This window comes from Adelges cooleyi, unplaced genomic scaffold (genome assembly GCF_023614345.1).
Source record: "Adelges cooleyi isolate 19-005CV unplaced genomic scaffold, UGA_ACOO_1.1 ACOO_flye_CR_arks_rails_tigmint_CR_PRNA_651, whole genome shotgun sequence".
Lineage (NCBI taxonomy): Eukaryota > Metazoa > Arthropoda > Insecta > Hemiptera > Adelgidae > Adelges > Adelges cooleyi.
This window is the reverse complement of record NW_026096352.1, coordinates 6,151,233-6,439,590: the sequence shown is the minus strand read 5'-3', so window position 1 is coordinate 6,439,590 and position 288,358 is coordinate 6,151,233. Positions and strand designations below refer to the sequence as shown.

The following is a 288,358-nucleotide window of genomic DNA, read 5'->3' as shown; positions in this document are numbered from 1 at the left end:
TCGATTGAAATCGGTAATGGAAGAATTGAAAATATGAAAAAAAACACATCGTTATAAAACTAATACCTTTTTAGCTATTGCATCGAAGCTAACATTTTTTCAAGAAGAAACACTACAAATTGAAATATACTTTGAATCTACGAATATACGGTTTTTAATCGTTTAAATAAAAATATCCTTGTGTGATATTAAATGTTTTAATTTTATCATACGAATTGGTCATAAAAACAAAAGATGTTTTATTTATTATGTAAGTATAGGTTGTAAGTGTATGTATTTTAATTCACTAACACACAATAGTGTTCAAATCGATGTGTCATGCGTGTAACTTTGTTATTATCAGAAAAATATAACATGTGGCAGATATTAATAATAATATTATTAACTTCGTTTTAGAAAAGTTTTGTTATTGCCAAAGTACCAAACGACAACCGTTATGGTAGTTTAAACATGAATAAATCATTTTTTAAGCTTCTGTATTTTGGAAAAAGTAATGCGTTTGGTCAGTGAATCAAAACGAAACGATCATATCTACCGCAATATGTTATAATACATCATAACCGTCTCAATGGTATGGTCTGTATGTATTGGACCTCAAAGAATGGGTGGTTTAAACTCTAGACGTTTAAGGACGATGTACTTGTAGTATAAACGTTTGTGTTTTCAGTCAATTGTTGTCTAACAAAATGGTCATTTTATACTTGTTGGTATATTTTATCTGTATACAGAAAGTTGCCTTTTTTTAATATATTTTTTTATTTAGACAAATGTTCATGTTGTGTGGATAACTTGTAATATAAAACGGTCATGAGTTATTTTTTATTTTATAAAAAAATTTGATTTTAACTAATACTACAAATTTTAAATTATAATAAATACATATTTAGAATAACTTAAAAAATAGTAGGATCAACTAAATGTATAGTTGCTTTAACGAAGCATTTACTTCGTCTGACAATTTATTTTGTTATTCCAACTATAAATTTATTGTGTAATATTTTTAGTTTATCTATCTATATATTTTGCCACGTGATTTTGTGCTAAGTAGGATTTTCTTAACTTCTGATAAGTATACCAAATAGGTAAATAGGTTAAGTAATTTACTTTTAATATATTTTTCATGTAATAAAATAATAATAATAATATTTTCCTTTAATAGGTTTCTGTTATTTTTTTAGAGAGTAACTACGTTTAAACTCGAGAGTGTAAAAACGGTTAGGCATCCAGGTATTTATAAGATTTATATACTCTGTATCTAAGAAAGTTAGTTTACACACGTAAGAAACCAAAGTTGTCCAATGAAATAAAAAATATCAAATACCATACGTGGGTACATTTAGTACATAATAGAAGTATAAATTATTATAAGTACTTTTTGATAGGTTTTTTTTGTTGTCGATATTACCAGTGGCGGAGTTGACTAATCGGTCGGTTCTCTCGCACGCGCATTAATCTTAATAATAATATATTATTATTGTATTCTCGAACGACGGCGGACGCGGGACGACTTATTTAAAATTCAATTTTTCCTTTTCTCCTCTTCCGAGGGGATGCAGATATCGTGCAAGGAAAACACAAAGAAAACGTCGATGTCGCCCTTTCTATATTATACTGCACAGACACCCGAATTCACGTCCGTCGTGTCTCCGGAACTTGGCCCATAAATAACGTGCTCTACGTACTGTGAGTCGTTTAATAGATTTCCTCTTAAACCGCTGGCAAAGAAATATACGAGTTACGCCGCTGTTATATGGTACGCGTTTACAATAAAATTACAGCAGATAATATTATTATTTATGTTCAATAAATCGACCGTATGTACTTACATTGTCGACACAATGAAAATTGAACATACAATTTTGTGACCGTTTGTATTTTAGCTTCGGCTCAAAACTGTCGACTTATACTGGTTTCGTTGTATTTTTAGTTTTAACTACCTATTACATATTAGAAATTTTAAAATTATTCTTGGGTACTTGTTGTGCAATTGTTATGTATTTTTTAAAATTATAAACCCCCACCTCTTATGTGTTAAAACTATGTGAACCTTGTTATATTATATTATATTAGTATATTATATTTAATTAACTTTTTTAATAAAATTAAATATAATTTTTTGATGATTTCGACTGGTCAATAACCAGTAGTGAATAACTATACTTTTAAAGTTATAAGAGTTTAAAATTTAAGACGGGAGGAATGGGGGGTGTGTTATTATTTTTATCAGCGTTTGTTACTCAACCCCACTACACATTAAAAAATGAATATCGACTAATCGAAATTGTCAGCAAGTCGTTCTTAACTTGAAAAGTTAATATAATACAGACAGTACCATTTCAACTGATAGGGTTTTAACATACGATGAACAGTTAAATACAATTTGAGCCAACTAATAACTTTAAAAGTATGAAAAAAAAAATGTTTTAAAGTCTAATATCTCTTAGGATAATGACTAGGTCAAAGTTATTCAATCATCCTGTATTTACGTAGAGACATAGTGGAAAGTGTTATAAGCAATGCGATATTACAAGTAGTTGACTTTCTATACCGGCAATTTAAAATATTGAATTCGGGAAAATGGCCGATTATATTAAAGAGGTCTACTTGTATCAAAGCTGTGTGTCTTGCAGTAGCAGAGAAGGAACATCAAACCCTAGTATTTTCAGCGAAAACTAAATAAAATAAACTAAGTAAAAAAGTGTAGTATTTAGTAGAATAAAATATCAAAATACACAAAAATTACACACTCCTCGATAGTTGGCGTATTTTAGTGTAATGCTATTGCATCATTAGCGATCTCAGAGTGATCCGGAAATTCCGGTATCTTTGGTTTTGCTGGATCAAATCCATCAGATAGATTATCAGCCTATCGATTGGAACCCATATGCGTCTAGTACACAAAGCGAAAAGTAAAAAAGCCTATCTGTAATAGAAATAAATAATAGAGTGGTGGAAATTTGATGGATATATAGGTGTAGATTGTAGTTAGATACATGTACTTTTGTGAATAAAATTAATTAGTCGGGGAGTGTAATTATTATATATCAAATTTTGGGAGTACCTCTAAATAAAACTTCCTATTACATGAATATTCTCATGTGTTCCACTTACCTTGGTGTAGTTTGTCTAAAAGTTTTCTGGATTCTGCAGAACTTGCGTTTCTTTACCATTGTACAAAAACGTCGCGTATCTTAAATACGTATGCTGAAATACTTTTAATTATTGACCTTGATGTTATTTTTTGTATGTAAGGATTTAAAAATTTCCTTTTTTTATTAATATATGAATTAGATACTTGTACAATTGCACTTCGGAACAGATTAACAAGTATATATCTTAATGATTCATACAGAAAACGCAGAACAATCCGGTACTGCTAGCCAAAAATAGCTGCAACCGTGGAAAACCACTAGCTTTGTTTTACACTTGCCAATTTTAGCTGTGGAGACTCCACTTTCCTAAATAAATTACCAAGATATAGATCTAAAAATACCGTTGCTTGAAATTTGATAATTAAGAAAGTGATACCTTTTTTTATTATTTAATTTATTGATTTAACAGTGATTTTAGAGATTCTTTTAACAAATAAAGAATGTAAGACTTTTAATGTACATAAATAAAACACTCGTGATATTGAATCTCGGAGGTGTGATGTGATTAAACGTGTGTATAATATTGTAGGAATGAAATATAATATAATTATAAAGGTTTACCTGTTAACAAGAAGCATGTGTTGTTAAGAAAGAAGAAAAGCGTTCCATAAGGAAAGGAGAAATCGTGCTCCAATACTGCGCGCATGTCTTATATTTACACTAATTATTGAGATTATCCACTTAAGTGTAAGAAATACGCTTCTTATTATTTTTAATTATGCGCACTCTTTTGGGAAGTCTTGTAAGCTAGTTAGGAATGTGTTATATACTTGTCTCCGGAGATCCAATCTACAAGATGTGGTTAACATTTATTAATGAAAATAGTTATGATAATGCATAGTAATTATGGTTAATCAGATATATATGATGGATGTAAGTTATAATATTATAATTGTTAAGACTTATATGATACTACAATCCCTTCATCATAAAAATGATAAAAACAAAAAAAAAAAATTTATTTGAAAATCAATGAATAAAATGTACAGTTGAATAGATAAATGCTTCTGTTTCTAGTTATTACTTCAAAGCATCGATATATGTTGAAACGACCTCAGTCACATTGCCAAGGCAGGTGAAAAAATATATACATATGTGGAAGATGTATTATTTGTATACCAGGTGATTCTTTTAACTCCCTACACTAGTTTACACTCTTAAAATATTTACAATTTTTTAGTTTTTCTTTTTGAAAACATTTTTGTTTATGCAATATTACAATACTAAACAATATTTAAATTTTTAACTTTTTTAGTATTTTCTAGAGCTTTATCAACTTTTTAAACTTAAAAGGTAACGTACACATTTTATTAAGTTTTTATATTAAGAATGATTTTCTGAAAATTTTGAATGGTCGATAACCAGTTTTGAATAAATAGTTTTAAAGTTATTAAAATTTCAAATTTAGGACAGAAGGAAGAATGGAGAGTAAAGTTATTTTTACCTGCGAGTGTTTCTCAACCGCACTCCACCTTCCGTCTTAGATTTTAAACCTAAATAACTTGAAAAATAATTATTCAAAACTGGTTATGGACCAGTCAATTTTTTCAGTAAATTATTCTTAATTTAAAAATTCAATTAAATATAAATGTTACCATTTAAGTTTCAAAAGTTGATGAAGCTCTAGTATATAATAAACAAGGTACAAATTTGAATATTGCCTAATAATGTACTATAATATAAATAAAAAAAATTTCAAAAAAAAAACACTACAAAATTGTAATTATTTTAAGAGTAAACCAGTGTGGGGCGCAGAATATAAACAAATATGTTTTGTGTTTTGGAAAATTCAAAGTTATGGACAAGGCCCTTTTATCATTAATTGATATAATTTCAACTTTGACAGAACAATTATTTTGAGAAAACATGGTAAAATTAAATCAATTTTTCGATTAAGATGTTCGTAAAATATGATTCTGTCAAATGATAAAAGAGGAAAAATCTTGATTCTATTAAAAATCATTTCATTCACAAGAAAATACGCAAGTTTTTGTTTTGTTTTTTTGAGGGCAAAATGTTTAAATTAAATTAAGGCTGGATGTACAATGTAAAGTATATCATTTTATTTATAACACATAAAATCAAAGAGACCACTGTATTAATAATAAGAAAATCATTGATAATAATAACAGAACTCTGTTTAATTGAAACACTATAATTATATTTTGTAAACTATAAGAGTCAAAAGCTATATGCGATATTAAAACCACCATAATATAACAATTCATAATAGAAATGTTGGTAAGAAAAAATAATACACCATCATTACACCATTACACAAATTACACACATGTTTATGTATAATCTTCATCTACAAGTCCAAAAGGTTTGTTTATTTAATACGCTGTTGTATACTTATGACTCTTATATTGTTTGATTTTAATTTATATATGTATTTATTTAGGATGCTATGGAAAATATAGAATGTTAAATTCCTAAAACATAAAATATACAACATAGTTCTTTGGTTGTTTTCATTAGAATTTTAGAAGTGCCATACGTTATTATTTGATCAAAATGGTGTACACGTAAAAACTTTAAAAACAAATCAAGTTTAATAATAAGTATTTATAGTAGGTATGGTTTGAATAGCTTAATTATTTTTAATAAAAAAACAGAACAAGTTTACTGCTCAACAAGTAGCTGTAACTAATATTGTAGAAGAATTAATTGATTATAATCGATTATACATAATCCATAAATTACTCTAAGATAATAAGGTTTGTATTTTTAGTGTTGTTGATAACAATTGTCCTTAAATCTTGAACATTGAAGTATAATATCATAATATATTCTAGTGTTTGTGCATAAGCTACATCATCTATTTTATCGTTTGACTTTTTCCTACTGTATTGTAGCCAATTATTAAACGTTCACAGAGTGTGACCTGATAATTACACTATGTTTACATTATATATCTTTAAAATAAATGTAGTATTTTTTTAGGAAACAATATATATTCTAAAGTATAGAACAATAAAAAAAGAAAACAATTCTAGGTCGTGTAAAAAAAATATCTTGAAAATATTATGTAGAAACATCGTGTATACATATCTGTTTTATTATCCGGAAGATATGACCAATTGTAAAATGACTTCGGAGTGCAGCGTTTAGTATATTTTGAAGGGTCGACCAATCGCTTAGTTTAGTTGATGGTAAAATATTATATTGTTACGTTATTGTGCTTTTTCTTATCTATAGTACTCGGCTTGTTCAGTTCTCCGAGATCATTCGGTAAGATCACTTTATAGTGTACAGCAAACGATAATATTATGTTCTTGGGTATAATAATTATAAACGAATGATAATAAACGATGCGGTATTTCAACAAAACAATATCAAGATTGTAACTGAGCTTTTTGGGTGTAAAAAAAAAATAATTTAAAACTAAACATAAAATTATAGTTTAGACCAGTAGTTATAAACTTTTGTCTATCCCTTTATAGAAATAACTAACTGCCAACGCCTCCTTACCTCTTAACAAAAACTTGGAAAAATGTCTATAAGTATATGAATTAGTATTCTACATCTCGATGGGTTTAATTTATATTTTTTTATTTATAATATATTTTATGCTTTATAGAAGCATAAAATAGGTACTGCTTTTTTTTTTAATTTCATGACAGGCATTGACGGAGGATACTAACGTGTTGTACGTTGATAGGGTATAAAAGATGAGGAGGAAAAATTGTTGCTTATGTACTAGGATCTAGGGAATAAACTTTTTAAAAGTTTGTACAAAACAAAAGCAACCCTTATCCTAATGCATAATTGGGATAAAATTTCGTATAATTATGCATAATTGGATAATTACAAATAAACATCCCTTATGTGAGAATATTGTTGAAAATGTAGTAAACGTAAGTTCGAGTTATTTCTTAGAATACAGTTTGTATTAACTATATTGTTGTTCCTATACATTCATATTTTACCGTGTAATTCGTATCTACGCTTAAGTTTGTAGGCGTACATTAGAAACTTGGCTACTTCCACTTTACGCACATTTACCTAGAAGACAACTCGTTTGCGCACAAAACTAATGAACAATAGAAACTTTATTTTCGGGTAAATATAGTTGTTTGCGCACATTTCCAGGTAGACATAACACTAACATATGAATTTAAATAATGGACTGTGTTAAAACTTTCAAACGTATTTAGTTCATACAGCATTTTCCTTCATCCTTTAAAACGCTTAAGGCTTTCTGCTGACATAATATTATAATGTCAATGACAGGCAGGTTTAAAAAAGGGTATGCTTTTTAAAATAATTATACAGAGAACTAACAATTAATAAATTCAAAGAAGGGGTTTTTATAATATATTTTAACGTCAAAGTGTAGTGTCCATCAGCTTTGGATTTTTTTTAGCATGCTTTAGCCTTGGCCTCCCAGCTCAAAAACGACACAAAAAAACGCCGCAAAATAGCGTGAGCCTACATACTAGCGGGCCTACTTCTGTTAAGATTGATTTGAATACACCGGATCATTTTGATGTGGTCGTTTCCTGGGCCTCCTGACTCAGCACCTCTACTCATATTATGCTGCACGACTGAAATGGGCGTAGCGGTCCCTATTATGTCACTGATGCGACGCTTATATACACTGTGTACCATATAACGTATAAGATGCCATCGAAATAATAACGAGTCGTCGTCATTAATCGCAAGGAGATTATAGATCAGAAATAATTACTATTCAAGTGCCGGCAGGCTAAAGCATGTTCCATGTTTTATAATTGTAGCCGTTCGGACTGTAAGTTTTTAGTTCAGCGGAGGTGCCATAAAAAAAGTGTATGGCTAAAGTTTTACAAAATATAATATTAGGAACTCGTTAAATATATAGCGTCTATATCTAGCTCGCTAATAGTGTAAGATTTATATTTAGGTTCAGGGTCTTTTTTTTAAATTTTATATATCAAATTTGAACTGTACCGTCAAATTATTTTTGAACCAATTTATCTTCCAAGCATATTATACGAGATAGATGCCACGTATGACTTGCACCATTCACCACGCATTACATAATATGCCGAACGGTTAGTATATCATCCTATTTTTGTTATGACCCTTGCGTGGTGGTGTTTAATGTAGATTACACTATTTATATTTTTCGAATTTTTTTTGACGATGGTTATAGTCGTAAATACCGCATAAAATGTTCATCTAGACAAACCACTAGAGCGTGCTGCTGCTTATTATTTTGATTTCTCGCTCGTATCCTGTGACACTTTGATCCTTTTATAATCATTTTTAGCTTGGTCCTTAAGTGTTAAATAAATTATAATATCATATCGACATTTGTTTTGTTTCAGGCGCAGGACGCTCTCCGAATTTCCAATAATAAGACGAAACCGTTGTCGAAACGGTAAACCACGGCTCTAATTTATATCATTACAATTATCACGGACAGCAAACTTAAAAAGTCCAATTAGCATAATAAAATATAACAGCATGCTTAAAACCGCACTGTTCGAACGATGCGTTTTGAAAGGAGGCTCGAGGGACTCGAGAGAGATCTTAAATAATGCGCTTCGCCGTATGTCTGTAATTGAAGAATGAAGTAATTTGCTTGTACAGTGTATATTATTCAAATTTCGGAAATAAGCGGTATAGTATACTGCGACAGAGTACACGTACGACGAGTAATATATCGTTCGCAGACGATATAGTATATGCGACTTATATTGTGCGGAACGTTAGAGTCTATTGAATAAGTTATCAACGTACTGGAAAGTAGAAACGTGTGGGAAATAACGCCAAAAGTAAGCACATTAGGCATTATAGCCGCTCAATGTAAGAACAATACTTTGATATTCGAGTAATGGAACGTAGTAATGGAACGCGCGAAAATAATCGCATTAACCGATGCGAAAGCACTTTAATAAAGGGATTATCATAAATGATATGCGTACATATTGTGTAATAAGCATGAACACAAATTACCGTATGAAGGTGTTAGATATGTACACCCTCTGAGGGTGTATAATATTTAAACAATAAAGAACTAATAATTTGTATTTGGCACAAAAAACCTACAGTTGCTATCGGTTCACACTAGATCTCTATATCTATGCTTTTTAAATGGAAGCTGGTAGAAAGTCCTGAAAGTTAATGTGATGCTGCAGACAAGAACATAGTACACATAGTTCAAGAATATCTTTTATTGAAAAGTTCATGAAATTATCATCGCTGTTACTGCAGAAGTAATCGAATGGATTTCCTCATTAAAGAGGGTTGCATGTGATCGGTTTTAAAGAGTTTTGTATTGGCTATATTTAAGAAAAAAAGAGGTTTTAATAAATTTCGATAATGTCAGTTAATTTGTATAAACTTCAAGGTATTAATTTTAATTTAAATAATTTTTTTATGAGTAAAAGCCATTTTGGTTTATTTTAGTTCAAAAAGCCAGACAAAATGTTGACTACATAGGATGGTCCAATTTCAATTATGTAAAGAGATTCGAGTTCTTTGACTACTTTGCTATGTTAGACAAAATTTGTTTAGTTATAATAATTTATTTTAAATAATTAAAGTTGGATATTTATTATAAAACGTATTTATTTATCTTAAACATTAATATAAAATGTATAATAATAATAACTACATTCTAGCGCGTAAGTTATATTCATAACATATTAAGTATGGCACACAATTAAAAGCTTCGATCAACAATGCGATAATTATATGGTCGTAAAAATTTGCAAGGATTGTTAAATTCTCTTTAGATTTTTCATAAACTGTTAACAAGAATCAGGTTCAGTTTCCGAAACAAGATTTTGCTAGCTTACTCTTTTTCTTGCGTAAAACTACGTCAACAAATGGTAATAATAAAAAGCTTTAAAAATGTTTGCGTTTTTATAAGAAAATTTAAATTTCTTACTTATATATTTTATTGCTATTATTGCAATGTCATATCACTAGTTAGTTATTATTTATTTTGACAGTATCGCAAATACCTAATCCATTTATAATGTTGTGTTATTTATTTGTTTTGTTTCTGTTTAGAATAATATCGATATAGATTCGTCATGAGTTTTCCTGTTTTTCATTCAGTAAAAACATAGATGTCCATTTGTACATAGAATGTGCTCAATGGTAAAAGTTAACTTACTACGGTTTACTTACAATATAACACGTTTATTCTAAGTTTTTTAAAACAAACATTATCTAGCCACGAATAATCATTAAAAACTCCTGTCACCATAGAAATATAAACCGTAGTGGTCGGCATTGACGAGAGACGGATGATAAGTCCAGGAAATTTGTCTATTCCACATATTAACATGGTCTGACGTTAGTACGTCCCTCACATAAATAAAGTAGTCGAAAGGCCGTGACGGAGTTAAAGAATTGAGTAGGTGGAGGGTCTGCATTCATGTCGAGTCGAAAACACATCGTTATTATGCTAGACACGTGTCTTGTAAAAATATTATCATCAATACGATAGCTGTGGACGAACTATGCGTTCACAAACAAAGGGTCGATGGCGGGGTTTAAGCACGAGTCAGCAACACTATACACAAATATTACCACAAGTGTGCTTATGACTTTGAATTTGTTTGAACCGTAATGTCGATTAATTACAGTTCAAAACCGACGAAAAACTGTTAAATATGTGGCTTTTCAAATAAACACCACATCAAATCGAGTGAAAAATGGAGCTCAAAACCGTAGATTTGAATGATAAACTATTTGACAAATAGCTACTAACTCACAATAACTCGCGATACTAGAAAACTTCTAATCTCAGAGAATTCACCACATTTTAATCGGGTAGTAGCCAAAAATTAATTGGCTTAGAAAATTTGTGGGTCAAATCCCAATAACCTACAATATTTATTTTATGTTACTTAAAAAGCTTTATATTTGCATTATTGAGAACAATAACTGAATAATGACTCATCAGCCATGACCATTATAATTACAGTTCTTACTTGGCATTGTAATGAATCACCTACAAGTTAATTGTAACATGCCGTTAACAAAAAAAAAAAAATTCAAAGAAAACCGTTTATGAACAATATCTACAAAGCTATTCGAATTAAATTGAGTCGAGTAAATTGGTTGTGTCAGAAAACGATTAAAATTAAACTTGACTGTTGACATGTGAACTCTGTATATTCTCAGCTGTTACTATCTACTATCTAGAGCATTTATTATTTTATTGTAGTTTAATTGACCGTATACTAGTGGTGATTAGCTAAATAAAAATGATCGTGTATCTTTTCATAGACGGCGTTATGATGTACATAAAAAATTTATTAGTTATTATAGTGTAGCCGTATTACCTTTGGCCGTTGTGTTTTATAAATAATTATTTTAAGTTCCAACACAATTATTTATTTTCATAAGAAGTCAAAAACAAAACAAAACTTTGTCATAGATATTTATATAGATTTTAGACATAAAAAATGATTAGAATCATGTTCAACTCTGTGACGAATATACACAAGGGTTAAAATACTCAAAACTGCAAGACTCCTGATAATAGTGATGCTGCTATTTTTTTTATGATAGGTGATAATTGTGATTAACTCATTGGTCGTACTGTGCACTTCATTATCTGATTATATTTTGACAACGTAAAAATGGCTATAATGTTAATTTTATGTAAGTGAATTGTACTACACATAAATGAAGATTAGCTGTGGATTTTTATTTTAGAGGATAATTACGAGTACCTAACATCAGTGCAACGATCATTGCATTGAAATACCTATTTTAGTTGAGCTAATCTCGTGACAATTGCTTGAAATCGACAAAATTTAATAATTTATTCTACTAGAAATAATTACCAAAGTGTAATATGCGCACAACTAACATAACATTTTATATTGCGGGAAATATCATAACAAGTAATTATTAATCTGGATTTATCACGCATTTGAGTAGCTGCTGTTCAGGTAATTTAAAACGGTTTGCTCGCCGCACTTAAACTACCTGCTGCTATATAATAAACAGTAAACTTTGGGTCTTAGCTGCGACTAATTGAAATTCCGGGTGGATATAAGTGTAAGTACGTGACGTTGTATACTGTGTAATTACATATATATATATATATATATATATACCTATAAAACAAAACAACTTGGATTGTAGTCGGTGGCTAGGTGACAAGTTGTTGATAAAAACCACGCAGAGGGTTTGAGTGACTTTTCTCATCAGTCACCAAAACAATTTTACTTGTCGCTCCACAGTTAAATAATATTTACTTAAACCCTTATAATGAATATAATATTTGCTAGCAACCGTTTTGATAAAAAAAACGAAAAAGGTGTTAATTTTCGTACAATACAATTTTGTATAATTGTTACGGGCGAATTTATAATAACAATTAAACATGCGCAATAATATAAAATGTATGGTAATTATCATAATAATTAATAATTAATTATTTAAGTTAGGTAAGGTTAATTATTAATAATTAATTACCTTAATAAAGTTTAATTAGTTTAATTAAACTTAGTTTGAGTATTCGCTACCTAATTTAGATCAAAGTTGAGAAACGAGGTACAGACTACCTGATCTCTCGTTCAACGTTTTTATCAATTATTTTACTTTCAATCTCTTACAGTTTAAAAGAGTTGGTATAAACTCGAAGAAATTCAAAGCAGACATCAGTAACCGAATATCGTCGCTAACTACTTAAATTGTGTTATTTGATGATGATCAGATGATGCTGACCAAATCTTAATTATTATTTATATTACCATTTCATTTAAAATGTATATTTTAACTAGTTATTTAATGCACAAATATCACCTCAGAGGATAATTTTTCGATTTTCCCCCTTTTTTTCACTCGATTTGTTCACTAATATAGTTTCGTATTATAGGAAAACTTTTTTAGCAGAGAGCGACGAGTGAGTACTATTTCCGTAGGCCATAATAGGATTTGTTAGGACAGTTCCGAGTCTAATTTCGATAGCGACAAAGAAAATTATATATCAAAAAGAAATTACGTCCGCAGGGTACAAGAGCCTTGGGTACTTGGATGTTACAAAAAAAAAAAATACAATTTAGAACGATGGATTTTATTGTAGAAAACTGCGATAAAGAAACTCTAAAGAAAATTCCACTTTTATTAAAAAATAGTAGTATAAATGTTATCCGGTTCTACAGAAATATCGGACGAATGGAAAATGTATTCTAATTTAGATCTAGAATGTTTAATAGTTATCTAGATCACTAGTAGATCACCAGTCCCACATGTTCGATCATTACCTGATGTTAATAATATAGACATCAGTCTCGTAATTTGTGTTATTGCTGACCTCTCCGCTATTTGAATTCAGTGCAAAGAAAGCATTTATAGTGAATTCCATTTTTATAAAACCCAAGCAAATAATAAAATGTCATTTGACTTTGGTATCATCGTCTATAATGGATTGAACATTTACAGCATTTCCATCATGCTGTAAGAATTTTTTCATTTAGATGGCTATTGAATGAAATTGAATTCCTAAATGGGAGACTCGAGGAATATCTTAAGAACGTAATAAAAACGGTTTAACTAAAAAGACGCAATGTAAGATATACATTTTGAATTCCTGTAAATATAATTTTCATAACTGTAATAAGTATTATTAAAAACTATTTTTATGATTGTATGTGGCTGTATTATGTATATAAAAATGATATCGCGAGACAAGTTTTTATATTAAAACATGTAGTCACTTAACTTGTAAAATTCGAGTATTTAGTCGAATAAAAAAAAATTTAACTTTACTTTCATTTATAAAACAAAATGTTCAACAATTTTTAGTAACTAATGTAATATCTCAATATGGATATTTAATACAATAAGGATATAATATTGCCTTAATTCCTAGAAAATGAGAAATTCATGATTTTTGGCTGTGATGATATCCTTTTAATTATTGATAACGGTATAAAGTGGAACACTATTTTCTCAGCCTCGGTTCTTAATTAACTTTTAGGTATTTGCCTCACAAACAAAGGCCATTTCTGTTTTATCACCGTATAATGTTATTTCACGACTATTTAACTCAATTAGTCATGTATTTAGACTTTACAAAAGACCCAAATTAAATTCGTTGCGTTGGTAATCTTTGTTAAGTATGTTACGTGTATGTACGTATCATACTTGCCAAACTTTAAACTTTCACCATAATATTTGTATAATTATATTAACCAAAACTGTACTGATTATTTCCTACCTATTGCGTTATATTGTATAACTTAAGTACAGTTAACTATTATTATTAAAATAGCGAGCCGTTCCTAAATAAAGGTTCGTCTATAATGCTGCGGTTCACAATCGGTGCAGTTGTGCAGGATTTAACATTGTTGCAATACATTTAAACGTCATTAGAGTAGCTTTTGACGATGGTATATAGTTAAATAGTACACACATACACCTAACTGTCTTGTACACATAGAGAGGTATGGGTCCATAAAAATGAACGAAAAAATTAAAGTTTATAATATATATCACACAAATTTGATAGGGGAAAATGAGTACACAGTACACAATACACAAGAGGCTATTTAGACTAAGTTCGACGTAGCGTGGTGATGCTTAAGCACATCCGATTTTTATTGTCTGTAACGACACCGTGGAGTGACTACGAATACTAAAACGGTAATTAAAAAAAATTGAACCGTACTGTTTTAGCCAGGCGAAATGAGAAGACGTATATATCTTGTTGGTAAAGCTACGACGAGTGACCGTAAAAATGACCGAGACTTGCCGTAAAAACTGCCCTCTAAGTAGCTCAAACCATTTCCAAGTGCAATTAACAATTCCATAAATGTTTCATTAAAGTGAAAATAAAACATTAAAACACATTTACGCCTTCTTGCGGAGCAATATTTTCAGTGTTTTCCAAGTGAGAATTACTTTTTTGACTTCCTTAATATTATACGGGCCAAATATGTTCTAAAATATATATATATATATATTGGTATATTTCGTGAACCAGACAAACCGTTTCACGTACAAAGAAAAATAGGTTGCAATTAACTAAATGAGTCTTTCTATGGGTCGATACAGCAGCAGTACGGGCTAAGCTAACCTTGCCGTTGTAAAAGTAGATATCGTTGACCGCGAGCGAATTTTCTTTAAAAAAAAATCTCTCTAACGGGGATTGAATAGGTAGAATTAAAATAAACCTCTAGAAAAATAAATTGTTTTGTCAAGGTTTTCCATATTATGAAAAAACTCGGAAGTAGGTATGGACGTGAGACACTTTAGAGTTCGTGCCAATAAACATATTAAGTGGTTTCCATTGTCTCAATCGTTTTGATAGTACATCTTGATGTTTTTACAAAGAGTTGGTCACTAGTCTACCTCAGGCATTTTATCTGCTCGAGTGTTATACCGTTCTGAAATCAAATTATTCAAAAAAATCTTTTAAATCGTGTATACCTCGTTGCTTGTATGAGGTTTTTTAAATTATCAATTACCACACAACTCGTAAATGCAGTCACTGTAACATATCCAATGTTATGCAAATGGATAAATATTACAATATTGTTAATATTCTAAGGATTATTAAATAGAAATTTTCTTTTTATTTATATGTTTTTGGTGCAAATGCAGAGTTAGTAGAATACAACGAGTACACAAAACTATATATTATATGACAATAAAACAAAAAAAGGTTTAAAATAAAAAGATTATTTCTGATAGTCTAAATGAAAAGACTTATCTTAAGCTCTGAAATGTATTGTTATTTATTTGTACCTTTAGGCTTATTAATACAGAGTGATCATTTTATCGTGAACCACTGAATTTCTCACTAGGATTAATTAATAATTGATTTTTTTCCATGTAATTTATACAATGTGATCTCAATTTTTCACAATTTTTACCTCCCCTTCAACTTAGTTTTTTTGAAAGCCATATTTGAAATTTAAATGGTAATACATACATTTCATTAACTTTTTAAATTAAAAATATGATTATAAATACTAAAAATGTTGACTGATCGATAACCAGTTTTGAACAACTAGTTTTAAAGTTACAATAGTTTAAATGTTATAATGGGAGAGGAAGTGCGCGCAGATAAAATAATACTACACTCCTGCCCAAAATTTGAAACTTTGATAACTTAAAAAATAGTTATTCAAAACTGTTTGTCGACCGGTCAACATTTCTAGTACATTATTTTTTAATTTAAAAAGTTAATGAAATGTAAATTCAAGTTTGAAAAATTGCTATAAAAAAACTAAGCTGGGAGAGGGGTAAAAACAAAACAAATTGTGAAAAATTGAGATCACGTTGGCTATGACATATTATAGTGGTTCACTAGTGGTTCACGATAGAATGATCACCCTGTATACATAATGTTATGTTATTATATAAAATCTATTGCTGTTATTTTGTCTTTTATCATTAAGATATTTCCCGAAAAGTTAGCTTTTGTTTTACTCGGTTAACATTCATTGCTGGCTATGAGTTGAATACAACCGATCAACAAAGCATTTTCTTTGGTACTTTATAGCTCGCAACCAATTAGCAAGTAGGTTTCATCATTGCATATTAGTTATTACACGAATTATCACTCTAATGGAGTTTTAAAAATGCACATAACATTAATAATAATTATGGTTAGAAAGCACATAGTATTAGCACCGCTGTTACGTGATATAAACGGTGTAATACATAATAGCAGAGTTAAACATGACCTCCATTACATCACAAGTTAGGTACAACGTTTAAGAGTCAACGAGGATAACAATAAATACACGTCAATTCGATTTCGACTAGATTTCAACGAATGAAGTAATGGTCCATAATAATATTAAATACGACTTTAACTTGTATCGCTTATTGTGACCTATCCCGACCGATAATAGCACACACCGGCGGCTATGGTTAAGATTCGTTACATCGGAATTACTTAAGAAATACACAGATAAATATCTTTAAACCATAACACATAGGACGATAATACTACAATGTATGTTTTTAAATAAGTACATATATGAGCTCAAGAGATCATATTAGTTGAGCGAAATAATTTATAGAATAATTGTGATAAACGTAATAGGAGGATATTAAGAGGATCAATTTAATTACTAAACACTGAATTGGAGTTTAAAATGTATATAGTAAGGTATGTTGTATATTTCAAAATGCATGTATTTAGATATTAAAATCCTTGAAAATTTCGATCAAGTTTTAATCTTAGAGTCTTTTTTGTTATACGATAATTGGATTTTCGAAAACACCAACGTTGTTGTAATTGTGACAGTTTGTTATCATTTTAGCTTCGACACGTCAGTTGTATCAAATTTAAATTAAACCTAAGTTTATTAACTTAGGTTACATAAGTGTATTAAACTACCAAATACAATTTTACAGTACAACTTGTGTACAAAATACATGTGTATTGAAAATTAATAAAGTATTCCGCGATTTGTACTTGAACTTTGTTATTGTAGTGTATTACCGTCGTATTTCACCGTCTAGACTCTAGAGTCTAACCCTTAAATACCCAGAACTGAAGAACTCAAGTCTAGCTTGTATCAGAACAGATAATGTGATGTTTACCCAATGAAAATGGTTGTGCTACACTTCACTTTTTTCTATTTTATAGTACACAACCAAGATGTTGACATTTGCTTAACCAAACAAAATCATTTATTTATTTAGACGGAAAATACCCAAATAACAGTAATGCACACTTAACAAAAATACCTATAATAAACCGCATTACAAATATATAATGAATAAAACCTTAATAATACCATATAAAAAAATCATAATGGCACGGTTTTTTAAATATTTAGTTTTTTATAATACAATAGTGTATCACATCAAAAACCCTTTATTTTGACCCAAGTAAAAAAAAACATATATGTTTAACACTATAAAGTTGTAATATCATTATATTGTGTTGCGTTAAGAATAAACCGAAAATATTATGATTGTGTACTTGGCGAAACACATTTTTTCAAGGATATAGAATTATTGTTAGGTTAACAGTTAGTATTTTTTTCAATTATTTTGTTTTCATTAAATCTATGACAAACATTAACTTGTAAATATTTAAACTTTAGTATAAAAAATAAAAATGTCTTCACTAAGTAAATAATTACAATATTGAGTAATATTTTCGGTTTACTTTAGCTCAATACATATTGTACTTGATATTAATGATATTACACTAAAAAATTATTGTTCTATAATATTTTTATTTTTTAGTATTTCAAATATATATAATAATTAAGTTTTTTTTTTTAAATTTTGAATTAATTAAAATCCCACTAAAAAACGAAAGGCATAAAACACAATTTTCTTTTTGTAATAGATGTACTGTGCACGTGATTGTAGATGCTTCTTATTATTACAGACACCACATTGACTACATTATAGTGATTAAAATGAAGCCGAGGAAATAATGTGGGTTACCAATAAAATGTTATGTTTATTTAAAGTGCATCCAAATATTAATAATAATTAAAATTATACCGAGAGACGATTTTACTTATTACACAGTTAGGCGCGCTAACTAACGATTATTAATAATAATTGGCCGTAGGACGTTGATGTACTTAATGGCAGTTAAAGCTGTTTCCTATTTAAAAATAACGCTCACCAACATGGGTCGTAGTCTTATGATTTCTCCTACATTAAAGCGTGAAATCTAGAGGAATAACATTGTATTATAATTCTATAAACGTCCGTTACGTGGGAACAGTTAACAAACGTTTAAGCAAGGCTTACAAAATAAAATAAAATAAATTCACATTATGTTTTTTTTGCATTCACACCAGTTTTTTTTAGGTATTCTCTGAAATACTAACAAAATATTAATATACAAAATAATACAATGCAAAAACACAGTACAGTTTAATGACTCTCTCGACAGCATCAGTTAATTTTCAAAAAAAACCTCTTTAATTAAAAACTGTAATAATAGTAGGTAAACCTTTTTTTAAATATTAGACTAGGATATGTACTAGATATTCTATCGATCATGTGAGTTTATTAAGTATTTGCGCAATAAAATTACTTTTAGTTTAGTTTTCCGACTTCAAACCCAAAAACTACGATTAAGAAACGAGAAATAAATAACCAATGTTCACCTCTCCTGGGAGAAATGATTAAAGCTGTTTATTTGGATTCGAGTGAAAATCTTTAGTATACCGACTCTAAATATTATCTAAACCCATTTACAATTTAGCTATTGTGACTATTTTTCAAAAAAAGGAGTACCGGTACCGTATACTATAATGATGGGCTATATTTAAATGTTAAAAATAAGTCAACTGTGTGATTTTTTATGTTAAAAGATGCTTTTTAACCATCTGTTCACTAATTTAGTACTTTTTTTTTTTACTAAATAACAATAAAGTCTTCCATCGGTCAATTTTGAAACTAAAATTTTTCGAAGGGATTTTTCATAACACTCAAAAATTTGTTTTAATATTTCAAGCAACGTCACTCAACACCTTTTTACACAATTATTATACATTAAAGATTTTAAATTATGTAAAATAAAACTCGGGAGTCCTATTAACTGATCATCACCGTTGACGGATAGAAATTAATATTATTGTCGAATTCCAATAAATTATGAACCGTCTTGAGTGTCGTACAATTATTCATTATGGTCCAGTCCAACGCACAGTAGTAATGTAGGAAATGGACGACGAACAAATGAGATGTAAAGATCATATATTATATAAACGTTTAAAAAACGTGCAACAGACAAAGTTAATGCATCAACCAGTGTTCGAGAAAAACAGCGTTTATTTTATACGACCGTTTTAAATGGTTTAATGGGAAGAAAATTATACTTTATTACACCCACTAGCAAACTTCACGTATATCATTGCAGCGTTAAAACTTAAAACGCTATACCTGCCTTAATAAACACATTTTTGTGTTTATTTACAGTTAATGTTACATTCCTGTAGATTTCATCTGATTACAACTTAGAACTTCACTCTACACTTCTACATCCATTAGTTTTTATGTATTCGTTTATAGTTTAAATTGGTTCTATGAGCAATATATAAATAGCTAAATAAATAAATAATAAATATAAGACATAAAGATGGTTTAAGGAAGTATGAAAAACGACAAAATGAAATAACAAAGCAGGTAGAAGGGTTTAAAGCAAATTAAATGACCTGGTAGACGAGTGAAGCAAAAATGGATGAATATTGAAAAAGATACGTCATTCCTCATTAAATATTTTTAGTTTTTGAGTAGATGAATTGTGTGACACATTTATAGAAAAAAGCCGGGATTAAAAATGATTAACCCTGAACTTAGCAGAAATAAAAAACTCACACGAAAATTTTAAACCATGGTTTTACTAGTTAAGACACTACCTCGTGGAGCTAATTTGATATTTGTATCTTTAAATATACACTACCTCATAGATCTATTAAGATAAAACAATTTTAAATGGTATTTTTGGATTTGCGTAGAGTAGGTATTATTCTTTAAGTATAAGTATGTTTATTTGTATTAACTAAAAACAATTGTCTTTAGGACATTTAAAAAAAAAGTTTTAAGTTAAAAATGCACCTGCATTTAAAAAATAGATATTTTATTTATCGTAATAAAATAATAAATAACTATTAGAACAAAAAAATTAGAATTTATCTAATTATTTATTATTTTTATAAAGTTTAAAGTATTTTACTATTAGGGTATTGTATCTTTTTGGAAACAAACAATAATTCTGGTGTACAAAGCATAGTATCTTTTAGGACATATGACATTTTATATACTTAAATACTTAAATAAGTGATTGGCTTTATATTGTTAATAAAATATTTAGACTTACATAATTTGATTCCAACATCTGAAATAAATATATTTAGGTTTTAAACTGTAAATAATATGTGTTGAAAACAAACATAACATGGTTTTTGAAACGATATAACAAATATAATACCGCGCACAAATCTGTAAAATGTCATCAATAACTACAACGATTTCTCCAAAGAACATAACAAATCAAAAAAGCCCATATATCTTTTATATTTCCACTGGAATATATATTTCAATTTTGTGTATATTCAAAGATACATCGCTAAGTTAAAGGTTAAATATTATTTAAGGTAAAAGTTCTTGTTATAACTTTTTTAGGAATAATATTTTAGCGCATAAGGTAGTGTTTACTAATATATTGTTTTAACTATTAAGTATATTATTTGGCTTATATAACAGTATACTATAAATTCTAAAATACCGACATGAGTTTGATCACGAATCAGATTTAATAATTGAACTGAAATTAAGGATTTTATCGGTTGTATTGGGCACACAGTTCGTGAGGTTTTGCTTTGAGCCGGTCACGTTGTGGTTGTTGTTGCGATGGCGGTGAGTTATGAGCAGAAGTCATCTGAATGATTAAAAGAAAGAGAAAAAAAAACGATTGTCTGTCATGACGTGTTTTCTTTTTCTATATTGCTAGCACCCCCGCTAAGACCTATGGTGCACACCCAGACGCCACACTACAGCAGGAACACTCCGTCGATATTGATAATGAATAGTCGTCTGACATAGATATTGTAACAAATAACGTTGCCGGCGAGATATAAATTAAACACGCATTGATAAATCACGGTGGGCAGAATGATCAATGACATGACGTTTGACAACTACTGCAAAGTAGGTGCACAGGTGTCTCGAGCTATTTAAAAAAAAAATGTACACTTAACTGTGAATTCGTCCAACACCGCGAAACACCCTGTATGTCATTTGGTTTTACGGTTCAGTGCATTATAACCGTTTAGCGGATGCAATAACAATATTATGTGACATATAAAACCGAGTTAACTGCTTGTGCGCTGTTAACGAGCTCGGGTGGTGGCCTATGTAGAAAACATTTTTTTTTATCGAAACAAAATACTTTATAGTTTGGGGGAGCGTTTTTTTTTGTTTTAACTGTCAACCGTTTTAATTCAATATAAACGCAAAGGGATAAGATTTAAATTTTCCGTTGAACCAGAAAGAACCTACGAAAATATTTTTCAATGTTCGAGACAAAGAAAAGGTTTTCTACCTACAAAAGTAAAAACTTTTAATTTTACTTTCGCGAACAACTAATTTTATTTTGTGCCTCGAAAAGAATGCGAGAGAATGTAAACAATAAATACTCGGAAGAACGGGTTGGACACAACTGAATCGCTTTGCATATATCAATTTGCTTCTCTTCAATAATAAATTAACATTACCTTTTGTTAGTATTTTTTTCCAAACAACTCCTTTTTAAAAGTCGTTTCTAATTAAGTACACGTACAATACGGTAACGCTGACTAAATTTATTTATAGTAGGCCGTTCATTAATGTCATTTTATTTAATACAATAAACAGTGTTTCATATTGAAATATCAAATTGATAAAATATGACACTTGAAAATCTTTGTTTTAATATTTCGTGATAAAATATTTTCTTAGCAAGTTGTCAAGTTATCAGAGTTAAGTAAAAATAGTGTTTTTAGACACAGTTTAATATATATATATATATATATATATATATATAATATACACACATTAATTTTTTTTTTTTTAATATTATTTGGTACATGAAAATGTATTTTAATAAAAATGAATTGGCCTTATCGTGTCTTTATTCCACACCTCTTTTGTGGTATAGAAGAATTTTAACAATTTATTTTACTAATTATTTATAGCCACAAGACGTAACCACGGGTAATAGTTTTTTTTTATCCAAAAATATATTTTATACGTCCATTTCAAAAAAAATATCATGCCGCAATTTATTATTTATGTGCGGTATAACTGAAATTTGCATGATAAACAAATGATGTAGTTGTATATTTTTTGTTTTTACCGACAGTAAATGCTACCTCTAATGGCGAGTGTGAAGTGAACCAAACACAAATAATGTTATGATACGTGGTTAGATTGCAGCGTTAATTATTTCGCGAGATGCAAATTTACAAAAACTAAATTAACTAACGAAAAAAAAACTGTTCCTCGTTAATTCAAGAGTTATGTCCGTTTTGTTGCAGCCACAACTTAAATGCAAACCACCAAGCGACAATATAATAATTGTTTTCCCGGTTTGTAATTAGCACTGATTTTGTTCGTTGAAAATTCATGAATTCCATCGTTTCTGCCTCTGAGCCGTTTGCATATTTAAACTTACCACAAATTAACGCTTTGTGTTTCATTGCGAATTAAAACATTTACAGTTTTTACAAATAGTGTACACTCGGCAGTATTATAATATGGTCGTTTTGAATATTATTATTGTCGTCTCTTTTTGCATACATTTACTGTTCAGAATTCAGTTTCGGCATGTTAATGTCAGTGTCTGTCAGTTCTAAATATTGTACAAAATTATTTCAATGGTAGAAATTTTGAACATCTATTTGAATTAGCACTTAAAAGCATAAAAGTAATAAAAGCAATTTTTATAAATTATAAAGTAGCGAAGATCAAACACCAAAATTTGCAACGAACCAAAGTGCGTATTATAGTACTTTTCAATTTTAATACATTATACTCGCGTTATGCATTCAGGGTGTTTTTTTTTGGCTTCGATGTGTAGCTGAGGAGGTGTTGTTTTTATAGGGATGTGTTTTTATGTTCCTGAAGACACGATAATCAAATTTTCAGACCTATAATGTCCCGAAACTCCACTCGTAAATGTACAATAAAGAAAAAGTTTAGCCCACTCCTAGGGAAAAAGGTTTTTGATAATCTTTTGTTTTGTCAAATGTATATCAATAGTAATGTACCTAAAGAATGTTTTATACAAATGTTGTCGGCTAATTCAATTACTTTTATATAAATTATAACGCGCCGTAGCTTTAAGTTGAAAAAATGTAAATATTTTGGGGATTTTTCTTCCTCATTTGATTTTGAAGGGGTGAACTTTTTAAATTTTTGGCTTAATAAAGTGCCTTTTTGGTATGACTGATCAGTAGACTTGCTTCATTAAGAAACTGGTAAGTCGATACAAAAAAACATCAGTGGTAAAAAAATACCTCAAAACAGCTCAATTTTTTTACTGTGAAAAAATAAAAATTCAATAATATGTGGAATTTTATAAAAGTTTTGGATGTAAAAATTAAAAATTTAACTTACGGTTCGTTACATACATATTATATAAGTATTTATGGCAAATATAAAAAAAATATGCAATGTTTATACTCAAGACAGTAAATTTTTTACTATAGTATTCCAAATTTTCATAGAAGCGTTTAACAGTGATGGTACCACTTTGAAATTTATTAATTGCCTTGACACAACTTTGCTAATGTCTCAATGAATTATTTCTGTATGTATATATTTCATCTAAGTTAAGTTCACATTGATTGTATAGACTATGTCTAGTAAATGTTCACGTTTCTCTCTACACTAAACTTTCTTTTTGTCATTTTACTATTTCATTTTCTTCTCTTCTTTGAACATATCTAAAACATCTTAATCCACTTTGTATCGTCTTTCCTGCCTCTAGCTCAACTCACGCGACTTTTGAAAAAATATTGTTTAACACAAAAAAAATGTTTTCATTCATTTGATACACTTGTGCAATGATTGACTGAGTTGGGTTGAGTTAAGATATGTAGACATAAGTCGCTTCCCTTGTGTATATGTATGTCCTCTTTCCTAGGATATTATAATATGTTCTAAAAGTTATCATGATAAACGATGGTCAATAAATTATTTTTCGTGCGGTACTTAGTGCTATAGACAGCAGTGCCTATAGTTATATATATAAAATACGGGCGGATTTCGGGGTCACTCCCACCTCTTAATGTTATTGTAATGAGTAAGCTAGGTATTTATATACCTAGTAAATAAATGATAGTATGTACAGGTTCGTTATGTACGTTGTTCATTTAAAAATACTGTAATGAATTTACGTTGTGGTGGAAGGTCATTGTATTTAAACAGAAATTATTATGTTGCGTTAAATTACTATATAACTTATACTTTTTAAACCTTTCCAGCTTTTAAAAACACACCCACCTGACTGGCAACCTTATCCGGATACAAAAAAAATCAGTTAGGTATGTATTAAATGGTGCTTTTTTTTCTTTACGGAAAAATAACTCAACTATTGTTAACATTTAGCGATCGCATATATCATATTAATATATTTAAAACCGCGGTAACTGACTTAAAGAATTATACAACAATATTATGGAGTTGTTTAGAGTTTGGCTATTTCACATGAGTGGAAATTAAATTTATCTACGACATTTTTAAGTCGTTTATTTAAAACGCCACGTAATTAAAATGGCGTGGCGTTTACAACCCAACAAATTATAATACCAAAAAACTCTGTTTCGGAAATATATGTAATATAATATATATTATATTAGTGGTCAAAAATAGACTAAAAGTTAATAAATATCATTTTTTTGTTACGTTGTTACAGTTAATATAGAATTTATTAAAATTAATTTTAAAATAAAAAAAGAGCCGAACATATTTAGTGACTAATTCACGATTTTTTTGTACAACATATCATATTTAAAAGTTAAACTTTTGTTATACATTTTAATTACCGACTTTTACGGATATAAACATACAATAAATTAAATAAGCACACGTTTTCCAAAAAAAAAAAAATTATTATTTTTTTATTTTTAAATAGCAAGGTTTGCAGTAAGTATTATTAGTTATTATTAATCAGTAGATACATATTGTTGGGAAATTGCTGAATTATATGACATTTTATAAATCTGGTATCATATGCCACCAAACGTGCACAAGGTGTTGATGCATAGTCCTGAGTCCATAGATCTTTTTGTTTCAACCGGTATTAGGTTGGCTTACAACGTTTAAATTCGTCCTCCATTTTCATAGATCTATCATAATAATATAATTTTTATTACTAATAGGATTACAAAGTGAATAAGCTCAAGAAACGCGCAATAAGGATATTATACGTTTCAGAGAATATTACAGCAGAAAATCGTCTCGTTTAAATATTTGTACCTACTGATATAATATATCAAAGACATTTCATTTGGCATCTTCCTAAAGAAAATGTTTTTAAGATTTAGCAAAAAGTCGACTTTTGGTGTCATTTGATTGAAAGCACATAATATAATATATTATATTTTATAAGCGGAATTGTGTTTACAAGTTTAACGAACCGCTCCGTCTATGTGTTGTCTTGTTGTGACTGTATGATGGTGATAGACAAACGGTTAGCCGGGTGTGCGTGAGTATACTTGCAACTCGCAATCACTTCGTTAGTGCAAAAATAGGGGTTGGAGGGCAACTTTATATGTATGTACTAACATATATAGTACAGGCAGTTCTTTATCAAAACAGACGGATTGCTTATTGCATTGGAATTATCCTATTATCATTGTACGGTGATTCCGATTGGGTTTGCTAGGCTGTGGGCGTATATACTGACCAGTTTTCAACAACTAGTTTTAAAGTTATGATAGGAGGGGAAGGGTGGTTGGAAAAGTGCGCGCAGATTAAAATAATACTACACTCCAACTTTCCTTCTGCCCTAAACTTGAAACTCTGATAACTTCAAAAATAGTTATCCAAAACTGTTTATCGACCAGTCAACATTTTTAGTACATTTTTTTTAATTAAAAAGTTTAATGAAATGTATGCGTTACAATTTAAGTTTTAAAATTTGCTTTTAAAAAAATTAATTTGGGAGGGGGTAAAACAAAAAAAAGTGTGAAAAATTGAGGTCACATTGTAAAAATCATATTATGGAAAAAAATTATTCATCCTTATGAGATATTTAGTGGTTCACGTTAAAATCACCCGTATACCATACTGGAAGTCAATTACTATAGCTGTTAAGAAATAAAATATCGTTGATTTTTTTTCCATTGACTAGAGAACATAATTTTTTGTTTTGTATACTAACACGTTTGATAGATAATATTAAAATTGTAAAACAAAGCTGTCAGGCAAATATTTAATTATGTAAAGGGTTTCAAACTTTTCTGAAAGCTTGTATTCCATATTGTTGATGCTTTGAATGTACAATAATTAACTATCTGATATTTTTTTGATGGTTTCTGATTTATAGTTTCAACTGAATCAAATTATAATTAAAACGCATAGTCATAGTGTTTATAATAAATTTCAGTCGAAACTATAATTTAAAACCCGTTAAAAAATATAATTTATGGTAAATCGAGTGCAGTGATTTATGCCAACAATTTTGAATAAAAAAAAAAATGTGTTTTGTTTTCGACAAAAGGATTGTTTCAAAAACCACTTGTGTGAATGTTGTTGTTGGTTATTAAGTATAAATATTATTTTAATGGAGGATTTCACAATATTATGTGTAGATATAACGCTGAATAGATATTTCTTTATCTACCTTCGATTTTCAGAAAATATTAATCCAAAATAATTTTATATTTAACACATGAATTATTATTTATTTATCTAACTATGCATATACATACCGACAATATCTTCTACGTTTTTTATAAAACAATCAAGTTATAATAGCGCTAAAGATTTTAATATTGTTACACATATAAGTTAATACTTAGCCATATTGAAACTACATACAACTTTTATTAAACTGTAGCTTTCGTTTTAATAAATGTAATATTAAGACGGACAAATTGAGCAATCAGTATCATCAAAGTTAGTTTAATCTATAATATATAAATATAAGTGTTGAAATGTTGAATTGTAATTGTCGATACTCATGCCGAAAGAAAAAGAAGAAGTTTTTAATCTGTATGATATCGCTTGTAATAATGATACAATCACCAGATATATGTAATACTGTTTTTCAACACATAAAATTATTGCGGTTCATAAGTGCTGGCTACTACGTTTAATGTATTACAATCACAATTTCATGGTATGATACAAACCATTGTCTAGTCGAACGTCGTATAACTTATTTCAAATTGACTATGTGGACGTTGCGAAATTGTTTTTTAAAACGTGCTTACAATTTCACACAGAACGTTCGGTCGCTGACCGGTTTAGTGCTGGGCGTGTATCGAGGATGTAACCCGGGCGATATACATCTTTCTAATGCAGCCCAAATGTTCGATGAGTCTGTCGAAGGCAGGGCCAGCGATTTCTTGCGCAATTCCAACATAAGCCTACGAAATGTCGTCGTCGCACATATGCTGCACAGAGATTACTTCGCTGTGGCGTTTACCGATGTCGGCCCTGCGGAGACCGAGTCCAGTCCGCGGGAAAACATAAACCAGTGTCTGGAACGGTCACGAGTGGGCGCCGGGCTAGGGGCTCGGGCATTGCAAACGTATTCAATGGACGAGATCTACGTGGAGTCCATGTCCAGTCCAGAGGCAGCGGCCGAGGGATCGGTGTTGGGAACCTGGGATTTCGAAGGATATAAGAAACTCGGCAGTGCGGTAAAGGTGCCTAAGGTTTTGCCGTTCGTCGCCGAAGACGGTGACAGGTGGAAGAGCGGCCAGATGGTCGCTGAAGGCCAGAACTTGGCCAGACATATCTCCCATATGGCGCCCAACGTAGGAACTCCCGAAGGGATAGCAGATCTGGCTATAAAAATGCTCTGTCCGTGCAACGTTATGGTCGAAAAAAGAGACATACATTGGTGTGCGAGCAAGAAACTGCACTCGCTGATAGAAGTGGCCAAGAGCTCGCGGAGACCGCCAGTTATGTTGGAACTAACGTACTGTGGTGGTCGAGAAGACGGGAGACCGATGGTGCTAATCGGTGATGGTTGCACGTTCGACTCTTGGGGTTTGTGCTTGAGGAATCATAAAAACTTGCAGCACGGTATGTTCACCAAGACTGGAGCTGCGGCCGTCATAGGTATCATGAAAGCGGCTGCCCAGTTATCGCTACCGCTCAACATAAACGGACTGGTTCCTCTGTACGGAAACCAGCTGGGCGGTATGGCGCTAAGACCCGGCTCGGTCATCGCGACGTACAACAAAACCACGACGGAAGTGCACCGGACAAATACCGCGGCCAGGCTCGTGCTCAGTGACCTAATCGGGTACAGTGAGACGCTCAAACCTCAGGTGATTATTAACTTAGCCACTCTTTCGGTGGACACTTGCGAGTACTTTAGCGAGACAATCTTGGCGTTTACCTCCGAAGACAAATTGTACGACACTTTCGAGAGGTCGTCGGCCATTAGTGGCGATAGGGTGGTTAGAGGTCCTCTATGTGACTATTACAAGGCCAAAACTACTTATCGCACACTGGCCGACACCCGAGTCGTACCTCACATGTACAACGGAGACGCGATGGCAGCGGCCATGTTCTTGCAAAATTACAAGCCCAAGTCAACCCAAATGTTAACGTTAGACATTGGTGGATCGGCTTTTTTCAGAAGCCCAAAACCAGAGCATTATCTCAAACCAGGGCTAATGACTGGAAGTCCAGTTCGGACTGTTGTGGAACTTTTAAAGCAAATCGCTTGTCCCAATGACAAACCACCAAAATGTAGATAATTATTAATTTTTTTTTTTTTATTGATTTTTATATTATTATCGTAACTATCGTTTTGCGACAATAAAACTATTATTGTTCAATGTGTATAACGTGGTTGTTGTAATTGTCCAAGCGAATATTTAAAATAAAAGCTAGCACATTGGGGTCGAGGAGGTCATAGGTTTTCAAGAATTTTTATACCTGATAAAATCTAATAAACGCTTCGATGCAAATATATAGATGGTAGGAATATTAATGTACTTAAAATTGCATTTTCAGTATTAAGGTGGATAATATTAATGTAGATTGTCTGCGTTTTCTTATTTTGTTGCCGTTATTATCAATATAAAGAAAATTGTTTTCAGATACCCGTTTCTACCACACTATATTACACCTTATTTTTACTTTTAATATCGAGGACTGGGGGCGGCACTGACGCTAGTCATTTCACTCCTTATCACACTATATTACACTTAACGAAGATAGATCTACAATAGCTGCGTTCACTGTGAACAACTTCCGGAAGAATTGTTTCAATTTTCAGCAAAAATATAGTTTAAAGACAGTTTAGTATACTACTATTGTTATGGATTCAGTTTAATTGAAGAATTTAAATATTAAAACTCATGTTTTCAACCTGACATCACATAAATATTACTTAGTAAAAAATAAAACTGGGATTTAAGTTAAAGCACTTAGCTATTCTGAAAACTTACTTTTACAAGTACGGCATAAAACATTATTATAGAAATTTATCGCATTTTGTCAATTCGGTTTTTAGTATTTTTTTTAAATCATAACCGATCTTTTGCATTACTATTGTAATTACACATTGTTGCTTTAAGGCATTACATAACACACATCTTGCTCATTGTATTGCTTGTTACATAAATATCTTGAAAACCATTGGTCATATACATTACATTATACACATGTTATTACAAAAAAGATTTTTATTTTGTGTCTTAGAATATTGAACAACCATTGTCATTAAATGATGTTAGTGGATAACACATTTAAGCCCATTCACTAAGATTTTTTTTCAGTATAACAAGTATAATAATGTGTGCTATATAACATATTATAATTAGATAACCTACTGTTTAATGAGTTTTCTACTGTCGATAAACTCGAATGCGTTTGAGTTTGACACTCGACGATTTGTGAATGATCTGAACTATGGCCAGTGGAGAGGGCTCAAATGTTTCATTTTACTTTTTAATGTACTAGCCATGGATAAAGCTTCGGATAAAAGACGACCGTGACGTAACTAAGTCTGCGTGTAATTAGAAAAAAAAATTTAAGTAATTATTTTTGTAAAACTAATATACTACTATATACATAAAAAAATAGAAAATAAATAAAATAAAACTTTCACCTAACACGATAATAATTGAAGTCAATAAAAAGTACTCAAAAACAATAAGCTTGCATAAGGGGGTAATAACCCAGGGTTCATCTTTTTAGTCAAGACTTTGTTCTAAAACAGATTGCAGACCCTAGCGTGAGTGGTATTCATGGGTTTCAACTTCGTCCAGACATGGAAAATATATCTATCTGCGGGTTTGCGGACGATACAGTAATAGTAAGCAAGAGTATGGAAAGCGCAGCAACTTTAGTTGAAATGGCAATTGACTTGTTTTCATCCGTGGGCATGAAAATAAATCACTCAAAATCGCATGTTATAAATATCGAAGAGGGCATACTTGCTCCAAAAGATTTAACATTGTTTGAAGCTGCCGTCATTCCGCCAGTCACCGATAACGACTGTATACGTTACCTTGGAGTTAACTTTAGGGACGAAATAGTATTTGATCAGAAACAATTTTTACTCAACCTAGAAAAGGATTTCAGAAACCTTATAATGTCTCCATTGCTAAGAGGCGATCAAAAAATCAATATTTTAAATCAGTATGTATATCCAAAGTTAATCTACCCTCTACAAACAACGCCAATCGACCTTCTCCCACCCGCATTCCTGGAACGAGTAGACGTACTCATGAGGCAAGGTGTAAGAGAGATTTGTTCTCTACCATCAGATACACCCCTCCCCGTATTTTACAGTGGCCGAAAGGTTCGTGGTTTGGGTATGTTGAGAACATCGTGGGAAGTTTCTCTACAACACTTGGCAATTATATACAAAATATCTAAAACACAGGACCGGCATCTGCAGGCTGTGCGCGACTTTCAAGCCGAAGAAAGGCATTGCCGCTTACATCTTGGAGAAGTTGTTGGTAACAGTGTGCGAGCTATCAGGTCAGAGCTGCGAGACAAGGAGTTCCAAAAGTGGAAAAGTATGCCCCAAAGAGGAATGGGGGTACTATGGTATGACAAGTGTACGTTAACCAACTCATGGGTGTCAAACAAAGGTGGTCTCTCGAGCAGCGAATGGTCCAATGCCATCAAGGCATCAATGAACTCAGTGGCTAATCGTGGAGCGGGTGGGCGCAGCGTGGGTGGTAGCCGCCACTGTAGATTTCAAATCTGCAGTGAGAATAATATTATAGAAACTCTACCGCACATCCGAGGCGCCTGTCCAAAAACGGAGCTATTGCGTAATGCGTCCACCACCGTACGTCGATAGCCAATCTTTTTCGAAAAAAGAAGCTATTTGAAGTATTTGAGGAAGTCCATTGCTTATCGATTGTGGATAATAACGCACAGAATCGACGTGCAGACATCATTGTAATAGATAGGAGTAAAGACCGTGCTCTCATTCTGGACCCGAAAATTCGTTGGAAAACAAATGACCCACAGCAAGATAGTAAAGTAGATGAAGAAAAGAAGAGTATCTATGAACCGTGTATTTCATGGCTTCGATAACATTATGGAATCTCAAGTTGGGAAGTATTTGGACTTTGGTTTGGAGCTCGGGGTACAGCCTCAGGATTCCTAAGATCATTTTTCCAATCATACAATCTAGCTACAGATGACCTCATCCAAATGTGCTTATCCATCTTAAAAGACACGCTATACATGATAAATTACCATTTATATTCATAGCAGGAAGTTTGTTTTACTGTGTGTGAATTTTCTATTAATATTTTATTAATTGTTAAATTTGGCATTTATGTATTTGTACTATGAATTTGATAGTGTTTATTTGTAGTGTGAAATTGAAATTGTCTTATGTATATGTTTATTAAATAGTATGCTGTGTCATTTGGCAACCCGCATAGTGGGCAGCTCACTTTATGTTTTAATTAAATAAAAGTTGTTTCTCTCTATATATAATTATATTATTATCGGTAATATTGCTAGTTGCTATATTTTTTTTTTCCTAGTGACAGATTTTATCTTGATGACTTAACCCTTATGAATTGTTCTCTTCGTGTACAACTATCCATCACAATACAATTATTATAGGTTAATATTAGGCGAAGAAACATTATTAGAGAACTCAGCTCGTTCAATGTTGCGGTACCACGTACATATCCGCTCTGTAACATCATTGTTTCATTCATTGGGTTTCATTGAAGTTAAACTGTTTGTAGTTATAGTATGGTCAGCGGATAAAAAAGGTTCGTAAAAACTCATTAAACGTGTTGCAATAATATTTTTATGTAATATAAAGCATGTATGTTATTTTTTTTTTTAATACGCAATTAATTACAGCGCTATATTGTAAAACGACGGGCATAAAAAGCATTAAAAAAAAACTAAAATATGCTAAGGGCATTTATACCCTTCATACGACAATAAATTATGTGTTAATATTTTTGGTTGTTTTTTTATATAAGTAATATACGTATCATGTTTGTGTAACAGTGTACCTATTGTAAAAGCTAAAGAAAAAAAGGTTTATTAGGTTTCAGTGATATTTGTAATTTTTACAGTTATTTTTTTATGCAGTATCAGTTAATGGATCGTACGTTTTGTGTTGTAAGATAAACTTTGTTGCTTTTTTTTGTTATGATAAATAATAATGTTTAATGTATGATATGTTCGATCACGCGTGGTCAGCGAGACTAAATTTTTTTTTTAAAAAAACATTAAAACTAGTTATGTCTATGCAAATCCACAAGAATAGTTTATCAATAAGTACATATAAGCAATAATATACTGTCTTAAAATACTGTTTTTGCTTTTTAGTAATCTATACTGTAATGATACACATTAGACGTATTCGATGTACTTATCAATTATTATTATTTATTTAGTTTAACATTCCCGTTAAACTTTAACCTTTAATCTGTAATTTAAAAAAAAAAATTATAAAAAAATCTTTTCTTTCATACTTAACGAAGTGGAACAATAACTCTCATTATTATTTCAAACAATTTTTGTTAACTGGCATAAGTTTGTTTTTCATACTGTAAATAAATGATTTGAATAATTCAAATCATTTAATAAATGATTGAATTTTTATACAAAACGACGACGACTCGTTAATTCTACCATTATTAACAAACATATTTAAACGTTCAATAGTTCACAACTGACGTTGAACTTCTTGACTGTCCAAACTATTCTTGTATGTACATAACTAACAAAACTGTGCATCAATCACACGACAAGCTGGCTGTACACACGATTTATATTGATTATCTGTAGTTGGCATATAGTTACATAGTATATTGTGAGGTGTAAAAACTCCTGTGCTAAGTGTTAAAAAATGGCATTTCGATTAAAACCTGCCAATGAACTAGCACTGTTCGGCAAGCTGCTGAGCTTTTGCTTCGATTTGGAATTAAGAACGATGCTAGATAATTAATGCTTAATTCATACTTAACTATTTACCGTATAGTTTTTATTTTTCTTATACTTAGTCATTAGGAGCTAAATTTCATAATAATAGATACTAATACCTATTTGGATACGGGTTCTTGTATCCCTCTTTGCTTAAAAACACAAATACATTCTACAAACAAAAATATTAATCGGTAACCAAAAAATGATTACTGAAGAAAATGTTTGAGCTGAAAATAATTAACCACATACAGTATCGATATAGATCCGAGACTACAAAAAACATAATTTAAGAAAAATAATAAACGTTCTCTTCAGTTGAGCTTTACAAATTGTTTATAGTGATACTGTATTGAACCTGTAGCCCCACTCTACTTATGTGCCAAGCTAAACTGGTGTAAACGGCCATTATCAATATAGTTAATAAAAAAACGGCAGTGTGATTTAAGTTAAACAATAAACAAAAAACCTTACTGGATAAAAAGTTGTATAGAATGATGTGTCAGAATAAAACAAATTTTGTTTGAAACTGACCTTGAGTCAGTATAAAAATTGAATGCAATTACAACGTTCAAATTTGTTTTTCAATTTTTAGCAACTTAAAATTTCAAACAAATTGTTGAAGGAAAAAATTACACTTAAATTACAATTTTTCGGTGAAAGTTTTATTTTCATATTATAATAAATTAGTCATTAAGTAACAAGTTAATAAGAATATAATATCGTCTGAATCAAACAAAAGTTTTTAATTTTTTTTGCTACACTTTTTCGATTTTATGAAGCTAACTGAAATATGAGTTTGAAGTATTTAGAAACCCCACTTGCACACACATTAGGTTGTTCCGCATGGAATGACCTTATTATAATATTATAATAGCCCAGACTCACGGATTTGCTAAAAATCGAAATTCACTACTTTGGTGTAGTATGGTTATTTTGTATTTTTTTGTTACTTACAAGACAATAATAGATAGGCGTATTGCTTATGCGTTTTGTATATGCATACGTTAGTGCTTTTTTTTTCTTCGAAACAATTTGAATTAATATTAATAGTGGAAAGTTTCCGAACATGCACCACGACAAATGCCACTTTACTCCAGCGGCGAATGTGTCTTGTTATAATATATTATGTATATTTTTTTTCGAAAGTGTGTTTATTTTATATCTACAAAAAAGGGTCGGTCGGGATAGGTTAATATCACAGTAGTGGTGTACGTTTGACAGACAACGACTAAAAACAACCCGGCTCGTGTTATCGCTGTTGAAACGCTCAGAATCACGACCCCAAAAGCGTGCATATAAAATGCATAGGATCTATTATTAAAACGCATTTGTGCGTGTCCTACACCATACATATTATGTGTGTCTTGTCCTTTTCAACGGTGTCACGTCTAATATCCTCTACTTGCAAGTGCGTCAAACACTATACTTGTCAAAAAAAAAAAAAAAACCATTATAAATTTTAAATAGTCCCAGGGACTTTTCCCCCCAAGAGGGGTCGTTATCAATTTTGAGGATCGTTAAAACTTTCTTTATATTTTTGTTGTTTTTTTTTTCAATCCGATGGTGTGTCCCCTACGTTAGGACGCACACCTAGCCTCGAGGCTACCGCGCTAACCCGCCTACCGAGTGCATGCAATATTATGCAGTCCGTACATATTGTGTACCGAATACGGCCGTATATGTTACTATTATTATACATTGATCACCGGGGGTTTTTTTCACTAGTATTATTTTTGCCGCTGTACATTGAAAATATTATCAACGGGTGTAAAAACAAACAAAGGGTAATGCTTTATACTACGTATACAGCATGTACGGCATAATGACCGGAGGGTGGTTTTAACATAATATAAATTACACACATATTTATTATATAAAAGGAAAAAACCAATTTTACTGCCGAACCGTGCGCTACTATGTTAAAAAAAACAAATAATAATTTGCGAACGGCGTTTTTTTATTTATTTTTTTTTTTGGGAGAGGAGAGATTTAACCAGATTTCTTTCGCCTCGTTCGGTCTCATTTCAATTTGCCATTAATTTGTTTGCACCCTCCGAGTCCATTAACCCGGTCCCATTTAATAATGTGTTTTTATTATTATTAAGTCGAGTACGTTTTGGTAAACTAACTCAGTTACCGGTTGGTAAATTCTTCTTCTGACAATCGAGTTTTGAAAAAAAAAGTAAAGTATTGGCCGCATATCATCGTCTATCACAATGTCAAACTCTTGTTCAATCAGCCATACTTGATAACCTTTTTTTTTTTTTTATTAATGGTAAAGGCTTCAATTACATGATTATTAGCCTAGAAGTTAATGTACAATAAATTTAGGAATTAGAATGACATGATATTTATAGTTTATGGCTCATATTTACATTGTGAAAAAATTTGATGATTTCAGTGGTGTTTTCTTCTTTGTATGCTTGGTGAAGTGTAAAAGGATTGTTAAGTTTCCTTCGTGCTTCTCTATATTTGGGGCAGTTGATGATTATGTGTTCTATCGATAATATTTGCTTGCAAGTGTCGCATACTGGTGCTGGTTCCTTGTTGATAAGGTATGCATGGGTTAGGTGAGAGTGGCCTATTTTAGCTCGGTTGATGTTTGTTTCATCTCTTCTTTTAATGTTAGGGGGGTACTTCAATTTTTTAACGTTTAGTTTTACATTTCTAAGTTTATTGGAAAGAGGTAGGTTTAACCAAAAAATTTGTCATTTTTCCATTGTTTTGTGGTAAATTATGTTAAAGGTTTCGGGTGAGGTTAATGTCTGGATTTTTGTGGAGAGGGGAGATGTGGTGGCTTCATATGCTGCCGTGTCTGCTTTCTCATTTCCGGGTATTCCTATATGAGATGGGACCCACATGAAACATATCGATAAATTTGTTTCAAATATAAATTTCTGAATGTGTTGAACAAGCTCATTCTTGGCATAGGGGTTTGAGATTGATGAGAGGGCGCTCAGAGAGTCACTGATAATGATGCTGTTGCTTTTGGTATTTGAAGATGTGATGATTTTTAGGGCTGAGTAGATAGCATAAGTTTCCGCTGTATATATGCTAGAAGAGGATGGTAGTTGAAAAAGGCGATTTTCCTGTTTTGTGATTACTGAGAAACCCACGCCATTTATATTTTTAGAGGCATCTGTGTATAATTGCGTATATTCCGGGAATTGTTGAGCTATTATTTCATTGAAATAACTGCGTATAATTGAGCTGTCAAGACTGTGTTTGCAGTATTCTGTCAGTTGAGTGTTGATGGAAGGCGACCAGAGCCAAGGAGGTAGAGAAGGCTTGATTTTGTGTAATGTTTGTGCTTGGAAATTTAAGTTTTCACTGATTATTTTAAAATTTTCGAAGATTGTGCATCGGTTAGGTATGAGGTTGGAGGGGAGTGGGTTATGGATGACATTTCTGGTGATGTGATCGGCTAGGTTTTTAATTTTGGTTATGTACTTTAACATGTGACTTTGGCGTCTGAGGTGAAGGGGAGGTTCTCCAGAATAAAACAGTATGCTATCTACTGGGCTCGTCCTGAAGGCTCCTGTGGCCAGGCGTATACCTTGATTGTGTATAAGATCCAGAGTCTTTAAGTCTTTTATTTTTGCTGAGTTATATATAACATCGCCATAGTCAATTAATGAAAGTATAAGTGCTTTGTATATTGTAGTGAGGGTCATTGTGTCGGCTCCCCAGTTGTTGTTTCCAAGTATTTTAATCGTCTTCATTCTTGATTGGCATTCAGTTTTGAGTTTTATCAGATGAGGTCGCCAGGAAAGTTTGCCGTCAAAGGTGAGACCTAGAATGCGTATACTATTTGAAAAGGAAAGTTGTGTTTTTTGGAATTTTATTGTTGGTTGAGTATCGTTCTTTTTTTTGTTAAAGATGATATACTGAGTTTTTGAGGGGAAGAAGTTGAAGCCGGTTTCTGAGGACCAATTAGAAAGGGAGTCGAGGGCACGTTGTAGGAAAAGTGTGGTTATTCTCATTTGTAACAATAAATATTGCTGTCATCGGCGAAGAGTATAAATTTGACAGGGTAGGTAGGTTTTTGCATATGCCATTTATGGCTACCAGGAACAGAGTGACACTGGGTACGGATCCTTGCGGAAGTCCATTTTCAATGATATGTGGCGGTGAGATCTTATCGTATATTTTGACATTAAATGTTCTGTTTTTAGGAAGTTTTTTGTAAAGTTGAGGAGATTACCATTTATTTTCCATGAGTAGAGTGTTACTAATACTCTTTTTTTCCAGACAGTGTTGATTACCTTTATAACTACAGCTTTTCTATAGACAATATATTTTATACTGGAGTCCATCAATTAGGAAACATCAAACCTGCTAATTTATTCTATGGTTTACTAAGGAATAATAACATTATTTAAAATCAAGTGTTAAAAGGTATTAAGTCCTCGTAAGATACTCTGTAAAACACGTTGGATTCAATCATAATTTTTGGCTTGTGCTGCGAATCGTTTTCAATCTCATTTCATATTCATTAGAATCTGTCTACACTTTATAAATATGTAGGATAACCAAATTATTACTATAGAATAACTTAATTTTGTTAATTCAAAATAACTTCGCTTCCTAATTACTCGAGTCGGCGGATATGCAAAACAGCATGACGGAAAATTAAAAAAAATAATATAATTTACTCATTAATCAGATGCCAGTTAATGACTTCCGTAATTAAAAAAAAAACTAGATGTCTTTAATATATTTTTAGATTTAACTTCAATAGCTTCATTAGTCAGTAAAACTAATTATACACAACTACTAACTTTGATAATGTTTTAAATAACGTATATGGACAAAATAAAAACTTGGATGATGTTTTATTTTAACTTAACCAATAGCCAAAAAAACGAACGAAAAATATTAAAACCGCTAAACTGAAAACAGATAATCTATCTAACATAATATAATATAAAAGTTACAGTAATAAGAATTGGTAGAACGTTTGTAGTAAATAAATAATAATAGTTTTACTGTCTGTGTACATTAATTGATAATCCTCGGATTTGACACGATTTAATGTCAATAATTCAACTCGTGTGTTAGGTAATATATTATCATTAAAATTAATTATATTTAATACATTTACGTTAAATCTCTCATTAATAAGCAGTGTATAAAAATGAAAAAAAAAATGTTACGTTTAAGTTCAATATAATATTGCATATTCATTATTCATTTCAAAGCCATCCTTCCATTTCTAAAACAAGCAGATCTTGTGTTGGATGGACTAGAAAAGCTACTATATGGCTGTGGTCCAGAAACATCATGAAATCTCTCAAACAAAAATGTACATTTTTGTTATTGCGCCCAGCGACATAACCACACCGGTTGAATACATGGTTTTAGATATTATCAAACTACCAGGTTTAGGTAAGCAACTGTTGTGAGTGGATTTCTTTGAAGAATACTTATGTAGGTACAATATAACAATAATGACATCAAGCATTTTATCAATATGTAATATAATACAGCCACGAGAGAAAAAGATAAATGATTCAAGTTAAACGATGAAAGTATTTCTTTTGTTAACGACAGAAATAAACCATAGACAAAGTAATAACCAATTGGGGTTTTCTATGAAAAGTAGGGTTTTATGTTGGTATTGTTCAAATAAAAAATGCGAAAAAAGACTTAATATCCAGAAAACCCGAATAGAAAAATTAATAAATAATGAAAACGAATGTCGTACAAGAAAAAATAATATAATAACTTAACTTTTACAATAAAGGTTTATAAAGAAAAGACACAAAACTAACTTTGTTAACATGAACGAATTGAATGGCTGGAATTTGTTGTATTATAATATTGTTTTGATAAATAAAATACGAAATTTGTATCCTAATCGTTTTCCAAGCATAAAATAGGAAGTCAGTTGGATGCCAAATGACCATAAATGGGAAGTACTTAATTATTTATAAGTTGTCCATGATAAAAAAAGTCATCCTGTATAAAGATTGGGCTTTCATAATCCAAATTTACAATATACCGATAGATGCTACTGGTTATTAACTGGAAGTATTGAAAAAAACAAAGAAAAAGACGCTACACTTATCCAATACAGGAAAAGTATAAATTATTTAATCATTTTCAAAATGTTTTAAACATGTTTTAACAGCGTTTTATATATATATATATATATACAGATATATAAATATCTATTTTGGTCCCAAAATACAACGTTTTAAATATACTATTCACACTTTTGTACCGTTTATAAAATACAGTTTAGATAATATGATATATTGTAAATATTTTTAATACTATTCAACGTTTTTTAATAACATTTTTAAAACATTAAACATCAATAACCTTATAGCATATTATTCAAAACTTTTTAAATATTTTTTTGTTGTATAACGTTGGCATTAATGTTTAATTCAGAAAAATATTATCTAAAAGTTGTACCGAATATGAGTATTTTTAAGACTTAAGATTTTATACAACTATAACGAGGAAAAACCTTCTTTTGGTGAAAATTCTAATTATTTTCCTACTCTTGTAAGCAATATACCTAATGTAAAGAATTTAATAAAAGTAATAATGATTTGCATGTACGTATATGTTTTTGTGCGGCAATGAATCATATTTTTAATATTTTATTATCACTATAACATAAGCCCTACTGGGTTGTCCCTAACCCTCTAAAACGAGGGGGAAAATACACCCGGTATTGTTTCGTCTCGCGTTGAGTAGACAAGACGGGACGGTTTTCAATTGGGGAGGTGGTATCAGTGTTTCATTGAGACGCGCCGTAGGGTTTGTGCACATATCAAATGCAGATGAGGATATTTGGCAATAGAAAATGTTATTAACGATCGATAACTATGCCGGAGGATGAGGAACTTCACCGGTTGAATTAAAACATTTTTGTTGGACCCACGTATATGTGTCAGATTCCTTATGCGTGTGTAAAATTGATAATTGACACTAAAATTAAAACGCTGTTCTGAAAAACTTTGAGCATACAGCTTTCACCTTCACTTTTCTCAATAACTTCACCCAAAAATTGCTACTTCATTTAAAATACAACACAAATGACAACAATACTGTTTCATTTCATAGTAATGTAAGTATGTAACATTTTTTTTTTATATTTGTATAGTAACAAAATAACCAAATATTTATCTTTATCAGTATTTTCCAGTCGACGTTTGAAACTTTAATGAAAACCTATATATTCAACTATCTTTTTAAAATAAGAATAGTTTACAAACTGTTGACTAGTCGTTAACCAGCTTTCACGTTCCCATTTCAGTTCCCAAAGTCGATAGCGCTCTGAAAAATACTAAAAAAATGTAAATATTCAGTCATTTTATAATACTCTACAATAACAAGAAGAAAAATGTTTTTTAAATGAAAAACTGTACAATTGTTATTATTTCCCAAGAAAATGAATCTCTAGTACACTAAATACGTTACCGGTAGATAGTTGACATTTTTATGAAAGGCGTCTTCATTAAATCAACTTGTATTATTATTTTTTCTTTTCGAATAATTTGTGCGAAAACGTCTGAAATAATTTCTTTTAGTACCTACAAATTAGAATAAATTAAATACGTTAACAAAATCACATAATTTTAACTAAAATATATGTCTAACGCCATTCAATATAATTGAAAATTAATATTTATATTATTGTTTAAATGATTTATGTATTAACATAAAAATGTTTATTAAACTTAAAATGTTTTGGGTACTTGATCATACTTTTTTCTCACTTTTTGTATACTAATAATTTTACCTGGCAATTTTTTCTGGACATTTAAATTGTTTACCGTTATAGGAGGTGCTAAAATCCAATAATTTTTTTCGTGCAAGAAATAAAATAAAAATATTTAAAAAGGTTGTTTAAATGTATATATATATATTAATTGTGTATTAAATATTCTAAAAAGAAAAATAGCAATAATTATTTTTTGCCGCCTAAAATACTTGATAATAGTTATTCAGATTTATACAAATTCCATGTAAAAACATAATTTGAAAGTAAAGGTCGTTATCGGTGGGGTGAGGGAGGACTAGTGAAATGTAAGTTTGAAAAAGTTACTTTATTTTGTTCTAATTAATGAAATTAATGTGTAACAATTGTTAACTTCGACGCGGTCAAAAACAGCACAGTTATAATATTTTAACTACCTGAAGTGACATTGTGTAAAGGAGCATACAATATTTTTGCATTGTCACAGTCTACACAAGCACACTCCGTTATTATCAAGTAATTATTTTTTATACCTTCCGAGGACAGTTCTGATAATATGCGCATGCCTGATCCACCTCACTCCACTTGCCATGAAACCACTATGTAAGTATGCTATGAACCATCTCATGCAGCGTTGGGCATTCATTGCCTATTAAGTCACATGATGATGATGTAAATATGCTATTTCTGATAACGCTCACTGACTTAAAAGTCGGAATTTGATAAAAAGAGTCTTGACTATATTATAATCTCTTAGGGTATAGTGAAATATTTTATGTTATATAAATTACTAATAACCAAAACTCAGTGTGCAGATTAACGACAATATAATTATGATCAAAGTCAAAAACCTTTTTATGCTATGTTAAAATAAATAAATTATGCTTTAACAGTTTTCGATAATTTAATCTATTAGATCACCCTCTTAAAGAGTTGCGAAACACAAATTATTTAATTATTATGGTTAAAAGTTTAATATTTTCATTTTTCAACATGATCCGTGAGTACAAGTGTTGATTTTCACCGTCCCTTAAGTATTTCTTGAAATTTATTCAATTACATGAAATACTTTAAGTATAACAGCGTATACTAAGTAACGAAAATTAAAAAATGTAATAACCGCTCAGGAATTTTATTTCAACTCACATTATTATGATTTTAGAAGCTTTTTTAATTATTAAATATATACGTCATACTAAATATATACATTCCACATTAGTACATACCTAATTACTGCCTAGATTTCATTTAATACTAAATTTGAAAAATAATTACAACTACCGTATCTTTAGGAAAGTTTTGATTGGTCCGAATATTAGTTTACATAATCTTTTGATGATTCTTGAACCGTTTTAATTATGTTTTTTTAAACGTTGGTGTGCAGTGCGTCATTGGTTATTATAAATATATGATATATACACTTAATGTATTCACTTAATATTGAATAACCTCAGTGAAATAATTTCTATAAGCTAAATTCAGAATTTAAATTATATTAAACGAATATAGCGTATGATGCCAAAACAAAAATTAAAACTTTAAATAATTGAAAAACTTATTAGTTGCCAATAATGGTGTGTAATCTACTGAACAATGGTTTTCAATATCGTATCTTCTTCTTTTTGTAATATTTATATGATGTATATATATATATATATATTTAAGAAACTACTTTATAGCTTTGTCCTGGGCCGCTCATCAGTGTGATTCGGTCGATTCGATATTAATCTTTTTCTTTTTTATCTTCTTTTTTCTTCTATGAAAATTTAACATTTAACCGTTCTCCGGCCGAACCATCGTAAACTTAGTTGTGCGTGAAATCAAAAGCGATCAAAAGAAATTCAATCCTTCGACGGAAACGCGGTTTATGCGTTGCTCGGTTTTTTTAATTTTATTTTGTATCGAAAGCTTCACAAACGGCCGCTGAACCCAAATTCAAGTACAAAATTTTCATGTCTTTACAGGTTTTACGCTTCAACAATCCTGTGAATTATAAGGACAAAACAATTTTTATATAATTAATTATTAAATAAAATACAATTATATAAAACGTATTAAGATTGCTCGTTTGTGTTTTGTCTATTGTTTCGTATAGATTAATTTTCATTGCGGAATTCGAAATTAGGAAAAAATATTGGTTTTCCGGTTCGTCGAACTTCTTGCTAGTTTTTTTTTACAAATAAAATCTAATACAAAGTAGCAACGACTACGGTCTACTGCGGGCTATTCTTTAAAATGATAAAAACCCTTTTTTAAACTGTTTTCCATGCAGTCGGCGTACTTAAAAAACAATTAAATTTCCAATTGAACGTCAAACAAATGGCGGCTTTTCGTGTATATAGGCAAAACCTTCTGCTATTATAAAGCTTGACGAACCGACCTGAAGAATGTAGTTCTACAAACCATTTGCATCGTAGATTTTGTGCAAAACAGGAATACAAAAAGTAAAAACTTAAGTATAGTACTATAGGTAAGCACCCAAGTATTATACCACAAAATTGTTGTTTATTTTTATTTTTATCACGTTTGACTTGGGCTCAAACGCGACCATCGCACGAATATCATAATCCTAGTAAATAATTAACATTATACTTTTACAGAAAGAAAAAAAATGTATTTACTTGTATTATATTTTTATACACATTTGACACGCATCGCGTTGGTAGTGCAAGTTGTACGAATAGGATATTAATGCCGTGTATATATAAAATTATACTTACACATTGTTTTAAGTATTATTTTTAGGTAACCGTAATTAATAATTTTCTATATTTCAACCGCAAACAAATCTTAAACGATCAAATTTAAACTACTAGTCACGAATGTAGTGTACACTCGGTAATAAAACAAAAAAATTACAAGATAACCAATAATATTATTACAACATTAATATTATGGAAGTAAATGTGTGTTCATATTGTATATGTATTATGTACCAGCAATGACTTCTCATTTTGCTTTATATAGGTGTTTTCCGTAATAGACAAAACGGACACGGTTATTATTACACTCTGTTTTGTGTAAACATAAAAGGGACGGCATGGAGAACTATGGTAGCTATCGATTTCGATCAAGAATGGACATAGGACTATTTGACAAATATATTACAAAAGTTTGTGTCACTTTGTACTGTTTTTTTTTTTAATAGATTTCTTCATTCGTAACAAGAACGTGATATTCAGTTGGTAACTATTTAATACATTTTTCAGTGACGTTCACTGATGTTGTATATTGTGAATTTGAATTATTTTTTAAACTAGATGCTCCTGATATTCCGAAACATATTTTAAAGCAAGCCCGAAATAAATTGTCTACAATATAGTGCTTCGTCTTGAACGTTAAGTCCCACGAGACCTCTTATGAAGCTGTATCAACCCCCTTTTTTGTTTACCGTTTGCTTTTGGTGCAAAGGATTTAGGCGAGATTTAGTACAGAATTATATGGCACGGGCGCTGTATATAACGCTATAAAGACACATTATATTCTATTTGGTTTATTAAAATATATTGTGTACACAATAACGGTGTCTCTATGACCTTTTAATGGGATGAATCTGTTATGCGAAATGGCGCAAACTGCTCCGATTTCGTTTTTAGTAATAATTGTTCATGCGAAATTATGCTTTAGCGCGTTTCTCAAAATTAACGTTGAATATTATTTTATTATAATTTATCGAGGCAGAAATTATAGTAATTGCATTTGTTTTAATTTCGTTTAGCATGTTCAGCATCTTCACCAAACGTGCACAGTCAACTAAAAACTATCACCATAAGTAAAACGTTAAAAATATCGACTGATTATCAACAATATTCTACGTTTGAGTATTTCAATCATAGGAACTGTTTAAAAAATGTTTCAAAAGGAATACTATTACTGGAAAATCATTCCCCTGTTATGTTTGTTTGATATTTTGTTCGTCATTAAGTACCTAACTTAATCATTTGGTCTGACCTCTATTCTTAGACTCAAAGAAATATATTGAATACTTTCTTGTTAAACCCTAGTTTATCTTACATTTTATTTTAATTTTTGCTCCATAAAATAAAAAATGTATACACACTATACCGACCAAACCAATTGTTCAATAAACTCAACTTGTCTAGACAACAATTTCTTCTTATTCTCATTCTCAATCCCGACATACATTACTTCTATTGCTTCCTTTAAACCTATCATAAACGATTTTCTTCCTTTCACAATATACATTCGGTACAGTCATTTCTGCTTTCTACAACGTAACCTTTGCCGGCTTCCCGTTATCTACTTTCCGCAACTCTTTTTCCAGTTTTCTGAAAGTCTAAAGTTTCATGGTGCAAAATGATAGGTCACATAGGGAGACTAATAGGATAAAACACAATATTCGAACCGAAATAACATGTATTTGTTAGGTACACAAGTACAATATATTTCACCAGTATCAGTTAATCGAAATTATCAAGTATTTAGAAAATTTTTCGATAACTATATATTATTGTAAATAATAAAGTACAATAAGTAAAACCCCGAAAAAAAAACACAAATATTAAGTATAACTGGTTTAAAAATTTAGGTGTATGGCCGTCCTTAGATATGAAACATGATTTGCTAACTATAGTCACAAAAAATACAATTAAGATAAAATCACTCGATTAATTTTTACACGGGGGCAACGATTTAAAATATGATATACATAGAAATGTAATATAAGTATAATTATTAAAATATTATAATAATATTTGACGTGCTAGGGGTTGTAAATTATTAATTTAATACCGAATAAATAACAACAGCAAAAAAAAAATGCCTGTAGAAAGCAACCGTGTTCCGCATAGTTAATGAGAATTGCGAGAAAAATACCAAAGTTATAAGGGGTAAAAACAAAATGGAGGGGGTTAATTTTTAATTTGCTCGAACGTTTCGCCCTTCGGTCGTCGCTCCTGCGTTCCCATTAGGCCGTCAAGATTTATCCGCCTTGATTTACATAGTAAAGGTTAGTGGTTACACTCATAAATAGCCAAAAACGGGAAATTACCGTTTCTCCGGCACGCCAAAACGAGGTTGAATTACTATAAATTAACACGACAGCGCAACACGCCAACTCTAACCGCCTTGCATATTTAAAGGCCAAGAATAATAATGTAACACTAAATAAATTTGTAGAGTTTTACAAAATACAACAGTCATCATAGGTTCAAATTGAATTCCAGCACAGACTAAGCAGATGTATTTCGTATAAATAATATTTTTTAAAGGTCAATATTGCCAACTAATACAATGCACGGACTGCGGTACGTTTTTAGTTAGGTAATATAAATAACTATAGTAAGTATAATCATTGATTAAACAATTTATCTTTCTAATTTTGGGATAACGTGTTTGTAAGTTGTACATTTGTCGGAGGGTATTCCGGAAAAATTAAAAAATACACAGAAAAAGAAAGGAACATAGCTTAAAGTTTACCGCATATCAACATAATAAAATATTGTTGAGAAATTAACATAAATAACCTATAAATATACGTTCCAACTATAACGTTGATTGTACATGAAGGTTTTTTTCCAGCGTTTTTCTAGACAAAAATAAAATACAGCACCACTGACCAATCACAGTATTTTCCAATCTCTCAAGGAACAGACATTCATATTTTCTTATAATAATTGTATTTGTTAAAATATATTATAAGCAATAATGTCTAAAAAAAAAAAAAAACAAAATACAAAATTGCAATTGAATTAAGACAAATTAGTGTTTAATCCTTAATGAACCATCCTGTAAATACTCAAAATTGTGTAGATTTTATTTTTTGTTTCAGGAAAAGTTTACGCTTTTCTTCTGTATTAATTTATCACTCCTGCTTGTTTTTTTGTTGGACAATACACAGACATACAGCTAATAGTGGATAAAAATAAAATACATTTTGTAATATTATGTATTCCGGTTAGGGTATTATTATTGAATTTACTGCCGTTACGCCGTATTTGTACGGAACGTTATCTGACACGGGTTCCGATAGGAATGCAAGGGAGTTTCAGAGCACGTTTGAATGTTTGATATATCGTCAGCTAAGCTCATAAATCGTTTTTATACAAAAGCCATAAAAATCTAACGGTTTCCTCAACTGCCGACTACCGTCCACGAACAGGGTTAAGACATTAACTAAATTAATATTTATTTGGTTTCCTGCCGGTTGGTCCACGCCGACCCCACAAATCCAAAAAAGTACCCGGCAAAGAAATGCCTATTTTACGCACGTCTTAAAACTCTCGGTTTCTACATTGTGTTCGAGAAATTAATAATATGTTGAAAATATCAACGATTTTTACCAACAAGTCAACATTAGGCCAAACTAGAACAATGCAAACAAAGTAAGAAGTTGCAACATATGTAAACTTTGAGTTTTTGTCTCAATCTTAAGAGTTCGGTTTAAACTAATTGTAGATGTAAACAGCGCGCCTCAATTAAACTTTAAATATTCATTCTGCTTTTGTACGTAGCTAAAGTCAATTGAAGCCCACACTAATTATCAAAAAAAAAAATATTAAATGCTAATTATTTCCGACATTTATTCACATAATAATTTTCATTATAATTTATATTATTCCCTTAGCGTGCATGTATAATTTTAACCGTTATAAATATCAAATACCTTAAGACGTTATAATAACGTATGGACGTTCAACGACTTGAAATAAGCTTACCTATGGAAACAATAATGCTTTAAAGCATTTTTGATAATACCAGCCCAAAATACACGGCATTGGTAAAATTATTTTGTACTTATGTTTTCAGTTGAGTGTATAAATAGTATGGGAAAGTCTGCTCAAGTTGTTCAACGAGTCAAGACGATTTCATTTGATAGCTACAACCTTATCGAATCTTTAATTTAAAAAAATACAGAAACGGAAAATTAATCCGCCTTTTGTAAATTATTATTGTTATTGTTTACTTAAGACATAAATGCAAAGGGCGGATTTCGAAAAGTCGACATTACATTATTGTACAGAAACACAAGAAACAATACTTTTTGTTTTAATAATATTATTTCCGATTTGCATTTATTGTAAGTTGTTATTCAACATTCATCAAATCAATAATAATTTTTTTATAAATGAGTGATTTATCGAGCTTGACTAGAGACAATATAGGAGATATCAGTCTTGTCATTATTTTGGATTAATGTTGGACGTATTACTTAACTTCTGGATGTTGTTAGAAATAAAACACTTCGTTAGTCAGCTCGAGTTTATGGGATCAAGTGCTTAGTAATATATATACTTTATCATTTTACGGAATTAATGGTTTGTATTTTTATTCTTAATCAGTCAACAACAAAATTAATGACTTGGTTTTTATCAAAAAGCGCAAATTTGTCTATTATTTACTTAAACGCAAATGACCCCTTCTATTGGGAGCTTTTACGAGCTGACTATATAATTACCAACAGTAAAGTAATTATACAGCAATGCGTGGGATTAATTTAATATCGTTAAATAAATATTTAAGATTTTTATTTTAATCCTCAATACACATTATAAACTGTAATGTATAATCTTCAACGGTTCAATGTCTAGTGCCTGACTATTACTAAAAGAAAAGTACTGGATATGTTCTTACTTTATCATTCTCTTTAAAAACAATTTTAGAATAAAACTTTAAATAAGTCAACTTATTTTTAGATTAATTCATATAAGCTTTTATGTATAAATTGTAAAATATACAACTATGTAGATGAGCTATAGCCATTTTGGCGATTATATTAAAACTTATTTTACAGGAGTAGAGACGACCCTTCGTAGAGTTGGTAGGATTTTAATGATTGATTATTTGCATAGTAAGGGGCATTCTGTTACAGTTTTTTGTATCAGCATTTTGCACTTCACTGGTCGTTTGTAATTAAAAATGAGAATAACTTTAAGTATTTATTCAAACAGCCAACAGGTTATCGTCCAGTCATTATATGTGTTATGTTAATTTACATTTAATAGATGAATAAAATAATATACATGTTATTATTTGACTTTGAAAACTTACACTTGAAAATTATATTTTTAACCTAAACACTGGATACTTTATAATTTTATACAGGGTGATCAACTTATCGTGAACCACTAAATATCTCACTAGGGTTGATTAATAATTGAATTTTTTTTTTCAATAATGTTTTTATACAATGTGATCTCAATTTCACACATTTTTTTTTACCCCCCTCCTAACACAGTATTTTTTATAGCAACTTTTGAAACTTGAATGGTAACGCATACGTTTTATTACCTTTTTTAATTAAAAACAATGTACTAAAAATGTTGACTGGTCAATAAACAATTTTGGAAAAAAAATGTTTAAGTTATACGAGTTAAAATGTATTAAATGTAATGGAGGGGAAGTGCAGTTAGGAAATGCGCGCAGATAAAAATAACTTGAAACTTCAATAACTTCAAAAATAGTTATTTAGAACTGTTTATCGACCAGTCAACATTTTTAGTACATTATTTTTAATTTAAAAAGCTAATGAAATGTATGAGTTAGGTACCATTTAAGTTTCAAAAGTTGCTATCAAAAAAACTAAGTTGTGTAAAGAAAAAATGTAATTTCTATTTAAACTCGGTGAGATATTGAGTGGTTCACGATAAGTTATATGTATAATAAGAATATAATTTGAAATATGTTTTAATAAAATACTTACGTATTCAGCAGTATTGTAAGCAGTAACAAATTTAAATTAAATCTTATCTTGTTAATTAAATTATGATTCTGGAAGTTTTGAAAAATTCAAGAATCAAGTTAGAATCATTTTATATTGTACCATGAACTACGATTGAGTGGTTGAGTAATACCTTTGATACCTAGTAGTAATACTTAAACTCATGGTAATATTACCGTCAATCAAATGTAATACCAATACTTAATAACATTATACTTGCTTGTGACAGAGATTTTCGATTTTTGTTTATTGTTCTTGAACCTGTCGAGCAGCTGAGTAGGTACAGCGTAAGGTAAAAGTGTCACTTAATGTATATGAGTATGTGACTGGTGACACAATAAATGAGATAGGCGCATGCAGATTCAGTTTACACTTACAAAATACAACTTTAATACAGGAATTATTTGGCTAATTACGCCTGAGACAAGTAGATAGGCTCGAAACGAGTGAATGAAAAGTTTGAACAATGCAAACAACTGTAAACAGCTTATGTCGTTTTCTCCGAATTTGAATTATTTGTGTAATGGAAAATCTGTGTTTAGAACACGAGGAGAACACGTTTTTGCGAGATTTCAATATTATAAAAAATATGCGTACATTCAACGTGAAGTCTGCTAATTAGCAACAGACTCAGAAAAACACAGCTTTTGTTCAAGTTTTTATTTTATTTTATAATAAAGTAAGGCTACTATTTCAATCACTTATTTTTCTTCCTAATAATAATTGTGACCGCGGTTTGTATTCATTTAAAATAAACTAATTGTAAGCATTGATTAAATACAAATTTGTATTTAATCAATGTTGTAAGTATCTAGGTAAATTTACTATAGAAAACAAAATAAAGAACGAGGTTCATAACGTCTTACATAATGAATGCACCACAAGATGTTTCTCGAAGGTATAATATAAATACACTATCTCTTAGTAAAAATTGAGATTTTTAAAATAATTATGTTTCACTACATTTCTCTTCTCGCCAAAACTATTAAAATCTTCCAAGCAGCAAAGTTTAAAATGAATAATTTAAAAATATCGTGAAAATACTTTTGAAATATTTATATGTCTGTACACTTGGTATACGTTTTAATAAATTTGCTATTTGATAAAAAAAAGTTATTTGTTAGAAAATGTATCATACCCACTCTTGTTCGCTTCTACAGTATAACATTTTATGTATACATATTTATGAAATTAAACACATATGTTTCCATTTAAAAAAACAGTCAACACTTCTTTTACGTATAATGGATGAAGGTACACATTTTCTAAATATTGAAAAATATAGTCAAATTTGTACCTACAAGTGAAGAAAAAAAATGTTTTCAATATATCAGATTGATCATCCTTTATTGTGGAGGTAGAACGTGGTAAGTACTAAAAAATAATTATTGTTAAATAAATAACGTTACTATAGGAGCAAATAAAAATCTGACTTTAGCATAATATTGAACTTGTTTTTGCAAACATACATTTTTTTTGTATAATATTTTTATTATATTTATGATTTTAATAATTTTATGTAAAATGATTTAGACATTAGCTTAGGTCGTATGTCGTTATGTCTGTTCAGTATTATTTTTTTAAATGTGATTTCAAGGAAACTAATTTATTTCTATTTAAACATTTTGATACTACCAAATGTATGTAAGTAACCAAATAAAGTAATGTCAAATGTGTAAAACATTTTTCAATGGCAGATTATTATTATTATTGACGTTCGATTTTAATTAACAAGAAAAGAAAAAATCTTTCATAAGAAAGGGCGTTATAAAATATATGATTTATACAATATGACCTTTAAAATGTATAACTTATAAGCATCGTTAGCCATATATGATATTTTACATGAAATTTTCTATGACAGAAAGTTTACACTTTTGACGTCAGCAACAGTAAAGTAAAAATACTATGCATTCTAATGAATGTTTTAATATACTCGTATATTAAACGCAAAGTTACTCGTATAGACCTCCAAATATTACAGCTGAGTGTCGTTGAACATAATATACTGCTTGAAAAAGGCAAAGCAATATTTCAGCTACCTACTTGGCTTAGTCAAGAAATGAACATTTTTTTATTCAGAAAATAAACAATCTGGATACCTTTACAATGAGTCAGTATTCTGAATATTGCAGATAGTAGGGGCGATAATGTGATGGTCCTTATTTTCTTCTATAACGCTGGGTTGTAGTAGAAGGGATAGTTACCATCTTCGCTGACAAATTATTGTCATGTATCTTTGTACAGTAATCTTCTTCTGTTATAAATAACTGAAGTACGTTCTAAAAATACCAAGTAATTAACAATTAGGTAGATGTTAAAAAATTACTAGTACAGCGAAATTATGGAAATTATTTCAATTTAAACCGAATGAAGTTGTGTGCATAATTACTAACATTTGATTAGGTAAATACCAAATATTCATCAACCCTTATTCATTGATTACAAAAGAAGCAACTTTGCAATTTTAAATAATAATAATTTGAAAACACTTCTTTATCAAAACATAATCGTATTACTTTCATTTGATAGTGAATCTTAAAAATTCATGAAACGCTATTTGTGTATATTAGGGTGGTCCTTGGGTGACATGGTATTTAATTATTATGGTTATATATTTTTATGCTAACTTGAGGAACTACTACACCATTGCAGTTGCTTATAAAATTTGATGATTTATGAAACCGTAAATAAAAGGTCAAACAGTAAACATTTGTATCCACGTAATATACACAAGAAACAAATAATATAGTACATATAACTTAAAAGTAATACAAGTTTAATAACGTCCATTTGGATAATAAAAAAAATGTGTGCGCTTTTAAGTAGACTATTAAATACCACCGAAGGTCTATTAGACTGCAGTCTGCAGCTTACTGTTTTAAAATGTACAACTTAATACTCAGTATACATTTAATTTTATGTAGCTCAGTTTTTATTTGTACTTGAAGTCGTAAAAGGTTCAACGGATACATAGTAATATTATTAGTGGTACGCTGCGTTTAACAAATGCATAAGCAAATTAAAAAGGTATGTAAAAAGTTAATGCAGGACGCAGGTATATGATAAAATCAACAACTATTAGGGTGTTTTATTCTTCTCGTTTTTATTTGCAGAACTCATGCGATACAAATAAAATTATTACTTTAATTATTATAACATAGCTTTTATATTAGTAATTATAATAACTAACTTTATTTATCATTTAAGTACTTTTTTTTTGCCAAGTAATCGCTAACCTAAAAGGGAACTGTTTGCACACTACTTCCTCTAATCATTAAAGTACTATATACATTGGGTTATTATAACAGCAAGGAAATAGGTTACATATAGATAGATGTGGCTATCCTATAATCTACCTAATTGAACTGCGATGATCTCACGTATCATTTGAGGCATCGTGGGTCGATTATCTGGTTTCGACAATATCTATTTGCAGTTTAATTATTATTTTCATAAACAAAAAAATCATCAATACCAGTCGACAAGTGGAAATCATATACACTGAACGTTTGCCATGTGATTAAATCCCAGACATGACGTGTTTTGGATGCTTAAAATATTGTCAATATAAGTGCTATCGAAAAACAAAACTGACAAATCACATATTTATTTGTTATTATTGAAATATTAAACATTATAATAATAACAAATTCATCCGTTGGATGATAAAATGCATTTGTTCTATTTACATGCTTAAGGACTACACTCAATAATATTTGACGTTAAAATCAACTTTTATTGTAATTGATTATTAACTATAATAATTATTTGAAGTTTAATACTTTTAAGTATTACACGCATAAAGCTATAATGTATATACATGGGTCGAGATATACGTGGTACGGGTGAAGTAGTGCTAGTAAAAAATTAAATTATATATAATTTTCTCATTGAATGATGTTGCGTCAATCGTAGAAAAAAATGATAAAAAATCGATTGGGGTGGTTAATGCGGAAATTGATCTTGATATTCCAGTACCAATAGGTTGACGCATCGTACCAATGTAACAAATGCCATTGCCAATTGCCTTAAAATAGAAAACACTAACTACTAAGACACATCTTGAGAACAGGTTTTATTTCTAAGTAAACATAATGTGTATTTTAAGACTTTTTGAAAAGTATTAATGGCCCAAGTGGGGGTTCATTCTTGTAAAGGTCACGATTTGACGGTCTGGGACGTGTTGTTATTTTCAAAATAATATTACGGTTATGCAATGTCAACGTCAGCTATAGTGAACCCAACATTAGATGTGTTTCCAGCTAATAGAAATTATACCGTTGTAGATGATAATAACAAAAATAATTATATTACACTATAGGGATAGGGTTAAATGGAAACTCATGTCGAGCTCATGTTTGGGTTTTCTCCCTGATCGTAGTATAATGTACAACAGTTGGGAATACCTCTGACTGTCTGGTCCGTAGAAGTGTACATTATCGTCTATGGATTCTTTTGAATCCAGAAATGCCAGTGAAAAAAATCAAGCGAAAATACATACTTATTTTTTAAAAACATTTAGCCGACTTTAATATAAGCGTTTTGTCTATTTTACTGTTTTTAAATAGTACATTGAAAAATATTCAAATGTTGAGGCTTGTATTGTGTCTAGAAAAAACTATTGTTAAATAACAATACAACTTTTAAAAACACCCATCACTACAAAAAATAATGTACTTTTTATTATAAGTTATCATCATCAGCGCTTATAACAGAGTAAGATTACAGGCTAATATAGCAGTGCTTGTATAGTAAGTCATGACATTTGTCAGTGTTGGTAGGGGAAGGGGGAGACTAGCCCTTAAAAAATCTGTTTATGCCGATATAGCCAGGAGGTCCACAGACGTTTGGCTAGCTGTCAGTTGATGTTGGTTGGTTTCGTCCATTTATTTTGAAACTAAAAGTATGATAACACTGTTTCTGTTACCATTTATTCTTTTATTATTTGTCATGTTCATATGTTTAGTTTGTTATTTTTTTTTCCTTCTCTAAATTGTCATATTGTTTATAATTTATTATCGTTATTATTATTACCTCTAAGCCTAATGTCATATTATGCAAAAAAATTAAAAAAAGTCATAGCGGAAGTATCTCATTGTCCCTATATGGATTAACAAATTTTAGTAAGGTAAATGTTTTGTGATGCACTTATTCCCAGTTTAACAAATCCAAGTTGAAATATGATGAGTATGAAAGAAATATGAAAAAGTTAAGTATTTATTAATTTTATAGTATTCTAAAATAAAATAAGCAACCATATTTTTCAAAATGAAAACTACAAGATTGCAAATATTTTAAGAGATATTGTTTGTCTTGCTTTAAATCAATCAACCTATATAGCTATTTTACTGCCACCAACGTCAAAATGTAAACTTTCGGACATAGTAATAATTATTACCTACCTTATAATATCACCCGACGCTTGAATGAAAGTTTTAACTTAAATGCTATAGGTTTCAAACAATTGTTATTATTTTTTTGGCATTATCTCTTAAATTATATTTTTCATACATATGATTTTTTCTTTTTAGTTGATATAATTATATTGATAACTCAATTTTGAATTTTTTTTTTTTTTTTGGACGTAGTTATACAGGATAGTTAAATAAATACGTAAGTGTAGTCTAAATGATATGTTGATTTTGTAAAAAGAACACCCGTAGAAGAATATAAAATATTATATTTTAAACAATAAAATCCTCGCAGTACAGTTGGCCGTCTCATTATTAAAACAACGTACTATTTTTCACGGTAAGCATTGTTTTATTCAGCGATCCTCTATACTTGAATATTTAGATTTTTTTTATTGTTGTACTATTCATTTTTTGTTTAGGGTGGAAATTATGAGTAGGTAGTTAATTTTTCTTGCCACACAATGAACCTCGAAAGTTGAGCTCACATAAAAAATATGAAGTGTGTACGCATAAGAAACACGTGTACGCGACGTGTCAGAGTGAAATAATTGTGGATTTTTCTACCGGATTGTTATTTTTTTTTGTATATTAATTGAAAACACAAAACCAGCATTTTTCAAGTTAAAAAGCCCGGAGCTCGAGTAAAGGGGCTGCTCGCTACACCTGTATAGTGTGTATGGCTATTGTAAACGAGCTAAGATGAAGATAATTATTATTTTTACATTAAAGCTGCCAAAACGGAATCATCAAAACGATTATGTTGTCCTTAACAGGCTACATGTTTACACAAATTATTACTACTGAAAGTGATAAAATCACTTGCGAATAAACGCTTCAATCCGAATCAGTTGTTAGTATTTTCAAATCAGTAAAATTTAGGATTGGCTTATGTTTGGTTTAAGTTTGTTTATGTTTAATTTAGGTTTCGTTCGGCTTGACATAGGTTTAGGATTGACCTAGATTTGGTTTAGTTTTGGCTTAGAATTGGTTTGAGTTCTGTTTAGGATGGGCTTATGTTTGGTTTCAGTTTAGTTTTGGCTTGGTTTAGGTTTGTTTATCTATAATTTAGGTTTGTTTATGCTAAATTTAGGTTTCGTTTGGCTTAAAATAGGTCTGGTTTAAAATTGGCTTATGTTTGGTACAAGTTTAGACTTGGCTTGGTTTAAGTTTAGTTTTGGCTTGGTTTAGGTTTGTTTATGTTAAATTTAGGGTTTGTTCGGCTTGACATAGGTTTGGTATAAGATTAGCTTATGTTCGGTTAAAGATTAATTTTGGATTGGTTAAGGTTTGTTTATGTTTAATTTAAGGTTTTGTTCGGCTTGACAAAGGTTTGATTTAGGATTGGATTATGTTTGGTTTAAGTTTAGTTTTGACTTAGCTTAGAATAGGTTTGTGTTTGGCTTAGGCTTGGTTCGGCTTGACATAGTTTTGGTATAGGATTGGCTTATCATTAGTATAGGTTTAGTTTTGGCTTGGTTTTAGTTTGCTTTAGGACTGGCTTATGTTTTGTATAAGTTTAGTTTTGGCTTGGTTTAGGTTTGTTTATGTTTAATTTAGGTTTCGTTCAGCTTGACATAGGTCTGGTTTAGGATTGGATAATGTAGGGGGCCAACTTCATGTACATCCCAACTTAACTTAAATTTAGCATGATTCATAGAGGCACTGATAAAATCTTTGATCTCTGGACTGCTTAAATAAAATAAATAAAAAAATAGTGTTTCAAGAGCAGTAATAATGGCAAGGCATAATGGTCTGCAATTCTTCAAATATGTAAATTCTATCTATTAACTTAAGCAATACGGATAAAATGGTTGGAGCTACATACCCCAAAAAAATGTTTTTCCACCTTGTAATTTATCTAGAGACATAGCTAATGGCTCCATCACTTACAGTATTCGTCCAAAAACACCCATTCATTTAGTTTTAATTTTTTTCTTAAATGCAAATCACCAAATGCTTTAATCAATTGCTGTTTACGTTTTAAAAATTTTAAGCTTGTGTCATACAAAGAATTCCATCGAGCTACAACAGGTACAGGGAATTTACAACTGTACATCTCAACAATTTTATAAGAAGCTACAGTAGATCTACTAACAACAGTCTAAAACCTAAACAGTTTGTTAAAGGTGGATTTAGGGAAATTTGTAAAGAGTGAATAAGTAATTTTAGAAATACCAGTTGTTGCAATTAAATTTAATTTGTGAGCACAACATTTCATATGTGGGGGTAAAAAAATGTATTATCTTTATTCTGATGTTCTGAACTATGAAATAACTGACCAATATCAACTGTTGTAATATTGTCTTCAAAATCAGAATCCTCAGAGTCAAAAATGTCTTCATTTAAGTCACTTATACTTTAGTACTTATTAGTAGTTGACCAAGATGATAGTAAGCTTGTTGAGAAAGTTCTGAAAGTTTTTCCAAAATTGCTGGCATTATCTGTCACTGTATGTGTGATTTTTGAATAATGAATATTATACTCTTGTATGATAATTGTCATTGTTTCTGCAATGTTCAATTAATGGTGACTTCCTTTTATTCTTCTACAGCCCAAAACAAATAAGCTACGTTCATATATTTCAGCATCGATAAAGAGGCAAGTTACACCTGAAAAACGATAAAATAATACAAATATAAAATAATATTCCGACTTATAATTGCCATACTGTTTACTATTTTTAAGTTGAATACAAGTATATATAACAAATATATATATATATTAACTTTCTTTATCGTATTCTATACAACGATAGGTAAATTGATATAATATTAATTATAAATAATAAACTATTATAATACTATACAAAAATCAGTGTTGTATAGAATAATTTTTAAAAAATGTTATAAATATATTTAATATAATTGAACTGAGAATCCTTGGGGAAAAATGAGCATTTAAGATTCATGTTTTCTAATAATATATTATAATAATTAATTAAGTCTATCAGTTATTTACAATTTTCATTTTAATACTTACATTAGCCTCTTTTAGTAATAATAAGTTGTAATATCATGTACCAAAAATATTACCTAAATTTCTAATTACTATTTTGAAAAAAACAATTGTATTGGAGTATAAAAGTGTTATTTTAGAAAACTACATACAGTTTTTATTCTAGCATACTTTTTGAGCATTTTACTATAGATTATATTTTTTAACTATTTCAATACATAACATTTTTAATTTTTTGTTTATTATATATTTTTTAAACAAATTGTTAAACTTAATCGAAATAATGCATAATAAACTGACGATACAGTTTGAAAATAACGGTTTAAGGTTTTTTTTTTATTGAAGCGAATTAAGTGATATTATTATACGAGTACTTTATTATCGATTACGGGTGTACATGACATATAATGGCATGTGTACTGATGTCCACTGTTATCGTACTATTAGTAATTTCAGTTTAAACATTTCTTTACTTGACCACCTATGCCACTTGTATAGTTTATTAATCATTTTTTCCTCTCCTTTTGTTTTTTGTACCGCTATAACTATAACTATTTGTTTTTTTTTTGCTTTCATAAAGCCGAAAATATATACTATGGGTATAATATACTATGTTATATCATGTACGGTATACTTCTACCTTCGCCTGTTTGATAAGCAATTGCCGGAAAATCGCTCGAAGTAACGCCGTTAAATTATATTGGCCAAATAGCCGATTGTCTCTCAAGCAGCGCGCTAGATAAATGAAAAAGGCGCAGAGCATTTGTATTCTGTCGTCGCTTTGTCTGCTCATTCGTGTCCACGCCAACCCTCCACATTACCTGGGGCGTTGGCTAGTAAATGATTCCAATAAAATACTCGACGGCCCCGCGTTTCTATTCACAATAATATAGCTGCCGTTTTTTTAATTTTACGCCCTGTGCACGGGTAAATATTTCGTAAAATACAATTAAATAATGATTTTGCTCGCCGTTATGAACACCAAAGAACAACGGCTATTTAGCTCCGACAAGGTCCATTGCGCCATTCGAGTATTGTTGATTGAAAAAAAAAATTCATTTTGCAACCTCACGTTATGTATGTAAAGTTGACCCAACCAAGTAGTCGAATCAAACTCGCGACTATGCCTATATTTTACAAGTTATTTTCAAGTATTTGCAAGTTCGTATTTTGGTTGTAACCATAAAAAACCACCGAGTAGTTCAACTTCACGTAGCCCATCCAAGTTGTCTTAGAGATCCCAAAATAGTGTCTCAAATTAATCGTTATAATTTGCAAGAATTTGTAAGTAAGCTCCCTTTTCCCCAAAATCATTTTTCTGTCATGAAGTTAGCCCCCTCAAGTTGTCCTAGCGTCGTCAAACTAGTGTCAAATTAATTGTTATAATTTGTAAGTTACTCTCTTTATTCGGGAGCTTTTTTTTACGTGAAATACACCCTCACCAACTACCCTATAGCCTTTATACTAGCGTCAAATTAATTGTTATATTATTCAATAAACTTGCAATATAGCACTAGAATATGTAGTAAGAGCTGTCCTAGAATTCAACACTGGGGTTAAAATCCAGAAAAATACAGAAGTAACTATAGTAGCATATGCAGATGATATTATGATCGTAGCTGAATCAGAAGCAAATCTAAAAACGACAACATCAAACCTGATAGAAAAAAGTAAGGGTATGGGATTAATAATCAATGAAAGTAAAACAAAATACATGATATTATCACGTAGAATTCATAACCAAACAGAATTAGTAGTAGGACAAATGAGATTTGAAAGAGTAGAAACTTTTAAATACCTTGGAGTAGGTCTGGACACAATGAAGTACAAAGAAGAATAACTGCAGCTAATAAATGTTTTGGAATGCTAAGACCACTCTTTAAATCTAGAATCCTCTCAAAAAAGTCGAAAAAACAATATTTGAAGCCTGAGAAAAATTAATTCGCGCAAAGCCGTTTTGAAGGGAAAAAATTATAATTTATCCTATAGAAATGACTGTGATAGTCTGACAAAACAAAATGGCAACCAACAAAATATCCTCATTGCTATACTTTCATTTACCATGGTCACTGTGGAAAACCTTGAATAGATTAGTGGCAAGGACTAAATCTAACATAGTAAAATGGGGCTTTAGTGAAGAAGATGAAGTTTGTGAATGTGGAGAACGACAAACCAATGAACACCTTTTGTCATTCACCATAAGTCCAGAACAATGCACCAAAGAAAATCTGATGTTGACTAACACAAATGCTTTAGAGGTGGCTACTGGTTGCAGTACAACATTTAGAACGTTATCATAAATATAATTTGTATTAAATGTACCAAATTTATTTGTTTTATTTTATTATTTAAGTTTTATTTTATTATATATTATTTGAACTATTGTTATTGGCATTTTAAAGTCGGACTTGACAAGAAGAACAAGAACTTGCAAAATATTGGCGTAGTCACGAGTTTGATTTGACTTCTTGGGTGGGCTAACTTCACATACGTCTTCACGTTCACAACTTTTTAAAACATCAAGCTGCTGGCCCATTACGCGGTAACAAGATCTTGAACAAATTACGAGTTGATTAGAGACAGCTTGTTGCAAACTCCGGAAGGTATCAGCTCATCATTCCAATACATAACATACCTATCACAAAAGCATCAACTTGCAATTCAATTTGATCTTTATAGAATTTGCTCATCCGGGTTATGGAAAAAATTATACCTAACAAACATATTTCATGATCCTCTAAGGCTCCAACTGCAAACGGTTTGTGATTAATTGATGAGCTACTTGAGTTATTAGGTCTAGTCATCCCAGAGAAAAAGTGCGTACAAAGTGGAAAAACTTGTTATCATTGTATTATTCATAATATACTCTTTGCTTTGCACCGAATCTTAAAATGTTGCATACAATATATTTAAATTGTATTTTGTTTTTTATTTAATCTAAGGAAAGTACGTTACGCGATTAACTTTGGTAAGTTTTATTTCATATTTAGTAAGTTTCCATTTCCCTTATATTTTACTTATTGCTACTAACTCGAGTGTTTTAAGTGACCTCTTACGAATTGTTTCGATTTTTCTTTATGGCTGCGTTTAAGCTAACAATAATATGTAACCCATAAGTGAGCATATAAGGGTTTTCATTCCTAAGTCAATTTGTTACTATGTTTTCTACATGATATCAAGTCAACTTAAGATAAATTGGACATTTTTCTGACTGATGAATTCTGTCCCAAAGCAGTAGTTGAATTTTGTCACACTTCAAATACGTGGAAACGGTAAATACATGTTTTGTTCTTTAAGAAAACAATTTTAGCAACAACAGATTTGTGTACATTTTTCTTCATTCTACGAGACGTATGCATGTAAACGTATAAAATATAATCATAAAACGCACATTCGCACACAGTCATCCACATAGTTGCAAATTGAATTTCTTATTCCATCGATCTCGCTTTTTTTTCTGTTTTTACATATAAGTCTGTATGCAATTGTATACAAACCACTCGGTCTCGGCCGATTGATTCAAACGTATTTCATAAAAATCCATTTCCTTTACCGGGCCGCGTCACTGGTATATTCGCAGGTACACAAACATATATATGTACCTTTTGAGTTGAACAACAATGCATTTATTATACTCACTACTAGGAATCATTATCGAGAACTCACTTTTAGACTACACACTTCGCCATCATCCTATGGACCCCTGTTAAGTTTTTCTAATAAATTGAATCGGCTACGGGGACTAAAAAGTAAATACCAATTGAAATGTTTGTAATAGAAAACAAGAAACTATTATCAAAAAGCATGACAAAAGAATTAAGGTTTTAGTACCTTTATGAAAAAAGCTCTACAATACTTTTCTATTTTTTTTTGTATATATATATATATATATATTTAGAGAGAGAGAGAGTATAGTAAAATAAATATAAATTGGTATGGAAAACCTTCCAAATAATACAATTACAAACTATAAAATATTTGTTCAGAATTATAAATAAAGTGCTAATAGCTGACGTATTTAGCACTAACTGAATGTATAAAGCTTTAGAAGGCCGTAATTTTAAGAAGAACAAAATTGTTTAGTATTTTTCTCTAAAATTTAAAGGCGAATGGGTAAATTTTTAAACTCTTTATCTACCAAGTACCAATGGCATATTCGAGTAAATCGGATACTAGAAAATTAAGTTATTCTTAGCTTTGCATCGAAGCTAAAAAATAAACATTATATTAATTTAATTTAATTACATTTATCCCAATAGGCTATTAATGTAAAGTGGAATATTGAAAAAAAATATAATAAATAAAAATATATTTTCAGGTACAGCTGTTATCTAATTCCAATAAAATTTAACCTGTTATTAAACATTCATGAAGGATGACTCGTTATTTTATGGGGGTATATTTTATTTTTATAAATAATGTTTTTTTTTTGGTGAGTTTTTTTTTAAACTATCTTTTTATTCTAGTACACTATACATTATTATTGAAATTGAACTTGGAAGTATTAGCAACCAATGTATTTTGTTTATTTTAATTTTACAATAGGAATGCTAATGTTAATAATCTTTAAACAAAATTATACTCTTTATCTACCCTTCTTGCGCGATGTTGTGTGCATGATGCAATAATAGACTTCACGCATATAATACAGAATTGATAATGATATTTTAATGAGATAAATATCGAGGCGGTGTGGCGCAGTGGACACCTCAGCTGCCGCATGGCACTCGAGGTTAAGCTGTGGCCGTTGCTGCTTGAACTCGGATGGGTGACCACCCGGATTTTTAGCGGCGACCCACACCATCAACCCCCGATATGCATGGCAGAAATGCCATGCATCCTCCAGCGACCGAACTGGCATAAAGTTAGCTATAGCCCTATCGGTCAAATACGCCATTCGAATATTTTTTTTTTTTTAATGAGATAAATAACGATAATAACTTTTATTTTTTTCATGACCTGTGTATATGTTACCTATAAAATTTTGGTTAATATCTTGTCGGTCGTTATGTGACGTGAATAATGGTATATTAAATGGACGGCACAATAATAACGATTCAACCATGTGTTAACCACAAACGTACAGTACAGGAAATCATGGGGTTGTTTTATTTTCCAAAATGTCCTCTAAAACGTGATATTCTATTAAAATGGTTTGTGCTGCAACAGTAAAACCAACCTACTTTCCTGATACGATGATAAATTTACAACAGTATGCTAGTCTGAATGTTATAACTTATAACAGCTGTTGTAACCTTTTTTTATTCTTAAAACTCGTAAAATTGTATTTGTACATTACATAATATACAATAATAAAGTATTATAAAATAAAAACTAATAATTGTGAATTTACTCAAAAAGTGAAATCTAATTTATTCATTAAGTCAAATCCAGTTTTAATTTATTGGATGGCCAGTAAAGCCATTTTCTGTTTGGTTGACATAAATGCATGATAAAAATAGCAGAAGTGTGGGCACGGACTGCGTTTTGCGAATGACTGATATAGCTTAAATTAATTTTTTATAATTAAACTTGCCGTCATCACTAAAGGCTCTACAGGATTATGCTGTGGATATCCAAATTATTTATTGTGTAGGTACACACAATTAAACTATACAGGTATATTTATAAAAATCAATTACATAAATTAAAATTGGTAATTTTCACGGAATTTTTAATGGGATATTTTATGTTTCAAACTTCAAAGGAAACAGCTACTTAAACATTTATGTAATTTCATTATTCAAAGTCAGTTAAAATTGATGGGTAAAAGGAATTTGTTTTTACTAAATAACAGAAAGGTTTTGTTGAGTGTTTGGACAGTTAATTTAGTTAGTTCTAGTGAACGTCCGATTCCGAAAACTCTTAAAAATGCTCCAAAAATGTGCTGATGTTGTCGCTTAAAAATAAAAAATTCTGGCCAAATCCGTCAAGACTTTTTTTAACTAATCAATTTGGGATAGTGAGTTTCAAATTCATCAATAAAACCTTGGCTGTCACAATTTTTTCAGTGCACTGTTTCCGTGATTAAATATGTACATATAGTATATTAACTACAAATTTTTCATTAATTATAGGTATTCACGAGTTAACGCACCGAATCGTAATGTACGTCTGAAGTCTGAACCGTAAAACTAGCGACATTCGATGCGTGTGAAGTTCCAGAACGAAAGTACTTAGAATTTTTATTATTAATGTTTCTTACAAAGAAAGTCAACGGATCAGTGTGATGGCGGCAAGGCATCCATCTACATTCCTTAACCGAAAACAGGATCCGAAAGTTTTGGACAAATAAAAGAGGAGGCGAATCATTACCGTGCAGTTTTCGTGCGGAACACCAGCTCTATGGATGATTTTAAGCCAAACCCTTGGCAGAGGCTTGACATAATTAAAATGTACAATTTGATTATTGCTAGTTCCCGAAAAAAAGAAGCTCAAAAAATGTAATGAAAATCAGAAATACATTTTTTTTTTGTTTACCGCAAATGCAAAACGGCATAAAACGCGAGTCTCTGCTATTTCGAATTCTGAAATCCAATAAAGTCAAAACTGCTACACGGAACGGCGGTATTCGAAATTAGTTTATAGAAAAAAATATATTAACCTAGGTAAAAACTGTCCGAAACCCATCGGTTTGAGCAATTACAAATATAAATTCCCGCAATGGTTTTATTAAAACGTTATTATAATATATTTTATTGAGGAGGTCACGTATCGCAACTGTGCCGGATTAAAACATTATAATATCCGTGTACGTGGCCAATCTAGATTGTAATTATATATTCTACTACGCTCAATGGCAGACGAGAATGTACGTCGAACGTTTCAATCTTTTTTAAATACAATTATTATCCAATAACCATTTCGTGTCACGAATAGGCCAGTAAAATGTTAATTTAAGCGGTCGTTTTTCTTGATCGAAACTCTATTACGGATGACATGATAAATTTGTTTACTCTATTATCTTTTTATTTCTAATAATTTGTTTTACTATTTTTGCCATGTCCGTTTATCGGAAGTCAGAACGTCGAAGATTATTATACTCTACATATTATACACACACGCAGACATTCCGTCACACCCGTTCGCTAATTTTCAGAAAGTGTTCATCGGTGCAAGTATAATCATGTTATATTACCTTCAACTGGACGTGTGTTAATCGTATGCAGCGGGTCCACGATTTTACACCAGTAAACGTGTTATTTGCAGGGCTGATTTTTATTATATCAACAAGATTAAGCCTCTATTTTTAAGTGTTTGTATTTACAACGCCGATGTTTATGTGCTCGGAATCCGCGTTTCATTAAAATTACCAGCGAAACTTAATTCATACTACGAGCGAATGCTTCGTCGATGATCATAATTTCCACCACGGATAGTTTGAACACAGTCGATGATATCTTGCGAGGTGTGATCCTCGAAAATTGAGAATAAGCAGACGTGTGACTTCATATAGCGAAGAAAACATTTATACGTCGCGTTGATTGCTCTTCAACACCAATAATTAGCGTCATCTACCTTTAGCAAAAGTCTTGATTTGGCAAAAGAAGTTTTCAGCGAATTAGACTTACTAAAATAACAACGACCGCTGCGTTGTCAAGACCGGTTTGGGTTTTTTGGGACTACGAGTAATAAACAATAAAATACATTTGGCTGATTACTTGTAAACTAAGATTGTTTTAGAAATCTGGATGAATGTACAAGAGTTTATTTGTTTAACGCAAATAACAGTAAGCTGTAAGTATGTATTATAAAATTAAATATGTATATTTAACTTAGTTAAATTCGGTTTTCTAATGTTGTTTAGTTTAAAAGCAAAGTTTATTGACTAATGATTAGAAAGAAACAACTTTTTTTTAAATTTAAAGTAAGCTGCCCACCATGCGTATTGCCAAAAGATACAGCATACTATTCAATAAACAAATACATAAGACAATTTTAATTTTACAATACAAATAAACACTATTAAATTTACAATACAAATAAATAACAAATTCAATAATATATTAGATATCTCATAATATAATTGTTTAAAATATATGATATAAATGTTATTTTAAAATATTGTAAGATTACTAAATATTTCACTTTTTAGTATTGTCTAGAGGCCAGAGCTCTATCAACTTTTGAAACTTAAGTAGTAATGTATATTATTAATTGACTTTTAAAATTAAGAATAATTTGCTGAAAGTTATGACAAATATGACACATAATATATTATTATGGGTTACCATTTAAAGTTTAAAAATTGATAGAGCTCTGGAAGAAAATATAAAAATTTGAATATTGTTTTCTCAATACTCAAGACATAAACTAAAATTCTTCAAAAATAAAAACTACAAAATTGCAATTATTTTAAGAGAAAATGAGTGTTATATGAGTCTTGTTGAACCACCCAGCATATATATGTAGATATATCATTTTTTTAATAATTGTATTTTAATCAGAAAACAATAATGAATACTGTAATAATGAAAACAAAGGAATTAAGAATAATTAAATCATAGAAAAAAAAGTATATTTTTCTTTATTATTTTGATAATGCCCAACTTTGTGTCTCGAATTATGTTCAAATTGATAGTTTGGCCAATGTCCTCAAACAATAGTAGTATCCACATATTTTGTAATATTCATATTTTATATTAACTGAAGACATGTTCACAGAGTTTACACTTTGTAAAATCTGAATGTATTTTGTTATAATGTGACTCCAACAAAAACCTAACATAGAAAAAGGGTCAAGTTCCAGACTCTCTCCCAAAAAAGTCAGCCTATTAATTAGTGATATCTACATTGTGGCCAAGTCTACTATTTCTTTAGTTCATAACCTCATTTCACTCCTTTTTTCATGAGTAACACTGTTCTTTTATTTGTATTGCTTAACACTTGGCCAGTTTCTGAATAAAACATGACCTCTCTGAATGAGGCATAAAATAGACTTGAACACAATGTAGACACCACTACTTTGATTGGCTGACTTTTTTAGGAGGGGATCTGAACCTTTTCTTTTCTTCTGAGTTATTTCCTTCCTATCACCAACGTATATCCTAAGTGAGTACATTTGATAATGATATATTATGCTTCATTCAGAATTTTTTTTTTGGGAGGGGATGTGGACTTGGCCCTTTTTACTGATAGGTTTTTGTTGGGGATATCATTCCTTTTTGATGGATTCAGCATCGTGGGTGACGTGTTAATTTCTTATGAGGCATTGGTGGGAGCATTTCGAACATGTTATTTTATATACAAATTATTTTATTGGTTATTTTAATAAATTAAAAAAACTTAGTCAATATACGCTCTAAACTTAGGTTAAAAATATATGTAAGCTAATACCTATTCGCTTTTACAACTTATATCTACCATATCTGCATAAATTAAACGCGGTCTCTAGGATATTTACAAAACACAAATTAAGGTAATATTGTTTTTATTTTTGTTTTTAACATTATACTAAAAGGGGAGTAGGGTTAAAGTACGACCCTATATTTGGCTTGTGTAAATAATATGTTTACATTTCAAATGACACAATGTCAAAACTTATTGTAACATATATAACGCACGGCATATTTTCCTTAAAAAAAAAGTTCTATGTTTTTAGATAATATTATAGGTACTGGTTGTTTAACCAAACAATATATCGAATAGCGAATGAGAAATGCAAATTGTTGTCAAAACTTTTTAACAGAATACAGAGATATATTATATGAGATAATAATATGTTTGTACATTACGTTATTATCTACTTGTAACTATCTATCCAAACATAAGTGTTTGTTTTACCATTACTATTACACTGACTACTTGCAATCTTGTGTGACACGGTGGATAAGGTACTGAATAATGTGCTGGATACGTCACTTTCTAATATTTAAATAATGGCATTAAGTATGAACGACAGCAACAAAATTAAGTTTAGCGAAAACTAATTGAACGGTTGTTCGTTAAAATAGTACTCAGCCTTCTTTTAATTTTTATTATAACCTACATTGACACAGGGACCTACATCATACTTTATACCTAACGGTTTTTAATAATTTAAAACGGTGTTTTTCCATTAAGCACTTATATTTTTAATATTAAATTAAAATACATTTTCGTTTCATCTTTTTGAGTAAATATTACTTATAAGAATTATAATATATTATAATTTTATTATTCATCATATTTTTCTCTTTATGAAACTTTTTTTTGTATTCTTTTGAATACAATACATAGTTATTAATTACATTTAAAAATATATAACATATTATATATACAATTATAAAACGAGTCGGTGGGTTAAATACGCATAATTTTAATAAGCTTTACCTTGGTAATTCTGATGAATATTTAAACAAAAATATTTATACTGCAATAATTTATTGAGTAAATTTCAAATTAGATAAATTAAATTCAGTCGATATTCAATGATTTTAAATGTTATCGTGTTTAAAATAAATTCAATGATGGTTTAATTTTATAAGTAGACAACTACTTAATTGATTTTATTAGTACCTTTAGGCTTATACTTAAGAATATGAAATTTGGTTGAATAATTAACATAAAGTTCAAATATATTCATTGACCGTTATACTTAGGGGCGCATAGGCATGATCTGACCAGTCCGGGAAAAATAGAATCTAAAAGCCCGCAAGATCATATCCAAGATCCAACAAAACCTCTTTTTTTTGTTAGGAAAAAATATAAATTATGATTACTATATATCACTATTAACTATTTTTATTTGTATGTATGTACATTGTACAATATCGTCAATAACAATATTTTTCATCGGTCCATCTTCGTCAATATAAGTAGCGGCCCTGGTTATACTATATATTATAATACGCTTAGGAGTACCTAATACAATTTAATTATTTGTAATCTCATATTTTTAAAGTGTTGACATAATGCATTTAGTACTTACTTTGCTTAGTATGTTTAAGGTAACCGCAGAATATGGTAATGTTTAAATATTTGTTTCTCTCCTTCATAGAGATTTTTATTTATATGCGGTGTATTGACAATCTCTTAGGGGTTTTAGTTAATTTTATGTCACATTTTCTTCGTTGGGAAGTCATAAACGTTTTATGTTTTTAATGATATGTTGTTTACGTAATGACCATATTATTATAACGCTCTGTCGTTGACAACACGACCACTACAGTCGATTTGTCATCACCTAGACGGTTCTATACGTACACCCCTGGTGAATGGTCACCGTTTATCCACCGTCAAGGCGGTTCAACATTAATCTTAATCCCTCGGTCCCTCAGACATTCCACTTATATACTTTAAGTATTCTAAATTCTTAACATACCACGCGTCTACCCTATTTCCTGAGCCCTGCCATTATAAACCGAAAAATACCGCATTTTTTGTACCTATGCAAACTATTTTTTTTTATAAAATAACATCCAACATATTTTTTGACGCCAAATTTAAAAAGTCTTAAGTTTTATTATGTATTTATATCCTTCTTAGTAAATAAGAAAAAAATTCAATGATTGTAAATTTATTTGAACATATTGGTTTTGGCGTGAAATTAATAGTTTCTACTTTTTTTTATACTATATTCTATGTTTTATTTAAGCTACCATAATGTTAGCCTACATGAAACAATTCATGATTATAATTTATATTAGCATTTCTAAACTAAAATAATTATGGACTGTGTTATAGCCTGTGTTATGTGTACAGTGTATTTGAGTAATCTCAACAGTCATTATTGTACAAGTCTGCCATAAAATATCAAATACTTGACTTGATAGGTAGTGAACAATTACTCGAATGTGCAATGTTAATATTGCACATGCGATTTTGATTTAATTCCTACCGTTTTGAAAAATTGTATGCTTAAAGTACCATAACTGCTAAAGTAGTGTACCTTTAGGCTAAAGCTAACTAGCGTTTCTAGCCACGCGACCGACTTTTAATCGCCCTGGCGCGCCAAATAAATTAGCAACGGGCAGACATGTTTGCTGAAGGTTTAGGTAGCTGTTAGTGAAAAAAAACGCCAGAATAAAATTACAAAATCAAGTGAATGTTATGACAGATATTTTTACTCCAACAAATCACGGTAGCTTGGAAATTCGACATTTTAGTTAATAGTGGTTCACTTGTACACAATGTTGAAATAAATCAGTTTTCCGCGTTCGTCTGTTCAACTGTTGTTGTAGAAGCACAGTACTGCGATCCGAAAGGAAACGACGAGACTTGTAAAGTTTTTATTTTTAAATATAAAGTGACAACTTGAATCGTAAATTCATAAACGGCGTGCGCGGCGCGGAGAAACCAAAAAGATAACATGATATATGCGACAGCCAAATGCGATGCCAACTAGGGTCCCGGATATATTATTTTGCAAACAACGGTAAACAGTCATTGTAGCAAATAAAAAAATAAATATTTATAATTATACGTCGTATGTCTGTTAAATATGATTGATAATCGGTATTCTCCTACCAACCGGCTCGTTAATTGCTGTTAGGACAATAAAGTAAAAATGAAAAAAACACCACCCTGGTCGGTCTTATTATTGAATGTGTCTTTTGCCCCGGGTGATAACCCTTACTTGTCACTGTGCTCGATCAATCTTGTAATGATCATGACTATAATTAAATTCTTCGCAGCCTACGGTTCAGTTGCAAGCCAGTTATTACCGCGCGCTTGCAATACCATGTGATGGCGGTAAGGGCGTTAACCTGAAGGGGAATATAGTATATACGATAACCGTTAAACCGTTCTGGACATGGATATTCACAATAATTGAATCGGCCATTTCAAAAACGACACTAGTCACAAAATTGAAATTTTACACTGACAACAAAAAACTTCATAACTTCATAACTAGTTTTTGCTGTGATTCTAATTTCGTGTACTCAACATTTGTATTAAATATGAGTCTGACAAATTAAGTTTTCACGCAGAATACGTAACAAGTATACAATTATCAAATTTTACAAAAAGTAATTTTTGAAAAATCTGTGACTTATGTCGTTTTTGAAATGACCGTATCAATTATTATACAAGGATTTCTGGACATAAAGCATTTTGTGAAACGTGCAATGGTTGGGTTATTCACGACTTTGTACTAAAGTCTAACAAATTAATATTATTGCGGATTTCATAAAATCATACGATATAATCATGATCCAATCTGTTTCCTTCATGCGAAAGATGGTTTTTTTTTTGTTCTTAATAGTTGTTTGATTTTTTTTAGTGTCATACTAATTTATATACAAGGTGATTTTTTTATCATGGGCCACTCAATATCTCATAGGGCTTAATAAGAAATTTAATTTCTTTTTTTCATTTTTTTTTATACAATGTGATCTCAATTTTTCACAATTTTTTTGTTTTTACCCCCCTCTCAACTTAGTTTTTTTCTAATAGCAACTTTTGAAACTTAAACGGTAACGTATATACTTCATTAACTTTTTTAATTTATTATAATGTACTAAACATTTTGACTTTGTGGAGGGAAATTTCACATAATTATAATAACTAAAATATTTCTTTATTCATGTCTTCATATCCAAATTATGGATTACAGGTAAGGGGAAGAGTGGGTGGTCAAATATTTTTTAGCTGGGGTGGGGCGCAAAAAACTTTATTGCGCCACTGGTTATACAATATAATATGTAGATACATTATGTGCATTATAACGCACTGTATTTTGCTATTAATTTAAGCTTAACACTGTTTATTAAAACATAAATACATAATCTATTGTTAACACATGTCAAAATTATAATACAATGGTATTAACATCTATTTTTATTATTGTTATATTAATTTTTCGACGTACCTATATGTTGTATGTGCGTTGTAAAATATTACATAGTCGGTGACAGAGACGACTATGTGTATTTTAACGTACTCAAATGTGTAACTTTATTAAATTGGGTAACTATTTCATTACTGACAAATGCAGTTGGTGCTCAGTCTGAGTATAATATTTTCTTTTGTATCCTTTGTTATTCCATAACTTTGGAACAAATTAATTGAGTTTTTTTTAAACCATCTAGCAAATTTTTTTAGTATAATACGACCTATTTTTTTTGTAATTCATACTGTAAGTTTGCCGTTGAAATTACTTATATCTAATAACTTAGATATAATCAGTACATTTCTACCAAATCCGAAAGAAAAATATGGCATTAAATTACGGTTCTGTTTATATTTGCCAGTGCTGGTGATTTCCTTTTCAATTTATCTACATAGAATTTTACGAGATTTGTTATAGTTATTTGGACGATATGTTTACATAATATACTTGTTGTTACGATGGGCACGCGGTGTCGTTTATTGGTGACGGTGTCGGTAATGTGTTTCTTAACAATAAAAATGTTTGTTTCAGCGCTAAAAAAATGTAAATCTTGTAATAGTATTCTTGGACAAAAATAATAACTGTGTAATAACTTGTGTTTTAGTATGAACAGAATTGAAGGTTTGGACACGACCTTGGATTTAGACTACGTGATAACGTTGCCGGTGGATCAGGCCAAGTCAGTGCGCAATGTGCTTTTATACAAAGGCGTACCGGCGAGTTCTATAAAACTAGTGGACTTAGGTAACAAGAGCAGTGGGCAAGCCGGCGGATACTCGAACCGGTGCCCTCGACGTCCTCGCATACGGTTCATGCCCAGTTGTATTAGACTAGGGACTTACGGTAGCGGTCAATACAACGTAGTGATGCGCAGAAGGACATCGCCTGAAGCCCGGGAATCTGTCTGGATAACAAAGGCTACCGACAACTACGAGGCAATGGCAGCGTCTGAAACCGTAGATCCAAAAGCGAAGCAACAGACATCCGGTACCGACCTAGTCGGTAAACCAGAAGAAGAAGAGCACTGCATCGAAGTGATGGCTCTCACCAACACGGTGTATGACGACTGCCGAGTGACGATGAAGAGTTGTCAATGTGCCGGAGTGGATTGCGACTCGTACCGGACCGCCATAACCGAGTATCTGACCTCGAACGAAATCGGCCAAGGCGAATGCATCTACAAGAAAATAGCGGACAAACTGTTTGACGTCGACAAAATCAAAAACACCGATCAAATTTCGATAGCTTCCGACGGTGGCAATGATAATATTGTCGGATCGACGAACGACACTTCAGTAGCCCCAGAGGACAGCAGCAGTCTTGTAGATCTGAAAGAAGTGACAACCGTGGATTCGAATAAAACCGCGTCGCATATTGATGTCAAGTCAAACGAAGCTGTAGACGACAACAATACTTATACCGTGGAACAAGTTAGCCTAGAATCTACGCCCGTCTCGGTTACCGACGAACCCCAAAACAAGACGCCAGACGACGCAGCCAACATCCAAAACTATTCCAAACAAATTCTAACGATTTTGGATCGTCAACAAAGCAAAGCGGACGAATCGACCTTGCCGCCGCCTTCTCAGGAGGCTCCAAAAAAAACTACCGGTGGTTTTCATTTTAAAATGTTTTTTAACACTAAAAAGAACAAAGTTAAGAAAAACAAGGGAAAAGTTTTAAATATGTACAACACACCTGAAGGGGGTAACCGGAACAGACGTCAAATCGTGTTAGGGTAAATAAAGAATGTCACGAGATTACTGGTCTACTAAAATAAAGTAAATAGAGTTTTGAGTAAAAATTTCATAATATTTAAAATTTTAATACAGATCTTGTTATTTGTATACTTTCCAGTAATTTTTTATTATTGGTTTTATTTTTACTCCAAATAGTAAAAAGGATTGAAAACCTTACCAAGCCAAAATTTACCTTATTTGTTAAAACTACAATAAATGTTGATCCAAATAAATGATGATAGCCTTACTGAGTTTGAACTTAAGGAAAAGTCAATTTAAAAAAAAGTAGGTACAGTTAAGTGATGCCACATATAACACAATCCCCATTCGCTGTACAATAAATGAATTCAATAACCCATCGTTTAAATAAAAAACAGTAAATAAAATAATAATTAACAAATAAAATAATTTATAAAATACAAAATAATTTAAAGTCCTTGGAAAAGATATCCGATTTTTCCAAAAAATTAAAACATCTATTTTCTTATTATTATTTTTGTGAAATTCGTTAACTATCAGCTATGTTGAACACTTCTGATAAAAAAAGTATTATTATTAAATAGTTAATTCAATATTTATGGCATAGTGCACAAACAGCATAAGTGCACTAGGCTATCGATATTCATAACGTGCTTTTTTAGGCTATATTTTCATGTTTTTTTGGGATGAGAATTGGGTAAAGTGCGCTCTTTCGGGTAACGCCCGCAAATTCAGATTTCCTTGGGAGGCAACTTGGATGAAAAATATTATGACTACCTGTCATGGGAAGAAATTATTTACTAGTAGTAATTTATGACTATGTTGAGGTTACAATTTATTATTAGTTTTGCAATTATATTAATTGCAGTAAAGTATTATAAATGATTATCATTATTACTATATAATTTGTATTTATTTATTATTTCACAATGATCCACATCAGACCTCAATCAAAATACCCTAATAGTTACGATAAGAAATGAAGGCAATTCGTATGCACACGTATAATTAATTTAATTAATTATCGACGTTTGTTAGAGTTGCAACAATTAATAAAAATATTGGGTTTTTAACGTTTTCAATTCCTGCTATTATTTTATCAATTGACGTCTGCCTGTTTTTAATCCAAAATAAATTATATACCAATGAGAATTTAGTTATTCGTTTAGTTAGTATACTCGAGGTAAACACCGCTAATCCCTTAATATATTACTCAAAACTCAAAATAGATCAATACAATAATGTCATCATGATAACGCTCATTTTGAAAAATAATATGTTACTCGTGTTTCACGCAAAATACAATGATAAACTCAATGGTGTTTGGTAAAAACATTTTTATTAAAATTATGTGTTTAATGTTTATGTTCAACGTTTTAGTTTTAATGAGATATTAAAAAAACTACAAATAGCTATTATATTTTTATAAACGCTGTGTTTATTTACTGCTTTTGAGATTAGGTTGTACAATTCAATAATAATAATTAATTAAAATGTTCTCTAAGTCATAATATTATTATAATACATTATATTGTGTGTATGATTTTTGCCTTGTCAGTTTGCTATTTGTTCTTTTGTCGATGTACGTTTATTTTCAAATTTAATTAAAAAACATAACAATGCGCAAAACGAAATAAGTAATAACGATTGGAAACGTTAATCTTAGAATCAGTATGGGAGCAGAAAGATTAGACTGGCTTGACGTGACGCACTGACGGGGAAAAATATCCATTCTCGTTCTGTAATTTATATTCATGGCTTAAACTTCCCTTATGTTATCGACCAAGTGTTAGTCTTTAATAATATACCAGCTAAGACAATGACGGTGGCGGATATGCTTTAGATATACCTGCCATCGTCTTCAGCGCAGTGCTAGAGACTAAATGCGGGCATCAATGTGCGCAATGTTCTACTAGTGAGTTTTGTGATTAATTGCACATGAGAACGGATTTAATTGCACGACATCATACCATACTGCGAATAAGTGATACCTAAATAATTATTCGGTTTACGGGTATAGGTACAGCTGAAAACTTTAATAGCTGTACTATACATCAGACAAAAGTTCAGAATTAAAGCGAATCCAAGTGTAAATACTGTATTTTGCATACGCCCTGTTTGTTTGCAGTATCAATCATCACACATGTTTGAAAATTTTAAATGATTTTTTTGGTCATGTAGCCGGTTTGTGGAAAAAATATGAAACAAATCCTAAGTAGTGTTTGGGAAATCTATTAAAATACTCAAACAATAACTGCACTTTTAATAAAATGGTACGTTTAAAAAATAAATGGTTAGAAACTAATATTGTCGAAGTTCATTCAGTATCATTGTGGTATCTGGAGATTCTATCAAAGGAAACAGCAGTTGGAGTGTAAACATAATAAACCGTGCTTACAAAAAATCAAAATGACTTAAGTTACCCTACTTAAGGAACGGCGCCCACTAAAGTAACGTGGTTAGTAACATGACAAGTGATTTGATTATAACAAGTCACTCAGGAATTTGTACTTAAATTGAAAAATAATATAAACGCGCCCATCGACCTGACATGTTAGATCATGTGTTATTTGTACTGAATACTTAACAACACTGTTAAATTGTTAATACTTTATACATCACGTGGAAATTACAAAAGAATATATTATGTGGTATTCGCATTGTTTAAAAAATGAGTTAATTAATTACTTTATTAGCACTAGATTTTGCTAAATTCGCTTTTTAAGATTCATATTAGGTCCCAATGTATTTCGATTTCAGAGAATGTCTAATTCGAGAGTAGGTGTAATAATAAATTCTTTAATCAGATGAATTCATTATAAGTTAGTGACATTGTAATGTATTTACTGTCAGACACATAAGGCTGATGTGTAGACCATTTCGAGAAATGTCTTGTAATAATTTCTGTACGCAGAAAAGTGAAAATACAATACATAATTAAATACTTCGAACGCTATGTGTGAAAAACTTATTACAAGCTTTAAGTACCTATAAGTTTATTGATATTGTTTGTTTTTAAAAAATACACCGATCATAATAAAACTATGAATAACTATTATTTTTTTTAATAAGAATAATTAAATAATGTTTTATAATATAAGAAAAATTTACACAGATGCTCCGTCGATTACCAAGAAACGGCTCTAAGGTTGGCGACCCTTTTTTGGTACTTACCAGTAAGATCGGTGAGTTACTATCCCACCTTACAAGTTTTACTCTATAACTAAGTAAACATATTTTTTCCTAAAATTTTAATGTGACTTTTTCAATTTGGAAATTATTTTACACAATTAAATATATTTTATTACATTTTATAATTCGCAAATTCTAAAACTTCACTTCTTCACCATTTAAGTTGGAGAAAAAACTATTCTTATAAATTGACAGTATCCCTAGGACACCCCGTATATTTTCCTAGAAATATTTTAATAATTATTGAGACTAAATGCATATACATAATAAAGACCGAAAAAAATATAATAAGGTCCATTTTATAAATTATCTGTATCCCTAAGGCATATGGTATATTTTTCTATTAACGGTTTTATATTGATATATAATATTTCAGCCGGATAGCTAATCGGGAAGTGCTCGAAATTTGAGTTTCTACCCGGAACGACAAACAAGAAAGTGAGTAAAACGTGGTAATAATAGAATGCAGGATAAACGTAGATTTCTAGTTGCTGCATAATGAATAGTATGTACACAGTTACTGTTTGAGCTCAGTTTTAAAAATAAAGCCTCTATTTTAATTAATAAATTTACTTGTAAAAAAAAATGTTTACATTATTGATGTTAGTTGATTTTATCTTTTGTATAAAAAGCTATTAGTTACAATAATGGTATTATAAAAAATTATCTTTTTTGGGTTTTTATCACTGAAATACATTTTTTTTATACCTATAGGTGTTTGTCCAGCTTTCTCAGATTCGCATAGTGACTACTTTAATTCAACTTTAACACTAATTATTATAATCATTAAAAATTACTCATTTTCGATCATATCTAGCAATTGGCGATTTAGCTGTAACCACTTGTAGATGTATTTTCTAATTGTTGATTGAAGTCCGCACTTGGATCAGAAAGAATAAACAAAAATTATTCTCAAACGTGTATGGAAATTTCATAAGGACCTAACGTTAGACGTTAATAAATAAACATATTGTGTCTATAGTTTTCTATACTGCAGTAAAAAGAAATGATAAAAAGTTGAAAATAATTGAAGTTCTTAGATTTATGGGAATCATAAGCGACCCTCGCGGCTTGCTCCCTTGTTCCCCTTAAGGAAAGCAAACTGCTTTTCACTCATGAATTATAATTTCATTTTTAAATTTGATATGTACTTGTTATTTAACATTTATATATTTATATTTGCTTATAAATAAATTAAATATAATATATTTAATTATTATTATAATTAATTATTTAATTTATTGTCAATGGGAATAGGGAATCCGATGATTAAATGGGTTTCATCACACCTTAAGGATAGCAAACAAATAAATAGTCAACCCTGTCTCGAATAGTATATTTACCGTACGTATTCAATGACCCGTTGAATGCTTTATAAATGCTGGGCTATTGAACCTTTGGTTTATTTTTGGTTAACCCGTAAGCCTTTTGTATGCTGATCGTTCATAAACAATTCATAACGACCGGGGTGTGACGAAAGCACAGAAAACACCGTATTGTGGATTTTACAAAAAAATGAATAAAAAGTAAACGTCTCGACCCGCCCACCTTTGCTACTAGTAGGCGATACCATCGCTAAACACTAAACACACAATCATTATTGTCTAAAACATACAAGCGACTCAATAGAATGAGTTCACCTCGATTTTATGTGTGAAACATTTTGGTCGGTATACAGTTTAGATATTAGATAAATACTATACAGTTATAATTATTATTGGTAGAAAATAAGCGAGTGTCTATCACGTTACGATGCCTACAACGGACGCCCAAGATCAACAGCTGAACGCTACAGGTGCAGTTATAGAGACCCTGAGAAATCTGACCATATTACATAGATGGTGAATTTTTCACACAAGTCCATCCGCTTTGTACCGTTTACTCGGACAACGCTGGCCTAATAGTTGTCACCCTTAAAAACACCTGTCGACGCATTTAAATGAGATAAGTGCTATAGTATTCGGGTCCAAAACACGTACATTTCCGTCTTATCTAGTGTATAATCGCAACGTTAGGTCCTTGTGAAATTTCCAAGACACGTTTGAAAATAATTTTTGTTTATTCTTTCTGATCCAAGTGTGGACTTCAATCAACAATTATGATGAATAAATATATAAATACAATTCGTAATCACCGACCCCAAAAACATAATATAATTTTACCACTTTTGAAGTTTTTTACACAAAAATCCAGAAAAATATTTTAACTTCGATGCGGAACGGCGATGCTTATTGGTTTTACAATGATATGGGTTTTTTTGTGTCTGTATACACTCTAACTTTTTAAATACTGGATACTTGATTAATACATTATTTCAGTGCCGCAATTACCGGGAGAGGGGGGCGGTTAGGGCGACGCTCTGCTAAAAGGGCACTATACGTTGAATTTCAAGGCACAATTTCTAGTTAGTATACCTTCTGTCTAGATCCTGATTAAAGAACAAAAATAGTTATAAAAATAAAAAAATACAAAAGATTTATCTATTTGTCAAAAAGTTTTAACCGATTTTATAGTAGTAGCGATATTTTATTATCTTATCAGTTTCATAGTCAATTTTTGATTTCTCTGAAAATCAACATGCAGCCCAACACTGATATTGGTGATTTTTCTGTAGTTTTATAACCATGTTTAAAGTATTAAAAATTGTTAAGATCAACTGTTGAAGTGATAATAGCGGAAGTATAAAGTTATTCTACCTCAAAATTTGATTGTTATTCCGTTTACGAATTTTGAATAACTAAATTCTGACTATTCTTATTAATAATTATTATAAAAATTAAAAACATGTATAGGGTGTCAAAACTTTTACAATAACGTAATATGGATCTTTATAATGCACTCAGCAGATTAACTAAATCATTTTCATCAATACAAAATCTTAGAAATTACTACATTAATTATGTGAAATATGCAAAAGACTTATGTGCAAAATGGGGCATACCATTAAATAGTTTACAAACTACACAACGACTTGCGAAAAAGTTGTTTGATGAGGTAGATGGTGACCGTAGCTTAAATTTCACAGAACAAATTTTAATAGAAAAATATTTTTTCCCCTCATTAATACTGGTTTGGTGTAGCCTTAATCACGATTTAAAAGTTTCCGGGATGTCTGTGATACATTCAAATTTTTAAGGTCGGAATCAATTAAATCTAAAGGAACAATCAAAAGCAGTTATGGTTTTGTTCAAAATTACAAGTCAAAGGTTGGTTTCGAGTTGGAGTTTTTGGAGCTTGTATTATTTTTTGATTTTGCCAGCCGCAGTTCCTACTGCCCGGAGATCTTTCTGTAAACTGAAAATAACTAAAAATTATTTAAGGAACTCAATTGGTCAGGACCGATTATCAAAAATTACAGTTTTAAACATTGAACAATAATGTACAAAATAGTTATCTTTAGATAAAATTATAACAGACTTTTCAAATTTAAAGGCATAAGGGATGAAGTTTTATTGTAAATATTCATACTCTGATTATTTTAAATAATACTGTAAATAATTAAGCTTTATTTTTAATTCATTTACTTTTTTTTATTATTATCAAACTAGATAAGTAGTTGGAAATAAAATGTATTTTTAATGATAAATTATGTGATTTTTTATATTTATTTGTATTGTTTAAATTTAAGAAATCATCCTAAGGTATATCACGATTAAAGTAAAATTGTAGTAGGTTTGAAAGCCACTTATTACAGGAGCGAGGTTGTATGATCTACGAACAATTGAGGCACTAAAACTCCTGCTGCCCTGTGGCTCAAAAAACTTAGTTGTGGCACTGCTTTATTTATATTAATAATTATACTCGTATAATTATTACAAAGCTATTGTTTTAAAAATAGTTTTACATAAAGCAGCAGTAAATGTATTTCTATTATTAATAAGAAGTAGGTAATCATATATTTTTTTTTCACGCGTAATAACTGTTTTGATATCATAGCATACATTATAATATATATTCCAAAATTTTCCACAAACTATGCTACAAATGAATCCACTGCAAAAATGATGCGGATTGCCAATTTAGAACCGTCTTTCTCTTATCTTCGTAATATTATATATACTGATTTGTAGATTTTTTTTTTTTTTATCAATATGCCAAAATAATGTTTATATGTGTATAATACTATGGCAATGTACTACTTTGCTATCAGTCCGTAACAATCAATAAATACATACATTTTTAATTTTTGTTGGACTGTTAGCTTTTTAGTACGATGGGTATTTTGGAGTGTGGTCATAGACCAATCGTTGAAGACCATAAGGAAGAACGATGACGACTGGAATTACATCATTAGGAATGCTTTGACCGGTGGTATAATGACCGACTTTTGGCAGCCTTACGGTAGTGGTCTACAAAGGAGTCTGCTCGTTTCTCAATTAAATGTCTGTCGAATAGTTTCGACCTCAACCGCCGATATTTGAAAAAAATTATATTTAAATTGCAAATTAATTGCGACAAGTTTTGCGCAACTTGTGCGGTAACAGGTTAAGAAATTCCTTTATTGCAAATGTACATAAATCACAGGGTTTAATAAATATAATACCAATTATCATGTTATTATAACATTACTTTTATAATTAAAATTATCTATAAAATAATATTCACATTAACCTTCAACAAGAACAACCCATCATTTGATATAGCTTATAACATTTACAAAGAGACTTAGAGACTTTATTTTTAAAACTGAGCTCAAACAGTAACTGTGTACATACTATTCATTATGTAGCAACTAGAAATTTACCCGGCATTCTATTTTATGCTTACGGACGTAAATATTGTGGTTACTTCTAGCCCCTAGATCCACTAATAGACGTAAAAGCACATTTTTATTACTAATAACTATACAGGAAACTTTTGTTGAGTTTATGCCGAATATAGAATGTCATATTATAATGTCAAGTATCGACTACGCAAACGGTATTGTCTAAACCGTAATTACGTCAACTTCGTGATTGCTTAGTTGTAACATCAAGTTTGCACTTTGCATACTAATTTCCGTTGCGTTCTTGTGTTAATTATATTATTATAATATGGATGGTACTCGATACGATCAACTGATATACATAACTGATTTGCCATGTGTTTTACATTTTGTATTATAAGTATCCGAGCCCACTTTGACCGCAGTAGTGAGGTGGCGGCGTTATTCAAATATTTTTTTAATCGCAAGAAGAAACACATTAAGCATGCGTGGACTGTAGATGAGCTGGTAACAACAAATACTAACCGGATACCGGTAATAGCTATCAATATGTTACTATAGAGCTGATGTGTTGTTGTTTCTCTTAAACGGCCCGCTCTTTGATCGTTAAAACGCATGTTATACTATTATGACATGCAGCGTATCCGGTAATACTTAATACCTAATAATCATTATAACTCCATCGTACGGAATGCGAGCGAGTATTATGAACCATTTAGGATCAGACATATTTTTCACAGACGTTGTGAACATGAACTGTATGTGGCTATAACCCTTGTATTAGCCTGTCCCGGTTGGTAAACAGACAATGTTTTCCCTACAACTATGTCCTGGATGACATATGGATTGCATGCTAGTATTTAAGAGACTCTTATAATACTGAAAAAGTTGTCTTGCGAATTGCTCGTACGAAGAACATAAAATATAGCTGGATGCCGTAGTTTGCCTCCTTAGTGCCCGCATTTATTATTAAATAGAATACAATTAAAATCGCATTACTGCGACGGTGGCCATATATTTAACGTCAGACATACTACATTGTTATGATATAGGAGTATAGCCGAGACACAAAATGCTGTATAACTTAAAAATATAATGTCACTTTGTAGCAGGTGCATAACGGGTAAGATTTAGATTTTTGGACCAGACCGGACCAAGGAATAATACTATGGCGCTTTTCGAGTTAGCCGTTCAACTCAAGTTCACACTTAAGACACCATTATGTATTAAAATTAAGGACCAGTAAAATTATTTTCTCAGCCTTGTTAACAACTTATATTTTTTACTAAAGTTATACTTTTATTATCTTAACAATTAAAAAATTAGAGTCTAAAGTTAAAATACAAATGCTATCACATGAACAAATAAATTTGATCGTTTTACAGTTTAGAAATTATTCGAGACCAAATATTGTGTGTGCACTATTAGCTATAGTTAGAGAAATTTGAATTATTTTGAACCAATTTGAAAAGCAACGTTAAGATTGACCTATTATAAAATACATAGCTGTTACATCGTCCAAATTCATTGAGTTAAGTATTATGAAATGTATGTGTCACACACTAATATTGAACCAAATTTAAATTACAAAAAAACCTTACAATATAAAACATTATCTGAAATTTTGTCTGATAAATGTATGAGGGACTTTGTTGAATAGGGCCCACGCTTTTCTTTTTAGTCAAAATAAAAGATGTTTAACATTATTTTAAATTGTAGTTAATTTTCGGTTGTTTTCAAAGTAATTGACATTTTAAAAAAAAACGTGCTACAATTGATTAGTAAAGTGTTCATGTATTAATATAATTTTTTACTTTTTGGTTCACTTTTTCACTATTTTTTTTTAGAAAAGCATGTTTTTAAAAAAAATTTTTTTAACGTATTTATTTGTTCTTTGAATTTGTTGTATACAGACATGTACCATGTTTTCTTTGTCGAAGTTTTAAAATATAATTGAAAGTAAGATAACCTACGGCCGCGGCACCTCTTTGGTGGTATAACTGTTGTGTTATAAATGTATATTGTATATTGTATAAGGAACTATCAAACACCGTCGCCAAGGAATCTATATAGAGCTTCGATCAGACATAATACTGCGAAGTTACTATGACACAGACAGCGATGGTATCTCTTTACACAAACCGCAACGGCAAAGCCGTTTTGTTGAAACGAAAAGGGCGAATCGGGATTGGTCAACTATACAAGAGCGATTTCAATGCGGTTACGTGACTCATGTACTAAGATAAGCCGGGTAGCGGAAATGAATCACTATCTTTTGCATCCTCTGACGGTCACTCTACGGTTAGGTCAGTGCTTAGACCTTCGTATCCCAAACCTTTTTAACCATCCCCTTTTGCGGTCTCGGCTAGTTTACCAGAATTCTCCAGAATAGATTTCTCCGGCATTCATTTTGGCGCACGTGATGGACTGCGATATTATACATAAGAAAACTCAGCTCGCCGGGCAATGGCCGATTAAGTATTGTTTAATGCTAACACAGCTAAAAACTTGATCCTATATACACCGGAAGGTTCAATAGATGGTGGTCACAGTGATCCGGGGGTCTATTTCAGACGTTTCTAGAAACATTCTTTGGTATGTCCACCAAATGGTTACTCCGAAGACAAAGATCGCACATAGCGGTCGCTTTTCGAACAAAACGTCAGATTTGGCACTTTGACTTTGGCTGATTAACCGTTTATGACCGTAATGATCACTAGAGGTAAAATGTCATTTAAACCGATAAATTTTATCCGGGGTTAATTGATTTGGGTCATTTTATCCGATTAAATAATATACGTTGTTGTTTTGTTTATTTAAATAAATATCTCTATTGTAGAATGATTGATTCCTAACGACATATTAAAAAGCCGTTTTAATAAAACAAATTGTTCGTAGCTAATCGTTGACCACATAGCCCGTAAGTACGCACATACAGTCGTTCCACATTTTCAAGGCAAAAGTTGGGTTCATTTTTTTCTGCAGACTGTTTATCCGATACCCGTGTAATGTGTATACATTAAATAATATTCGCACTGTTGTTATAACCTCCTGAGTTTACTACGCAGTACGTTTTCCGAGATAGCCGACAATACACTTATGGACTTTTGACCTTTTACACGTGGAAAAGAACCGTTTTAGAGTTGCGGTGGGAGTTGCGACCACGTTTATTTTTTATTAACATCTTTAAAATTTGCACCGGAACTTCAACATTTCCAAATACTGGTTAAATGCGATTTGTATACTCCGCGCTCGTCCGTAATGTCACTTGTAAATAAATTATATATGTCGACGCCGCAATCGATTTAAAAAAAAGAATGTTTGCCGTTTGGTCGCAAAAAAAAAAAGCTGTCTCGAACTGCACCGCCGTTTAATAATAGAAGACGGGTCTTCTATCGGCGAATTAACCACCGCGATCGGAGAGAATCAATAGTACCTATAAACGGTAGCCAGTGAGATAGCTTAATCCAACAAGATCGTTTAACAACGGTAATAATATTAAAGCATTTTTTATACCGCACACAAAGGTTAGGTTAGCTATTAACAAACGGAAAACGCATTACACCTGACTTGCAGTTAGGCACATTGGCAGCTACAAAAATATGCACAAGTGTCCTTGAGCAATCCACCAATTGAAATATTTTCCCGAAGTAATTATTTTACTATTCCGTCTGTACTCGCGGTAGTCGGCGCATCACTCATAAAATACCATAAAAACGATGAGTAGATGTCGTTATTATAACATCACTGTACTATGATGGACATTATCGAGAAATAATGTGGTGTGTTTAACCGGAAAATTGGTTGGAACCGTTTTCCAAACTTCTAAATATCACCGGATGTTAATTGTGTTAGTTGTTTATTTTTTAGAGGCGAGCGGAAGACGCGGCATACAACTTTCGTTGTAGTACTACAATAATAGTCGTTATCGTTATCCCAAAGGTAATCAACATCTAAAAATAACATGTATTAGAAAAACATGTAAACAATTATTAAACATGTACAGCGGTAATAACTGTGTATGCTACAAAATTATAAGAGATTCTGTTCTACTACATTGAAGGTGAGTACATTTAATGGGGTTTACATTACCACACGACTACGTTAGAATGTACGGTACGAGAAACTCGTCTTGAAACGTTTTACTATATGAATAATAAAATGTATTGAATAATTTGTACGATAATGTAAAATGCAAAGGTACGTGAATAACTTTGTTGTTATAATAGGACGTATCTTGATTAAAAAAGAGAGTTTAAATGAAAAGATATTCAGTAAAAGAATTTTACGAGACGTAAAGGTGTGTATATAAGTATAAATTCTAAAAAAAAACGTTTTTTACAACTGTCGAGGCACAAAAAAAGGCGATGGCAAGTACATAGGAAAGTAATATAGTTTATACTCAAATCTAATTTTTTTGTGATACTTTTGAAAATGGACTACAAAACGTATACAAAATGATTTGTAAAGTATACTTAGTGTTTATGTGTGTGTTTGTTGCACATTAAAATATCGTTGGTTATCATGAGAAGTAATATTATTATTCTGTATTTTGTTCAATAAGTCCAATAAGACATCGAGACAACAGTGACGCTGCCAGGTCTAACTAGCAAATATAGCATAATAATTTATACATTATATTACCTAGTCGATTATTCCATTGACTCCTGACTTTTCACCAAGTTTGGTATTGTTATTTATTTTTAAAGAAAAACCCAAATGCATTTTTGAGCTACTTTTTTGACATTACAGGTTGACAGTAAAGCTTTTTTCAGTTGTGCTTAGAGTGAAAAATAATTTGACGCTTTTTGCGGGTGATTTGTAGGGGTACATAATATTATGATAATAAACATAGATGAATAGCAAGTGTTTATATTGAATTAATTTTAGTATCGCTCTACACGAGGATGGCCCACACACCTAGATAGATGGGTACTTAGCTATAACGACCTGGGAAAAGACGTTGCGGTCACTCCATCCTAACCCAAGTTCTTTTATTGCGTGATTTTATTTAACGACTTTTGGCACGCGGGTATTGTTAAATACTAATGCAATATTCAAAGGTTAAAAGTACTGACCCGCTAAAGAGAGGAATCAAACTAAATAAAATAAGCAAACTGATCGAATACGATCTTGGAGAAAACCATTTAAGACCTTGTCGATTACTACGTGCAACTAGTTATTATTTATACAGTCCCTAAGGTAAACCGAACGATAAAATAAACCCTCTGAATGGCAAAGCTGCTCTTGGTGTACTGAGATATAAGCTTGGATGCTGAAGTTTTTGTTTCTTAAAAAAATGGTTTTGCCAAGTATAGCATGTCGCACGTTTTTAGTAAATAATTATATTAATTAAAAAGTAATTGTTTTAACTGTCATCCCAACACCTATATCTATAAAACACTATATTAAGCATACTTTTGCTAATTAAACGATAACCTTTCTAAACCTATGCAATATAAGTATAACCGTTCATCAGTTTTTTTATTTACTACGAAATCCAAATATTGAATCACAAGGTATATGGGATACCACGGCAGGCATTTTTTAAACACTAAGTTATGCACCGCTACTTCAATTATTGTCATTGCCGAGTTTTAATTAATGAAATATTTAGACCGTCCCGACCAGCATTCAATAAAAACTTCAAATTCTTTCTACGTTGTAATAACAATACTGCTTATGCCAACATCACAAAACCTTAACCGTATCTATACCGCCTGAAAATAAGGTGCCACTCCAAAAACCGCGGCCGTTACTCGATAAGAATATTTATTAGCTTCACCAATGCCTAAAGTTATGTAAACAATGTAATATAGCGGATACGCGTGTTTAGTATATTGCCGACGCTGAAGCTTTTTTGTATTATATTGATTATTTAAAAGAATACATTTTGAAGACGAACAGAAGACAATATCTTGATATTATTATTAAGATAATATATTTCCAAGCATCGCGCTAGGTAAAAAAACATCAGGTGTCTAACCAATATTAAAGTAAGTACTATTATAATTATTATATTTTTTTAAAGCCATTATATATACTTTTTTTTATAAATTTGCGACAACTTTACTGCCCATAAATTCTATGGTTTATTACCGTTTTAGGCAAGGCGGTGTACATACAAAATAGCGGATATTTTCATAAAAATAGTTTAAATTTACTTTGTATTTACATACCACAAAATTATAACACAATTTCCATCGGTCTAGGTACATCATGAAAAATAAATATTGCATTGGTTTTTAATTAATAAATTCCGCATAGTAAATAACCATTCATAATCACAACGATTATTATGTGTTATAAACGAATATACCTATGTGTACCTACTACAAAAACATAGCAATTGGCATTTGCATTATATTATTATATGTTTACCGGCAATATACTTAATTCATCATCATATTGATGTTTTGCTTTAAACAATAATGAAATATAAAAAATTATTTTTAATTATTTTGACATACCTAGCTATAACATACTACGACCACAGAACATATTAATCTATGTCTACTAACAGATAGTTGTATGTAAATTAGTATACATTGTGGTTATACTGGAATCACTTATTGTATAAATATTAAATATGCCACTAAAAATTAAAAAAGATGTACTAAAAGCTATAATCCCACTATGGGCCAATAGCCTCTAAACTCTATCACAAAGTAATAAAAAAATGTCCTCATAGACCATAATGTAGTTTGATCATTTTTTTTTTATACTATGAGTCTTACAGATATCATTGTGTGTTTTCTTTCCAAACTAAGGCTCCATTCTCAGTGGCTATATCGGCTTCAGTCCAGTTCCGGTTCTGGTGTAGTTTCCGATTCTGATTTAACAATAATTGTTTATTTTGGGGGTTTTACCGCGTTTTATACTATTTACTGGGCGGCGATCAATAGGTAATGATGTCACATTAATGAAAATTTGATTAAATGCAGACTTCAACCGTTTTATTTTATTTTTACCACAGCATTGAAACCATACAAACCATATTGTATACTACAATCACGTCAATAATAATGGAAATTGTAAACTGTTTAGTTGTACACGACATTGTGACCTGCAGGTCACCGCACTGGTTTTCCGAATAGATTATCGATGTCCTATCTAATTCACGTCTATCAAACAAATTACTACGTCGGCTTTTATTTAATTTCAATTTGGAGTAGACATTGTCGTCAAACATTTTACATGTCTTCTCTTGTGTTTCTGTTGTTTCGCGTAAAGTTTTTGACGCAAGATCTCCTTTCCCCTTTTTACATGTTCATTGATATTATACCTCTTCCAACGCTATGCTCTTGCACTTGATACTATACACTTGACACCTCTTAGATTTATACCAACGATATGAAGTCTTTATAGATTAAATATCTACTTAGCGTGACTATTTTCATATAATAGGACAAAGAGCAATATTTTCTTTTGACCACAGTACAATGCGTATGTAGAGGGCAGATACGATAACGACGTCAATATTTTTAAAGAATTTAAAACCAACCGCAAAACTGAATTCTAGATGGGCACAACCGGGACGATTATTTTTTTAAATTAATTACAAAGTTTAATATGTTTCAATAAATAGCATGTTCTTACAAGTTAGATAAAACAATTTTTCTTACGTATATGTCTTACGCAATTTATAACAATTATTCAATTATGTGATTAAATCTATTTAAGTAGTGTTACTGGACACACCCTTTTATCATGTTGACCTGTCATTGTATAATTGTCTTCAATTTACTCATTGTACCTAATATTACAGATTGTAAATATATTTAGAAAAAAAAACATCTATGTATATAATTTTAACAATTTATGGTAAAATATAAGTTTTGGTATGTTCTTATAAGTGTCAATAAAAGAAGAAAAATAGCATTAGTTTAGATGAGATTTAAGAAGGTTTGTGTGGTATATTACTCTTCATCGAGGAAGTTTGTATCTTTTGATATGAGTATGTAGAGTAGAGTACGTTGTAGAGTAGCCGAAGTCGTAGACGTCAGTTTTTGTTTAGGTTGTAGTACCAGGCTCATTCGGATATTTTAACTTCAGAGGAAAGCTGGGAATTTTTAATTCAAGAAACTCAAAATGATTTTACTTGCTAAAAATCGAAAAATGAAAAACAACTAGTTTAGTTATTTGATATCACTATTCACTTCCACCCTTTAAAATTATAAGCCGGTAATGTTAACAATGATTTCGTCAGAAAGGAGGTACGTTTTTTATTTAGTTTTTCGTCTCTTGAAACATAGGAAAAAGTGATCTTTTTCAGTCTCGGCAGTTAGCGATTCAACTATTACGAAGGCAGCTAACAATATATGCGTGTAAAAATCAATACCATTAACAGGCCAAATACATTAAAATATTATCAGCTATTAATCAACCACTAGTCAAAAACCTAATACTTTTTGATTTGATCGCGTTTCCCGACAAAGAGAAAAAAACAATAATATGACATAATATTTTAAAACCGACACACGTCCATTTCCGTGTTGAAACGCCATAATATTATCTAAGGCTATCTAAAAACATATTGTTACCTACTATGCTTTCTGGTCTATAGCTATGTGTTGGCATTGGCTTACAGCTCGCTTTTGTGTTTTTTTTTCTTTTGGAATTAAAAATGCGAGTGGGGGGTCGTCCCCACTGGCTTCTTTTCTTTTATAATCGATGCTAAAAAACACTTTGATGGTTTGCGTTCTGAGCCGAAGGCGCATTTGTTCGGTCGCGTGGCGACTGAAAAATTAACGTTTTAATTTACCACTGTCGCGATATCATGAATATGATAACGTGTATACTTAATTTTTACAGCCGCAATAACTTACTAAAACCTTATCAGACGCTCCTGAATATTTAACAAACTACCGGACTGTAATAATATTACTGTGGTCATATTTGAAAATCCCTTTGGTCATCACGTCCACCCTGATTCATTAAGGAAACGCGTTCCATACTAAGATTTAATGGATATTAATTATTCCATATTCGAATTAAAGACCTAACGTGACGTCACTTCACCCGGCTGTGTTGAATACGATAGGGTTGGGGACAGGAGATAGGGGTGGGAAATAGGGGTGAGTGATAGGGGTGGGATATAGGGGTAGGGGATAGGGGTGAGTGATAGGGGTAAGATATAGGAGATAAGAGATATGATGTACGTTCAACGTTCAAATTAGAACTAAATAATAAATTCAAAACAGTTTAATTCTCTATATATTAAACTATGTTAAGCTATTTTTGGCCAGATAATAAACACTACAATTTTAGCCAGAAACATGATTGTACATAATTTTTTAATCTTCTTGGCTTATGCTGTAACTGGAAGCTCCATGTAATTTTTTTTTTTTTAATTATAATTCCACAACTAATCTATATTTATTCGGTACTTAAACGAGACATGAAAATGCTCTTTCGTGGTTGCAGACTCGGCTGAAAAACTTTTTTATCAACATCATTAACATTTTATTAATTTTGTTAGTTCATTTTATTTAAGTAGTAGAATATAAAATATCTATTTTTTATTTTAAATATTTATCTTATTAATTATTTTATACAATTGCTATATTTTTTCTACACTTCTCTTATTACAAATATTATATCGTTAAAATTGTATTTTAAAAATATGATATTTAATTTTAAGTTTCTTATACATATATAAAATTATTGGGAGAGTTAAGTAAATCATAATCATAATAATATAAAATGGCATAATATTTTGTATTCTTACTCAAAGGTCGAAATTAGAGAACAAATTTTGTTTAGTGATAATAATAATCTTCATTGTAATATTAAAAGCTAACGTTCATTATAATACCTTGTCATTCAATTTTTTTAGTTTACATTTTTTTTCGTCCATAAAAACTGGTTTAAATTATATTTTTACTAAACATTATTATTCCTTTAGTTAAAAAATAATGCTTTTCTGAATAATTTAAATTATTTTGAATGTCTTCGTTTTTTAATGTATTAAATTTGATATGCAAAATAACTGTTAGATTCTCCTTTAATGATCAACGGAATGGAATTCAGTAGTTTTCTCGGTACACATATTTTTAGGAGCATCGAATAAAAATCTTACCAAATGGAAGTCTTGAAATACTCAGTATAATATAAACGCTGTGTAATAACGTATTGAATATAATTGTAAAAAAAAAATCATTACATGATTCGCACATAATTAATGAACACAGATAATGCGTTATTTTATAATATTATATTTGCACGGTGTTAGCTTCAATTATGTAAACAAATAAATTCATTGTCGTTGTATATAATATTAGTAGTAAGCTCAGAGGTGTCGCAGGATATAAAAGTAAATCACAATGAAGAAAATTCGTTTCGTCCTTTTTTATAAATGAACAAGGTGAAAAAATGATTTTCTCATTTCATAACAAAATAGTATTATGCAGGTTCAATATTCCGAGAAAACCTTATTCCGATGTTGTCGTTCATTGTATACTTTGTATATTGTATTTATAATAATGTGATTTTGTAATACATTGGTAAGTAGATTCTGTTATACCCCGCTGGTTTTTTATTAGAAATCTTACCTATGATTTGAGAACTAGAAGGGGAAAATGGGTATGCCTTTTACAAATTGGATTGATTTTTTTGCAAAATAAACGAAACAGAATTTGACTACACGAGACATAATACATCGAACACTAGTATTAAATAATCTTTTATAAATATAAATTTATGTACATTCATATTGTTTTAAGTTAACCATGAAAGGTACAAATCCACATGTTAATACTTTTTGGTAACCAAATATTCATCCTAATAAATGAAAATAATTTCATAACGAGGACAATTAAATGAATGGTTAAATTTATCCAAAATAAATGACCAGGTGAATATTGCCAATAAATCAATTAAAGCTAAATATAAAAAAACTACAAAAAACCATTTGGTCACAACATAAAATTAAAACTATTCTATTATCATATATCGCAAGGAAATTATAGATCGGAAATAATCATTATTCAAGAACCAGCAGACTAAAGCATGCTCCATGTTTTATAATTTTAGCCGTTAGGCTTAAGTAGACTGCAAGTTTTTTCATAATAATTATTATCTTTATTTTTGAAAATAGCGTGAGTACAAAACACAGGCCCTTAACTATAACAAATAAAGTTGGGTTTACTGATGAAAAGTTTTAAGTACAAGGTTTTCACTAATTGATGATACTGTAATACTTCAACTTTCTGATAAATTTCAGGGGTTAAGAGAGAAAATAGACAACTTTGTTTTTTTGCAAGTTGCAAACATTTACTCTAATTTACTTACCTGGAAATGATTCAGTAACAGTATAACTTCTACCTTAAAAAGACATTACTATCACTTGGATCACATTTTATCCTATTCTGACTTAACTAGCTCAAGCAAAATGCTAATAGATGACTCGAGACAAAAGTAAAAATAAACAAAGTAATACCAAAAATTAGCAATCAGTAACAATCAAACATGACTGCCTTAAAATGTCTATGCTATATTATTATATTTAAATAGGGTTTTACTTGGCTAAATCTCCTAGCTCGTATAAATAATGAATAAAATATGATACTTTTGTGAAAACATTCAGAGAAAAATAACTTTTATTTTTTTTTTGTTATAAAACAATTTAGCAAATGCGTTGTTCTTAAAACATTACAGCTAATAACAAATAACATATCAAATATACGTTGCTTAAACAGATTTGTTAAAAATCTCTCAATGCACCAATATTTTTTTATTGACTATATGCATTATGAACCATGACTTTTTAAATAAAACATGTTTTTAGGAACATTACCCGTTATTGATATAGCCGGCACACATTCGATATAAATATTTTACAGTATGCTTATCGATAATACAATTTTTTGTATAAATAATGTAAATTTCTAAATTTTTACAAATTATATTAATGGAAAAATGATAAATTTATCTCAGGGAATTATAGATTAATTGCTTCTTCTTCTCCTGAATTATTTTATGGTCACCTGTGTGCTCTTGTCACTTGATTCTGTTCTTATAAAAAATTATATTCGAAAATAAAAAATAAATATTTGTTGGTTTTCACAAAAAGAGTTACAACTCCTTTTTGTTAAAGAATAAAGTCACAGTTATAGCGCGATTACAACTACATGAAAAAACGACAATATCGTTTTGTCCGGTCGGCTGTCGTTTCATTAAATAATGACAGCGCCCGTACCTTTGTTATCAATAATGAAATGTCACTCACATAGGTTAACCCGATACAAAGCTTGTGTGTATTCAGAAAGAAAACGATATAAGATTAGGGTAGCAGAATATTGACTGAAAGAAACACTGTACAAATACCACTGGATTCTGGGCAGTTTTTATTAGCAGAACATATTATACGTCAATGTAGAGCATTTCCTTAGATTTTTTTTCTTTCGTTTTTCTTTATAAAAATAAAACATTTCCGGATTAGATTTTTGTTCATTAATAATAACAATACGAAAAAATTGCTTTCGATGTGACTATAAAAAAACGTATAATACAGGTTAGTTAAAATCGTTCACGTAAACGACATCTTAACATTTTCACATTATATTTTTGCACGTAAAAAACAGACTTTCAGCGCTTTCACAATAGGTAATTGGTTTGTAAAAATCAAAGTAAAAACATTTGTTCTCATAGAAAAGTGTATTATTAGTTCATGGATTGTGTGCAAAGACTTTATAGAATAAAATATTATAACTCAATACGAATAATTAAAACCAAGTAGATTTATTGTAACAACTACAACCTGATTTTTGTGTAATAAGTAAAACATTTATTCAAAAGAGTTTGAATGTATTTTACCTAGAGACAAGTAGTTTTACCTAGTAGTACAACGCGTTGTAAATTTGTATGTATACGTTCACAAAATATTCTTATATTAATATTAATAAGTTGTTTTATAATTGAAAATGTATGTTATATATTTTGTAAATAAAAATTAAAACTATTAACCTTTTTAACTAAATGTCCTTGGTAAAAATTGAAATAAGTATTATCTTTTAACTCGCACACATTCCTCCCTAATTCTTGTTGCCAGACAAGTAGCTTAGTTATAAACTTTCCATTAAAAATAAACGAATTCAATTTCTTTCGGTTAATCGGGTTAATCGGGCATCTCGATGTGGCTAATCACCTGGCGTACACTACTAAATATATTATTCATTATTTTCCTCTACTACTTACTCCTTACTCCGATCTCCTTCATAAATTTAATAGCAGTCCAAAGGGTCTTTTCTTCTTCTTAGTTTTAGCCATTTGATATATAAGGCATTTAAAAAGTCAATACAGACGACCCCAGAGGAGCATAGAGGGAAAGGATTATATTGGGGTGCAGAGGTCACAGGTCTATAGGAACTGTATTAACATTGGTCGTCGGTATATAATAATTTATTGCTGTTGTGACCAATATAACGTAATTAAAAATTGCATATAATTATAACTTTCAGCTTTTAAATTCTAAAATTGCACCTAAAAAAAACTTCAAAACCCCCCGACGAGGGGTTTGGATTTGAAGACATTTTTGGATAGAAACTGGCATCTATACATATTCTGTAAGAACTTTGAGTCCATCCAACCGTTTTTCACCAAGTTAACACAAGTCAAAGTTAAAGGTTGAAAAACCCGGTCTAATTTTTCCGGGTTTTTCCACGGTTTTAGAGGCGAGGGAAATTGTTAGTAACTACTTTTGACCCACCTAAATACCAGTCACATATGATTACGTACTCACTCCATTTGATAATGATGTTTTATGCTTCATTCAGAAACTGGCCAAGTGTTAAGGAATACAAATAAAAGAACAGTGTTGCTCATGAAAGTAGGAGTGAAGTGAGGTTATGAACTAAGAAAATAGCAGACTTGGCCACAATGTAAATTTAACTACTTTGATAGGCTAACTTTTTTGGGAGGGGGTCTGGAACTTGACCCTTTTTCACTGTTAGGTTTTTATTGAAGACATCATTCCTTATTGCCGGCTATGATTTGATTCATGCGGCCGCCTCGAAGATTTTGTTCTAATACAATTTTTCTTAGAAAAGCGGCACTTGCTATTTTTTTATACTTAAAACGATCAAACGAATTTTCCGACGAAGAATAATACGGGTATACGGTATACCTAAAGACTGAATTAAATAATGATATTATTACGATTATTAAAATATTCTGTATTTGGTGCCCGATAAATTAAACACGGGAAGTGTTTTATAATTTTGATGATGAGTGAGTCAGTGTGTCAATAACAAAAATGAAGACTTTAAAATACCTCCCTTTTGAAAAGGCTTACTATTAAGGGCTCATTTTTTTACAGTGTCCTAAGATACTCGAGATTAATCTATGTTTTAAATTCCGAAAGCTTATCTTAATAAGAAACAGAGCTATGTGGGTTGGAAAAACTGGGTGAATTGGTTCGTGTAAAGATACACTGACATTGCTGGAACTTGGCCTGGCCCACTGCCGTGCGCTCAGATTGTGTGATCACTAATATAAAATTGAAAAATAAACGTGAACCATTCTCACGTTGATTTCTTAACTAAAACTATTGTTTTATATACTCTAATAATTGTGAATTTTTCTAATTGTCCGTCCACAAAACACACACAAAAACACATTTTGTTTCAATATTGACAAGTGACTGACCAGTTTATCCCAGTGACTGACAAACCAGTAACGAGAACGTTTTTTTTGTTTTACTGCAAGCTACCAGATGCGTTATAACGAATTTTTATCATTTTTGATGACCTTCACAATCTGTATTCTATAATATTAAATTTAAGAGGTGAACATACAAATTTATAGAAATCATCATTTTTTACTACCCCTTCGAAAATAGTATGGTCAAACTTGTCTCGATGGTGTCATCCATCCAAGAACACTGACTGTAATAATATGTTTACTTCGTATCAACTCCTACCAGAAAATATCAGGGAGCAACAAACCCAACGTTTAATGATATTTCGTAGAACCGATTTAAAACGATTCATTAGTATAACGTGACACGTTTAAATAGTTAATGTACTTCTATTATTATAGAACACTAACTTTAGAGGCGTATAATGTATTATGAAATAATTTATGTATATTGTACTAGTTTATTAGTCGTATTGATTATAAAATCAAATAATAAATGTAGGTATTTATAATCCATGGTAGTAGGCAAAGATGTCCAAATGTTTATTGCTGATAAATATAATGTATAAAGTAAATAGAAGTAAAACAACTCGTGGTGTTACAGTCGAAATGTATTGTTACAATCTAATGTAGACACGTCTTCGCTTAACCGTTGTAGTTGTTATGCGTTGATTCGTATACCTTCTCACGGGTTTTCACTATATCAACTACTAAACGGTATTATCCAAGTCCCAGTCCGCTAATCGCTCTTTAGAAAAAAAGTTCTCAGATCAATTTCAATCGTGAGAGAAACAATACAATTAATCTTAGACCTTACTAAATCATTTGGTTATGAATGAAACACTGTAGTTTACGACTTCCCAATAATGGCACAACGCTTACATGTAAATTTAGCTCTCTGTTTTCTTCTAAAACAATTTTTTTTTAATGTGAATCGAAATTTACATCGTAAGAAATGAAAATAAATTAAATACTGCAATGCAATGAATGATAAATACTGGAATTCGCGTCGTGATGCGCAGTGGTGTTTACTTAATATATAATTGCGGGGTCAGACTTGGGTAACCTTGTAAAAAAATATAGCATCAGTTCAACCCAACTGCGGCTGGAACAATAAAACACAACGCGTTACATGATTTCTGTATAAAACAAAAAAAATATATATATATATATAAAATGCGTACAAGTAAAAAAATAAAATATGACATGTGAGACGTTAGTCCTCCTTTTCTATAACCACAGTACCCGGTCGTTTACACGCCTATATAATTATCACCGCCCAATACAATAGACATTAAAATTAATTTCCCAGTAATAGTTTCGGCTAACCAACAGCCCGGAGGGTATGACGTAATGGGCACGTGATCCGTACAAATGGATAAGCTTAAATAAAGTACCTATAAACAATATTATTAAACAAAAAAGATTTGCATAAAATGTAAAATTATTCAGTTAGCTGAAGAATATTTTCAAACATTATTATTCAATTAACTTATTTTTATTACTATATTGCTTGATATTAAAAAATGTTTTTTTCCTATTATGAGTTATTATCGATTATCTTTGAATAGTAGATAACTAAGAGTACAAAGCGAGAGTGCAATTTCTAAAAAAGTTGAAATTGTATATTTAAGTGTAGTTGTAAAATAAAACATAAACAATAATTTATAGCCTGGGACAGGTTAAATGGGTAGGGGATGTGATGGGGATGCGCTGGTGATTATAGGTGTAAATAGATGGTGTGTGGGAATGGGATGGGAATATGGTTTGAAGGGGTGGGGTACCATGGTGATTAGAGGAAATCGATAATATCCAAAAAAAGGGCCCAGTATGCTAAAACTGAAGGGATTTTTCATTTAACATTTAATCATACTCAGTACTCAGTACCTAATAGATGTTTAGTATGATATAAAATTACATTATTATACATATTTATACATATTTTTCCCATTTATTAGTCTAAACAAACTGTTTATATATACTATACAATGCACTAAACTATTGAATATTATTAAGAACGGTTCGAATTGGTCCGAAAAATTTGGGAAACATAATGACAAAAAATATTATTGAAAGTCCGCAGAGACATCTTTCCACGTTATTGAAAGAAAGAAAATACGACTGGATTTGACGATTAGGTTAGGCTATACTAAAACATATAATGAAAGCACTTGGTCAAATTTGTTTTTTCTCAAAAGGTTGCCTGTCTATGTTTCATGGACAAAACAAAGTATGACCAACGTGATAAACATTTTTCCGAAACTAACGTCGGTTTCGTCAAAATGTGTTCATGGCTCGACGGCGATACCTAATAATTATAATATGATCAGTATTATTATTCTTTACCTATTTTGGTCGTCTACACAATGTATCATACTATTTTAACCATCCCGGAGACATATTCTGACAACCACCACAGCGCAGTCCTGTTATTATTATTATCATGTTATTTTCGATGACTAATCTGATGAATAAATATATAATAATTTATAGCGCGTGGTATTTCATAAGCAAGGCGTACCTATACTTTGAACCGCAGCTCTTAGAGTCCAACCTGTAAACGAGTGTTTGTATTTTTGGTGTTTTTTGTAACCCACCTAGTTATTAGAGTTGTTCGGGCGGGGTGGGTTTGCTGTGTGCTGAGAGTAAAAGGCGTTACCCGGCTCAAACCTAAGCGGGGTTGTATGTAGTATGACCTAAGGGAAACGCATCCTCCTGGCTCTTAGGTGGTACAACAAAGGTAAAATATAAGTCTGGTTTAAAAAAAAGATATACGGTTTAGATTAAAATTGAAATCTATGGTTCTTAAATGGAAATTAATTATACGTTTAGGTACACATTACAAAGTACCTAAATAAATGTAAAGTTGCATTTTCAAGAATAATTCAAGAGTATATCAAGACTTCAGATCACTCAAAGAACTATTTTTAAGCCATAGAAACTAATCTTGTTCCTTAATGTACTTCTAAATTATAATAGAAACCATATAGTATTTGTTTTAATAAAAGAAATCTATTATGTAAGTGGAATTCCAACATAAGTCAAAAAAATTACAATCGCAAAATACAAATTTAACGCATTTTTTTATATTGAAAGGCGTTAAATCGCAAAATAAGTAGAGTTTTTAACCAGACCATTTTTCGCTAGTATTTCTTTTCTGGTTTTATAATTGCTATTTCATGATAACACATTAAAAATAAAAATCATTTTTTTAAACATAATTTTCAAGCTTTAAAACACTTGTAAATACACGATCCTACAGTAGGATTCCTACTGGGAACCGGTATGGTGTTTATCGAGCAACAGCACCGTTTGAAAGTGCATAGTACCTTTTTGATATAAAAAGACCTTGTAAGTTGTTATCTCTCCACGCTTCACTGATGTTGCCTTTCAGATGTGCTGTGGTAACAGATACATATTTTAATGTAGACAACAAAGTGATATGTATGCAGTAGTGACATACTTACTTTTGAAATTAAGAAATCGAAATAATTATTCTCCTAGTGAAACTGTTGCATTGCGATAATATTATACATTTAACCGTATCGTTATTGTTAGTAAAATTTTAAATATTTGCAAAACTATGAACTAAAATCTTACATTTTATGAGTACCGTTAACGAATGCTAACAAAGGGGACAAAAAGTGATGCGTTCATTAATATTCATTCAGTAAGCTGTCCATGGCTAATATTTTATTTTCTCCTATTCTTAATACAGCGCCACAATTTACGAGCGATCGTCGTGGTTGTCCTTTGTTCGGGTACATAATAATATTAGCCCTTTACCGCCGACTTAAACGAATTCGCCGAGATTGAGTACGTATCCAGCTTGCACTGAAGGCAAAACGACAACTCTATGATGTTTAATAGTATTATAAACCGTCGGCATGTACCTATCGAGTGGATTGATGCGATACCATAGAAATCACCGCAACGCGAAATCCGTAGGTGTGTATAGGCATACCTAAGACGTGGCCGGAAATATAAAAGCGGATAACCGACCTGAAAGGGGTACATGTATATGTATAATATGTATATTATTAATATTATATTTATGCGTTTCAATAAGAGTAAGACGGTCCGCTGTGTGATCGTTGAGCCGAGCGAATCCACTTCGACGAGTTCGTCTAAACGGATTTATTATCAACCGGTAGCAGTCGTCGCTCCGGTAAGGTTATATACCAAGTCTTGGTGTCAAAAATAATATAATTTAATTTAATTTACTTATGCGTCTATCGAACCCGGTCGGCGACGACTCCTCCGTTTTTATCATTATTACTTCATATACGCAATCACATGGGATCCGTCTAATATATATATATCAGCATATACCTTATTTTAAATAACTCTATTCAACTGCTAGTAACACACGAGAAACTAGGAGTACCGGTAACTATTGTTCACGAATAAACAAAAGAAACTTGGCTTTATCAACTCCCAAAAGTTATATTAATAACGTGTGTTCTGTGAATTCGCATTATACCTACGCTTCTTGTTTTTGAGAAAATTACACGCCAACCCAATTAATAGTTTCTAAATAATTCAAATGACAGTGTCTACATTTCAACGATAACGGTCTAATGTTTTTTTTAATAATATTATCACGCTTATGAATTAAAATAATAGTACTTAAACAAATGTTATTTTTATGTAAAGAAGAAATGTTAAAATGGTTTAAGTCTATTTAATAGAAAATGTTTTGTTTTATTGTGGAAAAAGGTGACTTTCGGTTTAAGAGCGTAGTTCAAAATTGTTATAATGAAAGTGGGAGCAGAAATAGTGTGCAGGGATTAAGAAAAAAAAAGTATTTTATTGTGATATATAATGGTTATATTTATACACTTACATATTTTTCTAGTTAAAAGCTATTTTTTAAAATTGGTCTATTTTGTTCAATTTTTACGATGAATGTTTAATGAATGTGACGGTTGATAATTAAAACTAAAAACTATAGGTACTTAAGGACCTTAACTACTTAACGTACCAAATTAAATAAATCATCAAATGTAACATTATTTTATAAGTATAAAAAGGGTATCAAGTATAAACTTTGGATATTGTCTACAAAGTTTGTGGTACTACGAAACTAATCATTTCCAAAATAGCAAAAGCCATTGTCACGAAATAATTTTCCACGGGAATAAATAACTTTTAGTTATGACGTGTGCTCCGAACAATAATTTTGTAGAACTATTATCTGATTATTACTTTGAACATTCGTCCATAAAATGACTATCTTTCAAAATAACGACTACCTCTCAGACAGCCGTTGCCACCATGGTAACGAACCTTGTATCACCGTATTTACACGGATGATTTATACACACTATATAAGTTTTTGATCCCGTGGTGATTCAACGGCAAGCCTATAATTATGTTCAGGCCCTATTTCTGTTATGTCTGGGATACGAGTAGTACTGGTGAACAATCGAAAACTCGAAAATAGTACCTACTTAGTTCGCAATGGACTGTATAATATAATAGTGCTATTATTATGTGTGGTAATCATAAGTTTTGGCGACTTCTGACCGTTGAGTTGTCTGCGGTGCGACCGCGATTCCCGGATAACCTGCACCAGCACACGGCAACCGGCTGTGTAAGGTGATAATTAGAAATTACTTTATTCAGCAGGATAAATTAATGCGTCCATTGTCATGTGATCTTCCTGGGAGGGCGTAACCGGGATGATATATTTGTGTTGGGCGGGCGGATCAATGTTACCTCCACAAGGTTTAAATTTCTCCACAAAACAATTGCGTTCGGCGAATGGAATGAATTACAACGCACCAATCCCAGAAATTATGCAACGTCCGACAACATCATTTTGTAAATCGTACATTTGTGTGTCTTCGAATAACGTTATACAACGGATACAACGTTGAATAAATACAGCTGTCATTTTGTTGAATCCTAAACGATGTGTTCGATTACTGTAACCGTAGTATCATAAATATTAAATGCTTATAATTGCTTTATAATTTAAAAAAACATTGTTTTAAGTACAATTCAATTGTAGTTTAGGTGTTCCGCATGAACACTAATGAAATAACCTCAGTGTCTGTTTGTCATTGGTTCCTTTTTAGAATTTTTTTTTGTGGTAGACAATGGAAATTTGGAACAGTTGAAGTAAGTAGAGTCCAACACAGTTGTGTACTTCAAAAGTTGAATTTTGATTATGGTTAGTTTGTCACAGGGGTTTTGGGACGTCCAGTGTCCAGACAAAGATCGTGCGGCCGAGTTATCCGAAGATGGCCATAGTCTACTCCAAAGGTTAGGTTAGGAAATGTATGCTCCGTTAATTTAAATTTCTTACTTACAAACATCTGTTGGTAGATCCCTATGACAGAAACCAGAACTTAATAGTATAAACACTTTAGATAGGTATCAAAACATAAAGTTTTTGTTTACTTATAGGAACTTTGGAAATTTTTATGGCAGCCACGATAGTTGGCAGAGTAGTTTCCCTTGCACAAGGCGCAGGTGGCTGGTATATTATTTGGTTTAAAGCAGAGGGCTGATGAGTGGTTTTCTCCATAGCGTACACATCGCGGTGAGGACCCACAGTATGTCCGAGTGTGACCGTAGAATTGACACTGGATAATTTCGCGTCTTTTATGAGGTTGATCTATTTTGATTTTGATGTGCAAAATTGCAGTAATGTCAAAGATCGATTGGCAGTTGTCGTCTTTTTCTAGGTCAACAAAAAACAATGGGAGAGAAGTTTTGGTTTGCCTTTGCAGCACGTTGGTTATTTGAATAATGGAAAAATTGAAGTTTTCAAGACTTGTTTTAATTTCCTCGCAGGGAATTGAGGGTGCAGATTTCTAATGACTACGCTATTAAGTTTGTCGTTTTGTAATTGGTAAGGGTGGAATTGAGCATTGGGTTCATTATTAAGAAAATGTATTATTGTTCTATAGTTGTCTGTTGAATTTGCTTGTTTAATGTTTTTTTTACGATGTTCTTACGAAAAATTCTTGGTCTTCTACGGGGTCGATAAGTTTTGATATAAGAAGTTTAAAATAAAGACCTTCTTCTTTGATGTAGATCGGCGGTGGTGGTTTTATTCCGTTCAACGGCACTTGATTTGCGAGATTACATTCGGCGATGTCGTTGTCTTCGAGAGTGGATCTTGCGTGAGTAACGATTCGGCGAACTTAATATTTTTGAGAAGAACCTGTTGGGATTTTAGGGATTTTTGGGGTTTCGATAGTATGCTACCGGGAACTGGTGGAGGTTTTATTAGTGATTTTGTAACGGAGAGAGAAGATAAGATAAGATAAGGCTAGTTGGCGGCCGGCCGTGAACGTTTGCTGTTTATTTTTATAAGTAAAGACTTTTACTTACTGAGTATAATAACTTGAGAAGTCTGAAACGAATCGTGATTGTTTTGGCTTTGTTTAACGCGAAATTTTTTTTCGTTATTTGAGTATAAAGTAAGAAAATGTACATGCACTTGAGGGTAGCCGAAAAACTTAAGAGCATTTTTCACGTTTGAATGATCGGCATCAAATGTGTAATATATTTAAAATTAAAACAATAATATGTTTTATAGTAAAATATGTAATAATTTATTTAAAATAAATTACGCTTAAAGGGAAATAGAGTACAGGATAAATAATCTTACAATAATTGAATTTAAATAATTACAATATTACTAAAAGAAAATTATTGTACAAATCATTAAACAACATTATTAAGAACACTTTTTAACTTGGCTAAAGAAATCATTAAAAATCAAAATTATAATTTATTATTGCCTTACTTAAAACCATTAGCATTCGGTTTACCGGAAAGTAATAACATTATTTATGTAATATATAAAATAGGTTGATAGAACGCAAGGAAATGGAAGGAACAACATTTAATATTTCAGGACAGTCAACATTAATATTAATTAGACCATGAATGCAACAGATAGACGATGAGCTAAGTTAACCAATCTAATATTAAATACCATAACATTTAGATATAACCCGACTTTGTTAGGAACTGAAAACCACTGAGGTCCTCTTAAGTTGTGGTAGGTAGGAAATTAATGTGCATGTAGTTCAGTAGTTAAAATTAACAAAAAGAATATGTTTCTATAATTAAACGCATATAAAAGTAAAGTTAAGCCTATATAAAATAATGTTGTTCCTGGAACAAACTGTTTATATCGTCCCAACAGGCCTAGTTTAACTTAAACATTTTATTTATACATTTTTTTTTTATCAAGCTCGAACTCAGTTAAACTATTATACAATTATTCGTTTTAATCAACCTTTTTTTTTTTGTTATAATAAATAATGTAAATTTTAGCTTTGTAACGTTGTCAATCATTGGCTAAAAAAAATGTAATGTATCATCAACTAAAATACAAAACTACAGCATACTAACCTTATGCAATTATGGAATAGTTCAAATCCTTCTTCAGATCTAGTTCAGATCTTGTCTTATGCAATATCAAATATTGTTTACATTCGCTATGAACATTACGTGGCCTAGAATCAGTTATAACAGGAATGCATACCAGTTTTCTAAACTATTGTCGTTTTACGCGTTTTAGAATTGGGTTAAATTTAGAAAGAGTGGTTTTCGATAGAAAATATACATGTGTACAGATGTTAATGATTCCAAGGTGAATTTTGTTCGGTTCCTTTAAACACAGTCTATAATATATTTATTTTGATACCTTAAGAACTCGAAGTAAATTTAAAATAAACTTTAAAAGTAAAAAAAAAGAACCATCTTCCCTTGAAGAAAACACATTTTATCATTAATATATCTTGTGGCCTTTTCCTTCCCGAAACTAAACAAAAATATATTATTATGTTATATTTTCTAAAATCAGATGCACGTCCGGTATACTTTATGAACTGATAAACGGTGGTTATGTAAACAGTGGTGAAGTAACTATAGAATATATTTGGAATAGAAATTACAGATAATTTTTTTTATGGGAACCACTTCATTATGCTGTGAAATATTCAAATGAATTATAATAAATTATTATTATAATAACGTCGCCAAATATTTTTGTTAGATCTGCTTACGAGATTTGATCACACATAATTAACAACAGCCTTTTCTGAGTTTTCAACCAAACCACCATTATTATTATTATTATTATTTTAATAAAATACTGTTTTTAGAAACAGTTAATATATTTACATTTTAATGCGATTTTACATATAAACATGTGAAATTCGTATGATCGACTAACCGCTGTTTCCCACAAGCCATAAACTATGGAACGGTGTAAGCTGTTATGCGGTCATAAATAGTAACAGCAGCTGAAGAATTATCGGTGAACACAATCGGTAGCTATAAAAATCACTTTGGTATCGACTTATTACATCTTCACGAACTTAAACAACACCAATATTTTATTACAAATGTGGTATTTATTATTCATAACTAGAAAAACGTTCAAAAATCTTTAGAACACCTTATAATATAAATAAATTCTTCAAAAAAATTTCAAGTTAGGCATACTAAGTTGTTAGCCTTGTTTATATTTACACTAATTTAACTATTCAATAATTTCACTGTGTTTTCATAGGTAATCTGAAAAAATACAAATCACTGTACATACCTAATAAGTGAAACAAGTAAAAAAGTAAATCAATTTCTAAATATGATTTTTGTTAGAGAATTTCTTATCCGACTATTACCATGGCGGTAGCTCATAATCACAATTTATTTTACTTGTGCCATTTTTGAAACACATGTGCGGTATGTTATATTATTAGTAAATTTTACCTTTATTTCAATTATTTTTACAACAATGATAAAGCTAAATTAGTGATCTAAGTACATAAAATAAATTAACAAGCTCGGTTTATTTGAATATAAAATGGATTGGTTTTGAAACTTTACAAATTGTTGTTTAAATTTTAATATAAATATTTAGTACACATTTTAATACTAGTGCTATCATGAAATTTAATTAAAAAAAGGTAAACTATCTAATGAGCAAAGTAATGTTTAGACTTGATAATTTTTTTTAGATAAGTACTATTGTAAGCGTAGAACATAAACAGCATATTAAAGCTAATGTGAAATGATTTCTAGAATATATAATACACTTTTGAGTATCAGCATATATATGTATATGTATTTATATTTTAAACATTGTTAAATTCGAACATTTTAGTTATTTGAATTCGACATTGTTGAAAATATATTTCATACGGTTGTTACTGTACTTGATATTATATTTTATACAGAGAATCTGTCCACCTAATATGCTGTGAAAACAAATGATATAGGTACTAAAGTATTTTGCACGAATAACAACTATACATACAAATAAAAAACAAACTCGGGAAGGAAGTAATAACTTTTGACAAATAAACGAAGAATATAAGGGTAGGGTAAGTAATACGTCGGCAAAGTGTATTGAAATTTGTTTTGGAAAAATGGCAAGCCATTCGGTCTCTTAAATGAAGTGTGACGCACGTGCAGCAAGGCGGCCAGGGCGATACGCTAGATGGCATTTAAGGCGTTTTGAAAAAATGTCAAACGGTACCGGTATCATAATGATGTGGACGATACTCGGGTGAAAAATTGAGATGAAAAAATAAAAACATTATAGTATAGACCGTATAAGATGAATAGCGCTGTGGCAATATTTCCTAGATCTCTCTTCAACCGTACTCCTTCATTCTTCAATAGGAATTATAGACAAGGATTTGTCGTGAGTTTGCTGAAAAAAACTTAATAATAGTTATAAAAAGACCAGACTAGGTGTGTCTCAAATCCCCTCAACTCCTTAGTGTGTAAGTATAATCCGTGAAAAATACAGAGTAATATTGTATGCAAGAACCGGTGTTAGCTATGAGAAACCACGGATATAAGCAAAATTAGGAAAAACAAGTATGTAACGTACTTGATTAGAAAAAAAACAACTTCAGAAATGAATATGAATCCTAAACTTGGATTTGAACGGCTCCTCATAAATGTAAAAACCATTTTTACGATTATTTTTCTTTTTACTTTTAATAACAATGTACACTACGAAAATTTAGTCGCAAACGAGTACTGAAACTTTTTCTTTAATATAATAACGTTTGTCTTAGTACTAATTCACCAACGGTGATATTAAAAAAGATCTCAAAGTGGTTTGGATCTCAAAGTGATTTATATTTTATAAACTATCAAAATCATCACAATATTATAATTGTAACTAAATGAACTACACTGTCTCTATATTCTATAGCAATACTGTCCTGGGTTAAACTATGCCTGGGTGAGTGGGTTTTTTTTTTAGTAATTAAGTTTTTACATTCGAAACAATTCACTTTTCATTACATTTTAATATGAATTTTAAACGTGTAATAAGTGGTTATAAACTACAGTATTACTATTACCCAAATACAACTGTCGCAAAATGTAATTTCTGGTTTCATTATAATGAATCTAAGTTAATAAAATTAGATAGTAATAGGTAGAATGAAGAATAGAAATAAATTCACAGTGTCCTATGAGAAATTCATTACACTGGTTTGACATTTTTATCGGCGTTGGAGATGGGAGAATATTATTATTTAGTCTCTGAACTGTGAAGTGAGAAAATACGGAAAAAAGATTCTTTTTGCTCTTGCACGTTTAATAATATGGAAATGAGATTGGGAAAACTTTTAAGACTATATTACTCCCTCTGACTTAATGATTTTATCAACAATTTTGTGCATGCTAGATATTTTTTAAAGTTTATGGTGATCAGAAAGATAGGTGTTCGAAATTGTTCTTTTTCGCACAATAGCCGAGTATGCAAATTGACTTAAAATTCTTCGTCTAAAGCAACTTCAAATACACCTTTTTATGCAAACATTTAATTTCGTCGTTCTCTCCTTTAAGAGTCAATTTTATAAGGGGCATTGTTATTTAAAATAAAATAAGCGATAGAGTTGAATCAAACTGTATATGAAAAATGTATTGCCAGGTGATTACAATTAAAACGCATAGGATAATGAGTAAGGGAGAACAATTAAAAACCGTCTGGAACATAATATTAACTAACAAGATAAATAAAAACTTATAAAGATAATTAAAAATAAAACCACAAGAAAACATAAGTTTAAGGATAAACCTAACCTTCTTTTCTATGTTAAAGACGAGGGCACGCTTTGTTATTGCTAAGTTTCGGTAAACATTATAACGATATTTAGTATTGAATTGCTAACTTAACGTCAAACAGTAGGTACTGTGTCGTAACAAATATTTACAAAAAATAATTTTATTACATACACAAATGTAAATGGGTCATTATAAAATTAAATATGTTAGTATTAAATTTATTTAATTTTTCTATTGAACAGTATAGATGCTTAAATTAAATTTTGTTTTACCGGATCATAAGAAAAATAAGAAATGTATTGAAAAAACGTTTGTTATTTAAATTCACCTGAATTTTAATTCCTAAAAATTTTAGTGGTTTAGTATTTTCAGGCTAAAATAATTTTTAACGTTTTTAATTAATTATAAGTAATGTATAGGTATAGGTATGTTGGACGCCTAGGCGATATATCTCGTTATCACCGGTGGGCGTGAATCTCGTTTCTTAGCGTGGTAATTTAAAAACCGGTCGAACCGTCTCCTGCTAAAACGACCCAACAGTGCAACCTTACCATGTTCAGAGTTGTTATGAGAAAATACACAGTTTAAGAATTCTCACTCTCCGTTTGTATAACAGCATTGAGAAGTCATTTTTGAACAAACATATTAGTTTTAGGCCCATTGTATAGGAAATTGTCTCTAGAATCTTAATATGATTCTAATCCCAACAAAAATCACTTCGTTAACTCAGTGTAAATGGTCGCTAAGTAAAAAAAGTGTTTCGACATAAGCCTTAAAATACGTGAGCTATTTGGTATGATATTAGCAATATTATTTAGTCATGCATGAAACTAAAAACTTATTAATATTTTATTCGGAGTGTCGGAAGTCGAGTCTTACGAGTAAATGAATCTAATGTCCATTTGAGTTTCCATAATAATATATTTGATCCAGTATCCGATTCGAAATGCCGGTCATAGTTGGGCGATACGTCACACATGATTAAGTATAGAAATATTCAATTACCATTAACCAATGTTCTGTTAGCGTAACGACTAAAGAGTTAGGACCATTTGAATTAATACGATAATATATGGACACTGACGTTGATAAGGCCGACCTATAACCCTTTGCCGGTAGCCACCTTTAAACGGTTAACGACGTGAGGTTAACACAAGTGCATAATTTGTGTTGGACTCGACAAAATATATTATTGTTTTTTTACGATCTTTTCAATTTTATTTTTTATTTTTCACTGAACCCTTGACGTCGGGAAAAACGATATATGTTTTTTTATGCGTTTTATTATTATTGTACATGTATTTTTTTTCTAATAATAATGTTTATGAAAAATTTCTTGTTTTGTCTACGGAGTCAACGCGATAAAACTTCACTTATATTTTATATTCTATACAAATAACTCCTATATTACAATCATGTGATGTGATATATTTCAGACCACCGTGTCGTTTACGGCTGTTGTAAAAAAAAAAATGTTGGTATAGACATTCTGTATTGGTATAGACACTTACGCAGTACGTACGTTTGAAAACGTCACTTTAAGCTTTTATGTACAAGTCGTCGGCTGACGCATAACCGTGCTCGACAGGTATTATTCGATATGACATCAAGTATATTTGTATATTATTGGTGAATGGTGTGCTACTATACCGATTTTTGTTTCGTGATTAACACTAGTCTGGGATTCTCAACCATTTTTGGTTAAGTAACGACCAACTTTATTTGTGTAGGTAAGCATTTACTGTCAAATGTCAATATAATACTACAAGTAATCATTACAAAAATTATGTAATGCCATAAACGGTTGAAGTTTGTATTATGATACAATCCATCCGAACGTGTCACAAGTTGTGTGAATTGACACTCAGAAGTTTTTATGATACTTTATTACAAAAAGGTTTTTTTTTATTTTAAAACTTTTAGTGTGAATTCTCTTTAAAATTGAATAATATTGAGAATTAAACATTCATACATTTTGCATTTATTTTTAATGAAAACAAATACCAATTTAATACAAATAAATAAGAATAAGAATTAAAATTAAAATGAGAATTTTATAAATATTGAGATATTGTATAGACATTTTATAATTGTTAAAATTCAAAATTGAGAATTAAAAAAAATTAAATAGGTCTTAAGACAGACGAATCTGTTAGACAGCAGTATCAGACGCATACTACATAACATAAAAAAAAATGAAGAGAAATATAAAAAAACTTAATAAGAGATAAGACTTCATTAATTAATTTAAGAACATAATAAACATACAGCCGGTTTTACCAACAATTGTTAAATACACTCTTAACACAATGTTAGTTACAATTCATTTTAATTTAATATCTGGTTAAATTAAATATTAAATAAGCTTAGCCATATCATTATTATTGTTAAATTCTACTTGTTAAGTTAACAAAACGTTAGTTTGGTTACCAAAGCGGTTACCTTGATTCCAACGTTCTCATTGGTTGTCAAGATATGTGATAACTGATAAGTGGTGTATTATTTAATTTGTCAGTTTGTTATTATTTGACATTTTATTTTACTTTCTTTTAACGTTTCAGTTTATATAAATTCAGCTATTCCAAAAAATTAGGATTTACGCTTAACGCGCAGTTTTGTCCAGGCTATTTAATAAATTTACTTCTTAATCTCGCTATTGCAGTAGAAACTTTTTTAATAAACCGACATACTGTTGATCTTGAAAAGCCGTGCAAGCTGCAATAGCCAACTGGTATGGACCCGTTGCATAAAATCTTAATGTATTTAAAAGTTGTTGGATAGGAGTTAATGTATAATTGCGGTCATCAATGTATTCTAGTTCAAAATCAATTAATTCCAAATATTTTTTAACATATTGTTTAAGATAGTCAATACCTTTCTAAAAATAGTTTGTCATCAAGGTCATTAAAATAATTTTTCTATTTTGAAGGCCTAAAATAAAGTCTAACCTTGTCAATGCGTGCGTTCAGTACTTTGTTAGTTCAGAGATAAAACGTAACAAAAGGTAGGTAGTGATAAGAATTATTTTCATTTTTATACACAGGACAGGCAAGACATAATATTACCTAAATTACAAAATACAATAAATTATGATATTTGAATTAATAATGCAAGTCTGTGCCATTCCTTTTCGCCTAATCTACCTACAAAAAAAAACTTCTGCTCACCTAATAAAGGATTATCGAAGTTGTAATTTCTAGTGTTCTCTAAATACTCAATATAAAGGAGTTCCTCATCAAATGAGTAATTAACTTTTATATATAATATAATTTCTGAACTATAATAATATAAATATTATGTATAAGTACTACAATACATTTTAATATGCCGATTAACTTTTTAACAACCCAATTTCGGATGATTAATTTAACAGTCGTTTTAACAATGTGTTACGGCTAACAAATCTCGATGAAACCCAATTTTCACTAACTAGTTGTTATATATAATTAATTAACAATAAGTTATATTCTTAACAAATGTTTGTGAAACTAGCTGATGGTGTATTGAATTTTAACATTTTTAGTTTTATTTAAATATATTAAAGAATGTTCAACATTCGTAAAATCTCTAACCATAACAGTGAAGTTTTTAATATCGGAATTATAAACATGGTAACTTTTTAAATCTTTATACATTCCTGTTGTATATTTGATATTACACTTTTTATTCTGGTATTTTCAGTTAATATAAAAAAAAAATTATTCAAATATTCTCAATATTTATAAATTTCTTTAGTTTTATTAAATTCATCACTTTTCATGTCTTAGTTTTCTCAACTGACAGTAGCCAGTGGGTATTTCTAAGGATTATCAATACTTATTCTATCTTTTATACGGAATAGCTCCTTATGCTATAACCACAATTTGAAACAATTACCATTTTTCGCCTAGACATAAAAGCTTTGATCTTGTGGCCGTCCATTCACTTACTGTTTTCAGACGATTTCTAAACTTACAAACATGAAATATTGTTTCCAAACACTGCATCATTGTAAGGCATACTACCCAAAATATTTTTGCTATTTCTGTTGTTGTAAACTGTGAAGTATCCATAACTAAATTATTGTGAGATTCGACTAAGAATCATTAATATTAGTCACAAAACCAGGATAGTTATTCTTCTTTCATAATAACATTTTACCAAATTGAGCTAATGATAAACTGTATAAGTTACACAAAATGCTAAGTATTTTATGTTATAAAATGTGAGTTTTTTTTGCAAGACACTATAAATCTTTAAGTATAGTTTGTTTATTTTGTTGAACGTCAATTTAAACTCGATTGAGTTTTTACTAAAATTATATAGCATTTTAAGTAGTTAACCGGAAGCCAGAATAATTTTCAGATTTGGGTATCGAAGGATCCTACATAAATAACATTATTTTTACATTAAAAATAAATATCTTTTTAAGTTTTATAAATTGAGGTCTAACGAGGTTCCCTCGCTAAACTGTTTTACAGTGCCTTAGATAGGTTTAACTACATACAAGACAGTTTTCTTTTAAAAAAAATGTCTTATCAAATGAATCTTCAAACGACGGACTGTTTGTAAAAACACTGCACCTGGATACAATAAAGTATAGTCCTCTTCATAATTTACTAAACAAATAAACCATTATAAATTATTATTAAATAATTAATTAAAAAACCCGTCCCCGTCCCTTTACAACAGTTTGCGTACAAGTCCGCAACCACGGGAAACATTTTATATCTACGGCAGGATATAAGGATATACGGATATATATGCCGTTAGGTTTTTTGGTAACTGTCGATTTTTCAGGTTGTGTGTCAAAGTAAAGTCATAAAATGTCAATAACAGTTGTTATTGATAGATTAGTTGGGTTACCAAGTAAAAAGTGAATTTATAAAATATTTAATACTCAAAGTTAAAAACTGATAAAAAATAACAGACAACATTTAAAATTAAACTTGTAATTGCATATTTTACTAAAAATGTATATACAGGGTGATCCACTTATCGCGAATCACTCAATATCTCATAGGGTTTAAAAAGAAATTAAAATTTTTTTTTATATTTTTTTTTTATATAATGTGATCTCAGTTTTTCACAATTTTTTTGTTTTTACCCCCCTCCCAACTTAGTTTTTTTGATAGCAACTTTTGAAACTTAAATGGTAACGATTATATTTTGTTAACTTTTTAAATCGAATATAATGTACTAAAAATGTTGACTAGTCGATAACCAGTTTCGGATAACTATCTTGGAAGTTATTGAAGTTTCAAGTTTAGAACGGGAGGAAAGGTGCAATGTAGTATTTTTTTTATCTGCGCGCATTTCGCAACCGCACTTCCCCACCCATCCTAACTTTAAAACTCTTATAACTTTAAAAAAAGTTAACCGAAACTAGTTATCGACCACTCAAAATTTTTAGTACATTATTTTAAATTTAAAAAGTTAATAAAATATATACGTTATTATTTAAGTTTTAAAAGGTGCTATCAAAAAAACCAAGTTAAAAGGGGGGTAAAAACAAAAAAAATATATAAAAAATTAAAATCACATTGTATAAAATCAATATGAAAAAAAAATGTATTTCTTATTAAACTCAATGAGAAATTGAGTGGTTCGCGATAAGTGGATCACCCTGTACTTAAATATATATATATATATATATTAGTTCCGTGGTAGGATAGCAAAAATATGATAAAATTATGATATGTTTTTAATTAAATATTAAACAGCAAAATACAAACAAACAAACTAGCAAAATGTGGTATTTTGGATACTTCAATCATTATGCTATGGTTGCTAATACATAATAGGGAAAGTAATACAAAAGAAAATACATTTTTCTGTTATGTCAAAATAAATAGTTTGATTTAATGTGTCAAAATAAAATGCACTTCTCAACATAAAATTGGTTCATAAAGTTTATTGATATGAATTACTGGTGTAAAAAAGAAATATGTGTATAATTTGTATGTGTTCTATGATGTTCTAGTCTGGCAAACTGCGCTCACATTCGCTGATAGCTATTTTTTTTTTATTTTTTACTTTTCAACTATTTTAAGTATTCACACCTAGAAAGTAGTGGACCGCTACTTGTTGCCGTCAAAGTTTTTTTTGGCTGCGTTCTTATGGTGATAATGTTGTTCGTGTGTCTTTTTTTAAAGCCAAAATTCGTGTAAGAGCATGTAGCACGTATACGCAAAATTGGTTGTTGTTTTTTGAATAATGTCGAAACTTTGTGAAATTATTAAACCAAGAGCACGGCAAGACGAGACCGTTGGCTCTGCAGACCGTCGCCGCAACGGTTAAATAAATTTTAGCGTTTCGCCTCCGGCGTTGCGTTCGGCTCTCGGTATTGCTTTTTAAGAGTCCCAAAAGTCCTATTAATGTTCATCCCTCGCACCTCTACGTAAACGCCACAAAAAGTTTATCGCCAAATGGTCATGAACAAAGAAAGTGTAAAGAAAACAAATACAAATAATATATACATAATATTGTACGGAAAACTGTTAGTAATTATAACGAGTTCCGTTTTTTTTAATTAAGTCTAACGTGTACACACCACACAAAGCTAAACAGAAAAGGCGTGAAGCGAAATAATCCTTATAAAAATAATAGCAATATAATACCGGCACAAGTGTTGTGTTATTCGCGTTCCGCCGCGGTTATGGTTTTGACGTTAAATACATTTGCAAAGGTGAAAAGTAAAAAAATAACCGCGAAACACAATATCATGATGATATTATTACGGAATTACATTATTATTATTATCATTATTGTAAAGGTATTACACACATTTCGCTTGTATACGAGAATTGTTTGTACTGTTAGCTGAATGCATAGTATTGGGTTTCAACCCGGGGGCTACTCTTGTCATAATCAGCTTAGCGTGTACCTCAGGTTTTTGTATAATTTCCATTATCATAGATATCTAATGTTTCAAGAGTTGTACAACAAAATAATCCTTGGTAAATGATAAAATATAACGCGTATAAATAAAACCATTGTACGCCGAGTGTGTTTGCTCCTTCTTTGAACCAATTGACGGGTATTTGCGAAACGCTATAGTTTTACAAATACAATATTATTCCTTTCATCTCAAAAACAACAAGTGCCGTATTTATGTTTTTTGTCTGAAATGCGAATGTGTTAATAGGATCTCTTGTGTTGGATTTTCAAAATCAATAAAAACAAATGAAAGGTATTAACTGTATTAAGTTCAAGATGCGTATAGTAGTTCATTAATATTCAAAGGTTGTATAACAATATTATGTTTATTATTACACTTGTTTTACTTCATTAAATCGCTATTCCATTACACAATACATCGTGTTGCATCATTGCATCTCTGTTTTCAGTGTATTCATCACCAGGTGTATTCATAACAGTAAGTCGCTAGGACATTAATGGTCGGTTAATTGACCGAGACACAACGCCAATTAAGTATAGATAATCTATTTCTTTAAACAAAAAAATATATAGGTCATTAAGCTACTTTTTAAATATTTTGTTTTGATTATTTCAACCCCAATCACAAGCATCACAAGCATTGCTTGTGGTGGAGCCAATAATTAGCTGGTCACAATAATTTTACCCGTCCACAATATCCGTCAAAATTCACATTTTAATGGTTTTAAATTGTTTATAAGAATATCCATTATGTCGTGCCGTTTTGGTCAAGTTACAGAATTTCAAAGTTGAAAATTAAAAAACAGGCCAATATTTTTTCGGTTTATCCAGGTTTTGGCTTGACATAGTTGATTGTTCAACCTTGGGTCCACCAAATCACCAATCGCATACGATTTCTGCATAATCGTTTTATATTCTTCGTGGAAATCCTATAACAACAAACCATTTTTAACAGTATATATTTGGAGTTTTTAAAAATTTTTGTATTTTGTTTTAACCCTTTGTACATTTTAACCCATTGTATTTAGAAGCGGCGTAAAATAATATGCAGTGACTAAGTTTCCATCAAAACAGAAAAAACAGATGGGCTTACGGCTTTTGTAGATTTTACAGCTTAAAGGGTGCGCAGATCCCTGCAGTATGCTAAATTAGTTATTTTTCGTGTATTGTAATGCTCAGTAAAGTAATTTATTTGGCCGTTTGGTCCGATTAAATAATATCACGTCATCCTAATTCTGAAATGTTGACCTTTTTTTATCTAAATTACTTTAAACCCTTATTTCAGCACGAGCGCCCAATTTTAAGACTTCAATGCAGGACAAACATGATGTAATATACAGGGTAATTATTTTAACGCCCTACACTATTTTACTCAAAAACTACTTCGAATTTTACAAAAAAAAAAATGTTTAACTAATTGTTTGTGTGCGAAATACTAACTTATTATACAATACTTTTTTTGCATCTACCCCCTCCCTCGAAAACTTAACACCAATTTTCGGTTTTCTAATGGTAACCCCTATAAATAATTTTGTTTTTGGATACATAATGTTAGTTTTAAAAAAAATACATATTGCAAGCTTAGTTCCAACAATTAGTGTTAGAGTTATTAGTTTAAGCAGACTGAAAATAACTCGCTTAATTTTGGTTTTACAGTAAAAGTAGCCATTATAAAATTATAAGAAAACAATATTACGGAGGACACCATGGTGCGTTTTTTCATTATTCTAAGTATAACGCTGAATACATCGTTTAGAAATAACGACTATTTTAACATTTTTAAATGACTGTAACTTTTAAAAAATACATTTTTTTTTTTAAACTCCCCCCGATTACTTCCGGAAAATTGTTTTCTTTTAATTTTATAATTGGTGCTTTTACTCTAAAACCAAAATTAAGCGAGTTATTTTCAGTTTGCGTAAACATGTTTTTACCACTGAAAATCACCGGTGCGACGCCCTCTTAACATTCTCTTCTCCGCTACACTCATTTTCTGTTCAGTTTTCTTATTTACTGGTCAACAGTCCGACCCATATAATATTGCTGGCCTCACTACCGACCTATAAAATTTACCTTTCAATATTTTAGGCATCCTCCTGTTAAACAAAACAACCGATGCTCCCTTCCACTTCGTCCATCCACAATTTATTCTATTTTTCACATCCTTCTTGTACCCACCATTTTTTTGTACCACCGATCCTAAGTAGTAAATACTTAAACCTATCAACCTCACATAGAAGTATCAAGTAAAGAAACATTTTTATTTAGTCGGTTTTTGCCAAAAGTAATTTACACCTATTTTAGCAATTGATAGTTTTATTTATGTCATCACTCCATTAATAAAACAGAAATAATACATTTATAATACTGTAAATAAAATATATTCATGGAAAAATATATATGAAACTCCGTGGAACAATAGTAATGGCTTCTGGAAAATACCGTTGAAATGGTATCCTGTCGACCTATGTATTACTACACTGTATTGATAATACATAATCAAAATTGTAAAAAAAAAAAGGATATCAAAATTGACACATTAAACGAAGTTTTATTATGCTATTGTATTGTTACACTTATGTGCAAAAAACTAATGGTTCGGTTATGTTTTTGGGGGGACAAGTTGAGTAACCATTTAAAAAGTGTTCCAACGTACCAAAGGTGGCTATTATAATTCCATAAGTAATGTTCTTCAAATATGTCCACTGTAATATTATAATAATGATTGTGAATTTCAGTAAAATGTTTTAAACACGCCGTTTAACAGTTTGACACGCAAGACATCCAACCGGGGCATTGTTCCAGTTTTAATGGTGTTTGAAATAGAATAGAATGGAAAATATTTTTTGGTAAATTTTAGTTTTCATTTGACAGTTGCTCTAAATCCTTTGTAACGATTAATTTTTCATAGCTTTGATGCGGAACAGAGAAGATATTGTTTTTACACATGATGTGTTTTTAATTTTTTTGTGTTTGAACCCACGATATCTCCTGAATGGCTGAACCGATTCCTTATACAGCATGTCTGTAGTACAAAAATCGCACTATTCAAAGGTATTTTTATAATTTCACCTCTTTTCCTTTAAAATCTAAAAAAAAACACCAGAATAATTTAAACACCGTTGTTTTATTAATAGGATTACACTCTAAACGAAACATGTTCGCAGTGTGCTAGCAAAATTATAAGTTATAACAACTTGACTGCGGGAAATCAAACGGGAAATAAGCAAAATTGAAAAGTTTGTCGCCAAACGTCGAGTCGCGTACCTGAGACACAAGTTGTTTAGTATGCTAAGTGTGCAAAAGTTTCTGTTGAAGTTACAAAGTAGTTTGCTAATCGAAAGTTTCTAGCAAAGCGAGCGTATGCGTAACAATTAATCGTACATGAAAAATCATGTTATTTTTTGAGTAAACAAATCCGCCAAACTAGCTGGTTTTAATTAAATAATTTACGTTCAAACAGTCATGTGACAGCTCCTTTGATACCGTGTGTCTCCGTGCATAAGTGCATACGTGGTATCGACAAATAAATTGTGAACTAAGGTTGTGCGGCTCAACCTTTCGGAGAAGAGTAGTTTTAGTTCTTCTGCTCCCCCTCCCCAAACCTTACCTAACCTAATCAAACCCCTTTAAAGTTATTATAGTTTTTCAGTTTTTGCACAACTCGGCATTTTGAAAAGTTGGAATTTATTGTAAAATATTAGGCTTTGTACATGAAAGTAGTATATGGTCCGTTGGCCGTGGTTTTTTCCTGTTTTTAATTGAACAAAACATATTATTATGTGTGCGCAGTATTTAATATCATGAGAATGTGAGAAAGATGTTCAAAGATTTTAATGAACAAACGGGTGCCGTTGTTTTGCATAGCGTGTGGACTGTGTGGGCCGTGTATTATTATCGAATTTCGAAGACGATAATATGTAAATAAGATCCCTCAGATCGTGTTTGGTTGTTTGTGCATAAGTAACAGTTATAACCGTCAATTGATCGACCAACGATAACCATCGGTGTAACACTAAAGACAAAGATTAATAAATTAAAAACCCCTATATTGGCAAACCAGCAGCAGCTGCGACCGATACCCAACAGCGCAACGGTTTGAATTATTTTACTGATCTTTTATTTTTTTAATGCTATCATCGTTGTTGAGATTACGCGTCGACGCATATGAAGAATAAGACGAATGTTATAGTGTGGTAAACGGACATTACGTCCCCAATTTTACTACACGAGATAAAATATATGTTGTACTATTTTTGTTCTTAATAATTTAATCTGTATTTACTATTGATATGAGTGTTCAACAAAATTATGTTTAAAAAATGTTTTTTCAAGCCTTCCGTAAATTTAAAATAAACTACTGCGTCTACTATATAGTTAAAAAAAAACAGAATAGTTCTAGCGTTTAAGCTAAACATATTATTTTAAAGGGTAACACCTTTAAGGTCAAATAATAACCTATATATTTGGTTTATCTATTGAATCTAGGATATTTTAATAATCAGTTAGGTTAGGTTTTGAATGAATATTTAATCAATTATTCGTATTTAGTTTTTAGACGAGCACAACTTTTAAGTGCGTGCGAGTAGTGCTCGTGAATAAAAAATAACATTATTATCCACCCCTGAACTCACCACTGTCCTAGTTTTAAGCTTAAAACTTTTTATGCTGCCAAGTTGATTTAATGTTTGATAGTATAAGGGAAATTGAGCTTTTGTCACTCAATATACTGGCAAGTATTTACAACACAGCCACCGACCTTACCCAATGGATAATTCATTGTGCGTGGCCGACTTCTTCAGGTTATAATAATATGATATCGCAGTGGGCTAAACCACAGACCCATATAAAAAATAAATTGCTAGTGAACCTCTGCTGGCTCACTAGGATTTCACATTATCCCTTTAAGCTCTATTTCTTATAAAATAGATTGCAATTTCCGAAGGGCATCCGAAGCGAGTGGAATTTTAGTCTTAAACGTGTTTTCAACGAAAAACGCTTGTCTTATAATATAGTCTATAGATTTATTTTGACAATTTTTCTTTTATATAATACAATATATCACGGGATAAACTTTTTCCGGCTTTATTGAGTTTCAATTGTTATCCTTATAACATTTTAATACATTAATGTCACGTCTAGTCAATTTTAATTACTAAAACCGTTGACATTGCCTTTAACAACACATTTTTGCTAAGTTGTATAAAATTCTTATGCATATTACTACAGTTGTACCTAACCTAGTGGGGTATTATATTGACTGTATTAAAAAATATTGTGTATTTCGCAATATTAAAATACACAATGAAAAACCGAATGGCTTATTCAATTTTCACACAAAAACATCCTAAATAGTAAAACATTTTTTTTTTAATTGGCACATTTTATAAGTTCTCAATGAAATTAATTTTTTTTTGTTCACGTAATTATTTTATAAAAACATTTAAATAAACCAACATTTTTGTGTCCAAAAAAAAAAATCCATTTTTAACTTTAACAAACTTTTTTTAATCCATACCGTTAGGTTAGGTTGCTGCCCGGTCTACCACTTAAGTGCATTGTATATTTCAAAAAAAAAATAGTGTATTATAATATTTAAACGCAACAATAAACCTTAAATAATCAGAAACTTATGACGTGTGCACGTTAATTCACCGGTCACTGACTTGGAGACAATTATTATAGAACTCTTGTAGCATTAAAACTAATTTGGTTAGAATCACTTTCAATGAAAACTCTTCGATGCGAGACTACGTGACTATTATATCACAAAACAATAATTCCAAATATATACTACCGACAATATTATACTAGACAATACCGATAGAACAGTCACAAACAATTTGTAAAAGCATTAGGTACTGGAAAATATCTTAACGTTTTTATTTTTAATTTTACACATGTTGAATACATATTAATAACACCAATGCGTTTTAGAGTAGGAAACGTTCTGACTTTTCAATTTTGGTTTTTGGTAGAACGTTATAACTAAAAAAAAAAATCAAATTGAGTGCAGCTGTTCTATCAAGCAACAATTAATCAAGAAAAAACAAAAAGTCCCCCCCCTCCATAAAGGATGTTTTTCGTCTTGTATTATTTTTTTTTTTGCAAATTTAGAACGTACAAGTTAGCAAACCAACAAAGTATAGACTAAATACAAAAGTGGATATTAAGACCAGTGTACAACACTTAGTGTGAATCTGACTGTAGCACTACGTCTTACTGTAGAAGCTGTTTATGTGTTTTGGGTCTACAGTGCATTGGTAGCACTAGTTTTATATACCTACTTTGGTGATTTATCTGCGTTGGTGTTGTATTATCCACAAAAACGTATTAAAGCGTTTGACAGTGATTTCAAATTTAATAATCTCCACGACTATTGCCTGCACTTTTCTAATTTCTTACTGTGCTAGCCTTTTTTTTTTTATTACTTCAAAGCAAAATGAGTTTACAATAATTGTTGGTGCGTACCGCTCCCGTTTTTTATACGTATGTTTATACCTATTAATATGCTTCGGATTTAACATAATAATATAATATTATGGTTAGGCGGTTCATACTTTATATAGGAATATTGTACGCGAGTATCGTGTTACATTACAATATTTACAGCCGAACGCGTTTAGAGTGTGACGAATATTTTTTATGGTATCGTTTACGAAAACCGACAAAATATACTAATAAAAAACCCACTCTGTTCACTGGCGACGGGCGCCAACTGGTCACCTCGCCCGTATTGAGCCGGGCAGTCTTTATATTTTATTTTTGTACCAAGCGGATCCAATCCAATGGTCTAATTGGCGGAGACGACGAAACCTATTGAGATATCACGATAAAATCTTGTATATTTTTATCGTTAAATAAACTACTGGACTCTTGCGGCTGTACAGCGTATAATATTATTATGGACAACGAGCACCTTAGCCTTGCTACCGCCGCCGTCAGATATTATTTTAACATTAAAAAATATAATTTATTATTCATACCTCCTTTTATGCATATGCCACTAGTTTATGTGGCCAGCAGCAGCTTATTGCGAACGAATAAACGAAATAAGTAGAGTATAGAATGCCGGTTCTGTCTACAATGGAATGTGCCTACGTCATCAAAATTTGATGCATTTGATGACGTCATCACATTCCATTCTAGACAGAATCGGCCTGCACTTTTGACCCAGGTCAGTGACCCCCCTCCCCTCTACCCCCCCCCCACCATGTAATTTTAAAATTTGATGCATTTAATGACGTCATCACATTCCATTCGGCACAGACCGTCCTGCATTGGTAACCTAGGTCAGTGACACCCCCCTCCACTCCGTCCCCAGCAACAAAGTGTAAAGTTCTCGCAAGTTCGTGGCCTTTGAGTACTTGTACACAAAAGGTTGAAGATGGTATTGAAGGTTTAAAAATGAAAAGAAACTCTCAAAGACAAAAAATAAAGTAAGTATTTTGTAATTTCAACGTGTATAAGTTTAGTGTACAAAACAGTAATCGTGAATGTTATTGTTGCAGGTATCAAAATACGCAGCCAAAACACTTCTGAGGATCGCATGGCGAGGCGGCTCGTATTTACGTCGAATGGCCGTCCGATCGTCGTGGAAGGAGTCGTCCTTTGGCGGCTCGTTGACCTCTCCCAAGTGGTGCAATGGCCAATCCTCGAGTCCGGGTTGCGGGTGAATGGCTGAGCTGTTCCTTGTTAATTGTCGAACATTGTCGGATAGTTGATTTATTAAAATGGCTTATTCGTGTGTTTTTACAATCTCTTTTTGTACAAAGTATATGATTTCTTATAGTGTATAAATAAATCGGTTTTTACAATTTATAATTGGAGTTTACAATTTATGCCATGGTTTTTACCCTTTGGCTAGGTACAGAGTACACGATTTCTTATAGTTGTATGAATACATTGGTTATTACAATTTATAATAGGATTTTACAATTTATTACGTTGTTTTACCCTTTGGGCTACAAAGTAGAGAAAAAAACCCATTTAGGTCGTGCATTTTAACGTTCGAGGAGAAATCGGTTATTTAGTTAGTTGTAGCAACCCATTACACCTCCCTTCCAAAAAGGAGGTATATTGTACATCCGTAAACAATATACCTTCTTCATCATTGATTACGTGTTTGTGTATCATTACATAACATTGAAAATTACATTCGTTATAAAAGTTATACATTTGAGTACATAATGAATATAGTAGGTTAATGGTTAGTATTACATAAATTTTTTTTTTTTTTAAACATTTAAAATTATTGATTAGTATAGATTAGTATTTAACATCAATTACAATTTATATATCTATTATTATTTTTTTTTTTTCATAATTTTACAATTACAATATATATCTTTTCATCAAGACACAATACAATATATATATAAGTTTTTTTTCAAAGTACAATTACAATATTTTTTTAAGTAATGAATTACAATATTTTTTTTTTTTTTTAAAGTACAATTACAATTTATTACCATAGATAATATCTTCAGTTAATTTAGAATCTATAACAAAAGGAACTTTACCATTTTTAATGATTGACCGTGTCACAATCTTATTAATTATTATTAATCATAATCTATTTGACGCTGGTGTGTGTCCTTGAGCTCGGTGTGAGAAAAGACAAGTCCTGCCTTCTCTTGAACTATTGCGGAACAAAACACTTTTGTCTTCATTAAACGAGGTACGAGCAATTTATTTTATCCGAGGAAAGCCTGACTCGACCAAGACAGGGCCATACCAGTTCGGTGTGAAGAGAGACAAATCCTGTCTCCCTTAGAACTTTTTAGGCACAGCCTAGTCTATGGTCTCGTCTACGGTGTAATCCATGTTGGGTAGCACCCCCGTGATTTGTGATACTAGAAAATCTTTGTCTTGGATGGCTATGACAATTGCCATGCTGGTATTGTATGGTCTTAGCTTATTAAAACGATCCCTAAATGCAGCCTTAAATTGGGTTTCAGTACGTTTGAGGAAACTATCGGAAAAATCAATGGTATTTGCCTCTACCAATATGTCCCAAAGTGTGCGCCTCATTTTATGTATAGTACAGTTTTCAAATGCTATTCTTAACACATTAGTGAAGTAATTTACTTTATCTGATGTATTTTTATATTCAAAAACCGAATCTAATAAGTTGTCCCCATCTATTGCGGAGATAACAAGTGCCATTGAAATGTTATATGGCCGTAAGGGTCCATAAAGTTCCCTCATTAATTTTGTAATATCTTTTTCTACGCTTTTTAAATAATAGTCATCAAATTTTATAATTAGATTTGAGTTTACTTCAGCTATTATTGTATGTAATGTATGTTTGGGCGCTAAAGGGTTGGTACAATTGTTTAAAGCAAGTTTTATTACTCGTTTCAAAAAGATTATCCGGGGATTGCTCGTACTCATTGTAATGTCTAATGTATTAATTCTAATGTAAGTAGGAAAGATTTCCATTACCTAAAACATTAAAACATATATTTTTAGAATCAAATGTTAGTGATACTTATATAATTACTTAATTCTATGTTAGTCACTATACTACAGTCTTTTTTTTGTTTTTTCTCTTATTGTTTTTCTTTTTTCTTAACCTAGGCATATCTTTAATTAAACGGTAAAATTTTATGGGTCTTAATCTATTAATTATATAATTTAAAACACAGCGGGAAGCAATTGTGTCAAAAATAGGATTATGATAGTTCATGTGGGGGGGGTGTGTTTCTATACACGTTAACTCGTGGGCTTCCCGTAAGTTCAAATCTCTTCCCCCCTTCCTTACTTCCCCCAAGAACTCATCGTAATATATCTTCCCGGTATCCATGTTTATAAGTTTTAAATGGAACCGCCCGTCATTGTTATTATCCCAGGCGGTCATATTTAGATATTTTTAGATATTAGTCACTCCAAACTGTTTCAATATTTTATAATCATGGCTACCGTTCCAAAATACCACGATAGGCTTTCGTGATCCTTTATGCAAATATTTTGTAATGGAGGGTAACGTCATTGTTGAGGGTTCTGTTTGACACAACCCCTTCTTCAACTCATTTAATAATGAGTCGAACGCTGGTTTGGTAGCTTTAAATCTATTACACTGCCTTATTAATGACTTGAGTTCCTTTTGACTAGCTGCTCTAGGCGCACAATGGGTGGTTACTACTACGGGAAATCCCGATAGTTTCACAGGAATGTTGTTTTTGTGCGTCGACAGTAAACACCCCGACACAGCGATGTACTCACTGTGTGCTTTTGGTAAGAACTCAAAGTCAGCAACAATGATTTTTACGTTGGCACTAAAACAGGTTTTATTACATTATTACAGATATTATACGTGCATTGATCGTCCTTCACCGTGGTTATTTTAATATTTAAATTACTATGCTAGACTTATAAAACTACTTTCTATCTGATTTATTACTAATATTTTACATGGGTATTTCCTCGTCGGCGTGCACAGCTGGCCCGATCCTATTGGCTCGTGCTCGCCTTAAGCGATTATACTGTAATATATCGTTTATATATAGTACTACTAAAATTATCATTAAGTTAGCTACGCTGAGACCTAATAAAACGTATTCATAAATACTTTGTATAAATGGTACATGAAAAATATCGGCTTCTGCTTCGAGCTGCCTTGTTGACTTTCCGTTAGTTAAAAGATCACTAATTGAACGAGCTTGTGTGTGAAAGGCATTTAAAAAGTGGTTATTAAACCTTGAACTCATATATGTTGGTTCAGGCATAGAGAAGTTGGCAATAAAATCATTGTATCCTTCAGAAATAATTTCTTTTCCGGTATTAATACATCTTGATCGCTATAGGCTCTACAGGAAGCATTTAAACTTAGTATCCCATTATTTTCTAATTGTATTCGATCTGCGGGACGTTCTCCGCAAGCGATGAAAATGGTCTCACCAGATGAAATATACAACCATTTATTTTTGTTTATAAATTTATAAAATATTGTACCAGTTATCCTGTTGTAAAGGATTTTACAACTACTAGGTACTGTTCTTTGTTGTTTCAATAGTAAAAGCTCACAAACTTGCAAATTGCTGTAAGCATGGAGTGGATATAATTCATTACATAATAAGAAATTTGAGCTTCTTTTACAGTTTAGCTGATCAATTTTTTCGAATGTCGAATATCGTTCATGATTGTTTGTTACAGCTATATAGTGAAATTTTGGCTTGATATACATACAAGTCTGATTATTACAAAATGGCAAAGGAACGATGTGGTACAAAAGTAGCCGTTCCTTAAAACTACAGGTAAGTTTATCTTAAATACAATTTTTCCATCGGCATAATAAATGATAATTTGTGATAATTTAATTGTTTCAGCTATGTGGTCAATACTAGTATCAAATGGAAGTTGAGTGTTTGGTCCTAATTGGTTTGCGATAACGACTAGTTGTGTTTGGAGTTCCTCAATACTTATTAGGCTAGAATGAAGCTGACCTAATCGTGCTAATTGTAGTATTTCAAATATGAGATTAGATTCGTATATATATTGGGATAATAACAATTCAATTTCGTCTACATTTCCTAGACGAAATAGCTCCATCATACCGGTGGTAAAGACATCGACTGGAGGTTTTATTTGTGGTGGCAAAGTTTGACCAGGTTTGACACTCTGTGATATTTTAAATACTCTAGTATTTTGCGGTAAAGCAGTTTCGCCCCCATCTAGGTAACTTTTAATGAGTGATTCTGATTTTTCCAAGCAAATGTCGCTACAGAGCCCAAAGATAGTTTTTGCCGTTTTGACTAGGGCACCCCATGGAATAGAACGTCTAGACTTAGAATAGCCTACAGATTTCAAACTTAAGCCTATTTTTCGCCCGACTTCCTCGCGAATAAAATCTATTTTATCTGCTATAAAAGTACATCGTTGTGATAAGGTTTTATCATTGGTAGTAACATTGTTTACAGAATTCCATTCAAATGTTCGATTATCATAGTTTTTACAATATTCCCTTAACTCAGCGATACGTATTTTTAATTGATCTGCATTAGAATTATAATAACTTAAATCTAGATATGCTGTAAGGTCGAAAGCTGTTTGTTGAACTCTCATCTCACCCAAACTTTCGTAAAGTAACCCCGCAGTGGTTAACAATCTGTCATCTTGATAAGGCGTGGTTGACTTAACAAGCCGTATGGTAATTAGTAGCGGTAGTGTTCTGAAATTTAACCGTATTCTTTTATTATTAAAGTGGTTAAAACAAAATTATGAACCAATTAGTAAAAATAATTGATCTACTCTTTCCCGTTTGTCAAAGTAATTGAAACGAAGTGGTATAACAATGGGTTGGGAGACACTTTTAATATACGCTTGTTTTAAATTATATAAAAATATCATAATTGTTTTCGAACCGTAACCTCGACAATAAGGTTTTTTTTTGTAAGGTACCCATTATACAGAAAATATCAAACGGTTATTATATTTGAATGTTACCGTTCATGGTCAGCCCATGTTATTCGTTTTATACGGTTAAAACTAGTTATTGTGATGTAACGTATGTATCTTAAAACGATCTTTAGGTAACATCACAACGTGGCAACGCTGTACAACCCCACAGGAATGTGGTTTCAGTGTCGACCTTGCGTTGTTCCATCGGATTTACCTGTGTCGAGCAGGTGATTAAAATAATGCCGAAACAAACTGAACAGACCTACACAGGTTTTTTGGTTGTTGGCCACTGCTTAGTATATAGTTGGCCATATTCGTGTATCGTTGTCGGAATTTTATAAAACGTTTTGTGTCGATTAAACAAAAATGTTCATTATTTTTTTTCCTTTTTTAACTTAATATTGTTAGCGTTAATTTAAGTTTAATTTCTGAAATATATTAATACATATTTTCTTTTTAACGTTAATGTAATTGCATAATATAAAATAACTCATATTTAAAATATGCGTCTGGCGTCATTACGTTATTATTATTCTTTTTCTTTATTACTTTTTTTTTGAATAAAATTAAATCATAGACCTACTCGGGGAGAAAAATCGCACACCTAATTCCGGCTTTACCAAGAAAATTGTTTTAAGAGTTTATAATTACATTCATCATAGAGATTCTCCTATAATACAGGTTAGTAAAAGCTATTTTATTTATGTGCAGTGTTTTAGTGAACTAAAAGTGTTTTTTTTTTTTTTTTTTTGTTTATTAAAATTAACTTGATTAAAAGGTGTAACAGTATAAAAATGTGACAGTCTTAGTATTACTCTTCCTCATCGGAACTAGGACTGAAATATTTTTTTACATTATTTATATGAACAGTCACGTGTTTGTTGCCCCTTAATATCTGTACGTTGTGAGATCCAATCACTTCTGTGACCTTGTATGGTCCCTTCCAAAGTGGAGCTAATTTATTTCTTTGAGTATGGTCTAATAACAAAACGTCGTCTCCCACCTCTAATTCGATTGGATTAATTTTCTTATCATAGCGTTCCTTTGACTCTACTTTTTTCTTTATTAAATTTTCCCTAGCTATTTCGTGAGCTACTTGCATACGCTGCTTTAAATCAAAATAGTAATCATCATAATTATAACGAGGTTCTGGTTCGCGTTGTAATTTAAAAGGTATTTCTATGGCTCTGCCATATACCAATTGATAAGGGCTATAGTTAGTCGACGTATGCACAGTATTATTGTAAACAAAGATAGCGTACATTATATTTTTATCCCAATCATTTAAGTTCTTATTTGAATAAGCACGCAGATATTCAGCTAAGTTCCTATGGAGTCTCTCCACTGAGCCAAGGCTCATGGCGTGATTAGCCGAAGATTGAGCTTTATCTATATTTAGTAATTTACATACATCTTTAAAAGTTTTTGATAAGAAATCCGTTCCTTGATCGGTTAAAATTCGTTCTGGGAGTCCATGTAAACACACAAAATGTATTACAAGTGCTTCTGCGACCGTATTAGCTTTGTGGTCGGGTAGGGGAATTGCCAAGGCAAATTTAGTAAGATCGTCTTTGATCGATAAAAGATAACTGTTTCCTAAGTCAGTGGTTCGCAGTGGGCCAACTATATCTAATTGAATGGTCTGGAAAGCTCGTGAACTTGTACTAGTAATAGCGAGAGGTTGTTTAACGTGGTGGTTCGATATTTTGTTGCGCTGGCAAGAATCGCATTTTTTTATATATTCTTTTACCTCTTTCTTAAGCCCCTTCCAGCTAAAGTATTGCTGTATTCTTTTAAGTGTCTGATTCACGCCTGAATGACCGCCGGCAAGCTTTGAGTCGTGATATTGCGCAAAATAGTACGTTTTTCTTCCGGTGTAAACTCTACGCGTGAACAAATAATAATTACTATGTCGGTATCACGGAAAACATACCGTATCATTGACCTTACGTGTGACCAGTCTAAATCGTCGCCATGACCTAATTTATTCATGGCTAGTTTGTTCAAGTTGTTTTCTTCACAGAATTGCCGCAATGCTACTAACGTTAGAAACAGGTTTTCACACGTCGTTACCTGCTGATCGCGTGTCTTCGTTATTAAGAATATAATGTATCGGTCGTTATTTTTTATGAAAGTCGTCCCACCAATATCGCCTGCTTGTACGTTTTGGTCGGCTCCGAATTTTTGTTTTAACTGATAGTTAATACCGGTTCTAAAATTAAATTGCTTCGCGATCTCGGACACTATGTGATATTCGTCGGGTACATCTATTAGTTCTCCCGTTACTTCAGATACATTTTTATTAGTAATCAGCTGTGTTTCGAATTTCTCAAGGAAAACTGGGTACGTTAATTCTTTGACTTCTGTAATACTATATACTCGGCTTAGCGCGTCTACGTTCGAGTTTTGTACCCCGGTTTATAACGTATTTCATAATCGTATTCTTCTAATAATATTCGCCAACGGGCTAATTTTGATAAAGGGTCTTTTAAGTTAAAGAGCCACTGCAAAGCTCTGTGGTCTGAATATATTGTGAACTTTCGTCCATAGAGATAAGGCCTGAACGTTTTTACCCCAAATACTATTGCTAAACATTCGAGTTCGGTTGTTGAGTAATTACTCTCACTTTTATTTAAAGTCCTAGAGGCATATGCTATAGGTTTTTCTTCTTTAGGTTCCCCCTGTGACAATATAGCTGCCAACCCCTTTAAACTAGCATCCGTAGTCAATATAAAAGGCCTAGTAAAATCTGGGTATTGCAAAACGGGTTCTGAACATAGTGCATTTTTTAGTGTATTAAATGCTTCCTGACAACTATCTGTCCATACGAATTTTACCCCCTTTCTTAATAGATTAGTTAATGGTTTCGCAATACTACTATAATTATCAATAAATTTTCTATAAAAACCTGAGAGACCAAGAAAGCTTTTAATGTCTTTTGGTGTTCTAGGGACAGGAAAATTTAAAACCGCCTGGACTTTCGATTTGTCCGGACGAATACCGTCAGCTGAAACAACGTGCCCTAGGAAAACACATTCCCTTTGAATAAAATGACATTTATCCGGTTGAATTTTTAAATTATGCTGTCTTAACCGATCGAAAACGTCACGTAACTTAGATTAGAGTTATGCTCACTAAGCGTGCTTGAATACACGATGACGTCATCCATATACAGTAGTGCTTTAAGTCCTATTAGTCCTGATAGTACTGTAGCCATAAGACGTGAAAAGGTCAAAGGGCTTCCTTTAAGCCCCATAACTGCACGATTGAAAATCATATGACGAGCTCCGTGTCTGGAGTTCATTACGGTGAATCCAGTGAGTTCCCGTGACGCTTCTGATAAGGGAATTTGATAAAACCCCGATGCTAAATCTATGACGCTAAAAATCTGACTTCGACCTAATTGGTCAAGTATCTCGGTAATATTAGGTATCGGATAAAATTCATCTAATGTAACAGCGTTTAACCCCGAAAATCAACTACTATACGGTACTTTTGAATCCCACTAGCGTCTAACTTTTTCTTTACTAACAAAAGTGGTGAATTCCAAGGAGAGAAGCTTTCCTGTATTATCCCGTCCTTTTCCATTTGCGATACCTGTCTACTTATTTCTTCTTGCTGCGCGAAAGGCAACCTATATGGCCTTAAGTACACGGGCTTTTGATCCGGTTTTATTCTAATTTCGTGTTCTATTGTATTAGTACAAGATAATTTATCTCCCTCTAAATAAAATATATCTGAAAAATCCCCACATATTTCTAGAATAGATTCCTTTTCTTCAGCGTTCATATGATCGCTCCTAATTAATGTTTTAATCTTATTGACCCTGTCTTCTTCGTTATTTTCTACATTAATATTATAAATACTATAATTGTTTTGTCCTTCGTAAGTTATTTTACTTAAATCGTGACTACTTAAACGTGACTCGGTTTCTGCGATATTTAATAGTCCTACTATAAACCCACCGTCCTTGACAAGAGAAATCGCGCTGCTACAATATACGTCTTTAATTAATTCCTGTTTATGCACTAATATCTCCTGCCCGTCCAGATCAGTGATTGGTACCGTTATGACCGTCTCTGACCTCGGTTGTAGTATTACAATTTCATCATTATTCTTGGCTACCTGCTTATTTCCCGTATCGTTTAGTTTCATGTTACCTATGTTTTTTATTACCCTGTCATCTAAATGTAATTTATTACATATATTTTTTACCAATTCATTTACATTTATAACATTATGAGCCCCGTCTATATCGACTAAGTCCTTGTTCGGTGACCCAATACATTCCAATGTCGTGTTTTCTACATTTATTTCCCCTGCGTCATTCGCATTTAAACCTATTTTACTACATTTGTCATTTATTTCATCGTAACTAATATTTATCATTTTCGTTTCTACCTATGGCAGGGCGTTCAATAATATTCGCCGCTTGATGCGAACATGATACACCCTGACGTAACCCATTATCATTATAATTATTTTTTCCAATTTTTTCTGCTAAGGGGAATTCAACTATATCCTCACTTAATCTATTTCTACTGGCTATATTCCCATCAACTACATTTTCATTAATTATACTCCCATTGACTAGAGTGACTATACACTCATCAATTATTTGCTCCCCACTAACCATTAAAATACTCTTAGTATCTGTTTCACCTAACATATTTTCCCCAATTACATTGCTATCCATTTTCAGGCTTTCTTCAATTAATACTTTATTATTCCCAACTATACCTAATTCTTTTTCATTTTTTAAAATATCATTTTTCCCATTTTGCTTACCATTTCTACTTAAAACATCATCATCATCATCATTATCATTTATCAAAAGAACATTATTACCCATATCTATCACCGTGTGATTTTCAGTAAGGAATTTTTCCCCCAAAATACCATCTTCCTGCATTATACAATTGTTACCTACTAAATTAAATTCTGTGTATATTTCCTTATTATTAATTATTATCGGAATAACTATAGTACCATAAGTTGGTATAATTTTTTCATGAATTCCCTTAAGATAGACTTTATTTAATTCGTTAACCATAATATCATCTTTTACCGTGCTAATTTTTAAAATATTAATCTGAGAGCCAGTATCGACTAGCAATTGAAAATTATCGTTTTTGCTAGCGTTACTATTACAAAAAATATGTTTATTAATCATTGTCGTTCGAGTGATTCTGAAACAGTCTGCGATTCCACGGCTATTTGTCTGACGACGCGCGCCCCGTGGTTCGCGGTCGGTTCTAGAAAATTTTCTGTTTTAATCGCGGCGCCTCCCATATTTGCACGTTTCGCGTCATTTTCCCTTTTATAGCAAACAGACTCCCCGTGCCCGATTTTGCCACAATAATTACAAACCATGGGACCCGCATTATTCGAATTAAAATTTCCCGATTGATAATTAGTATTTTGTCTATTTTGCTGAGGCGGAGGTCTATTATTATCATTGCCATTGTTAGTGTTTAATCTACAATTATAGGATAAATGACCTACTTGATTGCAAATCCTGCAACGTCTATTATCTACATTAGGACGATTACCATTAAAATTGTTACCCCGATTATTATTATTATTGCCGTTATTCCTTGGTGACTGAAAACTCCTATTCCCGTTGTTGTTTTGACCCGTATTAAAATTATTCCCTGAGTTTTGCGATTTAAACATATCCTGTACCCCTCTGTAAGTGATTAAGTCCTTTTCAGCTAGGACTGCGGTTTGCATAGCACCATCAAGTGTAAGAGGATTTTAGTTTTAACTTCAAATTTAAGTTGATCATTTAACCCATTAATATAACTAACCAGAGCCTGTGTTTTTACATTTTCGTTTATAATTTTCGCGTCTTCCTTCGATTTTCCTGCAGCTAAAGCGTTACATAATTTTTGATAAACTTCATCTACCCGTTCATTATAACTATTAACTGTTTCATTTTTGTTCATTCTTATTATATTTAATTGAATTTGTAAGTTAGCCGCTGCAAAAGGTGTTTCAAACGCGTCAAGCAATGATTTTTTCAACTCCTCCCAAGATGCCAAAGTTTTATATTTAGTACAGTTAAACGCACGGCCCGTAAGCTTGGTGCTTATAACCATTTTTAACAAAAGCGGTATTTGATCGGCACTAACTGAATTAATTATTGCCTCACATGCATTTAAAAATTGATAAATATCCGTTTCACCGGAATATTTAGGAGTTAAATGTAACGCGTCAGTTAAACTTAACGTGGGAGTTGAAGACATCATTGATTGATTAGTTTCTATTTCTGGTGTATTAGCCGTAGCTGTTGTGTTAATTTCTTTTACCTTAGATTTTGTTTTCCTAACTGGTTGTAGTTCAACGTGCACTACACCTCGTGTACTCCTAGTGAGTCGCCTATCTGCTTCCCTAAACGTTCTGTTTAAAAGGTCTATCGGGTCAGTTTCAGTATTCAGATTAATAATATAATAGAACTACCGTTACTTTCGTCTAAATTAATCAAATTAATTTCATCAGATTCTAACGTAACTTCAGATAAATCTAATTCTACCTTAACGTGAGAAGTGCCTAACTGCTTATTATTACTCATACAATCAACTTAATTAACTTATCTTATATTCTTATATTACAGATTACTCACAATAGAGCGTTCATGATGAGTCGTCTGGTCGTGTCAAAAAGCGTTGAAGATCAAGAAGGCAGGAACTCTTCAATTGGTCTTCGGTGTGATGTTGAAATCAGTCCCGCTTTTGACAATCCTACCGACTGCGCCAGTGTAAAGTTCTCGCAAGTTCGTGGCCTTTGAGTACTTGTACACAAAAGGTTGAAGATGGTATTGAAGGTTTAAAAATGAAAAGAAACTCTCAAAGACAAAAAATAAAGTAAGTATTTTGTAATTTCAACGTGTATAAGTTTAGTGTACAAAACAGTAATCGTGAATGTTATTGTTGCAGGTATCAAAATACGCAGCCAAAACACTTCTGAGGATCGCATGGCGAGGCGGCTCGTATTTACGTCGAATGGCCGTCCGATCGTCGTGGAAGGAGTCGTCCTTTGGCGGCTCGTTGACCTCTCCCAAGTGGTGCAATGGCCAATCCTCGAGTCCGGGTTGCGGGTGAATGGCTGAGCTGTTCCTTGTTAATTGTCGAACATTGTCGGATAGTTGATTTATTAAAATGGCTTATTCGTGTGTTTTTACAATCTCTTTTTGTACAAAGTATATGATTTCTTATAGTGTATAAATAAATCGGTTTTTACAATTTATAATTGGAGTTTACAATTTATGCCATGGTTTTTACCCTTTGGCTAGGTACAGAGTACACGATTTCTTATAGTTGTATGAATACATTGGTTATTACAATTTATAATAGGATTTTACAATTTATTACGTTGTTTTACCCTTTGGGCTACAAAGTAGAGAAAAAAAACCCATTTAGGTCGTGCATTATTAACGTTCGAGGAGAAATCGGTTATTTAGTTAGTTGTAGCAACCCATTACAAAAGTTATTGCATGCACTTTTGACCTAGGTCAGTAGAATACCCCTCCTCTCCGATCATTATGACCATGTTATCGTATACAGTTTGAACCTAGGGCAGTGTCTTACTCCCTCCCTTCGGCACCCCGTCCATGTGTGCATATTTGACCTAGGTCAGTGCCGTACCACACCATAACAACATGTTTGCACAGTTCACCTATACCGTACCCCCACCTCGACGGGTACGGTGTGACGGCGCCCTGTCCTCGCCCGGTGTCTGGAACATCCACGGGCTTATCAATTTAATGTATGGTTAATTGTAAGTATGGGGTATGTGTGACGTCACCACGGTTAAAAAAATTATTATACGTGTCGGTCATCTTTGATATAGTTGATATTTGTTGTCGACATAAACATCAGTTTAGTGTGAGTTCTGAATCAAGATGGACCTGGTTCGGAAAATCGATAAACAACTGGAGAGATTATTTTTAATACGTACAGATCGTGTTATGTTCAAAAGAGTGTCTAAAATGTCTAAAAAATACGCTATTTTGAAAAACTTGGCTCAGCAATATGGATCAATATCAAATAAAGATGAACAATACCCAAAATGTATTTGTAATTCCTCAGGATGGGATCAAATCGATGGTCCGTGCGCATGCTCAATCGTTAAAAGTATTTACAGTGAACTTCAAGAGGAATTAAGTAAAATTACAAGTGGGGACATTTATGATGATGATAAACGTGTACAAAATGTAGACCATTAGTCTACGACACTTGTGCAAGATGGCAAGTCACCAGAAGCAGCAACATCATCCGTCTGATTATTTAATCGATACTTCTGTGTTTTATATCGATTCTCTGACACACGTTCACATTGGATTGGATTCAAGAGATTTGTTTTGGCCTAAAATTGTGTTTGTCAACGGAATCGATCGGATACCAATAAATATTCAGTTTTTACAACGTCTATACTCAATATATCCTTACTTTTCCTCACTTTACCATGATTTGGACGGGTGTCTGGAACATCCACGGGCTTATCAATTTAATGTATGGTTAATTGTAAGTATGGGGTATGTGTGACGTCACCACGGTTAAATAAATTACCACGCGCGGGCGGCGGCCGCGATTGACATTCATTTTTAAATGTAAACAAACGTCTAGTTTAATATACTACAACCCTCGGTGGCTCTTTGATGGATATCAAAATATTATACAATATACAATGTAATATTATGTATATTATGTCGACGTCGGTTGTTATTCAGCTTATCATATATATATATATAAATTATGCCACAGTAACTGTATAAAAAATCAAGCGTGGGGGTAAAAAAAAAAATGCACACGAGTTGGTATCGAGCGACAATAATTTTAAAATGTAAACAGTCATATGTTATTATAATATAATATTCGTGTAAGATTTGAGTGGAATGTTTGTTATCACAGTGGTAGGGTACAAATATTATCACAAATCAGTTTGCTGTAAAAATAATTTTAACACAATGATAATATGGAACTCTCGGATTTATTTTTGCGTTAGCAACCAAAATATTATAACACTGTACTGCATATATATATTTAGTATATGCTTACCAGAGTTAATCAGTGTTGAGGACCATTGTATGTTTTATCACAACCCCAAGTACAATAATATTGATAAAAAAAATCTATACATACATGACTTAAACTGCGTAGTAACTTTGCACGTGTATATCCAAATATTATAATATTGTATTGTATGTATATAATGTAAGCTTACCAGTATTATTGTAATGTGATGAAGTCCTTTGTATGTGAGTTTTATGAAATCATTAAACTATAAGATTATTGATAGAAAAAAATTGTAATATACGTGACTTAATTTATATTTTCCTCGCACGTGTAATTTTTTTGTTCATTTGCAAGTGCGTGGGATAATTTTATTTATATTATTTAACACATATCTATGTATTAGTCAATTAAAAAATAATATACAGGGTAAACTATTTTAAATTTAATTAATTTGTAATGTATTAATCATGTATAATATATGATAGAATTTTTGTGTCACATTGTATAGTGTAAAATAATCTGATTAAAAATTGTTTAGGTATACAATTTTAAGCAAATCTTTATACATAAACATTTATTAATTAAACAAGAAGGGTTAGATTTTCACCTATTCGTAGGCTATAAATACAACCCGATTAGTTTGCAGAACATCATTTGTCCTGATGCCTTTGTAAACAAAATTTTTAAATTTAGTTCAATACAATTTTGTTTTATTAATCGCAACAGTTCAAATTATTTTCAGTAAGTAAAAATATTTATAACAACAATATTTTTTATTTTCATCTCAAAAATTTACACAACAATATATTATTTCAGTTCGCTACCGTTGGCGTACCAAGGCGTTGATTTACAACACATACTCAGAAGATTCAAGAGTTATAATATCGTATGTTATATATTTTAAAATATAATAATAATTTTTAACTATACTTTATAAATAAAATGTGTTGCCCTAACGATAGCCATGATACCGAACAAACCATAATATTTTTAAGATCTTTTAATGTATATTTATTCCACCATGTAGCCGATATACTAGAGACTTATAAGGAGAATTCGATATTCGATCAGGGAATAGATAGGTCTCAATTGTACTCAGAAGATGAGGTTGTCTTGAATACTATAAGGCAGGATTATAGTTCTTATGATATAGATTTAGAAAATAGAAGTATGGTTAATTTATTTGGGGTTAGTAATAAATTAATTTTCACGTTCATCGGTTTAAGTTTTCCGGATTTTTGTGATATAACTGTATGTTCCCAACAGTGTATGAATCGATTAAGTATGACAAACACCGAACAAATGGAAATTTGTGAAATTAAATTAGAAACGATTAAAATTAATCAATATTTAATGTTTTTTTTATTATCTAATGTTAATTCACATTCCCATTGTTCGGTATGCTCAAAACAATTGTTTAAATGGTTTGTTGGGTGAAAAAAAAACTATATATTAATGACAGTAATAAGGTTTAAGATTAGTACTAGTAATAACAGTTAAGTTTTTTTTTGTAAAATATATATATATATTGAATTAAAAAAAAAAAATGTATGATATGTAAATTAATATGAGTTAAATGTGTACTATTATTTATTTTTCCTAGTGTATTTCAAAATTTAGGATACTGAATTATGTTAAATATCAATTAAATTGAGCGGTACAGGAGAAAAAAACCATGCAAAACATATTTTTAATTAATTTAAATTGGTATGAAAAAAAAATTTACTTAATATTTATTAATAATGCTTAAAAATTATTGATAAATGCATTTCGAATCGTTAATTTTATAAAAAAAAAAATATACCATTTTTAAAATGTGAATTGCATGGTTTTTACTTTCAATGTGCAATGTTGTTATATAAGAGTAATTACAAATTTTTTAAGGTAAGTTAGTTTTCAAAAATCAGAATCTGTTAAAAATTGATAGTATATAATTGTTTCTAAATTTAGAATATCATAATACATATTTAAATGATATAGATATATAAAAAAGTATTTTAAAATTATTAAAAGGATGATAAGTTATTATTTTATTCATAACTAAAAATGTATGAGATATTCGTTTCGAATCAAAACGAAAATTGTAAAAAAAGTGATTGACATGTTTGTTTTTTTTATATTCTATTTTTAAAGTATTATATTTGAATATTCAAGTTCATCTATCTAAAAACGTGTAGACTTCTAAACTACAGTATGACTTCTATCAAAGCAGTTTTATCAAGAAAATCAGGACCGATACGTGAAATAAACATGTGAATCATGTTTTTAAACAATATTATTCTTGAACTCTACAGGAAAGAAAAAGAAAGAATAAAAACATGTAAGTCACTTTAAAAGAAATATACATTTTTGATTTAGCTGTAATTAAAAATTAATAACACATTCATTTCGAATCAAAACGAGAATTTTATAAAATAAAACGTATAATTTTTTAAAAAGTGATTTACAGGTTTTTATTTTTTATTTTTAATACTCAAAATAAACTATTGAAAAACCGTTAGACTTATATACTATAGTTTGACTTTTATCAAATCATCTTTACCAATAAAATTTGAAACCAGAAATGTACTATTATATTAGCTAAAGATAATCTCTGATTAATAATTTTTTCAATATAATAGAACAGTTTCTGTATCAACAATTATTTAACATAACGTAAATAAATTGTTAAGGTAAGTTATTCTATAATAAAAAGACTTGATGGTATATAAAAATATGGTTTTTACATGTGTGTATGTGGGTTTTCACTTGAGAATTCAATATTCATGTTTTGTTCATTATAAAACCAATGTAATATAATTATTGAATATTTATGATTATCTACGATATAAATAAATAACACACGTAAATTAGTTTTAAAAAATTAATATTTTATACTTAAACTAATCATTAGTTTTTTTAAAAAATATTTTTATAAAAAGAGCAATACAAATTTTAAAAAATGTTAATGAAAAAATTTTTATGTATATTATTGTATGTACTTTATTCTTCGGAGGATTGGGCGGGTGACGGCGGACGACTCGGAAGTTACTGTTCTACATTCTCTGTACTGTTAACAGCTCTATTTAAAGCAATTACTTATTAATTTATTATTAAAAAAAAAAAAAAAAAAGGTTATTATAAATAATACTAACCGAAAAACAACCACAACCGGAACACGATGAAGAATAATTTCATGTCCCTCTGGGAAGTATTCGTATCCTAATTTTATTGAAAAAATCATAATTAAAAAAATATTTATAAAAAATTATATAATTTAAACTTACTTCTTTCAAGATACCTCACTAAATCTTGTTCAGGCATGATGGTGTTGTCGCAAACAGATTAAGATATCTAATGATTACTGAATCAGGCTAATATATTACCCCACCATATCGTTTGCACAAGAATCAATAGGAGATCAATTTTGCTTAATCTTAAAAAAATGGAAACAAACGATTCATTGTTTTAATATGTTAGCCCCGCCGGCCAAGCGCGGCGGACGACGGCGCGAACCCTCGACGGACCGGTGTAGACTATTTTAAATAAAATATATAATATTTTTGTTATTATCCCTTTTGTTAAATAAGTATGCTACACAATAATATAAATGTAGTATGAATAGTATTTAATTACTTTTTAAGGGAATATTAAAATAAATTAAAATGTAATTATTTCTTATAAATATTATATAATAAATCGATAAGTGTAATATTTAAACATTTGTTAATCGAATGTTGAGAGATAATCTTTGTATAATAATAATAATAATAAACTATCAATAACATGATATATATTAATTTAAATTAAGTTTTTAAATATTTACACATTAATATACTTTCAGAGAAAATCTTTACGAAATAACTATCAGAATGGAATCTTTAAAGTCAAAACTGAAAATACAATCCAAAGCCACAGAGTATATTAAGATGATGGAACTACAAATTGATCATCCCTATAGAGTTTTATATGTTAAAAATGTTGAAACAAAGTACAGAATTTGTGTTGTCGCAACACTCGAAATTGCCGACAATTCAAAACTGAACTTATTTTTACCCAAGTCCATTGAAATGACAGCTGAAGAAATTATTTTATATAATAATTCTGAACCTAAATTACATTTTACTTTTCATGGCATGAACGGAAATGCTTATAAGTTTGATTTTGAATAAATCAATATATCTAATATCAAAATGTGTATTCCATTTTTTTTTTTTTTTTATAATAATAATATTTTTCAATGGAAATGCTATTAAGTTTAATTTTGAATTGATGTATTGTTAAACATACTATATGTCTTTAATTTTGTCCAATAATAATTATTTTACGTAACATAATATATGAATTGTAATCATATATAAAAATATTTTATATCATGTGTATTTATATACATATATACTATAAACTTACATGAAAATAAAAACCAATAACTAACTATATAATTGAAATTTATTTATACTATAATTTTATTTAGTAATAATGATTTATATACAAGTAACTAAATAAAACAAAACATTGAAATATAATAGTATACTAAAGTGGTGTAGTAATAATAATATTATATTGGTCATAATAAATTGATGTGTACGGGTTAAATTTTCATACAACAAAATAATATTTTGGAATGTTGAATTAGCAACTGATTTTTTTTTGGTATTTTTTTTGTGTTTATAATTTAGAATACAAAATGGATATTGAACAACATGTATGTGGATGTGGTGATATTTTCACAAATAAAAGTGACCTGGTTAATCATTGTTTAATACATAATCATAGACAATCGGTAATCGTTAAAAACAAAAATTTCATTGCTATGTCAGAAGCAAAACGTCTAAAAATTGATACTGGAAATGGAAAGAAACTAAAAAAACATCATTGTATGAATTCAGTTGGTTCCGGTTTTGTTACACTACAATCAGCTTTGAACAATAATGTTCATACGTTTTTCTCAAAAAACAACACAGACATAACTCAAGTTGTAGAGTATATGATTGATGTTTGTGATGATTTAATTACGTTACTTGAAAATTCAACATCTGCAGGACTGGTAAAATTCAACGTTGTTTTACATGCTACGTATTTCCATCCAGTAACGGGGGAAGTTAAAGACGTAGCTTTCAAAACACGGAATAAACGTATTGATTCTGGAACTAATTACGTTGAGTTGATGAGCAAACTTATTATGATACTCGAGTTGGAGAGAGAAAATTTAGATGTGAAATCGTCGGGTTGGACATTACTTTTTATTGATGGTTTGTTAGTTCGAACTCACAAGTACAAACCATTGACAGGATCTTCATTTATTGAACTTCCGAATTGTATAAAAAACAGAAATGCAGTAATAAATATTAAAAACGAAGATAACATGTGTTTCAAATGGTCAGTATTGTGTAAATATAATACTAGTCATAATAAAGTTTTGATAAATGAACGCTATAAACTCTTAGAACAACAGATGAAAATAAACTTTAACGGTATTGATTTCCCCACTCCAATTCAACAAATCAACAAATTCGAACGAATTAACCCGTCAATATCAGTAAACGTCTTCGCGTTGGATGACAGAAAAAATGTATATCCGTTGAGAATTACGAAAAAACGCAGTGATGTGATTGATCACATTGATTTGTTGATGTTGACATCGAGCGATGGTAACAATCATTATTGTTACAATATGCATACATACTGTCCAAGCAATACGAACAACAACAGCAGCAACAATTATCAAACATCGTCTGCCCAATCAAGAGACTTAAAGAAATTAAAAAACTCAAAGGAGTGACATCGGGTGTGGTCGCAACTAAAATAAACATGAGCGATTATCTTCATTGTCTAAAGACCAAATTGACTCAATCACATAAAGTTTCAGTCATACGATCAAAACTTCATGAAGTCATAACCATGGATACACAGAAACTGTCGTTGAGCAACTCGTACGATAAGAGGGCCCTGGTCGGTGGTTCCGATGAATACCCCGATATTTACACCAAGGCATGGGGTCATTATTCACTCAAAGAAAATAATTAATAATCTATTTTGTAATAATTGTATAATATTTCTCTTGATTAAATAAAATCAAATATTTTGAAGAAGAAATCAAATAAAATATATTGCAAAAAAATTGTATAATATTATTAAGTAATTTTTACGTGATTATATATTTTACGAATAGTATGTTCTGTACAATATTTTGTTTATACAACACTAATATTAAGCTTACAGTTGTATTATAAATAATTAAATATGATAATAATGATTTATATAATAAAAAAAATCAATCAAGAAAAATCTGTTAACCATTTTTTCAAACAAAACACTTTGTATAGACTACATGCTCTATAGTTATTCATGTGTCGAATACAACAAGGTTCAGAGGCAAGGTGTAGATTTTTCAGCGGTGGACATCCCAAATCTTCCATTTCAACGACACGTTGTCCGGGTAAGTATCGTTCAATGACTTCCTTTTTCTGCACACCCTTCACGTAGACGACTTCACTGCGCATCAAATTGATTATTCTCGGTAGTTCTGTATACTCTACGTCTCCACACAATGTATCCATTCCATGGTGATACATTTTTAACCAATAGTTGGTCTTTGAGTCACCGACTGTGTTGACAGGATGTTTGAACATCCAGTGATATACAGAAGTAGAATCCATGGCCACTACAGACATTTCCTTGATCAAAAAAATGATCATTGGACGCAGCGGATACAACTCCTTGTATGTCGACAATCAGTGCGGATAAATATCTGTTTTCAGTATCCACGAGTTGTGTTCGGCACCGAATCCCAGCCATTTTACATAACACTGGTCACCTCGTGTGAGCAACACTCGCTCAACTAAGTAACTGTCAGGATACTGTGTTCGCTGTAGCTCTTCAGTGTAGAATTTTCCCGAAATCGGATTACCTTGGTAGTCCTCAAGATGATATGTTGGTGGTACTGTACGAGATACCTTAACCACAGTAAACAGCTCACTACTCCAGCTCGGCAAGTAACCCTTGTCAAACACGGATTTAACCTTGGATATTCGTACGTTGTCACCAACTTTAAATCGTACAGCAATGTTGTCGGATATTTTGCGCAACTTTAACTGAACACTACCGGGATTTTCCACAGCCTGCACCGGAGTCATACCAATGGTACGGTGCCGGTGATTGTTGTTATATTCGTAAACTAGGGCGGGCAGACTTGCAACCCATTTGTACGACCCTCGAGCGGTGAAACTACGCCACATTAACCCTTTCAAAGTGCGATTGAAGCGTTCGACCAGACAAGCCTTCATAGTTGAGTATGTCGAGTAGTGTTTTATGTCATACTGGCGCATAAGTTCTTGAAAAGTTCCATTATAGAATTCTTTTCCAGCATCCGTCTGTAAAAAGCTCGGCTTTCGGCCCTGTGTCAGTATGCTACGCATTGCCGCGGTAACTTTTACCGCAGTCTTGTCCAGTAGTGGTATAGCCCACGCATACTTTGAAAAACCATCGATACAAGTGAGAATGTACCGATACCGGCGGTCCGGGTGTGTACCCATTTCCACGAGGTCAGCATGCCACAAGTCGTCGAGTCCTTTGATGTTGATTCGCTGACGTGTGTACACCTTGCGGGCTTGTCGATGCAACTCGTATGCAATCTTTGTCTTCATCTCGGCTACCATCTTTATGCTATGGTCATCAGTGACTGCGGTATTCCATCAATGTACCCGGCTTCGTTGAGTTCTTCAAGTATAGATACAATCTCGGGTGACACTCCAGTGTTGCCAGCCGATCGGGCAGCCATGAGTAGTCTTAACCGATCTACAAGTTCATTAGGATTATCCCAAAACAAGTACTCTTTGTGTGCAGCAGCGTTTGGATTAAGTCTCAACTCCAGACCGGTACCAACATGAAACATTGGATCAATAATTTGTTTAAACTTGTATCCACCCTTTTTTAATGTTTTGTTCCTTTTCAAATGAGCACCGGTTTCTGTTAAAATTTGTTTGTACACGTTCAAATCACTTTGGTTGTACACACCGGGGTTTTTGGAAAACAACAATTGCACCAGACCCATGGTCAATGGATATTCCGTTTCGTTTAAAATGATGGATGTATCGGTGATTTTCACATCTTTGACACTGCCCATCACAATAGTGTTATTTGTCAGTGTCGGTCCGTATTGTCTGTCTCTGTTTGAATGCGTCAGCCATTGTGCAATGTAATCACTCCATTGTTCACCTCCACTGGATTGAACTACATGATTACCATCGGTCAATTGCGGTTGCTGCTGCTGATGCTGCTGTATAGATGAGAGTTTATCAAGTGGTTCGATAATCGGAGCGAATTTCCTCTGGACTCGTGCTTGCGATTCAGCTTCACCGCGGCGCAGTGCAAGATATTTAAGTTTAACGTTTTCCCGGGCCTCGGCCAACCGAACGAGAATCGATTGCTTTTGTTGTTTGCTCTCTTCGCCACCACCACCACCACCACCACTACCATTGTCTTTATTTTCCATAGTTTGAGTGTCAACATATGTGTTTTTGTGTGTGCGTGTGTGTAAACTGACTGAAACTCAACTAAATAGTAACGTATGTGTCGAATTTGTATCTGTACCGACCGTTGTCACGCTTAGAGTCTAAACATATCACTGCGAATCCATAGCGATCGCGGTGCCAACACTGTTGACAAAACTCTTTAAACTGATTGTATTTCATGTCACAGCTGACGTACTCGTCGTATGCGTGACGTAAATTTACATCGTCTTGACGAAACAAAACGATAAGGTTTGCATTGTCCCGGAGAACTTGTTTTTGGATTTTTGACAGAGTTTGAGCGAGGAAAAACACATCGACACGCTTGTGTCGACCTCGTGCAAAGTAATCACAAATCACGTTTTGTTTCTGAGTCAGCACATCATCAAATATGAACACACTATTTGGGAGAACCTTGTCCACCGGAGGCACTGCTTCGGCGTCTTGATATGTAAACACTCGCACGCCCTTGACTCCGTTCAACACGTCCACAAGCAGTTTGTATTTGGACTGATGTAGTGATTTCGAATAAATGTAAACGTTTTCAAATTTCACGCCATTCAAATCGGTCAACAGTACAAACATTAAATTGGTTTTACCACAGTTTGATGGTCCACAAATCAAAGCCCTGATTGTGCTTGGCAAAAGTTTTCCGTGTTTTAACACTGTCGCAGCAGATGTAGTACTTGCATCGTCATCGTCATAGTTGACCACAGGTAGTGTAACTGATTGTTTTTTGAATCGCATCGCTGCAATCGCAACAGCAACACACGTCAGTAGAGTATAAATACTGTTGTCGTCAGTGACGACATTGGTATTGGAGGACTTTAAAGATGGTTGCTATTAAAGTGAAGAGACGCCATCGCCACCGCCGCAGTGGCTCGGGCATATTAAATTCAGTAATTGACAACCTTCCGTTTGAAGTGCACGTGCCTGGATATCAGTTTGCAGGGCCCGGTACGAAATTAACTAAGCGATTGGCTCGAGGTGATCGTGGAATCAATCCTTTGGATTCGGCTTGCCGTGATCACGACATTGCATACTCTCAGAGCAAAACACTCGCCGACCGACATCGTGCCGATCAAGTTTTGGAACATCAAGCGTGGGATAGAGTTAAAGCGAAAGATTCAAACATGAAGGAACGTGCCGTAGCTTGGGCCGTGACAAACGCTATGAAAGTTAAACGAAAACTTGGTATGGGATTCCGTACAGTTGTGGGCGCAGCAAAGCGTGTCGACATCCATCCGGATGAATTGATCACGGCGAAGCGATCGATTTTGGCAGCCAAACGTGTGATTTTGAAAAAGGTAAACAACAAGAAGACGGGTTCAATGAAGAAAAAGATGTCTGTACGTTTGCCCCGGACAATTGCAATTCCAAAAATCGGTGGTGTAATACCATTAATTCCGATTTTCGCCGGTCTCTCGGCATTGGGTGCTTTGGCCGGAGGAGCTGCAAATGTGGTAAAAGTTGCCAGTGAAATTAATAACCGTCGCGGTGGTGCTGGTGGTCAACCATTCAAATTGGCAGAGGATTCTATTTGCGACCGTACAAATCGGGTTCGAGTTACAAATTGGTGAACAACAAAGCATCTACTGCTGCTGCTGCTGGCAAAGGTATTGGTAAAAAAAAAAAAAAACAAGAAAAACCACAATAAACGTCAAGTCAAACGACGTTCAAACAAAAGTGCAAAAAACTAATTGCGAAGCTACCCAATCGTGCACTGTTTGATTATGAATTATCAGATTTTGCAACAAAGTGCAATATACCGGGATTTCGAGGAGTGTATTGTAGGGATACGCTTCCGATTGCACCGTACACCACAGAAGCGGGCATTATTAATTTAGATTTGGAACGCAATCTCGGTTCACACTGGGTAGCTTACAGAAAGCAAGGACATCATGTTAGTTATTTCGATAGTTTTGGAAACTTGACACCACCGCTTGAGGTACAAAACTATTTTAAAGACTGCATGATTGACTACAACTACAGTCGTTATCAAAAGTTCAACACGTTCAATTGTGGACATTGGTGTTTGAAATTCCTACTGAACACACTCGACAATGGTCACAACAGTGACGTTAAGCGGTGAGGGATCCGAATTACAATGTATATTTAACCCACCACTGGAAGTGGGTGAACACTGTGAAATTGGATTGTTGAGTTTGCACACGTGGAACACTATCCCGAATGTTGATGAGCGAAACAACAAGTTTATCGTGGGCGGTACACTGGACACCGATAGTGCATCTCAACCGATCGCTATTCATGAGGTTACAATACCCACGGGATCGTATGAATTTGAAGACATCAAAAAAATTATCACATCCGATTGGCCAAAGGAAATGAACTCGATTAAAATTATTGGCAATCACAACACTATGCGTTGTGAAATAACCAGTGATTATCCAGTGGATTTCACTCCTCGGGACTCGATTGGTGAACTACTTGGATTCCGACGGAGGGTGCTCGAAGCCAACAAGACACATATATCCGATTCACCGATGAAGATAATCAGGGTGACGTGTATAAGAGTTGATTGCAATGTAATTGAAGGATCATTTCATAGCGGTCGTCAGTCACACACGTTGCACGAATTCTTTCCCAGCGTTGCTCCGGGTTACCGTATCATAGAGTGTCCCAAACACGTTGTATACTATCCTCTAAACACATCACAGTTGAGCACATTGAACATACTGTTGCGTGATCAAGACGGACACAAGATCAATCTACAGAACGAACAATTAACCATACGTTTGCATATCAAACATCGTTGAAATGTATGATGAAACATCAGCATCGTCTACATCAACACTATCCCTCTTGTGGGATCGTATAAGACAATTGACTACCACGCGATCTGGTCTATGGTTGTGTATTTCATTTACAATTTTACAAATTTTGCTACAGCTGTCTATAACCATATTCGAACCTGTATCACTCAGCAGCAATCAAATTGTGAATTGTTGCTCTGCCGTTAATTGTACACCCAACAGTACAATAACACAATCATCCGTTGTGGAACGTACCGAAGCTCTTGCTAGAGAACTTTACGGCCTTGACGATCAAGTGTTTATATTGGAAAAGCGAATCAACATTTTGGAACAAACTGTGAAAACAAAAAAAATCAAACATGCCATTGATATTCAATCGGAAGCATCATCAAAATCGAATGATGAAACCGGTGAACAAAAAGACAGTCAATCGATCGTTGACATCCAAACGGAACAATCGTCGTTTACCTAAACAGAATAATCGTCACCGACGACACCGCTTACCGCTCTCTCAAAAAAGTATTATATTTTTGAAACGTTTGGGTTGTCGTGTCATCAACACATTGTCAAAACATGTCTGAATATTTGAACGTATTGGAAAAACATCAACACGACGATAGTATTAAACGTGAATACTATCTTGAACATCAGAGTTTTAACAACTCGTACGAAAACAACGATGAGATTCGCATTGAAGTGCGCAACAAGGAGAAGTTTACAGTGCCCTGTGAGAGTTATCTGCAAATTGAAGGATCTCTGGAAAAACCGGAAGGAGCCTCGGGTGAAATGATTCTTACACAGAACGGACTCATGCATTTGTTTGACGAGATCCGCTATGAGATTAACGGCAAGGAAATTGACAAGGTTAAAAACGTCGGAGTAGTGACTACAATCAAAGGGTACTGTTCGTTTACACCCAGTGATATAGCTCGTTTGCAACCTGCCGGATGGAAACATGTGAAAGACAACCAAACTAGTCGGGACCTGATGGATAAAACCGAGTTTGTAGCTCAATATCCATTGTCTGCATGCATGGGTTTTTTCGAACGGTTTCGGCGTGTACTAATCAACTGTACACAATCACTTGTGCTCATCCGATCGAGCCGGGACATTGGAGCCATCGAGTGTGTAACACCGGAAGAAAGCAAGAAGGCTGAAGGGTTAGCTGAAGCAAACGTTGCACTGCTCAAACAGACCGCCGTAAAAATAACTAAAATCAAATGGATTGTCAAATATTTTGATCCTAATATTAAAACCGAATTGAGTCTAATGCGCATACTGGATGGAAAGCGATGGTTGCCTTTGGACTATCAACAATGGGACATTGCTGTATACCCTTTGGTGCCTCAAACAACTCATCACACATGGTCGGTACGGACATTTTCAAACGTTGAGAAACCCCGTTATCTACTCATTGCAATGGGCAAAGAACGTTCCATAATGTCAAAATCAGACTTTCATCACTGTACACTGCGCAACGTCAAGGCATACTTGAACTCAGACGAGTACCCGTACGAGAACTACAATGCCGATTTCGAAGCTGGCAAATACACCTCAATGTACAATTCATATGCACGTTTTCAAACAATGTACTATGGACGTACCAATCCTCAACCTTTACTCGACCGTGTCCACTACAAGAAACTCGGACCAATCATAGTTATTGACTGTTCGAAACAGAATGACACTGTTAAGTCATCTACGGTTGACTTGCGTTTGGACTTTGAATGTGCCAAAGCTTTTCCACAAAACACTTCATTATACTGCGTGATTATTCACGACTGTCAGATGGAATACAATGCATTTAGCGGAGAAGTTCGTAAATTGTAATTTTACATTACATATTTTTTTTATGTTTAAATAATAAAGATTTTTTTTAAATAAATAAATTTATTGTTTAAGAAAATAAGTACAATCTTTGTTATTATTTAATTTCCCATCTGCCTCCTTTGACTCCATTTTCACACCACTGTAACTTCATAGCATCTACTGATTCTGTACCGTCCGGTTGTTGTTGTTGTTGTTGTTGCGGTAAGTCAAATTCAATGCCAGGAAACACTCTGAGCAAATCCAAATCGTTAAATATGTTGAAATATTTACCCTGTAGATAATATATACATATTTTTACAAAAAGTAATAATTTTTTAACGATTGTGAGATGAAATTTACCTTTATTTTAGCATTGTTTTTCACAAAAATGACTCTTGATGCAAAGTTCAAACATTTTGACATATAATCTGTGTTGACAATCTCATGAAAATATATCATATATTGTGTATCACATACTTTGTTCTTGGGCAATGTCAGCTTGTCTTTTTGTACACTTTTAACAGTGACATCATCATCATCGTCATTGTTGTTGACAATATGTTTTAACAACATTTTGATTTCACGTACAATACGTGGTCGAGTAAGTATAAGTTTTCTATACACATTATCGAATATTGCATTCTTTAATTTATACAGTTGCTTTGCCGCTTCAAATGATACCCAAATTTCTTTTTTTCTTGTTGTACAAATTGTTGTTGATGAGTCTTCCAAGTGTGTTTGTAGTGACTCAATCACTAGGTATATTTTCTTAGTGTACGCTTGCAGTACACGAATCGTTGTGTATTCATCTTGCAGTATAACAACACCGTCCAAATCATGGTAAAGTGAGGAAAAGTAAGGATATATTGAGTATAGACGTTGTAAAAACTGAATATTTATTGGTATCCGATCGATTCCGTTGACAAACACAATTTTAGGCCAAAACAAATCTCTTGAATCCAATCCAATGTGAACGTGTGTCAGAGAATCGATATAAAACACAGAAGTATCGATTAAATAATCAGACGGATGATGTTGCTGCTTCTGGTGACTTGCCATCTTGCACAAGTGTCGTAGACTAATGGTCTACATTTTGTACACGTTTATCATCATCATAAATGTCCCCACTTGTAATTTTACTTAATTCCTCTTGAAGTTCACTGTAAATACTTTTAACGATTGAGCATGCGCACGGACCATCGATTTGATCCCATCCTGAGGAATTACAAATACATTTTGGGTATTGTTCATCTTTATTTGATATTGATCCATATTGCTGAGCCAAGTTTTTCAAAATAGCGTATTTTTTAGACATTTTAGACACTCTTTTGAACATAACACGATCTGTACGTATTAAAAATAATCTCTCCAGTTGTTTATCGATTTTCCGAACCAGGTCCATCTTGATTCAGAACTCACACTAAACTGATGTTTATGTCGACAACAAATATCAACTATATCAAAGATGACCGACACGTATAATAATTTTTTTAACCGTGGTGACGTCACACATACCCCATACTTACAATTAACCATACATTAAATTGATAAGCCGTGGATGTTCCAGACACCGGGCGAGGACAGGGCGCCGTCACACCGTACCCGTCGAGGTGGGGGTACGGTATAGGTGAACTGTGCAAACATGTTGTTATGGTGTGGTACGGCACTGACCTAGGTCAAATATGCACACATGGACGGGGTGCCGAAGGGAGGGAGTAAGACACTGCCCTAGGTTCAAACTGTATACGATAACATGGCCATAATGATCGGAGAGGAGGGGTATTCTACTGACCTAGGTCAAAAGTGCATGCAATAACTTTGTTGCTGGGGACGGAGTGGAGGGGGGTGTCACTGACCTAGGTTACCAATGCAGGACGGTCTGTGCCGAATGGAATGTGATGACGTCATTAAATGCATCAAATTTTAAAATTACATGGTGGGGGGGGGGGGTAGAGGGGAGGGGGGTCACTGACCTGGGTCAAAAGTGCAGGCCGATTCTGTCTAGAATGGAATGTGATGACGTCATCAAATGCATCAAATTTTGATGACGTAGGCACATTCCATTGTAGACAGAACCGGCATTCTATACTCTACTGAAATAACATCTCCGTTTTGTCAGCACATACAGAAAGTTTTATTGTAGCACGTTTTATTAATAAACGTTTAATGGACGTATTAGAAGTCTACATTTAGTTCGAAATATCGTTCACAAAACAATCCCCCATAGAACGTTATACATGAAAAAGTTTAATCACCAAAATCATTTAAACATTTTTAAACACAAAACTTTTATGAAGATAATTTTGAACTGAACGAATAAATAACGGTTAACGGAACCCTGATTACATCACTTTCAGTAAAAATAATTTCTAAAAAACTGAGACCTTTTCAACCCCACTATGATCCGTCTCAACGATGTCAATGTTTATTATAATTTTTTGCACCTGATGTAATTTAAAACAACGTTTCCTGTAAAATATGAAACTCGAGTACCTTGCATATTTCCACCAGTATATTTTCAAGAACCCATATTGAAATATTGGATAGCTATGTCCTATGATCCAATAAGCAATAGACCCAAAATAGTCGCCCCATTAAGAGGTTAGAGGTTGAAGAAATATTAATACTAAATTCCCATTTCCGATATTAGGTCCACAAAAAACGCTTTTAAAATACAGATAGAAATCAATTAATGGTTAACATTATTCTTCTAGGAAAGGAGATAGTGTTTTATATTTAAGAGTCATTCTTAATATTTAAGAGATTACACTTATTTGTACATTTTTAATTGTAATTTTGTGTCTTTATTATATCTTAAACTCATGTTTGGTTTTGGTAAAATCTATCGTTTCCAAAATGTTGAGTAATGATCAGCCAATCAACGAGAAAACTTCAACACGTATGTAAGTGTCTTAGACGAACCGATTATTATTGTATATTAGTGTTAAGTAAATGATTTACTGACGCCAAATAACGGTCTAACGTCAAAAAGTACCCGATGACTACATGACCTGAACTTCTATTGTGGTTATCGTATTTACATTGTGAGAATGAGTGTAGAATTAAGGGGAACTGAACGGGCTATTTATGAAGGGGCAAAAGGTAGGCAATATTTGACAAAAACTTATCTAGTAGCCATTTAAAATATGCCAAATAATATTAAGGAGAAAACATTTCTATTAAATAAAAAGTTTTTCTAGTAATGAAACGTTTAAAGATTTTTTCTCCGAGTTATGACGAAAGTGTGATAAAAACAAATTTTTGTGAACCTTTCTGGTGTATGGAATAATTTTTTTGTAAGTAATAGTTCACTATTTTCCTAGTTAGATTTATTAAAAGAAAACTATACAAATTTCAAAACATAAACCCTTATAGTAAAATTTAAAAAATAAAAATATAAAATTGGCCTTTTGCTCCTCTCCCCCTAGAAAACAGAGTTGTGCTTTATTCGAATAAAACGTTATCAAAATAATCATCTAGATAACATATTATTCAATTAAAAGCTATTGGAATAATTTCAAATTCAATTATTCGAATAATTTGTAAACATATTATTTAAACAGTTTGTAAGTGTTTTATTTAAGTACCTAATTATAGAGTAATGCACGCAGATAAAAAATACTGAGCTCCACTCTTCTTCCTGTCCTAAATTTTAAACTCTAATAACTTAAAAAGTAATTATCCAAAATTGATTATTGATCAGTCAAAATGTTCAGAAAATTATTCTTAATTTAAAAAGTTAATAAAATATATACGTTACCGTTTAAAAAAACTTAAGTTTATACCGTTTTAACATATAAGAGATGGGGTTATATTTTAAAAAGAATAATATATTAAATTTGTCCTAACTAATAACTATAAAAGTATAAAAAAAATAATTAAATAAAGTATCTAATATCCTCTAAGTTATTGACTGGGTCATTGTTAACCAATCACCCGGTAAATAGGAAGACATTTTTTTCGAATAACGTTTGGAAAAACTTTTATTTGAGTAAGAATTTGCACAACACTGCCATAGGAGATCCCTAGTTATAAACAAAATACATTTTTAGAAATCGGTACGGTAGACACTCTCGAATGGGACTTGGCGTTTTAGTGTTGATTGGTACGGAGAGTTTTTCTAATTTTTTTTTTGGGAGGGGTGGGAAATACTTGTCCGAGTTTTTTCGCATTTTTTATGAAAATATGGACATTTTTTATTAGATCCTCGCCGGTTGTCTTGTCTGTCGATTATAATAATAATAATTTATTAAATATAGGTGCACAAGACGTATCGGGACCGTTCCCGTCAGATAGAGCTGTAACCCTTGCGCGGTCTTTCGCGCACACACACAGACATACCGAAGCAACAACGGACCGACAGCTCTCGGCACCGGCACGACGGCTTTTCCCCCACGGATCGTCACAGCAGAAGGCCGCCCCTCGCACGACCAAACGCGCTGGGCTCTACGCGTGTTTCACCGACAGAGTCCGACCAGTATTGCCGCGATTCTCTGACACACGGGTCGCTTTTCTACGTCGTTCTCCTCTCCGGTGCACGTGCTCGCAGTACTCATACGTAAACCATACCATAACAGATTTTTTTTTCGGTCCATATTTTGGCCCTATGAAAACCCGTAAAAAAACAGATTTTTTTTTTTTTTTGAACCAACCGCGTCTATGAAATAAAATCGACAAAGACGATAAAAAAAAACAATTTAATCTTTTAGTATTAGTGTTAGTGTACTAGAGCTAGCCATTTTTATTTAAAAACTTTTTCGCGTGTTTTAGGTTAATTTTACACTATAGTTAAAATTATTGTATCTATAATATACTAGTTGTAGTGTTTTCAATTTAATATACGTTTAACTATACCGTGTACCGCTTACGTTTTTTTTTTAGTGTAACTTACAACATAAACAAAAATCGTATGCGTATTGACTCTTTTTCGGTACATCCTACCGTTTGGCTAGTTCCTTTTCGGTGGCTTGTTTAAAAAAAAATAAAATATCAAATTTCTTTGCACCGTCTGGTGATTTTTTTCCCAGTCAACCGCGAGTAATTGTATCGACGTTAATTTTCACACCTTTCGGGACGCGGAACACACACACAAATATCGGATTACCGTTTTAATGTATGGTTTATCGGTCTGGGTTCATTCGCCACCGATCGAGAAATTTTCAAGTCGTCCTGAACATGGACCGAGATCAGGCCGTTCATGCATTCACCATCGTGTGGAGATCTAGAAGGTTATGGTTGTCAATGTTGGTGTCGTTGCTTCTCTTCAACACAACAGGTAAACAACACGCATACAATAATTTATTATTCGATAAACAAACAAATAACAGTAATCTAGAGATCTATACCTCTAAAATAGCATGACGCAAACCTTGTAGATAATGTTCGTGGAGATGCTGTTAGAAGGATTGTTTTCAAGTTACTTGATTTCTAACCCCGCCGCCGCCTTCTTCCAATCCCAATCGACAGGATTCTCAAAAATTTTGTTTTTCATATATAATTTAAATGTTATACGTTTGAACTGACAAATAATAGATATTTTGGCCGTAAAATATATCTATTATCAAAGCCTATGTACATTGTATAATATATATTTTTATACTTTGATTTAATGTCTGGGAGTATAAGGAACTTTCTTCATTGCTACTGTATAAAAATGAAATAATAAATTACAAATTAGTAACATAAACATTAGCAATATTAATTAGTAACATTAACAATATTAAATTATTACTGTTAATAATGTGGTCGTTGTTATTATTATTTTTATTGTCATTATTCATATTGTCGTTATTATTATGGTAACTCGAAACATACCGAAATTGAAATTATACCTATGGTTCGGTTTTGTTTTGCTCATAGTTGACGTCAAGCCGCGTTTAATCTGAGTATTAACAAATTACTAACATACGAATAATAACTAATTTATTATATCGTTTAGCTGCTAAAAAATTGCTCACAACAAAAAATAACTATTTTCTGCAATTAACGTATTTATTTATATATAATTTTTACTTATATATCACAAATTCTGTGACTTACTTCATTGTATAAAATATATACTAATATTTTATTTTATACTAAAAACATATAAATGGCCAAAAAACAAAACATGACCATTAATGCAGTATTAAATTGTTACAATACCTATTTTTAGTTGTGCTAATATTTTTTTAGCAGCGCGATGTAATTTTTAACCGCCTATTTATATTACTCAACGAGGGACGTTGAAATAATAATGTGTACATATTATTTTGTTTTATATTCTAGTAAAATGTGTAAAATGGCTTCTATACAATACAAATATTTAAAAACAATTCCAAAAATAAAATTCACGTTCTACAACTTTACTTGCAAGAATAAGCATTTACATTTTTTGTTACGATGATATTATGTAAGTAGCATTTTCAAGTTTTTCGTTTTCTGGAGATTATTAAATAACTATGCATCCCATGAAGGGTTTTATATCAGATTCGCCGGCTGTGTTTGTGGTATTTAATTAAATATCATATTTTTAATCGTTTTCTTAATATTGTGTTCTCTATCATCTCAATTGGTATCCATTATTTATTTCTAAACTATAGTATCTATTCAATTCTATTATAGATTCATTACTTTTCATTTGTGTTTAAATTGTATTTTAATTATTTGTATATGTTAGCTACTAGTATTTTACTAAATTTGAATATTATAATTGAAAATATATAATTTTAACTTGCTGTATCAGTGTATGAGTTATTCCTATGATTTAAATTTATATTTTAATATCATGATTAATAATAATCAAACATTGTTGCAATGTTTTAATTCAACACATTTTACTAGAATCGCTTTTTGACAACCTCATATTACATTTGGTTTTTATTAATTTAACTGAACCTAATCATAAAATTATACGAATACTATACGAAAATTACCCGTTTTTATATTAATCATATTATAATGGAACAGAATAATTTGGTTATTTCATATTATAATAGGATTTACTAGTGAACATAACATTTTTGTACTTTTATTGTTGCTTCCGTCCTTGATCCTTAACGTTATAATAAACGATCACTTAGTGCATAAACGTTTTTTTTTGCTTCGATGCGAGGTAGAGAGCTATTTTTTATTTACCTAGTATCGTGATGTTTTTTTTATTACAAAAAGAACTATCACCGAAATCTATTTTTAAAAAAGTTTTGTCCCGAGACTATTTTAAGCAAAATAATCGTGAGATTAACACGCGCTCGCAAAAATGAGAACTTATCGAACATACACAATAATACGTTTGAATGGCAAATAGTTAAAGAGTGCGTAGCGGCGGCATCGCGTTGTCTTAAGAAAAATCATCTCCAAAGTTCAACTGTTCAAATGTGCATTTAACCGATAGGTACCATTACATTATTCACAAAGTTTTTTTACGCACTATAAAGTAACGACATCGTTAATGGGCGCGCAGAAAGTTTCAAAACGCGGCTACTGTTTTATTTTTATATACACCGCGCGCGCTGCATAAAATAAGCAAAAAGAAAACGCAAAGCATACTAAAAGAATGATTTATTATACTTGTTATGATTTCCTTGCGTGATAACGCTGTGGACGGGTACGCGACATGAATATACCAGCTATAGGTACCTCGTTGAAAGTGAAACATTACTATTAGCTGTCAAATATATATCGAAAGTCATTACTGAACCATCAGATTGCCGATGTTAACCAACGAGCAGTGGACCAATCTTTCAAACGTGTGTTTGACAACTCCCGTAAGTTTTTTTTAGCTATGTGTTTCACGTCAATCGCTATTTTTACGGGAAACTCGTTTGGAGTGTCTAAAATAACGCCTATTTCGAAAAACTAACAATTAATAATGTAACGGAAAAACGCAAACTTTTTTTTTCCAAGTCAGAATGCCTTTGGTTTCCCTTGGAGTATCAAGTTTGAAATAATTTTGTAAAAAAAAAAAAAAAAAATAGTTCAGTCACGCAACCAATGGAGAGGGGCGGCTCTGGGGTTATAACTAAAACTAAAATAATGTGAACAAAATATAAATGGGTACACATTAACGTTGGTTACAAGCCCTTTGAAATATTATTTTATTTGTTTTACTGTACGAATTCTTATTTAAGTATAGAATGGTAAGGAAGCAACACAAGAAATTAGGAATATAAATGTGGTTAATGGCGCTATCTAGTAGTCTCCGTGCATACTAATGTTTCCTGCGTTTCTCTGTTACGCGACGATAACGAGTGACGTTGTACTTGACCGTTACCTAAACCTACATAGAAAGCCTTTATAAGAACAAAGTAGTATGGCTAACACCATCCTAGTGGTCGGCGCGAACTTTTGTAGATTTTCTACAAATCCACCATGATCGCATTACGATTTAGTCTGTTAAACTGCAAAAGTAATATTATTGATATTATTGCACTCTATCGACTTATTATCGCAGTTTTCCGCTCCCTTCTTATAAAGACTCTCTACCTTAACTGACTCCACGAATTGTAAGTTATCTATTTTGATATGCGCCTGCTTTCCCTTGCATAGGACGACGGGTACTTCATTTTCCTAATCCTGCATAAAAAACAAATACTCGTTCCGCCACTTTTGAAACAAACAACAATATATTAAACACTAATTTTCTCACAGTATTGTGACAAGGTGAAATAGCGCAAAAATGTTATTTTCTGTTCACTAGTACCACGTTAGCAATGATAGCCCGCAATGCAATGTGTTTATACTAACTAATCCAACTGCCAACACTCACAACAGGTACAAAATTGCATAAATAAAGTCATCCAACCTTCGACTTCCCCGTTTAGTTTTAGTACTGGCTACAATGTATTTTTTTTAAATGCCAGATAGACACATTATTTTGCAGGTTGGATAATTCTGATTAGAAATTAGAATCAGAATTTTTTTACCTTTGCTGGTTTCCCAATACTAAGAATAAAATTGTAGTTAAGAATAATACGACTAAACAGATGACCATTATTTGTGCAATACTTCACTCGTTGTGACTACTGGTGTAAAACAAATATATTTTATTAGGTTAGAATTGCCGACCGTTTAAAATGTTGAGACAAATCATTTTTAACGTAGTTATATTTTCAATTTCGGATACACCGTCAATGTAATGGATAAGTGAAAAAAAAACCGTTGTTGGTATATGCCTTGCACTTTGGCGACAACGCATAACAAACGACAGTAATAATAACAACAATAATAATAATGATAATAATTAATAATAAATTATACAAATTATAAAGAGATAATGAAAACAATAAGAATAACTATAGTAATAGAGTACTGCACGAGTATAGTATTTTACATCGGTGTAATAACTATACCGTGGTTATATAATTTTGACAGGTATGCATTATATTATATTGAAAAAGTCAACGGATAAGCACGCGTTTGGATATGACATTTATATATTTTGTATTTCTTTTCTACATATTTGAACATTTATGGAAATTTCCTAAACTTACAGGGCCTATTTTTTGTCATACGCTCCGGATTGGTGTTTTGTAAGGAGAGTGGAAAAAGAAACGCATATAACGCGTTATCAGGGATGCTCTTTATGGGGAGGCCATTAAATTTAATAATATTATATTATTATCGTTTCAAACGCAGAGCGGTGATAATATTTTCAGCAAATAACAATAATATCAGACTAGTAAAAGGTGGAGAATAAGATAAAAAATACTTTACCCGGTTCCCTAACTGCAGGCTAGTAGGAAATTATATACTGTAATAGGTAATAATACGGATTCTCGGCATTCGGATCGGCGTAATGCGATTACCTAACAGCTAACGTTGGCGGTGTTCGCATCGAAAACGTTTTTGGAACACTTTAGAAGGTTTTTTGGGTGTTTCAGTTAAAACTTTTCGCTCTGAAATTCAACCACCTATGTGTAACCCTGTGATAACTACTCGTACAGTATAGTGAACATGAGCCGTTAATGGTATATTATATTATTGCCGACGTCACTTATATGTTTGAAATTTCGCCGTTCCCAAATGAATACAATTAAAGGTCTTTGAAAAGCCGTCTTACGAATTACCGACAAACCGGTGGGACTACCGTCGTTATCGTATCAATTAATGTTTTGTACTGCACCATAATATTCGGCTTAATGAAACACTTCCTCGTCGTATTAACAGTTGGTATAGGACACTGACGATTTATTCAATTCGAAGATGCTAGTAATAATAATAATAATGATAATAGTACGACAATGGCAGTAACGGTAGAGCACAATGAAACGTTTTAAGTGTGTAGACGACGTATCATGTATATTAAATTGGTATAATAGGTTACAGCCGGTAGGCTCATGGTTAATGTACATAATGATATGTAATAATAATATATTGTGTATACCGTCAAAGCGTTCCGGCGACATGTATGTATAATATAGCGCAAAACGTGCCGAATTGCGTTTGTTCGGTAATCCAAAATGCTCACGATAATGGGTCTAAGCATATAGCTGGTTGTTAAGTTAAAACGTATACCGAAACGGTTTCGCCTAATCACTTTGGTGGTGAGAGGGTGAAAAATACACAACCCCCGGCATTGAGCCAGACGATGTTGATGAAGATAATAATTCCACTAAATATAACTGCTGTATATTTTTATGCACGGTTACAGTTTGCTCGGTGTGGAAAATCGAAAAAAGAGAACACTAACCGTTCTAAAATTTAGTCGAAAACGCAATTTTTTCCGCCGTTTAAAAATTCAAAATACAATTTCCCGAACTTTAAAGTTTATTCTTAAGGAAATGCCCATCTGTTCCGGGTGTACTTAACGTTTTGCTTGTCCTGCTTTTTTTTTTTTACTTTTTAGGCCGCTACTAAGACCAAACATGGACTCCCCCGAAGGGGAAGTTTCTTGACGGGGACGGGTGGTTTGTCTGTCGCCGTAACGAAATTTGACATTTCTTTTTTACACTAATTATTGTTAAATACTATTCCTAGACAACCTAAAAATAATCAAAACACGGTCGGTTTGTTGTGCGTGTGGAGTGGAGTGTAAGAAAGTAATAATAATGCTATTAGGTAATATAGGGTAGGTAAGTATGACGGCGGCGGTGTGTGTTTTTCGAACTTTCGACACTAATTGGACGACACCGGGTACTAATACGAATTTATTACGGTCAACGCATTCAAGCATTCTAGGCCTTTTCATTGTTGTGCTTGTGTTTATGTTGTATTATATTTTACGACAACGTTCACTTTATTACAGGTGCATTAAAATATAATAAAAACAAATTCGTGGCTCGTGGAATACTCCCGGGGGAAAAAATGTTACCGATATTATTGTGTTATGTATACATTTGTTAATGATAATGTCATTATGCAGAAGTAGTTCAGTATGTGTGTCAGAGTTGGATTAAAAAACGGTACGCTCCTAGGCAAATGGCATAGTGCCACACAGTACCATCACACGTTTGTTTTATTACTAATAAATAGTGTGGGGGGAACTCATAAAAAAATTGCCACCCTAGACAACTGCCCATGTTGAATGGCAATATATTTATATCAAATTTGTACACCGTTGCCACCTTCGCCCATAAAATAATTTGAACGGCCGACATTTGTACGGCTTCGAATCCAATTAGATTATTGTGAAATTATAAGTAAGTCGTGCTTGAGCCGTTACGCCTCATAAATAAATTTAATGAGATTTTCTCTGGAATACTACCGAAATAAGAAAAAAAAATATGATTATCAATCGGTGTCACGGTCTCGAATCTAAACAAAACCGGGAAAAAAGAAAATAATAGATAATTATATTGTGTACACACTCCGGACTGATCGTTGGTGGTCTGCCGACAGGTTGGAAAATTCTATAACATGTCTACCAAGGTCCAAGAGCGGCCGTAGCTCGTAGACTCAAATAGAATCGTTTCCTAAAATACAATAGCAAACAAATTCTTGCTATAATAAATTGACAATTTTGTACGAGTTGTGTTTGAGCGGCATGAGCAACACGGTTAAGAATAAGTAATAAAAATACAATTATATTATACTTACAACATAAATACAAACTATTTCCACACATTAATGGTTGTATGTCAAAGAGTAATATGACCTGCATAGCGCCACAGCAAAAAATTGAATTTCGTTTTGATACATTCAATATTTTTAGAACACTATAATATTTCAAAACCAAACCTAACAAAAAAATGACCCACTAAACGGCAAAAATTATTATTCTTGGAATCGGCATTTAAAAAATTATAACTGACTTATTCTTGAAATAATATAGGTATTAAGTTTTTTTTGGAGCTATGCGTTTCATACAGAGGAGTTGTTCCTTCACAATATTGGTTCGGCAGGTACGTCAGGGACGTATTTAGATACTTTTTTTGGGAAGGGGAGGCTGAAGCACTAAATTCTAATAAAAACTTGACAATATTAAACTTCTAATATTCACATCATATAACCCATAAGCCGACTAAAAAAATTTCGGGGAGTAAATACGCGCAATATAGGGAACGTCTCTTCTATATATTTATTATCTAAATCCTGTAGGTACATACGCGTCTGCTTCGCGGCTGAGCTAAATAGAAATATACATTATGTATATTGAATACCGTTGAAATGTACATTATGCATATTCGAGCGACCGACCGTAATACATTTTTGGTTTTAACTTTGTTAGCGCGGTAAGACGATTTTAGGCTTTTTGGTAAAAAAAAACGCCATTTACTCTCGAAATAAATAAATCCGCGCTTTTCTTTAACACCGCTAACGCAGCAGTAATTTGGTTCGACGTTCTAATGCGTTCCGCGCATAATGAAATGAAAAATCGAGGTCTGAAATCCGTTTATGTGTATAATTTTTTTCATCCATTTTATTGTATTATTTTACCTGAGGCGTCACAATTACTTATACATGATTTCATAAATTATTGCTTCTTCGCGTAGAATCCAATGGCGACGGCGGCATAATGACAAAATCTAAATGAATAATTCAACAACGGGGCCGGCCATAGCAAGAGATAAATAAAGATGATAAAAATTACAATAAAATCATATTCATTGGACTATACAGATTAATTCGGCTGGGAAATATTATAACGAGGGAATCGGACCGTGTAGGTACATCGAAATCGTATTATAATTTATAATATAAGCAAACGTCAAATAACCTTTTTCTTATAATTTTTCGTTTAATTTAATTTAGTTATTTAACTTCCAGAGGATTCGTACGTCCGCTAAACTAAACAATAATAATTATAATATTGGGATAGCAGCTCAGTATCTATGTAAAAAATGATTAATAAGTAGCCTCAGTAAAGTTATGTAAAATAATGTGCAATAATTGTTATACGTAGGTACATTTAGTTTGTACGAGTATATAAAAATTGTTTCAAAATTAAATAACGATTATTTAAGATGGTTTCGCAAACATACCGTTTGGATAAAAAATTATTTAGATTCAATTAAATCAAGTTTGAAAAAAATAGTAAAATATGTAATATAATTAATGAGAACAAATAAGGGTCGTAACAGTGCATTACAAATTACTGTGGATATTGTGTGTAATGTTTAAACTTTAAACAGTTCACAGAATTTTAAAAATAATATTTTTTTTTAATAAATATGGATTATATTGTTGTTGATTTTTTTTTAAGGCTAAATAAGTAGAAGGATTTGACTTTTCTTACCTCCCACACTACTAGTCGCGTCAATGATTTCTTCTGAAACCCACCGTAAAATCTTAACCCGAGTTAAAACCATAATTTTTATACTCTGTACCTATAATTATTACTTGTCAATATATTACTTAAAAGTTAAGTATTATTTATTTTTACCTAATATCATCTGTCGTCTTGTTGCATTATATTATGTATTTCTTTGATTTAATGTCGGGTTGAAACGCAAGTTATATTTTTTCCAGGACCCTGTATTCATTTATTATATTTAAAATAATTTTTCAATTTTGCGTGTCAGCTTAAAGCGCTCCAGTCACGCCAGTATAACAGTTCCTGTCTACAATCCTACAGGACAGTGGGATTGTATGAATAATTTAGCAATGTATGCCTCGTGTGAAATGACCACATCACAATTTAATTATATATTGTACTCTCTGACCCGACAGTCAACTCCTGCAGCTGCGCGTGGGAAATTTATAACTGTCTTTAATTTTTCATCGTTTGTTATTTGAAGCGTACACAGGAATAAAACATCCGAGGCGAGAATATCCTACACTGTCATTTAAAATTGAAAATAAAATTACAAGAAAAATGCAAATCAAACGATAAAAGGTTTAGTTTTATACTTTAAACATTAATAAAGGTTATATTTTAATGTTGACTTTGGTTTTGGTTCATTATCGTACCACTGAAGTTCTAGCTGGAATTTGGAAACCTATAAGCTTTTACTTAACATAATATTTTATTTTTGTTTACTTTAATTATCTATTGTTAATCGTCCTTGCTATCCGAGTTTTGAGCAAAAAGTTTGTAAATTATAATATGTTTTTTACAGTAAAGGTGCAAACAAATATGATTAACCTAAGTTAGATGTGCACGATAAAAATTTCACAAGCATTCAATCAAACGGTGATGGAAAGTAAAAACGATGTTGATCGTATAAACTGACCGACGACTCTTTTAATTCACAGTTTAAATTTAATTTATCCTCGTTGAAAGAGCCGAGTAGCGCTTGCGTATTCTGGGACGAGTATAATTAATTGTTGTCGGTCCGACCGAGTATCGTACAGCACCTCCGTTAACGGGTATTACATATTATAATATACCAAGTAGCCTTTTTGTGCTTCGTGAGCTACATTGGTGTGTAAATTAAGTAAAAATGTTTAGTTTTTAAACCGTGTGAACGCGTTAAGAAGGGATTTACGACTTTATACCTGTCATCGGCATTCACGGTCGGACCTAATAGAGAAAAAAAAGTTTGTGTATAATAATATTATAATCTACCGTCTATGTCCCTTTTAAAAGGTCACGACTGAGACTTGCAGCTTTATCAAAGACGGTGATGCAGAATTATTTTTCGCTTGCAAAACGGCGGCCATTAACTGGTCCAGTAGTAGTATACATAAAAAAAAGCTAAATAATAACAAACAATTTATGAAGTCACCGCTACCGACGTGTCAGTTATTATAAACAAGGACGAACTCTTAGTTATTCCTTTCATAAGAATAGATACAATATAATAATATACACACACCGAGTACTTTATATTACATTGAGATAGACTGTGTCAGTTTATTATCGGGAGGTACGAACCCCCATAAAGAATAAAATTTACTTGTTTACACACAAAACCGACATGCGTATTATAACAGTATAAACACACACACAAGCCAGGTGCGTTCCACGTCTCATTCTATACACCAAACTAAAGTTGGCCAGTCACCACCGCACACCAGTTTGCGTGTAACAATATGTGTGTATAAATGATGACTGCGGCAGCAGAGGGTGAAATATTGACAGTTTCTGTTGAATAGGGTGGCAAAAAAGTCAGTTGTCTCACGTTCTATACCGAATAGCAACAGCCGGACAGTTAAAAATGAAAAAAAAGCCAATAAATCCTTTTGTGTGCGTGCGACGTACCTATTTATATTTGGGGACAATAACTTATACTGTATAAAAAGTAATATTTTAAATAATGAAGTAAAAAAAAATAATAATACTTAATAATAATGAATTTTCTCACGAACTAGGTAAAACGCACTTGTTTAGTGACTTGTCCGTTGTTTGTATTCAGTTATATACGATCGAAAAGCAATATAGGTTAATCCAGAAACGGGTCTTGTGTGATTCGTTATTTAACCGAACGGCAAAAGCCGTTAAGTCAGAACGCAGCAATGTGAAGCGAATTTGTTGGGAATCAAGGTGACTAAGGCATCGATTGGCTTTATAGGTAATTTTAGTTTATTAAAGGGTGGACACCGGAAAGCGCCTATGTACTCAGACCTGTAGCACACCCTCTCACCGAATTTGTAGTTCACATTAGTCTTATCTAGCCTATGTTCTACTGAGTCTAATGACTATATGTGTAGAAGAGTCCTGAGCCTCTTCTGTATCTCTTTTATTGTTATGCCTTTGATTTCATTGTTTCCGAGGAAAAATTTGCCAAAGATAAATTGCTTTAGGGTAACACAATCTCACATGATACAGTGTGGATTCTCCATATTTCCTGCATATTGGTCATCCTGTAATCCTATCATCCCCATTGCATATAATGTCTTTAAGCAAATGTTCATGGCCTGTTTATATTGTTCAACCAACGCGCTCATTTAGTTTCTGATCATATTTTTAAGATCCATTAGTCACATTAGTTTTGCTCAATACCTTCAGAACTGTTTGGCTGTCACTAAGGATGACTTGAAAGGTAAGTCAGTTTTAATTACTATTGGTAGTAAATTGTTAATTAGTTGGTTAATTGGTTAATTTTATTAACTTTTGTTGATGAGTCGTCTATGACCAAATTATTTACCAAAACCTACATTTAGTTTGCATACAATATTTGTATTTGTTTTCGTACGATTTACTCTTCATATATTAATATGTATTTTGTCATTCGAGCAAAATAATTTTCCTTTTCTATTTGTCCTTCATATTCATCACTGTACAAAAACCTCTGGGTTCTGTAAGCCATTATGAACACGTATTCTTTTTTCTTAAAAAAAAAAAAAGGTATAAAAGCAATAATCGGATTCAATGGCAAAAGGGAGGCGACTCAATGGTACGAGCAAAACGGATCTGGCTATAAAGCGTTTTTATTATAATATACAATATATTACTATATTTGTTCTGTGTGCACTACAATTGCCGGCATGTGATTTCGGAGGCAGAACGACCTCCAAGATAATCTCTCTGTCGCGGTACGAGAACAGGGGATTTTTATGCTGCTCAAACGGTCGTTGTGACTCATATAATAATTTTTCCATAGCATCCCCATCACTATCGTTATGGAACATTATAAAGTGTATTTTCGGTACATATAGGGAGACGTATTATCTTCAACAATCTATTAGCGGACGTGTTCTACATTTTCCACGCTATTTGCCGAATTTATTCATCACCCCCCACTTAAACGCAAGTCCTCTTGAGAACAGCTTCCTTTACAACGTTAGCACAAAACAATAATGGACCGCCGTCACGCTATAAATTGTATACATATAATATATTGTTCGCCATATACAGTATATATTAGAGAAACGATCGCAGGAAGGCGACCCCGCCGCGGTTAATTCCTCCTGTTTTTAGGGGTAAAGGAGATCCCACTTGAATAATTGTTTGTACACCGGAACGGCCGCGGCTGTACTTAGGCCGGGTCAGATTTTCAGAAATCGAATCTGCGCACATCTATCACCCCTTTCCGTTTATTAGTTTCCTTTAAGGTTTACACGCGATAAATCTACATTTTTTATCATTGTAGACAACCCCAACGCGTCATAATAATATTCAATTCTGTTTCGTGAATATTGAAACGTTTTATGGAGTTTTTTATTATTTTTAGAATCGTTTTTCTGTTCGGCACACGCACGTCCGATAATAATAATAGTCTAGGGATGTCTTAAAGTAACGCTCTTTAGCTCGGATGAATAGTGTTCTACTTCGATAATGGCATGGAATTATGTTATAAGTTTTAACAAACACTAACCGTATATTTTTGTTCATGCGAACGGAACAGTCGGGTTCGATGAACAACGTGTTTGAACTTGGGGCAAACTTTTTTGTCTTTTGAGCATTTAGTATACACCGATGAAAAACGATTCCGATATAGCTGTTGAAACCTAGCGATGCACGATGGGCGTACGAGTTCCCAATTGTTAGAACGAATGAATATTATATTATAATATATTTTTTTAGCCGTTGTCCGCGTGCTGGTGTCCGGGAATTCGGCCAAATGTATATTTTATTATAACAATAATCAATGAATGATAAAAAAAAAATGTATGTGTGTGTGTGTGCTTGTAAATGTTCCCACTGTTTGTACGCTGAGAGGGTACAATGCTCGCGTAACTCCGCCTTCTCATAAATCATTTTGTTATTGTTTGGTATGTCACAAAAAAAATGTGAATTTTTATCGCGTGCTCCGATGGGAGACTAACCTGGTGACCACCACCGCCACCGCTGCTGTAGGTATATTATAATATAACGCGACGTTTTTTTTGTCCGCCTTTTTTCAGTTTTTTTTCGAGGTTGGGGGGTGGGGGTTGTTTGAATTTTACCGTGTAGGTACTGCTCGTACCGCCACCAATTCAAATTTCGTGTCCGACTTACGATTTTAATGCGGTGACGTTTCACAACCGTTATAAACGTTAAGTCGACCTAAACTCTAAAGTCCTATCAAAAATACCGAACTCTCAGAAAACAATATTTCTACTTAAAACAAATAAACAAAAAACGCCAAGACGTGTAACGAATAACGTCTCCACAAACGACTCGTACTACACGAAATAACAACAACATTTCCTTTTATCAAAATCCAAAGTTCCATTAATGGTTATCACATCTTCCGCATACGCGCAACTCATTTCTGAAATATTCTTCAACTTGATAATTGCGTTAAAGACGCATTTTATGTTATGAAAATATTTCAACCGCTCGGGTATAATAATTAATAGGATTTTTTAAATTATTGTACTTGGTAGTTATTTGCTATTGTGAAAATAAAAATTATTGTTTTGTTTTCTGGGTGTATAATATTTAAAAAACGGGTCCGATAGTCATGACGGTATTAGGGAGTTTTTATTATTATTATTATCATTATTTTTGTCCATCTCCAAAAAAATAATCGGCTCTCCCGATAATCCACCCCGCACTATACGCGATATTCACATCCGATAGGTCCCGGAACCAAATCATAAATTATCTGCTTGTGTGTGTGTTCCCCCTTAGTCTTGGGCGTTCTGCTCTTCTTTAGTTAATAGATTTCCTCTTTCCGATCATATTCCATTGCGTTCTAGAGCAATAGAAATAACTTATCAATTTCGCAGCCATTTTATTCGCTACGTCCGGCCGACTGTATCCCTAATAGCACAAACACACCCTGCGACGTTAACGATACTGGGAATTCGAACGATTTTTTTTTATCAACACATATATAATATATAAATACAACATTTGGACCCGGAAGTCCGGGATAAAACGATTATTATTATTTTTTTGTCACAGAAATATATCGACGACCAAAAATTGTATACAACTTAGACCAACAACGGACGTCAATATTTCGCTCGGCAATATTTCTTAATCTGACCAGAAATCATTACCGATTTTCATTCCAAACGAATAAATCGGTCTGCACATAGCTTATTTAGTTAGCCCGTCATTCGTACATATCACACCGTCCACACTAACAGCCTATACGAAACAGTTACCGTATATTATTATAATTTAAACTATATTTAGTAAATTAACAGAAAGCAATTATTAGTTATAAAGGCACAGGCAATAATATGAAAACAGATAGCTCACTCGGTCGAAAACAAAGGAAAGACTGACTCGCAAAGATATCAGTGTAGCCGCATGAAACGGTATATATTGTTGTGTAGATATTTTATGATATTATTGTAAAAACTCCTTATCAGTTATAAGAATTAAATGGTGACTGACTATATTGTCACAGATTAGATAATTTTTTTTATCTAACCTGCGATATTATTATGAAATTAAATGCTTGAATATGTGGTCACACGGATTTTATTTTGAGTCATGTGACGTCCTGGTTTTTGTTAACACGCCGAGTGAGCTATCTGTTTTCATATAGCTGTGATATAGATATACGTGAAGCATTAATATCGTCATAATAGTTTCATACCAAAGCTGACCGCGACGGTAGCTTGTAAGATTTACAAAAAATAAGTATTTCATATTTTGTTTGCTAACCATATCTCTGCCAACATTGGGTTTGGACTGCCACGGGCGTTTGGTGCGTTTCTCCCCATAGCTCGCGGTCATATAACTTTATGGAAAAAAATCCATTAAGAGAACCGCTGAAATTGGATTTCGTTGTGATTGGCCGATGTTGGAATGATCGGCGCAGTTGTTCTTTTCAACGGTAATCCTCCCCAATGAAAAACACATTTTATTGTTCGGGCAAATTAAGTTGATAGTTTTATGTACTGTGCGCGGCAGCTTAATCGAAGTTAAAAGCAATTATTATTTACAAACGTCTGGTACGTTAAACGACCCGGCGGGTAATATCTAATTACCGTCGAACGGTCGCCCCCGAAACGGATTATGTCGAGTAAGTATTATGAATTTGCATAGGGCATTATCACGGCACGATATACGCATAATGTAAATAAAAGGTCGTTTATACGGCCTTCAGCAACTCTCTAGCTGCACGACTATTTAATAGAAACCGTCCGCTGGTACTTAACACAAAATGTTTAAGAGTAATATACCGTTATAATATTATAGTAGTACAACGTCATAGTTAAAAGCTTATAAACAAATTATAGTATATCGAGAGGTTCATCCGTCGCGGATGAGCTGAAGGGTAATAAAAGTTCCCAGTTGAACCGGGTTTGATTAGGTATAACTTATACAGAGTAATTATTATTACTGAGCCTTTTTCAAGACAGCGGGGTTATATCGTTTTGATAACTTTAATTGCTTAATTTTTTTTTTACGTATTTGTATAGTTTAGTTGCTAATTTACCACAATAATATAATATACAAATTACAAACGGTAAACAATAAAATGGAAGTTTGTTATGATTACAAAAACTGAGTCATTTATATTTAAACGGCTACATTAAGAGCTCCGGCTTGTCGTCAACTGCAATGTCGTCAGGAAAAGGGCTAAAATGTAATATAAACAGATTATATTATTAATGACCGTAAAATGTCTGAACAACGGCGACAAACGGTATTCATTTATTTTATATTATGAATAGCAGTCGTTTATCGGATATCTTATTTATTTTCTTGTCTCCAGCAATTAGTGAACAAATTCTATAAAGTACCTCCGGGAATGGTTATGCATTTAACTCTCCGTTCCTTGTGTAAAGCACTACGAATGACATTCAAAGTAGGTAATTCAAAATGACATAAAGTTTATCGCCTTAAATTATAAAAAACTAAATATTTATTCTGGGATAAAGTACATAGAATATTATTAACAACATAGTTTTTCAAAATCCTCTTCCCCCCCCCGATAAAAAATTACTTTTTTGTAATCGATTCGAATTATTTCTTGAACTGTAGTTAACAAAAAATAAAAGCCAGCACAGTGAGGTCAGAGCATCAAAAACAATTCTGGAATCTCTACAAATATTTATTATCGTCAAAAACAATTGTAAATGCAATAATTAACATATAATTGTAGTTATAGTATTAGCGTGGATAAATTAAGGTTGATCATCTCTCCCAAAATAATTGTTTGCTGTTGTTACCCATATATTGCAGTTAACAACACAGTGAAAATACTTTTCTGAAACCTGGTGGTTGTTAATTCATTCCCATACAGAGCATATAACCTGGAAATTGAATACGTCCAAAATGTAGTTTTTGGTTTTACTTTAATAGAAAAAAAGTTTGAATACAGACTTTGAAAACATTGTATTTGTTATAGGTCCGATCTAGATTATCTTCAGTCTAGTTTTCAGGCTTAAGCCCTAAAACTACGAAAAACTACATTAAAGAAAAAGTTTCAACCCCTCCTAACACAAAGAGTTTTTGAAATTTTTTTGGTTTGCCAACGATAGTAATATATTATTTAAAGAATATTCCTAACAACTTCGAAATTAATTCGACTATTTTTTTAAAAATGTACAGCGCTCCGTAATTTTAAAATGATAAATATGTAAATACTAAATTGTTTGGGGACTTTGTGGATCTGGAAGGGTTTGGGAACTTCATATGTTTTATTTATAAAAGTATCTTTTAGTTACGGTTTCTGATGTATTGACATGCTATATAAACAAATCGGGTCCAGACATCATTGTAAAAACAATACCTTCTCAGCATCGCATCAAACCTAAAATAATAACAATCTTTTTTAGAGAACTTTTTCACTAAAGCTTTGTTTCGGATTTAAAACAAAACCATATCATGTGTTCAGAATAATAATATATCGTACTTTTCGAAAACAGAACAACATGCTTGCGTTGAACGGTCATAATCTTCATTAACATATAATTATTTCCATTAACAAGTGCTGGAAAACCCAGCAACTTTAATACGACGTTTGAACGGATCACTTAAAAATGTGTAGCTGCTCGTCTAATATTATCCTATTATTATATTTTCTAAACTACAACCCGTACGATATGTAGATATTTATGTACACAACTTGTTGTACTATTAATCATACCGTTCGGTGGCGATTATTTATCGACGTTAAACTTAAAACGGGTTTTGCTGCGTGCCACGTGCGTGTGTATAATATCTGTGGGTTGGCGATTAATCGACGGTGGCAGCAGCTGAATACTTTGGTTTTTGCCCGAGAAAATCAAATATCGCAGGTCGTTGCTGACAACCGGCAGTTCAATCTCATGGTCGGGGCAAAAAATGATATTCGAAAATGCAATTTAACTTTTCGTGACTATATACATACTTATATTATTATGTGTTTATGTTATAGGCTTTGAAATCACGACTATGATAATAACAAATAATTGTTTTTGTTTTTATTAAACAACACAAGTATAGAGCTGTTGTTTGGAAACCAAAAAGTCGTTTATTCATACCATAAAAATGAAAGAGCTAGTCTCCTATAGTCAAGAAGCCGCATCGAACTCGTATATTTGTACACAACACTAGAATCGGGACACCCTAAGTATAGTGAACGTAAGGCTTTTGGCTTTCTAAAAGTAAATAAAAGCAGACCACTTTCAAATCATTCGGTGTACTATTTTAGGGTTTGTAGCAAATAAGCTCTGTAGCGAATAATGTCAAAAGGATAACCAAAACGCCTACGGTTCTTTAAATTGTTACTATATGTTAATATATTATTATTATGTAATGGCAGGCTGATACAATATTATCCTATACAGGCGAAGTTGTACGCCAAATATATTTTCTTTGTAAAAGTCGGTTAGAAGTGCTGTTGAAGTTCCGTTTACGATAGAGGTGTATTCAAATAAAAGCGTTTGAGCGTCGGATTGATTGAATCAACCCCACGCGCGTATAGGTACTCGATTCGATATTATACACGACTACGGTGCACCAAATTATACTTTGTGTTCTCGAAACGGTACTTAGGTATTAAAATAATATTAAACTTTAATACTTTGCAATTTAAAAGACGCGCGCGCCAGCAGGTGCGTCTAATCGTTTAGAGCATCGCGCATTCGTATTTAACTGTATTAAATAATTCCCTTTGATGGATTTTTGTATCCGACCGGAGCCAGCTAGTAACGGCGCTCCCCATGATTGTCGCCGTCGTTATAGCGGCTACCGGCGGTGATACCTGCGCTGAAACAGTACATAAATCCAAATGCCTCTTTTGACAAAGCGGCCACCGCCACACGTGTTAATAAGCCCTCGATAAATCTACCCGGTCGGCCGACCGTATTAACCTTTACCGGTGAAAAGCACAAGGGCGAAAGCAATCCGATGAAACGCTCTCGTCGAGTCGGCCCTTTAATTTTGTCATCGTCCCGTGCGCGTTCTTTTTCTCCCTACAACATTATGTAAGTTCTTCCGCACGTGTTCCCGCTTCCCGTTCTAGGTTTGTCATGTGAAACGCTTAACGTTTTTGTTTTTAATATCATATTTTTCTCCAATACTCGGTTATTGTTGTTCTAAGAGGAAATAGCCACTCGCTTTTTGATAAACACATATTTTGCCGAATGAAAATGGTGTTGTACGCGGTGAGGTACACATCTACTCTTTAACGGTAAATCGATGAGGAAACATACTTGATATTGATGTCTCGCGCCAAACTACAGTAACCTCGTAAACTGCTCAATCGGACTTTTCGCACAAAGTCACGGCGGTAGGTTTCTCACGTGCCGGTAATTTGTTTGATTTATAATATCCAACACGGTCTAACTCCAAATTGTATAATACAATAATATTTCCCTTGTCGTTAAGTACACACACACACACACACATATATATATATATATATATATATATATATATATTTATAATATGTACACAACCCTATCCCTGGCTCGTTCTTTCTCCCGGCAATGGAATCGCACGTACACTTTTCCACGTGAAAACGCACACTTTATAATTGGGAATAGACGTTACAATAATGGACAAAGGCGGTTAATAGTAATTATTATCATTAATAGCGCGCAGTAAAATAATATATTAATTGGTAGCTAATATCTCCGAAGTGTTCTTATAATATGTTTTGCGCAATAAGTTAAGTGCAAACACGATTGTGTCGGAAAATGACAAATGCCGTTTGTGCGTTTAACAAAATCTGACTTGTCCGATAATAAGTCTTAACCACGAACAAACGCAATTAATATTGTCAGCCGTTAAAGGTACTTTTTTTTTTTTTTTTGGAAGCCCAACTTTCCGTTTACGCTTGTTTAACATTTATAATATCCACTGTTATATATATCTGCGACGGCACACAGTCAATCAGCTAATGAAACGTATAGTTCGCTTTCCGTTCTGTTAGAAGACATCCAATCTGTGTGCTTACAAGTCGCCAGCGCGTCCCCCTCGAAAGCGGAAGCAGTTTAAGACCCTTTTTATGTGTGTCTTCGCACGCGTATAGTAGCCATAACGCTTGTGTATGTCGAAGGAACCAATCCCGTTGTACGCACGAGATAATGATCCGTTTAAGTTTTTACGGAGGGACCATCGGACGTGGAGGGGGGGGGCGGAAGAAAGCAGAAAAATATATTATAAACGAGAATAGCAGTGGGACTTGACAAATGACTGTGTATATATATATGTGTGTGTGTGTCAGTGTGTGTTGTGGAGGTCGCGAGGGTAGCTCCGTGCTCTTTTGGTACACCATGAATGAACATCAAAACTTTAATACTATTAACGACTGATTTATCGCATTGAGAGTTCTTATCGTTTTCCGAACTTATCTCTCCAGAATGCAACCGCAGACCGTACCCGTTGTGGTCCTCTCGCACGAGCTGCACTATTATATTATTATAATAATATAATATCGTTGTTGCTTGTACCGCGGTCATCCCGTCGGTGCGGTTGTCCGGCAATAGCGACGCTGCACGTCCACAATACATTTTTTTTTTCAATGGTAATTTCAAAAAAATGTCTTATTCTACGGCTGAGTTAAGAGGGATAATACTTGCGATGCGTACTACACGTGGAATATGGTAATCCGTAGTTTTTTGTGCTCGTTCTAGGCCAAAGCTCATTATTTTTCTACCCAAGTCCACTCGACTATAATACATATATAAATATATATGTTTATACATATAATATACCTGTGAATCTAGTCCAATTATTGTCCGCCTCGTGTTCTATATTACTACTGTAGCGTATACAAAAAAAACCCTTGTAATAGCTGGATGAAAGTTATAATGGGAAAAAAACCATATACCTACACTTAACTATATAAACTAGTCGACATCCATTTTTTTTTTTTTTTGTTAACTTTTGTAGCCTGATAACCTGATTTTTTTTTATAAAATCAAGTCCTTACCTATGTATAAATACTTTTGAGTTTTAAAATAATATTTTAAAATTTGTATTTGGTTATTATTTTAGTATTTTTAATCAATAAAAAAAAATTTTCTCATCATAAAAATTCATACAGCAAAACAATATTAATACTTCTGAATACTTCGTCAGCACGTTTTAAAAGTATCAGAAGTATTGTTTAGTTCTTAAAAAAATATTTCTCACATTTTACTTATATTTTGAACATAATATAATTAATTTTCTTTGTAGTTATCATCCCGTATATTGGTTTGCAGTCAACACCGATCCTGGGAAAGGGCATTTATAGTGCGATAGTTTTAGTCCTATTAGAAGTGAAGTAGGTTCTTATTTATACATTCTTTACGTCAGTAAGGCTCAAGTACAGTAAAACAATATCGATAGTTAACTTGGACCTGCGGTGATTTCTTTAAGGGTTTTTAATCTATAACTATCGCTTACTTACCGATATTTTATATCTTGGACTAGAGCCTAAACTTGGGTAGAAAAATAATGAGCTCTTAAACTAATTTAAATAGTAATAAAGATTAAAATTAATATTTAAAACTTAATGCTCGGAATTTGATTAAATATTATCAACTCTGACTTCAACGAACTACGAATCTATACATTTAAAAATTTTAATCGTAGGCGCCCAGACGCGAACTTGAGAAGTATAGTTTCATAAATTATAGTCATGTATTTTTCAGCCTGTACGTTCACAGAGCACAGCTAATCTTGGTCTTCCGGTCAATTAAATTAAAACGGTTACTTGTCGCAATAAAGAACACTTGTGGCTCTCAATCAATGGCACACACTCGAAAGAGTCGTCCCAGCAAACGATCACTCCGCCTCGCCTTTGAGTAGGTAAAAGCTAAATATTGTTATTCCCCAGAGACACCTTACCTATTCCCTGCCGTTTGTCCATCCAGTTGAAAACGGTTTCGGCCGTTACGGATGACTATCCAGCTATTTTCCATTTATCTACAAGCACTATACATAACTACTATTATTATTATACTTGCCATCATTGTTGCGCACGTGCTCTATGGTCTACAGTCTAAGACTTCGGGATAACGACCCGAAAACAATCATCTCGAACTCTCCGGAAACGTCTGTTGTCTGTCTATATCGGCATAAGTTAACGCTGGTCGAATAAACAGCTCCTTTACATGTAAAAAAACATAAATATATATTCATTTAATCCCCACCTCCTAGTTCTGGTTACGGTATTAGCTATTAACATATTGGTACGCTTAAAATTATATAACGTAAAACTGTTCATTAACTGTCATTCGCATAAGATATTCATTTCTGTGATTGAATTGTTGTCAATAAGTCGCTGTCATTGTAGATGTATGCAAATAAACCACAATAAGTATAAGGTGCTATCTAAATTAAATGATTTTTTTCCAACAAAACAAAATTATGTAATATACGTTTTACACTTCTGGCTACAATGAGTGCTGCAGGGTTAAGGAAGTTAAGTAACACTATAGGAATTACAATAAAAATAAAAACAAACAAAAGCTCCACCCATATTATAGCGTACAGTCAATATTCAACTGTACAAAATGCCAACGAAATGGGAAATAGTAAAACAAACAAAACCGTCATAGTTATGGCACTCTCGCGACCTAAACAACGCAGATCTATCAGTATATACCGTTTCTTCTATAATCAGAAATAAATGTATGGTAGGAAACTGAAAGAAAACGAAAAGCCGCTAGCAAAACACACCCTCCGAATAGTCTAAGTCCGACATGGCAAATATAAATACCCAAGCGAAAATGTCGATAAAGGAACTCAAAAAATAATACTTCAAGAACTTTAATGGTAGCGCTAACTGTTCATATCTATCGTATAGCAATAGCACTTACAAGTGTGGGAATTAAACTGGCCGTTTCTTAATATCTATTAGCCAGGACAACAATTAGTCGTAGGTAAACTATTATGTTTACTAGGAACACGAAGGCTCGTCTGTATTGTACTTCTTAACTTCTTACTTTCGCACTTGTAAATACAATGTAGTCAGCAAAAATAATTTTTGTTCGCACCACGCTGGGCCTTCAATTATATTATTATGTGTACATATCTTGGCCATTACAACTATATGTATACATATAAATATTGTTATTATTATTATTGTATACCTAATATATTATTATATTGTTATCGTTGTACAATAATTATAATGTAAAGCATGGAAAATTCGGACGTGCGGCTATAAAAATATTATTGTTATACTCGGGCGATTAATAAAGCCATCCCGTCTACTTTAGTATTATAATATATATTACTACTACCATAATACTACTATAATACATATCCGACTGTACACGGGAGGCAATCCGTCCATTCCATTTAGACACGCTATTCGTCACGCCGTCTTCCGGCACCCTCTTTTTTTTTTCGTGATTTTATTGTTCACACAATTGCTACACTCCCTTGTTGCACTGTTTGCATGTGTACACACACATCCAATTTCGAATTTGTTCGACGCCTATGTAAATGCAAATTTCGGTTACCTACCCATTGCAATATACTATAGGGCAAACGAAATGCCAATAAATTCTGTCAAGCAGAGAAAGACTTAGGGTAGCGAGAAGGTGTGTCTAATTTGCCGTCGATGAGTCAATGTGATGTATAACCGACGCGAAGGTTTTGAGCACAGATTAAATAAAACCAGATAGTGCACTTCAATGCAAAATAATAGGCTTTTAAATCACAATAATTTTCGATTGGTTTAAACTTAATGCAGTAGGGCCAAATTATAATGCCGAAAATATTGTACACGCTATTTACAATAATAACGTAAACTGGTACCATAAGTAGTGTATTAACGGTGGTTGATGGTGATCACCATTACCAGGTGGTAAACCTGTAAATCAGTGTACAAATCTTTAAAAATCTTTGGAAATCTTGTGTACAAATTATTCAATAGTGGTTTACCCTCTGACCTTTACAGATGTTTGATAACATTTCTCCGTCCACGCTGTATTACAAAAGGATTATTTTAATTTTTTTATTTTAGTCACATTGATCTGAGATTATTAAAGTTTGTTTGCATTTTTCGATTTTCTTTAGTGTGCGCCATCTGGTTTTATATTTTAATCAGCGATTTGAGTTTGCGTATAAAAGTTTTGAATCGTCGCCATAATAGCATAATATACGGTTCTTGTTGTTGATCGAAATCAACGTCTCGGATCGTCGGCCGTCATTGCCGTGTAGTACGGCTGCTACTGTTTTGTTTTCCTTCACCCATAATATTTTAATACACATAGGGGTCGTTATTATTATAGAAAAACGATTCGACGCGGACTACCCGAAAACTGTGACAAATAGCAGCTAGTATATTATTGTGTGGTGGATATTTATTATTGTTTTGAAAAACCCTTCGGTAAGATGAAGTCATATCTTCCAGAACCGTACGAAAACAAAACGAAAATTGTTAACAGTCATGCCGAGTAATTTCAATTGGTCTCACCCGCCGTCGGGTCACGCCCGAGCATTGGTTAGTACACACACTATAATATTGTTATAGAGATGATATTTTAATAATAACAGTGTTTCTATATGCGTCAAAAGGTTCGACACACGGGAATAATCGAAACGAAAATTAAAACGTCAACCTTTACCTTATTCTTATACCTGGTACATACATGCCGTGTAAACACAAAGAGAATTCAGTTTTTAATTTCTCTTCCGACAACCTAACAACGCGGCCACCTTCAAAACGTCGACCGACCAAAATCTGATGTGGTACCTAAGTTGTATTATACATTTCATTTGTTCCGGAGAGGATGACTCAATAAAAAAATATATTGTTTTTAACTTTTTTATTTATTTTTTAAATGTGTAATTTTTTTAATTAAATATCGTTTAAAACAGTACGCAAATGTTGTTAAAATATATAGAAAAAGCTTGAAAAACACAATTCTTAACAACTATTCTTTTGGTAAATTTAACTTGACATGGGCGGCACCGGACGGTTATTTAATTAAATTATTCCCTTTCAAATGTATAGAAAATAATATTATAATAAAGCTGTCGTTGTACCAGAATAATTCTGTCCAAGTTATCCAAAAAACATCAATAGAATTTAACGACACGTCCAAAATTGTCCTGTTATAATAATAATAATAATATTATTATTAAAGCGGTTATGTGACAACGTAATTTTATTGCCGCGGCACAAAAGCTCTCTGATTGCGCGTCCCCTAAATAATGATAATATTGTACATGGATTATAATATTTTATAATTATTTTGCTTGTCGCAAACTAGGTTCGAGTACGATTAACATAAAAAAAAACCAAAACAAAAATGTTCGTCTCTCGTCCCTTGTTGTAAAATTGTAACCGCATGTCATTGACACCGTGGCGAGTGCAGATAGTTTGACTGTAAAAAAAATAACAGGCCGAGGGTTAAAAAAAAGGGCCGCTGTTATAATTTATTCGTTCCGTCCATAAATATCTATTTAACATGTGGTCCCAATTAGATAGACTAGGTTGTTCTTGTGCGCCACGGTATCATCCGCTGGGAAATGTCGCATTTACACGATGATTTGTGACCAACAGACATCTCCATCGCGGTTGCCAGCGTATTAATGCGTGATATAATAATAACCTAAGACCGTCAAAAGATTCGAAGCTGCCCGCGTTGATCGGTGTTCGATAAGCTCGGCAATAATTCCGGCCATATATTCATCATGTATTATAATATTTATAGACATGCCAGTTACGCGATACCACCGAGCCCCCGAGCCCTTTTTTTTTTTTGGAAGACTATTTCATGTGTATTTGTGTGGGGGGACATATAAAACGAGCACCACTGTATCGCTGTCGGCACCGGATGGGAATTCAATTGGTTTTGGAACGCTGTCAACGCAAATCGAAATCGGACACCCAATGCCAAAACGACAATAAATAAAAATATATATTAAATAATAAAAAGAACACACGATTTCATAATAACCTAAGGGACGAATGTAATCGGGCGAATAAACATCAGTTCGGCTATATTATGTTATTATGCTGCTGGTTTTGTACATATTTTTTTTTTATATAACATATATATACCTACTTTCTTTTCCAATCCGAATCGACAAAGCGCGTAATAACATGTAGGTAGGTACCACACGGGGGAATAATCTGTCAAACGTAATATAGGACTGCGGTCGCGGGGCAATTGACAATATTATATCCAGGACGAACGACACGAACCTGCAGCGATTCGCTTATTGATAAACGGTCCCAGCTGCCAAGTACAAAAAGGAAAAAATACATTTAAGAAAATATAATACCTACAACCGGCGGCATTGTTGTGTAGACGCAGGAGCGGAGCGACCGTATTCCAGATAATCATCAGCTTACATTGCTGATTTACTATATATTATGTTTATACTTAAGATACCAGCTATTGTCGTGTTACGGTAGATCGTCTGTGCGGGTCGGATCTAATATCGTACAATGTATATTAATACGGAGCATATTATACATATTGACTTACCTCAATAACCGTTTGCGAGTAACGGCGACGACTAGAGTAAACAAAAAAATGTAAAAGCTATATTATACCAAGAAAAGAAACATCTTCGATTTTCCCCAACAGACGTGGCCGTGGCAATATCGTATAAATATATATAGTTATGGCTGTTAAGGTAAGTGTTATCCGTCGGCTGTGCCGCTTCCGTTGGTTTATTTCAGTGATTTTTGCTTCTAAAACTTTAGGGGTAGGTTTTCGTTACTCGCCTATCGGTTTAGGAAATTGCAAAATAGACGACCGTGAAATAAAACTGCGTAAGTAGAAAATAAAAATCAAACAAATTTTTGTCCTTCGTTTTTCAACTAGATTATTGGCCAGGCCTGTCTTTAACCCCCCCCTTTCCCCTCTCCCTTGTACGCGCATTACACCCGTCCGATCTTACACACAGTATACGCACAGTAGGTACCCATTTTTACTTTTGTCAGTTTACCATGTGCCGACGAACACAGTGAAATTATGTCCTTTTTCCCTAGAAAAACAACCTTCCAAAGTAGATTTTCAGCTTAGAGCCTATGCTGCCAATACTGCCGATGGGTAGTTACCCGGACAGTCGTAAAACACATGATTGGATTATTCCGTTTCGCTTATACTGGCCAGCATAGACACTAAAGGAGTGCCAATATTAAAAAATAAACCGTTTCCTTCACTTCCTCGACGTATCCGTCAGATATAATTTGTCGTTTCTTAAACGGCAATCCAAATAGTGCCGGACAAAGAAAAGTAGCCAGAACATAGGCGGAATTTGGGGGGGGGAAGGAGGCACTCAGCACACACACAATTATTTTTTACGATTCTTAAATGAAGTTAAATCTGAGGCGGTACGAAGAACGCTGTCGTGCCGTTTCGATTCTCTTATATGAACTGTCTTACTGATCGCAGGATAGATAATCACACATTCTTTGAATGAACTCTATATGGTACCTACACCGGAACATTACTATAATATGAATTTTAACATTAAATTATATAGGGCTAAATATTCTACAAGGTATCAGAGTACCGTTTTCGTCTGTGAGGCATGTGGTCGTTGTATAACGAGTAAAAAACAGAGATTAGCATATTTCTGGATTCGTTTGACGTGAACAAATCGTTAAAACGGTCGGTTTATCTATTTCTTAGATTTTAGCGCGTCCAGATTAGAGAGTCTCGATGTTTGCAACATTTCCCAGGACTAGATTAGGTTAGATAATAGTAGTATGATTAAATTATACCATCAACAAATCCGTGTGTGGACAAACAAAAGCGGTTGACGCTAACGATTGCGGTGTTGTTGTGTTGTACTTTAAATAAAATTAATATTCTATTTATTAGTGTTGATAATGTTATCATAATAATATATTGTACAGCTATGAAACCGAGGAAATTCATGACGCGGTCACTGTTGTACGCCGACCGACGTTAAAATTCGTAAAAAACGTCATAAGGAGCTGAATAAGCTAAACAAAATGGTGACTGCGTAAAACCGATAATGGCGATACGGGGGTAGTGTGGGAATTATGTCATCGCCTGACATAATTATTATGTTAACGGGTGAAAATATTCGATTTGAACATAAAAAAAATGTCAAAAAGAAATGCAAGGCACGTGAACGTGCCTGAAAGACTGTGGGCGTTTTTGATTTGTCTTAAGCTCACCAAGGTTTTGTTCCACACGATCAAACATCCCTATACGTTCCATTATTATTATTATTATTATTATTGAAGGGTTCACTTCAAAACGGAGCCGTGCTGCTTAAGTTTTTTTTTTTTTAACGTTCAACGACAGACACCCCGCCGAACCAAACGGGTCGCCATTTTTTACTCTACTTGAATTGCAGACGACATAGGTATAATATACTACCGTAAGCAATTTTTTCATATTATCCTGTCTAATACTACCGTATCTATTTTTTTTTAAATATATTTTCGACCGTCAACGCGACAGCTGATGCAAATTATTATATAGGTACATTATAAATGGACGAAGAAGAGGGTTTAGCTGCTGTCCGCGTGGGAAAGGCAGTATGTAGCGGTGACATTTTATACGGTCGGATTGAATGAGAGACGGAAACCCGTAGTGCCTCTGGTTATCGATGCCGTCGCTAACAGAGACCGAATTCCACCTATTATTTTCCATCGTTGACAAGCACCGCGACATGTGCTTGACGTGGACGTTACGCTTGGACCCCCCTCGAGAAAATTCGGGGTTTGTTTTAGAAATATAAAGAGAGCAAAAACCAGCCAACAATGGAAATTCATAATACAAAGCTGTCAAGTATAATTATTATATTGCACGGAACAATGGTGACTTTTTTAACGCGCCGAATTCGATTAAATTACATATAGGTACCTTATTCTATAAGGGGAACCAGTTTTCGGGGACGACAATTGGACCGTATAAAACCCGGCCCCTGCACGTATCATTGGTCGAAATTCCGGTTCAATGCTAGTACCGTACCCCCCCCCCCTCCGTTCTCCAAAAAAAAGCATAACCCTTTATTTGTGTTTTTATAATAATTTGTCGAGTAAATATGGACTTAACCCCACACGGCGCAATCTACATTAAATGTTCGCACCCGTTTTATTTATTCGATATAATATATATTAGTAAACCGTTTGACGATTATCTCAACAACAACATAAAAAAATGGTATTATAAATTATGATTCTAATATTATACACTGTTCGGCGGGTCTCAACCCTGAATCGACGGCTTTCTTTCCAATATATCCTATCGGACGACCTGCGATTGACCGTCGAAACAAAGTGGTACCCAGTCGTTTCTGCTAACAAGAACAGTATAAAAGATTCCAAATCGCATTTTAACGCCAAAGACAAAAAAAAAACAACTAATTGCTTGTGTAACTGTTTAGCTGCACTTGCATGCGAAAGACCTTGTCTGCGTTATTATTTAAACTTAAATAATTTTGTATTAAGAATTCATAGACGAGACTTATCGTGCATACGGGGTCGATATGTACATTAAACCACAGGCATCAGTGGTGCAGGCGTTCATACATATTAATGACCCGGCTTTCATTATCGGAAACTGAGCTTTGAGCAATTCTCGATGATACTTGATTTTACAATTAGCTTTGCCAATGCTGACACGTGTTGCATTATCTCACGGTTATAGAAATATAGCCAATTATTTGCCGAATATGCTTTTGGTAAGTATAATTTTCCATTGATTCGATGAATAATAAACCATCTCCGGGAGTGCGATTGGTTTTGACGAATTGTGCCTTTGACGTTGCTATCGTCGCGTTAATAGAATAGAAATTCTACCGGCTGACTAGTTACCCCACTAACCATTAGAATGGCGCAAAAGGGGAGGGTGCTAGGCAATTTCAGATCCTTCAAAAATTCACGAGGGTCCCGAATAAATGTCACCAACAAAACGGGCATACATCCGTATCCGTATCTTACGTCGAGTAAGGTTATTTTTATTCAAATACCGCGAAAGCCTGATTGGTTTTCAAGGATCTAGGAACTATCCTAACCCCCTTTCCACGATATGCCAATGCTGTCAATAACATTTTACACGCAATGAATTTCCGATCCATCGAGTTTTACAATTAAAGAGAGCAATAATACGCTGTTATAATATTATGTACTATGCACTATCTACTATACGTTTACTTCAGCATTTCAAATTCAATACAACAAATTATTATACTAAAACCAACCACGAGCAAAATTTTGTATTCATTTCTACCCAACGTTAAGTGGTAATATTTGCTCGCAATGCATAGTTTATTCTGTTGAACGCTGACCATGTGAGGTGTTGCGGTGGATGGTCGACACCGCGATTATGGAAATAGCACCTACCCAGGCAAACTCAATCTAATCAAAATCCTTTTTTCGGCTGGGTTAGTTTATGTCGCAACAACTGTGCATAGTTTTCTCTGTAATATTTCATCTCGGGTTTTTTTTTGTTTTTAGTTTGAAATAAATTAATGGTGACACTTGTTGGATGACCGTCCAGGGTTCGGTTGAATTTCATAGCGCTTTGTTTTCGTTTTATACTTGTTTTTTTTTTAATCTTCTCGAGATCCGTAGTCTACACAAAATGTATTATGAGTGTACTACGGGAATAATGATAATTGTGTAATATGTTAATGTTTGCAGTTCGCTGCGCGGTTTGCCGTCCATTGTACACAATGAGGTGTAATTAACGGATTCGCGCTAAAAAATCGTACAACGAGCGGTGCGTGGTTGTTTTATTAATTTTTTAAATTTTTATTATCACTGTTCTACGACAGATGATGGTTTTTTCTCGAGTGACAAAATGAAAAATGAAAATATAAAAACCCACATAGCTACCTACTACTGTTATTGCTACCGCGCCGTCCTACGAATGAAACAAAAGTTCCACGTATAACTTACACTAACAACAAAATGTATATAATAATATAATATTACAATACGCGTTACTTGGCTGGTACGAGTGGAGAAAATACCAGTCCGGATGCGCACCAAAGTCGCTAAAACCGCGATAATAAGTATTTTTTTAAAACAGACATTAAAAACAGATTCAGGATGCGTTGATTAATGCCAGTTTTTACCGCCAATATTATTATTTTATTAGTTTTTATCTTGTAGGTATACGTACCTATATCTCTTCTCCATTATGTTACAACCGCTGAGGATAAAAATGTATTACATGCATAACACGAAGCCGTCGATTTCAACGGCAAGACCGGAGGAGGCAACCGTGCCCCTAAAACGTACGATGCAATAATTTAGAGGTAAACGTTTGTAACAAAGTTGCACTGTTGTCGACTTCGGTGAACGGCTACATCTGAAGGGGCGTTCTAAAATGTACAGCAGCGGTAACAGAAGAGTTTTCCTTTAACGATCCAACTAAAAGTTAACGTTGGAGATAACGAGTGAAGACTTATAGCCGACTACGATACGCGCATAGATCACGATCCGCCGTTTTTTAATTAGTTCTTGGTGGAATAAAAACAATGTAAAGCGGTAGGTGTGAAGGGGCGAGGGGGAAGGAAAGGAGAAAATCTGTGTAGCTAGAACCACGCAACAAAAATAATGGACTATTTTTCGCAAACATTACAATATTTACAGACAAGTTCTACATTCGTTCAACAACGTATAAACCCATTCTCGTCTCCCATGCAATTTACTTGCTCGTGCAAGACAGCGCTGTAAGTTAGCAAGCTTTTTTCATAGTTTTGTGGCTCCATACAGGACTTTTATACAGGATAAGCTTTTAACTGAGTCACATGTGTGCGTGATCAAGTCGAAAGCATACACGACCGTCAATTAATCAGTTTTGCTGTCTGTTTGTTGAACTGACCTTATTTTTAAAAAAAGCCTCACCACTATATAAAATCCAGTAACAAATAGTCGTTAAATGTTTATTCGTGTCGCAATTTTATAACGTATGTCTAATATATTTTAATCTATGATATTATTATTATATACTCAAAACCGCTGTTGGCCTGGCTCTAAACTACGGCCTCTCTGAATAGATTGCGATGGTACCGCACGCTTTAGGGAGGGTATAAGAGAACTTTAACGGCTCGCTCTCGACGTTGAGTAATTATTCAGCTCGGCAGTAACTACATTCAATTACTCGTTTATTATTACAAGCACAATATATGGCGGCAAATTGTAAACCGGGGACCGTTTATGTGCGTGAAATACGGTTTTCGCGTTATTAAAGTGCCCGCCTCGATAACTTCTATAAGTATAATAATATTATGTAAGTCTGTGCGTGGTGGTAATAATAATAATAATTCGTATGAAGTAATAATAATCTCATATACCTACCTACCGTCAATTAGTTTCCGGTTGATTATATTATTTTCGTTGTTATATTTTAACGACTTGGCGGGGCGTTCATGAATCACGTTTTATCAATTTGTCGCCCGAATACAATAATATTTGTAAAATAGGTTTATAATAGTTACACGTTGGATAGATAATAATTTATATTATTATATAGAGGAATGGTAAGAAAAAAAATCCCACGACAAGACGGTATTGGGCGTTGCGGGAGATGATGATGACGGCCGCGATAAAAAAGAATACATAACTAAAAAAAAAAAAATCAAAAATCAATCAACTAAAAGAAGCGTACAATATGTAATCGGCTCGTTTACGGATTGTCATCTTCATGTCGGACGAAGAACTGTGTGCCTATGGCGCATCCACTATTGTTATCATAGACGGTGTATATAATATGATTGCAGTAATAGGTACCGTGACCGCGTTTGGTACGGCCCAATTGGCGTTGTGGGTGTTCCTTGTTAGCGAGACCAACTTTTGATAGCTAGTTTCTAGAATATAACATACAAACACCTTGGCCGGTCGTTGCCTGAAACCGAGTATTGTCACGTCTTGCCCGTCAATCGTTGTCCTGCTTAGCTTGTACAGTGTGTGTGTATGTCTTGTAAACGTCAGACAGCTGTAATTGCCGTTATTATAATAGCGACGACAATTCGTGTCGCTATTGGAATGTACCGACAGGGGGAACCTATAATAACGGGGAGGCCCAAAACGATGACGAGTCGCCCGGAAAATTGATGACAATACATAAATTTTGCTCGTAACAAACGGAGGAGGAGAATGGGGAAGGTGGAAAAATCATCTTAGGTTGCCAGTGCTGTCGAAAGCGGTGACACGTACTTGCCGACGTATGGGTTTTGTACTTTCTAAGCGACTTTTTTTCCACCGCAACTATGTAATGGATAGGTACCGGTGATAGTTATGAGCATGCGATGACTATGATAAAAATAACGGATAATCCTCTTTGCCGACAGATTTCATAACAGTGGCTATTTTTTTTTTTAATTAAATCGGATTATGCGAATATGTATATTATGGTTACCGCCATTCTTTCATAATTAAATATCGCCTCTGATCCGTCCGTGCGCCGTGTATAATGCTAGTACAATGATAATATGTTATATTATTTACCAGGGTATGCTGTCTATTATAACATTTTTCCAGTTGTGTTATGGAAAATATGAATATACCTGCATATAGACATGGTGGTGTCGACGGGCAGATTTTCGGTTATAAATGGAGTGTTTGCACGTCTATTGCAGACGGGTAAAACAAAACAAAAAGTACCTCTTTAGCGACCGGAACGACGAGGGTATGTGAAAAATATGAAAAACCCAAAGTGAATAAAGTATTCAGGTCGTAGTTTAGCATATACGACGAGCAAAGGCGCAAATCCCGGACGTGCGGATAAGAGGTTATAGGATAGTTGTTGTATGTGTATATTTACATACGGCGAAATCAACAACGGGCATGATGACGGCAGCCGGGCTAAGGAAAATAATTCAACAACTTTGCTGAAACGAGATTACCTCGTGGTGACAAAACGAGAAAGGGGTAAGAAAATAGCGCAAAAGGAAAATATAAAGAAACAAAGCGAGCGTATAACCTTTATTCTACGTTGTCTTGACGGGGCGACACGCACTTTCATTTATCATTCGGGCGTGAAAACGAGAAATTCGTGTTTTGAGGTACAAAAAGAAAGAAAAATATATATATATATATATTATGTATAATATTAAACGAGCGCCGTTACGTTTTCTGGTTAACAACTATAGTAATAAGCCGTCAAATCCAACAAAACTCTATCTCTTGTTTTAGTTTTTAACGCAGAACCCGTGAAACCAAAAAAGTCTGAAACGTGTTTAGTAGTCGTCGTTGGTCTCGTGGTCAGACTAATGTTAAGACTATTATTATATCGGTAAGATTAGCGCAGATATTTTGCTTTCGTTTTGTTGAATTCCAAAGGCTAAGGGTTAAGAAGGAACAACAACAATTAATTACAGTTCTCAGTTTTAGTCCCTATTTTTTGTTTAACATTATGTTCTTGATCGTACCAAGCGAGTGGCAAGAAAGTGACTGTCAGGGGTAAGCGAGAGAAGCGCAAAATTCAACACATTAATTAAATTTCATTTAATATTTTTGTTTCGTAGAAATACAGTTGCAAATGTTTAGACCGACTCTGATTAAGTTTCAAGTTTTTTGTGAACAATATCAGTACGCTGTTTGTAAATCATCTCACCGTCACAGTGTCACCTTGTGCGTAAACGCATACACCGTCTGCTGACTTATCTTTGGGCATGACATGTTGATGTCATGCCACTAATATTTTCAAAAACTGTTTTTGACGTTATCTTCGACAGTCAAGTCAAAACAGTCGGACGGGCGGCGATAACCATTCGCATACGTCTTGTCGGATATGAATGGACATATCATTATTGTAAAAAATACATCACAATTTGCTTGAACCTTTAGCATAAATATATTTTTTTTACCGCCACCGCGTCGTCGCAAAACTGAACTGTTGGAAAGTCCAACAAGTTTTTGAACAAGCAGAGCTCGGACGGGTTTTATAAATTCAGTTTAAAACAAAATAATAAATCATTTATCTTACATAACTGATGACGGGTCTCCGGTTGTATTGATAAAGCGCCAGGTAAAAGAGGCACATTTTCTTCGCTGACTAGGAAAACATTGAACCATGGATATGTTTTGGATTTGATAAATGTCCCTAACCCTCCCACTCCCCTAGATTCTCTATCCCAACATGTTGCTCCAGCCCAAAAAAATCCATATTAAAAAAATGTTATCGACGCCAACCCGATGTTATGCTCTTGTCACAAAGTATATATGTCGTTTTGTTCTATGTCGTCTACATAATAATATTGTAATCTACGAGACACATGATGGGATATTTGCTACACACAAAACGTCCAGGGCCTTGCCTTTGTCGCATGCTTTTTATTTTGATATTTTGCGTCTGTCTGTGCGAGGCTTACATATATTATTATAATAATATATGTGTAATGTGTGTGTATAATACTTGTTGGTTCGCATGACGAGCATTTTTTACGACGAATAAAAACCGAATCCGCATTACGGCATGTACAGTGGAACGGTCTTACTGAAGAATATAAGGACATTTCCATTTTAAGGAGTTTTTTTTTATATATGCGCCGAGTATTGGGCAAGACTCGCGATAATGATGATGTTGTATACCTACCGGGTAGATTGGTTAAGTGCGCCTTGCATGCATTGTGTGGTAGATCTTCGATGCAGATCGTAAGCGATCGTTTCAACCGTCGGTTCATTTAACCGGAACAAAATTGTCCGTTTGTCTCGATCTGAGATTAATAAACAATGCACGTCTCCTCTTCCCGAAAACGACACGAGAAAACAGCATTTTCTTACTACCATAATATGATATTATACCCTTTTATAAATCGTATTTTTTTTGTACCTTTAGGGAATTCGTATTCTTCTGTCGCTTGCTCTAGGTTTTGTCAACCGCCACTGCCACGTCCAATTGAATTTGACAAATAGGACCATCCCACCCGGCGGCGAGCACATTGTGTGCTGTTAAACACTGTGCTCTCCGTTTTTTCCCATATGTCTCTCTCTCTCTCTCCTTATATTTATGGTATTTTTTTATTTTTTTTTATTTCAACCATACTGTTCCATTGACAAGCGCCATTATTCCACATTTTTCCTCATTGCCGTTTTTTATCGTTATTGTTATTATTGTTAAGGTTAGACGTTTTTTTCTTCTTGTAAATGCTACGATTTATTTTTCAATTTCATGTCTTTTTTTTTCTTTTTCTCTTTCAACCCGGTTGTGTCACATTACTGTACCGGCCATATTTCTATATATATATAACTGCAGGTATATATCCTCCCACGAAAGCGGCAGCGGCAGCAGCAACCAAAATATCATAAAGTATAATGGCCGTATAATCAGTTTTATAAATGACCCGAGCCACGGTTTTGACAAGGCTACCTACAACAAGGCAACCGACACTCTTTCATCAACGACTATCATCACGCGCGTTGCTATAGTCCACGTCTGTCGTTACTGATGTTTCTCTTTTTTCACCCCGTCACAACACAAAACGGATTGTCATCCATCCCTTTAACCCAGCCGCCCACGCCGCAGTCGCTGAGATAATGATAATAAATAATAACAACCGATTCCGTTTTGCTGGCCGTGAAGTGAAATTAAAATGAATATTCTCATCAACTCGAAATCGTCTCACGACCAACACAAACGGGTGCACGTGAACTTCGTTAAACTTGACTCGCTCGTCAAGTAAACAACCATTTGATGCGCACGCAGTTTTGAACAAAACCGAATTTCTCAAACTCATTTTTCAGTTTTCTTGGCTGCAGCTGGTAGATTTAAACTTGAAGAAGCCATTAACCATACAGTTTTAATTGATTAATTTAAAAACAATTATAATTTTGTAGTTTTTCTTTTAGGAGACATTTTAGTTTGTGTAGAACTACATACATAACTGGTAAATACCCAGTTTTTAATTATTATTTTTACAGTAATTATAGTTTAGGCCGTAAGGAAGAGTGGAGTATAGTTTTGGTTTTGTCTAAGCGCATTACTCAACCGCACTTCAATTAATTAACCTTAAAAGTTATTATTCAAAACTACGCTTATCGATAAGTCTTATTTTTTTAATGAATAACTATTATCTAAAAAGTTCATTAAATATACTTATACGCTATAGTTTGAATTTCAAAAGTTGATAGCGCTCTGAAAGTACTAAAAAAGGTAATATTTTGTAATTTTATAATATTGTAAAATAACACAAATAAAACCGTTTTCCAATAAAAATTGTTGAGTTGCAATTACTTTAAAATCAATCTATTGCCTCACGTGTACATCCTGTACATGGTACCTATATATAGAAACGGACTGTTTTGTGCACTTAGAGTGCTTTGAGACTTTGTAACCGATAGGGCTTTTAGGTGCATACAAAAGCTGTCATTTCTCATTATTTTAAAAGACAATATTTTATCGAGTGCTTTAATTTAATATTATCTATTATAGACAGCCAGTGCTATTATTCAGTAGAACAACTTGATATTAAAGAAAACGTACACATTTATATTATATTTGTACTTAATAAAATCGACATGGTCGATTATGGATAGGTTGTTTATAGACATTAAGCCTGTATGCCAACGCAATAAAGCTTCTGGGCTTCTCGGATGTACTTACTATAGATCCGTGCAAAATGATTACAAATACGTCTTAGGCGATTTTCGGTTGCTGTCGAACAATAGCGACTACTGGTATTAAAATATCATAATAGTATCAACAGTATATCGTCTATATAGGCATTGCAGCGACCAAGCCGGCGGCGACGCAGCACAGACGACTTTAGCCCAGAGAGAGAGAAATATCGTTTCGATTAGGATAAAAGTATATATATTCTATATTATTATAATATCTTATAGTGTATAAGCAGTATAACGGCACCGAAGACGACGTCTCTGTGTATAATATTCTATACCTACAGGCGGCGGTGATGAATCGGCAATTATTTTTCTATTATTTATTGTTATTCTCATTTTCATATCCGCCGACGCGGTGGCAACGATATTATTGTGACTTGACTAGCGACCGTGAAATGACGGTTGTTTTTGGGCGATTCTACGCCACATGGATGCTGCTGCGGTTGCTGACGTCTTGGCGAATATCCGAACACAAACGTAGTTAGTCGTTACCGCCTACCTGTCCGTTAAACCGCTGTAATATTACTATAATAACGTTATTGTGATTGTTTTACTTTTGAAACGCGGTCGTAACAAAACGGTAACCAGCTAATAAAATATATTACAACATTTGGATAATGTACAATGGAAAATATACTTTGGAAGTAAATAATAATAATCAATCCCACGCGGTTGAACCGCCGTCATTCCTTTGATTGATGCGCGGCACTAATTAATAGGATGACAATCCAACAGATTATACACAGTAATAAAGTTCATGCGGTGTTCCTGAATCGTTCCTTTTAAATACACCCGGCCATGAGTGGCTCTATAATGGAGCTTTAATAGAGTATCTCTACGACGCGTTTGAAATTTACGAAAAAAAGTTTTTTTTCTTCGTAGAAACGTTTAAAGTATTATTTCATTTATAGAGTAATATAGCATACTATAGTCTTAATTCCGTTTTATTTTCGGTTGAAAGCATTAGACCTCGGTTTATTCTGAGAATAGGTAGATGTCCGGTGAATGGTTTTTTTTAACTGTTTGTTTTTTGAACCAACACTAAACGCAAATACTGTACCGGCGGTGTAGTGGGCGATAATTTCCTTTAAATTTCAACGTATGACTTATTAGTGGTTTATTATAGGGTTTTTAAATTCACGCCTTATCGCTAATATGCAGTTTAAAAAGGAAAATAAATTAGTTAATCATTTTTTAGATCTGCCATACTGAGGCCTAGTGTTATAATTAAAGTCCGGATTTATATGTTTTTACATATTGTTACTGAGTATATGCAGTCTTATGAGGGTAAAAAATGTGGACGATTCATTCATCACAGAGTTCACAGGAAAAAGTTTTTTTTGCATATTTGAGAATATTTCATGGTTTAGGGAATATTTAGGTTATTTAGCATATTTTGGAATATTTTGCAAATTGTGAGAAAAACAATAATTTATTTTTATTTTAAAATTATTATAATTAATATTTTCATAAAAAAAATACACACAGTGATAGTACTATTAACTCGCCGCGTCGTGCCGTGCTGTTTACCAAATATGGTGGCTAACCTGCAATACTGCATCGTTTTCATGCTGATAAGAACAACAAAAATTTACAAAATTACCAATAACCTGGTGAAAAGGGTAACATTATAAAAACCAAAGTGACTCAATTATGTGAAAAAAATAAAGGCTACCAAATGTTTGGAAAAGTTGGAAACATTTTATCTGGAAACAATGAAAATCTCCCAGAACATTTTACCCCTAGTGTAGTTGCTGATATGAAGTTTGCTCCTTTAACATCAGTTGATGTTGAACGTTCATTTAGCCTCTACAAACACATTTTAAGCGATAGAAGAACTAACATGAGCCCAGAGAATATCGAGAAATACATAATTATTAACTCATATAATAAAATTTAAATAAGTAGTAAATAATTTAAATTGTACTTCAATTTAATTCAAGTCAGAATTAAATTTAGAAGAATATTTAGTAAATATTAATTTACTACCATAATCATCATACCAAAGGAATATTGTTTTTTTTTTTTTTAATATATATTGTTATTTTATATTCAATAAAGGAAATATTGATTTGAATTCATTATTTTTCTAATTTTTAAGAGAATATATGGAGAATATTTGTAGGTTTTTTAGAGAATATTAGAATCATATTTTAGGTGTTTTAAGAGAATATTTATCCGGACCTTAGTTATAATATTATGTTGTATGACTATAGGCCAACCATCAACTTAATGCGCCTAAACTATTTGCTAAACTGTCCGTGTAGTTCGACTTATGATTGAAAAGCATCGCATGTATTTTTATAGGAAAGAAACCTTATATATTTATATATATTTTCAATTTTCTGTTGTTGGTCCGTAACTACTTTGCGAGACGCTGGAAACACTAACCCTGTTCAGGCTAGCACGCCGTGTACATCAGCTTGTAGCGTGGCGGGGTCAATAATCTATAAGGGTAATATTACTGTTTATAAGTCGACTGTCGTTCGCTCCCTTACCGTATACAATAATATTGTTAAGAAAAGAGGCACGCAGTACCTATACACAAGGCCGAGGGGAAGGCGACGTTCTCGGTGGTAATCATCCGTTTCGATAATCTTCCTGGTTAGTTTTTTTCAAAACCGGACGCTCCAATACTATTTGCCCCGTGGCCAATATTCTATAATATACCTATCTGTTTTTTTTTATATTCTATGCTTCGGCCCGTTGTATATGTACGATGTCGTTGGCGCAAAAATCAATTTTTAGTTTTAGAATTTAAAATGAAATCATGCATCCATACTCAGCATCGTTGAAGTCAAGAGATCTTGTGTTATAAGACGGCTTATACCTAAACCGAACATAAGCGGATAAGCCACAGGCACTCGGGTTATCCATTATATATATATATATATATATATTGTATTTGTATAATATATCCTCTCTAGTCGAACAAGTTGTAGACAGCGAGAGAAAACAGTACACACGAGAAATCATTATTTTATCGCATCACCATTGTGCGATTATCTATATAGACAGGTATTTCGGTTCGCCGTGAGCTGTTGATTCGTGCGATTGACACGTACAGTGTCGATCGGTATAAAATTATTTATTTTACAGTGGTCGTTTTGTATTTACTTATGCTTATATAGCATAGCCTGTTTCCTATTATTTTTTGCTCGTCAAATCCGGAAAGAAGTAGCCAAGAAATTTAAAAAAATCGAAAACACGCCCTGTTTAGCCGAGCAACGATTGAGAAGGGTCTTCACTTGTTGTTTATTGTCGTCGTTGCCTATCTTTCGAAACCTTACAAGGGTACAACAGATCCCGCGGCCGTAAAACATTAATCGTGATGCAAAACTTCCTTTTTAACGATTACACGTGACGTTTGAAAAATACAAATTACCAAGTCCCGAATTAACCGTGCTGCAATTATACCGCCCGTGCTAGACAGTAATACCCTACTAGGGCATAAATCAACATATGCGCGTTCAAAAGTAATAACACTATTAATATTAATAATAACTACCATTATACATATATGTAATAGGTACGACTGTGCGCGTTTTCGCTAACGAATAACCCGGTCATTGAAACTTCCCAACCTGAGCATATAATAACATTGTAACGTTCAACTTTTGGGGCCATTCGTAAGGTTATTATTTTCGTTTTCATTTCAGTTTTATTTCTAAGTGGTGCTGTTGCTTTTATATGCTTTCTGTACGACGGCCTCGGCACAGGGCGAAGGAGGCAATGCGGGTTAACGTTTATAAACAGACGATTAATACAGTAGACCATTTAAACTTGCATTAACGGAGCGTTAGTTATGTTCTGCTCCGGGGCCAAACTGAACACGGCGCTCGAGGGGGGGGGGGGTGGGATGTCGAGGCTTAGGGTTTTATGCGTGCGTTTAATGTCCATTGACCGTGGACGGACGCGTACCCAAAGCGGGGCGAACCGCAAACGTGGGACCATATTTCCGGGACAGGGGTTAGCCACCCCCGCACCTAAGATTCGGAGTCCTATCCGGCTTCATCCCCAAAAACAAACTCTCGACTAGACGTTAAGTGTGTGTGTGTGTGTGTAACACCTTAGTGGTAATTGTCTCTAATCTTTTTCTCATTAGCGGCTGGTTTTGGCCAGCGGCGTATCTTTTTACTCCGGCGCGCATTCCACCGGTCATCAATCAACCCAGCCTCCCCCGCCCCGGACCCACCGCCTTTCTCGCGACTCTGGACAACATTTTAAGTACACATTATTATACTCACGGGCGCGCCAGCGCATTTGGATCGGACGTACCCATAAGCGCTTTATAGTCGTTTGTATCGCACCGAGACATACCTCGGTGTACACATATCATGTTCGGGACCGCGTTAGCCACCGGCCTTACGCACCATCAAAATATAATTGTTATTTATAATAGCACTACTATTTTTTTTAACAAAAACGTATTATCATCGAGTGCTGACCTGTGTTCTCGCTTAAAGTCTTCCGTTTCACACGTATTCACCCTGAGCCACATTATTTATACACGGTACTCATAATGTTTACTGTATAAAAACATATTGTGTTATATGAGTATAAAAACTTAACTATTATAATGGCACCGGCAGCAAGTATGCTCTCTATGGTACTGCACAAAAATATACCTTAAGTTGCCTATTTAGTGGTTTGTTATTATCCGTTTGTACGCTTTTTGTATTCGCCATATTGAGCGTTAATGGTAGGTAAGACGGTCATCTAACCGGAACACGAATAGCAAACATTTTCATGTAGAACTGAAAACTTTCTACGTTGTTCATTTTTATCCGTTTTCTATGTCGCAGTCACTAGTTATAGCGATAACCCGTACAAAAATACCGCCTTGAACGGAGGCGAGCGAAAAAAAGAAAACCGTAGAACTTTTTGAGCTTTCAGAAGTGCAACATTGATTTAAGGGTTCCGATGAAGATTGGAGGGAAAAAATAAATAATCGGACAGCTGTACCTACATTAAAATAAAACCGACACAATATATCGACGAGAAGGAATTCTTGGCACGAACCACACGCGTTTGCTGCCGATCGGTCGGGGGCCCCGCGAAGCTTAATTAATTGTGGGCCGTGCCCCCGACGACGTGACAACGGGGTTAAGACCGAGGACCGAAGAAAGGTACGTCCGTGTATATAGGTACCCGCGGTGATTTTTACATACGATCTACAATATGATGTAGAAGAGACGGCTGTTAGATTTCTCATCGTTTCGGACGTCCTAATAAGCACCTGTCGGTTCACCCGGGAAATTTGTTGAGTGCCCTATCGGCGTGACCATGTACGCCCAGCTCGGGCACGTACACACTGATAGGTACACACAGCAAGGCAAGAAAAAAAAAACATACACAAAAATCAACTTTATTGCTCGACCGTCACGACTTACCTGTGCATCTATCTACACACACTCACAACACATCATTCGTGCTTCTGACAGTGAACACCGGCAGTAGACCGCAGGATTGACGACGACGGCGGGTGTAATTCTCCATATAGGTGTATTGTACTATTATTATGATTGAAACCCAGTGATTTATTTCTCATTGTCGGTGCGCTTTTCATTAACAATAATAATAATATTCAACCCGTACTGTTACATGCGCCCATAGGTCATTAACGGGCAAACGGATACCCTTTACCGGTGAGAGCCGATTCCGGACTTCGTTGTCGATCCTATTCGAGACGACACGAAAACAAATAAATTGTGCCGAAAAATATATCCTAAATAATTGGCTATGGTATCATTACCGAAACCGTCGGGACAGCTGTTGATTCGTACACGCCTCGGTTCCATGATCACAATCAAATTCAATTACAACTTTAAACTGACGCAAACCGATAGTGTAGTAAATCTACATTAGTCTTTAGAGTATAATATAAAAAAATACTAAAAAGGGAGTGAAATATACATGCACGTAGATCTAAATCAATTTTTGTTGCTGTAACTTGCACGCGTCACACGTTAGAAGTGTTTTTATGTTTTTTGCCATTACAGAGATTAAACGATGGATGGGTCTTCGGGTGCCAAACAATATTATATGAGTACCTATTATAGAAACTTTACCGGTAACATCGTTAGAGTACAAAATAACATTTACTCGCGCGCGCAGTAATAAGATGAACTGTGATTTAAAAATGGGCTTATTTCGACATTAAAAAAAAATCAAAAGTGACTGGTAAAAGAAAGTGAAATCAGCCTGATAGAATCCACAAAAGCTTTTCTTCGTGCTGTCTTTATGTATACTAATTTATCACTCGTTACTAGTATAATATGTATTTGACTGTATAATATACATAGTTTATTGGATAATGTCGTTTGCTAAGTATTGCGTCTGATACAATCATTTTATTGTACACACACATCACATAACGTTATATTATATGTATATGTACATTTAGTTTTCAATACCAGACCAGACCCAGACAGATATTACATTATTACTGTAGCGTATATTTTCCTTGCATTTCGGCAGATCGCATAATATTATTATTCAACAGATTTATAACCGGAGAGACGTTTCGCCAGTGATTTGTTGCCACTAATATTTTACATTTTACCATAGGTACTTACTGTGATTTTTTTTTTTGTAGACTACACACAAAATTATCCATAATATAATTTACAGCACGACTACCGCGCGACACGGTCTCGGCGACTCTGTCTTAGCACCGCGAGTGTTTTCAACCGCGACATCATTCTGTGCGCTGACGAATTCGTCCATTAACAGCTTAAAAAAAAGAAAAAAAACAGTAATAATAATAAGAAAACTAAACCGTGTACCGGGGCGGCATTGACGTAGCGTGCGGGGGTTTTTTTTTTAACTTTTCCCATCCACTGCTATAATATTATCATGTACACCGCAGTGACGAATGATGAAAAACACTGTTGTACTTTTACTCAACGGAGATCATTAACGCGCGGCCGTTATACGTTTATACATTATGATATTATGTATTATATATCTATGTATAATGCATACTAGGTGCTATGATATCGCGGTGTGCTTGTCCCGGGATGTCCGCACAGAGGTACATCACGGGGTGTTCCCACCTAAAAATGTATAATATAATACTAATATAATAACGTTTTTGTGTGTTGGTCGACAACGACAACAAGACAAGATGTACCTACAAAGGTGTTAGTAAGTCGTGTAGTTGTGATGGGCAACGCATTATAAACAAAATATTGTTGTTGTTATTATGAACCGAGCCTGTATAATATGGTACAGCCGGACCGTTGATAAATCGACCGATTAACCTAATGGACGGACTCGCCGCCCGCCCCGCGCGGATAATATACTAGCATGTGGTATGTACCGTACTCGCCGTGTCTGACACCTATAATAATAATAATAATAATAATCCCCTTTGACTTCTTTGACGGGGAGATATTAAAAGGAGTGTAAGCGATACACGATGACTGTGAGGTTTTTTTACCCGACCAAACACAGTTTAAGTCGTTTACGGAAAATCGACTTCCGTTTGTTTAACGTTCATCAAACTGTAGGCGTTGCGTTGCTATAATATATTTAATACCGGTGCACCATAGTTGTACTGTACCTAAGCGATAAACATAACGGATAGTATTCACATAAAAAAGAACTTAAAAGAAAAAATAAGACGGTGGTCGAGATTAGGGAGGCAATATTTTTCTATTGACTTTGTTAAAATAATCAAAAAATATACGAAAACTAATTTATAATGCAAAGTCGTAGCTAATGTTAAAATCCCCTTCGAGGTATGCTCTTCACCGACACACTTCCTAGATAATATTGTTCTCTTCCCGAAAAGAGTCTCGGAATCGCCTGATTTTGAAAAATCGTCAGAGGGAACATAGTTCTACAAACCCGGTCAACTCTGTGCCGGTTCATAAGCTGCGATAGGACAGATAAGTACGCTGCATAACTTACTCGTGCGGATCGCGCCTTGGAGGCGAGAAGTCCAATTTGATCGCCGAACACTCGTGACTTTCGATCGTGAATACAATAAACAGTTATTATTAAAAATAAAGATGCGATTACCGGTCACCTTACGGTCATGAGATATTGGGACGACCGTCTTAAGCGCCTGTATCCATCCGTTGTAACGGTGACCACCGCTATCGTTATCATCATTATTGTATAATATCATTATTATTACGGGCGTGTGAATTTCATTTACCACATTATTATATTTTATCATCCGTGTTAATTCGTTTTCGATTAAAATCCTACTCTCTTCCGACCCATTACTTAGGGTTACGGTTTATAATACATTATAATACCTGAGTAATATTACTATAATATAGTAATGGGTACGGACCGATTAGACTGAATAATTGCTAGGCCGTATATAATATTGTACAATAACGGAATTCGCTTAAATTTCTTCAGGACGACATAATCCTATTTTGGCAAGATAATAATACAGGTGCACTTGGACGCGGTGCGGCGTGCACCGGTCTGCTCTATTCGCCTGCCTCTATAACTATTATTGCGAATTCATACAATACATTATTATTCACCAACAATGTTTTGGGTAGTCCGGTATAGTTTTCTCGGTTTTCACTGTTGAAATAAAAATGTGCCACCGTCATAACCGAGGTCCGTGTCGTATATTTTCAACGCTGTGCACGGTACCAAAAACCCAACCTTGAACTTGTATTGAATGTTCATACACCGTGAGGCGGCGGCAATGGTGTTTAGATATTTTACACACACACACACACACCAATTGTTTTTATTATTATCATCAAGGAAACTGGTATCTTGTTTTCCAAAATAGAGATTTATTCCTCCTGTATGGCGCATTGCACGCACCATGTTGTATTTAGGTATCCGCAAAAAGTACTAAGAAAACACTATGGCAAACCCTATAGTATAGACAGTTGGTTAATACCATTACGGTATTAATTATACATCCGTCCGTATGGAAAGGTACTGTAATCATCTTTGACCGGCCAAAAGATTAGACTTTATTGTCTCTAGGGTACCAAACCATTAAAGTAAATTAGGTTTTCATATACTTATGGATAAAATACCGAACAAGTTACTTTCGTCATATAAGATGTCCGTGAAATAATAACAATTTAAACGGATCTCAAAACTCTTTTAACAAAGAAGGCAGTTATAAAGTTATTTTTTAAGATCATTTTAAAAGTTGAAAATATCGCTAAGACGTTTTTGGCTATTATTTATTAACCGTTTATTCGATTGCCATAATAATATATAGGTAACTCAATAAGACGTTTTATAGATGAATTATCTTACAGAAGACCAAGAACAAGTATTTCATTTAATTTCAGACATTCGAAGTTCAATACCTACGAATTTCATAAAATAAGTTTTCGTTGACTATGTCTTATCGTAAAAATTAGTTTTCTAAGTTTTCTAGAAGGTTCAAACAGTAATTCCGAATCAAAATTAATCATTCAACCAACTTTTTTCATGACGCGTATAAGAGGCATTTATGAAAAATGGTAATATTTAAAATTACTTACGGTCGGTAAGCCAAAGCTTTAAAGTCACTTAGATTCAAACAAGTACACGACCCATTGTGCATTTAATTACACGGAGCGAAGTCTCGAGTGGTGTGCTCTCGAGATTCGCATACATATAATACATACACAGTATTAGATGTACTTTGATCTTTGTATTGGCTAAAAGGACCTAAAAGGTGCTTAACAACCTACCCAATTCCAATTTCACGGTTCTTCAAGACACTGCCGCGATTAGCTCCTAGAAAAAGAATTTTCTGTTAACTTCTACTAGATATTAATTATCAGTCCTAATGATGTAAGCACATATTTTAACACCGATGACCGGGACATTGATAAATTTAACCGTTGAAGTGAAGGTTTACCGATCACTAGAACTCGATAATAATAAAATATTATAAAAATAATAATACAAAAATCACTCGGTCGCTACCAACTCCGTCAGTCGGCATTATATTATATAAGTAGATATACATACATATTATATTTTATACATATTTATATTACCAAACAAATACCATTTGCATGCCATAATAGTTACGGCGTTTCGCTCTATTGTTTGGATTTAATGGTTGCCATATAATAATAAATAATAATGATAGTAAAATGTATTATGTATACTGTATAGTTGTAATTACAAAAGCATGCAAATGATTGTCCCACAATGCGAACGTTGGGGTCAAAGAAAACTTCTAGGAAATCACTAGAAATCGGTATTCTTTTGTTTATTTTTAATTTTCATTATAATAATTAATTTTTTATTTTATTCTTAAACGAATTCGGTGCTATTATTATTATTATTATAACGCCATCACCGTCATACTCTTGTTTTTGTCTGAAACGAGAAAAAAAATATATCAACTATACTTTTCGCTTTCCCCGGTTTTTTAATTTTATTTCCATTGCGTTAAATGCACGCCCTGATAACTACCATACACCTACAAACTGTCGTCTAATTGTTGTTGTTTTTGTTTTAGGTAAATATATTCAACTACTTGAAAGCAAACAAAAAAGTCATATATCTACTTGTCGGTGAGTACACCGGTAAAATTTTAATTATACAATGGATAATTAAGTGTTGATTGAATTCGCTAATTTACATATTCATATTATAAAAAAATAATAATACAAATTTTTAAACATATTTGCAACTATAAGGATCAAGAAATACATTTTTACTTTATTGGTCGTTAAATTTGAATATAATAAATTTCAATATTTATTTACTAAAATATTTTGAAGTATTAAAATGCATAATGTTGTAGTGTAACATTATATACAAATATACATTTTTAAAAGTCGATAGATGCTCCGCATAATGTATTATAAACAAATAATAATAATAAAAGAGTTCATAATTGTTTTTCATGTTCTTTGTTCCCGATAATAGTACAAATAATTTATTTAAGACCACATCATATAGCTCAATCCAAGTCAGTTTTTTTTAATGTTAAGCGTTGACCAAAAACCGTTCATTAAAAATGTATTTAGGACACCAAAAGCAAAATCAAAAGCTTTTTGTAAAATATTACTAATAATAATAATATAAATATAATTTACAAGTTTGTTATTTAAATTTTATACAATGTTAAATCTAAACACTTATATGTATTAAAAAACGTAACAACAAAAATTAAGACTTATCAGAATCAAGATCAAGAATATTTCTTAGATAATAAAATGTGTTATTTAATTACCGAAAGTTATTTTTAAGTTAAATTCTTATTTTATAATATTATTTTACAACTTTCTTATCCGCACAATAATCTTTAAAAATTACCAACTTGTAGAATGAATAATGTATTCTCACAATAACGGTAATTTCTGCAGATGAGTAGGTTAACTGAAACTTTAAGATTTGAGCTGATGTCAAATAACTGTTTATATATAACAAGTATTAAAGTTCAAAACAGATATCATTATTCACAATCAGTTAATGCACATTTTTGTGCTTCACAAGTTAGATTATCGCTTTCAATTATATAACTTTTTTTTTAAATAAAACATCCATTGATATTTTTACTTATAAGTACTTTTACTAGCTTTTGATGTTTTTGAAATTAACAACTCAGTGGTTATAAATTATAATAGAAACGAATATTTGTGATTTGAACTTTTTAGTTGTATATCGACCCCGTTCATGTAAAAGCTGTTTACGTTAAGTCCAAAATTATAGTTTTAGACTGTAGTGTTGAGAATATTGTAAAATAAACTTAGTTGAAATTCAAAATTATTTTTAAATCATTATTATAACATCTTCGACTTATCAGGTGATAACAAACACTATTGCTCTTTATAATAATAATAATAATCTGTAAGAAGCAAAAACGATTTTGGACTTAATGTGTTTCGTATGATCGGGGTCGATAAATAAACAACTATATCTCTTACACTACATAGAAAACTAGATTGATTATTATGCAAATAACGGTGCAATATCAACAAGTAGTTATGGAGTAGGTAATATCCACGAGTTACACAATTTTCTAGCTGTTTTATATATTTGCTCGATTGAACTACAGAAATAAACCGACACGCTAACGGTGTTATATCTTTCTGCAGCGATGACTGTTAGGTATGCCTAGTAGAAAAAAAAATAAATCTTTAAACGTTTGTCTAATACGGTGGAATAATAATTTACGGGTCCGGTTAAACGTTCTGCCAGCAAGTATAATGGTCTAGCGGAGAAGGTGGAAAAAACACATGATCGATTGTCTCGGACAGGTCCACTCAGCCCCACACTGTGAACGTGTCTATTTTTCATCTTTTGGTATCGAACATACCGTGTTTGTATATTATTATGTATACTATACTAATTTGTGTATTAGGTACATAATATGCAACTATCCATCAAATAAACATCAATCCGCTTGGCACTTGTGAAGTCGTCGTCGCGGTAGTAAATACCACAACAATGTCGACCGCGGTGCCTACCGGTTTGTATCTAATATACATAATATTTAAATTACATATTATGTAAAAGCTGACCTGTGATAATGATACTCTTTTAGCTTCTTTAATAGGAACCCTGTACCATACAACAAAACGGTTTATCGATAGTTATGATTTTTTTTTTATATTAGGTGTATTAATAATATTTTTAATGGGTTTTAGCAACGACTTTATAATCCCTGTTAAACCCTATACAAAAAAACGTAATCGATTATTGTTATCGACATTGTTGTAAAAAAATATAATATTATGAGCTTGTGCTTGTACAGTAAATTCCTCGTGGATTGGCATCTTGGCGTGTGGCGGCCAAAGCTTATTAATTATCGAAAGTTCTTTAGTTTCCTTCGAGATAATCCCGGCTAATTATGTACGGAGTAGACAACCGCTACCATATTAGAGTATAATAATATACTTAATAACAGCACAGCTATAAACAGGGAAATACAGTAAACCGAGCGGGTAAGAGGAACGCGCAATAAAAATGTGTTCCTTGGTAAAAAGCTCTCTCGCGATATTTATAGTGGTATTTAAACGTCGTTTTAAGACCTAATTTATTCATCCTGTTAGTTGTTTTTTTTTCGCCGTCGTTGTGTGTAGTGTATTATTATTATTATTATTATACATATTAAATCTACACTATAAATTCGAACACTAATTGTTATGGGTGCTCTGGACTTTTTACGCTGAAATCGCAAATGCAATTAGTCGGAGTATGTTATAATGTGTACAAATATACGAGTACTTGTATAAAAAGAAGACACAACAATAGAAAAACAAATAGAATATCAAACCAATTTGAGAGATTTTTATGGTTCTTCGGAAACACATTCGTTCCAATGTTGTGTAAACTGCACAAAAAATATCATTAAAAGGATTTTTTTTTATTACTTTACATTAATCCACAAATTGGTTTTTCTTTTAACTCTTGGGACCCGAGTATAGATATGACGAGTACAGCGGCTGTGTTGTCAAGGGTTTGGAACACCGAGCGTTTATTTGTGGCAAAAGTCGTTCTATCGTACTCTGACAAGAGCTTATTGCATTTACGTCGTATAATAATTATTATGATTGCACTGTTTGTCCGCCCAGACACAAGCACCGGCTTCGGCGGTGGATTATTAAGAAAACTTGCAATCGACCGAACGCAAATAAGACCCTTTTTCCTGCAATCCAATCCAATTTTCGGACGATACCGTTTCGAACTCGGTTTGTATTATAATATAATACGATATACCCACTCCGAGTTTTCAGCCAACGTCACTGTATTGTTGTCTCATAAGGTAGTCTCGAGTGTACAACAGGGAATCTCCTGCAATGTGTTTCTAAAGCACAAATCCCCGGCTGCATCGACAGGTCTGTGATGATTATATTTTGTACGAACCCCGCTCGAGCTATTCACCAGGATAATTCGTACTGAAAATACCACGACTGGCGTTCAATTTTCTTTTGCTCGCAAACAACCCGCTCTGGTTGCACACAAATTCTCTGTTTACTTGATAAAAAAATATTATAAATTTCATATATAATAATATACTTATGATAACGAGAATAAATGTTGGAATTTCACGGGATAAAAAAAAAACTTCGAGTCGCATAAAATAATAAAAAATAACCCCTTCTTCTCCCAGTAAAAATAATTAATCAAATGAAAAGTTCTACACATGTATATTATTTAACTTTTACTTTTTACTTGTTTCAACTTAATATTTTTAAAACACTATTTATACTACTAGGATGTCCGTTATTTTGGAAAAGTTATGCTCCTGAAATGTTTTCTGCTTGTAAACGATAAAAAAATAAGTAAGTACCCTAAATTTCCATGCTGTAACTCAATATTTACCCGTGCCAGTAAAAAGTCGATTTTGTTCATTTAAAATAACAATATATTTTATTTAAATCGTGTTTTTTATTCTTTAAACACACAAAAAATCTTATAAATCTGAAACCTGCCGGAATCCCTCTGGCAACTTGTGTACTTAAAACATGGTTTGTATTTGTATTATCAGTTATTATTATATTGTAAGTATAACGTCAATACGTTAACCCCAGATGCACGACACATTTTACTTTACAAACATGAGTATTTGTGGATAATATTTATCTTTTAATAATTGAAAATTACTAATTAACGATAAAAACACTAAAGTTTTTTTGATACATAATTTAAAATTATGTTGTTTTATTCCCTGAAATTAGGTTGCGTCAGAGAATCGTTTTCGATACTCAGGTTGTTTTTTTGCACCAAAAATTTACATAAAAATTACTTTATGTTTACAATAGAGATAACACAAAAAGAAATCATGTTTAAAATAAACAAGTTGCCTGAGCGACTTCCGCAGGTTCCAGATTTACAAGATTTGTTTTTGTATTTATTTAGAAAATAAAATTTAAATAAAAAATAGGTTGTTATTTTAAATGTTAAATATCCACTATTCACTGGCACGGGTAAATACTGAGCTACAGCGTGGGAATTTAGGATATACATTTTTTCATCTAATAGAGAATTAAAAAACATTCTAAGAGAAGTACCTATTTAGTTTTATTGAAGTCCAATAGTCTTTTTTCTAGTACACCAAATTAACTGAATGACGTGATGGAACAACCGCTTGAAGTAGAACTTAGTTGTGTTGACGTTATGGGATGGATGGTTAAGTTAGGAGAGTTTTAAATGTTTTATTACCATACTAGTTTTTTAACAAAACCCTTAAAAAACTTTTCAAATGTATTCCTTGGAATGCCATTTCTTTGCATGATATAAATGGTGGTTTTTAATTAAAGGTTTAGTGGTCTAACTCGGTATTGGCAAAAATTGATTTTGGGTCATACATTAAAACTTATCGCTATAACGGCTTTTGAATTCTGTAAAAAAAAAAGCATTTGTAGCGCGAGGATATTCAAGCTACCAACATATTTTATTTCCGGTTCCGGTAAATCGTGGCTGTGTACTTTTCTGATGTCTACTAGCGTGGCATGTGTACAACATGCGTTTCAATATACATACAAGCGTTCTGTTCGGATGCACATCACTCGGTTGTATCTCAGACAGCTCCTCATTTCCTTAGGAATTGCCACCATTTCGTACGCACACGACATTCACAGCTTTACACGCGGTTTTAACAAAAAATAATAATACTAACTTATTTCCGGCATTCAATCAAACGTACACTTTCCCCATCTGTAAATGACATTAAAGCGCCATTCTTCCATTGTAGCCAGGAAACGTACAAGTCGCATGAAATATGCTTATCTAGACTAAAATTTTGAGCTGTCTCTAACTCGAATATTGCGTTTTTTCTATTATAATATTTATTATTTTACCTATACTCTCAAGCTTACTTTTTTCACGTTTAGTTCGCGATTAAGACTTGTTTTATTTAATTGAGGATAATATCACTGTTGTGACAAAATGTAATGGTTGGTTTTGGCGCTTAAGTTTGTGTCAGCCTATCGTTAACCAGCCAATGGAATTTAATTTTAAACACTTTATCGTGGCAATTAGAGGAGGTAATCACAATAGCTATCATTTTACAGTTATTTATTTTTTCAATTCCAATTTGTTGGAAATTAATGTAGTCTTTAAAAGGAAGAAGTAATTTTACAAATTACAATCAGTCAGATCGGTTTATCGATACTGCCGTCTTACGTTATAAAGTCTTGTATACAAACGCCTTTTATATTGACGAAAGTCTGACCAAAGCGGTTGTGTGCATTAACGGAAGGGGGATTGGTTGGAGGGGGAAAGGTTGCAAGATGGAAACACAATGGGCGTCAGGTGAAATCAAATTTTACGGTCCTATTATCCCAGTTGAACATCTTGAGTGATTACAAAATGTCTGCAATGCGCACCGCAAAAGTATATACTCAGCTATAGCATATAATCCTATTAAATCCACTTGGATTTGAACGTGCCGTGTACAAATTTGAACCCTTGACGTTAACATAACATATATTATCGTGTACAATAATAGCCGCACACCTATTGTATACCATTTATCAAACCGTACTGCCGAGTTGTGAACACGTGTTGTGTAGTAGGTATCTAAATATACGTGACATCCCTATCGCAGTGGCACGGGATATCGCCTCTTAGCATCCACTTACGCGTAGGGTGTCAACACATGTACTTACCGACGATCTAAAAATAATAATATTTGGTTAAACGGTCGTCGTTTAACTCGAGACTGTCGACAGACGACCGCGCGCGACTCGACCAGAACCTAATTTGAATTGCGTTGTTCTGGTTGAAATGAAGATTTGAAAAAAACACAATAATATTATGCAACTGTTGAACGAAAAAGTCGTTTTACGTTTTTAGTGGGTACGCCGCGCCGTAGAAACTGTTTAAGTCATGTTATATGTGCACAGTCTGCGCTTACTTTGTTTGCACGGTAATGAAACCACTGAATACTTTATGTTATTATTTTTTCTTTTTATTATCCGTCACCGCGAAAGAGGCCGCGGTTTATGTGTGCACATGAAAATTCCAACTTGCACATTGTATGCACAGCGAAACGAACTCGAGTGGTCCGCACCGCACACTATATATTATATTATTGTTATTATTATTATCACTATACATTGTATAATATAATACCATCAGCCAGGGGATAACACCGCCGTGGATGATTTGGTTCGTTAAGTGTGTAAACGCTACTTTAGAATCGTTGCACGCCGTCGCCGCCGCCATCACCGCGAATAGTAGTGCTGTTTGTTCAACGAGTGTTGTCGGAAAACGGTTTACGGTACAGCTACAGTTTCCGTATGGTTGTGTGTGAAATACGAATAAAAAACTCACACCGAAATCTCCCATAAAACCGGGTTTGTATGGGGCTTTTTTGAAATATTTAAATGGTTTACAGTTACACTTATACTTACATCCTAAGGGCTGTGTTACGCTGTCTCCGCAGTCGCAATTTATATAATATACTAAAAATTTAATTTTTTTTATTATTTTGACGGCAGTCGAAATGTAAAATTTGGCGTTAGACGGAAATGATGATAACGGTCGAGGGTCATTTTTGGGGAAACCGGAAAGCCCCATCTTATCTACCGTGTAATCAACGATCGGCCGTAGCCTACAAATTAATTTGGTTTTGCCGATCGACACGCGGTCATTGCACATGCTTGCGCCCAAGAACTAAATCATTAGCCATCCTATCCTATGATGTATGTACATAATATAATACACTTACAATAATGTAACTGCCGTATCTGCGCGAGCCACGACACGGAGGAATTTAATTTCCGTGCGGACGTGTAATTTCGATTTATTTCCATCCATTTGTTTGTTTCTTTAGACGGCCGATAATGGAGCACACATGCGCCAGGAACCTCTACCGTCGATCATTAAATTAACCAATCAATAACATAATATTGAATACATACACATTACACATTACACACAGGCTCGTTGTATTTTCAATATTAAATGTGATGATGCTATATTTTTCGTATCGGCTCGGGCTCTAACTCGTGCACTGGTCGGCCGTAAACGACGTTATCGAGTAAGCATAATCTGTTGCTGTGTAGCATAATATAGGTACACGTACGGACCGACGAAGCGCATACTTTTTGTTATTATAATTATAATTATTACAACACAACGTCAAGTATAATACGTGTGTGTGTATGTAATAACACGGGACTAAATCGAGTACAGCGTACACATATTTTTAGCTGAGAAGGTATTGGTTTTTTTTTCTAATTCTTTAGTTCCAAATTAAATGAGCGCACAACAAATAAAAGACGGTAATTTGCGGCCTCACAACTTGTTATTTGGCGATCGTTAAAAATAATTGTTGACCGAATTGAACACGGATAAAACTTAAAACGAGAAATGGACAACCGCAATCCGTTGATTTCCAACCGGACATGTTACCCTACAATAACTATTTGTAACCCCTTGAAACGATAATCCGCTACCGTGTTAACCAAGTGTAAATTCTCCAATAGATATAATCCGTTATGGTTTACCTTCCTGTTTTGTATGACAATTATAGTATGCAATCGTACAATTAAGTATCATCTGGGTCGCGTAACACGACAGCGGCTCTCGAGCAATTTGCTAACAGTGATAGAGCAAATGAGGGAAAATTCCAATTGAACTTTTATATTAAAAACTGTTTTCTACACAGCCAAACATTAGATTATTGTAATTAACGGTTAATATAACTGGTACCAAAAAAGTTATAATTATATACAAATATAATTTATATTGTATACAAGATAAGTTTATTTTTAATAGTACCTTTAGAGGACAGATGATATAAATATATAAAAACGTGGGTAGAAAATACTGTGTATATGCATTAATGTACATAGAGATTAACATTAACTTTATGGAGAACACCGTGTATGTTTTTTTTTTAAATTTACCATCTATTATAATAATAACAAAACCAAACGATCAGTTCCAATTACGAGCGTTTCAACAGGACTTTTTTTCTATCGAGCAAAGTTAATTCTAATGTAATACCCATTAAATAATTTACGGAAGCTCTTTGACATCGTTAGTGGAAATGCCAATCAAATTATATTTCATTGTACGCTACGTCAAGCTCACTGATCAGATACAAGTATACCGTTTCGCTATTACATAAATACACTATACAGCATAATATTATCTATTAAATAGATACCATCCCCATTTATTTCACAAAGCGTGTGCCGGTATTTATAATAATATGAGATAATAGGTCCCAATTGTATCATTAGTACTATATAGCATGTGTGTTTATATATATAGGCACTATACTCAAAGGCCTACTTCAGTCGAATCCAACGCTAATAGTATACCTATCGTCTATCAATATTCACCATGACATCAAGCGCTAATAATCATAGAGACTCATTGAAAATTAATTAATAACAACACACGAATAATGAAATTTCTGAACCCCATACCAATCATATTAGAGAATAAATTACTAGACCTTCCCGTAAAAGTATCTTTTCTCGTTTTACATTACTCGGATTTTGCTTTTATTACATTATAATTATTATCTGTGAGTGTGTGTGTGATCGCCCCCCCCCCCTCGGATTGTAAGAAGGAACAAAGCAAACAGCAGTACAATTGGTATACGGGCGTTGATAAATCAATTCGAAAAAATGAAGTACCTTTATACTAGAGAGGTTTTTTTCACCAGATGTTTCTCTAATGAATTTACCGCCGTTGTGCGGGCGGACTTCGTTGCAGTATATGGTGCGATTGAGACGTCATCGTATTCTATCATTAATATTAATATATATAGTTACGGTTCTGTTTATTGTGTAAGAATTATACACCGCGACCGCAGAAGTAGAACCGTGTAGCAATAATGACGAGTCGGTAATAAGTGCTGGAGTATATAATGTGAATGTGAAAAGAGGATAGAGCATCGGATCATACATTGTCTACCGATATATGTATAGTAATAATACATCATAGTGTCAATGTACGATTTCCGTGACGGACAACAACGACGATGACGATGATAATAATTGTACCGAACGTTAGTAAAATCATTTTAATTGACATCTTATTTCTCGGCCTGAAACACGTGTACCCGCCCGCCTGTTGCAGGTCCCGTTATAATCATAATATAGCAACAAGCGGTCGCGGTTCCTTATATGCAAACACAGTTCCTCGTTTTAATGGGAATCCGATAAGCATAATAGCAACAATATATTATCATCCGTAGTCATAATATTATATAGTACCTATTGTTCAATAAGCATGTTAGCTGCAACTTGGATATGCGAACAACACCTTCGGTTTATCCAATATTGAATCCAGAAATGTCTGCACTTTGCTATAACAGTATTGGTATTAATTGTACGTTTCCGTGTACGCAACTGTCCGTGTCTGTATCGTGAATACCTAATTGATAATTAAGATGACCAGAACGGTAAAGGCTAAGAAGACGTTTTACTCGATACACATATCTACCGCGACATAAACGCTGAGCGAGGTCGAGACCTTCACGGATTCTCGGCGGCGGCGGCGGCTGTCGCTCGGGATGATAATAATTATCTAATATTATTATATGTATATATAATCTACATTAGAATAGTTTTGGAAACGGTTTGTGATTAAGACGAGGTTTATGTAAACTCCGGTCGACGGACTCTGTAACGCGTCGACGTCGGTGTACGCGACCAACTTGTGCGCCATTAATCAACCGGGACGAGTAGCTGCAGACGTGGTGTAAGTTGGAGAAGGCGCACCGACTCACGTGTTCCACTTGGTTTATTCATAAACAATTCACTCTAAACGGCCAAAGACAATAGGGGGACGCCGGTTGAGCAGAGACCAAAACGACTGAAAAAAAAAAAAAATACTACTCATCGCCGGTGACATGACGTTTGCAGTACGGCTCGCACATTCGAATGACGGATGTACATCTAATCCGTCTATCGCAATTTCCTTTTTACTTAGTATTTTTATAGTTAATAGTTGGGGCACATGTAATACATTTTTAAAAAATATAAAAATTAATTTTCAAAAAGTGTTTTTTAATTAAAAAAGTTAATAAAACATATACCTGTACGTTACCGTTTAGGTTTCAAATGTTGATAAAAGTCTAGCAAATACTAAAGAAGATAAAAAATTGAATGAGTTCAATATAGTACTATAACATAAATAAAAAAGAAACGCTACAAAAATGAAATTAATTCAAGAGTAAACTAGAGTAGGACGTCAAAAGAATCACTCGTTATTATACATAAGGTCTGTGACCTATCCATAGTATTCAGAGCACACAAAGCGGCGTACTTACGAGTCATTTTAATATTACATAGGACCATGTTAGGTTAGAGTCGCAGTCATGACTGTCTTTTTACAACAAGAGTTGTAAACCAGCCTATGGGATTGAAAAAAAAACTCGACGTTGTATAGGTAAACCGATCATCAAAATGTCTATTATAAACTATAAGCAAAACATTACAGTATAATAATATTCGTCCAATATGTTAACGTGTGTTAAATTAATAGTAAGAATAATAATTTAATATTAATGTTTAATGTTCTATTATCAACCAGAATGTTAATATAACCATGTTGTTTATTTATATTTTTAAGGCTTTATACACTGTACCTAAGACCTACCGTGTGTGCGTGTCATAAACACGCCAGTGCGTTTGACTTAAGAACGTTGTACAAAATACATTTTTACATAATATTTTGTATACATGCTATTGTACACTTTTATGTTTGCATATGTGTCGGTGGATATAATTACTCATTGCGTGTTAATTAAGAGCAGTAAAAATAAATTAATTATATTTAAACTAAAAAAAAAAAAATGTATTCTCAGGGACACGCAAATTCTACACCAATGCACACATTTAAAATAGGTAACGCATTAAAAAAACTTGATTTTCCTTAAAAAACTGGCACTAACAATATTTTGTTTTTATTATAATAATTTTTTTTTTAGTTTTGAAAATTGCGCGGATGCATGCCATGTAGGTTAGGTACTTTATAATGGTCTAACAAATAAAAATAAAACGATTTTACAACTATGTGTTTATAAGTAAAATTATTGTTCTTCTGACTTTGTTCAAAGTTTGAAAGTTATTAAGTTTCATAGTTTGTTTTTTTTTAAGTTTTCTTTATTTTCACTTGAAGTAGCTTACACGCGCACATAATATTGTTACCCTTCTGACTTCCGAACACTAATATTAAAGTTGGTAAATGCTCTTATCGATGAAGCCTAACCGTGGGAACTTTAACGGATAAAAATGTTTACAAGTCAAACAACACGCATTATTCTAAAACTGTTAGTTCCTAATCAACTCCGCGTTGAAGCCACATAACGAAAGTTATTTGTGGCCCCAGCCGGTAATTTCTAACCGTTAGACGGGCAATACGTGAACGCATTATCCACGAAGACGCTGATGATGCGGTATCATTATAGTGTACCTGTAGAGACTTGGCCAAAATTAATTATTTCCTACTCGTATACGTGCTTGTTTTTGATTTTCCGATTGTTTAACGTTCTACACGCTGCGGCTTATTCACTTATAGGTGAACACGGGCGCGGGCGTGCAATTTGGAAAGGGTGGGAAAGCAAGAGGGCAAGGGGTTACGGGTCACCGGGGTCAGGGGAAACCGGGGAGAGGGCAAGAAACGACGTATACTTAACGCGCGGCCCGAGGTAAGGCGTACGCGGTGAATCAATGCTGGCTGGCTCATAACACTTTGGCTAGCTGTAGAGGGTCACTAGCTAGGGCACGGGGGGGGGGGGGAGACGACGGGTACAACCGGGCGGTTTTAATTAAACAACCGTATAATTATGTGCCTGTAAAGTTTCCCGAGATTATTACCGTCGGCCAATGTATTATAATATACACACAGGTACTGCGTGTACGATTCCCCCCCCCAACCCAATCTTCCTCTTTACAGCGTTAACGCCAAAACAGTTCACGCCTTCTATACAAAAACATAAACGCTTAATTTATCGCGTTTCGCTGTGCTCATCTTCGTGGTCGAGAACCGGTAGGGGTGGGCCAAAGAGACATCTATAATAATATTAAAAATACAATAAACCATAGCTGCACTCATATTATAATATGATACAACCACCGCGGGTACGAGATAGAGCAACAAACCGACAACAGTTTCAATCACGGATTCCTAAAGCGTACAGACAAGACAGACTTTTAATATCGCAGTTTTTTTTCATACAGACAAATTCTTTTGTTCATAACTCACTAGAAAAAATGTAATTTCGAACGTTAAAGTAAAAGATTATTTTAAACTCTAAGAAAGAATGCGAAATCAGGTTTTTATCATGAACATTCCACGTGACTATCTAAAGTTAGTTTTCCAATATTTCTACGAATTGCCCGTGTGAAAATAATAAGTGTATTTTGGTTTTTACGATTTTCGGTGTAGATTAGGCTCAAAAAAAATGTTATATATACATAATAATATATCCCATATAATATCATAGCATAAGAAGTTAAAAACCATTGATGACAGCTAAAGTTATAAATTGTTAGATTAATAAAAATTATTATTTAAATGTCAACCGTTTGTGTGGGTTTTTTTTTTAACATCATTGCTTATGAAGTATAAAAGTCACATAAAAAGTTCAACTGTTTAAATGTTACCAAACCGTACATGGTGGTAGGTCGAATCCAAATGACTTTTCAAAAAAAGTGGACAAATGGCCGAGCGGGTAAAGCGGCAGTGTGTTAGCCCTCACTGTCAATGTTTTGACACTGGGCTACGGGTGGTCCCTATCTCTATTAACTCTCTGACTCTACCATCCTCGTCCATGACATGACAAAAACATAATAGGTGTACCGAAAAATCGGCCAGGAGTTTTCTTAGGTTAGGTTAGGTCCGTCGTGCGTACTACCCTAGTTGGTTGGCGCTGGGTGTCTGCCTTATATGCATGCGTGTGTGTGCGCTTGTGGAAATTTAAGATCAAAAGACAATGCTTTTAGATAATAATTCGAAAATCGCGACGGTGGTGGTGGCGGCTGTGACCTCCCCGAGACCCTACACAACACACATACATGGCGCAAACAAGCTGAACGCTACAACAACAATAATCGCGTGTAATAACGAAGACGGTGTGAACAATAACCGTTTAAGTCTTAGCGCCTTTTACATCTCATCTGCCGCACACCCAACCATAGTGTCTAAAATCAAATGCGCCCGTCGTAAAGCAAAACTAATAATATTATATTCGCACAAAATATCTGTAAACAAAGAGTGTAATACATTCTATGAGTTATTATCTGGGAGGCCTCGAAGGCCCAACGCTGCCATCATGAGACGGTTTCTAGACGAATATATGTTTAAAAGTGATCAGAATATAATTCCATTTATATTGTAGTCGAGTAAGTAATATTTTACCCGTTTAGCAAAATATACTATATGTACACCGTTTAACGGTGTATTTACTATTAAAACAGTGGTCGCATAATACTATGGTACAGTATTGTATATTAATAATATCGTGTTCACTGTTGATTGATGATTGGGCAACTGGTATTCGGTCGATATACCATATTTCGCGCACAATAGCCAATATTGAGTTTTCACACACGCCGTTATCGTTCATTATTATTATTATTACTATGGCACCTCCCCTTTCGATGTGCAATTCGATGATATTCGTTATGCCACGTAGACGTAGGTATATCAAATATATAGACATGGGTTATAAAATACCGGTTACCTAATACAAACGGTACGATATACCCGCGGGCTGGCACACATTGAACAGGAATAAAAATCACACTGAGGGAACAAAATTCAATAAGCGCCATCGGATGTTCATGATAATATGCCGGTCACAATTTGATGCATCCGCCCACCGTCCCATCCAAATTTATTACCGTCGACTTTCCCAGGGGGTTCGTCCTAGCGTTACCGTACCCGTGGCTATCGCATAGTGTAAATCAAAAAAACATAACAAAAAAACTCCCCGAAATAAAAATAAAATGGTCTTGCTCGCACCGCGAACCTATTCATTATTATCATTGGCCACCTCGGTCGGCCTCAAGGGTTAACCCTGTAAAGATATCGGTGTGCGTTTGTGTCTTGTTATTTAGTTCAAAAGTATTAATTACTTAGGTTAGGTCGGACGTTGTGCAATGTAATAATAATGATACGGCGCTTGTGTACGGACAAACCTAAAAAAACAACACCGCGTACCTTCGTAACGAGTAATAATACACATTGTTGTTTCCAAAAACTTTTCCATATCGACCTTTAAATATTATCCTATTCACGTCTTATGTATATATTGTGAAGTTGGTACGAACCGGTGGCCCCTCCGTCGTAACACATTATTATACGTTTGCGTTTCGAGGAAATGACAGGTATTAATATTGGAGTGGATCGATCGTTCCGTGGTCGAGTGGTTCGCCTTATGCTTCAAGAGACCTATCGTTATACTATGTCCATACCGGAGCCCGAGCTCTTTAAACTCAACAGTACGCCCACGCGTCCGAAAAAGGAAAGATATATATATATATATATATAAGAGTAAGTACGCCCCCGTGCACAACATTTACTTATATCTCCACACACACACACACATGTAAAATATTTTTTTATGTATATATATATATATATAGCTGCGCGTATAAGACAATGACAGGTTATGTGAGAAATCCGCCGTCTGGTGTCCGACATGAAGGGTTGGTTTTTGTGAACCTATAGTTTTCAACGATTTCCAAACTCTTAATAATAGAGGGGGCTGACAGCGACGGCGGCGATTGCTTATAAACGATTTTCAAACGCGTTTTTTTTTTAAACATCGCCCCACACCGTCGATCTTATCGGGTTTGACCAAGTAATCATAACATTACAACTACTATATAATTCACCCGTCGGTAAAACGGCGGGCACACTGCCAAAATATCACTTTCGGTCTCGTTTGCACGCAATCGTGTACCTACAACTCGACCGACTTGATGTCGGTATATAAACTACATTATGTAAGTACAATTATTGCCTGTACGGCCGTCGGACCCTAGCTCCAATCGTGTAGACATGATATTAACACATCTACGAAACCGCGTTGCCAACGAACAAAATATTGTCCGTACCGCTACGACCAATTCGGTATAACATTAAAGAAATCAAGTAAAAAATCACTATATTTACAAGTAAAAACTTTTCTTCGACAGCACCACCGAGAGATACCGTTTTGAACGTACTCAATGCGTTTAATTACCGCATGTATGCGGGGCACCAAGTCGCACTACCCTCTCATTACCGTTGATGATATATTACGGTTGTACTACTTATAAAACAATAATAACACCAACGGTCGAACGATAATATTTTTCCTGGACTGCGGCGTCCCGTTGAGTCCGGCAATTAAACGGGTAATTACGCCGTTAATTGCCGATACTTTCGGGTGAGGTGATATAATAGTATTGTAATTATTACGGAATCAAACACACTGTACTGGCGAAACGAACGTTTGTGGGAAAACCCGAAAATAAATTTGCCGGTCCTAACGGCGGACACGCGGTGCGAAACTGCGATTATTGAAACCAGTAGGCCACCAACGGATGCAAACATTAAATTTCCGGGTCCCGAGGCACATTTTCGCCGGTTATCTTATGTGGATGAACTCTGCCCTTTTCCCCGGGAAAACTCATCAGGTTCCACGTGTTTGAAATCACAATTTGTATACACCCACAGTCCGTATAGTAAAAACGCTTTAAAATAGTTCTGCCAATTTCCATCTTGCCCGTGCGGAGTTCCACCACCGTAATAAGCCGTTGCGCCCAATTAGATTTTCTTCAAAAAAACAACAACAATACAATAGTTAGTTGCCTGAAGTATATTATAATTGTATTAGAAGGTGCTCGCATATTCAAATGACTTCAGTAAGTTAATCTCATTAATGAATTTGCATCGCGTCACATAAATAATGTATTTAATTTCAACATAAAATTAATATAGCACTGCAGATGCATAGAACATGAGTTATTACGAAGTGTTACTGTTATCATAGGACGTTATTTTTGCATACCAGATCCGTCAACATATTATTACCGTTAAAAATTTGAAGTAACGCGACACCCAAAGCGGATCGGGTTGACTACACGATGTTATTGGATTAACGGGCATCTTCATTATACAGCATGTGCATATATATTATTTATGTGAATATACTTTGCTACGGACGCACCTTTGATGTGCCATACTTTACGGACCAGCTATTATGTTTAATGAACATTTCCTGCGAGACGAGTGTGTCACAAAGGTCGGTAACGATACGAGTATTCTAGAAAAAAAGTTTCAATCTACATCTCGGACAGCATCCCTGTTCGGGCAAACCTATGTGAATAATGCAAGTGTATATGCTTTTACATCTGTAAATCGCAAGCGTATGAGCATAGTCAAGATTGAATTTCGTTTGTGTAATCAAAGAAGGGTCGCGAAATCAGATTACGTTGAAATTGTACATGTACCCTAATTATTATAATTATAAAGCAATACGGGACAGCGAGGCTACTGAATCGGACATTTATAAAAACACAGCAAGCTACAGAAAGTGAACACAGTGTCACACGTTATACAGTAATTCATTATGACCCTCCGGGCTCCGCGGCTTCGAACATGCGTACGACTCGAAGTCGACCGTCCAAGAAACTACACACGGGACCTTTTTACGATTATCTAGATGCAGCACGATGAAGAGCGGCCTTTAAAACTTTTGCGTTTACGATAAACAGACGTGATGTAGTCTGCTGTTATTGCCGGTCGACAGACACCAGCGCAGAGTCTATAAATGTCTTGTGTCTTATCGGTTCTCGCGTGTCTTTGCAAAACAAACGGCCTCTGTGTACTATTCACAGATATAAATAATTTGTAATACCGTTCCGGTTTACGTGTCCTCCGAATTATAATAATAATATGCGAAGTAACGTCACGCTGACTCGGGTGCTTGGTCGACCGTTTGAATGATTTCTAATAAGACGGTGTATCGCATTTTACACGGTTCAGCGCGCGTTTCTCCCTCTAAGAAAGTGCTCGCTGTCCATAAATAATAATAATCAACTAATACCAATAACTATACAAGTGTAACAAGTTCCGACGCTCACGACCCTCGAGACTACAAGTTGGACACAGCGGCGTGTCTCTGTTGACCCAAGTATAATATCCTGGTCGACGAGTCCGGATTTATTTTCCACAATCCAAGGGACCGAAGATATTATATTTGATTAAACCACAGCCTGTGATACATGGGCACAGCGAAGACATCATCGCATATAGTGCAGAAACGAGTGGAAATTTTGTACCGTTGTGTACATGTGATTTTAAATTCGTATCATCATATTATTATTACAACTTACCAAAACACAATGATTGCCGAAAGGAAACCCAAGCGATCGCGCGTCCGGGTGTCAAGTTAAAATATTAATATGTATACACAAAGCAGCCCGTTGCAGTCGCAAAGCTCATGGGGTGGAGGTGGTTGGTTTTTAATCGTGGGGTGGGGGGTGAAAGCACAAATAATTATTTTTGCTCGGGGTAACTTGTGGGGCTTCAACTAGAATCCCGTAGTCGTCCCTTGTTGCATCCTCTGCCGCGGCGTCATGATTATATTATAATCATCACCTTCAGGAAGCCGACTGCGCGATCCTTGCATATTATACTGGTATGCACGTGAATGTGTGAATGTAATGATTTCCGTGAACAAATGAACTTATAACTATATCAAAGGACAATTATTTTTAAATTAGTTAACTTAAAAAAATTACAATGAAAAAAATAACAACATTTTTCCGAGTTACCCCTTCTTGCGCATCATTTTTGTTGACATATATAATATCAAACATAAATATAACGATCAGTTTTGCATTTTTTACTTATCCCTTTAAACCCAAATATTACAGATATACAGGATGATTCTTTTATCAAGGGCCACTCAATATCTCTCTGGGTTTAATTAATAGTTACATTTTTAAATTAAGAATAATTTACTGAAAAAATTGACTGGTCGATAACCAGTTTTAAATAATTATTTTTCAAGTTATTTAGGTTTAAAATTTAAGACGGTAGGTGGACTGCGGTTGGGAAACGTGTGCAGATAAAAATAACTCTACTCTCCACCCTTCCTCCTGTCCGAAATTTAAAACTTTAATAACTGTAAAACTATTTATTCAAAACTGGTTATCAAGTATTCAAAATTTCCAGAAAAACTTTCTTAAGTTTCAAAAGTTAGTAAAACTCTAGAAAATACTAAAAAATATAAAAATTTCAACATTGTAATATAGCATAAACAAAAAAGTTTTCAACAAGAAAAACTAAAAAATTTTAATTATTTAAGAGTAAACTAAGTGTACGACGTTAATTGAATCACCCGGTACATGGGTTTACGTCGAGTACGCGTTTTCTCGGTACGTTAATTTTTACTGTTATATGTGTACTTGGTAACGTTTGTCTGCTTTATCCCGGTCGAGGTAATAATTAGGGGAGTATGTAGCGGTGTCTGCGTCCAAACTGCGCGACGATAAGATCGCGACCACGTTTTTGAGTAGGAAAACCCTTTTTAAAAAACACATTAGGAGGTTCTGAGCGGTGTTCTTAAATTTGTAAAGCCTCGCACAAAAGTTAAACACCGTCGGGGTCGTATGACCGTGTGTGTATAAATTTCAAACGAATAACACACCGTCGTTGACCCGTAATACATACCTATAACGTCTTCCTTGCGGTCCTTATCAGTTTTTATTTCCACAGAGGCCGCCAACTGCCGCAAAATCGGACCGTATTACACCGTTTTGCTAGCAACACCGTGGCTACCGATACCATAGTGCTAACTGACCCCGGTAAACCCACCGAAACGAGCAGTAATATCGTAAAAACCGCATATCTAAAGATGTGCGGTACGTATCTATAGTATGTGATCAAAGGGCGACGCCAATTTGAAGAGTGCAACGTTTTGTTGTTACACAAGAATAGGAAAGTATAACAAAAGATACCCCAAAAAATATAACGTTTAGTCGAAATCCGTTTAAATTTTAATATAGCTTTAGATTTACTCATTTTCTCTGAAAACAATTACAATTAAATACCAGTATTAAAATACAATTTTTTAGTTTTGATGACATTTTGTTTGATGTTACAATTTTATAGTAGTAAACAATATTCAATTTTTTTTTATCTTTTTTTGGTAAATTCTAGAGTTTTATCAACTTTTAAAACTTAAATGGTAGCTTATATATTTTGTTAATATTTTAAACTATTATTGTTTTACTAAAAGTATTTGGTCTTTAACCAGCTTAGAATAATTATTTGTCTAACCTAACCTAACCCAACCGCATTCCATCTCCCGTCCTAAAATGTTAAGTTTAATAACTTTAGAGTAATTATTCAAAACATGTTACTGACCAATTATTTAGCAAATTATTCTTTTAATTAATTATAAACGTTACCATATAAGTTTTTAAAAGTTGATAGACCTCTGGAAACTACTAACAAAGATAAATATATACCAAGTTGTTTTATTATACTGTAAAATTACATAAACAAACATTTAATCAACTAACAATCGCAATTATTTTAAAAGAGATTAAGTTTCTCACGTTAAATGAATATCGCTGGAGGCTGTATATTATCATCTTCATTCAAATATCTTATGTTTAATGGCTGCCAACTGGAATTGGACGAAAGAAACTACTGGGAAGTAGGGGAATCGTTACCGTAGAAGTAATATAATATAGAACTGCATAGTGAGTTCTATGGATAAAACGGCAAATTTAATTCATTAATAGAAAGCGTACGGGTGTTTGCGAATACTTAGCTTTGTCTACTATATGTATACTATACATGTATCTAGATTTCATTTTTTTCGTTGTACGCTTTAAACACGCCAAAAACTCTTTGAAAGTGCGGTTTTGCGGTCGTGTAACGCGTCGGATTAACCGTCGACTTACGTTCAAGCGCCTGCGAGACGTACCCAATTTACGACTTATAGTACATAAATAGTTAAATTATAAATATATGTACATATATATATAGAAGTTGGAGTGCAAGTATTTCGGGCTGTATAGATCGTATAGAGCCCGCGTTTAAGTTTGCATTTAAATAGCAGGCTGTGTATAATAGCTATGAAATAATATTGTTTTGGGGTGAAGGAGATAAAAAAAACATTACCTTCTCGGCTATCGCATCGAAGCTAAAAATACAATAATAACCACCGGGAGAAGAAATGCACACCAGCTCCTTGCCCGACCACTTGAAGTTTATGCTGTTGAATAATAAAACTTGCAGGTACACGAGTGTGTGTGTGTGCGTGTGTGAGCGCACTCGTTTTTCGAGGGTTCACTTTTGTGTTGTTTACGATGGTCGTACATTATATTATACTTATGTACACATGAAATTCGTGTACATAATGTAAATGTATCATAATATCATTATCATGGCCGGCCAGCGCGAGCATAGAAGTAATGATTATAAAACCTATATATTATGCGTACATAAACGACATAAAAAACGGGATGGCCGTTATACAAATTTTTGTATTCCACCGGTTGCTGCAACCTAGCCTAACCTGCCGCCGCCGACCACTTATACATATTATTATTATTCTTATTATTGTGAAGTCGGCGGTCTCAGCATGCGATACCATCTCGTCGCAGATGGCCGTTCGTGATATCCGTTTATTATTATATTATATTTTACTTTTAAGCCCGCTTTTGTAATTGATGTGCTGCCGGCTGCCTGCACTATTACTCAGAGCCGCCGTCTCCGGGACCCATGCCTCGTTCTCGACGCAGCACCGTACAAGAGGCCATCGAGTGGGAGTCGGTTGTAATAATATGGAAAAGGTTATGACAAAAACAAATAGTACACAAGTACACTACGAGACAACGAAAGGCAATTGAACAAAATGACAATAATTTTTTTGAACAAGCGACCTTCATATACCAATAGTTACACGCAATTAACTTGGCAAAAACAAAGTGTTTAACCGTACAATGGATACATAAAGTGGCGTCGAGCTAAGCATTTGCCAGGACAGTGGATGGTCGTCGTATGCGTTAACAATGCAAAAGGTACTTTAGGATGTCAACGAATTTGTTTGCAAAACAAAAATTAAAAATTAAAAGATCCACTCATGCGATGTTGTTGTTGGTGTAAAATCGAGGACAACAGCGTATCGGATATTTTCCCGGTATATCTGTATTAATATAAACAGTATTATAATAAGTGTGGGTGTGCTTTATACTTACAAGGTAAATAAATTAAATTGAGAGTTTTGTGAAAAAACGCGTGACCCGTACACGTATAGGCTTTTACTTCATCCCGTTGAATACCGGTGGGAGAACGTTATAATATGCAAATATCCACGCCGACCGGGGCTTGCTCTATACGTAGTGGTAATAATAACAATGTTATACCATACTAACACGGAATAGAACGATAATGTTAAATTAATTTTTTCGACGACCGTGCGCCATTTATATGATAACGAGAGCAAATGTATAGTACCTGTTATTATACGTTTGGAACGCGCAAGTAGTCAAATTTATATACTAAATAGCAAGCTAAGAAATTTAATTTTTTTTTTTTTTTCTGTCGAGTTAGAATATGTAAAACTAGACGAGGCGAGAAAAACAGAGTAGAATGTTGGACAGAAATAAAACGAAGTCTAAGTAGTTTAAATAAAAACGCCAACGCGAGATATGTATCAACTGTGGAGTAATTAGGCGAATGAATAGTAAATTAGAAATGATCATAATGCATAATCAGGGCTTAAAGTGGGAAAAAATTACAGGAGGGACTAATGTCTCCATATAGTTTTAAGCGTTCCATATATAATTTTATGTATAATGTCTAATGCATATAGTGTATGTAATATAGAAACAGTGATTGTATAACATACTCATCCCACTTTTATCCCTGAATAATGTTCAAATTTGTAATTTATTTCATAAAAAATTTAAACCACAAATAATACAACATTTTTAAGAATAACTCGTGTTTTATACAAATTTAACATTTTGAAAGAGAATATTTTATCTTATAATATTAAGTTGTAAGTAGTGGTTATCTTTTAAGAAAACTAAAAAAATCACCCAGACAAAAAATATATACATCATAAAAATGTAGTATTTTTAGTGCTTTAAATTGTACAAGAAAAAATTCAAATTCTACGCATGGTGGGGTGAGCATGCTTAAAAAATCACACATTCACACTTTACCTATATATATGTTATCACTTATGGGCTAATCGAATACCTATTTATCACAGTATAGCCATTTACAATAACTAATAAAATCAATTATTTTTACACATATATTAGGTAGTCCATAATTTGTATTAAATATATTTGATAAAAGTAAAGTAACAATTGATAAAAAAATAAAAAGCAAGATTTAATCTCAACGGAATTCTGAATTATATTGACTAATGTTTAGTTATAATTGGAGCGATACGGTGTACCTTACGAATAATTTGTTAAAGGGGACGCTTTTTAACCACCATTACAGGTAGAGGGACTGAGTCCCCCTGCGCCCCCCCTCACACTTTAACCCCTGTGCATAATATGTTGTATGGGAGTTACTCTACTTTCTAGAACAAAACCAGAGAGGTTAAGTTAAGAGAATAGGCTGATAAAGTTGTGCGTACTATGGCTGTTGGTACAAGATGCACCATGGTGTAGTCCTCAGGTCTAACGAATCCAACAACAACTAGAAGACGTCGGACGGGGGTCGGGGTCGTACAGGGCAACTGACACGGATTGAACCCGTCTAGATCATGATACTAATTATAGTAGCGGCAAATAAAACAATTATACAATTTAACGTTTTATTATGGTTTTTTTTATTTTTCATTTAATACACTCTACGCTGCTATCACCTACATGACTATGATTATACCATGTGAATGTCGAGAAACAAGTCTCCCGGATATTATAATATTACATTATGGTAAAGTTCGAGGCACGCCTGTCAGCCGTATTTTCTCGTCTATATAGAACTGTTATTAGTCCATGACAATTGATCGGTATCATCTAAAATATTATAATTATTATGATTATTGCAGAGAACGAACTCGTCCATTGTGTTTGTTTTTTTTTTCTTTAAATATCCTTTTACCGCATGTAAATGGCGTACAATAATATAAACTATAGTATATGTTATCGTTGTACGAAAAGCGGACGCCTTTCAAAATCTGGCCACTACATTAAGTGTACACAAGATATAATATTATGAGTATTATCTGTACTCTATTGAGTATTTCAAGTAGTAAGTGTAGACGTTTCGACACGGTCGTTTTTTTTCCTTTCGTTTATTGGAGAACAAAAGCAGTCGTAGTTCTGCACGTCCGAGCCGCCGCCAGCGAATGAATTGTAATTCCAAATCAATCGAACATGGATACACATCCAAATCGTACTCACTATAATATTACACCTAATAGAACATATAATAACTTTAATATAATTATCCGAGGTGCAGGAAAAGAACTCGATATGATGTCCAAGTGTGTGCAGGTGGTATAATATATGTATGTTTGTGTAATGATATATGCCAACAATGAGTCATCAAATACAATTGGGTATGTCCGTCACCCTATATCGACGACAAGCTGTAATAGTATTTGTAGTCGGGTTGACGTACCGTCTGGGTACACCGCCGCTGACCACACACGCCCACCAAGTGAAGAATTCGAGTTAAAGCAAGAGAGAGAGAGAGGCGGAGAGAAAAAGATATGGTCTTATCGATCTACCATCATAATTGTAACATATATCATGTAAGGTACTAGTGTTATTGTGTGTGTGTGTGTGTGTGTGTATATACGATAATGTGCGTGTATAGTAACTTTTATCGTGTACACGTTTGTGCTCGTATGGTAAACCACGCATAATAGCAACACGCTATTAGTAATACAATAAAAATAATAATAATATTATTCTCTTTTTATCGTTTGTCTTGCATCGAACGCATTCCCGGTGCCTACTTACAAACGATTCCACCACGTGCGACAAGTTATTATAGTATGATTATCTATAACACTGTATTGTTCTAACATGTGTTTCAAAGAGTCGGACTAAACGGTACCACTGCTTTAATGTACTAGAAGTGAGGTCTGAACTGCAGGTAGGCCACTTGTGGGCAAGTAAGGGTTTGCGTTTTGATACCAAAAATAAATCGTCAATGACCACGAGAGAGCTCCTGAATGTTTGGTCCTATATTATTTTTACAATAATACTAATTTCACAAATTATTTTAAACAGATCACACTCTTGTTATGGAAAATAGGTGTAAAGTGGGAACTAAATTTAAGCTGGTGGAGAGTAGTTCATCAAGGCCAAATAGAAATATTTTTTAAAAAACGTTGAACATCAAATTTTAAAAGTTATTAAAATATTATCACCTTTATCGGTGATTTTGATCTAAACAAAATATATTTTTTATTTGAAAACCGTTCGACCATCAGGAACTTAAGACCAACTGGGAAATTCTCTTTTCCAGATCTGCAACTCTGTTTTTTTTTGTAAATGTGACAGTGATTAACATACACGGTTCATCGCTTTACGTCTAGTACATTTATCTGTTCTGAATGGACGTTAGTCGTTGTCATTTAACTGGATTCCCGGCCTTTAAAATTAATTGAAATCTCGTGAATTTGTTAATTTATTTAATAGCTGTTTCTAAACGCTCAGAATTAAATCATTGTACAAAGAAAGCGGATAGCACGTTTTAATGTCGTTTGTAAACTGTTGTTGTCAAACGGTAGACGAAGGACTTGCAGTTTGACTAATTTACATCAGCTCACATTAATGTTTCGATTTAAAAATAACTCTCCTGCGTTTCCGCCAAACTTGGTATCTTTATGCAGTACCTACACGATTGTACTTATTTTGATAAAGTGCGCGGAAAACGAGAGACAAAATATTATTTTTTGTTAATGACTTTTGTTTTTTTTCAAATTTTTGTATCTTGACCGTGCGACAGGCGAGTACAACAAGCAATTATTATTTTTCCTTACTGGTGTCCTCGGAGGAGGCGAATCAAAAGTACACATAAATCATTGTTTTCACTCGTTTCTCACACACACACCGCCGACGGGCAAGATGAGCAAACTTTTATCGAATACTCCTATAGGAAAACCCGCGAATCTAGGAAAAGGGATAATATAATCGGGTTAGCGCTCGGTTGGCACAGTACCGAGACTTGCGGTTTACTAACCCCGGGGCTGTTTTTTACACGGTGCCGGTAAAATGAATAACAAAACTGACATGACGGCTTGTGATTTATAACACTTGATGTATAACGATCAGAACATCACGGCAATCGGCATCATCCGGCCCGGCGTTTCCGACTCAGTGAGAATCTACCGGACCCGATTAACGACAAAACGTATGCCGCACCGCAAACCGAATAGCTTCTCACCGCACCGCAACGCTATTGTATATCATCATAATAATATTACACTAGGTTTATATATATATATATATATATATATATATATATTATTAACTTCTAGCTGTCGGCTACTGATTTACCACCGCAACTAAACGCGTATTTTTCAGGACGGCTAGTTACGGCCGTCGATTAGTATTACCTACTACATTTCTTTTTTTCACAGTCCGCATAATTATAATAATTTAAATAAATATGATAAATTATTATATGATAATAAATTGTGTCGAACGGCGGCGGCGGAGGTAAGTTGACACGAGCGCCGAGACCTGCACCGCCGCTGGTGTTTTTGCCACCGGCGCGGCGATCCCGCCGTCTTGTCTTATTATCGAGTATCCAAAAACGTATTATACGTGTGTATATTTATTATTATTAAGTGTAGAGGCTGCTAAGGTATTCTAAATGGCCTTATGGCGTGCGACAGGTTTATCTCGATGACGCGCGACGTATTCGAAACGCGACACTTCATTACCGCAGTAGCCGGCCGGCTCTCGGCTGCTCTGCGAGAAAGGAAATAAACAACATATAGAAGAAGATTTCTTTTTTTTTTCATTTCCTTTCTTTAGTTTTCCCCCCTCGTAATAACCAGTCGGTATACTTCTTATTATCTTTCTCGGTAGTATATATTATTATACATACCGTTGGTTGTGTAATTAATTTAAACAGTATACTATTTGCACAGCAAGAATGACAATATCCCGGTAAGTCTCCCGGGCTCGAGTCATATTATGTTAATAATTTTTTTCACTTTATACCAACCGTAGACAACATTACTATAGAATTATTATTATTATTATTAGGTATCACAATGGTATGAAAATATCGAAATGCCGTTGGTAAAAAAAAAATAACAGTGATATATCCATCGTTGAAATAAAGGAAAAAGAAATGTATAAATTTAGATATGTGTAAATTTGTATTTACACACTTTTACCGTTAACGCATTGATATCAGGCATATTTCGGTGGGTTGTAAAATATAAAAACCAAAATCCATATTATAGTACCTACCTATTATGTTGTCATCCGAAGAAAGTTCAAAGGGTTAGGTAAGTAACAATAATAATTTACAAGTACGACAGTTCTTAAGAGCGCAATCGACCCGTATTACCGAAATTAACAGCTATTGTCATTTGGGTTTTTCCTTCTGGTAACTCAATTATAAATAACAATACCTATTAAGCGCAATTTTTAAGTAGAATACAGCGGTCCGGTAAAGACAAACACACTGGTGGGGTTATGTTCATGCATAATAAAGTATGAAGAATATATGCTATTAAATTCATGTTTTCATGTCGTGTAGGATATATTTGAAAAATATGTATCTGTAATAGCATATTCTCGAGTAGTTTTGGCAGCATATAAATTATATTACACATTGAGTTAAAAATAAAAAAAGACATACGGTTATTTATGTGCGTGGACTTATTTCGCAACGTACCTCATAAGTACATTAATAAGTTGTCTGCAAAGAGGTTTTGAATAATAAAAAAAAACCCTTGCTGTGAATTATTTTATATCAGTACATCGTCTTTCGCATTATTACTATATTTTTATTAAATTTTCGGGTTTAAATAAATTTTAATAAAATCCGTACTCGGTTAAACAAAACACCGTCGACAGCAAAAAATAACTATTTTGACACGACCTCGAAAGCGTTTATCAGCGCCAATATACTTGGGCTGGAAATATTAAATTTAATTGTTAATTAAAGAGATAATGGAAACACTTAAACAAACGCGTGTGAGTATAAATATTTCTTTTTACTATACTAATTGTGTAAGTTCTAAGCTCCCATAATTCCAGTATACTTAACGGCATACCATAAGATTATGTGTATACTTGTCAACATGCATCAGCGATAACTGGACATGTGACTTGAACAGCTATACCTACCTAAGTGACGCCGGATAATATATTATGTCAATGCCGAAACAAGTTTTTTTTAAAGAAATAATGACAATAATAATGGTAAAATAAATGTTAAATTTTTAATTAAATTATGCTGGAATTGTATAAATCTACTAAAGTTTACCGAACGTTCGCAGGTTTAATTAAATTAAAATTATGATCGCTCCCCCCTAATTACAGTGTAAGAATAATGTTTAAGATTTATACTTCATAATTATTGTTATTGTTTTTGGTATTAAAATGTTTTTGAGCTCAGCGCTAGTTTTTTGTGCTGTTTTGACAGTGGTGGCCAACGCGGTTAAACTTTTTACACTTACTATATAATATTATTTATTATTATTATATAATTAACTTTATGACACTCTTGACAAACGAAAATAAAAGTCGAAAAACCAACTTAAGCACTAGTTGTATTATCTTCATTTTTTAACTGACCAAGGGCTACAACCTTAAATTTTGGTCGCTTGCCACAAAATGTTGTTACCATTAGTTTTAAATGGCGACAAAATCGTATTAAATTAAAAAAAAATAGGAACATACCATTTAATAAATACATTCGATATTGTTATAACAGTACAACAAGGGGGGCTGTGTCAGTGAGAGGAAAAATATTCTAATTGGTATGGCTGTAAGTTATAATTTACAAAACGGTTTAACAATAGAAGACCGGACGGTAGGGACGATCGGACCTTAAATATAGCGTGCTGCCTGTCGCGGGTCTTAACGCTACACCGTTTAGTTTAAAAAAAAACGTAAAATGTTTATATGTAGCGAGCAAATTATATTTATGTGGAAGCTAAGGACCATGTAAAAGTAGTATTATTATACCTGTATAATATATTTAATAGGGTATTGTCCACGCGAAACCCACGAGATGCGGTCTGTTGAAAAACATATTACATCTTTGAATGATATATAAAGTCATAAAGTCCTAACGTATTGGGTATTGGCCGCAATGTAATATATTTTTTAACCTATTATTATTGTTACCTGCCGTTGGTATTACATGGGTTACAAAAAGACATAATAAAAATAATAATATAATATCTTTATACGCGTACCATTATGAAATTTCTACTTTTCTACATAGGCGTCCTGTCCGGCTGATTTACTGTGTCTATAAATTGTCAATAGTATTAGCTGCCGTTTTGGTCTACGCCTAACCTAAACCTTACCTAACCTAACCGTAGCATACAGGAGGTAAACGTTTGGACCTCCATATTCTTGCCACTTGTGGTCGACTAAACGTATTTGTTTGAAAGACAGTGAAAAACATAATACATCCAATGATTTGACATCTTTGAGCCAGCTAAGCATACACATGTAATTTGTCTATGAACCATTAACGGCACAACTACTGTGTAAGAAAAATAATGTCTGCTCGATTGATAATATTTCATATAATCATCATCAATTTAAGTTTGGGTGAAAAATGTAAAGAAAAAACTCTCAAAATCTTCATTTTCGACAATATTCTCGACGTCTGTTACATAAAATGCAAACTAGGAAATGTTAACTTAATAAATTGTCTTCATAGAAATGATAACTTGTCGAGTGGCACGTAGATAGCGAATCACTCTGAAGGTTAACGATGACGAAGGGCAGCCGGACTGAGACGAGGAAAGTATCTGAAATTTACAACTACCCAATGAATGAGGTTTACTGGTATTTTATTTTTTTTTTTTGTCAAAGGATTTACGATGTCCGTTTCAAAAAATCTGGAATTTCATCTATAGACACTGTGTACACATTGTAATACAATTATGTTATAATATACACATGTGCTCGCGAAGGTGAAAAAATATTATTCACTATTCTAACGCCGTCTGTTTAGGTCTCTATTATACTATTGGCGCGGCTGCGTCGCCTGTATAATTGTGGAAATAAAGAATACATTTATATTATGATTTATAATATAAACATTTAAAAAATAATAACTACCGAATACAAGGGGATATGATAATAATACCGTTTTATTGCCTTGCGCGTTCCACACGTATGACATTCCTGTAAGGCAATCTTAAAGGACTCATCTCGCCTTAGTGCCCTATCCAAGCTCACAGCATGTGTATGATAGTATAGTCAAGTGGACTCGAAGGAAGTAAATTATGCAGGTGCATAATAATATTATTATAATGCAGCTTTTTCTGCGAGGAAAAAAAAGTTTTATAGTATATATAACGTTACAATATTACTCACTTCGCGCACATCCTAATGAGTTTCATTGATAAATCGATACGAAACGTATGTGTGTTTTTTATGTTTTCATTATCGCTGGTACGCGCGACGACCGCCTAGTTGATCACCTATTTAATTTACATAAAAAGTACATCGACGACAATCCTTATAAAAAAAAAAAATCAATTCCTTCCCAATTACCTGATGGGCCGGGCTATTACACCAACACTGTACGGGCATGAACGTAGGCGTCGTCGAACGCACACATATTATACATTTTATTATAGTATGTAATGTAAAATATACACTCTATGGTAAAATGATTATATTAACAATGTAGCCGAGGCTCGAGACGTCCGTAACGAGCTGTGAATGGCCACACTAACGTATATGCCACCGAATCGCATAGTATTAAAAAGTTTATACACTAAAATGCACATCATTCAAGTATTCGCAGCATCTCATTTTTATCGATGCTTATCATACATGCCCACGAGTATTCGGCAGCACAATGAAACTATCTTTCTTGCCAACTAACATAATATGTGATACAAGATGACACACAAATCAACAAACGAGTCGTTCCAAGAACACAAAAAGCAATAAGAGCATTTTCTTTATTTTTCCCTGGTGAACGTGAATACTGTGTGTTCATTTATACTTGGCGAGATCGTTTCTTTGGCGCAGATAGTATCGCGTACGTTTTAATGTACGCACTTAGTACATCCGTGCAGTCTCAGCCTTAAGGTACCGTCAGCGTTTGTCTGTACAAAACAAATGATGCTGTTGTGTTGTCAACAATGGTCTATATACGTATATAGCTGGTAGACTTCCGAAAAGGAAAATAAATTATATTTTCGGGGGCCGTTCGTCTTTGAGGACACGGTAAGTCGCCCCCGTCGAAATCTCGTTAGCGTGCCATCTTCGCCGGCGTCGAGTGTTCTTAGAATGGTGGAGTATAGACATTTGCATATTTTATGAATTACCCCCGCCCCGCTGTCATCCATACCTATTAAACGACCCTAAGCCGTCAAACCTGACCCCTCCTGCCGGTATCGATACTGTTTACATAATATAAATGGTCGGAACCAAAACTAAATGTTTAATTAGCCAACCCAGGATTACACCCTTTACACTTCCTTCGTCAAGGCTCAACGTCACCACCGCTCATCCTCCCACGCTGTGTCTGCACATCTCTTTCGCGGCATAGCTGACACCTTACCCGGTTCATATGTGTATATACACAGCGACACACGCACCGTAGACGTGTCGAGACGGTTAATCGGTAATCGCCCAAACGACTGTGGTGCAAGTTTTGCCGATGAACGCTGAAACGGTTTTAGGCTTTAGCGCAAATTAGATTTTGATGAAAAACAAAATTGATTCGATTATAGATAACGCGGGCCCCGCACACTGCCGTGTGCCGTTTGCTATGCCTCTGCTCTAATACACACAATATTAACGGTACAAACGGTTCCCAAAGACCGGCTCCATGGTACAGTGTCGATATTAAAGCACCATCAAAACAAGTAGTTTGGTGTTGGCGGCAAAAGAATACGATTGTGGAACTTTTAAAGCTAACCGTCATTATACTAGTAGCACCGTATAAAGGTTTCCCATATTTGTTCGGCGCCAAAGTCTTGTTGTTTAAAATTCCATTCGTGTCACATTGATCATCCAATGTTTACCGCCTTTGTAAATTTATTATACGTTAAACTACTGCACTGAGCGCAAATTTTCAACTAATAAATACTTAAACGACTTAAGTTTAAAGTTAATTTAATGTTGACTTCATTAACTTTTTCCTGTTTTTTTATCTTATATTTAGCTGATGATTTATCGGATTTTTGGCGTAACGACATCTATCAATGAGTAAAAATAACCGTTCAGTTATCAAATTAATAAATTTACAACCACCGACACATTAACGTTATTATAACAAGTTAATTGGTTATTGTTTTTCAACTGTTGGGACGTTTTGATTTTACATAATAATAATACCCCCTCCCCTCAAAAAAGGAAATAACACATCTCATATGTCAAATTCCTTTTGATTCAACGTATATAATTTTGATGTCGGTCTAAAAAACTCAAACGTGTCGTCCAACTAACGCGTTGTGGGTGCTGCTAAAGTGAAAGTGGTGGAAGGGAGGTAGGGCTAAAGCCTTTTAGAAACTCACATTTATATTTTAAAGTTATTAATATACAAAACGTTCGTGACGAATATCATGTCGGACGACCGGTATTATCCATTAGCGACTAGCGTGATGTAAATTATTTTATAAACGCACATGCCCATGTGTGTTATCAGTTTTATTACATAATATATGTAATATTGCTACGGTGCACTTATGTTTTACTCGTGTAACGAAGGGCAGTATTGTAAATATAATAATATATAGGTAAAGCTGGCGCAATGAAAATACAAAAGCGATGTATCCCGGCCGTGATGCTCGTGTGTGTTGTCAGCGATATTAATATTTTGATGTTGGACTAGATATTATAATATTATCATCGTGTACCACAACGGATTACTACTAGATTTTTTTCACTCGACCGCGATATTTTTAATATTTCTATTATTGTCATCGATATACGCTTTTAAATAAATACATACAACCGGAAGCTCATGAAATACAATCTGAAAAAACGGGTGTCACCACTTACTGCCATCGATTCCACTCAATTACAAACGATATTACACAGCATACACACAACAGGCGATCGACATAACCAGTTTTCTGATAAACGGTTTGTCGTGTCCGAGTGAAATATAGTATTCTCATAAGCATATTCTCAACTCACGGTCTTTGAGGCTAATCGTCATTATCGTCGTGTTCAAACAAAATCCAAGAGTCGTCGACACGTTGGGAATTCTTGGCGCGTAAACTGTATAATATAAAAGCATATTAATGGCGAGAAATTGGAATTTTTGAAGCCCACCGTGGTTTAAGGTTGTAATCGTATATTAATTATTCAAATGAGCGGGACACTGTGGTGTATCCGTTATTATGGTATAATTGAGCAGCACGAGAGGAGCTGTTGTGTGCCAATAAGAACCCTTATAATATCCGACGATAGGCAACGACTAAACGACTGTCTAGTTGCGCTTTGCGGCAGCATTAAGATTTTCTCGTAACACACGAATAAAACACTTTTGCTCGTGTTGAGTTACCTCTTTGAGGTAGCACGATTGTCGACCATATTATTAAGCACACCGTCAATCCCGTCTGTTGTGCGAAAAAAACCGAGCTGGTTGCTAATTTCAGCTGGGACGACACGCGTAACGAGATGGAGCGTTTGTTGTATCGTTCATCGAAATGTAACCGCCGCCAAGTTAATATATTTCATTGTAGTATTGACATATGTGCCCGGAGGCGGCGCGCAGTAACTATATGGCAGCTGTATTTGGTGCTGTGCCGAGAGATAGATCTCCGTTGTGATAATCATCATCTCCGCCACCGCCTTTCTCGTCCGCCCTCCACACCGGTTCACCATTGTACTGTCGACGACTTAAAGTTTCTTAGGGTATCGAATTTTTGTCTCGCGTGCACCGGGTCCACTGTCGTCGAGACCGCGCTAATCTTACGCTTCTATCGCCCGGTAAAGCTTACTAACACATACCCACACACACACTGTTGAATGTCTGTCCTGATCGGGAGAACCGGCCTGTATGGGAACGCTGAGCATTATAAACTAGCGGTCGCAGATACGAATCGTCCAATTAAAAAAAAATGCGCCTAGGTCCTATGGTCGGACGCTCGGTGAATTTATTACAGTCGGCCCGGGGAAGAGATTTCGTTTCGATCGCTCGGACCCCATCTTAAATGGCGCGGTCAGCAGTAACGTGTTTTAGTTTTCTGCGCTGCTATATTATTATTATTCTCAATTATTGGAATGGAGTAAACATATTGTATAATATGAATCCGAAGCTGAAAACGATGATGTACCAACAGTGTCGTGAGATAGGTAGGTCTATAAACATCGATAACCGTACTTGGGTATACCGGTGTGATTTATCGTGGTTGATTAAGACGAATTTGGTTTGCTTTCGAAGACGTCGTGACTCGTGACCTAAATCACTAGGTATAAGTATACGAGAAAAAGTTGGCTACCATTGCAAGGGACGACCGAGTGCGGATCACGGGCCAAAAGCAAGTGTCGGGGAGTCGGTGGCGTTACGCGGGCACACGCACGCATTATTCACTAATACCTACAGCAGCGGTCGACCGACCCTGATATCTGTTGAGGACGTCCCAAAAACCATTTCTCAAACAGGGACTACACCCTTTTTGGCGCTACCGTGTGTGTGTGCATGTGTCTCAATCAAATGTGGTATTGGCTTCGGAGGTAGCAGCACCCGGATGAGGTTTATCATCCCAAATGGAAACACGATAAACAATTTTCAGAGAGTAAAATGTCCAATAATTTGTAATAATCCGCTATATTGTGTAATATGCCACAGCTTGCTGCTTAGCCCTCGACAACCATTGTACTACTATTTAATTCGTATTTTTATTTTTGTTTTTTACATGTGCTTTAGACGTCCGGGCCGAGATTGCCCCAAACCGTTGGTCGCCACGGTTGATTTTGTATTCATAAAGTTTATTTTTTCGCACTCCCCGTAATCCCACTCGTGGATACAACTTTGCGTAATGGTTCGAAACGACCTAATTGTAGTTTGTTTTTTTCCCCGAGAGAAGTTTGCGAAATTTTCTTTTTACAGATTACTAATTCGCATGGTATATACATAATATAATGCGCGCCGTAATTGCTTTCATCGTTATCGATAACGTTATACGTGCGGCACATAAACTTTAGTCGAGTGGATTTAAGTTTTTGCAGCCGATACAAACAAAACAATAACACCATCGTCGTTGTTATGCCGGCGCGATCGTCTTTCTTATAATAAAACACACACACATGACGGTTTCAAACACAAATAATCATAACCGCTTTAAATACTATAGTTTCGCTTTTTCGAATAGGCGCCAAAGTCGGAGTGGTTTTTTTTTTAAACATTTTGTTTTTTAGTACTCGAGGCTCGCTCGCTTGGGGAAATAATATCATAACGTTGTAAACCATCGCTTAGCGATTTCCACAGTCGATTTGCGAGGCCGCCTAAACCGGTCGGCACAATGTCGTGATCGGCTCGCGCGATCCTATCTGGATTCTTTGGGTAAAACGAAAACCATTTGTGAACATTGCTGGTGGACATTACCGGTCGAAGGTGATTCGCGTGACCTTTTAATTAAAACGACCCGGAGGGAAGTGTACTATGTGTGTGTATATCGGTTTATATAATAATGTATCCATGATATGCTCAGGCGTAAACGCTATATGTAGTCTGTGAAAAGGTATGGGGTTCGGTGAAGAGAGAGGAGGATCACTACCCTTTTACGAGTTATGCAAGCAGAACGGGTACGGCACACAGATATAACGCTACTGATAACGAATAACCGTCGAGCATTACACGTTTTACTCGCACCTCGTCTAAAAGCCGCCGGCAGTGGTAGTTGTGCTTATATGAAATACATTATTTACTTCTGCTGTAAGACACGCACATATGGTGTATATTAGATAGAGAATATATTTATCCTGTAAACGCCACAAGTCTACGGAACGTGTCCGATCTCTAGGCAAATTTTTTTTTGTATGAAACTAAAACAATATGGTCATGACTTGTAAGTGTGCGCTGGTTTTGACTGGAAAATAATCTCTTCATAAGCTTAACGTTACGCGGGTTTTCTTTGGGTGCCAACGTGCCCACTTGTCCGTGTATAAGTTATACCGAAAGATAGCGCTAAACATTTTTTTTGTTGGCTGCACAGCTATTTGGCCAACGACTATAAAATCATTATCATATAACGCAACAAAACTTAACGCGGCAGCTCGTTTGGAAATAGTTTGTAATTACAGTTGCGTTGGCATCGCCGACCGGTATATAGAATAAGGAATAAGGATACTATATTTTAAATGACCATATACCTTGATTTGCTCTACTAACTACGGTAACCGATTAGTAGCTTATTGTTCTCCGAATTAAAGTTGTTTGTATGTTTTGTTTCAGGTATGTATGCGCGTCAGTGTAGCCCATAAAGTCCAAGTACGTAAGTAGTGACTAATAAAGCTGTAGGCAATGTGACGAGGAAGCAACGTAAGTGTTAAATAAACAAAGCAAAATAATATCAGGCCGATATTATATGCCCTAGTTCACAACTACTAAATCGCTCGAAAAACAATCAAATCTTGTAAACTATTAATTCTATAATGTCAATTTTTTGATTTTATAAAACAAGAAAGTTTACTACAAAGTTAAAAACATTTTGGTTTAAGGCAGTTGACATTATAGATTGTTTAGTGGTTAAAACTTCGTTGACTATATCGTCGTTGCCGCATAAACACTTCCATGGCCCAAATTTTACGATTTTGAGGTTCGGTATCCCTGCGGGTACAGAAAAAAAATAAGCTATCATATGATAAAATCTCCAACGTGTAGAATAGATGAAAAATAAAAAATACAACCTCATATTTGTTACCTACTATAAATCGTTTTACACGTTTTAGTGTCTCCTGCACAATTAGGTTTTAGCACATAGCAGTTTTTCTGTAGCTATAATATATCGTTTAAGTAAATAAAATAAATCCATTTTGCTAAATGCTTTGTGAATTAAACAGTTGAGACCGACGAATTCCTTTGTTAACGTTCTATTAGCTTCGACGCCACTGGTCTAATAAAACATATTATCTACATGGTCGTGTTCAGTTGAAATAATAAAAATAGTCCAGAAAAACATATTAATAATAATTTAATATTAACATAGGGATCTTAGTGTCCCGCTGATAGTACGCTTAAGGCGTACACGTCATTATATAGACAAGTATTCGAACGCGTAAAGTAGAAATAATCATTTTGTTATAATATTTTTATTTTTTAATTCTACAACGATCCTGACCGATGTAATCCGAGAAGACTGCAACCAACCAGTTTGCGCAGTATTATTTATTTAAAAGTTTTTTTTACTACTTATCATAATATCATTCCGATTAGAAGTAATATACTAAAAACAAAATTAACCGCTTGGGTACATGTTCATTTTCAAAGCGACATACAGTAGTCTGCAGTGATAGCATGTGGTCCACTATTCCGGTTTCCTAATGATACATAATATATGAGTATTCAATATTATAAACGATCGACTGGTTATAATAATATAGGCAGTGCGTCTATATCTTTTGCCATTTTTTTTTCTTCAAGCGGTCGAAACGCCGATAGAGAGAGAGAAGAAACGCATAATAATGTTGTTTACTCCTATAAAAATCCTAATAGATTTTTTGATTTTGTTATTTTACCGTGTAATTGACAAAGAGCAATCATAGTGATCACGCATTATCAGAGAATGGGGCGAATTAGCTCTGAATAATATGTAAAAAATTCTAGTTTAATTATAGCAGAATACGTGAATTGAATGGCGTTTTTAAGCCATAATTCTAAAAAGTTCACCCTTTTTCCATAAAAATCAAGAAAAATATCTAAAATATATATTACATATTTTACAATTAACAAATACGGTGCTCTAAAACTTTTTAAAAATATTCGTATCTGTTCCAAATTTGTATGAAATATTCTTAAGGCATAGTACTATCGATAAACGCTGACAAACCTAAATAATATCGTTAAACCTTTCTCCTAGAATGGGTAGAAACTTCTTTTTTATTTTTACTTTTTTAGGTGTAGTTTTACATTATAACGTATATAATTTTTTTTTATTAAGGAAAACTCAAATAAAAGGTGGAAAATTATACTGTGGCCGTTAGTTGTATTTCTTCCATCGACATATTCGCATTGTAGTATTTGTTTGAAAGTAAATCACTTTCAGTTATAATAATTCCTGTAGATCTATGACTTCCCTTCCTTTAGTATGGTCGGTCCCCACTACTTATATTTTGAATTCGCGCTTATATTTGTTTACACTTATGGAAAGCATAATGAAGACTGATGGTTATATTAAGTAAACGACTAATGGTTATTTTTATTTAATTGAAACCGTGTTCGGATTTCTAAACCGAATGACTTGTGGCAGGATTATGATGTGTAGTTTTTTTTTTTTTACTTTTCCTAAGCAGTTGCTTTTAAAAGTATTAAACACAAAGTACGGAAAGTTTATAAGTTATCTTTCTTTGTCGGGTTATGATAATTAATCTTTTTCGAAATACCGCCGTCGCCGACATTGTGCACAAGATATATTTTCTTACATTGATAAATCGCTGTCAATATTATTAATAATAATATTCTCTTGAGTGCAATTCAAAGTCAAACCAAAATGACCTAGTACAGCTTTATAAAGAAGTATTTTTTTCTGGTAAAAGCTGAAAAGTAATTTAAAAGATCGTCGATTTTTAACGACAAATTTAAAAACAAAACGATAGAAAGAAAAGGACGTTTAAAAAACAGACAATTCGGTGTCATAAAAGGGGGTCGGGTTAAGTGCTAGTATGAGTTAACTCACGCATGGTCAATATACTGAACTGGCTCTCCAGGCTTGTTGTTCTGAGTTTTGGTGTTTATTTTTGTCTACCTTAACTTGTCTTAAATTTATCGATCAATCTTATATTTACCGGCATATTGTATTATACTTGTTTGTTGGATATTTTGTATTATTTTATTATAGATATTTGTCCTACGACCCTTTGACTGCTGTATCAAACAGCTGATATTGAATTTTTTTTTTTGATATAAGAGAACACTCGATTTTTGACGGTCATGGGGCGCATACACATTATAAGTGACGGAGCGTCCTCGTAACAAGCTAAAGTTCTTGCGAAGACAACCGCGCAAATTGCTTCTCCGGAGACAAATTGACGCTCTAATAAAAATGTGGCGGCTCCGGGAGCTTTCTCGGAAAAAGCTTGTACACCGCAAACGATTTTTATTATGTGGCGGCACGGTGGTAAATGTGCAGATAACTGTCATTATAACTATTATACTTTAGTGGCGTTGTAGTTCAAAAATCTGCCGGTTTGTTCAACTCGGACCGTTTTGCCGTTAGACATTTATAAAAAAAAAATGTTGATCGAAGATAAGATTGGATCATGATCATGTCTTATATTGTTGCACAAAAAGCGACTTACGCATTTTAGATGGACCGAAAAAAATGTTCGTGCCAAAACCCTAGTACTGCAGTCGTCGTTCTAATTTAACCCATCTGGTGTTGTTAACAGACCAAGTTTTTAGAAGTTCATAAATCCTTCGTCAGTTCGTCTACAGACCTCACGCGTGTGTTTGTTAAACGTATAAGGTGATTCATTAAGGACACTCATTTTTTTCCTAAAAATAATTGAAATTTTATAGTTTTTCTCTTTGAAAATATTTTTGTTTATGTTGTTTTATAATATTATAAAATTAAATAAATATTTACATTTCTTAGTATTTTCTAGAGCTTTAAACCTAAATAGTAAAGTACATATAGGAAGAGTACAGTGTTATATTATTTGTATGTAGGCGAAATACTCAACCATATTTCATTTAAACTTTAATAATTTTAAAAGTATTTATCCAAAACTGGTTATCGACCGGTCAAAATGTTCAGTGAATGATTCTTAGCTTAACAAGTTCATTAAATATATACGTTGTTCTTTAAGTTTTTAACGTTCATAGAGGTCTAGAAAAAAATTTAATTTTAATACTGTCTGATATTATAAAATAGCATAAACTATACTGTCTCCAAAATTCAAAAAGAAAAAAATTGCAAATATTTTAAGAGAATTTTAGTGTCTTATCCTTAATAAATTACCCTGTATAGTTCCAGGGAACACGATAAAGCATAGGGGAAGCGGCAATAGACCTAAACGGCCTGGAATAAACAATACGTGTAGGTGTAACCATTATATAGTTATTAAACACAACTTTAAATACTTATTACAAATTAGGAACATTATATTGGTCGTTTTATCGGTTAATAAATTTAATATTGTTTTATTATATTGTAGGTATGAAACCACAATAAACTTACAAATTGAACAACTATAGTAGGTACACACTAATTAGCATATTAGAGTATGTTTATAAAGAAAATTTTCGACATTTGCCAATCTCAGACGAATAAAATATTATTATAAAAATAATTTTAATATTTTTTGTTGGTCAGATATAAGTATACAACTCAATATTGATGTAAAACCATAACATCTTCACTTGTATATTGCTTCTATTTGTATTATGCCTAAGCAACCCAGTATGTTATTAAGTAATCCTTTTTTCTCTCATTCACCTTCAATCAACTCAACTGTTGCCGGGTCTGCAAAAACCCGGTAGACCTTAAACGCCCGAAGGAACGCATTTCGTTCACAGCATCGTGTGTATTTACAGGATTAGATAGAGAGAGTTGAACACTATACCTCATAAAACAAACGTAATATTTTATTAATTTGTCCTGATAATTAAAAAAATATTATTCAATTATTGCAGGCCCAATTAGGTCTACTGCGATTATTCTAGACAACTGGCGAGGAATAGTGTACACTGACCAAATAATGTTGTCCCCTTTTATAGCTTGGCTCGGCGATTGCACATGCGTTGTCACTCATTTGTGTGCCTTGCCGTCTTGCAGTGTCTTCGGTATTCTTTTCATTTGAACCACAAGTCTGCTATCTTCTTCTATTCGTCTATACGGGGGAAGTCACACGTGAAACATTATCTTCGGCGGATAGCCATTTTGGAATGATGTTGCCTATTGATGTGCCAACAACACTACAATAAACATCCTTGTAATTTTAGCGTAATAAATGATATATTTTTTTGAATGCAATATAACCAATAAGTATAACACAGTGTCTGCTGCAGGGTAAATGATTCCGGTCTCTGATGCGATGGAAAGAAGCGATTTTAACGTGGAAACGACTCGCCCGGGAACTCTTATATACGGGCGTAGCGGCCAACGGCCGTCCCGGGGCTTAACGGTCGTAATCCGTCTTTTTCTTCTATAAGTGGTATAAGAAAATGTTATTAATTGTCGTATCTGAAGACCATAATTCAACCCAAGAGGATTACGATCGTTTTTCAGCGTATTGTATTAAATATAATATTTTTCTTTCAATTTTGTTCGCCCATTGTTTTTTCGTATTAAAACTAGTTTTTTTGAGAAAAGAAAACCATATTGTAAAACATTTACAGTTTATTGTTTTATAAGATAAAACATAACATACGACAAACGGCCTTCCCTAGATGTGCCAATGTATTGTTATAGCTATATTTGATAAAACATTAAAAATATGTTGCCAGACATTTCTTTCAAGTAACTACGACTTGGTACAATGTGTTGGGCTGGACATTGAACTGCAATATACAGCTAACGCTTTTATTTAGCTGCCGAAAAATGAATTAATCTTAACAAAATATGAATCTGAATAGTATGTTACGTTGTTTGTAAAGTTGGAATATTTTTGTCAAGAATATCTGTTTCTTTTTGCCAAAATTGTTTACACCTTCATTACCATCGGTCACTTTTGTTCGGATATTCAAGATAATTCACTTTACACTTTTACATCATAAGCGCGAATATTATCTTATTATTATTATGAATAGCCTATTAGGTCCAGCGAAATGATAGATAAAACGAATGGGGGACCCGCCATTAGGTACGATTGCGTGGTTTTTCGTTAAAAACTATTAATTGTTATTGTTACATAACTACTTTCTACGGAGCTCCCGCATGTTTAAAAAACGGTCGCAGTTTGATATTCATGCATAGGTACGCCCACAAATCCGATGTCGGTAATATATTATTCTATGTGATTTTTTTTTTACATAAAAAACGGGTTTTTTGCACCGTGAACGGCGAGTGGTATTATATGATGTAATAGCTAAAATGATAAATTTACGGGTTTCGTCTACCGCATCAATTATTATTATGTGTGCGCACTTTAACGGTTACAAGTCAGTCGGAACAATTTCATTTTAATTCAATACCTATATTCACGTCGTTAACGATCTGGTTTTAGTCTGTGTTTTATTTTTGTACATCATAGATCATAGTTAATATTTTTTTTCAATAATCGCGCGTCCAAAGAACTAAAATGAAGTATGTTTTTTTTTCTCAATATATATATATTTTTTTTAATTAAAAAAGTTTGCTATAATTTGATCAATTTTTTTTTATGGTTATTTTTGTATTTTTTATTTAAACGAAATCCGACAACCCGCCGTGATTACGGTCATGGTTTTTTTTTATTCATCTGACCCAACCGCCTTTTTAATTCCCCCACGCCCGCCATTGGGACCCGGTTTTAAGTCAGGTTCAAGCTCGCCGCGTTCAGTTGTTCACAAGCAATAACTGAGTGGATTAAAACCATAGTGGTGTTAGTGATATTTTCGTAAAAGTTGAGTTAAGTATTGTGGGCATATCTTAATAAGTACATACATCGAAAGACCAAGTGAAGTAATTCATATGGCAACACGCTACATGAGTTATTATGAAATCTTGTTTTTCTCTAATTAAGGTTAATGTGACTGGCACCACTCATTGCTGTGGTTTTATTCACCTCAACTGTTTCTGTTATCATTTAACGAAATCGTGTTGTGTTCTTAGCATTACAGTTATTGTTTAAAATAATATTACCAATAATAATTAAGTTACCAGAATTGCAAAGATAAATAGACAATGCAGAGACGTACCTCATGTTTCGCTTATCGCGCACCATCGTTCCAGTACATACCTCGGGTGTAATACATTTCTGTTTTGGGCAAATTTTGTTTAGAAGTTTAAAATCCATTTAATATGTCCTGTGTTAGGAGTGCTCATTGTTAAAAGGGAAGAACATGATTTATCTAATCGTAGATCATTACACAAGCTTGTTGTAGATCATGTTTCTACACAGTGTGTCGATTGTGCAGTAGAGACCCCGCCCGTGTTAGGTTTCATCCGTCAAAATATTTTCTACCGTACCTCCGGGGAGTTTCTTAACGGTTACATTTTTTTTCACCTGTATAGGTATCCGCGTTTGTATGTGTGGTGTAATCTAAGGGAGACAACAAACGCGCTACAGTATACACATCATTAACACACGGTAGACGTCGTTGTCACATTGGCTGCCGTAGAGGACGACCGCTATGTGGTAACAATAATATAATATTATATGCTGTACTCGCGGTATTATCATTGCTATTGTGACTCGGCCGAACAGTCATTATTACCCAACAGTTTTCTTATGATCTGACCCTACTGGCAATTTGTCATCTCTCCTGTGTGTATGTGTGTGTATGTGTCTTCCCCCATAATATTATCACGACGTCCACCTCTCCCGTTGGTTCGGTAATCAGTTTCGTCCGGTCACAGGTTGGGCGTCGGGGTAGGTCGGTTTAAGAAGAAAAAAATATTACATATATTATAATAATATTCACAAACACATACGTTCTTTGGTGCAAGATACGCCTCGGTCTACCGTTTTGATTAATAGCTCCTGTATATAAATATAAAAAAAAATTTATAAAAAAAAACAACCAAGCGCCCTCCTGCGGTGTGCACGCCGAACGTTATGGGTACTGATTTATGTACAGGTGAGCCCCCACGACGTATTCCATCCGAAAACGGTCCTGTTGATGTCTCGTATGCGTATTACCGCCGGTTTCCGTGCGTTATAATATTATTATGATATTCACAGGGGACTGCGGTAATGTAGACAATTCGTGTTTATCATTTTATATTTTCTCGGTCGGTAAAAAAAAATAATAATAATAATAACAAAAATATTAACCGTAAAACACATTTTAACTTATAAACATATTTTCGTGTGTTATATATTATTATCTGCGTGTATCGACTGCAAGACACGGCGGTATGTTACAATGAGAAATCTATAATAGAACTCAGGCAGAGGCCGACAGGGCCCACCTGTGAGCGAGCTGGACTTTAAACATCCGACTTGCCGAAGAAAATCATATTTATAATATCTTCAAAAGCGGTACCGGATTGTCCGACAGAGATTGTACAAGAAAAATAAATTAATAGTAACTTCGTTCTTTTTAATACGTTTATTATTTTCATACATGTGTACTATTGTGATCCGTATGATTTCCATGTAAATTATATTTGTGAGTTCCGCGTGGTGTGGTACTGTCCGAAGAATTAGAACTGACTCATTAAAAATACAGCACTACTATTTAGTATATATTATACTGAGACTCTTAAGTAAATTGAAAATAAAAACCGTCTGCGCCAACCAAGACCTGTATTCTACTTAAATTTCAACACTAGTGTGGAGTGACTTCATCAGCTTTTTTAACCGTTACACACAAAAAACGTACAACGACAGCGATCGGCATTGAAAAATCTAAACCAGTGGGCTCAGCGAAATACCGGTCAGAGTAGCTATATTGTTATTGCGGGTAAAAGAAACCCGTATATTCCGCCTGTTGTTAAATACTTTTTAGAAAGCAAATTAGTTTTTTTATTTCCAAAGGGGCTTCATGGGACTTTGAATAACAGCGGCCGTCGCCGAACAGTGTATCGAGTCGGCACATTGTTATGTATAGTAATCAAATTTGTCGGCCTCCCTTTACTTCAAAAACACTTCTTGCCACGTACCGGATATATGCAACCCCGTCACGATCCGAACACGCCCTCGCCGTGGATAGAGCCGTGCAGCGAGGAGACCTCAGACCTTTTATACGCAAAACCCCCGTGTCGTTTAATATGTGTATTCGTATTCTTTCCGTTAGTAAGTAAATCCAAGTTTATTTCATTTTCCGCGCCCACTCACACACGGAAATGCTCTCTATAGCGGTGAGATAGTTGGCGCAGGGGATTATGTTATTACATTTCCGCATGCGAGTCCTGCCCTATAGGAAAGCTAGCCTTCTTATCAATGCATAATAATAATCCCGACTTCCAAAAATCTTATCCCGTAATTACATTTCGGTTTCGCTATAAGCGGCGGCCCCTTTTCTGTGGTGTGTGCCGCCACTTTCTATACAATCATTCTCTCTATTCGCCCGGTCCTGTCTGCCTTTTGTAAGGGCCAAACCGTATTACCGAGTTTATTGCCTTTCAGACCACAGGCGGCAAAAAAAAAAAAAAATGGTTCCACTAGCCTTAACTAAAATTTCAATTGGAAAATGATTTTTCTCCCTTTTTCACAGCAAACGTGACGACGTTATACTTCCTACCGTGTGTATTTATAACGGCGAATTTCGCCCACACAGAATACTACTGCAGTCATGTCTTGCCACCAATTTTTAACACGATATATTTTTCAAAGCTCGTATGAAAATATTATATATATATATCTACATAGATGTCCTTCGGAGATAACGAGTTCGCGCTAAACGCAAATAAAATAATATATATATTATTAAGTATTCTATATGCAACGAGCGACTTTGCTCCGAAGACACTACAGACAAACCACAAACGAGTCCCATAGCATTATTATATATTGAACGACATTTGAATAATAATAATAATAATAAAAAGGAAATCACAGTACGCACTCGATTTTATCCTTCTCTGAATTCTTACCAATCACAAAATCAGCAGCTAACCGAACACTCGGAATAGTGCTGAATTGCATTTCGGTTTTTTACTCAAAAATCCGAATTTTCCCATAGGAAAATCATAGCGTTGCATTAATAATCTAATTTGAATTCAAAGTATATAGTCATCGCCGAGGGGATGGGATCTCAGCAAACTGACAAATTTTCATGGTTGTCGGACAAGTCTGCCGATGGTTTGCAACGGTTTGGCAAATGATTTGTTCTTTTTACCTACGAATGATATTATTATTATAACGGACAAAGGACAAAGACTCGACGTGCAAAGTGAAATACGGTTAGGCGGGTGGCGGCGGGCCTCAGGTGATGTTTAGCTAAGAGAATATGTCGCCTCGGGGACTAACCGGGAAACGTGTGAAAACAATTGTCGTGCTTAAGTGTGTTTAATAAGTACGGTCGCGTTAAAGCACGCAATGAAAGGCGCGGATTGTGCCGACAAGATGGTTAACAACTCGACAGGCGACGCAACCGAGTATAATATAATAACATAAATTAGATAAAATCAACGAGCCGGGCGAAATCTCATTACCCGTATTGTTGTCGGCAGTGGCGGGTGTTGTGTTATTATTATTATTATTATTATTATTATTATCATCGTTGTTAGTTTAAGACAAAACGAGCAATCCCGGGACGGCTCCTGCAATAGACTCGAAAGCCGAAAACGAAAAACGTTGTCATTTGATTCGCACGGACTTCACTAAAAACCTAATGTCATCTATGTGTTATTTCGCGACCAACAAGAGGGTTGGTTTTGTCGAAGGAAAACTATCCTCGTAACTGTGTTTTGGCGGCAGACAAATATCGATAAAATGAGACGAGAGGTCGTCGAAAGCGCGTTTTCTGGATACGGTTATCATATTATTATATTTGCCCAATCGTCGACGAGTGAGTATGTTTGTGGTTTCCATATTAAGTATTACTGCACAAACGTTCGAGTGACTTAAAGGATTTTCGTGTATAAAAAAAAACAGCTACAGTGAGAGCAGAAAAGTTTGTTTAAAACGAACCGAAATAATTAAACGTTGCTAGATTTTTTTTAATGGATACAAACAAAAAATAAGGTATTCGAATGGTGTCGTCCGACTTACTCCCGGCGTCTGTACAGTCGCTCGATTTGTTTTATCCGGTCCAGTAGCTTAAATAGTTCAATAATTGTAATTACTACAAAAGTTACAATGCAAAATAAGAAAGACCGTTTTCGATAAAATCAATTACATTATGTACACTTCGTCGCCTGTGTATGCGCTCGGGTTTTTTAATGGCATGACCAAAAAACTTGCGTGCTCGCCAATGCCAATACAATTGTGCAAAAAGTATTCTAGATCGAATTTAAAACGTACAAAAGGAATTATAAATAATTCTATAATAATGTTTGAAAGACACAAGTAATCGCATGTCTTCTAGTGGTTCCCGACCGAAGTGTGTGTCTACAATCTTGGACAACGGTGCACTGATGCTAGCTTGTATGCCTATACGGTACCCCGTGTTAAACAGTCGTTTTATCTTTTTCGTGGATGTTCATAACCGCGTATCCATAACACTGTAGTATAGTTTATGTTATTTTACAATATTAGACAGTATTCAATTTTTGATATTTTTTAGTATTTTCAGATGCTATCGCAGCTCTTGAAATCTAAATAGCAACGCCTGTATTAAATTGACTTGTTACTTAAAGTAGTCAGTTCATTTACTTAAAATTTAGATAACCAGCTAGTTATGAACGAATTACTTTTGAAGTTATTAAAGTTTTAGTGAAGTACGGTTGAGTATTTTGCGCGGGTAAACTTAATATTACACTTCACCTTCCCTCCCGTCCTATATTTTAAGCTGAATGTATGTAAACTAAAACCTAAGAAACATAAGCAATGATTACCAAAACTCACAAGTATACTTAGACTGGGGGAGGAGGTAACCGTACAAATAAAAGTCTAAAGTAAATTTCACAAAAACAACAACGTTTGCGGTGTGTGTGGGCTTGTAGATAGGGAGTGAGGGGTAAAAGATTTTGGTTAAAAAAGCAACGCAGTGTGTTTACATTAAGTGTAAGTTGGTTCATGAAATATACTAAGGTTATTTGACGCCGAAAGGGCTTGCATTCAATCCTGTTGTACAGTTGCAGTTTTGTTTTTGGCTTGTCTGATCGGATAGGTACCATATTAACCTTAACCAGTCTTAACGTGTTTTCGGTCAGAAGTCTATTTATATGGAAGAAACAAAAATATATTTATTTATAATAAAAGTAGTGTTTACAAGCGTTTATACGACATTATTCTTTTGCTGGCTTTAGATGTCGTAGATTTTTCTTTTACGCTCCACTCATGCCTGCAGGTAATGTCCCTTCTGTCGCGAAATTTCCATAATGGACCCACCGGGATTTATTGTATTGTTTTGCATATGCATAGTTAAATATTGTAATATGTATAAAATATTGCAATGAGAAAAATGCGAAAACAAATGCATCTGTACACGTTTCGCTATAGCCGAAGAATTATGTGCCATAAAATATTACTAGTATACATTATTATACAATATTATTACTGTAATCGAACTTTGTACCATACAATAAGTTTATTTTATCACTCAGACATGTACATTAAACAATTACTTTTGTTTTTTTTTTTTTATTAATATTTCAATGCAAAAAAAACAATCGCAGATTGGTAACAACCAACTTATCATACCGTAATGTCTTTAAAACCGCAACAACTGAAAACGTATCTAACCTACCCTCGTATAATCACCCAAGTCGGTTATTTTAATTAGACACTTCGTCTTCTTTTTACCTACTCGGTACATTGCACACATGCTCATTGACTCGGGAAACGGCGTAGGCCATACCGCCAAACGTGCACGCTTCGACAGTCATTATTACTTCCAGGGTTTTAATTTTTATTTCCATACATTATTACAACGAACGACTGTTATAATAGCCGTGTTTAATATTCATTCAAACGACCGTTTCGCCTGGCGCTTTGTTTTCACGTGCCCGTCCAAGACATTAAGCCGGAGCGCGGGCTCTACACTTGTTATCATAAAAATACTAACGGTTTTCGATACTGCAATAAACCGACTTCAGTTAAGCAAATCTCGTCCGTTAGAGATTACACATTTATATACCCGCCAAATTGGTTTATCCAGTAAATAATAATCAATTAACAACTAAAGCGTTCCGCTCCCGAATAATGTAACGAGCTGGTTTTTGATTGCAAGAGTATAGCCAAAAATGTAAGAATTTAACTCTGAAATTCCGGTACAAAGAGTTAAAACAGACAACAAGCGAATATTGCAATTTTGATGACTTTTAAAACCAACCCAATTATAACTATGCCGTCAGAGAGTAGGTTATTCCCTTAAGGCTAAAATTCGTATAGTGAAATTAGTCCATGGGACACATAACTCATACAATAATAATTCTATTAAAATACCTTTAACCGAAAGTGACTTTGTTATTTATAAAAAGTTGGATGACATTAAATAATTGAAGGCCTTGGGACAAAAACCAGATAAATCCATTATTATAAAAACAATTGTTTTTCGTGAGAAGACGTTTGTAAAAAGTTATCTACATTTTGGTGCAAAAGTTAGTAAAATGGGCTTTTACTTACATATATATATTCAAAAATGCATTACTTTAGAAAATAATTAATAACGAATCATGAAAACAATAAGTCCATATTATTATACTACTGTCTACTAACCCAGTGCTCTGACCTTATATTTTTTGCAGAACAATTAGAGTAGTATTATTGTCTTTTTGTCTTGCTGTTTTTTCGTTTGTTATCTTACACGAAAAACTTTCAGTTGACTGTTCGACAATCGGTTTGGTAGTAGGCGAATTTATGTAAGACAAAAGGGAAATATATGTTTATGCTCACTTGGTGGGTTTTAAGAGTTTAGTCAATTATTCCAAATTCCCATTGACTAACTGAATGTTATCGTTGACACCGCCTGAAAAACTCAAAACGCTCAAGCAAACAATAACGCGCTTTTTTTTATTGAATTTGCCCGAGGGAAAAAAGTACTTTTCTTCCAACTCGTTCAAGTGAAGACAACGAAAACGCGATCGATCATACCTAATACATAGTGAATATATGAACACCAGACCCACTAGAAGTTTTATAATAATCTATTAAGTACACAAAATATATGTTATTCCCTAGATAAGTTGTAAATACAAATTAAGTCCCTTGTGTCATTTTGTAACCAGCGTTTGTAATGGAAATAAAGCTCATCTGTTTGTTATCTCTGTGGGATGCATTAAAAACATTACATAAGTGATGACCACCGTAGTCGAAACTAACGACCTACTTACACGCCTTTAAATATTTAACAATTATTATTATAATATACTCTCCTATCGTTGCATCGAACAAAACGGTAACGGCCTATGCTTCTTTGTCCGTCCCTTGTGCCCTTTGCTATAATGATACTTATAAAGCGTAGGTATACCTAATCCGCTGCTCTAAAATAAGTTTGATTATTATTAACTACTGCACAACGCATTAGTTCAATTGGACGACGGAACAATTTTTTACGGTTATACAGGCCATAAACAGGAATTATAATTGTTTCAATAAATGTTGCAGTATTTTCTGTGGTCGAAAAACGAGAATAGGCGTTTATTGATATGGCATTGCAATTGTCTGAGGAATAACACATTAAAATATAACCTAGCAGCATTATTAAATATCCATCTCGGTCGTACATGATTCATCTAAGTTGTTTGATATTGTCTTCGTAATTTACACTGCAACAACAAGTTGTAGTTGTATTTAATTTGAATACTCACTTTAAACTAACATCAATATACAAATTTACTTAGTTGGATATTTTTAAATATAAAAAAAAGAAAACACTTAAAAAAATATACCTCAAAACTTAGTTTTTTCGTGAAGTACGAACATATCGATGTTTTTTCAACTTAATAGAGCAATAATAAGTGAGCAAAACGAGAGTGGTATTTACAATAGTAGCTTTATTGAACACTGATTCCATGCCAATTGTGGAAACGTGCCAAACTTTTAAAACAAAATCCATTTGAGACAAACGACTGTTTTTTAATTTTTGTTTTTGTTTTTACTACCGTATTTACAAGACTGGCGGGCTTACACGGGGGTCAGGTTAGGTTATGTATATAGTTAAGACGTTAGAATATAAATAATAACAATGTGATAATAAAAGCCAAACGTTCAAACATTACACGTCAAAATTTAAAACCATTAAGTACGTTCAACTTTATTGGTTCCTCACCCCCTCCCCAAAAAAACAAAAGCAACAAAGATCGGATACGTACGATTCGGTCATAAAAAAAAACGGCAAGGAAGTGCACCGAAAAAATAATCGCCTCGGAGACCGGTTTACTATATATTGTATTAATCACGGCGAAACGGGCTAATGCTACCAGTTTTGTTCTTATGACTTCCGTCTTCGAATTTTTGCGTTGGTTTGTTTTATATTATTCTTATTTTTCTCCTAACCGAGGATATAGCTCGAGGGGTTACCGGCGACAGGCACGCGCTTTTCCAGTCGGTAAAATTTGGAAGCACGTTGGAGGGGCAAGAGAAGGGAAGTCAAAAATTATTGCTAAAAAACGACCATAACACCGACCTCACTATAGGGTTCTGGCAGTAACCTGCTCAAGACAGACCCCATTTTTATTTTTATTTTTTTCAAATTTATAAGCATCATTTCCTTTCTGCGCGCACCGTAAAGACAATGTTTGCCATTAGCCGGTTCTTATTATGATTATTATGTTTATACATGATACGTATTATATACGTATACTCGACTCTGAAAATAACTACAATAAACAAACCATGGCAGACGGATGTGAAAAAAAAAATTCCGAAAATTTAAACTAATCAAATACACCAAACAGTTTCTGTTATCATAAATTAAAAAAAACTTTTAACAGACTTTAATTTTAAAAGTGAACCAGCCCAATTAATTAGAAATTCGTGGAAATATTCTGCAGGCTTCTCAGATACTTGAACATTATTAATCATTTATTACATATTTACTTGACAGATGAGCGGCGCAGGAAAAAAAATACGGTAAAACCTTTTAATCATATTATTACCCTAAGTACATGAGTACACGAGTAATTTAATTGTATAGTATGTAAGTGAAATGTACCTTTTTACTTAAATATTTCAGCATTTCTGCAATAGGAAATCACCGCAACAATGTTCAATTATATTTCAGATGAGCCTAAAATTGTAAATATTTACTATAATAATAATTATTAAATACTATACAATGTAGTATACATGTTAAGATGGTTCTTAAAGTCTGTTATTGAGTGTATTGCTCAAGAAAGTAGACCTATTTAAATTGTGTAGTAATTTTATTGTGTTCACTTTTTTTTTAACTAGTTATATTATAGCCTATTATAAAAACCAATTGTATATGAATTTTACATAATATATGAATAAAACCTACTAATATTTATAAAGTGCACTAAAGTCACAGTTGGGATTTTGACCGTTTTTTTAAGGATTCAATACGTTATTTCAATAACGGTCAATGCACAACTTCTGTTTGTTTTAATGTTGTTACTCTCGGTTGGCAACGATTGTTTATAATCTTACCGTTGCATTATCATTAGAGTACTTTTCTCGTAAGTCATCATCGTGTTGTAAACAACTCGACAGCGGAAGGCGACCGCAACCGCGTATATGGATGATAATAATTATTGGTAAACTGCTTAAGTACTACAAATAATAAGTAACACACATCTGTGCGTACTGAATGGGAACCACAGTCACCGCCGCTATAGCTGTATAGGCTCTGGGAAAATCGCTGTTTAATCGGTAGGCCGGAGAGTTTCATCGAGGGAGGTTACCGTGGTACACATCGGGTGTGTATAAATTTACCTTTAACGATTTTTGGCGACCAGAAAACTTTAAGACCATCGTTCCGCTACCAGCGCCATCGATCAACGGTAGCGCGCGAAAGAGATCACTATGTAGGTAGCTTCTTTGTCAAGAAAAAAAACTTATGTGTGTATATATATTTATACCTATACCTATATATATATATATATATATATATATATATTTTATAATATATTCACCGAAAACTTTTCGCTATCGGTCCGGCAAACCGGAGACAAGGAGGAAGACCGCTCCTCGCGCGCAATGCAACCACCGGCCCATAAATTTATTCATTTACTTTTCCAAGTTTCACAATACAGCCCGTACATCAGCCATATAATCCGTTGTTTTATTTATTGTTATTATTACTATCGTCGTTATTGTTGTTATTATTATTACAATATATTTTAGTTTTGCTCGTCGTCTCCGAGATGTTGTTTTTTCGTTCGCCCGGCCGTTAAATATAATTAATCGCGAGGTGAAAAAGTCCAAAGTGCCTGCAACAACTACACCGTGTTGTGCAAACCGTTATACGAGCATGTCTTGCGTAAGTCAATTTTCACGAGATACTAGGAGCCGCAATGATTGATATCACCGAGAGAGACAATACCGAGCTGTAGCGCTCCCATGTGTATGACTATGCTTGGTGTTAATGGCACATGCTATATGAAAACAGATAGCTCACTCGGTTGAAAACCAAGGAAATGTTTAAAAATACTGATTAGGGGCTCGCGATGATATCAGTGTAGCCGCAACAATTAGTGTAAATTATTGTGGAGATATTTAAAAGATTCATGACTATATTGTCACAGATTAGATAATTTATTTTATCTAATCTGTGATATTATTATGAAGTTTTATGCTTGAATATGCGGCCACAATGATTTCATTTTGAGTCACGTGACGTCATGGTTTTTGTTTACATGCCGAGTGAGCTATCTGTTTTCATATAGCTGTGTTGACGACCCAATCATGAATACCTCGGTACAGATGTCGTTGTTATAATAAAAAAACAACCGAGATAAATTGAGAGATATAGAGAGAGGTACCTAATAAAACAGAGAGAGAAATAGCAGCTGTTGTTCGATTGCAATATTGATATGACGGAGGCCGTCCCATGTGTATTTGGTTATCATCAATAGTGCGCGTTTCAATATTGTCTCAGTGTACTACATTCTGGGTCAATAGCAATACTATCGTGGAATAGATGGAAAGACAAAGAGCCAGAGAGAGAATACGTTCATAAATCTTTTGCTCGGCATTTAGTTATTGGGGTATGCGGCGGATTCAATTTTCTGATAAATAAAAATGTTTCCAATGTTTTTCGACCGCACCACTTGTACACCCCATACACATTTATTTGTAATACTATACACCCGGACTACGGGTACACGGTGGCCCCCGCGAACACTAGGCCGATATGTGGTCGCGATATAGTTCTTTTATGTTATTCATACCCGAAATCACCAACACACACGCGAGAAAGGTATCTTTTCGGACCAACTAAGTCGCATCAAACGACTTATTTACTGAACGGTGAATATATTATTATTTTCTTTTTCAATTCAATAACACCGCGATTCCCCCGCGAGATTAAAATAAATCGAATAATGCAATCCACTGACTACTGATACACTTTGTTATACCTAGAAGCGTCCTAAAAGAATATTAATTTACTACTTAATGACTACATTTTACACACACTACATATAATAGATAGCTATGATTTTAGTATGTGCATTATAATATTACAATAATTACCTTTGTTAGGGTTAATAAGTCCACGTAATTCGATGCAGAAGTGGAGTTTATGCTGGTTAAATTAAATTTGATAAAGAATGTCTACTCTTTCTTCTCAATAATGAGTTCTGTTTTTTTTTTGCTCGAGTGCAACAACTTTTTTTAAAAACAACCGAGAAACGGCTAAAGTAGCGTTTTCCCTAAGCAATTAATATACACTCAGCGCTTGTGAATGGGCGTGTGCGCTCGGCAGTACATGCTATGTATAAGAAATAGATATAACAATACTGTATATTTTGTTGAAACAAAATGCTTTCCAAATAGGCTCGCCGTGACAGGCCGTTGTGATTTATCGTCGGACGGTGTAACAGTATATTATTATGTATAAGTACAATGAGCGTCGTCTATGGGCAAATGAGGAGAAAGAAAATAATCCGAAGAAGAAGGTAGTGCTCGGGTATTATTATTTCGTTTTTAATTACTCAAAAGCCGAGGAAATGTTTGCAACACAAATTTAGTAGACGTTATTATTCGTTTTTACCCGGTAATCCGTTACGTGTCTGTAGTCTGTACCAACCGGCAGACACATTTCGTCTTGTGTTCAAGCAGCGACTAAGATTGAATACCCGTCCGTTGATTGTAGTAGTAGATATAATAATTAGCAAATTAAATGCAAATACTAAGTCTCGGCTCGTTTTCCTTTTTTTCTTTTCAAACGACCTCGCCGCCGACCCGATTACCGGGCGTCGGTGTTCGTTTTAGCTAAATGTGGTTTTAAAATACCGGTCGCTTGTTATTAAATAGTTCCTTTTGTTTGTTTTACAGTTTTGGGAGCGCCGAGGCGCACAACCACCACTCCGGAACCGGAAAACCTGCCCTCGTTCGGTATCACTGGCAAAAGAATCCGAGTGGTCACCAACGATACCGTCGTGTTACCGTGCGACGTCGTCAACATAGGTAAGTGTGATTTGACAATAAATTGAAAAAAAACCCTTTAAAAAAACTCAACTACAAACGTACCTACAAATAATAATAACCTTGGACCTGTACTCGCGGTGATTCCGTAGCGTACGGGACAGGAGGAGGAGGCGGCTACGCGGCTCGTGTTTAAGACACATTTGGATAAGGAAAAAAACCACTTACCGCGTCCGGGCGCTTTTAATTTTTAATTTGTTCTGCGTTTGAATCTCGGCACGTAACGATTTGCATATTTAACGTTTGGTGTACAACAATATTAAAAAAAAAAAAAAATATAGCCATCGGAACTACGGGAACAAGCCGGTAGCCGGCAATAAATTAGCCGCGACCGGCCAACGAGTGAGCACGCGAGCCCAAAAAAAAAAAAAAAATGAAGGCGGGGTCATAGCCAAGAAATGTTACTTACCGCATTTCGGTGACCACCGCCATTGTGCACAAAAAATAAAAATATAAATATTGCGAAAAAACGGGGTAAAACATTTGAGAAAGAAATAAAAGGCCGGCATAGGCCGAGAGGGAGTTAGAACTATGTATGATTTATCGGAATGTACGGATTTCATATAAATTATTGCGCTAGCAGTGACGTTCACTTAAAGGTTTTATTTTTATTATATTTTTGTTTCTCTTAACATCGTTGCCGTACGCCAAGGATTCAATAATAAACCGAAATTTCCTTACCGGCCGCGACCCAAAGAGAACCGATGAAAATATTATGGTGTGTACAAACCGACAGAGGCGTTTAATTATTTGTTTGATATATTTAAGACGTTGTTACACGGTGGCTCGGTGATTTGTAGGGGCGGAATTACCCGTACGTTATTGATACTGTGCCAATAGCTATAAACACACACTAACGATGGCGATAATAATCGTATACAGTGTGCAGGAGAGTGCAATAAAAAAAGCGTACCGTCGTAAATACATTTATTTATTCATGGTGGGTTCTAGGCGGGTCCGTGTAAGTCCACGTGGTTCTTATAAAAATATAAAACCCGAAAAAATCGATAAAATTAGAAAAGTTCAAAATTTGCGATTATTACGTGTAAGGAAGACTGGGAAAATCTCGTGCTACGACTTTAAAACAGGCGGTGATCATATTACTTTATGGGATTTATATAAGTTTTATGATAAAAAAAAATATATATATATATATTTACGTCATAACTATAAAGTAGGTATACCTAAAACAAATTGCGTTAAAAAAAAAATCGGTATAAAATGTACAAGCCTATATTATTATAACAACAACAAAGATTACGAGTGCTCTACTCGTAATAATTGAGAACAGTAGCTCTTACTGTTCTCAATTATTTTATGCTAAACTGGAATAAGAAAACCATATAACATCATTAACTCGACTTTGAACATAGAAGATTAACATAAGTATTCTGCATAAAACGGATTTTATTCATAACGACGAGAAAAAACGTAAATTGAATAAAACATAACCTTTGATCTTCTCAAGTCGCAAGTAGGTAACGGAAAAGTTTAATATTATTATGATAACAAACGGTTAGGTCGTTGAATATAACAATACTGTATCGACCATAATAAATTGGCTCGTCGGTCGTTTTTTTTTTACGATCATTATATTGTCAACACTTGGCCGAAACAAAAAAAAAAGTATGTATTTTTTAAAGCTTAATGGAAACACAATTAGTAGAAATTGTTTGTGTACGCCAGATTGCCTCTGGAAAATCATATAAATATATAAACCACCTAGGTACGTGGTATACACTTACAATAATAAAGTTTTTACTGTTTTTAATTTCACATAAAATACCGTCGGAGGCGCTTGCAACGCTAATGTTTATTAAGCGTTTAGAGTGCGAACGTATTAAACTTAAGAGGCCCATTGATATTCGAAGCATTCGCATGATATAAGACGGCTAAGTTTTTTTTCTGTTCGCAAACGCTTTAAGGTAGTGCCGTTGTTATTTTTTTTTTTTAACAATGCGGGATGTAGGGATAGAGTTTTATCTCCCTTCTCAAAATGCGTAAAACCTTTTGCCAGTCGCTTGATTTCACACTTCAACGCCACTGATGCGTTTTAACTGTAAATACCAGTAAAATGAGAAACACATCAAAACTTAGAACCAACCGAGAAAAAGTAAGTTTATTCGAGTATAATCGTCTGGAGGACATAAAAAACATGTTTTCCATCCCGATAATATTATTTTAAAATGACAATAGGAAACAAATTACCACTTAATGTTATCAATGTAGCGGCCTGGAAAAATAAAGTATTAATGGGAAATCTGTTGAAGCTATTAATAATTTAAAAAATAAAGATAAAGATTATTTACTAATATATTTTATTTACTACTAATTTCATAAAATTCTAATAACAGCTTTTTTTGATCCTATTCGACTCGATGATGATTTTATTTTTGGTTTCCAACATTAATATTATGATTTTTACTGTATACAAATGAATTGGTCAGCCATTTAAGTGAACTCATTAATTAAACGTGTGATTTTATACATTCAATTTATAATAGCTAAAAAGTTTAAAATTACATTATAATCGTTAAACCATTATGAAAATATTGAAACTTATAAAATGTAATCTGTTGAATATTAATTTAAGCGTAACGACGGTAAAAGCCCAGGAGCATTGTTATAGAGATTTGGTTGAAAAATAAGGTTACATATTATAATAATCATATCATCATGTCTTGAAGACCCAGCGCTGCCACATTAGTGGTATAGTTTTTTGAAAAATTCCAGAATATTAAAAAAAATGTATAATTAAATTTGTCCATCGCTGTCCATTGCCAGCGCTGAGATTATTTTCAAGCATTAATTTTATTAGTCCTCCATTGTAAGCAATAGAGTTTTCGCAATAGTGTTATAGCTTGACGTTTTATCTTCCTAAGAGTCTTAGTACTCGAATCCATTTTATTATGACTAAATTGAAAATCCAGATTTACCGTAAAATCGTATCGCGTCAACCGTGTAAATAGCTTTTATATTGTACAAAGGAATCGTACCGGCACGGCAGATGAGTAAAATATACTAACTTCTTAGCTTTTTTTTTTTTGCCCTTCGTCTGACTCATCGGCTTCCGCCTCGCAGACACTACTGGTGGTACTTTAACTCCATTAGGGACAACACTAACGGTTATATTTTTTAATAGAATATACTTTACAGTACCTACCTAATGCGTCGCCGCTTTGCGATTTTACGTTTATTTTAAAGTGTAAGTACGCGACTGTAGATATATAGTGTCGGCGCAATCCCGGCTCGAGGATTTCACTTTATAAGCGGCTCAGTTGTTGTTTCAATCGCAATATTATATGCCGTTTGGCAAACGCTATCCGATGTAATACACAAGAGAAAACAGACGATAATAATGTTAACAATACTAAAAAAGCTACTTCATACATGTTGTATTCTAATTTTGACTTCGTTCGCGCTTTTTGTGGAATTGCCGGTTGCAAATGCTGTCGGGGCATTGAGAGTATATCATACCATTAAAAAAAAAAACAATATAATAATAACAGAGAGACAGTAATAGAGCAGTCGTATACAACAATAAAAGTTCATCGCGTCCCCTCGACCCCCTTTGCAATAACATACCGTGTTGATAATAATACTAATACCTGTCTTATGAAAAAATTCTTTTCATTTATGTTATAGCTTAATTTTTCCAACTCGACTCCGTATCATAATATATGTGTAACGCAATACAATAGTCGCGTTAACCGTAATACAAAAACAACTGTATAATAATGTACCTACATGTGTAACACGGATGTTAGCCTTTTAAGTTTTTTTTGTTTTGTTTTTGTTTTACCGGTCCCCGTCGAGACCTTTTTGCACAATGTACCTCGGCGGCATATACATTAACGTAACATTATACAAGGGATATAGTCGTTGAAAGTATATATATATATATATATATATGCTTAAATATTGTACCTACTGTGTGTGTGTTGTGTTTGTAATCTGTATATTATGCTAAACAGGTCGGGTTGACATTTATAAAATGCAAGTTAGAGGCTTTGCGTTTATTTTCATTTCCGTTAGGTTTCAATCAATTAGACAATAATTAATGTCTGTGACAAATCGATGCTGGTATCTAATTAAGATTGTCTGAATACATTACCGTTGACGTCAAACAAGAGGTCAAGCAACAAAAAAATCACGACCATTCCGTTAAGCCTTAATTTGCACTCACTTACAGCATTTTGTAATATTTTTACTGCGTTTATAATGACAGTGTATTAAATAAATTTAGATAATCAATCAGCCTTACAATTGTGTGTTTGATACTATGCTCAAGTGATGTGCGTTATTGTTTATACTTACAAATTATACCTAATATATTATTATATTATACGTTTCAAATAGACCTTGTGCGACTGTCATCTAAAAATTGAACCGGTATACACAATTCATAGCACTCGCGTTCTTACAAATTATATACCTAATGCCGAAAGGTGAACAAAATAGAAAAGAAAAATATATTGCATGCCTATAAAAAAAACTCCCCAAAAGTCAACTTTTAACTCACGAACTTTGGAGAAGTTATGGATTTAATACCACGTTGGTTATAAATCAGTCCACTCGTTCGGCAAAACAAAATTATTGTTTGTCTAAAAATAATAATAATAATAATAACAATAAAAAGTTTCGGTCGATTATTAAACATTTTATTATATTGTTATTTATTTTACGTCTTGCGTTAAACGATGAAGGGGAAGAAAAATATAATTGTTTAATGTATAATACTGGACTTGAACGCTTATTAGTTATTATTTAAATAGTATAAGCCATTTGTGATGTGGACTTTTTTATTTAATACAGAATAATAATCAAACCTTGCTAAGTCTCGCGTCTACACTATATGATCACTCACGTTTGTATTTTTTAAAAGGATGCCACACATCAGTTACTTTAGGTGTTCTATTATGTTTATATAGCTGTTTTTTAAGAGGCCTCTACACTAGTAATTTTTAAGGCGCATTGTATAGACAATTTTCAATAATAACACAAAATTCAATTTAACGCAGAACATATTTTGATATTTCATTTTTTTAAAACTTTTATACCGCATAAATGTACTTTTTACAAAACCGTATGTTTCTATTTCGAACAGTATAAAACATTTGGATTATTAAAAATGTACTTCAATCGATGCGTGAATAAAAAATATTGAAAAATCTGTATTTGTTTTCAAAAACTGATGTTGGATTACATGTTTCAGAGTACGGGTAAAACTAGAATTGACAGGCAATTTTACGGTTGTTTAAAGTTTTTAGATTCGCATCCCCATTTATGTGATTCAGTAGTCCTGTGTGGCTGTAAGCCTTTTTGTCGGGTTCGATTATAACTGTTACCGTGGCATCTATGATAGTTTAATTAGCGGTCAGCCTAGTTATACAATGGTATTCCAACAGTGTTAATAACCGACAATATCGCCATTTCCTCGTGATTATAATATTAATAGTGCAACGTTATAGGCATGTCGGTTCATTTTTTGACGAATTTATATATTTAATTTATTATAAGCATGAAATTAAATGTTGATGTCTACACCATATATTATACACAGAGGTAATCCGACCGTTCAATTACGAAAAACGTCATCGCGCGATGAGGGACGACACGTCCTCGCGTACTTTGACTGCGCCATATTATCCGTCAAAATGTCTTGGCGGAGATGGAAAAAAAATAACCATCTAAGACATTTGGAAAAAAATAATTTGAAAAAAATTACCGTCGAAGACATTTGGAAAACCTCTTGCTCTTGATTCCAATTGAAAATTATTATTTTTTTTGTCCAATAGCAATACATTACGCCTGTACTAAATACTATTCGCACTCGGTCTTCGGTATAAATAATAAAAACATTTTTTTTTTCATATATTTTGCGTTGGCTTGGCGCATAGAAGCTTTCGTCGGTGCGGTGGAGTTAAACAGAATTTTTTTTTTTTTTTGATGACGACCCTGTGGGAAAATACAGACATATATTTCATGCTTTGAGAGAAACGACCGTTTCTTATAGGTATTACTGTGCATAATGTATAATATAATATATAACGGTTAGACAGCGGGTACGCGCATGCCAACACTGTTATTATACAAATTATTATGCATACTTTCGTACCGCTCCAACGGATGAATCAAAAACGCATCCATCAAAACGTTGAAATATTCGTTTTCATTTTCCGTATAGATGGTAGATAGATAGATTGTAGATTTTTCGCGACTGATATTTTTTTTTGTCGCCACTGCTGGCGTTTTGATACAGCAAAACAGTACACACAAAAATGGACTGAAATCTGTAGATTTTTCCCTTGGCCAGTAAATTTAGGAATTTCGCGTTTTTTACTTTATGCCTTTTTACTTTACTTGTGTTTACAATATTATACAATACTAAAAATATGATATGTTAGTTATAGCAGTATCTATTCGATTTAACCATTCTATGACCAATTATTTTAATTTTATGATGTACAGTTTTTTATATAGATAAAATTATCAAGAATTTGGGAAAAAATGTATAGTATAATAAAAAACAAACTATGTTTATAATATCTGGTAGAAAGCAATTTCTCTAATAATACTATAGGGTGCCATGTCATGCTAAATGAAACGTATTTTTCCAACAAACTAAAATGATGTAATGAACATGTTGCATTTCTGCTACAATTGGTAATGAAGGGTTAACTTGCAGTTTACACGTATATTTTCATAAAGATTAACTATTAAGTTTTGTTCAGCTTTAGTACAGACAAAGTCAGTATTGCATGACGTGTTGGTCGTTGTCGTCGCTATTAAAAAAACATGCGTTGAACAAAACCTACATTTTATCAGATACTTAAATGTTTATGTCTAGATGTGACAAAGTTTGCTGTATAGGTTTATCAACATAATGTTTCAATAAGGTTTATTTTCGTCAAAGCGAAAATCCTAGGTTTTTTCTATAACAGACCAATGCGTATACGTAAAACCACACTGTAACACAATATTATCCAGTTAAACGTTAGAATTTTATGTGAATGCACATATTTGATATATAACAACTACCGTCCAAATACTATTACGTTAAACTCACTAGATATAACAGCCTGATAGATTGGGTCCATTTTATACACAATCTTCAATACTAGTACAATACTTATTTTTCTCGGTAAAACTATAAGTAACACACATAAATAAATTATATTAGTAATACAAGTATATGTATTGTCACAATTTAACTATAGCTTGACAAAACATTTAGATTGGAATAATGCATTACCTTCTTTAAAAAGAAAATCCTAGATTTTTTAAATTATTCGTTTTCACCAAAAAATGAATTAATATTAAAACTTTTTAATGAGACTCTATGCAGATTTATATTGTTATTTGATGTCAAATCCATGTATTATAATAGCTATGTTGGCTCTTTATACATGAAGTCAAATCTTGTATTCTTATATGGTTAAATTGTATGTCTGGGTGTTTATTCACATATTTAGTAAACCTACGTTGAAATAATTCGTAAGAATATTAAAAAATATATATTTTTTTTTATTACAAGAGGGTTCAAATTTAACGCTATTCCGTATCGAAAGCCATTGAATAACACGCACTAAACGGTATTATGAAAGGCAGACCAAACAAATATAATACTACGCATTAAACTTTTTTGAAATCTATTTTCTCTGATAAAATAATCACAATATAAAGCACATTATATTTTATTTTAGTCGCATTACAGGATTATACTGTAATAATATTATATCCTCTTATTAGATACTATAATTTTTTTTATTAAAAGCGATTTTCTCCAATGAAACGTTATATTTTTCAATATGGAAAATACTGTAGTGAGGCGAGACCGAGACGTGAACTTTTAAAATGTATAACATTTAACCCTAGCCATGATTATAAATAAAATAATATACTTACCCATTTCAAGAACATAAAATACAATCGTACGCCCTTATGTGTATAACTGAAATGTAAATTATTACTTATCATTCCATGATCTCCGGTCGGGCATGGCTTATATAATAATATGTTTACCGCTGTTTGCCGTTGAAGGATCGAGGGCGGTAATGAAATCTGTTTGGACTGGCGAACATCCGTAATAATTAATTATATTTCTATCCCGAAATCTGTCCGGCTCATTGTTGTTGTACATAGCAGTCGGTATAATCAATCAACTTTACAGCATAGTCCCCAGCCTTTGTGCGTCCCAGCTCTTTGCCGGCTCGTAAAAATCCTATCGACTTGTTCATTATTATTACACACGGTGTTCGGTTTGCTGATTGTTTTCATTGAAAATGGCTATCGCCGGTGATGATCGCCTTGTCATCGGTTTCGTTTAAATGTCACAATGAGAGTCACTCGACGCAGTTACCTCTAATTAATTAATTATTTTGATGCGACCGGCAAAATATATACATATTATACAGAGTGTTTTTTTAAAGTGATCCACTCAATACATCGTGAGGTTTAATCTGTTATTAGCTTTTTCCGTAATTCCTTTCAAACAATGTGATGTACATTTTTATGTTTTAACCCATCCCAAATTAGTTATTTTTATATAAATTTTTGACACTTAAATAATAATAAATTGCGTATAAGTTATTTAAGTTTAGAGTTTTGGGTGGGAAGAAGGATGGGAATACTATTTTTGTCTGCGCGTACTACTCAACCGCACTTTCCGTCCTGTCTTAACTTTTAAACGTTAAAAACTTTCGAAATAATATCCAAGATATGGTTATCGACTAGTCAACATTTTCAGTAAATTATTCTTAATTTCAAAAATTAATAAACTAATTACGTTACCAATCAAGTGTCAGAAGTTGATATAAAAAAACTTGTCTCAGAGGGGTTAAAAACATAAAAATGCTGTGAAAAATTGATATCACATTGTATAAAAACACCACGGAAAAAGCTGCTTAAGCCATTTGTTATAAAATTATGTAAAAAGAAAAAATATTTATATAATAATTAATTGTGTCCTAATCTATATAATTTTATCATATTATATAGAATTTTTGATAACATTTTGAATCTGTGTCAAATCAATTGGAGAACTATGAAGTCGACCTATATTTTGGTTATTCCTATTTATTAGCTAAATTCCCTTATCGGGACGACCGTGTATACATAAAAACACATTTCTGAAATTATTTTTTTATTTTAAAACCAGAAATATTCGTAAAGGGGATAGGTTTTTATTATTATTTTATTTATTACCGTACCAGATACTATTACAGATCCGTTTGATATCTTCTGCAGTGTAATCATACGATTATTTTCATTTCCCCCTCGCCCCTCGAATGATCATCTTTTTGGACTACTGTAATATATTATGATTAATGACGTCGACACTGTCTTGTAGTCACTACGGGTTTCCCGAATAACAGCTATCCCAATTATAGCTGTTTTAGTAGTACCTTATTGAACTGCACAACGCACGATATTACTATATTTTTACTACACTCGCCACGACAAACCCGAATCACATGACATGTCGTTTTTTGTTTTCCAACGTGCAAGCATCAAGCGCAGTGGGTTCCTACGTCTTTTAAGTTTCCTCCTAAGAAACAGTTAAGCGGTTATGTAATAACGCCGTTAGCCGCAACAACTCGGGACTTTCAGTGCAATTAACATCCGAACGCCCATTTTAAAATGGGTTCACGCCGTAGCATAGGCGGCTATAACGCAGTCGTTAATTCATCCCTTGGGTCCTGACTTTAGAGTGTATGTATACTAACAACACCACTCACAACGGTTTTAGTGATGCGCTCATAGCGAAACATAATGTTGACAACATAACTGGAGACTTATGAACAATATTCATACCATGACGTTTAACAAGTGGAGAACAGCATAAAAATTTGCTAAAGAGTGAATTTGTCGAATTTTCGGCGGTAACCGAATGACATTATTATCTATTCGGTTGTATACAATGTGCTACAGCAATTATTGCAGTGCTACTATCAGCCGACGCGGTATTTTCTACATATTATTACATCATAAAAAAAGCTCGTCGTATTCGATAATTAAATACAATCGCAATAACAATAAGACGTGTTTGTTCGCAGGAGTATACGCTGTGGTTTGGAAAAAAGGCATTGCCGTGTTGACGGCCGGACCTATTGTCATAACTCCAGACAGGCGAATTAAGATATTGGACGGCACTAACCTCCAAATCACTAACATTCAAACGGACGATGCAGGAAACTATGTTTGTCAAATTGGTACCATGCAACCCAAAGAAATATCTCACACCGTCGAGATATTAGGTGAGTACGAATAACGTTATATTATTAGCATACAGGTTGTGTGAGCGCAATCAAATTAGAGTACAGCTGCAGTAATCCATGTTTGACGGGTACACACGTCCATTCGTTTGGTTCATTCTGATTACTTTCATAGTACTCGACTATTCTTCACGAGTTAGCTGCTTAATAACAATAAATTTCAAACTCACTAGTGGCATTCTCAAATAATTATCATCAGTCTTTCACTATCATATTATGTTATTTCGAACGAAAAAACCAATAAACAACGAGTTTGATATACTTTAGACGTTACTCTGTCAGCATGGCGTACTTTATGGGCAATTTTTAAAATGTGTTTTTTTTTTTAAAGCATATTTTGTATTGCATCGAAAAGCAATTTATTTTTCTAAAACTTTCTTGGGTCTCATAATTTAGTAATATTGTGTTCTCTGAATCGTGAAACTCATAGATCCAAGTAGCCCGAATGAGCTATTGGTTGTGTGCTATTGTGCGTTTGATAAAAAAAAAAGCAAATAAATGCTCCCGGCGACGTCCTATTTTCCTAGCAAACTTTAACCGTTTTTCAAAGTTCGATAACGCCTATTACGATAAATTATTATATTCTACATTAGCATAGGTAGTCCGAATTGTATCGTTAAAAATAGTTCAACGTATATTTATGACTTCCTTTCAAGTATCCGTTATTTTCCATCATACAACCGTAAGGAAATTTATCTATAATAGTTATCAGAAATGATTATACATATTCAAGAGAAATGACAAACGCCTTGCTAAGAATTATTATTCTAGTAGTACACTCAATTAAAACTTACTTAAATTCGTATATTGTCCCATTATAAATGAGAAATTGAGGGATGAAATTTGAAAATTAGGGAAATGATAAAGACGGCTATTCAACGTAATGTCTCGTTAAATGGGTCCCCTAATATATATAATATGTATATAATCGTCCAGTCAATCCATAAACACTGTGTTCGGTGAGACTTGTGTTAAGTCGGCCCCGAAATAGACTTTTTATGTGATATAAATTGTCCGCTCCGTATATTTTCCGGAGCTCGGTTAGAGGTAACGTGTGCATTTCCCGGCGAGGATATGTGTGTATACTATAACAGACTTGGTGATTCCCCACAGAGTTCTCGTCGGTAGAAGTGGAAGGGCCATCGAAAATTCACACGACCATCCAGACGGTTTTAGTGCTACTATATAATTAATGAATGCACCGCAGCGATGGTAGAAAGTTGTTGTGTTAAAACGTCACAGAACCCTTTAAAACGAGGATAAAAAAACCTAGAATGCTTCTAGAGTTGAGCCCACTTCATCTCGTCCCTATAAGCTTTTCCCCGTGCCGTGTATCGTCAAACGCCTCCAGCACGTTCTCATCGGTCTCTTTTGTTTTTGTACATATTCTTCAACTGCACTTAACCGAAAGCAAAGCACACGCCTGCTCAGCTAATTCTGACAAACATTTAAAAAAATTCAGATTTTTCCTGTCGACCGGCCTCATCTGGCCTACTTTGACCTACCCATGGACCTAGCGTGAGCAAAACTTCGAAGACTAAGGTTCAAACCAGAGACAATAATGCGGGGCCCTGTACATATTTTAAAAAGGAGGTGCAAACAGAGCAACCACAGATAACATAACTGATTGCACAAACTGTAATATTTAAAAAGCTTTGTTACAGTATATTTTTTTTACACACGGAATTTTATTATAAAATAATCGGACATGAAAACATACATATTATAGTATATAGTGTACAAATGACCCTACACCTTGTTAAAGGTGTAAATAGTTAAGTACTCTTTTGAGCTACTGATCATCAATTTTATAAATAATCGCCTACACCGTAATTACTCTACATACCCAACGTAAAATATAGAACATGTGTTTTGTCTGGTGTGGTTTTCTGTCCTCCACCGCTTTTTTTCGTTAAGAGCTTTGAACGATTTCAATTTTCCTATTTCGGTGATACGTGTGTAATTTGAGAGGTTAGGAGGTACATTTTTTAATTTTCTTAAAACAATATTTTAAATTAAAAATATATTTTTTTAAGTTTCATTTCTCTACACTTTTCCCATAACTGAAGTCCGAATATCTAGATTGGTTTCATAAGCGCTTTATATAATATATCAGGAGGTTCGTTTTTAGGTTTGTATAAGTATTTGTATTTAAGTCTTATACTTCTAGACTAAATTTATTGTCAGAACCTTAATCGTTATGAGAATGCAAGTGGGATTTAAATACACAATGCGTTTTGCATGACGTCCATACTATACTGTCGCCGCTCTATTCTTATACGTTTCTATACGTACGTCGACAGATGTTCCCCAGCCGGACAGACTTTGATAAATGAGAAAAAATCCTAGAATATTGTTGTTGGAAAATAGTTTAAAAAAAAAAAACGTTTCTGGGTAAAAGCGGAAATTTAGGATATCGGACAGTATTTTTTAATTTTAAACCTACTCGGTTTTTCTCTACTCCAGTTGGCAAAAGTTATTCACATAACTCTATCGCGTGGCCATTGGCATTTTGTTTCAGAGCATATTATAGTTTGTTTTAGTTTCAGTTTTCCTCATGCAACGCTTGCGCAACTTTAATTGTGCAGTCTAAAAGCCCTGCATTGGCGGATATCAGATGATGGTTTGGAATTCTAAAAACCTAAAACTTAAAATTATAAAATTAGGGCTATATTTATTTTTATTTCAACAAACCTCTCACTAAAAAGTAAATTTATGTGTTTAGAAAAACACTAATTTTATGTTTAAAGGTTTTTAGTATCCCAAGTCCCCTTCTCCTTGATTTCTGCCAATGTTGTCCCGTAAGGCGATTCTGAGACTTTTCTCGGATATTTAGTTTTTTTAAAGCATATGGACAAAACCAACGATCTCGATCATGATTTATTTCCCGCTAAAATTGTGGGGTTGTACACTATTCTAATTTTCATTATTATTACTTACTATTTTTGGTAGAATATTTACCAATATAATTCCAATAATCTAATCATAATACATACCTACTAATGTATTACAGTGTATTATGTACACGTATATATTTTTTTTAAATAGCACCACTGTAAAAGTATGCATACACCAGATTGGTTTTGATTAATCTGTTATTTTGGATACGTTTGTCTTGGATTTATTAAATATTTCGAGGCTAAACAACAGCAGCTATATTGCTGACTCGATAGTTTTTAAGGGGTGACCATAAAAACATCTTATGTTAAACAGGAAGTACGGTGATATAGTTTTCTATTATTCTGTGGTACGAAACGACGATGCGTGTACCTTTATTGCCGGTAGCACTATGGCTGATTGGCCGACGTACAATCAAACTAGCTCTAATCTTTAGTATTATTTACAATTTTTCTTTTCTTTTTTTAGTTTCAAAATTAACAGATTATTAAAGCTCGACCATTATATAGGTATAGATGGAAAATATTTAAATAAAAACCCGTAGGATACATGTCGATACGATACATACGATTCCATGTAGAATGGATATCAGGGAAATATAAAATATAAAACAATTAAAAAAGGGATAAATGACAGCTTTAAATGTATAAGACAAGCGATTTTTGATACCGTCATTGTGATAAGAGCAGATATTATTACAGGGATGAGGAAATTGGATAGTGCCAAGTCTAAATCGATAGTAAAAGTCATTTGGAAACTAATATCCATTCGTCCTTCTATGCCGACAAATGATCAAAAGGGATATAAAGACAATGAGAAATATAGAATACGAGATTATATGAGGAGTTAATCTTTTTTTATTTAAACACTGCAATATGTGTGCTAAACGAAAACTAAAGATTTCCTTTGATATCTGTAAAATATGTATAGTAATGTTTGCTTGAGAAATACTTGGGAATTTTTAGTGATCTCGGTCACGCTTCGCTTTGATGATACCGAGTCCTTTAAGTACACTTTTGCAAAGTTTTCAGCTACAAACTTAAACGAAATGACCCTTACATGTGTCCACCGCTGATTTATCGATAATTTTACCATAGTTTATACTAAACGAGTACAAGTTAAAATCATGATTGCCTACAATATACTCTGTAAATTGTTTTTTTAAAAATGTTTTAATAAAATAAGGAATTCTACATGGTAATTTAGTATTAGCAACTTCAATATTTTGTTTAAAAAATAACTACTCGGAATTGAACGTTTTAAATTCGAAATGCAATAGCTGGAAACCGAATCTTAATGTTAGTTATTATAATATTAGTAGGTAACCATTATTTATAGTGCATATGGGTGGAATTAATAGCCAGGCCGTAATGGAAGTATATCGGCAGAAACCATGTAATCCCTTAATAATAAATCGTGAATCGTTAATTTGGATTAAAATTTCCGCGTATTCGGTAGTTAGTTAATAAATAATAATACTACATATTCATTACACCAATCCAACCCTATTGTAAAACAGAAACATTTACACGAAACTCATTTATGTGTTACCCGTAAACGTATACGTAACGAGATTAGGTACAAAAGAAACATGCGGGCGAAACAAGAAACGTTCCAACCGAAGCATTATAAATTATAATACAAAAATTATTGCATTCTGTGTATTGCGTTTGTTGTCGATATAAGTGTGAGGGAACAGAGTTGTTGAAAACCTAAGAGCAGAAAAGAGAATACTGGTGGAGTTTTGAAGAAGACAAATCTCACGTCACCAGAAGATAAATCGGACTCGAAGGCCAAAGGGTCCTTTCGGTAACAAATCGCCGTCGCCGAAAGTGACTATCTTGGTCAACAGTGACCTCCTCCGCGACAACCTTTCGAACGATGAGTGTAAACACACACACACAAGAGAATATTCTCCATAAAAAAAAGGTGTATGTATAAATAAAATATAAATATATATATATACAACGTCTCGGCAGACGACAAAACGGCTTTTCAGATACTGTCATACTCGGACCGCAAGACCATTATTCAAATCATAATCCCGGAGGCACAGTTATCGTTTGACCGAACCGAATAGCATTTTACAGACACCGGATATCCGCACCTTTGTTTAATACTTATCACAACGTCTTCACACGTTAGTCGTTAAGACAATCAATTCGATCAGTCCCCTCCAGGTTTGCGTGACTTGTGAACACAGAAAATGTACAGAGTGAATGTAAGGCGCTCATTTTCTCTGAAAATAATAACAGTGTTGTAGTTTTTCTCTTGAGAGACATCTTAGTTAACGTTATTTTATATTTATTTAACATTGTTAAACAGTTATAAAATGTTTATTGTTTTTTGGTAAGTTCTAGAGTTCTATTAATTTTTACATATTACCTAGTACACTAGTAAAATAACATATAGGAATGAATATATTATATTATTAGAAGCAATCTGCAGTAACCAAGATTTCTCTAACCAATGTTTTCTATCATTCGAGTTTATCCATTAATAGTTCAGAAACTCGGCGATAACCCCTCAGATAACTATTAGAGATAAGTAAAAATTCAGAATCGCTCACTAATACTTTTTTTTTTAAACTTTAAAAAATCAATGCTAAATTTTAAGTGTTTTAAGGATTTTTTTTTTACGTTTTATTAACAATAAATGTACATACGGTTGGTAATTTACGATAACCGTGTATTCATTTAAAACAATAAAAAAGCACTTAGCCAAAAAAAATAGATAGCTGACAGCTTGTATAATAATTATAATGTAGATAACTTCGAACACCATAAATTAAATAACAACGATGTGTATTAACATTAGGGTCGTTTTCAAATTAGTTTAGGATACTACTACCAAGTACAGTAAATTGAGCCATTGCGTGCCGAAATTATCAGCTCGTTTCAGTGGATTTTTTTTTTTTTTTTATTAATTTAATGACGTCATTTAAATTATTTACAGTATGTATACCGTTATTACCGCTATAACACGAGTTCGGCCAAAGTTGTTTGTATAAAATGTTTGCGGGACTTTCTTAAGATGTTATGTTATGTTGGTTTTCTTTTATGCAACACCTCGCCACAACAGTTTTGTGGGATAATTACTGTACAACTATCGACGCAAATACTGTTTGAAGTGTAATTACAAAACATTTGATAATATTATATAACGTTAAGAGACGTAAACCTTTATATAGCGCAAAACAAATTCAAGTACCTACCCGTCGATTGCCAATTTCGATCTGGGAAGGTGTTTGTATTCGAACCATCTGGAAAAGGTAGAAACTCGGACATTAAGTTAACAAGTCGGCAATGATGAGTTGAATGAAGCAATTCAGTTGTTCGATTGCATATAATATGTTAATAGGCAATTCACTGTAATACTATTTACAGGAAATTTTTATGTTGCTAATAACAGTTGGCAGTATTCGACCCAAGTGTGATCGCTCTGTCATATTATTATTGCAAAATAGTTGCCGTTGTCTCATATTCGCCGTGCGCAGACACGGCAAAGGCAATATGCCGTTGGAAATGCTTTATTCCATTCGCTGATGGCGAACCTTGGGAATTCAATAATAAAACGCATTGCACCCGACCGAGGGCGTAGGTGACGAAGAAAGCGAAACAATGTTAAGATATTAATTATTAACCAGTGCGGAAGGGGTGAGGCACAACTTTTCTCGTCTGTATGAACGTAGGTTATCTCGTGAACGGCACCAACGATGGGTAAAAGGTATATTAATATACATTGTCTACATTACATATACTGCGTGCATGCGGGAAACAGTAATAGAGTATTGCACTTATATTGTGCGCGATGATGAATGAACCTCTGTGTTAGCATTTATTTCCGTTACATTCTCTCCGGAAGAATAAAATTCAATACTATTGTTGACGTTATACTGTACCGTGTACCCCTTTTTAAAATTTTTGTTGAAATTCTTAATAAGAAAAAAAATTTACAGAATATTTTCGATTTTAATTTTAAGAAAAACATTAATCCACGCGGTGCTTTCTACATTTTATGTTAACAAACGACAGTGATAATAAATATAGACCGAATATTATCTTATCATTTACCTAATGACTATTGTTAATGATTTTGTTGTAACGTTAAGATAAAAAAAATAAAAGACAACGGTAAAATTCAATAATTCTATTTTTTTTTTTGTGTTTTTTAGTGCCGTCAAGGATAAAATATGTTACTTCTGGTGGTAATATCGACACCAAAAAAGACGCAATGATTAAACTGGACTGTGATGCAGATGGGAATCCACCACCCAATATCACATGGACAAGAAGGGTAAGTAACGATTTGTACTGTAAGATAGATCTTTTTTTCACTAGAGTGAATTTGACAGTTAAACGTCGTTAACGTCGATTTTTTATTTCATTAAAAATATAAAATTTACAATATGTATAGAACGAGTAAATGGTGAAAGGGTGTCCGTTAACACTACTTCAGATTATAACTTATTATAATTAATTGTACTTTCATGAGTATAAAAATGGATTCGAGATTATGTTTTAGATCTGATATCGTATGGCTTAACATTATTTTGACTAATTTCGAATCATTACATTATATTGGCTTCACTATCATATATGAATTTTTTTAATTTTCTAAAAATCATGTGTCAATATTGAATTTTCAGAACAACGTACTACCGAGCGGTGATAAGAACTTAACCGGAGATACACTTATAATACAATCAGCGACCCGACATGATGCTGGAGTATACATTTGCACAGCTTATAACAACGTCGGCCAACCTGCCGAGCAGACAATCACCGTTAACATATTATGTGAGTAAATATTATTATTATACATGGATTAGGTGAAAATTATCATTCAATAGTAGTTTTTTAATTAGTTCAGTGTACGTAATAGGTAGTTATTAAAAGATTAAATAGTCAATTCCTCGGTTAGTTTTATCTAGTATTCCCAACTTTATATTTATCTAGTGAGCGTCGTTCTATAATCTTAATCTTTTACTACACAAGCCATGGTTATTCATGGACAATAAAATATTACTATTATGGTGGTAGTATCTTATTGCCAGTTCTCAAAATATTATTTACTAGTAAATGCTACATGACAGATTATTTTTCTGTCCATTTTTCAGACATTTTACATAGGTATAGATAAATTTATCTCGTTTTATTTACAAATATTTTGATCTCGAAAACAAATACCGATAAATAAAATTTTACATCGTTTTAGATCCTCCGGAAATATCACTGGAACGTGACTGGGTTCATACCGGTGAAGGAAATGAAGCATTACTTGTTTGCATAGTAAATGCCGAACCACAAGCAGAGGTAAATATTTATTATAATAATTGCCATTTCATAAAGTATTATTTTAATTTTTTCTCATCATATACATACTTTATAATGTATGGCATATATTTATACTATGATTTATAGTAATATAATAGTCATAATAATCAGTTTAGATAACTGTTATTAAAATTACAATTATAAAGTTAAATAATTATTATTCACAATATTATATTAAATATATTATATATTAAAATGATAGCACGTATGTAGGTATGTGAAATTTGTATGTAATATTTAATATTGAATAATTAAAAACGCCTCATAGAATTTGAATTGTGTAAAATCTTAAAAAATTATCATTCAATGGTGTTGTCAATAAGTTAACAAAGATAATATTATATAAATATATTATTTGTTATTTATATTAACGTTTTTGGGAATGAGCTCAAGTGTTTTATAGCATTTAGAAGCAATAAACATTAAAGGAAATGAGCTGACTTGTATCATACTATGTTGTGCTATAATGTGCTTGTGCGTTGTTATAAAACTTACATGACGAAAATTACGCTTCGAAGTTATGACTTCTGTGAAGTCACATTTAAAGTTCAATAAAAACATAATAACGTCGTGACAAATACAATACACTTAGTATAAGTGTCAGGTGGCTTTACCATTAAGTGCCCTACGTTCCCTTATGCCCATTACCACTATACAGTCTAAGTTATGAATTATTTTAAATATAAAATCTGTACATTCAATTAATTTGTTTTACATTTAGCAAACATTTTTTTTTCCAATTGTACATTTTGTTATTTTCCTTTTAATTGTTGTTGTACATTTGTTAACTTAACTTACGGTTATTCAAAACACTTAGTGGATGATGTGGGAACCAACAGCAATTATATGCGATACTGTATTAATTATACAAAAATTATTCTATTTTAACATTACCACAAAGGTGATTTTCATTATTAATTTCAAATAAGTCGTTTTATTCCTATCTTTTTTAATTGTTGGTAGATACCTATTAAAAAATATTTTGAAGTGAAAAGTGATGCTTGAAAATAAATATATGCCAACGACAGTTAACGTAAAAGCAATAAAAGTATTTTAATAACTATAGTGTTTGCTCTCGCCATTCTTCATAGCTTTAAAAAAAAAAATCCAAAAATATTCAAATTTGTGATGCATGAATATAATTAACAAAAAATCAACATTAAATGCCAGGGATGTAAGAAAATTAATATCCATAATTCATCAGTTTTATTTTTGTGGGTTATTGTATAAAAAATAATTTATTTTTTATGCAAGCCAATCTTTAATGTGTTACCTAAAATGATTTTTCTTATTTTAGGTGTCTTGGTATAGAGATACTTTAAAACTGGACACAAACGAACGTCGAATCACAGAAGTGCGCGGAAGCAGGCATACGCTAATAGTGAGAAAAGTGCAGGCTAGTGACTTTGGAAATTATTCCTGTATGGCCGACAACATCGTAGGCAAGACCAAGGCCACACTTGAACTTTCAGGTAAATTCAGTCATAATAATCGCTCGTTGTCATTTCGTTTCACTTTGTCGTTTAATTGTTGTAAATAAAACTGGTCGAAACAATATGAAAAAAATGTAAAACAATTACAGGAAAACCGCATCCGGTAATAATTACTAGCAACGCCACTGGACGGCACATGAACGACTACAACCTGTCTTGGACGGTAGACAGTTACACACCCATCGAAGAGTTTAAGCTTTTTTACAAGAAAGTGCTACTGCCGAACGAGGTGGACACTCGCAATCAGTACCAATGGCCGAAGAAACCCAGAAACGTGAATGGAACATTTTTTTTTTTTTAGATAGCTAGATAAACCGTGCACGACATCAATGTTTTTTTTGTTTTTCAAATCTAGGACTACAACGATGCCATGCTTGGCACTCCTATTTACGGCTACAACAGCATGAGGAACGAATGGAACGACGTGGTCCTTCCGGCTTTGCCAAGCGAGCAATTCACCCACCGCATGTCCTACATCATCCGCGGCTTGGAAGCTGGCAGCGAATACGAAGCTAAAGTTATGGCCAAGAACCGTTTCGGCTGGACCCCATTGACCCCGGCATTCAAATTCACCACGGCCCTTACTCCCGAAATCGGTAAAGGCACATATTTTCACAATATTGGTTTTGTTTATTGTATTTTTCTATCCGCCTCTTCCTCGCCGACGACACACGACCGCCCGCTACGAAATTAACCGTAAACGATGATGATAATAATAATAACTCATAAACGTGTTAAGCATACTAATCGCCATTCCGACGTTCGCCGACGTACAAAAGTCAAAGATTAGAAAGAGAAAAACATTTAAGAAATTACTATTGTTTTGACAAATGAGCTTTATGATTAGTGTATCGGTAGAAACTCTAATAATTCGCGTTATAGATATAATAGGAAAATGTCAATTCTGTGTTTTCACAGTTCAGTTAGTACTTGTTTCGCACTTCCTGGTTCGTAAACTCGATTAGAATTTTCCATTTCCGTTGTACTGCTAAGTAAAATCAAATAAATATACACATATAGTGTTGGAATTATTAGGCTTAAAACTCTCAACGGGGCCAATGTCATCGATTAGGTAATAGAAGTTATCCAGCTTCCACTTAAACGGTATTGTCGTCACTGTCTGTATGACTCAATTCAATGTTGTTTTTTTTTTAACTCAACAAACTGTTACATTGCGACCACACTAAAAACCAAGATAATGACGTTTTTCCTGTTTTTTTTTTGTTTTTTGTTAATTTCACACTAGGTCAATTCTCGGTTATAAACGCTTGGAACTCGCTGTACAGAGAACTACGCAACGTATTTTCGCTATGTTTCGGTCTTGCACAGACAGGGAATGATGGTATGATATTGATCATGATAATACATATTTTATATATATAGTTTTTTTAAATTCATTTTAACCATAACAACGATTTGGTCGAGTTTTGGTCAACAACGATGAATATCGTCATAATGAATATACGACAATGCTGATTGAGTTTGGTTTCTCTGTTTTGTAATCCGTACCCTTCTTGATTCCCAAGTGATATTTGTACCCTACTTACTAGTATTATAAAAGTCAATTGCATGTCTCAACAACGTTTTAGATGTCCATTACGTCCACTTATTCCACCAAGTTTTATTTATTTAATTTACATTATTTATTATACTTTTTGTTTGCACCTGTATAGTTTTTGCATGTTTATATTATGATAAAACAAATTATAATTAAAAATAAACATAATATAATATATAATAATGCATGCCGTTTGTTGATTGTCTAATAATTACAAGTCATAAGTCGATCGATGAATGTTCGTTACAATATACATGAATTATTGTCTTTTTACTGAAAAAATCATTTGAAAAACGATCCGCCTATGTCTTACAATAGCCCCATGACTCCACACGCACTTTTATTTTAAACGCTTTATTTCATTTTTTATTTTTTGTATATTATACTACGTTTGTTTTTTTATTTGCATGGTTTTTTATTTATTCATTATTTGTTTTTTTTATTGGCTGGCATGATTAGAACCGAACCCGAAATACCAAGCATCCCGCGGTAGCTCAATATCATCAAGTGTGTATTTTTTTTTTTTAAACTAATTTTACATTTTTATATTTCTGTAAAATTATATTAATGTAGTATTATTATTGTTTCCAGGATCTGGATCCTCAAGCATTGCCTCCACCTCTTCTTTCATAGGATTCTCCCAACGCAGCTACAACATCGCCATCGCTGTCATCGTCTCAATCTACTTCACCTTGGTCTAAGCATCTTCTCATCAAAACCCCTCATTTTTTCCAACCCAAATTTCATCAATCAAATATTTATTCTTGCAGTGGAGTGAAAACAATTAAACATTTCTCTTAATAGTTAACATGAAAAAGGACTCATAGATAATTGGTAATAGTCGATATTTGTACAAATTTAAATCATCTGTTGGTTTTTTTCAGAAAGGGGTAGGGGTTATAAGGGTAGAAATTAGAAATGAAAAATCACGCTACTGCGTTGATATCCATAAGTAATGTCAATTTTATACACATTAAATTAGCTGTTTTTAAAGCCAATTAAAACAAAAACCAGCAAATACGCATTGATATGAAATTACAGTTACAATTTAACAACCGCAAAACATTTTTTAGTAATTTACAGAAAGTTAGGTTAGTTACAATATATACTATATACCGATGGTATTTATGAATAACATAATATAATAATTGACATTTCTTTTGGTAATCAATTTAATAAAAAGAGGGGGGGGTGCAAGCCAATAATTTTACAAGGGGGGTGGAGAAGACGAGGAAGTATGATTTTGATCCAAAATGAAATTCATAAATAATGCCATATTTACTTAAAAATATACACACAGGCAGTGTTATACACAAGTACGGCGGCCAATTTTATGTAGGATTCCCACCGTCAGCACAGTTGTCCTCTTCATAGTTAATAGACGAGCGGACGGTAAACTATGACGAGGGTACTTCTGTTGACAGCGGAAATCCCGCGTAAAATCCGTCACCATTCTGATGTATAGCACTGCTCATCTAAACATTTGAATATCAATGATAAAATAACTACTTTACTGTATGATGCCCACTGATTCTAGTCCCGTGCTTTCGGTATCTTCATCTTAATTTGTCCTAACCGAATGTCGTTACCGTTTGCGCGACGCGTTCACAATAAGTTATCCTTACTCATCCCTTGGTAGTTCGTTAACAGATAATGATAATATGGCATTCGTCCGTTTTCCGTGTATTTTCGGATACACTACCACATATTATACCGTCGCCGACCAACTGGCAAAACTATAAAAAAAAACACATTATGAAGTCTCGTCCGGCTCGTACGGGATCCTCGCCAAGACAGTACTTATTCCACGAGCGCTTGCGATAATAAAGCCATCGCCAATATTCGTGGTAATGCTGTCGTTGTTGATGTTAGATCCGACGATCTTACTCGAGCAAAATTCCATCGACCGGATCCATCATCGATTCCACGTGCAAGAGCTTTCTAGGCCTTTTTTTTAGCGATAGACAGGCATTCGTCATAAGACAACGATGTGCAAACGTATATTAAACGTTGTATTCGCGTTCGTGTGTTTTCAAAATCGCTACTTGATTCGACAACCGATCGCATTGGACTTATATAATCTACTCATTGCCGAGTGTTGTCACGTGCGTCGCCAACGTGCAAATACATTACACGGGTACTCGCAACAAAAGCCGGTACGATAACGAAATCTACGGTTATAACCGTGTAGACTTATTCATCGAATAGTCAAACGTTTCCGTTGCCCGACGATGAACTTTCAAATATATTACCGAGGCCTACGCAAACATGCCGAATAGTGTGAATGCGACACAACAATAATGTTGTTTTCGGATATTTACAAGACGTGCGCTGGGTATATGGCGCAGGTTTGCTTTTGGTTTTTTGCCCTGTATTATAATTGAGTAAAATCCTGAAAAGAAATGAGGGCAATAAACATACACGATCGGCACGGCCGAAGATTACTGGGCAGTTGTCACAACTGCTCTCGAGGCCGATGCATATTTTTTGACTTTAAACTATAACGATAATCGCTGTGTTATTATAACTTTAATCGTACTATTGCATTGTTTGTACCGACATTATACGTTTTTGTTAAGGTTCCAATATTGTAAGGTTTATCGAGTTGAAATAAAAATAAAATCAGTAGAGTTATAATGTAGGATGCACAATTATAATTAGCGCGCGCGCTTCTTTTAGTAGGTATGTAACGCACACTAACAGATAATTACATATTATATTATAAAATAGAAAATAAATGATCATCATTATCCCCTAAGTATTATACGTTTTTGTTGTCCGTTAGCATACGACAACTGTAGTCGTCCTAGCGTCACTAATAATATATTAATAATAATCATTACTCGTAATTACGTTTATTAATTATTTAAATAGATTGTAATCTGTAGCTGTATAGACATTTTCTTCTTTATACTTATTAAGTAGATTAGATTTGATTAAAAAGAACCGCTATCGCTTCCGAACGACTCGATTGGGAAATGGCAAAACCGAGTGTCCATCTAGAGGAATTTCTCAAATCATTTGTCTACTAAGTAAATATGTTTTCTGCAATTAAAAACGTATTTTTCAACAATGGATTATCGACAATACTTAATTCTTTTTCAGAACACCGTTATTATGTAATTAACATTTAAAAAAATAAACTTTCTTTTAAGACCTTAAAAAAAAACACAATTTCAAAAATAATATAGCGTACATGTTCAGTAATAATTATTTATAAAAAATGTATTCTTATCTACTTAGGGCGAATTGCATTGAGTATTTCTCGGGGAACACTCTGTACAGAATAGTATTATGCTAACGACATAGGTTCACTCAGACTGGAAGTAAGTAAAGAAGTTTCTTAGCTAATGTCAACTGGACAAGGGACTTATAAAAATGCAGAGTATATTGAAATGTAGTCGAGATTAAAGTTGGAGAAACTTGATTTTTGTTGTATTTTTCATTCATCTCTCGTCTCGTAAGAAAATGTTAGGTCGCGTGCTTATTAATAATTATCTAAAGAATCCATGTTAAAATGAAGATGTGCAGAATTCTAAACACAAAAAAGAAAGAGTTAAACGAAACAATATACTTTGGCACCGTCTCTTGTTGTATGATGAGCGCAAAAGGGTTTGGCTGTATCGTTAGTATTTTACTAAATAAGAAAGGTTCTTACAACAACGATTATGTATTTTAAGAAACGCTTGAAGGGTAATAGTGAAGAAAAATTAAATGTTAAAATTATTCCATAGAGGTAGTTGGATAATGATACCCATATATTATAAATTATATTCGTGTATTTAAAATTAATCAGTTATATATATAACCAAAAATAAAACGTAACATATAGTATAATATACTATTAACTATTTATTATATTTAAATATTTGAGCGGTTTGCGATTAAAGTTTTATTGTAAAAATATATAAATCTATTACATTTAATTATACTAAATACATAATAAACATTTTAAAAATATTATTAATATTTATATTGTATTATTTTATATTCTAACGAATGTTAGTATATTACACAAATCACAATAACTGAAGCGTTTATACTGTGACATTTATAAAGTTTAAAAAATCAATAACATTTATTCTTAGCACTAATGAACTTTACGATCAGAATTATTAATAAGTAAAACGATTATAAAAAATAAAAATACGTTGTTTTTAAATTACTTTAAATAAAATCAGTAGTAAAAAATAACTTGCAAAATCGTTTAGGCTCTGTAAAATATTATGTTAAAAGTATGCAAAATATAATACTTTCTTTCTGTCCAAAATATTAGTAGAAATTGTTTAAAATTAGTGATATTTAAAACCATTATTGAAGTGATAGTGTTTAGGACACTTTAAATGCCTGTTTGATTTCAATAACTCGTTTACTGATCACCGACCACATGATATATTTATTAAACAATTTCAAACATACTTTAGTTGTGGGTTTCTTTTATCTGAGATAAATTGTTTTTACCCACCTTCGGCACCTCTTAAACGACATTGTCTTACTGTACTTTGTTGTTATTGTTTTACACTTAAGTTGTAATTATTATACTTTTATTGATTACTACATATATTTTTTTGTGTTTTTGTACATGTGTATATTTTTTTATGTATAATTTTTGATTTACTTGAAAAATAGTTATACAACTTATTTTAACATGATTATTAATTATTTTTCGCTATTGTAAAGCTTTTTTTGTTGTTAATAATTATTGTATTGTATTTGCTTCCTCCATTTTTATTTTTTATTATTTTAATAATTTGTAAGACAACGATTAGTTTATTCGTACTGTAGGTAATCTGTAAACAGGCTAGTTACCTACCTATCTTTAGTCGTATTGATAATGATATATTATGTATTTTTTTTTCCAAGGCATTTAATAGTTAATCCTAACCTGTTTAACTTTATTTCACATTATTATTACGAAATAAATAAACATATATTGGAATGAACAAAATATTTTTAAATGTTTTTTTCATGAAAGATTTTATTATTTTTACTGTACCTCTGGTGACCCATGACATGATGACTGACAGAGTTTTTAAATGGAGACTATTCGTACACATATTGTATATGGCATAAAGAGGAGTGAAAACTGTAGAGTGACATTTATTAAGATAAGTAGGTATGTATCCACAATTTTCTAGCGTTAAACCTGTCTATGCAGAATGTGTTTCATTCGGTCAATGATGGTTATAGATACCTATAATTACTACACACTTAACTTTTTTCCCGAGTCTATTTACCTCTATAGTTTAACGCTCCGAAATTTATATTTGTTTTGAGACATTATCTAAAAAATTATGATCTAGGTCAGAAATTGTGATCACTGCAATTAAATATGATACAAGTTCAATAATATTGGGTCCAAACTCCAAATCCAAAATTCGAAGTGTCCAAGTCCCGATTGTTATAATGATAATATTTTCAACGTAACATGACAAATAGAAATGAAAAATATAAAATTGCATCTCTTCTTTTATTTAATACCAAATTTATTTTAATGTGTAAATATTTGATAAAGATATTAAAATATAAAAAAAAAAGTCTCATAGAGATTTAAGTTTTTGGGCTGTCCTGAAAAGTTATAGAAATAGACTTGGACCAATATAAACATATAATTTTGGAATGCACTATTTTTCCAAGTGGATAAATTAGTTTATTTGAACGATTGCAAAATAACGACAAAGCAAGCCAATTAAGCGTTAATCGACAGTTTGAAAAATTACTCACAATATTGTCATTTTGTTTAGAAGAAACACAGCCATCGTATCAAATACAATTTGTATTTGTTAATCTACCTAGATTTTTGTGTTTAAAAAATGTATTAGCTGGAACCGATCATAACTACAATGAAAACGTAAACAAATATATATCGATATAAACATATCGATTTGATGCAGAAGCTTCTCCTTTTTTCATGAATTCGGCCAAGCAAAATAATTAGAAAAGGCCATGTAAAATAATTACACATGAAGTAATATTAATATTTAAGTTAAAAGTTAACTTAAATATTACACGTAAAAACTCTAAAAATACTTGTTCAACTAAAAATGTTTAATGAAATTATCGTCACAAACTCATGCTGCCGTTTTAATAGTAATTTTAAAAGGTAATCAACATTTTCAAAATCTCGAAGTATATCACATCTTATTAAAACTATGAACCAAAGAATCGCATGTATTTAGCGTCAGACTGGGAGGGAAACAAAGCAAAAGCGTCCCTCTCTCAGTCTGGGCGATACCGTGATAAATGGTCTTTATCGTCGACTCACGACTAGTTGAAAAATCCTAAGTTTAGCAACTATTCGTCCACTTTAGTGTAGTATGTCAAAATATAAAAAAGTATACTCGAAAGGTATTTTCTAAACTAAATAAAATAACGATATTTTTCGTATTACAACGTATTTCCTAAGGTTGTAATATTTTGGTTAAAAATGAATAAGCAATTCTCAAATATTAAATTCATAAAAAATATTGTTTTAATATTATCTGCGGTAATAAGTTGCTGGTAGTTATTTTTCGTTTTACTCGCAATTTCAGTTTTTTTAATGTAAAATAATAAAGCAATACGACCTAACAGAACTGAAGATGGACAATCAGTATGACTTGTCGGTATATTTTATGGACCGCTAGTGGGCATAAACTATGTAAAATATGTGAAATGAATTTTGAACCGCACACAATTGTCGTCAGGTGGGGTAAGTGAATCTGGTAATGGGAACATTACGCAAAAGTACGATAGTTTGATTTCTTACTTGATTTTTAGGGATAATAATATGCCGTATGTCCTAAAAACCCAAATTCATTAGACGGAACCGACGGGTACGTTCGACCAAATATGTATAAGTTGCGCCATCTAGCGAGAGCCTTGACCGTGTACTTGCCCGGAAATACAATCCGGAACCGCCAGTACGCGGTACTGATGCGTTTCAAAACATTAAAAAAGTGATTATTAATTAATTCAAAAATAGGCCTTTTATTTTTATAAGCCTTAGGCCCACTTCGCTCTAAATCCGTATCTGATCATATTATAATAGTATTACTCATTTAATAATAAAATATCACAATGTTTATTAATATAAATTGGAATATTATAATCAGAAACTCATGTCCTGAGTATGTTATGAATCATAATTCGAGACAAATGAACTTTTGTTAAAAATAAATACGCATTATTCATCGTTTATCTATCCCCTGGTACACTGGCCCGGTGCTTATTAATATGTTTTTTTATTCGAAAGCAATTGTATAATTTCAAAACAGAATTGCTTCTAAGTAAGTACATATATATTTCTAATCTGTTAATTGATTGAAACAAATACAATTTTGAAATGTACATTTCTAATTAATGTTTTTATTTATGAGACACAAATAATTTTCTTTCTTTATTATAATTATATAAGACTTTAGAGTCATACATGCTCATTATAACATACCATCAACTTTAATATTAGATTATGAATTCCCAAAATCGGATTTAATACCGGATTAATATCAACATATTAATCCTTTCAAGATTTTATAGAGCAGGTATTATATAGAAATAACCTTTCGACAGCAATTTGATATAGAGGGAATATTTCTTTAAAATATCGTTGTACATGACTACTCTGATCTTATCTTAATGAGTTCTGGACCATGAGCATATTGACCCTTTTAAGATGCTATAGAGCGAAAATTGTACAAAAATATTCCTACTATCGAATTTGTATTACTATAGTCTGTAACAGATATAATATCGTGTTCTATGGTGGTAGACTTTTATGCAGCCCTAACATGTATGGCCTTGATGATGAAATTATATACATTATTTAAAAAATGACTAGTACATATTTGTTTCTTTACGTTAACGACTACTTTAGTTCTTGTATAAAAGTCTTAGTTTCATCACTTAAATTAAACTTGTCAAAACCATAATCTCTATAAATGTGGAAATAAATGCTTGTTTCCTATTTTGTCATGTTAAATGTTTAACATTACTCTTTATGGAGTCCTAAATATTATTATAACATTACTGATATAATAAAAAAAAAAACTGATATAATGGTAATTTATATTCATATTTTTCAATACACGATTGAATACATGGATTAAAGTTATAAAATTAGTTTAAGAGCTAATTAAACGCTCTATTTTTTATCTATCTATCGATACAGTGGTTGTATCATTTTTAGGATTTACTGTTAGTATAAAAAAAAGTTGATACAAAAATGTTTACGCTGGTCAATGATGAATTTGTAATATTTTCCAGTACATTGAGTTGCATCCGGAATCTGATTCCATCAGAACACATCATCTCTAATTTGATATTGTAATAATCACAAAGAATAATATTATTATTTTATTAAGTATTTAGATATATTATATAATATTATAGTCTTATTAGTGCAAAGTCTGTAGACTAACGTCGTGTATCAATACGTGATGCTGTAGTAAGCATTTACTAATCAACTTGTTTTTCTTATTTAAACTTTATCTGTTTACCATTGTATACCTATGTATATTGATTGTACCGCTTAAGTATGAAATGAGGACACAAAGGAAAAGGGTCAGTGTTGTCCGAGCAATGTTGTTCTATTGGTAGTTTATCGTTTAACGTATAATAAACTCATTTTAGTTAGTCATTTAATTAAAGTGTTTTATAA

The 288,358-nt window shown here is 33.0% G+C and overlaps 3 protein-coding genes, 1 long non-coding RNA gene and 1 pseudogene across 7 annotated transcripts; 3 read left to right on the top strand and 2 right to left on the bottom strand.

Annotated features, from left to right (window-relative positions):
- Positions 1-28,123: 28,123 nt before the first annotated feature.
- Positions 28,124-29,530, top strand: LOC126844774 (cytosol aminopeptidase-like). The gene has a single exon (XM_050583174.1). It carries the CDS (start codon positions 28,124-28,126, stop codon positions 29,528-29,530), a length of 1,407 nt encoding a protein of 468 aa, XP_050439131.1.
- A 28,205-nt stretch (positions 29,531-57,735) lies between these two features.
- On the bottom strand, positions 57,736-58,530 carry LOC126844773 (uncharacterized; annotated as a pseudogene).
- An 81,844-nt stretch (positions 58,531-140,374) lies between these two features.
- Positions 140,375-140,724, bottom strand: LOC126844353 (uncharacterized). Its single transcript, XR_007686566.1, has 3 exons — positions 140,664-140,724; positions 140,532-140,598; positions 140,375-140,458 (listed from the first exon to the last, which is right to left on the bottom strand). It is a non-coding gene; the product is annotated as an uncharacterized LOC126844353 (long non-coding RNA).
- Positions 140,725-149,233: 8,509 nt separating this feature from the next.
- On the top strand, positions 149,234-150,490 carry LOC126844769 (uncharacterized). Its single transcript, XM_050583169.1, has one exon. The coding sequence runs from the start codon at positions 149,234-149,236 to the stop codon at positions 150,488-150,490; it is 1,257 nt and encodes a 418-aa protein (XP_050439126.1).
- A 4,382-nt stretch (positions 150,491-154,872) lies between these two features.
- LOC126844346 (neurotrimin-like) lies at positions 154,873-283,623 on the top strand. 4 transcript variants are annotated; one of them, XM_050582482.1, is made up of 12 exons: positions 154,873-155,744; positions 258,009-258,140; positions 268,217-268,417; positions 275,508-275,629; positions 275,982-276,132; positions 276,551-276,648; positions 277,967-278,141; positions 278,252-278,436; positions 278,518-278,758; positions 279,409-279,504; positions 280,180-280,227; positions 280,312-283,623. In XM_050582482.1, the coding sequence occupies exons 1-12, from the start codon at positions 155,585-155,587 to the stop codon at positions 280,419-280,421; spliced, it is 1,719 nt and encodes a 572-aa protein (XP_050438439.1). In that variant the 5' UTR covers positions 154,873-155,584; the 3' UTR covers positions 280,422-283,623. The 4 variants fall into 4 exon arrangements, with proteins under 4 accessions (XP_050438439.1, XP_050438441.1, XP_050438442.1 ...); XM_050582484.1 differs by lacking the exon at positions 280,180-280,227; XM_050582485.1 differs by lacking the exon at positions 279,409-279,504 and having other exon boundaries at positions 280,312-283,622.
- Positions 283,624-288,358: the final 4,735 nt, after the last annotated feature.

Bases quoted from the DNA above. Each gene is read 5' to 3' on its own strand.
- LOC126844346 (XM_050582482.1), top strand. From the start codon at position 155,585: ATGGTTTATCGGTCTGGGTTCATTCGCCACCGATCGAGAAATTTTCAA. The intron at 258,141-268,216 runs GTAAGTGTGATT...GTTTGTTCGCAG, and splicing joins GTGCGACGTCGTCAACATAG to GAGTATACGCTGTGGTTTGG. The intron at 276,649-277,966 runs GTAAATATTTAT...TTCTTATTTTAG, and splicing joins ATGCCGAACCACAAGCAGAG to GTGTCTTGGTATAGAGATAC.
- LOC126844774 (XM_050583174.1), top strand. From the start codon at position 28,124: ATGTTCGATGAGTCTGTCGAAGGCAGGGCCAGCGATTTCTTGCGCAAT.
- LOC126844769 (XM_050583169.1), top strand. From the start codon at position 149,234: ATGTCTGAATATTTGAACGTATTGGAAAAACATCAACACGACGATAGT.